This window comes from Cantharellus anzutake (genome assembly GCF_015039405.1).
Source record: "Cantharellus anzutake strain C23 chromosome Unknown EI90scaffold_57, whole genome shotgun sequence".
NCBI classification, from domain to species: Eukaryota; Fungi; Basidiomycota; class Agaricomycetes; order Cantharellales; family Hydnaceae; genus Cantharellus; species Cantharellus anzutake.
In genome coordinates this window covers 278,565-537,418 of record NW_024067007.1, presented here as the reverse complement: position 1 = coordinate 537,418, position 258,854 = coordinate 278,565, and the positions used below count along the sequence as shown (strand labels likewise).

Below are 258,854 nucleotides of genomic sequence, written 5' to 3'. Positions count from 1 at the left end.
TACCTCCAGTGAGTGTAAGTAACCCACCGCATGGCCAATGTCAGATGGCGAAAGAACCCAAGTGGGCTTGCGGCACTAACAAGCCGACCTTCGACGAATTGATCACCTTAGCCGAAAAAGGGGCTACATAACCATAGCTGGCACATGTCGTCATCGTATCGGCCAGGTGGCACTATCTTCATGCGGAGTTGTCCGAGTTATTGTCATGTGCACTTGCTGGCTAAGTAGATACTATACTGCACAACCACTAAATCTCGCACTCAAACACAACCAATAGCCCAATCAATGGGGACGAATGTAATATACTAAGTGAAGCGGATCCTCGTTCTCTGCTTCTGTGCATCGAGAAGGAAGCAAGCTTAGCTAGCTAGCCAATCCAAACCAGCGACTGGGAAAACCGCAGTAAATAAGCCCAGAGATTGTAAAGCTACGAGTATCACCGCTCCACTGAGGGGTTCACTTCGACCAGTATGGTCCCAAAGAATCTAGATGGAAGTAAATTCTTGTCCCTATTCCCATTCAGAACTCTGGCAGCAATTGGGGATAATTCAAATGTTAAGGCACGCTTCCAGCCAATACGCGAGTCTGAGTGACCTCACTCTCGGTAATCATTGGGTAGCTGCAATAGTCGCAACAGCTAGCCTCGTGGAACAAATGGGCTTCGGACACGACGTTCTTAAGATAAGATATTTTCGTCTTTTGGAGCTCATGAGTCGACGCAATGCGGTGAGGAAATATCCTTTAGGGGTACTGAAATGTTTTATCCAGTATTATAGTAATATGATGCAGATTCGAAAGATGGGTATCGGAGCGTCCGTGGGAGATCAAGCCGCAGAGAGCGATCAACGGCAGTCACACGGCGCCTGCCATCGCATCATGATGGGATACGGTACGAAAGGGGCAGCAGCGGAGCTGTTGTGTCTGTATGCACGCAGCAATGGCGCCGCGGAGTTTATCTATGAAAAACGCATACTAAGTGATACGCACTAGAGTATCGCCTGGAGATCAGGCTCAGAACCCTGGGGTGATAGTTTCCGGCTGATACTTAGCACAACAGAGGGATCCATAGCTCTTCAAGAGGCGACATTGGTAGCCACCGTAAAATTGCAAGAATCAAGTTTTAGTAACGACGGCTTCGGATCGTACACTCACGAAATGGCACAACTCGCTCCTCAAGTGGGTTCGGAGCATCGGAGCATGTTCGCCTGGTGAGCCAATTCATGAGGGCTGGACCTGCCTAGAGACTGGAGTTTGTGGCCCGGTCGGTTATTGCCGTTTCAGATCGGATCAAAAAGTGAACGTGATCACTCATCCGGAAAATATGATTTTGGACTAGTGCTGCTCTTCAGTCTTCTGAACCATCATCGATATTAATCAGAGTTGATTTGTACGCGCGGTATGGGGACGCCAGCAAGGAGCTGAATGGAGCGCGGATCAGTGCTACTTGATCAAGCACTGGCGTCTGTAACTGTGAGCTAGGCATTAGTGCACAAGTCGAGTAAGAGGGCAGGTGTGTGTTGACCGCTGAGCGGGTGCATTGGCGGGTTGCCGCTTGTGCCGGAGTACGAGGTTGTTCAGCACATTGAGTTCTGCAAGTTGTACTACTTAAAGCATTGAGCTGCGAGCCCGTGAGCCCAAGGGGTTTATTATAGTAGGTTATGTGCGCTGTTGGGCCTGGCCCAGAATTGGATTGATCGGGTATGATCCTTCATTATGATCTGGGGTTGGAAGTGAGACATGGTTTGGGAAGATTGGAGTTTAGAGAGGTACGCTAAACTTGGATTTAGCACGGCAATGTGGTGCCTGACTCGAGAGCGATTGCACCGGAGGGAAGGGGCGGGTAACCCGAGGGCGTGGATAGCTAGTCCTCGCCTGATGATGGAAGCGTGCCGGGGAGAAGACGAGTGTGCAGCGTCGAGGGCTCCGAGCCCCAAAACAGTGAGAGGGTTCGGGCTTGCACCGATCCAGATCTGCAATATCCACACCGTAAGATGGAACAACTTCGTATCTTATAATCATCTCAGACGTCGTAGTTCAAGAGTTTCTGATCAGGGATATCAATTAAAATTATATGGAATAATGCCATGGTATGAGGACATCACGATGGAGGCGGCGCTTCTAAAATTAATGAGTGCCAAAAAGAGAGCTGAGGCGCGAACTGATTATGTAAGTGCATGATCCATGATGGATCAGAAGCATCCAAACGGACTTACGGTTCTACAGATATGCTCCAGCAGAAACATACTCACTTACACCGTTTGAGGCTGTTAGGAGGAGGCCTCGGGCTTGTATGTGATCGGGAGTGAAGGACAAGCGAAAATGGCAAATTATCGTACAAGTTACTCAAAACTAATTGCTATTGGATAAGGAAAAATGTACATTCCCCCTGATCAAATCAAGTTCCTTCAAAAGCAAAGATCGTCTTCCTTCCCGTTCCCCTTTCCTCCCTCTCCGCTAGCCACAGCGAGCTTTTACTCGGCATTTTGCATTTACCTCCCTCGTGCAGCAGGCGGTGGTGTAGTCAGCACAAGCGCTTGTACTTTAGCGTGACTTGACCTCCTTTCATACTATTACTATTATTACTTTCGACGGGAGCACCCGTGCTGCAAACAGTAAAGACGTCCGGCAGATCTGAGGCCAGCAATCCATAATGATGGACGTCTCCAACCAACCGCAACCAAGCAGAACGAGCACCACGACCTTGCTGTTGGGTAACCTACCTGCTTTCATCACCCGAAGAAATAGAAGCACTTCCGTCCCACCTCCCCTCAACCTCGAGTCCACCACTCCTTCAAACACCACCAACAACAACAGCAACAACAACAACACCAACAGCAGCGACAGCAACGCTCAACAGTCACCTCCCGGCAGCAATACTCAACCATTCCCCGTTTTATTATCTCCGGGCTTGCCATTCACGACTGCTGCACGCCCTCTCATACGTCGTCTCGGTTCGTCGGGTTCATCCACAACCTCTTCCCCGAGCCTCCACAACAGTGCCACCTTCCCATCATCCGCTTTAACTACCATCACCGCTAACGGCAGCAACAACAACAACAACAACAACAACAATTCTGGTCAACCCTCACCAAGCAGATCATCAGGATTTTCAAATATGCTTCGTCGTTCGACAAGAAGGGATTCCAATCCTGCTCTTTCCCCTTCTACTAACAATAACGGCAACAGCAACCAGCAACACTCCCCTTCCTCACTAGCTGATGTACAAGGCCATCAAGCACACGAAGCATCTACCGTCCCACACGTCCTCGTCACTACTACCTCCACTTCCGACTCACTTCCCACCACCACCAACAACAATGCAACCCCTAGCACCATCAACAATAACACCAACATCAACCCCGACACGACACGACCACCTGGAGCCCTTCATCGAATCCGACTAGTCCCCCACCTCGAATCAACACGTTCACTCCCTTTCGAGCCCATCATTCGCGATGCAATTGAAAATGGGCCTGTCATTCGTGTGGGTCGATTCACTGATCGTCAAACGAATGGGAACAATAGTGCTCCGAACGCGCCTAATGCATTGAAGATAGCCTTTCGAAGTAAGGTTGTTAGTAGGGGACATGCGGAGATTTGGGTTGAAGAAGGGGGAAAGGTGAGTTACTCGTGCAATTTGTTGTCGATGCTGTTGTCGCGTTGCCCGTGTCTGCGTGAGCTCTACCGGTGGCGTTGTCCGTTCTGTTTGAGACGACCGCAGCAGCGGCATCTTTCCCTTTTTTGTTGCCATGACCGCATGTTGATGCAAATATTCCAACCCTCCCAGTTCTTCATTCGTGATACCAAGTCCTCCTCCGGAACGTTCCTAAATCATATCAGACTCGCAAACGCCAACGTCGAAAGTCGGCCCTTCCCTTTGAAGGATGGTGATATCATTCAACTTGGGATCGATTATCAAGGCGGTCAGCAAGAGATATATAGATGTGTGAAAATTAAAGTCGAGATTGGAAGGGAATGGCAGAGCGCTGCGAACGCTTTCAAGTGAGTTTGATCATATTCCATTCCTCGTTGTCTTTGAGCGGTGAGATGGATTCTATTTCTTCAACCGCTTTCATGGGAACAGTACAAATGCCCTTCGGAGACTCAACAATCTAGGCGTGCACTCAGTCCTCCCTTCATCAACGCTCGCACCTCCGTCGAACTTAACCTCGATCCCTTCCAAACCCATCAGCACCATACCCTCAGACCTGTCTGACTCCAACGGTAATTCAACAGACTGTTGTATTTGTCTCTTCCCTATAACGGTCTGTCAAGCACTCTTTGTCGCGCCTTGTTCACATGCATTTCATTACAAATGCTTGCGACCCATGTTAGTAGCTCATCATCCTGGATTCTCGTGTCCCCTTTGCAGAAGCTTTGCGGATTTGGAGAGCGATGTCGAGGTTGATTATACGGGTTATGATAGGACAGGTATGATGGGTAGCCCGGGGATAGGGGTGAGTGTGGGTGTGGGTGTGACTGAGCCCCCGAGTGTCATTGTGACGAGTAGTGATGGCGGTGAGATGGTTTTGGAGGTGTTAAGTGGTGTTAGAGGAGGGCATGGCGGTGTTCCACAACCTATTCCTGAGGAAGACGAGGCTGCTGCTGCTATTGTGGCTGTCGTTCCCGATGAGGAGAGTCATGGTGATGATGATGATCGCCATCAGCAATCTGCGGCGGACCCGAACACGACGATGCTTGGAATGGATGGGAGTGGAGGGAATGAGGATGAAGTAGAGGAGATGGTTACAAGTGAGAACGAGGGTGGTGTTGTTCTCGACGATGAGGTCGTTGGGAGCAGGGCTAACTCCGAGGGTCTTACGAGTGAACATGTTGATGGGGAGGAGGCCGATGAAGAGGCTGAGGTTGAAGGGCATGTGAATTCGAGGTGTGTCGACCCCCCGTTTTTCGTGCGTTTTGGTTTATACTGATGGTCATCCCCTGATTGTGAGTGTAGATCTGCGTCTGTGGCAAGTGATGCAGTCGGTCCGGATCACCATCTTCGTCCGTCTTCCCCTCCACGACTGGTAGAAGAGGCGGAAGCAGAGCAAGATGAACGAGATGTTGCACGTTTAGAAGTCCCACATCCACGTCTAGAAACATCTCCGAGGTCCTCGGCGTATGATGACGCACGGTCAAGTTCATTTTCTGATGCCGATGTTGATAGGGAACCAGCCGAACGAGATGGGGAAGAATATGAAGACGAGGAGGAGCCGCTCATTGTGAGCCGATTTGACATTGAAGATGGCGATATTGTTGAGGATGAGAGTGATTGCGAACGGGATGATGGGGGGAAGGAATCTGAGATGGAGGTTGATGAAGAGGATGGGGTTCCTGTTAATGTCGGACGAAGGATGAGGACGAGATCTATGGGTGTAGGTGTCAGTGTAGCTGGAACTTCTGTGCCTAGAGTTCTTGCGGTAGGGGGAGGGGACGTCGAGACGAGTAGGACTGTTGGGAAAAGGAAGCGGAGGAGTCAGGCTTCTTGAGTTATCGTTACCTTGTGCCGGTGCGTGCGCGCGCCCATAGTACATGTTTGGTCTCCACCCCCCCTCCATCTCTTCACCGACCAGAATTGGAACTTAATCCTGACACGACTGTCGAAAATCTCTCGTTTTTTTTATATCCTTTTCCAGTTCTCTCCCGGGACTGGCAATTTTCATTCTCAATTCACTGTCCCCTTTCCACACCTTATTGATCAACCCTCATTCAGCTTTCCTTCACTCTTCCCAATGCAGTTAAAATTGTTTCTTGCCAGCGCGTCCCGGACTTTTATCCACTTCCACTTGAATTTCGGATTTACATTAAGTTTGAATCCTGGTATATGCCGTTTACAAGCCAATCATATCGCACACATACCTTCTCGCTCACTCAAATCATTCACTCGCGTTTTTCTGTTTCTTTTTTTCATGTTTCCCCCGCGGTCTTTTTCTTCTGGATATATATTTTGACACAGTCGACGTCAGCAAAACAAGTCGTTAATTGTGTGCATCGGCCAGTTCAATCACTCTTGGTGAACACACGCTCACATGAATTCGCCTGCAAACTAAGGTTGAGCAGGGTATTCCCGGCGCCGTACAAGAGTTTCGGTCACCGACGCAGCAGTGCTGCAGCTGCAGCTTCATGACGAAGTCACGCGGATCAAAGTCTCAGGCCGTAAGCTCAATCTCCCAGGTTGAGCCCACCGTGGTAGGTGAGTGGTACTACGCGATGTTGGAGATACATGCATATGACCTCAGCAACATGTATTTACCTCTATTTGTGTCGAACATGATCTATAGTCTTAGAGTCGACGACCGAGATCTAACACGCGAGTTAATACGATGGTCTCATGCACCAACGACGCTACCGGAGTTCGAGTCACGGGCGGTTTGCCACCACGCGTTTGCCGTGGATCCGGACACATTGCAATCCTGCTTCAATCAAGCGCCAGTCTATTTCTCCCATTTTGCATGGCCCTGCAGACCCTTTGATCTCGACCAGCTGTGGGGACCCGCCTCTGAGGTCAAGCACAAAAAAGGAGATATTGGTGCCAACAGAACTCTGGGGTCTGTCAGAACTATCCGCTATTTTTGGTGGCCACACCTGTCGATGGAGTTTGGTTCCAACTTCCAGCACAGAGGAGAGCTGTCAATCCCTCCTGGCATCGAGAGTTGACGGGAGAGTGTGGGCATGCCTCTTTCCCGACTTCAAGCGCAAGGAAAGCCCGGGACCCACGTGCATACCAAGTGATGGGACACGAACCTTTGTAACCGCTATCTGATCTCCGCTCGGAGTGCAGACTCTGACACCTGCGGGAGCATCGGAACTTGACATCTCCCTCAACCCCAGGGGTTGCCTGGCGAGACTGCAGCGGAGGATCCCTCTGCGTTTGGAAGGAGTCTGTTGAATCGTCTCGACATTCGCGATTGACAGAACTCGGCGAACATATTTTTTGGTCTCTGGAACCCACATCACTTTGGGTGGGTTGGGTTGGTGGTTAGTTCTTGGATGTTTTATGGATGCAGGGATATCATGGAATTCAGTTCTGTCATGACGCTTAGCGCGGCGCCAGGGACCCTCGCGGACAGAACGGACTCGATGAATCCGTTCTTGATTGTTCGAGGAAGAGTGAGCGCTGTGCACCATCCTGCATCCGTAAGATTGCTCCCATATTTCGGCGCCGAGTAGAGGCCGATGTTAACCCATCTGCTGAAATGACCAGAGTGTTGCGTATTATGCACATATAATATTGGCCCTGGAGATAGCGGAGCGGTTGACTGTTCTGTCGATAAGCTCATGCACGCACGACATGATGTCATGCCGGGGTCTAGTTGCGGCTGAACTAGCGGCTTATGCCGTGCTTCTGGTTTTGGAGCGAGTGCCCAGTTTTTCTGAGTGAACCCAAATGCGAGCGCATCGATCATCACATCGAGCCCGCCATAAAAGCTCTAGTTAGGGCGCTCTTAACGTTATTCCTCGTAAGCGGAATAACATGCTGAGTCTATATCTGTACTACTGGTATCTAGCCTCAATTGATTGAGCATTTCTGACAAAGGATGCGGAGGATTCTGAGCGTGCCTTCGTTCAATCCGTCATCGATTTAAATCGCCGCTAGCCATAGCATGACGATCAAGGCAAAGGGCAAGAAGGGAAGTTATATCCAGTTGGCCAGATGTAAATATCAAGTTGTTTCCGATGTTCCATGGTCTTCAGATTTGGCCCATACTCTCCCGTATGCATATATATCCGTAACCATTGCTATGGGGTGGCGTATACAGGCAAAAGTGCCCCCTTTCCACCATGCGTCCGTCTCTTGCAACACAGCCGCGTGTATCCCTTCAGCTCCGCTCACCGTTCGCGATCCGTATCTTGGTCTTTTGGTCTTCTCTGTGCGCATTATGGGCTCTATCCAGATGGCGGTACGAAACTCTCCCGGAGACGGACGCTGGTGTGCGCATTTACTGGTATGAAGACCGAAATAAGCCTCCTCTATACCCTGCTCTTCTGGAGAGAGAACGACGGATGCCTCAGCATAGCGAAGCTGCCCCACCTCCGGATGGGAGATCAGGTACGCTGACAGGGGGATCATATACCGCGTTCCATTGACTTAAAGGGGATTCAGCGAAGTATTTGCGGTTCTCGAACCAACTACGGGGGTAGGTGCACTTTCGCGTCGCTATGTGCTAGGATCAATTTCTCTGGCTCAATCGTCCATTCTAGCGTTGGTTTCAATAACCAGATGCAAGAAATGTATATTCAGTTTCTCCGTTACCCACAGCCAGATGTTGATCATATCGATCCAGTCTCCTGAACTCATATATAGCCTACCTATTAGGGAGGTCCTACGTATTCTCACCCTACACGTGGGACCTTAAAAACGAACCATTCGTTCCAGTTGAACATAACACTCACCTTGCTGGCGCGCGCCATGTTCGACCGTCGCGCGTCCCCCTTACTGCTTTCTTGAATGGTCCGACGGCTGGGGCTCCCTGGATAGTTGATTCCAGCCTAAGCGTAGAGCAGTTGGAGAAGACTCCTCGCGCAATATCTGCCCGGTACTGGGATGAAATTTGTCCCGACGATTCTAGATACAATATAAATACGACGGAAGTTAATGCTCGCATTGGCGTTGACTTCGACAATGACGATGGGGCCATAATAGTCGACAAATGGGTCGCATTTCTAGGGGGCATCGACGATCAACGATGCATTAATATCATGCAGGACACCCCTCGCATTATAGACTTTGGGTGAGTCTTTCCGTTGCGGGAGGCTTGAAACTGAACTTGGACCATTTTCAGGATACTTAGCTCAGAGCGACTCGTATCTATTTGGCCAGGGTACTCGAAATCGCCAGTGTTGACTCAGTTCAAATGGTCTCCCATTGTCTTGGGAGCGGTTCAAAAGAACTTACCTTTGTTATTGCCGCCTTCGCGCCTAGCGCGAAAGATCTCAAAAATAAAAAATCAGTACCTCGAAATTCCTGGTCTAGTGACTCTGCACATACGTCGAGGTGATTTTGAGAGCCGTAAGCCTCTTCCGTCTCTGCTCTTTGTTATCTTCGACGATGAATGGTCTCTTTGCCTTTTCTAGATTGCGTATTTGTATCGACGACGTTTGCGAGCTTCGAGGGATGGAATCAATTACCATTCCTTCCAGATGGATTTAATTCGCCTCAATCCCCACAGGAGCGGGGGAAGTACACCATGGAAAGATGTTGGATCGAAATCCCCGATGTTGTGTCGCGACTTGAATCCTTAAGGAGGCAATATTCGGAGTTGACCCTCGATCGCGTATTCTTGTCAACCAATGCCAAGCCAGAATGGTTGGCGGAGCTCAAGCATGTCTTATCCCAGCACGGATGGCGGAATGTAGTATCGACGAGTGATATATCTCTCACTTGGCAAGAAAGCGGCGTCGAAAATGCTGTAGGTGAGTGCTTGCGGACAATTTTATGCCAACACGTTCGTGGGCGTTATGCATCTTTTGTCAGATATAGAGATAGCATCCCGCGGACAGATATTCGTTGGAAATGGCTTCTCAAGCTTCTCAAGTACTATTATCCGCCTTCGTATGGTGCGGGGTCTGAATCCGAAATACACCCGCAGGTGGTAATGTTAGCCATATTGTTGGGGGTCACCCGTGAGCTAGACCAATAAGGATTAGAGTTGTTCCAGAACACATATACATGGCTTTGCTGGACATAGGACCCGAAATGTTTGATTATCTTAGGACCGTACTCATGATGGATCGAGTATCCCCCCCCGTTTTAACGTGCAGCGTCGTCTTGTTACCCACGCTCGATCGATAGTCACTGTATATGCATATGCTGTCAAGCCCACATTAACTGGATGGAACAAAGAACACCGTGGGAGGCTGCATGATCGATATTCTGTCCCTATGGCAGGGGTGGTTATGTCATAATGAAGACATCACTATATATATACTGCACTCCTGGAGAGCCTTGCGATCGCTACATTCGTCCGGCCACAACGTTGGCTACATCTCCACTGCAATGGGTTGCGGGGCTTCAAAGGTGAGGCTGGATGTACATAAACAGGGATAGTTTTCTTAAGCCTAATTAGTTCCCATGCTATGATGCACAGGGTTCTCGTGCGGCCAATAGGGCCCTGCATTAACCTGCTGTCCGACTCGCAAACGCGTCCTCTCTGCCTGCATGCTGGTCCGGTGACGCTATACCCCAACCACGTATTTGTCAAGCCCTCTATCAAATTCGGATCTCCCGGCAAACAGCCGCCCCCTTCTGGTAAATGCCCAAACCATTGTTTTAGATATGAGGAAGGTGTACGAAGCTGGCGCTATCGGACCCGCAACGATTAGTTTTCCAGGGAAGGCTTTTGAATGATGATAATATAATGCGGTAAGCTCGTTTCATTGAAAATGCATGCAAGTGACTAGTTGTGGATCCTGGCACATAGGCTTTCCTTTACTTTGACCTCGTCATTGAATCTGCAAGTCACATTTGCCCTTCCAAGGCTGCTCGCAGAATAATCGGGATGTTCACTTGTCCTGCGACAACCGTACGAGGCTCCGGCCGAGTCGTCCTAGCCGATAATCGCTTGACCTGTGGCAATGGACCTGCGAGCTGTCACTGCCTCGTACGCATGTTGCGCAGATCGCTTTCCCAATGTAAGTGTAGGCCTCGACACATGGCGTTTATTTTGTGACTGCGAATCACTGGGCATTAAGCACTTTGCTTAAGAAAGTTCCCGTCGCGCCAAAACTCTCACTCAACGCCCAGGGATCGTTCAAAGGCTTGCTTCTCGAGCTTGTCTTACTGTGTACCTGGGGACATCCGGCGGCTGTGAGGGAGTTCCAGGCGAGATCCCTTTACCGTTTTGCACCAAGAACGGCCTTCTCCACAGCGTCTACCATTGCGCAACCCCCTCAGCACTGACTTACATGGCTCGAGCAGACCTCAGGTCCTATCCAACTCTGAAACTTCTACCACGCATTTTCCGTGTAGGGCCTCGGATGAGCGTAAACAAGGCGTGCAAAAGTGCGTCGGCGCCAAAGTAATATCACATTGAGCGATAGGACCAACCTATAGTGACCATTGTCAATATCTGGTGTGTCTGTCTAGTTCTGTAGGGGATAGCCCAGCCATCATCTGAAGATGCCCCCACGCTTTTCGATACGGAAACGTTGCTGAGATTAATTCTCCACCCCATTCCTCCGTACTTGAGATATTCCCATAAACTTGCATCTGGGAAGACACTTTTCCCAAGAAGTAACTACATGTTATCGGACCAGCGTGCATATAAAGGATTGTAGCACTAAACTCTGAGGAGTTTCTTCCGCTATGGGGGGTTGGCCAATGTACACTTCTCAATGCCTTGCCGTTCAGGAAGAAGCAAAGCCAGTCATTGGGGGCCAAGACAGTGCGCATTACCGCATCATCTATGACCAAACTTCGCTTCCGTCGCACTGAAAAACCGAACCCCCTCTGCACGACACGTCAAGGCCTAGGAATCTTTGTCAACCTAACTTGTTGCTCGTTCCGGTCCTAACCCTGTCAAAAATTATGGGCATCACCAGCAGAACAGATCAATATACCTGTTCCCGCCCGGAGGTCGACTTTCAGGACACCGTCCAAGTCTTCATGCATGAATCGTTTAAATTGGCTGTGCCTCCAATAGTAACATGTGCGAGCAAATCCTGAACGTTGTGAAGATGATAACGTAACATTGGCGTGAAGTGTACGAGTCGGAGTCGGAGCGCCCCGATGTTAACCACTGGAAACAGTCTCAAGTAAAAGCTCCCCAAACTCGTCATGAGTTACCCAGATGGAAGGGGAAGGGCAAAATGAATCGGCGGTCATGACCACCGTACGAAACTCCGGGGAATAAATGTTCAAGTAGCTCAAAACATGCAGACCGGGTGGAGCCGTACCCCTGTCTCGGGCACAACTATAGCTGGGAGTTCAACTAGTTGGAGTCCCCATGGCTACACGAACTCCCATATTGTGTATATGCATTTTCCTGCCTATAAACTGAATCCACTCACAGTTTTTCCTCAGGAGGTGCCAGGTACGTAGTTGGGATGTGAGGTTGTTTCGAAGTTGGGAACACCCTATGGAACATCTGCTCGCCGGGACTAGTAGTAGAGGTGTCGTTGCCAATAGGTCTGTTGGTATGGTTGTGATGGCATTCGCTTGTACAGTAAAATCCAAGGCAAATAGTAGCCCAGAGCAGAGGCGCCGGGCAAAAGTGAAGAAGGCATGATGTGATGCTTCGGGATTCGGGGAGCACGTATTTTCGAGCACAAAGGCAGAAATGGGCAATGTGTGTTTGTGGACTTCGTATGCGCTGGTCGGCATATGACGGAGCATGTAATAGGTTATATTGAACACAATGGGTTATGCCAGATCTGGGCCAGGCCAGGCGCTCAACTGGTGCTGACGAACCCCGAGGACCAACAGAATGAAAATTACGAAGAGAGAGGATTAGATCTAACTTCAAAGTATTGGCGGTATCGGACGGCTCCCGGGACTTACTTGTCACAATGTGAAAGAGATCAAGATGAAACGTTGGCGCCACAGTTACATAAATTGACGTTCATAATCGAGTCTGCTGAAGCGACATCGGCCAACATGATAAACCATAAAAAGGGGGGGAATGATATCGTTAGGGACGTGATCGAGATCTGTATGCAGAGACAAAGGACTTGCAATCACTATAGAAGGTCAAGACAAATTGTGTTCGATCGTGGTTGGCAGACACTTATGTACCATCACAGTCATTTGCCATGTCGGATATGTACATGAAACAAAGGGTCCCCCAATGACGATCGTAATAACCAGGAACCGTATGCATAGGAAAGTCCCTTGGCAACCGGGCACTAGGCAGAATGTGGTCGCCAAACCCAACAGCTTGGAGAATGAACACAGAGTTGCGGTAGATCTGATATACATAAAACCGTGAACGCCGGATGGACACAGAGACAAGATTACGTGAAGGCCAAGACTCCAGTTGTCAGGTCTTGGAGACGTCCAAGCAAGATCCAGGAAAAATGGAAAAGGGAAAAGATCTGCGTTACCCGATCTCTGATGAAGATATTACGATCTCTATTTCAAGTTCAGCCGCTGTGCGGAATCAATATGGTGATCAGCATGTGTAAACTCATTACAGTGACGCGAACTGGCCTCGTGCAGCCTGCTCGCCATCGCGGCCTTAAGGTGGATGATGACGGGCCTATCTGTAACGAAGTGCAGGCTCCACTGGACGCCCATGGATCCACTGCAATAGATATGTATCCAAGAATGAGCTCATGGTGAATCAACTGATTTGGAGAGGCTATGCAGTGCGGGAGGGAGCTGAGTGGCGCGAGCCAAGATGGGACGTGCAGCGGGCACTTGGTCTTCTTAGTGGATGCCCAGCTCAGAGAGAGGTACAGAATGTCTCAGGTCTGCAACAGCCTGAATGACGAAGATAGAAACTGAGTGCCCCACTGCCCATGGTATTCGTTGGCGGGTATCCCGACAGGACCTGATGATGGGAGTCGAGAGGTAGAGGAGCCGGAGCGCCTTGTTATAAAGTGGAAGGGGCAATCATTGAGGAGCCACTTCCGTATTAACTGATTGACTGGATGACTGGAGGGTTGTGAGATGTAAGATCAGCGTGGGATGGTGCGGATGAGAGAATCCGCAGTCATTACTTATTATTTGATGATATATTTCGGGCGGTGCTGATTGGATAATTGACAGGAAGGAATGTGGTCGCCTGCCGGGTCCAAAAGATCCGGAAAAAGCGATGATAGATGGATCTTGCAGCGGTTAGGCCAGTCAGTGAACTCAGGGAAGCAAGATACAGAAGTCCATTCGCGTGACGTGATTCGTCCATGGAAGCGGGTCATCGCTTTAGGGATGAAATTCGTATCAATGTTTTGCACTGGAGAGTGATCCGCTGGAATGCGCAACGCTGTCGAACGGGATACGGAGGAATTCATCTCTTATTTGGGAAAGGGGCCAGTGGAACAACACGAGGACGAGAGAGCGCTCGAAGAGGTAACGATCGCGACTAGGCTCGGTCTGTTAATTCATTACTAGTCTGTCGCGAAGACGGGAGACGCCTTTGTCCAGCACTGTCGAGCTTAAATATTGCTATAGAGGTTGCTTCAACTTGTAATGTCATGGGCTGGGTCGGGCACAAAGGCGTGGGCGCGGAGAACCGGCACGAGCCTAAAACGTCACGTGAGTGACCATGATGTTAATAATTCAACAACGAGCTGACGAAGGGGACAAACAGGAGCGAAGGGAGGATCGGGAAAGCAAGAGGCAATGTATCGCAGCAGCATGTTTACATATGCCGTTTTTTTTTCCAGATTTATTTGCAAGGAGCAACTGCCGACCGCGGAAATGTTTTCTGTGTCAGAGATAGGAGACATAACTGTATTGAAGGGCTAAGCGTGGGAGGCCAACGGGTATGACAAGAGATGCTAAGAAGGATTTGGAGCTGAAGAAGAGAGATGGATGGATCGTATGAATGGGGTGACCGAGGAGGCGTGATGAAGACGAAGGCTCGAGCACTGGTACTGGTGGGTGAAGATGGGACGCAGCGGCTGTGATTCGTTGTTATGTGAGAAGATCAGTCAGGGTCAAATTCCTGATTTAGAGCCATATTGAATGGCCTTTTTCTGCTCAAAGTCGGTTGTGTTGTGCAGGCGGCACTGGTAAAAAGTAGTGCTCTAACTCACTCACGACCCGCCCTCTCACTTTCCCCTCTTCTCCCTTTTTCGTCCTTCACTTTGTTCATCCTCCTCATCCCTCCCATCATACCTGCCTGCTTCTCTATGGCTCCCGTGCGACGCTCAAAGCGCTCAACGGCCGAAGGTGCGACTTCCCCTCCTACCTCAATTCCCCCTCATTCTCCGCAAGCAACCAATTTACTCACACTGGCTTCCATCTAGCCATTCCACGCCCTCTGGATGATGACCCGGGCGCATTCCAGTTCCAGCCCAATCTTGACCCCTCCACGTTCTCCCCTTCTCAACTCAGATCGTCTGCTTCAGAGGGAACTGGCGCCTCGGATGACTTCTACCAACAACCCCAAACCCCTCAATCTCCGCATACGGATTCCCTCTTCGACACCGCTGCCCTTTCTGTCACACCATCTTCTGCCGCACCCCCTGGCTCCATCTTCAGCGCGACACCAACAGCCGAACAAATCGCTGCTCAAGCACCAGCTTCAGCCCGCCCAGTCGGGCGTGGGTCTTCTTTTACTTTCCTGGAGCCTTTAACTTCCATGACCCCAATTTTCCCACTTAGACGACAATCGCATATTACCCTTGGCGGACGCAGATCAAGTCGATCGCAAGCTGCCAGAAGGGTTGTCAGTCATGCTGCTAAGAAACCAGACGGACATATCCCGCGGCCTCCCAATTGCTTTTTACTGTATCGGAGTTGGGTAAGGCAGCAAAATAAGCTGTACGGAAAGGGGGACCATCAAAAGAAGAATGAACAAAGTGAGTGAACGCTTGCAACACAGCTCGTAGTGTGACCTGATTATCGCAATTTCCGTGCAAAAGATGTTAGTGTTATCGTTGGAACACTCTGGGAAGATTTGCCGGAGGAGAAGAAAGAGATCTTTCGAGCAGAAGCTCGACGACTCAAGGAGGAACATATGGTACGCCATCCTGCTCGGTTTTCATCCTTACCCAAGCCCTCTCGCCTCCGTTTGGACACGTCCAACTTTCTGACGACTTGCGCCTGACAGCAACGGTATCCGGGATACAAATATGCCCCGCGTTCACGAAAGGACAAAAATAATGCTAACGGAGGCTTCCCTAACAGCTCTGACTCCGGGACACGAACACAACCAAAACGAATAACGAAGAAGATGGCACCTGAGGAGACTGCCTCAGCTGTTCAAGAGGCCAATGAGATTATCGCCCGTGAGCGAGAACAGAGCGCGAGAGCAGCCGAAGCCGCTGCGGTGTCTGGAGACATTCTTCTGGATACCCAAACTCCTGCTGCGGGCTCCTCGTCCACTGGCTCGCGGACTTTCCAACAGCCTATCAGTTTCATACCTTATCGAAGATCTAGTTCCTGCCCCCCTGTGGGTGAGACACTCGCTTCCTTGTCAAGTGCCATTCGACGTTCAAGTCCAACACCAATTGCTCGTGCCCCTGCTACGAACGGTAGGCGCCAACATACCACTTCGACCGGGTCCAACAAATCGGCATCATCCTCTCGTAAGGGTGTTATTAATGGAGGAATCGACATTCCAAGTGTGTCATTCAATGCTCCTTCATTTAATGGTTCCGTCGCCCGCAGAACACCGCTGCCAATGCACGGGACTTCGTCTCCGTATCCACCTCCCGCTACTCGCGGTCGGGGAGCAGCATCAACCCCGCTATTTGATCCTAACTACGCACTAACTCGATCATATGAACCTCTCGCCTCAACTTCAAGTTCTAGACCCTCGAGTAGTGGAAGTGGGAGAAGAGGGGGGTTGCATACCGATGACCTGGGACAAAGAGAGGCGCTTGAAGAAGCAGTCCGCTCAAGACCAATTCAGAGGGCTTCTCCGGCAGGTCTGTTTGACCCAGGCTATTCGCTTGCTACGTATTCGCTTTCTGGGAATCAGAATGTAGACGGAAATGCGGGATCACCGCCTGCTTACGCGCCATCGCCCGCGTATCAGCCTCTGCCTCCACAAGTACACGGTGTAGGCAGCCCAATTTCTATCATGCCGGATAGGGTCCCATATGCGCCACAGAGTCCGTTGGAGGGGGCGGCCCCGGCATTTCAAGCTTTGGGACTCAATTCTCCTATCCCCACTACGCTCACTGTGCAGTATCCGGACTCTGCAGGTGCGAACTCTCGGGAAGGATGGGGCCAGGATCATGCCAGTGGTTATACCCATGGCACGAGCGCGGCAACAGGTTTCGACATGCAGTACGATGGGTCTGGGTACGTTACCCATACTCATCAAGCTGCATATCATCAAGGGGGCAATGGGATGGTTGGTGGTGTGCCAGAGGTTTTGCCTGTGCTAGATTACGCGCATTTAGGTGGGGGAGATTCTTCAATGGGAGGATTGATGGGCGACGATGGGCGAGCCTTCCAATTTACAGGATCGATGCAGCTTGCGCCTCTAGAGATACCTGCTACGCACAAGGGACTTCCGCCTTATCAATTGTCCGATCCCTCGCACCATTTTTCACCTCACCTGCCCCAGTTCCATCAGCACCAACAAAGCCCTCAGCACCAGCCTGGGAATGTGACACAGCAGCACGTTGCCTCGCTTTCACCTCCATCTGCAACAGCAAATTACTCATCCAGCTCGTCCAGCTCGCCTGCACCACAGTCTTCCTGTAACGGTAACCTCCCTGTTGATGCACAGAAAGCTAACAATCTATACACTCCTGCTGTCCTTCATACTCCCTCACCTCCCGCCCAACCACAACCTTCACCGCGCTCGCCGTTCCTTGCGATCCCTCAACCCATCTCTGCCATTCCACCTCGCCTCAGCGCATCGAGTGATTTGTACTTTGACTGGAATTCGGCTTCTACCTCACCAGCGGTTGCCACTTATCCCCACCCCCCTCAGGGACAGAATGAACAACATCCTCACAGTAACGGGACTAATCTGACGTCACCGACGGCTGGTCCGACCGTAGGCCCTTACTCGTCGGGTTCATTCGACATGGGTGCATACAGCTCTGCCGGGTACCCAACACATGGTGCCGGGAACGCTGGTAGTGCTGCGTCGTACGGCGCGTCGAATTCCACCAGCGGATTGTATGGGTTCAACGTTGGGAGTGGCTTTGGGGGGTCTGTATCGGGGAGCTTAGGTCTCGGGAGTAGGAGACTTTCACGCAGGGCGAGTTCGTTGTGGATGAGCCGAAGTAGCCTTGCGGGGGATTTGGCGGGCGTTGGACTGGGCGAGTTTTGAAGAGAAAACACACGGTTCTAAGCTCGTTCGGATCAATCGACCCGTGTGTTATCACTCGCTCCCGCGTTTCGTCGGGCTACATTATCTTTATTCGCTTCTTTCCACAACGCCTGTCCTACACATCACATTTCTCATTTTTTCAGACCGACAACGTAGGTCGTGCACTTGGATGTTGTTGTCGAACATATCTGAATCTTTCTTTTCGCTTTCCTCTGTACAACCACCTAATTATGATTGTTCGTTCTCGTCTACCTTCGACTTTCGCCTCGTGCTCGTGTAGTACGCCATTTTTTAACTTTTGTTTTGATGCCTGGTGGCTGGTGGCCCTTGTCCTACCCCATAAAGCATGCGCTCTGCCTTTTCCGCCTTCTCTTTTCAATCTCCATCGTACAATCTATACACATCATTTTTTTACCTTCTATCATCTGATGCAAACTTGTACAAATTTCGCTTGCTTTTATTAGGCCCAAGTTCATAATCTGGGACATTGTTTTAGAATCCCAAGGAATTAACTGTCAACTCTAGCACGACTTGGCGAGTGTGATTTCAACCGACTGACCCTCACCAATTTCTGATACAGAAAGCGGGAGCCCAGTGACTGCGTTATATTAGATAAGTGACTAGGTACAAGGAAGTCCTGGAAGGTCTTGAAATCTTCCTCTCAGAAGGTATCCACGAAGCTGGCCTGATGGCTCCCTCAACCTCGTTCAATACTCACCTGGACCATGAAGTTACTAAAGAAAACATGAAATCCCCAATTCTAAAGGGTTAGCCTGTGCAGTTCACCTTCTCCAGCCTGAGGCTGAATATTACAAATTACCCCACTCCGTCATTCTGCGGCTTTCCCTTATTCACTGTTTCAACAACCTCCCCGGCTCCGCGCGTTTTCTTCTCTGGTCGACAACTGCAACCTTGGGGTTCAAGTCGCATATATCCTAGGGGCGGAATACTTAGTTCATCAGGGAGCCACGAAAACGTAGGCGCACTTTGCGGCTCTGCCGGGATACACAAAGCCAACTGGAGCGTAGTTGCCAAAGTCGGGAGAATTCGTACTTCAGCTGGCGGAGCCTTCATCGCTGGGTCGCATCGGGTCTGTGATCGCTTCGCTTTCATCAGGTGATGCTGCCAGAGGTCGCTGCATTACAGACGCTGATGCGTTAGGGAAGGGTTGGGGGGGAGCTGAAACACCCAAACGTGGTGTTCTATGGAAGAGCGGGACTATTTGAGGACACGAAGGAACATGGAATGCCGACTGCCGCCGACCGGGAAGTTCAGGTTTTCTTGTTGACGCTAATGGTGATTTATCTTTACCCTCAGGTCACGTCGGCGTGTCATTTCTCCAAGAGCTTGGTGCATCATGATATCAATCCGGTATATATCAACTTGGACACAGAACAATTCCCACCTTGGGGCCCACCCCGGGCACCCCGGGCGAACGTCCCTTACGTGGAAGTGGAAGCGAACAGCTCTGCGATCCCGGATCCCATAATTTGATGGTTTCCTACTTCCGGGCAGAACTCCCACATTCGGGTTCGTCAGGCTTCCACGTATGTTGAGACATCATAAAGGACGGATGATTGCACAGCATGTCGTTTCCTGTTCCTGACCACGTTCGCCAAGGAAATGACCATCAGAGAATCTGATCACATAAGTACAAGGAAAGGAAAGGATTCACTCAGTGCTCGTGGAGAATTGTGGCTGTTATCATGATAGCGGGGACACGGTAAGAAATATGGAATGTCTAACAAGTTCAATCGTACAGTTTCAAGTCCCGACTTTACCGCCATATCCCCCTTCAAGACCTCCAAGTACTCTTACCAGTGAGCTCTGAACCCAATAATTCAAATTTTAAATTTTAAAAATCTAAAAATCGTGCAGATATGCACTTACCCCCTGTATAGCGTCAACGACGACCAAGCTACCGGTCCCTGACTCAAGGTTGGAGGCGGTGTAATGGTGTAATAGACATGGACAAATGCCTCAATGTGGCCTTTGGATTCGCCGCTTATAGAGGTGTTGCTGAACGTTTTGTGGGAATGGTCTTTGTGTGAGAAGGTTTCGCACAGCACCTTTTGCATCCAGGCCGTAGACGTTTTGAAGGCAGTGGATTTCATCGGCAGTGATAAGGAGGGCATCCAGGCCCCAAGCTTCTAATTTCACGGCGCGTGGCCTTCAATCGTTTGCCTCCTTTCAATTCCCTTTCATCATGCTCCCCTTCGCCTGACGCCGGTCCGACTTGGTCTTGACCAGCATGCATCCGCTTGCGAAGCGACTTCGTTCCACTCGTGTTTTCCCTGATCTCGACGCCCTTTTCTTTTTTCGCGTTGCTGTTTCCCCGGATCGGCCCTGTCCTGTCGCATTATTCACTTTCCAAGATATCCAGAACCTCAGTTATTAGTTTGCTACTAAGGCTCTAGTTGCGTGACGTGGCTACTCCGAGGTTTATCGTGCAGAATGGATCCAACCTGACATGTTGGTTGTCTCACTTAGCTTCTTCTATTGGGCTCTGCTACAAAGTCCTCGGACCACTTCTCAGCGACATGCTGTCTGTCATAGAGATAAGAAGAACTATGAACACTAGTAGGGACTTTCCAGCCGGATTGATGACATCGAAAATTCACGTACTGCACCACCACCTCAAGAGAGATGAAGGCATGGGAGGACTTAGACCACGGAAACATAGTGAAATTGGTTTTGCGACCGAAGTTCGTGGTACAGTGCCACTAATCTCCGAATGGTACTCAAATGGGAACCTTCAAGGGCAGGAAAACCCAACAAGCGCTCTTGAGTGCTCTCAAGTGCTCTAGCATTCAGGAGCGCTCTAGAGCAGGGGACCTCGCTCCTGAAGCTGTTGGATTTTCATGATAAGTTGTCCAACAACTTCCATCCGGCAATCGGCTTCCCCCGGTGAATGAGCACACTTGTCTTTTGGTCCGAAGAGATACACATTATCGAACAGCTTCTTGATGTCTGACCTACCTTCACGACCATGACCCTGTTGTGGTCCACCGCGATCTCAGGCCTGTAGGTCAAGATGTTTTGTCTACGAAGCCGATTTAAAGTAATCGACAACATAAAATAGCGCAGACTCTTGCCCAGTTCGTCGTCGGCAACTTAATTAGATTTTGAAATTGCGTGTTCGCAGCGCGCGTACACGAGCGACGACGAACCGGGTAAGAGTCTGGGCATGGCGGGGACTCTCAATCTTAATGTGATCAACTTGAACTGCGGTTCAATACAGATACGTAGACTTGGGTGTCTACGCCGCAGCACCGTGCAACCGCCCATGAAGCCCAGAGTTCGCTTCAGTTGTGCCGCAACGGGCCTCGCCTAGCGCTTCACACCGTTCGGGAGTTTAGGGACGAGATTAAAATCTCGTTGAACTGGACACCAGTGATCTTGACGACGTGACACCGACAACTTGAAGATAGATACAGAGACAGAGAAAGCTACGTTCCGCAGCTGGATAACCCTCTTAGGTGGATGGACTCCAAGGCTAAACGTATGGAGAAACTAAGTACTTAGTTGCACATCAGGTATGATGGGGTTAGACTCATGCATCCCCGGGCCCTCGATATACTAGCTTGGAATCAGCGTGCAACATTCAGATTCCCGAGGGATCATTTTCTCTCAAAGAAGACGTGGTTCAACGCGTTAAAGCCACGAGATGGTGCAGACCATCTCATGTCCTCCAAGAACATGTACGACTTTTAGACATGCTCTTCCCCCTGTCCCGAGATCGGTGCGTAGCCAGCGCCCACGCTTTTTTCTTTTACTGTGCATCGGCAACGCTGCCACCTGGTAAACAAATGGTTCTCAACTTCGAATACACCGTCTCGGGAGTCTCTGTGCCCGGTCTGGAATCATCCCGGTCAACATTGTTGATTACACAGGTGTTGTCACCAATGATGTTGGGACTTCCCGTGAGTTGTGTTACATATATATTCCTATCACGGTCTTATGGTGACACAGAATCCCTCATATATCGGCCAAATATCCAGCGCGTGGTATAGCAAATCGAATCGGTGTTGAGGGTTTTTGCCGTCGGAGCGAAGACTCTCGACAACCACGTTCTCACAGGACTCACCAGCTACTGTGCACACATGAGGATAGTCCTTCACATTTGGTTTCGCGGGCGAGTTACGTCTTCCGATCTGGACCTCGCAGCAACGTCCAGTTTCGCCGTTAAGCAAACCAATCATCTTCTCCGAGGCCTGCACGGCCGTTGGTACCAAATACGATGCCATTGAATATGACATCTGATGTGAGGCTCCTTTGTTGTCGGAGTTGACAGAAAGCACAAAGAACAGCCATCCGGAACCGCGATAAATTAACGCCGTGCGTTGCATAACCCGTGTCACAAGTCGCAGGTCGTGGCTCAGTGAGGTATGATGTTGCGCACGTAAGTTACATGCTCTGTCACGACGTACCAGTTAAGTTGAGAGATGAAGGGGGCACAGGGAGTCTCAAGCCCGATTTCAAGATTGTTCTAGGCTTGGCTTCAACTTATTAGTGATGACGTGACGCTCTATTCCAATAGAGGCTGGTAACTTGCTTAGCGTGACGTCCGGATTGCTTTCTTAGTGTTGACAATATGGTATCAAATAGAATGTTAAACTTTGATGTGTTTGGCATGAACTGACACTCGTTATGAAACGATGTAACTGGCACGAGTTACATGAAACTAAGGTCTGGAAAAGACATACGTCAACGAAGTGAAAACAAAAGTAAGACTTCATCAAGAGAGTCGGGTTAAATAAAGAAAGCAGGCGATAAGAATATGCAATCTGCACACGAACGACAAGGGGACATCAATGGGGGGCCGTAGATTGGGTATAACCACACGGCCCATTGTCCTAAAAATTCGACCAAGAAATCGTATTCGTTCTGTCCCAAGGCGCGGCTGGTCCGGCCAGGGTCCCTGGGCTAGGTGGTGAAACTTCGACAGTGATGGCCAAACTGGTGCTCCTCATTGTCCTCATCGGCGATGCCCCCTCCTTCCCTTTCGGCATGCGTTCAAAGACCCATAATGGAACGCAGCCCATTCTAATGTCACCGATGCTATTAGAAGCTGATCCAGCAGGCTCCTCAGCAACGCATATGCACCACCCATCATCGAAAGTCTGTAGAAGCGATAATTGATCGCCAACTTTTACATCAAGCTCGTCAGGAAGTAAGTGTTGGAATGGTCGTAATGCAGTTTTGCGCATCCCGCTCTTGGCATTGAGTGCGTATATAAGCGCAGAACGAGTCGTCGCGACAGAGGACGCAGTCGAATGTCCACGCGAATGAGAAGTGTCCAACGGGTCCAATGGGAAGTTGCGACGGAAGGGCGAATTTGGGGGCTGAAGGGGACCAGGAGAATGCTGGGAGTGGATGGACAGGAAACTAGCCCGGGAAGGCCCGTCAAGTGAGGCTACAGAGTGGTGTATTGTCGGTCTCTGAGAACCACCTTGGGAACTTATCGAGTCGGAACGGGGAGAATTACGAGTCCTCCCAACCGACACGGAGACAGAGTAGTTGCTAGAAACGGAGTGGCGCTTCAGACCTGGTGGGGACAACGGCGGCTTCTCAGTGAACGATACGCCATCCCCGCCAGCGGGATCACTGCCAAAATTTTCTAAGAAGCCCGAAAAGGGCAAGGGAATCTCGTTGTTCGCTTCGTGATGCCGAACAATGTTCGCATTCACTTGAGCCACCGCCGGATGATCTACGGTCCCATTGGAACCTAATCCAGCGGAACGCCGTGAGGAAAGGATTTCGCGGTTAGCAGCTGGCTTCGGCATGATGATGGAAGCAGTGAGGCGAGCGCGCGAGAATATCCAGGATGTAGGTCGAGGGCTTGCTGGGTTCTTCAAAGAAACCTCCCAGCATCAAATGGAGTCCCCGTGAAGACTATGAGCAAAAAAGAGGACTCACTCCTGCATTGACTCACGGATTTCATACCCATTCAGCACGCGGGATTTTCGCTTTTTGAGGTAGTGATATCCAACTCCAACGAGCAACGCCAGTGCGGATATGGACACGATGACTGCCCCGACGAGGAGAACGGTACCATTGCTAATTCCACCGGAACTGTCGTTTGATCGTCGATGAATTGCAAGGATGGACGGCATATGTGAATGGCGTAGTTTACAAAGCAAGGTTTTGAAGTGAAAGGAAGGAGCGACTAGCGCTGGAGCGATTCAATCCTGTTCCAGCTTCACAGCAACAGGGGGAGAAGGATGAAAGGAACGGTTGACTCTTGTCTTTCTGCAGAAACAAGAGCACGAACGAGTTGAAGGTTGAGGGACAAAAGATGCAAAGGAAGTAAACGAGAACCACAATATGTAGTTCATTGACCACTGTTGTCAAGTCGATACAGACCCGTTCTGATTGACAGATATTATTTGTATTGTGATCGCCAACTTATAATTAGAACCCCGTGGGACACTCTCTAGCTCTGCCTGTGCGAGATAGGATGGGTTATGTGCTCCTGCGACGTTGACCCACGATCACCTAATTGTTGTTTTCAGAGGACGGTCCCCCTGTATCGCTGCGACAGAGCTCGTTCATTCCTATGCATCCATTTGTATTTTTGCGCTTTCTCGTTCATAATGAGCTAGCTCATGAGACTTCACCCTTGAAACTCCTCTCCTATGCACCATCGCATGAAAGAAGATGGACGACGGATGCTATGCTCACTCATCAAAAATAGTCGGTCGCATTCGGCCCGTGCCTCCGTTGATGGAGAATTCGGTCCCCAGGTGCGTCATAATTGGTTTTCAGCATCTTCAATTTTTTTTCCACTATCATCCTCACAAATATCACGAAATTGGAGTCATTTCTTATATACTCCCGTTCCTTCACGCTTCTTTCCCGTCTGGCATCTGCCCTGCCCACCTTACTCGTCCTCTGTACTTAGTGTGGTAGATCAGTTTCCTACTTTCGTCAACGCTGCCGCTGCGGATGACGAGCCTAAGCGCCTTATCGAACGGCGTGTTACTGATCTCCGTATCCAACGTACTCCGACTGATATCATTCATATCGTGGGTTGCTCGATTCGATTATGACTGAGATTTGATATTTTACATCGTTTAGTGGCAAGCGGCCAAAAATTGCAACGTGAAACTTTATCGCAGACGAGTAGTATCAAGCCCAGCATATGTTATTGATCTGAACGAGCTACGGACGTATCGACACACTACAGACTGTTAAACCCCCATCCCCATAATTAAAATTCCTCCCCCACCAAAGTGCTCGACATCAGCTACTGCTACACCAGGCTGCAACAGCGGCAGCAACCACCGTCGCAGCCTGAAATTCCGAGCGGGTCCCAACAGCCCCACGCTAGCAAACCTCGTCATCGGTTCTTCCGCTCTGTTTGAATCATTCATACGCAATATATCCAATTTATTTACATGCGTGATCCCATAGCCGCACTCCCTCTTCCCCCGGCTACACAGCAATGTCTGCAACCGCGTGTAACACATTGCAGATTTCCTGTATCTCTCCATATATCATCCGCCTCATTCATTCTTCTCCTGCCTTATTTCGTCGTCAGGAGGGGCCTTATCCCATTTCAAGACAGTCATTTTGCGTCAAAACTAACCATCTGTACCTAGGATGGGGACATTGGTTGCTCATATCAGCAATATTGAAACGAAGCTCTCCGTACGCATAAACGTTTGGATGGAGTATATTCGACAAGGTGGCGGGTTTATTGGACAGGACTCGTCGAACGTCAACTTGAATGTTCCATCCTCGAAGGGAGTGTCCGTTTAGCTGAATTGTGAGCGAGTTGTGTGCTTCGTTAGGCCCTAGTGTTAGAACGTTCATCGCATTGCCCAGTCGCTTCATCGGAGTTGCAGAGCGGCGATTCTGACGCTTCAGAATATTCACTGTCTCTTGTCATTAACGACGCAAGTGTCAATTCATCGATGTCACTCATATCTCCCGCTAACTCTCTTTTGTTTCGGTCTTGCCACCAAACTCGCCATCTCGACTTCATGGATTGGCTCGAGCGCTTCAGACTCTACGACTCTTCCTTTCGATCATCGAATGTTTCTCTCGACTCCTGGTGATTTTTGATCAGCGATTGTACAACGTCTGTGGTGGCAGGCAGCTTTTATGAACATTCAGAATGTGTGGGCAATTTCGCGGATCGATCGACAACGTACGGATTGGTGATGACAGGCTGCATCGTGCTCGGCTTTTGCGTCGATTCCGCTAGGGTTTTGAGAGTTGGATGGCCGGTTTATGGCTGTTGGCTGATTTTTCCGGTGCGCTTTCACTGGTTATTTCCACTCACCTTTATCCCCCTTTCAAATCGCTGTTCTGACCCTTCTCCGACCCTTTTCTCACAAATGGAGCCTGAACAAAACTTGAGGTCTTGGCTCTTTTAGCTCGCGCCCCTGAGCTCCTCTGCCTGTCTTTCATACCTTCCATACCGCCATCTCCATCTCGGCATGGGCCCCTCGCTTGATCGTCGCTGCCTCTGTCTCCATCTCCAAGGTGCTTCCATCATTCGATTCGTCTTTTGACTCCGTAGGCCTTCATGCCCGGAATAATGTCGCTCAAGATCGTTAACTTCGGGAGAACCACTGGTCGATTGGACTTATCAGTAAGTATGCCCATTCCCACTTCTGACCGCTTGTTTCAATGGCTCGCGACTAACGTTGCTTACTTGCTTGGATCATCACGCTCAGTTGACTCTGCCCGAAATTTCGATCCTGCACGCGAAACGTCCTAGCCTTGGCACCATTATCAACTCTTAAACTTAGCATGTGTCTGATTCGGCTTGACGCGGGCTCCGGGGAGTCCTCCCCATGGTGGAATAGTAGCCTCTACGAGGTGCTCACAGTGCAAATCTGCACTTTCTTGACTCGCCGATGTCGACTCTGAGCACATCGCATTGCTACCAAACTTGTCACATATATTTACATGAGCCCTAAGAGGCAGCAGAAGGAGAGCTGACTGTTTGTACATGCGGAAATATGTAATCAATCACTCTCAAATGATGCTGTGTCAGGATAAGATGACCTGGACGAGGGTTTGGGTTAAAAGTAACGAAACCCATCGGGATGGGATTGTGAAACAAACAGTTGGATGCTCGTTAGTATCGCAGCGACAGCGTGGGTAGGTGACCAGCGATTCTGAAGCAAAGCTCTCCGTTCGCATAAACGTTCGGATGGAGCATATTTGACAACGGTGGCGGGTTTGTTGGGATAGGACTCGTCGAACGTCAGAAGCAGCTTGAATGTTCCATCGGCTATTTGGTCCGAATATCACTGCATTCCATAGCATGAGGTTGTCATTGCAAGGAGCGCCTGATATTCTCTGAATCTGACGCCATGCACCATTGATGGCCCAAGTTCGAATAGGTTCATTGTGCGGCCCCCAATCAAGAAATAGTACTTAGCGGCTGTTAGAGTGAAGAAGGTCACCACCTAGGGACCCATCGGACCACTCATGATTTGGCCTATCGACAAGTTGTCGAATTTGCTCAGCCATGTGTACATAATTGTCACGGAGTTGGCCGAATTTATTGTTTGTTTGAATGTGTGGTTCGCTGTCATGCAACGCTGGTGCCTCCTCGTTGATCACAAAAACAGGCCTGCTGGAGAGCCGATCCAGGTTGGGGTATCCTCCGAGACCAATGTCGCCAATTTGAAGAAGATGGTCAAGGATGAGATGTCGCCCCTTCTTGCCGACGCTGCTGCAGCCGAGCTCAAAGTGTGGAGATGCACTGATTCGACAATCAATTTCCTCGACGTAAGCAGTGAAGTGTTGGAGGAGCGAGTCAGAATGGCGTTCGTAGACAACAAGGTCCAACTCCTTCACGTGGGGCAGACTGTAGCGACTCTGATCTCGGATAACGAGGTGTTTCTCGTGGGGGGGCCGGGTATGTGCATTTCCACTCATTCGTCATCTCAATCTGCATATGCGATGATGGTCTCCATTCTTCCCCAAACCCTGTCAATTCCTACATTTTAATTCCACCTCAACACCTTCAAAAGTGAACCGAGCTCCCGATCCCACGCAACTTCTCTCGCTCAACTGTCTCGTTCTCAAAGTTGATGGGGAGCCGAATCAGATCTTCACGGTCAAGATTCTGAAGACCGAAAACGTCAGCACCCTCAAACGCTTGATCAAGGAGGAACAGTCCCCTCGTCTCAATCACGTTGTTGCCTCAGAGCTTATCCTCAGCCAGGTCTGCCGACGCGTAGATGATGACCCCCATGAAAGTCTCAAAGATGTCGATCTCACACCATTGAAGCCGCTCCTACCGCTCTCGCAAGTGTTCCCTCGTGTGGAAGGGGATCACCTGCACATCGTTGTTCAAGCACCAACTGATGGTGAGCCTATTTCGGTCTTCCTCCACGTCAATCTCATTGATTTTGTTCAGAGGGCTTGAGTACTAAAGATGCAGGAGGAGAGGAGAGGAGAGATCAGCTCAAGTGTGTACGTTACATCGAGGTACTTGGTCTGAACTCTACTGATCTACATATAGCGTCCTCTTACGCCAGAGTACATGCTTACCCACGAGCCGTGGTCCGGTCCTTGGCTTCCACCTGAATACATCCTCAGCAATCCTCCTCTTATGTTTTTTGGTATTGGTCTCCAGTTTACTGCCACAGACATGCTTCCTCTTGCCCAGGCTCTCGGGGTACCCACCACCCCAGGTGAAGGAAAGTCCCTGCTCCTGCTTGAGAACATTTATATGGCTGTTCGCAAGAGTATTCGTGAGAAGTTCAAGTCACGGTGGCCAGTCAAATCCAGGGGAATTATATCGCCCAACACGAAGATGACGCGAGTGATATCCATCTCCGACAATACCTTGGACACATTATCTCACTGGCGTTCGACTGTGGACAATGACCTTGACTCCATCATATGGAAAGAACTGCAGAACGCCGCAGACGCTCTGTGTGCGTTGACAGGAAGGGAGCCCAAGTGGTACATAGGCGATCGCAATTGGCCATAGCGTGTTTGGAATGTGATGCCTGCTTGTCCTTGTATCCTTGTGTTCACGTTCACGTTCCCGTTCCCCTCCTCTTTCCTTGTCCTTGCACTCCCGCTCCTGCCATCATCCTCTCTGTCCTATCACCTGTATACTAGGGCAAAAGTTTTTTTGCAACGTTTTTTGATATAACTACTGTAGACCTAAAATGTTGGGTCAAACAAATCCCTTATGTTCTCCAAACTTTTTTCACTATAGTACGGCATATGCAGCACGGTTACGTACTTTAAAATGAAATCATCCATCCATCCATCCATCCATGTATCCATGTGTTTCCATTTCGCCATTGTATTTTGTCTTTTTGTTTTTGTACATTAGCTTCTGTGTTGTGTTTGATTTTTATGTTTCCCTACTTCCAACTTGGCTCTTATCCTTAGCCCTTTTAACTTTCGTCTGTTTTCGTTTCGTCTTTGTATGTTCGAGCACGGGTCACGCATCGCGCGTCGCGCGCATGCTGCCAATTCCACCTGGCCCTTTACGACCGTTTCCCGCTACAAACGCTTGTTAGCCCTGATTAGTTCTGCAAAACACCAAACTTATGTGCAAACACATATACAGTCACAGTGTGGGCTCTTACATAAGGGAGAGCGTCATTTCTGCATCGAATTGCGAATCCTTACATAAGTTTGGGTCTAGCACGTCTGCACACCACCCGCACCTAGAATTCTTGTCTAACAGGACAACTGTGCCGGTTAGATGTCTGAGAACGCCACGGAAACCGAACCCTTAATTCCTGTGGACTCCCAGAACGAAGGAGTTGATCCCACCGCGAATGGCGCCCAATCTGTTCGTCCTCTACCCCTGACTAGAACAGACACCGAGTCTGTGATGAATGCTCTTGACGATGCAACGATGCCCAAAGAGAAAGGAAAGCGTCATGGTGATTCCATTGGCGTCGCGCTCGGAATTGCATGTTCATTTCACATATTCACTCATGCATACTAACTCATGTACCTGTAAAAGGGGTCTTTGCTTGTAATGTGGATATTCACCCTCATCCTTGTCCTTCGTAGTGACCCCAAATCGCTACGATATTTTGCTCTCCACCCACCAGCTCAAGTCCTCGCCATCAATCTATTTACCATCGGGATCCTCACTCTTCAACCCACTCGCCGACTTAAGCACAAGAAGGAAGGCCTCCTCCGACATCAGATTATTCAGTTGGGTTTGGGGCTATCCGTCATCCTCTTCGGTGGCATTGCAATGTTCATCAACAAAGTTGAACATGGTGCCCCTCATTTCACAACTTGGCATGGAAGATTTGGCCTCATCGCACTCATTTGGCTGGTGTTACACAGTTTGGTCGGTGGCGCGAGCGTATGGTTCCCTGTCAAGGCATTCGGAAGTGTCGACAAAGGGAAAATGACATGGAAGTGGCATCGGTGAGCACTGCAAACAACTTTATCTTCCTCCTACTCGCTTACCTACTTCATCTAGCGTATCCGGCTACCTTCTTGTTGCCTGGTTTTTGATTACTGCACATTTAGCGGGCGGCTATGCCACCTGGGTTCAAATGGAAACATCATGGGCGGAACGATTCTGGATCTATACCATTCTCCCGATCATAGCTCTTATCGGCATCGCGAGTAGAATTAGGTAAGTTTTAAGTCGGCCCTTCGTAACCAAGCTCACTCCAATACTTCATGTAAAGAATATGGAAACTTCCAGGATTCCAGAAACCTGATTACTCAGTCGGCATAGTCTCTTGAATATTGGTATCCTGAACCCATTCACATACAATACGTCGACGTCGTGATTTTTATGGTTTCGTTTCGACACAATGAGTTCCGTACACCCAATAAATCTTTAAGTATTATGAGAAGTATGACATACGATATTGAAGATTAAGACACATAATCAATGTCCCGCAGTGAGCAGAGAAATTAGGAGCTGCCGTCAGGCGATAATGCGTCGATATCGTCAGAACGACGAGGACGTTCGACTTGAGCCTCGAGTAGCTATGGGATCGAATGAATTTCCAGGTTATCACAGTAGGTGTACCTGACACACCTCTCGCTTAAGTTCCTCGCTACTTATATCCACACCTTCCTCGCCAAGTTCATCAGGTCCAAGGAGCACATTGCCTTTTCTGAATATCTCGCCCTCCTCCTCGACCCACACCTTACTCAAAACGGTAGGCGATGGTGCCTGCGCCTCCGGAACCTCAGCCATATGATCTCCCGCTTGAGAGTCAGATTGGAGCGGCTTGTTATCGTCATTATTCTCATCATCTGAATCGACGATGGCGAACGAAGCATTCGGAATGACATCCGAATGCTCGAAAGCCGGCTCCTTGCCCTTCGAGTTCCTCCGCATGACACTGGGTCGTTCGGAGCTATAGGGAGCAATGCCAGTTTTCTGTGGAGGGACAAGGATCGAAATGGGAAGTGATGAGATCTTTGTTCTTGAACTTGAAGAAATGTCAGTAGGCTTGAAAGTTGAATGACTCACGAGATCCTTTATCAGGCTCGTGAGACGGTCGTTGAGGTCGAGCAGTTCCTCCATCCGAGTTGGGTCCTTTTCGACCTGAACCATCTCCTGGAGAACACTAACAAGGGCGTTGCCTTTCTCGATAAGTCCTTCAGATTCCACCTTCTCGGCGTCGATATTATTCGATGTGTGAGACTCGAGGAGCTGAGTAAATGAAGGATATGAGCGTGGCACGGGTCCATACGATGGGAGGTTCGACGAACCAGATCACGGGCAGCCTTGACGATCTCGTCAGGTGTCTTCGTCCAGATTTCTAGCTTGTGTTTCCCGTCAAGCTGACCTCGCGCTTCCTTTTCCTTGCCGACCCTCTCCCGTTCAACATCCTGTTTGACGCCTCTAGCAAGTTCGCTTCGCTCGATAAGGCCCCATACTCCACCACGAGCAGTGTTCCCCAGAAGCATATCTAAATCCTCGCTCATAGATAGCGACGAGCTTCCTTTCCCCTGGTTATCGATCGGTATTTCTGCACCACATTTTGACCGTCTATCAGCAAGCTCTGTATTTCGCACACAGCAACGAAGGATTTCCCGGCTTAGCCGCGCCATTTCCGGGTCGTTCGGGGGGACGTTGACGTCCAAGCATCGTATAACGCGGTTGACCTTCAGGCCAGCGCTGAGCGCCATAACACCAGCTAAGTCAAGTGAGTTATGGGTAAGATCAAGGTGAAGGAGAGAACGAGCATCGGGAAGGAACTCCGCAAGGGCGATGGCACCGTCCGAGGTTAGTCCTGTGTCAGAAAGGAATAGTCTCTTGAGCGCAGTATTGATTGTGAATGCAGTTCGTATTGTTGTGACCTGGGAGAACAAACTCTGAACACGGATGATCCGTGAAACTACGTGGTATGGACCTTACCCCTTCGAGACCAGGGCCGCAACACGGATTCCTACTCATGTCGAGGATCTCCAAAGTGGTGTTATATTTCTACGTAATTCGATGACCAAAGTGTTTTAGAAGACGTTTTAACGTGCTCACCAATGCTTCTGCGATCGCCACGAAGCCACTCATTTCGATCTTGTTGTCCGACAGGTTTAATGCCTTGAGGGTGCGATTCCGCTTCAGCCGTTGTGCAATATACGTAACGCCAGCCTGGCAAATGTATACTAGTATTGAAACAGTACATCATTTAGCCAAGGTCAATCACTCACTTTCAAATCATTCCCTCTCAAATCAAGTGTTGTTAATGCCCCTAGTCTTGGCAAATTGTCCAAACTCCGAACCTTGTCTAGCAGCGCCAAGGAATGTCCATCAAGCAAAACATGCTTAGGAGCATTAATTGTCCCCCCAGTGCTTATCCGTGAAACTGTTGTTGACGGAGCAACATCCCCATTTACCAAACTAGAATGGGATGTTGAGGCATGCCGTGTTGTTACGCCGCCAGATCTGGAAGAAGAGAAGGAGGGTACTTCGTTTCGCATGAGGGGTGTCGAGGTGTTGATTGAGGGGCGAGTAGTAGACATTGTCAATGGGTTGGGTGACGATCGGGGGGAATTCAAAGTCCCAGTATGTGTTTGGGGCTGGGTCACCGCAAGGTTCCGCTTGGAGCGTGGGATGTACGGCGTGTATGTTGTTTGTAGAGGAGGGCTTGATTGTGGGGGTGGGTTGCTGACATTTCCGAACAGACGGTTGATAGAGAGTCGTGCATAAGGCTGTGAAAGTGTTGGTGTGTTCGGCTGTGGTGATGAGGTGATAGATATATGCTCAGGAGAGGGTAGTAGTAAGGAAGATCGCGGTGAGGGAGTGGGTGATTCAGTTGGAATAGAAAAAGATCTAGGAATCGGGCTTGCAGAAGGGGGCGTTGTTGGGCTGGATGATCCAGGAGCAGGCAACGAGTCGGGATAGTCTTTCAGCATTGTCGCTATCGAGACTGCACCGGCCGGACCAAATTTATTCAGTCTTAATGACAGATTCTGCACCGATGACGTCCGAATCGCATTTGCTAACGCGAAGACCGTTATCTAGACGATTCGTCGGAGGGAATATCGGACAAACCTAGTACATCCAACGACCCCCCACGGATACCACATTCATCCAAGCGAACACTCAGGAGCGTGACTTTTTCTGGAGGCAAATTAGGATCCTTGATCGACACTTCAGCCTTAGACAGGCCTAAGTGACCAACGGAAGACATATTTGGGGATAACGGTGAAAACAACAAAGATCCTGGAGGATCAGGAAAGCCATCAACTTGAGGGGACTTAACCACTGCATCTTTGGGCGACGCTGCTCTGCCATCCTTGCATGTAGTATTACTCGGCTGCGTTACAGGTGCTGGGTCGAGGGCAGAAACAATGTATTCTACAGACTTTTTGTCCAATGAAGTTTGTGATAAATCGAGAAATTCTAGAGTATTCGCCTGACCAGGACGAGTGTGAGCTATAGGCACTGTTATATAGAAGACCGCTTACTTTTGAGACGTAAGTCCCTATGAATCGACATGCCGCAGATTTCAACCGTTTGTTAGAGGAAAGGGAGAGATATGGCAATGAGTTTGGTATTAGAAGCGCGTGAAGTAACAGCTTTAAGCTCTGGAGCAAGCATTAGGATAATTGCTCCCTTCATTTCGGAGAATGCGGTGAACATACCGTCTCATCCAGGTCGCAATCCCGAAGAATCAGTTTCCGTAACCCCCATTCAATGGAGAATACATCCGCCAACACAGTTGCAGCATCGAAAGTTAACTTCACAGAAGTCAAATCTAACGTTCGCGGGGCTATTAAGTTGGCTTGCTGTGTGCAGCGATGGTTAGGTGCGTGTGGTTTAGATGGGTAGAGTGGAAACGCACCCGGAGTGCCCCGATAACTCCCCCGAGCGGTGCCTCATCTCTGAGGTGACAGCACTCACGATAGAACTCTTCTATACGCCCCAGACTCCATGCGCCAGCACCCTCTTCCTTCTCCTTTTCTCTCTGAGCCTTAGTTTTGTCCTCAATTTCGAGCCTAGCTACTGTAAGCTCGGCACTTGAGGGTGCAGCACTTGACGAAAAAGAGTACACAGTGCTTAGATGCGGCAATATAAAGTGTGCACGTTTCAGCGGCGTCCCGCGAATGGAGCCATGCGAAGTTATGTCATCGTATGGTACAGCAGATGGCAGAAGAGCATTGGAGGCTGAGGGAAGCTTAAATGTCGTTTGACTAGGTGGTGCAGAAGATGGCACGTTGCCATTATGTGAGGGAGCACTAGATCCTTGTATGAATTTCGAGAATGTCCCAGGAAAAATGTCGCGTGTGAGTCCGCCGAGATTGAAGAATGATTTGCTGGGAGGTGGTGGTCGCTTTAAGATGGACTTGTGAGGGACAGCTTTACGCGACCATGATCGAGGGGCACTACTAGTCGCAGGTTGTGCCGAAGTCGATGCCTCAGGTGTTGACACTGCAGCGTTAGTGCTTTCCATTGTAGATCAGATACAAAGTGGGGCTGCAGCCAAAGTTCGGACGCCGAGCAATGAGCAGCCCGATCCTCGCCGGATTCGTCACAGCCTTCCAGAGAGGAGAAAGGTCAAATTGCTAGAGTGAGGGTCAAGTGCCTGAACTGAATTATTGCAGCCAACAAACCCTATAGTTTTGAATGGGAATACATTCAGTTGGCGCTTATCTCGGAGGCGCAAGAGGCCACTGGCTCCCGTGGCGATGGAAGCTCGCGCCCCATTGGAGAATTAACTACCGTACATGCAACCATAGCCCTACACTTCGCATTTGTGCGTCACCAATCGTCCAAAAAACGAAATGCGTAGCCTGCCAAATTGCCAATGCTGCTAATCGTCATTAGTCGTTCCTGATGCCCCAACATCCCTCCCACCTTTCACCGTACAATGGTTGCATGCCGCTACGGTTTGCGAGATTCTGCTTTGGGGCCACGTCACAACAAAAACAATAAAAAATCCCTACCCAATCCATACGAGACCGTGACCTTGCATCATCTCATCTCTTCGTTCATTTGGAAACCGCTACGCCCGCATGCAACGATACATGAAAGGACCTAAGATGTCCATGCCTCGATTCTCATGGGAACCAGCAGGACTCCATGTGTGCCCATTCCTGCTTATATTGTAACATTGCGATTTCTGCTTCAACATGTGGGGGCTATCTAGATTTTTCAGGCTGGCTCAACCCTAGCAGGAACGGATCATCATCAAATCTTTAGTCCACGTGTGACTCGTCAGAAAGGGGAGATGTTATTCACCGAATGCCTAAATTTATCATGCGGTGCTGGGACATGAAGATAATCACTTCTTCCCTAAAAGCCGGGAAAACGACCGGTGACTTCAATTCTCAAAGAAGATGGTCTCACAGAACGAGCGGTCACCTATATTCGTTAAGACTGCTAAGTGTCAAACAGAAAAAGAGGTATACGAGAGGTCTGTCATCCAAAATTGACAAGAATAACTTCAATCCTTAGCAGTATCCCCCTCTCGAACGACAGAAAAATCTCTCCAGACGACATTTCGTAAACTCGCCCACCACTGAACGGCGTAACCAGGGAACACAGCTGAGTGATATTCGAAAGTGGATCTCCGCGAAGTGTAAAATCGAGGAGAGCAGTAACTTACCCGTATTCCTCCCCAAACCATTTCGATACCAACTAGAGCAACCACCTGCCCATGTCGTTTTCTCCAAATTCCTTTGCAGCTTCTCGTTATATTTGACCGTTGCCTCGTGGTAGGTTCAACAGTCAAAGTCCTGAGCTGGGTCTTGGGCCCCCTTGGGCGAAACCACCTCTTGTGTTGAAGCCATGGTTCAAGGATAGGAGTGATGAGATTCAGGATATAATTGACTTGTACCTCCTCCATATAGATGGTGCTCACATGCCCGTTGATGGTATTAGGGCCCGATAACATGAACATATTCGGGAAAAAAGGGATTGTCGTGCCTCGGTACGCAATTGGACCACCTGAATCACTGAATAGCGACTTTATGGTGGTGCCTTGACGCCCCTCGAGTGGAAGGGCATAACTCACGCGCTTGAAGGAAGTAAATCCATGATGGTTTTTGTATGGCGAAAAATTCCCTTACCGTATCGAAGCCTGTTGCCAAAATGAGCACATCAAGCGTGTGAGTGGTCCTAGTGTCACTGTCTACTCCAGAATTGCTTGGCTGGTTTGGTTTGGTCACAACACCGTCTGCTGCAATCTCCGTGATAGGATCCCAGATCACTTCAACGTTCGGTCGGTTCAGAGAATTTAAATAACCAGAATCTCTCACAATCCTCTTGCACCCAAGAGCTATCAAATACACCAAAATCAGTCACTCCTCTGGACGTCAGCTCGGAACTACATACGATAATTTGGCATCAAGTCATCGTGAAGCTGCTTTGGCGCTTGCTGACGAATATACCGCCTGCAGCGTGCTTCGAAGACCCGACGAATGATGTTTGTGACCGGCGACGTTATGAAAAACAGGTACGTTATATCTGTCTGAACTCAGCGTCACTGTCTATGCAAGAAATGCACGAAACCAGCACTGGCATACCGTTAGGAATATGCTCAACCGGAACAGCCAGAGTATTCCGGGAACATTTTTGAATACCCATTGAGTGAAGGCACTAAAGCTCTTCTGAGACTAACCTCACGACCATCAGGACATTGCAGGAGGGATTCATTAAATTGACTTGCCCTTGGAATGTACCATTGTGGGGTTCTGCAGAAGTTTACGACTTTTGTGCTTGGATCGTTACTGATGACCGGAATAATTTGGTTTGCGGAAGCACCGTTGCCAATGATTCCGACAATTTTCCCCTTCAAGTCGATATCGTGCCTCCATTGCGCGTGTGAAAAATAGGACCCGAAAAGACGGACGACGAGAGAGAAAATAATCCAGGAATCCAGGTATCGTTGGATTGTGTATACATCCGACAGCGCAGATTAGGATGTCAGCTTGTGTCGTGAAGACCTGAGGGTCAGTAGGTTCGGCGTCCTCAGGTCCGCTGCTGAGGGCTCGACGTTGGATGGTAAGGGTATACTGCTTTTTCTGCTCGTCCCATTTCCCGGAAAGGAACTCACACCCATATTCACAGTGATCTTGAAGGCGGTGCTTATCAGCGACTGACGTGAGGTAAGCCAGGATTTCCGCTTGTTCAGGATATGTTTGTGACCATGAGGGATTTGGGTCGGAAGATATAGAATACCAATGCGAATCGGTGTCACAAGCACATCCCTATGAGAACAGATTAACCCATGAGCTCCTTGCTTGTCAATGAGTAACCAACAAGACCAACCGGGTACGTGTTCTCGCGCCAAGTACCACCCAATCCAAACCCCTTTTCGAAGATCTAGGACAGGAACCGTTAATGATTCTCCCCGACCAGGTAACACTTCAACTCTCACAGTAAAATTGGAATACTCGAGGCGCTTCTTCAGGGACAAGGCAGTGATTAGACCCCCAGCGCTGTTTTCCGTTGCCAAACAAGATCAGTGGAGGATGACGAGTCCAAATAATGAATGCAAGAAGGGGGAAGAGATTTACCCTGCACCTATGATAACGATACGAGGACTGGATGCTCCAAAGTCAAGGGTTCCATTTGCACGAGGCCCAGTGTTCGACATTGGGGTCAGCTTGCGACGGCTCTGGACTTGCAAGGAAGTCGAAAGGATGTCACCTCCGACCGTCACCAGTACATTAAGTACTTATCCAATAGACCCGGTGGCTTGCGGACAGGGAGGTCATTCCCTCTTAAAATCCGAACGAGGGTGTACACGACTTTGGTGGCTTGCAGAGAGGGAAAGAAACCTATGCTCTCTGTACCTGTACAGTGGCATCTTCCCAGTTTTTCCAGTGGCTAAAGGCAGAATCGCGTACTCAAAAACATGCTACATTTGTGTATCATTCGAACGAATCATACGGCATGAGGGCTTATCAGGGGTACCAGACGGCGACTGAGGGTCCAACTGCCTCAGAAGTATCCTTTCCAGAACTCAATAGTGTATTTAAGAACAGAACACTTAATCCCCATAACGATGACTGGATTCAAATCAATGGGTGGAGCGGCGTGCAGTTCGGAAAGCCGCTGCCAAGCTGCACGCGTTCTGAGCTCCATTGCGCCACTAGACCTAGACTCATCCCGCCAGTCCCCACCACCACAAGCACGGTTGTCCCAATATTTGGCTAAGCGTCCCTGCTGGACAGGCTCTGGGCAACGATGTCAATTCTAAAAATGATACAGGACCTCAATAAGCGGCATGTGTACAGGAGAGAGACGGCAGCCGAGTTCATGCAGTACAAAGAAGAGAGGAGTCGACTTTGCGGCAATGAGATCGAAGCGCCGATTTGGCGCAAAATGCAGTCCCTCAAATTTCAGCAGGACAGGATTTCTTTCCTTTCTCCAGTGACCCCAGGATGAACCTTTTTCCAGGAAACCAAGCGAAATTACGCTCTAAATCTTCGCGGACGAACAATCAGCTATAGTTAGGCATCGTAGAGGTCCGTATCCCTGGGTTGAGTCACTTCTCGGCGCTTCAACGCTTTGCTCAAGGTGTTAAATCTTCCCTCGATAGTCCTGTGTCGCGAAACGTGGCGCCAGATTTGTTGGAAATCAACCTCGAAACATGTACAAAGTACCATTTACACCAAGCCATTATATTCTGCCTTAGCAGCCTAACGTCATCACGTCGTCCGAATGCGTACCAGTCATATCTGAGTAGCATCAAGGTTTTGCTGGGTGTGAAGCGCCGTGCTGAGCAATGCACCCGCGCACTCCTGACTAACCCGTAATCACTAGCATAGTGAGGGTCAGTAAGTGCCCATGTTCTCACGCTTTTGGAGCTACTTTGCATGAGTTGCAGTACACACGGGAGAAAGAGTGTGCCTGCGAACTTGAGTCCCAAACAAGAGAACATATCTTACAGGCATGTCCGAGGCTCAAGAAATACAAACATATGCTGGGCCGCAGCTCCCAATCCGGGTTCAGTGCCCTCATGGGCAAGCCAAAGAGCATTCTGAGACTAGCGGAATTCCTCAAGAAATCCCGTGCGGTCGACCCCAGAAGCACACCGAACTCCAGCTCCACCACGCACCAAAGACGAAGAGCAACCAGGGGAGGGGCTAGGAGTGGGATGAGACAGTACTGTTGGAGCAGCAGTTAGACATGACCTCACATAAACCCCGACATCCTTACCCAACCCCACCGGACTACACAGACCAGAAAACCCAGCATATATTGACGCTCCCTCCATGTGACAACGAGGCCGCGGGGGCAACAAGAGAACGACCATGTATGAGTTGCAGTATCAACGGATTCTTGCATTTCCCTTTTCTCCCTTTTCCAACTTTTCAATAGTACATCGGAACGGCTTTGGGTTTCATTTTGGTGCACTTGGAGGCAATTGCCGAACAGTATTGTATAACATTACGCCGAATGGGCGACTAACCGTGGCGGTATCGATGTATGACATGCAGCTGGACGTCGCAAGATGGGGAAAAGGACACATAATTCGAGCATATGCAGAAGGCAGAATCCAGTTTGGTTAACATATGAGCCCAAAGACGAAGTCCGGCGGAGGAAATTGATCTGGCAGGAGAGAGGACACGGGTTTCTCGGATGTAATAATGCTTCTTGGAAAAACTTCCTTCCGAGTAAGTTTACAGATAGCTAGTGCTTCTATCCAGTTTGTAACCAAGACTCAACAGCCCTAATAAGGCAGATTATCGTGGTAAAAAGGTACAAGCCATGAGCAGCCCAGCAATGCACAGAGGAGGGCCGCACGCCAACCTGTGAAAGCGGCGTTTGCCGAGGGCTGGCGTTCACGCGTTGTGGTAGATTACATATCATTTTCACTGCGGACTTCAAGGTTCTGTCAGTTAGAATGATGAAAGAAAGCTCGCTTTATATCCAAAATGTTGCCAATGACTTATCTGTTTGTTTGAAGTGGTGACCTTCTTCATAACCAACCCACAAACAACTAACGGGCAATGCTGTATTATGTGTCAATCACGAAAAGACTTTCGAACAGTGCATCCTTTGAATTTGGATGACGCACTACTAAGGTATGTACTGAAATTATGGCATTTCGTTCATCAAAAGGTCTTTATACTCTTCACAGAGGAGAAGCTTAGAGCAGCCACGATGTCTCCCCAAAGTGTGAAGGTTATGGCGAGTGGCATTACGAGCCATAAGCTGCGGACGATGTTGATGAATTAGACCAAGGCGCACCACCAGGTTTCACTCACCCCTGGAGATTGTATCAACGTCCGCAAGACAGGGATCAAAGAGACAAGGTCAAATGAACATCAGTGGATAGCATCGATTTTCATTTTTACCGAAAACTCACATTTGGAAAAACCCACAACAAGATCCATGTTGACCAATCATTATGCCCAGTCGTACACCACCCGCACAGCCAATCTTGTAACCAATACAGTACCGTTTTCCAGAAGGTCATGGTTGCTACCGCAAACCCAGCAATGGGCGCAGTGGAAGGGTCCGGGGAAAGATGCACTTGATATAGGTATAATAACTATAAACGAAGTAAGATGGTGTGAATGTGGGTCAGTAAGCGAGACTCACATTCAAGATATTCTCCGCGAGGTTCATCAGAGCTGTGGAATGTGCAAAAAGGTGAGACGGAATAGGTGTGAGTTCTCGGTATGTGCCCACCCTGAGCCGAAGGGAAACCATCGCCCTCTGCAAGAGCAGCAGCCCATAAACCTATTCGCCTATACATAAGCTGATGCTTAGGTTGTGAGACTTCATACGCCTGCATACGTAGTCAATTTTGGAATACAAGTGATACGGTCGCCACAACCAGAACAAGTCACCGCCTTGCATCGATCGGGGTCTAATTGGGTGATAAATCCAACGCCAGAATAGTAGCTGATCAGAAGGGACGATTCACTGACCTTAACAGTAAATAGCCCGCATCCCATGTGACAATGAGTGTTGACAAGGCGAACCACACACTAATCCAGAGACGTTTGGCGGGGGTACGGAACGACGAGGGAGCTGTCATCTGCGGACGTGCCCTGAGCTTGATCGTGCGGTGCAACAATGGCGCATAGCCACAAGGATTTTATTTAATAAGGACATAATAACAGGACTCTATTTGATATTACGAAGTCATAGAAGCTGGAATCCTGCCTACCATGGCCCAGTGATATGGCCCAGTGATACGGCCACAGGATTCAAGCCCTGTACCCCATGTCCAACGAGGATATTTTGGAGTGCATGTCCCTGGTGATACAACACAAGACTAGACGAAGAACAGTAAACGCAGTCAAGCGTTTGACGGACCCAAATTATCCCAGCATTTTACGGAAGGCATCTTGATCCAGACCACGTTTGGGTTTTGGTGATTCACCACCGCGCTGGTGATCAATGCTGTCACTACCTGGATCTATATCCATCAATTCCTTGGTGCTTTTCACTCCTTTGGTGTTCCCGATGGCCACCTTTCGTTTTGCACGCCCAAGGGCGGCTCTGGGTACAAAGGGACCTTGAGCCCCTAAATCACCCGCCGGGACGAAGCGGAGGATGGCGGCATTAAATCATCCACCGGCAGCCCCTTTGCTACTTTGCCTTTTGTCGAAGTGCTCACAATTTCCTCCGAAAAGGACGCTTGGTGTCCTTGGAAGTCGAACTCTCGAATCAGTAAAAGCTTGCCAGCGTGCTAAATTGAAATCTATCAGAATTGAAACCACTGCAACTCCCGTTTGATCACATACGGCCGCATTGTCCATTTCAACAACCGCTTGACCCTCATCCGCAAAGACTTCCACGCGCTTCACGCCTTCAGAAAGCTTCTCTAACCTCTGCTGCAATAGCCCCTCTTGAGCACCTGACGGTAGGCCGCGAATACGCACACTTCGGTGGGCCGCGTCAGCACGCCGACTGAGACCAGATGCAGGAGTTAACCTGGGAGGGAGTCATCAATGCCAGATTTCTACGAACGGAGCATTAGGGGGACTAACTTCTTAGTGCGAACGCGTGAGTCCGCTAACGTAACAGCGATGCGTCGACCTTTCATGTCATAATTATTGGCAGCAAGAGCGGCCAGTGCCGAAATCTGAACGTCAATCATTGGCACCGCTGAAACACTGACCAAAGAGGATGTGGACTCACTCGGTCGCCGAATTCCACAAACGCAAAGCCCTTGCATCGACCGTCGATGTCAGTTGCCAGCCTCATCTCCTTCACCGGTCCGTACTTGATTGAGAGGTCATTAATGAGGAAAACATGCAAAAGCCGCTGGCATGCCTTGCTGAATACCGTTTCCAGATCACCTGTTACCACAAACTTGCTCAACCCAGCTACATACACCTCCCGCTGATTAGCGTCAGCATCTGTGCGTTCCTTTCTTCGCTGTGGGTCCGATGTTGCGACAGATAATGGTCGGTTTTCATCCAGCTTAAACCCATCGAGGACAATTGCATCTCTGGCCGAGGTCTGAATGACCCGAACTTGATTGGATATTGTTGCAGAGGGAAAATACCAAACGAACGTACCGGAGAAACGTATTGAACGTAACAGAATCGCCTCGTGTTTTTGAACTTTTTACTGGGCCAACGAACATCAAATAGGGTGCCATACTGACACGCTCAGTAAGGATGGGCGCATCGACAGGAGAAAAGCGGTCATACCTTGCCGAAAAGCTCACGAATCGCGGCGTCATCATATCTCTCGGGAAAATTCGTGACGTATAGAGTCGATTGCCAAGCTAGATGCACAGATATCTCTCCGCCCTGTAGCCGTTTTCTGTCCTTGGTAAGGGCAGCGGGACATTTGCCTGAAGGATGTGAATATGTGACCATTCTGAATGAAACAAACTACTCACACTGTCAACGAACTCCACAGTGGCAAAGTGATTGGGATCTATGGCGCTAATTTTTATTTCGCGTATGTCACCACACTGGAATTGTGAGTGAGGAGCGGGCCACCCTGTACGTGGAATAGATGCATACTTACGTCCTGAAAGAGATTATAAAGATCACTATCGCTGACGTTGTTTTGTAAACCGCTAACAAAAACAGTGGCGTTCTCTCGGTCCCTGCGCCAACGGCTCAAATTTGCGAAAATTACACGGGCGCAGGTGCTTACCGCTTAGGCGGTGGCGGAGGAGTGTCTGCAGGACAGATTATTGATCGGCACAATTAGAGGGCTGAAGAGCGTACCTTGCTTCAACCTCTTGGGTGCAGGTCCTGGTTCATCGTCGAGCTTGCGCTTAGATGACTGCTCCGTGGTTTTGTCTGTTCCTTCCATTTCTACGTCTTGGAGCTGAGGCAACTCCGGAGCCGCAAGGGTGATGGGATTAATGCTGGAACCGCTTTGGCTTTCGACCTGGGTTTGAGAGCGCATGTTTTTGTATGCATCCTGCAGATGTATGTCGATCTACGAGAAACAAGTGGCGCACACGAAGCTTCGTACCTTCGATCGCTTCTCACCGAGAGCTGTAGTTAGTTTGCGCACCCTCCTCAGAGCGAAATCCAAGTCTTTTTCCGTCCCCCACGTTTCTTCGAACATGATCCAGGCCTCATACACACTTTCCGGATAATCGATAGCCAAATGGCAGGATTGCATGTCCTTGAAGGCCTTTCTAGCTTGTTGAAGATCCTTGATTGTATGTCTGTGGGAACTCAATCAGCGATAATTCGTCCAAGCCCTCAATAATCCTTACACTAAAAAGTCTGCGTACGCAATCCAGACATGCCACGACTTTCGGTTGTGCTTAACGGCCTGCTCCCAGACCGACTGCGCAGCTTGATGTGAAACATCATCCTCACCATCCGACGGAGGCAATCCAGACGGATATAGTAGCTTCGGGAGACCATTGAGCGTGTATGTTGCGTCGGTGCAGGAGGTCACTTACAATATTGACGAGCAATTTCTCAAGTTTAAGCCTGTCATCACCCCCAGCAGCCCTAACACGCTTTGTCGCATCCTCGATAATCTCCGTCAGGCCGGAGAAAAGAGTTCCGTCACCATCTTGCCCTATGAGACAACATTCTAAGAAAAACAAAATAACAGATCGAGTTACTTACGGTGACGGATCATGCGATACATCGAAGCAGATATGGTGAAGGAGACATCTGATATCCCTTCAGCAGTAAGTAATATCTGCGTTGAACGCTGGTACATTTCTGGAAATACGCGTAAGCCCAAGGGTGCATATGCGTCCAAGCAGCACGCACCCATAACCTGGTCCCAACGTCCGTGGAGCTCCTTTCGATGACATTTGGGTCCCAGTAATGCAAAGTTCGCTGAAACATACCGATGTACTTACCAGATTATGGACGTAAGCCACTAATATATCACTATTGCTTGGGAGGGAACGAATGGCTCTGCCAAGCACGAAAGTATCGGTCGCAATATCTCCGACAATGTCTTTGTTAGGGTCAACTTCGTCTTGCTACTTGGCAGATAGAGTTCATTGTTATTGGCGAGCTATGGGACAAACGTCAGAGGTGCTCACCAGAAATGAAGTGTAATTTTTCCAGAACAAAGCCAGCCATGCCTCAGCCACTTTCACATCGCCCTCACCCCCAGACAGTAAGGCGTCTGATTTGCGTTTGGCAGCATCTGCTATTGCGCGCTCATATAAATTGATGATGGGTGCGGGATCGCGGACTCTGATGTCTGATGTTTTTGTACGCTTCCGTTGCTCTGCTGCAAGATGCGTCTGGAAGCTTTGAGGATCGTACTGATGGGCATGTGGTCAGTGCCGACGTTCTGCGCGTTTCACGGAAAAAGAGGTACGAGATTTGTCTGATACTGTTCTCGATTTCGCCAAGCCGCTAAAGCTGGCTGACGTGACTGCGATGCATGAACCAGTGATGATTCATACTCGGAAGCAGGGAGATATGTAGATACAAAAGTAGAATATTCCTGAAAGGTCTCATGATTGGCTTGGTGAAGTCAGGCCGCGTAAGATGGGGGTAAGGATAAAGGTGCTGACCGGAATGGGGTGTAGTAATCCTCTTGAGATATTCGACCTTCAGAAGTTCAATCCTCTCATTTCTGGCAGCTGGCTGGTCAGCGAGGCATGCCACATGACACTAAGAATTCTCAGCACATGCCTTCCATGTCCCTAAGAATGGGGAAATGTCAGCGAAACGATAAGAGCCAAGGAAAACAATACATTGGACGACTCGACCGCATTTGTCATCCAGTCCCGCCATATGTTCCAAACTCGATGTCCCTAGGTGCGAAACCCCTACGTCATCGCCTACATGAAGGGTCAACTAAATGGACACACCTCAGTTGTGTGCGCACCACCACGCGAGGCTAAGAGCTTAAGTTTCTCATTGACAGAGTTGAAAGGCAAGAAGCTAGTCCCGTCGTTTAGCGCTGCCTCGTAACTTTGAGCCAAGAATGTTGCGTGGACCGCGAGGATAGGGATAGCTATAGTTTTTCCATACGCCGAAAGCAGACATCAGACTCCGTAGCCCTGATATCTTTGACTCACTCACAAAAGTAGTCCTGTTCAGCGCGCTCGAACAGCGCTTCAATCTCTTCCAGGGTTGCCTCATTGCTTTTCCATTTTCAAGTTCCACGTCAAGTAGTGGAAGCCATATATCTATTCGGTGTTTCGTCAAAGAACTATATGTGTCATGCCAAGAAAAAGTACCATCAGATGCTGCGAAGTACGTCGTGAGCATTTCTCGGGCAGAGTTGACTTCTGATTGAGGAAGTCCAGCTTCTTGGGATAATCTAACGTGTTGGTAGTGCAGAGGTTCATTGTACGGGTGCTCCGATAGCGATGTCAATAATGCGGGAAGGCTCTCAAGAGCGGCCACAGTGGATTCGTTCATACTTGCAAAGTGCGGTTGCCTTATACGGCTCTGTCACGTGTGACATTAAACCGCCACACTGACCACTGACCTGTTTCTGTGCTGTCAGTGATATCCCGTAGATGATCGGGAACTAAAAGGCGCAATACTTAACAGTTTCGTCCTCTACAAGAAACTTACTCATGTCATCCAGTCTTCCCTCGACATCTGAGAAAACACGATCGCAAGACTCCAATGAAGTACGCTAGCCTTTGAGTTTCCCGGAAAGATATTCGCCTCACCTACTTCTCTGTTTCTCTGTTCAGTGGGACGCACGCATCCTTGATGAAAAGGTTAATAATCACGGGAAGAAATTCTATCTCGTAGAATGGGTGGATGAGCCCAAGCCCGGGAAACCTCCGAAAACCTGGGCGAATGAGTGGATCTCCGCCAGGAGAGCCTCCAGGGAGCTCATAGAATCATGGGAGACCCAAAAAAGAGAAAATGAGATGCTACGTGAGCAGGGGAACCTTTTCTCCTCATCACGCTCCATTAGATGACAATTGGCGCCTCTAGGTGAAACAGATCGCCAAAGGGAACTTCGATTGGCGCGCGAGAACGGGAAATTGCGGGAGTCGAAGAGGACAGCTACCGAGGCCTTCGGCTTAAATCACCGCAAGTCTGGCACCTCAAGACTGTCTGCCTCCGCGACAAGGAAAAGGAGGAAACTTTTTTTGTCGTCGTCTCCTGAAACTAGTGAACATGGGACTGCCCCACCAACTTCCCAATATCCTATGAAGGAGAAGGATGCCAAATCTAAACCGTCTTCCAGACTCAATGACGATGATACATACACACCGAGCTTGTCGGTTGACGACGACTCCGACTCCGACGCTGACTTTGTTGCTAGTTTGCTTTCCCCATCGCGACGATCTGAAACTAAATCTCAGCTAGTGCGGGGCAACTCTAACGTACCCACTCGCCTTTCCAACGGACGTAGCTCGGTATCAGAAGAATCGGGAACGAATGAAACATATCCCATCACCAGAGCTCTTTCCCAGAGACAGAACGCATCAAGTTCTGTCCGGAAAGTAGGAAGGACCAGTCACGCTCAGAGCCCGGCGAAGTCCAAGGAGGTATCACCCACTCAATATCGAGCGGAAGTCATATTGCCCGTTCGTCCACCTCTTTCTCCTGTCTCTTCAAAGGCCCCATCATACTCTCAACGGTCCGACCCCATTGAATCCGCGAATTTCTCTTCCCAGCCTAATCCCAGCAAAACTTTACATCGGAATGAACCAACTGATAACATTTCCTCGTTCACTCCAACCAACCCTACTTGCTCTGTGTCTAATCCTGTCTTAGGTTCCGAGTCCACTGTTTCCCGTTCCTCGATGGACAACGGACAGCCAAGAAAGTCATTCGCTATCATGAGCTTACAAACTCCCTCTATCGCTAACCCTCGAGAATCTGAGAGTGTCAGGCGAGAGTCACCTGTTGAGGACTACCCACCCAGCCAAGAGACGGGTGCCTCGTCGGATCGGCAAACGGATACGAGAAAGGATTTCAAAGCGGACAATCATGCTGCGGCTCAGTTATTACTACCTTCTGTGGCGGGCAACTTCAATGACGCGTTCATGGTCAATTCTGGGATCAATGATGAACCTGCAGGGCTGGACTCAAGAACTGTACGTCACATCATGGAACTCTGGCCGCACATTAGGTTTTCTAACTACCTGAATATAGGTCTTGACTCAGTCTGTTGTACCGGCGACCGTAAGTGACAATGCCGGGGACACAACCATTGTACGTTTTTTCGAAACGCTTCATCTCCTTCTTTAATTGTCCTTCCTTCTAGACATCTCAGTCATCTTCTAATCCATCTATGTCGCAGCAGCTCAAATCGACTTTGGATCTACTTGACAGCAGAAACCACATGATCAATGACCTACGGAAGCAGAAGGCGGATGTTGAGGCTCGGCTTATCGCGGCTCTTCGTTCCTCCGAGCCCCACATCTCTTCTAATGATGACTGGGATGCTATTATCGCCGCCTTGAGAGCCCAGAATGTGGCTTTAGAATCCCAACTGAACAAGGTTGCCCCGTCATTTGAACAGCAAATCGGGGAATTGCGTATCCAAGTGGAGGAGCTGGCGGAACGGGATGCCCGGCATGATCACAGCGCTCAGGAGCTCACGCACCAGCTCGCAATGATGCGTACTGAACTGGAGCAAGCACGTTCCACCAACCGAGAGCTCTCTCAAGTGAATAGGAAGCTAGCGGGAACAATCGCTAGACTAGAGAAAAACGTTGCTCATGCCTCCAATGACATGGCCTCTACCCGGAGCAGGATGGAGTCCCAGCAGGAACTCATAGCAGATCTCAAGACACAGGTGGACAATCTCGCGAATCGCCTACGCGCGCACGCAAAGAGCAGCGGCAACGATATTACCAACCGTGAATCCGAAGCCCAACGAGACGAGATTCAGAAACTCAGGCACGAACTTAGTAACCAGGGTCCCAATATTCGGCAAGATGGGAATGCAAATCGAGAAGCGGAGCTGAAGCGGGCACTCGCAGCGTCGGAGGAGCGTATTGCCTCACTCATTGCTCAAACATCCAGCGATGCCGAGGAATCATCCCGTCTACGCGCTTCTTTAGACGAGGAACGAGAACTTCATCAGTCATCGAAAGACAGTATTGAATATCTCCGCCAGCGGTACCAGCATGCATCAGACGCGGCAGCGAAATTAGGTCAAGAAAATCGCATACTTGAAAGAAAGAATGATCAAGCAGCCTCCCAGGCTAACGACGGCGTCAAGCAGGCCCAGCTTTTCTATAGGACGCAGATCCAACGGCTTGAACAAGAACTCGACCAAAGTAACACCCGCGTCGCCATTCTCAACAAGAAAGGAATCAGAACTGTCACTGGAAACATCGATACACTCGAGGTCGATTATAGGAGTCTTACGTTTCGTCATGAACAACTGCGGCAAGAGCATTCGGAGTTGGAAAACGACTTGCACGACTTGCAGCTGGTGGCAGTGGAATTTAAGGAGCACGTAGACCGCCTCGCCGCAGTGGGAGTGGACGTTGACTACCCCATCGAATACGTCATAGACGATGTCATCGAACGCTTCAACTTCCTCCTGGAGCCCTGGAATCATTTCAACAGACTCAGTGATGTTGGGATTGATGTAGAGTTGGAGCCGAAAAGTTTCGAAGCGCTTGTTGATCGAATTATTGCGCGGATCCGAGCCCCCATAGGTGTCGAGCTTGAGTCTAACTTGAACGAGCCTAACCCTGCAATTTCTACTCAGACCCAGCAGAGTGGGACCCTGCCTACCGATCGTCCCCTTTCTCCACCTGACTTCTCGAACATCAATGACGATGTTACTGACGCACAGTACCGTGAAACTTCGCCTGCCTCCTTAGCCTTGCCACCCGCAGATACCTCGCTGTTATCGAAGTCAGAACCAGTGCCCTTACCCTCGAGCCAGAACCAGCCTACTGCCCTTCTATCCAACACACCACCCTACACACAGCAAGATCCACAGGATGAGGTCTTCCCATGTCCAGTGTTGGAAAAACCCCATGAGCCATGTTTGAGTACTTTTCTGGCACGAGATGTGAGTTGATAACGAGTTGCGACTCGCCGATGTTTTCCACCCACTTCTTCATGCAGGAGCTTAAACGACACATCCTTGATTCGCATGTTGAACTTACTCTGTACACTTTCAACACTGCGCAATCAAAACCCAACCCTAATTCATAAGTAAATCAGTGCTTGCTTCAAATTTATGCATCCTGCTATATCTTCCGTTATGGATTCTTCGCCAGGGGATTCAGATTCATCAATCCTCGGACTTCTGCTGGGACCTCCATCTAGATGTACCAACCTTCGTTACTTGTATTATATATCCCCTCGTGTCACAGTGTACGTCCCTGTTGCAGACACTGATGCTGTAGTCCCGGTTGCACACTAGACCGTGGCGTTTGTCCGATTTACGTACTCTATCGCGATCCGCGGGAGCACATACACGATTCACGCGCTGACGTACTCACCATCAAAAAAACCACCGGCACGGTATACTAGAGTGTGGATCTGGTTTTGCCTGGGTTAATTATGCACGGCACACGACGGATTTTCTCGGGTCCCTGACCGAGTTACTAACGGGAACACTGGATGGGCGGCCAAACTCGCGGGAAGAAGTTGACCTCATCCGTGTGTACGCACTATCCTGGTTATAACTTATATGATATTTGTTGAGCTTGATTTTTTGATTGCCGTGAGCGCGTGTGTGATCATGCCTTGATCCCGCGCAGCAATTTTCTCTGTAATTCGAGGAAAACTGGGGATGATTCGATGGACGCGGAGCAACAACGATGGATTGGTTAAGGGGCTGGATGTGTGTGATGATCATGAAATATATTGGGACAGGAAGAATGAGGTGAATGTACAATAAAAGATTGGGTAGAAACCAGATCGTCGAGTCAATCCTTGTAAGCTGAGGAAGCTGATATTGGAATTGCAAGTCCAGGTGAGAAGGTATATATCTGTGTAGTCAAGGTAAATGTAAATGGAATGAAAGTACGCTAAAAGTCGGCTCTATGTTTCGCCGCATCTGGCAGATTGGCGCAGGTGCAGGAAGAAAGGCAGGAAGCAAAATACATATCAAGGAGAAGTAAAAATAGGAAACCACATCAAGAAAACAACGAGGCAGTGTGGGGACAGGTAGGGGGGAAAGTTTGAGCGTGGACATAAATTGGCCAGGAGTGCAGGGTGTTACGAAACAAAACAAAATGTGAAGGCTGGCCGCTGGACGTCCGGGATGCCGCAACTCTTTGAACATTTAGCACAGTGTGGTAACAAAAAGCCAAGGGCTCTGAGCCCCAATTTAAATCGACCTCAATACGCACGAGGCCGATTTGGTCGAGTAATAGGTCTAGCCGATGTTTCAGCGTGACTTCGGTGTTGCATGTGAGCCTGCGGGTTCCCATCATTGCCCAGCTCCATCCTTCCTACAATCTGCTGATCAGACTCATAACTTTGTCTTCCCGTGTGCCCCGGTGTGAAAAGCGATGAAGTCGAAAGATTACTTGGTCTCCTCCCACCATGACTTCCTCCTAGAGCACCAATACCGGCACTCCCACTCACGCTACTCGCAGAACCCTCCTCGGTTAGGGTTGAAGCCCCAGTTCCACCGTGTCGGGGAAACCTCACCTCACGCTCATTGCTACTGGCACCACTCCCACTAAAGGTGGCAGAGGCGCTCTCTGTCCTTCGTCTCCTTGCTCGCATGCCACCCTCGAGACTACCTACTCCCATTCTGAAACTCTCAGTCATTCTCCTTAGGGTTTCGTCCACGTCAGCTCGAGAAGTCACGGTAGAAGGTCCACGTTGAGGGCCAGATACCCCACCCAAGCCTGGATGACGCGAAACGGATGACGGGGGATTTGAGCGAGATGATCGTCGCGACTCCTCGGCCATTGTTGGAAGGGTAGCATCGAAGTCAAGGCCGCCCCGGAGTGGGGCACGGGTATCAATAGCTTTCACAAAGTTCGAAAGCTCATCATCTTCAGAGGCCATAGTAAGGAGCTAAACGGGAATGAAGTTATACATGTGTCAATCCCGAGATGCAAGGATGTGCACACACCGTTTCCGAAGCTGTTCTCCTCTTGAAAGGCGACTCCACCCCGAGACTGCTTGGCGCGTTAGTGCCACTGCTGAACCTTCCAAGGCTGCTTGGGACTCCAACGCCCATCACTAAGCCTCCATCTCCATCACCGGCACCAGGCACCACGTTACTAGCAACACTCATGCCGCTGGACGTATGTCTGTGCGAGAAACTGCTTGAATAGCGCTTTGGTGGCGCAGGCATCATCACAGGTAACGATACACCCGAAGTAGCATGGGTTTCCGGAGAGCCACCACCTATCGAAGGGAACTTTTTCTTGTTGTCATTTATGGCAGCCAGTAATCCTCCCTGTTGCGTTTGGCTCTGAGCTGATGGGTTCGGGGAAAGTGGAGAGTTGAGGCGTATTGATAACGAATGAGAAGACGGCGATGAAGCAACGGTGGCGGACTTAAAAGGGTGAATAGATGTCACCGAAGGCCGCCGTGCTGTTGAGGCCCCTGGAATAGGCGAGGACGTCTGTGCGCGATCCTATCCCAAGTCAGAAGACCACGGCATCAGCTTTTCTTGCCAGACAATCAGCAAACCGCAATTGACACTCGGACTTACACCAGTATTACTACCTCCCAATAGGCTCTCTTTCCTCGTCCTATCCATCGAACCACTAGTTCTCCCGCTTCCCAACCCAACTGCGAACGGCAGGTCCCCAACATCCCTCCCATAGCCACCAAACACAAGCCTAGGACTCGCAGTACTCACACCACCTGTTCCACTCATTCCCACACCCGGCAAGTGGTGGTCAGATGACAGACAAGGATTGAGGGCGATATCCTCCGCGGGCGGGGCGACGACGAAATTGACGAATTAGATGAATGGAGATTGAGCGTCGCTGGTTTGTTGGGGGAATGAGGAACCGAAGGTGGAGAGGACGCAATGGGCGAATGTGGGACATTCGTTCGAACAGGAGCGGTGGAAAGGGGTGACGTTCCTGTCCCGGGATCCACGCTTGGGCCGGTACGACTAGGGAAAGGGCGCGATGACAAAGAGGTGTTGCTCGTGTTGCTGGATGATGGCAATGGAAGTGCTACTCTGGCGCCTGCGGCAGACGCAGCAGAACCGGATCCCAATGACACTTGACGCTGGCGCTGATAGGCAGTGGTAATGGTAGGTGTGAATTGAACAGGTGCATCGTCCACCTTGACCTTGGTAGGCTGTACACCACTTGAAGGGCTAATCGCGGGAGTCATGAAGTGGGATGAGAGTAATGATTCGAGGGATTCGAGGCTATAGTTTGAATGAAGGCGATACATTGTCCGAAGTCCAAAATGGCCAAGAGGGGTCGGGATCGGAGGGAACGAAATGGATTCGGTGACAAGGCTTTCTGGCGGTTGTGAGTGCGGCGCATCTGAGAGTCAGGAGTTGCCAAATAAAGATTAAGATGTCATCCGACGATTGAATGGATTCGCAAGGGAAGTTTGTAGAAATTCAAGTCATTGGTAAACCTTGTGATCGAATTTAAATTATCACTGAAGACCCACCGAAGCCTGCAACCGAGTCATCGTCGACGACGACAGGTCGACCAACACCAACCTGAATCTCAATACTGAGCCCAGAGCCTCCAAATGGAAGTGCGACTCCGTTGCTTCGCCGCCTCAGCTTGCGCTGTAACTTCCATGTTGGAAGCGCTCGCAGCATGGTGTACACACTGCGGAACAACGAAATGCATTGCTTGTAGACTGTCGGAAGTTCTACGTTCAACGAAGATGAACTTGAGCTAGCTGATAGAGACGAAGACGGTGATAAGGTGAGAGTGTGTGTCTCGAGAAGAATATACCGAGGCGGAGGGGTCACTCGCGTTGGCGTTACACCACTACTGTTGGAATCCGATAATTGGTGCACAAGGGCTATCCCGAGCTACTATTAAGGGGTGGCACAGAGAGGAGAACTGAGATATGTAAAGGGGGAATTGCATGCGAAGCATATGATGTCGAAATTGAACGATAAGCCTCGAGTGTCGCCTTGTAAAGATTCGTGTCGGGTATTTCTAAGTTGAACTAAATCTATTCGTCAGTACGGCACCAATGGCTGAAAGACGAAAATGAAAAGGCAGCTTCACACCCTGGGAAGGTCACAACGGAGCGGAATGAAACGCTCCCCTGAAGTACCCCAGCTTACAATAGACCCACAAGACAGAGTAGACGGAGAGTGACCCTAGGGGCAGGTGAAATATGGACTCACCCATTTGTCAGTCCTAGGAGGCTTGGTTTCCCTTGTTGATGAACCAGGCATCCCACCGGGGGTAATGCCTCCTCTCGAGGGCTCGTTTGCAGCTTCGGAGGCGTTATCTTTCCCTCCATAAGTATTTGAATTATTAGGACTTGTCTGAGAAGCTGTAGTAGGGCTAGCAGGTGTTCGCGCGTCGGTAACTACCAGGACAAGCTTGTGGAACACACGATATACGATCTGATCAGCCTTTGAGTTTGGAGTAGGCGTGGCTGTCGATAGGAAGATTGATAAGTTTGAGGAAATGCTAAAAGAGGGGTTATGGAATACCGTTCTGTTGCGGATGGTAGGACATGAATGGACTGTTGCTAGACAGAGCTTAGAAAGGCATAGTGGGCGGTGCTCGCGCAGTCCTGTATGTGGAATAGGTAACAGTCTCTAAGATAGGAACGTGGTGAGCAGGAGGGGCCAAGTGGTGATCTTGCACACTCGTCGTCGGATGTGGTGAGTGTATTCGGTTGCGTCTTGGTGTTGCTTGTTTCCGCCGGGACCGCTCAGCAATAAAGTTCGGAATAGCGGCATGACTCGAAAGCGCTGCCCTTGCTCAGCCTCTTAGCTTTTCCCATGCGCTCCGGGCCATGCACTATGCCTGTGCACGGCGCTTAACCCGTATTTCTTTTGTTCCTGAGTTTCCGGTCATTCGTTATTGCCATCCACTGGATTTTTCTCGAACACTGCTTGGCGCAGTCGTGCACGGATTCCTCACTCTGCTCGGCTACATGGCGCGAGAGGAGATAGAACACGCCAGAATGGCTCGCCCAAGTGCCTCAGGGGCCAATTCTGGGTGCAGCACAGCGCGCTTTCAATGCTGGCGATTCATGTGCAAGTTTCGCTCTTTTTGGTCCCCTCCCACTCCTTGCGGGGACTCCACTCAATGGATCGTCCATCGTTATTTCGTAGTGCAACAAACCGCGCGGCCACCACACTCAGCGCCGTGCCCGTCCCTCGCCTTAAATCTCATTCTTCCACCCCACTTTATCCGATATCCATTGCGGAAAGGTGTGATCGTCTCAACGTGCGCCCGCTGCTGATGTTCAACGCTTCTGTTTCCGGGTTGTCATTGATGCCTCTCTTTTTTATCTCGATACGGCACCATCGGCAGCGGCGGCCTCGTTAGGCGGTCATGAACGTTCTTAGGGACGAAAGCTTTTTTCCCTGATTTTACACCCTCTAATTCATATTGACGGCCTTTGTTGACGGTTGTAAAGGTGGCACTTGCTTAAGTTATGCCTGCAGGGAAACACCTGCACCGTTTATCGTCTTGCATATTCAAGTTCCCGACAGATGACAAGCTGCATTCATACCAGCCTTGCCATCGGTATGTAGGCAGTTTGCACCATGAACGGAAGTTTGCCGTCGCCCTTGGTGCGGAGTCGCTTCTCAAAGTGTCTTACTTCAACATGCCTAACAGAGAAGCAACTTCTCTAGTACAGAAGGCTGAGAAACTTGGTCGTCTTCTCACGCGTCCCCTTTCGGTGGATCGTTCCATTGAATGCCACTTTGGCCATCATCCGTAAAGATACCACTTAAAGAATCTGAGCCATTCGAAACCCGAAACAACTATTCGGGCTGGGTACACCGAATCATCCCTGCCTCTACCATGGCCGCTCACTCGCAGCGCCAAACGAGATGACGCAGGTGGCTTCGGTCCCTTGGGTTGCAACCTTTGCGCTTGTTCGTTCAGAGTCGCTTCGTATCCGCAATATACTATCTACGCCTCTATCGAATCAGCGCGGATACAGCTCCATGTGATGTGATTATATGAAGGCATATCCAGGCCGAAGATGTCTCCCTCGATCACAAACACGACAGGGACGGACCATCCATAGGAAAGAGCGGCGATGCACGCCCAAGATTTTCAACAACAGTCTACCCTAACTGGACCCCCATATATCCCATCTGCGGTTCGTTCATACCCGCATTCTGTGTAGGCCCTCATTGTCTCTCCTTCATAACCTATACTCACCTGCTTGAACCGGAGATCTGCAACCCCTTTTTTATAACAAGGGCATTCACTCAACCATCAATTCTGCATTATAAAGCCACCTCTGCCATCCGTGAAACACTCTTCGTGAGATAACCCGGATATATTCGACGGTCCGCGGAACCATGTTTGGACAGCACCTCCCCGCTTGCTCACAAACCATGCGGCTCAGCTGGCTCAGCTAATCTATTCTGCTGATCATGATTTTGGTAGTCATTGGATTCTTCGTAATTTCCCTTTACTACATCCTACATGAAAAACACTTGCTGACGTAACGAGCTGCGTGCTTTTCGCTTCCTGAGCGTCGAAGCACGCTGTCAACCTCCTGTAAGAAATGCACCTGATGTCGCCAGACTGGCGATGTGCACTCTCAATTGCGACTTGCAGGCGCACGTCCGAGTATTTCAAATAACGGCAAAGCCATTCGGAGTCCCCGGCCGGATTACTCAGCCCTTCCCTTCACTCGCCGCGCATGGGATCGGCATGCATACAACGCAAATCCTACCCTCACGAGACACTCAAATTCTGCTTGGTGTGAAGCCACACGCGATGCCGAACTTGAGTGGGAAATGATGCGTTTGTGCATGGGTACGCTTGATTTAGTGCTGAACGCGCAAATATGAGTATCCCTTCGTTTGAGTAATTGGCGTGGAGCTGAAGTGTTGATGGGATCAAGGTGTCTACTTTCAGCGAGTCCACCCACCATCGTTCTCAGCTCTGCAAGAATTAACGTTCATGGACGTAATTTGACACTAGTATTGTACTCTTGCTTCTATTGGCGTCTCTTGGCTATTTCGGAATTTTTCCCTTTTTTGAGTTTTCCTCCGCGATATACCCTTCATGAGCCCATCGCAATAACTCCCCAATCAAGCACGCCTCAGCATGCAGCATTCTGTAGGCAAATCACGAAAATATGCACCCACCTAAAAACGGTGGCCTGCTCATTCGTGCCAGGACGCGTGGGGTTGCGATGATGATGATGATTAGCACGTTCTGCATAATCACAGCCACCCCCACGCCGAATTCGAAGCCCAGACTCGTGTTCGATATATACTCCTCCCCGATCGTATAGCCCAGCCCTTACCAGATCCCCCCTAAAGTGCGATTTGGTGGTGGTTGCTTATCATCAAGCGAGTGCGTGGCCGGTACTTTGTTCCGGAATTTGTGTCACGCGCAGCGCTCGTCATCAGTCATGGGATGCGACTGAACAAGGCATCTGCTCTGGATGATCATTCAGCGCATTATAACTACTGTAGCTGTTCTAGTTTCTCCCTTTAATGGGGACAGACCACGAGTTCCATTGCGTCATTGTGCTCCCTTGCTCAATCGGTTTCTTGACCCTTGCAGTGCCAAAATCCCAACTCTCACCGCTGAGGTCAATCACTAAAAAATTTCCACCAGTCTGGATCTCTCACCCGGCGGGTCAGAGGGAAACTGAGTCTCATGCACTCAGAAAATTTTACTCTTCATTCACTCCGGTTTTTTCAATCTATGAAGCCCCCAGGAGTGATCATTGCTTCCTAGTGAATTTCATCCCCGATATCACAAATTCTCGTTTAATTGGCCTGTCATCTCAGTTATTTGCCCGGCCCGTCTCAGCTTTACCATGCTGCGATTATGATTATGGTGCCTTCTCTTTCTACAAACCATGTACAAACCATGGCGATAAAGTGCCACGCTGCTCTCCAGAATGACCAACCTATTTCCGCACTTCATAGGTAGAAATACGAAAAGCCTCCTCATACACACCGATTGCAGGAAATGTTGTGGCGCATGATCTTCATCGTCGGCCAGCACCCTAAATGCACCCAACCCCCTTTTCGGCAAGATCTAGCCTCACCCGTGGCATGGGCGGTCACAGGTACATACAGCTCCGGTTGCCCACTATCTTTGTTTTACCCGACATGGGGATGACCGAGATTCCACCTCCGAATATGTGCCCGTCAGTGCCCTTCATGCCGCACGAGCCTGCCATCTGCCATCCCCCGATGGCGTCACGAAGGTTTTATGAAAGGCCGATCATTTCATACTCTGCGTCTATCATTATCTTTTTCATTTGAGCCCTGAATTCATTAAATTGACCGATGCATTCATGGTCTGTGCGCTTGTGGCATGATGCGAATTTGATCATGTGGCTATCTCCCACCGAGGGTTTACACGACACCCAGATACCTTGCCGCAGGATTGAATTCCAACAGCCCCCCAATCTTACCGTGATTATTACGATCTCTCCTTGGAGATCGGGAGATGGATTGTGATCGGCTCGCCTACTTAACCTTTCCAGCCCCTCACCATACCCTTCACCATACTTTGGCCAATCATTTGTCTTATCAGTGGAGACCCTCATTCCATAAATCTCTCGCCAACCTTGACTCCGTCTCACGAAATCGGACAGCTGACCATACCTGCAATGTTCTGGGCCATCGAGATCTCAAGCGAAGTGGTTGTGTGCCCAGAAATCACTATCGGTCCGGGTCCATGATGGGAGGCAACTTAAAGAAACAGTGGCTTGCTTTCTGACATGGTTCTGTGCGTACCTGGAAGAAATTCATGATTTTCTTTTATGTTGGTGAAAACTTAAACTGACAAAATCATCTTTCTTCTAATTTTCAGAGGCACCTTCCACTTTTCGATGGCCTATAGCCCCGATGATACATCAATGAAATCCTTTTCATCGTATCGACGGAGGTGCGTGTTCCGTGAAAATGTTCTCAGAGCCACGACGTTCATGCCTAGGCATGTTCAACTAGCCTAGGCCGTGCTCTCATGCATTCTCTTAGATAAAGTGACAGGGACTCGAACCTCTAGGTTATACCCTAATAATTGGCTAATATCTCGTTTTCCTTATGATTTTCCACACTAAATCTTCGGTCTGGGTGACGGACCACCTTCTTTGGGCCCACGCACACAGGAGGCACCAAGCGAGCTGTGTCAATACCTAAGGTTTCCAAATTCGATGCTGTTTTCGTTAACAAGCACTCCGTACTCCGAGCCCCACGCCCGTCGAAATTAGCAGAAAGTTCTAGATTTACCCCAATTCGACAGTCACACCTTGGTGATCCGGCTGATTTCCCAATTGCTTTCGGTACCGCCATAGTATGGCTGCAGGAGGCAGGCGTTAATTTACCCTGACCAGCTAGGCGCTTATGCCCAACGAGTTCGAGAAGCACCAGAATGTCTGCGGACCTTCAACAAGTACATGATGTTCTCCATCAGCAAGGTTCCTTCCCTGCACACGCGCCAGGTGGCTCCACATAGAAATCCCCTTGCATAGTGGATTCTCACCAGACTGGGATCCTCACCCCAAATAGCCATGCATTGCGTGTCTGATGGACACACACTGGAAACACATTCCTCTCACACACACTCCAACATTGAGCATTGCAGTCAACTCTGTACATACATGGACAACGTTGCCCTGTAATTATTACAAATATCTCAGCGATAACCAAATTCGAAAAGCGAATTCGCATGGCCTTTTACGGCTGTAGACTTATTTGGTTAGCACGAAAGGTCCCACGGTTCGGCATTTTTCATTGAATGTATCACCTAAATCGGGACATTAGAGGACCCCTGGAAACTTCGCGTTTTGTTAGAAATATCTTGAAAACGATGCCAAATAAAAAATCCTGTATATATCTCACGTGCATGCAAGAGACTCGGGATGAGGTTCACAACGACAACGCTCTCACTCATAGATTGCTAACAAAAAAGCCTGCTCACTCTGGACCAAATCGGTTACCCGAATCTCCAGGTAGCCCATTAGTCCAGAATAGATTTCGACAGCACCATTCAATCGGATACCCAGCCAAGGGAAGGAATGACGGCAGCTTCGTAGCGGGCTGCGTACTGAACTGAATCCCATATGGCGGGGAAGATAGGCCCTTGCCCGTTCGATAGCGGTATCAAGATCTCCTCATCAGAAAACGGCAACCAGACAGCACGTTTCAGTGCGTCAAGCAAGCATGTATTGCAATTTCTGTGTCCACACATGCACATGTGGCAGGTAATACAGCTATGTATGCGTAACTCCGAACTGAATCCGATTAGTCAATATTGGCTGATCTTGTCCAAAGCTTCAGGTCAAGATCCAGAGAAAAGAGGAACATGGAAAAGCATCCGGGCACCTTCAATAGATGAACATCAACAGGGCCAGCACGTACACCCAGCAGGAGAACGCGTGTTCCGCACATCGAGGAGGGCTCAAGGTAGCCGCATTCAGTCGATGTCAGCCTAGCACCGAGGGAATAAGGTAAGAAAGCAATCGATTCAAAAAAAGGCGGGATAGGGAAATTAGGAAGTAAGGGAAAGAACCCACACAAGTCTACAATCCGGCCTATCAGGATGAGGATATAACTTTCCATCCCTGCCTGTGGTTAGTAATCATGACGATTCAAAGAAACCCTTTGCAAGCAAGAAGCGTACAGTTAAGCACCAACGCGTGGCATGCGGCATCCCTAATTTCTACAACCTCCGTTGAATAAGTTAGCACGCAGACACCTATTTGAGGACCACCGTCTACCCAGCCGTCAATGGCGGTAGGAACTGAGCCTGACGCAAAGCCCCACGTTGACAATCGGTGGGGGTGGGGTGACGTCCGACCCAAACCATGAACTGATTCACTTCCTGTGGCTAAACAAAAGAATACAATCAGGACCTGGTCGATACAACAGCCCAAATGAGTGCAGCTCGAGTGATGTTCTTGATGTTTAGCGTGAATTGAGTTATGCGATTACCTCGAGAAGTCGCTGAGGGGCCCCTGCCGCGAGAGGCGCAAACAATCCCCCCACACCCACATTGTGCCCCCACCCTGAGATGGTGTACACTTCTTACAATAATAACCAGCGGCACTCGAAGCTGTATGCATTCTTACGCTTACGCAAATGATCGTGGTTCATCAGGTAAGACGATCAAATTAATCTAGCTACGAAGCATGTGCGGGACAAAGGAACTCGAGAAATGCTCGTCGCAAGAAGTACGCCAAAGTCCAATATTGCGAGGGAAGATGCTACACAACACGACATCCACAGGAACAATTCGATGTCCAGATGGAATGTGGCATTGCGCTATCATCAGCTTGCCACGGAGTCCGAGGCTTCGAGTTCCCAGAGCAAGTGGTACATAGGTTTCATCAGTCTACCCAGGGTTGTGCGCTTCGGTATTCATCATGCAAACCAGAGCGCCTACGAGTGACATGAACGTTAATTCCAACTTCTTTCCATGTGCTTTGATCGCATCAATTTTATCCATTCGAAGAGAAAAGACCCATTTCCTCATTGGAAAGAAGTTGTGAAACTCCAGTGGGAACCTGAGCGACGAAGCCCATCCGGGGATATAAGCATCCCCTCAGTTGAGTGCTGGTGCATAGCCTTACATGCACAACAAGAAATGATGCTGATAGAAGTTTAGCCATAAAGCCAACCGGCGGTCTGTGAAAGCCGGGATACCATACCCGATCCCCAACTGAACTGAGGCTCCAAGCGGAGATGAAAGCCGAAGCGGTGCCAACCCGCTCGATAATCGTTCAAGTTTCCACGCGGGTATGTGTTCCGTCAAACAAGATGTTTTAGAATCAAATGAGTCAGAGAAGCAGACGCAAACAGCGTGAGTCGCCAGAATAAGAAGCGAGAACCCGACAACGACGCGACGCTACGGGTGCGGACAGTTAAGTTCACACTCGCCGAAAATGTCCAAGTTGGTGATTGATGGGATGGGGAGCTACCGCGGACCCCCAATTCTAAGCTGAACGCATTCAGCGGTCTACATAGGAAGAACAGAGCCGAACGTAATTCGGACTCACACGATTGGTGTTGAGCTGCGCGTGCTAATGCTATAGGATACCGTATGGTCGCGACAGAGTTTCACTGGGCGGCCCTTGTGCGGCATTGAACCGCCGTCCTGCCTTTCTAAAAGGGGCTTGGCTTGGGGTAGAACTTTCAAGAAAATCAGCCCACGGTATATCACCGGAAATTTACAACAAAATAGGGACGAAGGAGGAGTTGCCATCAACGCCCCCCCTGCATTCGAGTTACATACAACTACGGCAATGATTGGAGCGGGATTACGCAATCAAGGGATTGATCTACAAGGGCTGCAATCAACAATGCGAATATCAGTCTGAGCCGTTAGGATCGCTGTCCGAACGATAGAGAACAAATACAGAAAAAGGATTTGTCATGCTTCATTGACACTATCCCGAATTTGTGACCACAGATCGTGCAATTAGATATGCATTACGAAAGCTCAACCGGCAGCTTTGGTTGAATTGGAAGTTTTATTCCAATAGGTCAGGCAACCAATCTTTCGCTTTCGCCAGTGGCCAGGAAATGAGACAAAGCAGCGGATGATAGCTTACGAGAGAAAAGCTTCGAGCGCTGCACGATCGCCTCATCCCGCCGCCCAATCAGATGTGGGGTAATATTGTGGGGCCAGGGCTGGAACGGTGGAGCGATCTGCGGGATTCCATATTGAGATATTGTTCAAGCGTGACACGAACCAGGTGTGATCATCCTGGCAAGGCTCGAGGCATGGCGAGTCAGGGCAAGCGAGTTCCACCATGCAATTGGACCAGTGTCGTCATCAGCACTCGGCAAGACGTAAAAAACCTTCCGTCCGTCCTATGCCTAAAGTGAGCAAGGCGGCTCGCCGCCTGAAATGTTCTGATAAGGGCTGGGTATCCCGGGTTTGGGGTTGGTACAGTACCCCTGCTCTCGAACGCCACCCGCAGCGGCCGAACGGAAGAAACATCGAAGAAAGCAATATAGCTTGTTCTCAATTGCGAATTGCCCCAAGGGCTCAAGAACCCTGTGGAATCGGGCATGACTGGGTTGGGCAGTTGAGCCATCCGTTCTTTGTTGCCAGAGAGGGACGGCCAATCTTACACAGGACCCCCAACCCTGGAGTCGAGCTCCTAGTGGTGATTTGCCTCATCTCTCCATCGAGAAAAAATCGGAGCATACAGGTGCGGAAAATCCATCTTCGGATGACGGCAAGCCTGAGCCGAAGTTAGGGCGTATCCTCGCCTTCACCTGCGGCTACGCAAACACTTGGTGAGTAGGGTGAGGCGAGGCGGCCTCAGACGTATCCAGGGAGATAGGCTCAGATCGACTGAATGAGTCACCAAAAGCTGATCACCGATCTGATCAATATCACTCATGCATGCATGTCAGCTGGAGAGGATGAAGATACGTCGTCCGATTTGGCTGTTTCCTTATTGGTTGTCCTCAGTTTAAATAGAAGAACTAGCGCGGATTTTAGTGTGGAGAACACACCGACTTGCGCGATTGAGACAAATGCAGTACAGTGCAAGCACTCCAACGAAGCATCGCATAGTGGGATGTAATCGACGGAATGCGATTGTTGTCGCACCCAATCGCTCTTCCGTAGAGAGCTCGCTCCCTTCCCGTCTGTGTGTTCATGTCTAGCCAGGGATGATAAGTAAAAGGATCAAACCAAAGCAAGAAATTAACAATAAGTATAACTGAGAGAGATATCTCGTACCGTAAAATCGCCCGCATCAATGTATGACCCAACCTCCCCGCTATGTATGTAAAATGGACGATTTTGATGAACCCATGCAGGATCATGTGGCGGATATAAGGATCGTTTTCTGAGGTCTAGATCGGTCGTCCTCAGTCCCAGGGCCGCCCCGCCCGGGCCCATCAAGACCCAAAAATAATTTGTATGAGTTTGTGTCAGTGAACGGTTGCAAAACGGCGAACAATTCGACCCCGCCCCGACCCAGCGAATCGGTCTTCGAGCCGGAACCGTCTGCTTTTCTTCTTTGGAAATGCATGGCGGGTGAAAGCAGAGATTCTCTTCTGTGTCTGTCAGGAGGTTCGATAGATCTCGGCTGTACCGGTCAAGTCCAGACAGGGCCCCCGCAAAGAAAAACGGCACGGGGCGACTCCTTTTCATGAGACCGCTGCAGTGGTCATGCCTCGTGCTTAGCCTGCCCGATCCCTTGGGACGAATTCAATTCATCCAATAATATTCAGGGCAGTCAAGGTAGGCTGTCAGCAGCAACCAGGGGGTGGCCAAGGCAAGCGATGAAAATATGCATGTACATAAAAAAAAGAAACTTTGCAAGAAATCGAAAACTTGAAACGATTTTGGAGATCTCACCGCTGCAATTCACGAATCAGGTACGCGCGGTTGTGAGGACAATGTATACGTAACACTTGATGCTTGCTGGAGAAAACCCTTACACAAGCGGTGCACTTGTTGCAATTGCAGCTTTGGTTGAAAAGGAATCTCTGTCTCATTGCAATACATATGCGAGGTTAATCTGTAAACAGACCTTATGGTCAAAAATGTCGTCATGCAAAGAACCAGGAAGGACGAAATAGGTTATTGGTGGACAGAGTACGTGCAGAAGGATAAAAAATGATCTGGTTTCTCAACTTGCGCACGTTCTCCGCTACGAGATATCAGTCGAGCGGCTGACGCCGTCGGCTACAATATGCAAGTTCACCGCAGATCAAAACACGGGTTACATAACACCAAAACTGATGCTTTGCCATATTGCATTTGTATACCGCAAAAAGCAGGCCCAGGCGCGCTTGCCGTTTTTAGTTACTTTGGACCAAGACGGGGCCCTCCATCAACCCTAGCTCATATACAACCCCTGCACAAACGCATTTTTGCGTTGAGCTAAAAAAGATCGCGTAAATTGCTCTAGTGACACAACATATGGCCGCTATCCTGCACGGTAACTGGCTAAGCTGTTTAGCACTAGTATATCGCCCGTCCGGGTTAAAACGGAGCCATATAGAACTTACCCATAGGAATATTGAACGCGCGCTGGCGTTAATCATCTTACCGATATCGGTGAGATGGCTGGGGTGTCATGCCCGCCGATTGAACGATCAAAGAGGATCATGGCCAGCTTAAATTTATCGATATGAACCAACTAGTGTGTGTATGTACGTGCCTCCTTTTTTTTGTCGTTTACATACATAAACAGAACTAACGCTGGGATATGGTACGTGTACATATCAATCGCTATCGATATCGATCATCCATAAACTGGACTAAAACAGCGGTGAAAAACCTTGATGTATGCCATTTCTAGTTCTAGTTCCCACCTTTGTTTGCCCTCCTCATGTTGAACACGTGTTATCACCTGTCCAAGCCATGCCTGCTTCGCATGTAATTACCGAGCGTTATCACTCTCACTTACTCCTTTTTCCATGACATTACCCATCTAAAAACCGCAAGAATAGAATATCAAAGCTCTGTTATATTATGAGCTCTTTCCAATAACCAATGATGGAAGTGAAAAAGCTAAACACGGAATAATAAATCCGGGGATGTGGGCGTCAACACTCTGCGCTGTGTTCGCAATTGTCCATCAGCTCAGCCGACAATCAGCCTACATCCGAGCAAGAAAGACCCATGGCTCATATGAAGCACACCATAGAAACACGGGGATCTCGACAATGCAATAATATTTTGTCAGGCATCAACGTGTCCCATCTATCGATAATGAAGGGAGCAATAACCAACCACACTCAGCATGCAAACGGACAAAAAAATCCCATAGCCCAGGTCCACGGTCTGTGCGAACAATTCCCAATTTCGGGAAGCAAGTCGGATGCGTGGACCGGAGAAGGCCGAGCCCATGGTGTGGACTCGCTTTCCTTTTAAGGCTATCCACCGTCAGCAAAACCCGCTTGACCAAACCGGAAATGAGCCTTTTTTTAGCAGTCGTATTTTGAAAGGGAAACGATAAGTAAAACGAGGCTGCTTTTTATGGACGATTTGTTGTTGAGCTTGAATTAGTATGACTGTGCTGAAGTGCCGCTGGGTCCCGGCCTCCGACTTGCGATATGATTCTCCGAGGCTCGGTGACAATGTTGTGAAACACCGGTATAGAGGCGCACGAAGGGAACGGGATGAAATAAGAAAGGAAGATACTAATATATGGCGTGGAAAGCTCAGCTGGTCATAACATAGCTGGTACCGATTACGATTCAGTCAGTCGTGCAATAAGCAAGATAGGAGTGGGAGGTGGAATCAAGTGTTTTTCATGGGAGACCGGAAATTGCGTATGCGTATGCGTAGCGTGTGGTGAGAAATTGAGAATATAGTCGCCGTCTGCAAGTACAGTATACATGGTGGGATGGATGGGAATCGAAGTCTTCTTGTGGATCAAGAACGACGCCACCTCTAATCTGCGCGCGGGTGGCTGAGGATGGATGGATTTGAGATGCAAGATCGATTGCGAATACGCGCCAAGCCAGTTGACGTTGATACCGACGGGACCGACAACACCGCGCGCGTCCATGCATGAGAACTTTTATTATATACATACGTTAATACGTCATACGCGCCTGTGAAGGTCTCAGCTCAATGCAGCACCAGCTAATTCGCAGTAAGTGCGTAAACACGCGCAGGATACACGTCCCAGCCCCCCTGTTGCAATTTCGGTCTCACGGTTACATGGGTGCAGGATTCTTGAGAATCAACAAAGTTGTATTGGCCTGTTGATACCAACCACAAACAAGTCACCTAGCTACATGCATAGCGCTTGCTCGAACAACATCACCCCAACCATAACCCCATCTGATGCTCACTCTGATGGGAAATGGCTCCCTTAAGCCTGAAACGTGCACGTGCACAAGTATGTGCGCATATACGTCGTCCCGATTGAACAACACGCTTCAACGCCCGCGATCCGAGATAGCCCAAAGTTACGGTTCAATGTGAGAAGTCATACCCATACTTTACTTTTTTTCTTGCGATACTTTGATGGTCAATCACTACAGAACTAAGTATATGTATAAGTTTACCCCCCCCCCCCCCCCCCTGCTGCAGGGCGCGGCCACGCGTCTCATGCGTGGTTTTGCCCCCAACTTTCAATCCCAAGCATCGAGTCATGAGCAAGATATTCAAATCGTGCTTGCGCTAGCTACCCGACCGCTCCGTGCTTCCACTCCGGGTACCTCTATCGCCCAGGTGCTTGATAAATGATGCAAAGATACACATATTATCGATCATGATCAAGGGTCCGGATGTTCCTACTTCCGGAAGAGTCCGGTGCCTTGTACCCCCGGAAGTGTTGACTTGATCATTTTTGGCGCCATCGTCACAGCGTAAGCGTATGATCAACGCGCGTTTAGAAAGGTATCGGCTGTTGGTTGGTAACCATCATCTTTGTTTATTCCTCCAGAGCCATATTGCAAGCGGTATTATACAGCATAAGTCAAGGGTGAGAAATGAAAGAGGGAGGAAGCTGGTCAAGTCCGAATAGGGGCGGCTGCGGGGAAATACGATACGACCACACAACTGTACTGCAGGCCATAACGCCGGTACTAGTATACAATCGTTACCATCTAGAATTCCAAATTCCCCGCGTTATTAAATGCGCATGCAGAGGGGACTATGCATGTATCCAATCCAACAAGGGATCATGGGACGTGTATGCATGCATGCATATACCTATGGATACGTTGCGTTGCGCGATGTTGCCTGGGGGCCCCTGCCCGCGCCCTGCAATTTTTCGAATTCGTTTCGTGTGGAATGAATCATAGTACTCTGCAAGAAGCGGCGTTGCGAAACGATTTCGAGGGGCCGATTCTTGAAGCTCCCCAGCTAGCAGTTCCCGGGGCCCTTCGTCGATCGATCCCTTCTGGACAAACCATCAAGGGAGGGGGGGGGGGGCAAGTATTTGGAAATAAGAAGCAAAAGATGCATGCACGACGGACGCAAGTCGTCTATACAATGGACATGCTTCTCACCCTACACGACGTACGTGCCACAAGCTTATACAATATATCCTTTGTACCCCCAATCTTTGAACCGAGTTACGAGCTATGGTATGAGCTATGAGTAAGGAATAGTATACTTATGCAGGGAGTTTGCAAGGAAACATCTGTGACATTGTTCTAGGGGACTAGCATGAGCGATACTAGGGACGAATGAATGCGAACGGAATACCTCGAGGCCGGCGGAGCATAAACGGCAAAGTGGTACTTGCTGTTTTGCGTTTGTACATGCATGGGCCTAGGGGATCAGCCGAAACGGCCAGTCTAATTGTGAAAGGAGGACGTATAACACAGGATAAGTAACAAGTTTGCAACTAGCAGGAAGTATTTCATGTGAATATATGCACCTGACAATAAAGTTTGCCTCGTGTGAGCAGGGAGAGCTGACTTGATGGTCCAAGTACCAATACCCAGGGCCGTCTAATCGGGCGGCCCCCAGCTCGGTACAGCATTCTATCCATGTATGTGCATATGTACATGTGTTTGGATGAATTTGGAATCGTTATTTAGGGGATGGAGTGGAGAGAGATTTGAATTCTTTTCGTTATCTTTGAGCAGTCTTTATCGATCAAGCAAAGAATCAGAAAGAGGTAAAATTAAAAACCACTCTGGAACATTGTCATATCTTGATCTATGCGTGGAATATCAGTCCAGAGCTACATAAGCTAGATAGGTAGGGTCAAGATCGTTACTTAACTGACGTACGTTGGGTGACTCGCGTCGGCAGGGATCACCGGTGGATCAAAGCAATAAAAGGACTGCACAATATGAAAGCCGGTCTGCGTTGAGTTGGCATGATAGGCACTGATGTAGCGGGGTCAAGATTCTGATCAGATATCACGGTACGAGGCCGATTGGCCGACTAGCTCAGTAGTAGCTTGCTAGTTGAACTAGGCCTCGTGTTGCTTCGAGAGCACAGCCATGCTAGTGGCAAGTTTACACGTGCGTTTCTGGCGCCAATGCCAACACTTGACAACAACAACAAGCGGACGAACAGGAAGTGATGCGAGTCAGAAAGCTGCCCTGTTAACGCGCTAGCCAATTTGCTTTTACTTTTTGTTGCTGGGTCATCAACTGAACGCGCTTTCATCGTGTTGTTCCGAGTCGCGTTGACAGCTTGGCAGGTAAGTAAGGTTGCTATCACACAGGTTGAAGCACATTGCCCTTGTGTTGCACGCATGGGCATGTTCCATACTGTCATACCATTGCCATGAAAGCCAGCCCTGCATCAACTACCGTGAACCCGTATCACACGATGGCGTGTACCTATTGTTTGTGATGTACGCTCTGCATTTGAGCTAGCCAGTTCAAGCACTGTGCAACGCAACGCGCTTCCTCCCAATATTCTGTGACGTCCATATCTATACACGCATTATCACACAACTCATACGCGTGTCGTTTTCACGTCCATCCTCCTCGAAATCACACACACCCCTCCTCCTCTCACCTCTGGCCTCTGGCCTCTCACCCTCGCCCTCTACACCCTTGTACAAAACCAGAATTTGAAATGAACCCAATCTGTCCGCCTCAACCCATCTATCAAGCCAAAATTCCGTCCGCCCCAACCGTCCCGCGTACTCCGCAAAACAGAGATCCTTCCCTAAATTGGTAATGCGGCTCGTAAACCCTCTCTCTCCTAATCTGATAAACCGGGTAATTGCACTAGTACCAGTCCAAAATGTCGAGACCGTGGGATGGAACGTTTCACAGGGAAAGATTGGATGTGAAATTTTATTATTTTTTTTAAAAAAAAAGTGAGAATGATTTGGTCTATCGCGCAGGGGTTTCATGCAAACTCTGGCTCGGGCTCGGCGCGTGTGACCCCTCCCAGACCGATCACGAACTTTGACAGGCGTGTGCAAAAGTTAGCAAACCATACACGCACGTTCGCTCGGTAGGAAGGTGGAAGGGAGGGGGGAGGGCGAATCTTGTAATCGACCTGATCTAGAATGCAATATGGGCTTCTGACAATCATTGCAGGGGGAGCAGAGATGAGATTGAGGACGTTGAACGGGAGCAATTGTTTGATTGAATAGATAATTGGACGAAGGCGAAGTCGAGAAGCTCATCAGATAGGCGGCGATCACAGAGGAGGGGTGGGAGGGGGGGGACCGTATCGTTCATTTGCTGGAATAACCTGATGAGATCTGTAATATTACTTTCATGCACCTCACGTACCTGCGCGCGGTTGAGCTATTTGTGTTGCAATGGCTCGAAATCTGTGAATATATTCTTCGGTGGAAGATCGAATCGAATCGAATCGTATCAAAAACATGCTGACAGGCCCACACCTACAATCTCGTGTAGTATCACCAGCTAGTGCCATCAGTCCAATCGGGCAGCGATCAAGCCGAGGTAGGACGTAATAACGAGGTACGTCTGGAGGGAAGGAGCGAGCTGCCATAGGAGCAGTGAGGAACCACGGCGAAGAAGGACCATCCCATACGCATGCATACCCTTGGGGGAGAAGCAATGACATGAAAGAGCATATGATAGTTCAGAGAAAGTAGTTCATCGACGTTCGTGGATCAACATTCATTGTAGGATGCATGCAAAAAATTGTCAACCACAAGCGAAAGAGAATCACTACTAGTAGATGTCTCTCTTCTTCGATCGAATTTGGAATGTTGGTCTAAAGGCGCGATTGATTGATATAATTGCGCGGATGATCGATACTACAAGGCTACAAAGCGATACCGACGACCTCCTCCCCCCACTCTTATCGCGACCTACGGGTGTCTACGGGACGGGATGGGATGACGGACGAAGGAAGGGGGCGTCATACAATATTCATGTGTCAGCAACACACTTGAGATAGGGGCGTATGTGTCCGTGCGTGTGAATGAGGGTACAGTGTACCTGCCGGAGCGGCTGAAAAGATAGGTTCCCGGATCCGATTACAGGCTCTTATTTTCGGTTTACGTTTTGCGAGCACTGGATCGGGGGGTTGGGATTGGGGCAGGGCGGCGGAGGTCTCGACGCCGATAGACTAGGTTGGCCGACTCGGACTCCATGGCATCACTGAATTGTACATGAGTGTGGGTTATAGGGTGGGGGCGTGCATGGCGAATGGCAGGAAGAATAATCATGGTACTTTGGTTATTCTGACGCTGGCATGCAGCTGGCCGAACATTGTAACTATTTGGAGTGGGGACGGGGTTCGGACACATTTTTTGGTGCAAAATATTTTGGGTGTTCAACATGTTGTAGGGTTCTGTTTTCTTTTTTTCTTTTTCTTTCTGGTGAGACATGGGTGGGAGAGAGCTGAAGAAGGGAGAGTTGTTGGGTATGGGGGTGGAGGAGAGGGATGATTGGATCCGCGGATAAGATGTAGATATTAGATGTAGATTAGATACACGTCTAGAACTACCAAACTTTGCAAGAGTTCGTGTCTTCTGCGCATGAGAGTAGATATTGGGAGGGTTGGGGTTGAATGAGACATTACTGTTATTGATGAGAAGATGAGGGAAGATGGGAGGATTGGTAGGAAAGATGCTGTGGCTTAATACACCGGCCGGGTTGGGGGTTTGTGGTCCATGCTTCAGCTAGCTTTTCTTTTCTTTTCCTTTTTCTTGAGAATTGCCAACTCAGCCCGTTTCTACTAATATCACACCCAAAACCTCATTCCTTGCTTCGTTTTCTTTCGAACGTCCCCTTCATCTCATCTCATCTAGCCTCAGTACATTTTTGTTCACTCTCTTTGTTTTTAGCTCTTTTTTTTCTGAAGGGGGCGTTCTGGACCTAATTTAGACATTCCATTTTCTCTACATTTATTTCGCGGGATCAAAAAGACATTCATGAAAACGGAGGTCCAGAATCAAGTCATTTATTTTTTATTTCCCATCACCATTTATTTTATGTCCATTTATCTATTGGATTCGGTTACAATAAAATAATAATATTTTTAAAAAAGAGCGACTGAAACGGGTGAATTTGGTATTGAAATTGTGAATGGAAGATGAAATGAATGGGAATTGCCTTAGATGGGGATTACATATATAAATATAAATATAAATATAAATGTATTGTATCATATTGTAATGGTATTAAATTAGATAGATTTGAATGTAGGGAATGTATTGGAATTGAATCGGGATTGAGGGAGAGAGAGCGAATTGAGTTTTGTGATTGAATTGCAACTCTGTCTGTTTTCTCGCCAACGGTGCTTCAACTCGCTGTCAACATGAATATATAATAAGTAAACCACATATATAACCACTCCATACTTCACTCTCTCCTTCCTCCTCGTCCTCGACGTTTTACTCATCTCTCTGCTACTTACAACTACTACTGCTACCACCATCATCACTACCTACATCGACAATGTCACAGCAATACTCCAACGCTTCGGCTCCCTCTGCTGCTCACATCGTCCCCTTTCCATCGCTTGCTCATTCTCTATCCCACTTGCCACAAGCTACCTCGATACAGAATGTGCCTATCCATCATCAAGCGAAAGGCAGGAGTGCAGAGTCTGAAGAAAAGGTGATTAGTTATTCCACCTTCCTTTTCTTCTCGCGGGCAACGCTCGTTGTGCCAAAGGCCGTGCTCTTCCATCCTCACAACTTCACCTCTCATCTCTCTGTCCTTTCATACGACCTCCTGTGCCGAGGCCTTGTTGACTCGGTTATACCATGACTCGACGTACTCTTACTAACGCTCGCACCATTCACTTTCTTCCTTAATTTCCAACAGTTACGAAAAGCGATAGCAAGCGCTGCTTTGTCGCAAGGATTACCCGCTTCCTATTCTCCTCCATACGCCTCCAACTCTGCTCAAATACCTACTTCTGATACCTATCTTATGATGAGGAGGTCAGTCTCTCTTATCCTTACCTCTTAGTTCTTCGCTTTGGTCTGGTATCCATCCATCCCCCCCGCTTCTTTCGCGCCTCCCGGTTCCGTGTTGTCATCTGACGGGACGCGGCAGGGCAGTTCCTTCCGCTTGCCCCACCCAACCTATCATCCCTTCCCCGTCTCATTTCTTGTTTCTCCATGTCCCGTATCAAATCTTGCTGATACTGATTTCCTTCATTCTACTCAACAGCAGACGGTAAAGGGAAAAAGGCTAACGTGAATATGGATGGATCGCCGTCGTCGATGTCTGTTCCATCATTCCCTCCAATCAATCTATTCCTCCTCGTCTCTTCGCCTACTTCCTGATTTCTTCCTTCCTCGCCTCCATCTCTCGCCTACCCATCATCATCATCATCAGCAACAAGCAACGCGCAACACTCAACACTCTACAGGCACAGCATCCATCAAATCAAACGGGCGACCTTCCCAACCTCAATTCCATTTCGATCAACATACCTTACTTCTTTGGCCATACTAGCCCATCTTTTACAACAAGTCACATAACCTTTTCCCCATACCCCCTATAATCATTTCTCTGTACACACTTGCGCAACACGGGCTCCCGCTGCTCCTCACCGTTCCCTTGCTCCCATGCCTTCAGTCAATCAGACTGCGTTTATCCCCTTCGGTTCCCGATCCCCGGGCATCCGTTTCCAGTCGGAAGGGAAAGAGGCGGTGAAGGAGCATGGTTCTTCATGCTAGCGCGAGTGAAGGCATGAAGGAATTGTCCCAATTCTAACTAGCCCCTTAACTCCTTATTCCCCACTTCTTTCCCTTCCTCCATACAATATGACCCCCCACACACACACACATATCCAGACACCTCTCGTGTCAAACCCTTATCATTGATCATTTCATATGGGTGCACAATACCGCCAGGCCGCTATTTTTTTCCTCTTGCCCTATCAAATCATGTGCGATGTGTTGGTCCTGCCCGCGCGTCAAGTTGGTCTGATGAGTGTTGATAAGGGGTTTTTTGTGCTGTGACTGCTTGTTCTCTCTGTGTCTCCCTTTCAGCAGTTTGAAGTTGCCGGGCGGTGATCGGGATTAGGATTGGGTAATGGGGGGTCCCGCTGAGCCTGCGGTCAAACCACTGGGACTGGGACTGGGACTCGTGGCCAATTGGGACTAGAGGGAATTGGGGATTTTCGTGGACGGCCTTCGTCAACTTTTCGCCGGCTTTGCTCTTTCACCGTCTTGCTTTCGATCTGTCTGATTCTGGGACATGCTCCTTATCCTCGCTCCATTCAACAGAGGCCCGAAACTTGCGTCTCTTTCGACTTTGCCCACTTTGTATCCATCTTCGTTTTGGGCGCTTCGTTCTTGCTTTCCACTTGTCGTCGTCGTCGTCGTCATCGTCGGCCCGACCGACCAATTCACAACAACAACAACAAAAAAGGATAACCCTGGGTGGGGTTTTCTCCCTCTGTTCCTGCCGTCAATCATTAATCTCTAATTTAGCACACTTTCCTCTTGTTACAATGTTCCCTTTTTTTTCGTTGTCACCATAGACTTGCGTTCCCCCTTTCTTCCATCTTTCCTCCCAGCACCTCTCGAGTCTTGCTCTTGTCTCCTTTACTCGACAGACAAGAACTTTCCTCTGTTCTTTCTTCGTTGTCACTATAGATCTGCGTTTTTCTTTCTTCCCGCCTTTCCTTCCGGCACCTCTCTCGAGTCTTGCTCTTCTTACTCGACAGACAAGCTCGAATGAAATCGACTTCGTGTGTGTTTTTCACTTTTCGCTCGTTCGCGTTCGCGACCAATTTGGTTCGACAAGTAATCATTCATCACGGCTGGGTCGTGGAGATTCTTCCGTCTCTTTTAACATCGCCGAACTCAACTTTTCGAACCAATCGAAACCCAAATCCCATACCAACACGTTGCACATACTCGTAACTACGCACGCACTCATCAAGAACAACCACCATCACCAATTTTTTTTTTTTGGCCGTGTCATTGCTTTGATGCATGCATGGGCTACTAAGTAGAATCATCATCTCTTTAAACCCAAACCAAAGTCCAAATTATCAAACTTAAAACAAGAATTTTTCGTTTAATCTTTTGTTCTTTTTCTTCCCCTTGGTGTTGTTGACGTTCTGTCTTGCAACTACAGTAGTATACCTTGACATCTTTTTTTCTTTTGGTTTTTTTTTTTGCTGCTGCTGCTTTGTTGTGGTATATAGTTAGTTCTGCTTTTGCTTTGCTTTGCTTGTGCTTTTTTTTTTGGTGCTTTGTTTGCTCTCTGTCTCGTCTGATGTTTTTGGGGAATTTGTTGAAGATGCACAATTGGTGTCGTTTGGCAGTTTTGTTATGTGAAAAGCGAGGCTGATTACAGTTGGTGAAATAAAATGATTTTTTTTCTCTCTTCCCAAGACTGTCTGTCGCCTTTGAGTGAGTTAAAGAAAGGACGAACAAGAGCAGGAAAGGAAGAGACGCGAACCAATTGGAAAGGCGGAAAGAAGGATTGCTACCGATGTTTTATAGGGTCCATTCGTCGTTTTCCCTTGCTTTGTGTAATTCGAGGACAGGATGGACTAAGATGCAACCGCGCGCTCCATGCAAAGTGATCGCCTGGCTTCCTGTGCACAGTATATGTCATGATCATGATCATGACTTGACACGCAAGTATGCAAGTATATACGGCGGTGGTGCGGCTTGCATGGGCCCGCGGTGCCCTACACATGCATGCCCGCATTGCATGCATGGCCCCGACGACGCGTTTGCACGGATCTGAACGCGTTCGTTCCTATCAGCTCTTGATCCGATCCGGAGTACCCAGGCCAATCATGCATTCGACACGCTGCTTGGTTGACAGATCACCCCACCTCTATCTTAGCATTTCGATCCACCCTGCCTAACGACTTTGCCCACCCCCACCCAGTCCTAGCCCTTGGAGCGTACAGTTACCTTACTTGGATAGTTTAGATCTATCTAATGAGATCTTGGTCGGTTGGGGATGGTGAGGGGGGGTGATCTCCCTCTCTCGTTCTCGTCCCCACTGATAGCGAGCACTGCATGACGAACATCATTAAACTTGGAGTGGTCTAGCCCCCTCCCCCCCGGGAACGTTCTGCTCTGTGTGCAAGGAGCACGCATGGATGGTGTATGACAAATATTTGTGACGGGGCATATGGCGTTACTTGGCGGCCGCGCCGGTTAGTGATAACACAAACACCCCGAATTCGTACGATGACGCATGACTTGGATCTCGTTTCACTCTTAGCGGCCCTCTGCCGTTATCATGTCGACGACATGGGTTGCACGCATATCGACACCAGTAGAATGTTAATTAACCAAGCATGTCCAATATATGCATGCACATGATGTAGCGCGTCAGGGAAAAAAATCCAGGTTTCCCCTCCTTCTCAGGCCGGCTCGCTCGGGAAGCTCCCTCGACTCTTATCACCCTATCGAAAATCATCCCGGGCGCAGGGGCTTGTCCTTGTGTGCGAAACGGCATGATACTAGTTAGGGGTTATCATACAATTTGTTTTCCTGTTTTGTTTCTCGCTCGCCCTCGCTAAACTCGAATCTCAAATTATAGACCATAACTACGAATATAACTACAGCTAGTGTATAACGTACTGAGCTACCTCAGTATGGTTAGAATGCAACGCGGAGATCCCCTTCGCCATCGACTTGTTTTACTACCGGCTATAATATTGTAATAGTCGAGGATAAAGGATGGGTGTGTGGAAGGGGGCGGAGATCCTAGCGACCCAACGGGGAATAAGTATTCTGACATGGCCAAGTTGTCATGTATAAATCACCCCTTGCAGACGGAGGCGGAGGCGGAGGCGGAGGCGGAGGGAATGGGGTCGGAGGGCCGTAGCACATACCCTCCCATCGTACACGGAGGGGAGTGATTCGGGATTCACATATGAAATGGAAATCATTCTATATAGTCCCATCCGTCGTTCGTAGAGTTGCAATAGCGGTTCTGGGACTTGGCGCATCATATACATATGGACCGCCTTTTCCTTTTTTTTTTTTCCCCCGTTCCATCGTCATGGGAGCTGGTACTCCCATGTATATGTCCGTGCTACTTACTAGCCCATTGGATCGGTCTTGGCGAATGTTCGGTCAACAAACGGCGACGGGCATTCTGTTTCGAACGGTTGGACCTGGCTGTGAAAATTCTATTGAAAGCTTCTCATCGAACGTGCCAGGCCCCACGCATGCCACCACATGCGGTGCCTGGAAACATTCTGTGAAATGTGTCGGTACACGGGTCTGCACAGCATATGCGTCTGTGCGTCCGTGGCACGATTAATCAACATGGTCGACGATGATGATAAGTTAACGTACATTCGTCACCAATCATTCGTACTACGTCTAGTTTCGGATCCACTTGCTTGCCTCTGGCTGCGAATACACTGTCCCCAACCCAGCGCCTGGTAGGCGGGACATCAGTGCCCGGCCTCAAGGTAGAGTGCATAGGTCCTATCTGTGCTACGCTATTGGAAGAGTACGAACCCAATTTTGCGTTCACATCGAACGGCAGGCTGTTCTGTTTCAGCACCTGGGGGCGCTGACATCCTCAATTTATCAGGGGACTAACCAAGAGTACAGTAACCAGGAACTGAGGAAGCCAGCTACAGCTCCACTGCACCGCCTTGCTAAGCTAGCCCAGCGATGTAATATGGGCCGACCTAGGTTTAATACACCTGACTCGTTTGCCGGTTTCTTCTCGCGCACCAGTGGATCTTTGAACTGATCGTGTTTACACGCGTATACCACCATGACAAGCGCCACTTTAAGAAACTAGAACATGAATGAAGTTGGAGACGCTATCAGCACCCCACCACCTAGGCACGCCACTAGCTCTGCTAGCTGCCATACAAATATCCTGTGTCTTTCAACCTCCGGCTCAACGTCATGGCTAGCTCTACTTCGCCTAGCCTGAAACTTGCAGTTCATCTGCCTGAGTGTTCACGCATTGGTGGGGAACGAACACAATGCAATCACGTTATCTGAAATCTAATCATAACCCCAAATCGTAACGACGACAGCACGAGTCCAGATTCCGCCAAACCCGAACATGCAAGAGGCAATTCTCTTTTAATTTTCGTGCCACTTCCCAATCACGGCCGAATCATAGACCTAATAGCTTCCTGCTCTTCTTTCAACATAATCTAACACGTACACATGGAGACTTTTGCTATTGCCCCAAACGGCATTCAAATAGGGGACACCTCTTTAGGATACGAATGAGTACAAGCTAATTAAGGTTAGGCAACCCCATTGCTTTTTCAGAAGGTCTAGTCCATCTTGTGGGCCCGCCAGGGATACCATAGACAAATATGGTACTAACAGTGAAGTGATCCGCAATAGTGTGGTTGGCAAATTTTGCGCGCGACGACTATGTAGACACTCAGGTACGGCTGTATCATTGTGTGAATTCCATGATCAGCAGGGCGAGCCCATGTCAATATCGAGGCTCATCAGTGTAATAACGTACACGTAATGAAGTTGCGTTTGAGGGATGAAGCGCACCATATCAGAATCGGTATCGGAGCCAATGATACGAGATCATTGCTCACAGCAGCAGCAGCAGTTTAATTGTGGGTTTCACTCTAGTTGCCAGCGAGTCAGATGGTGTAGCATCATCTTTCACAGCAGGATCCAAGACGAGGGACGAAGGCGGGAGCATGAACACACAGTGGGCACAGCAGCCTTAGCAGGCTTCGCAGAGTATTCTCACATCCCTTTGAGGCAATGCCTTGGAAGGGAATCGTTGTGTCCAGAACGTTCGATGCGTTCCTTAATTCAGGATACACGAAGTCTTGCGGGACAGAACCGGTTGGTCGAGGGGGGAACTCGGCACAAACTAATAGCCGCATATTGGCTAAACGTGTGGTGCAGTCGAAATGCGGGAATGAAGCAAACATTATTGTCAGAGCGAACGTAATGATTGGCCTCTAAATCTGTGCAGAATGGTGGATTGGAGTTGACCAACCGTTTATTACGTTATTGTGGCTTGAGAGACCTATTTGTGCAGAAAAAGGTCGGAGAGAAGGTCTCCATGTCAAGACGCAAGGCAGCCAACGGGACATCGAAGAAATCGAATGGCACCAGTCATGAAGTTGTGACGTTACAGTAATGATTTTGCACTTACGGAATGCAATTGACCAACCTAATACCTATTCAAGCCATAGGAGCGCCGTAAGCAGTTCGCGGAACATACACCATCCCCGATGTTTTGACAAGCTCAGCGAGGAGTTTCAGCAAGAAAATTGCCATGCACATCGCTTGAATGCAGAGAATAAGTACAGCAGAAAGTGTCCGGAGCAAACACTTCTGCTTCAAAATTGGGTAGTGTTGGAATCTGAAGCAGCTGAGAAACCATGGGTCAACCCTGTGAGGTGCTTTTGGTCCTAAAATAAGGACGAGGTGCGGAAAGAGAGCGATACTCTCTATGAACGAATGGTTCGGAAACTTGTAAGATTCGGCCTGCCCTATGCCGAACGGCTCCGTGTTCAGGACAGAGTGTTCCAGAAACACAACGGATATGTGCATATGTTAGGCAGCGAGACGAATTTCAAGGTGGTATTATACGTATGATGCGGGATTTTGACGCGCGGTCAGCTCAAAACATCGGAAGTTTCCGTAGGCACCTTCGCCCTACAAGATCACTGAGTGTCACCGATTGGGATGTTGGCGAAGCAGCGGCAAAAACGATCGTGCGAGAAACCGAGACGTGAGGAAATGGGGACGATTTGCCGGCTGTACTCCATTACCGGTGTTTTCCAATTATTTTCGGTTTGGAAAACAGTAACGGGGTCTTCCACATCGAATGTTGCACGTATTCTAAGGTGGTACCATGGAAGAGTGCGGGTGGGTGATTTGCTGAAGTGTTGCAAATGCGGGGGGAAACAGGAAAGGTGCCCACGAGCGAAAAGTTGCCTTAGGATCAGACAAAGAAGGATCAAGCCTGACAAGAGTCACAGTTACAGTAGCGAAGAAATAATGCGTAAAGCACACAGGGACGCAAACTGCAATTTCAACTGCACAGACGAACGGATGAAGGTACTGACGGGAGGTCAAGTGGTGATTGGATAATGCAAGCATATGGTGTGCAAATCAGCGTCATAATGATGTAAGAGATCAGGTTGGGTTTCTGGACCTCCCCATCAATGCCAAATCAAAAAGGTTGACAAGGTGACGTCTGGTAAGGTGCATGATGCTTGACAAAATCACGTTGACCCAAAGATAACGGCAGTCCAAGTGGTCTGGTCTGCATGAGTACTGGACCAATACTGGTAAGGATGAATAAGGTGGTATTTGTCTGAACAAGATCGATTTTCGCATATTGATGTAGAATAAATACGGGCCTCATGACCAGAGACATTCCCCTGATGTAGGGATCTGTGGCGAAGGTCCCCGAGCACACAGTTATTTATCATGTTTGGCCGTTATCAGGAAATTGAGCGAACGAATCTGGCTACATGACGTAATGCCACCTCCCATGCCATCTTTGCGATGCCTGGGTTGAAAGTGAACCATACCTGTGGATATGGCAGAAGTTGGCCAGAAGCGTGGGCTTAGGAGCACTCCCCAGTGAGAATGGAAAATCAACGTTGAATAGTCAAATCAAATGTTTGACAGTTTGACGACGTGGAAAGAGGAAATCGGCGCGATATGACTTGTCACATGTACTTACAAGTCATAATTGTAGCATCACGTGCCTTTAGTTAGGTATTATTATATCACTTCAAGACAAGAAATTTTCGCGCGCTTCGTGGAAGACTGGCAACACATAGTTGGCCCAAAGTCAGGAGAGGGTCGAGATCACAGAAAGTGTTGATTCACAAAGACGTACAACAGGGTGAGTCGACGGAACAAAGGTTTCATTGATAAGATCAGGAAGGCAAATTTAACAGGGGCCCAGACTTTGCTCTGATCGCCATAAAATACCAACCAATGAGAGAATTTAACGAGAAAATGAAATTCGATAAACGAGTCGAGAATCATATAAGCAATTCTAGGTCATAGCTAACGGCAAAAGTGGTCTTTTGTCAAGTTTGTGTTTAGGAAGTTAACGCCGGACGGAAGGATCGCGGCGAATCGCGGCGGTTTTGGATTGTGCTCGACAACCATCTAAAATCGAACATAAGTGGCACAGAAATATCATACCACATTACGGCTTTCGTGAGTCATCATGCCTGACTACAGCTACATATATTCGGTTCGCTGTCTCTATTGGCTTCGACTCACCCTCGGCAGAGGAGCCACCAGGCTATACTCAATGCTTATTGTAGTAGAAAGAGCGCGCATCATCTGGAACCTAAGGTGTAAACGCCGATACGACGAAAACCACACCCCCCCTCGAGTAGAGAGGCCAGAAAAAGGGCTATCCCAGAGAGAATCGTACTGCACACTTGGAGCGGTATAGTGGAGGGCGAGAATGCCCTCCCGGGGAACTGGCTGAAAAGCACCGGGGATTGTAGTGGGTATTCCCGATCCCCCATATCGGACGAGTCCCACACGTGCCGTGCGTAAACGCATTTCCTCGCTGGTGCAGTCCCTACCCAACACTTAAATTGACCGCCCGGAGGCCACCGTCGCCCCCGACCCTAACCCACCCATGAACACACGCGACTAAGCGTGAGGGCGGGTTCCACCAAAAAAAAAAAAGAAAAAAAGAAATTGTAGCGTGATACTAGGCTGAAAGGTGCAGAACGACTGGCGAAGCAGAACGTGGTGAGGAGTGCTAGCATGCTCTCCTTCCTGCTCCAAGGAAACAAATGCACAGCAGGGCACCAGAAGCAGCGGGGGCTCGGCAGTAGGTGCGACAGATCTAGACGTATGAGCCAATTTCGTCCGGAAAGGGGTTGCAGGGACTCGGGCGACTCATTCACACCTCAGACGGCAGCTGCGTCTCGGGTTTCTTAAGCAATGAAAGGAAATGATGCAAAAGCAGCATCCTGTATGGATTTTCTGTTTGGAAACCTCTGAACACGTTCCGCATATGCGATTATGTGGAGCGAATCCGAGAAGCCAGCATGAATTCCTGCAATAATGAATGGGTTTGATGGGAACGACAAACTCTGCAAATGGACTAGCCTCGACGTCGTAGCACAGGCCTAGCCAATGTGCAGTCACCCTGGTGAGAAGTAGCCTTTGGAACCGGGCAGCCGGAGGTTTCAACCTGGCCGAACGGAGTTAATGGAGGATTGAGCACATAAGGAAGTCAAGGAAGCCGGATTAGATAGGCCAAGATTTGTTTTCCTGAACTAGGAGCAAGTGCTGCCTATGATCTTCCACAATATTTCGTGCACTGAATCTGTCGTCGTGAGATATTTGGATAAAATCCAATGAGGTTCGCGCGACAATCAACCCCCTAGGGCCGAGTGCAGGGCCACACCAAGGGCATCTCTCGGTCATGTCTATGGTGCGGGATACAGGGCGAGCGATTATCCAGAAGCTATCCATCAATTTGGACAGGGGACAAAGGGACAACCACGAACATGGTTATGCAGAAGATAAGATAAAATGCACGTCACAGCACTATACGGCGTAAATTATCAGATCATTTTTGACATGCAGTTTGGTGTCAAATTCCCGAGTGCCGTTTTTGTATCGAACTCCAGGGACAATCCTTCTGGTATTTATCGGATGCTCGTCGCGAACTGAGACCAGTACCAAGAGATATCAATAGGAATATTGCTACAACCCTTAAAGTTGTATTAACGCGTGAAGGGGATCTTGTTCAGTTCATGCGCGTGAACGATCCTCCGGTAGAGGCACTAGACACAGCCCAACGCAGTAGGTGATGGAAATTTTCCCATGTTTAGGTACCTTATCGTCAGGTGCTGGTGATTAAGGAAGCGGCACAAGCCTATTCAGGTGCGCGGTGCAATTGAACACTGAATAGCAGTAGATGCAAAACGTCTATCGGCTAGAGTCCCCACCTCATTTGGCAGTATCCGAAACATAGGAGAGCCAATGGAGGCATGATGATGGAAGCCGTAACAGGCCGATGTGAGGCAAGGCTCAGTCACAGGAGCCGTTTTTGAGCATGTAAAGCGCGTGATTGTCTGCCAGCCGGATATACTTCATGCTCGCGTACCCCTCATGAAGACTTCTGAGAAGAATCCAGTGTAATTAATGGAACCATGCCAGTGGTACTCCCAATAAATCGGCTCTTCTGCTATGGGAAAATACAGTTTTTACCTCAATGGTGGGTATGTGGTTCGACAGCTTCTTGAGATTTATACAGAAGTCAGAGACGACCGAGATGGACCGAACGTTCCACGCAGCTGGACAAAAGCAAGATTTCCCAGGATCATGACGCAACTAGTACTACCAAGGTACAAAGTTCGGTCGTAGGTGCGATCGTGGCGACGGAACGGTGCTCCACACATGGAGGCATGGGCGCGGGAAAATTAAAAACCTCCAAGGTTAAAGAGCTTCTCCAGAAGGCCCAGCCAGTAACGTATACAGAAATGCACCAGGATTTTGAGTCTACTCGTGAGAGAACGCCATGGCCTGGATTGCACGGTCACGGATGCAATCTGCAGACACTGGCCATGACCGCTGAGTTGTGGAGATCATCAACGACCACATGTTGGAAATGTGAAATAAATAACCCAGCGTCATAGACAGCTGTAACAGATGATCAAGGAACGTGTATCCTGGAGAGAGCTTCTCGCACTGTCCAATTTTGCGTAGTGAGGGACTATGCTGCAACTTGCCAACTCCGAACGTACACGATTCGCAATGAGGGGAGAGAATGAGCTTATGGGAGTGGTACTAGGTTTCAACTATTTTTCGGGATGACGCGATCGCGCGGTGGCGACGCCTGAATCAGATGCTTCAAGGAGACATGGGAAGCGCCATCGAAATCGTGCGCTCCTTACTGAGCACGGGACTCCGCTAGCGCACGCGTTCGCGAGTTCTCTCTGGAAAAGGGTGGTACTATATGGGAAGTTCACCAGGCTGACTGTCACCAGAGCCAGCTTCCTGCATTACGCAGTCCGAGCCATTACATTATTACCGCAGCCGAGGTCACAATACAGGAGATGAACTACTCAATTTCCAGCGGGGCTGCGCCATCAAATGGGGTAGGGCACTTGTCGCACGTTCGAAAATAGACTTGACAAGCTCAGTGCACCGCGGCGCCAGCGTTTTTTCGCACGAAGCAGATCCGAGCAATAAACTATTCGTGACGGCAAGTGGTCAAGTGCCGAGAAGTTGGAAAGAATGCCAGTCCGCCATTTGTGTCAAGTCTCCTGCGGGCCCGGAGAGGGAATATTGCGAAATGAACGGGAAGCTGGCATTTCAATGGAACCAAGATGCGCCAGAAAGAGAGATTAGGAAAATAGTGTGAACCGTCGTCTTCTGGAAACGGAGGATCATCAATCATGAGAGTTCGAAGGTTAGAGCTTCGTTTTGCGCTGTTGGCATCCCAGATACGTAAATTTCGGGTTTTGAATCAAAAGTTCCAGACTTTAAGGTTCAGAATGATGAGGAAATAAGAAAGGTAGTGGAGAAAGATTCAATGGTAGGCAGTATTCCAGCCTCTGTACCTGCGGAATCCCATCTGCAGAATCGATGTAGAGGATCATTCCCCTAAGAGGTGCCCTTCCAGTTAAGTGACGACTCCCGCAGTAAAGAGCCCGTGTGTGGGACAAACCGGAAATGAGACTGTACGCAGACAGCAATGTTTCCGAGGGTAGGACTTCGAACGGCAGCAAAAGTTGAACAGACTGTGATTATTCAGGTTTGCGGAGAAGGGGGGAATCTAAGCCTCATGACACACAGACGCTCTTGCATTGTTGCATGTGGCTCCGACTTTTATGGGAAAAGCGTGAGCGATGCCAACGCATGCGCACAGGGCTGGGCGTGTCTCGTGGGGTGGGCACATTAGCTACGGGCCGGGCGAAACGGTTGCCTGGACGGAAGCTGGAAGCAAGTCAGGCATTCTTATCGGGCATCATATGCCTACCCGATGCTCGAGAAGGTTACAAGCTCGAGAAAAACTACACTCAAGGGCTCGACTGTGTCAGCTGACACCTTCAACTGACATTTTTCGGGAGAGTACGTACGTACGTACTGCCTGGAGCAAAAAGCATCCCTTCAGCCTTGCAAAATCCTGTTGTTGTTGTTGTTGTTTATTCTGGATATTTAACCTGCAGACTGTAGGCTGCTCGTGAGAGCGCCAAGGGCAGGGGTCGAGATAAATAAGGTGAGAAAATAAAATCTCTCTGATACAGTAAGGCGTTGCCCGAATGCTGCTCCACTTTTGAGTTGTCGTGTTGGGTTGAACGTTTTTGGGTGTCGATTTCGAAAATGGGATGGGTTCCGCCTTCCAGCGGTATCTCGGGGTGTGTCTTCTCTCTTTCTCGTATGCTCCACTTGAAGAATCCTGTCAACTACCATACCGACCATTACAAGCTGTTCCCTACCACCAAATGCCATGAGATGGGAAACCATTTTCACCTGCGCAAACCTTAGGCATTTTGGAGTTCGGCATCGCTGGGACTCCCTGCTATGGCTGCCCACAATATCACCGGGCACCTATAAATACAAGATGTTCCAGAACAAACTACACCCTCGCCCGAGTCCGCGTCCATTGATTGTCTATCTGCGCCCGTGTCCGTGCGGTCCCTATCGTAGAGATGATTAGCCGAATACAGGAGGTGCGTTCTGGTATTCACTACATGTCCATAGTGATTAGGTTGACGGTTTGCCTTCGTCGTTGCTTCGACTGCTGTCCTTAGTCAGCCTCAGAAGCTTATGCTTCTTATGTATTGGCGGTCTTGTGAATCTCGGTGCAGCCAATAAAAACAGCTGCATAGCCGATCCCATACTCTAGTGGACTTCCACGTCCCCACCGACGATCGATTGCAATGCTCAATTATTCGGCGTGTCAGAGGTCCCAAATGAAGGAGCAGATGGAAAATATGCTGCATCGGTTCACGGTAGTGGTGCTACACGGCGTATCTGACCTTGCTAGGCCACAGAGCTGCGAGGGAACCTACGAAGGAACGAGCCGTAGCCCATGGTGCAGGGATCGTATTGTAGCAAGGAATGTTGCACAAAATATGTCGTATGTGGGAGATACACTGTGCAGACGAAACTTACTAGTCCTCTTCGCACAAATGGACAGCAAGAGGATTGCAGCAGGTGACCCATTGCCCGATCACAAGGCTGAGCTCTGTCATGCACCAAATTGAGATGACAATGCATCTGTACTTGTTGCTTTAATGTGGCAGAGGAGTGGGATTGTTCCCAGCCATGCGACATCACCTCGACCAGCAAAGAGAAACAATGGTAACCAGGGCCAAATCCCTACTTGTGCATCGAACTGTGAAACGCAGATATTCGATACAAAGAAAGAATCAGACACGCGTTCTAATTGCGGGATTACAATTATGGTTAATTTTTTCTATCTTGTGTATTCACAGCTACAGAATCAAGGCGTTGTCATATATAAGCTACAATGACTTGAATGAGAATTCTATTCGTTCAGGGCCTTAGTCGTCGATGTCAACATCAAAAATGCAACCCTTCGATCCGTGGTTTTATCCGTTTTCCACACGCGATCGTACAAAATTAATGACTGCGGGGACAGCGGCAGCTATGAGCAATACTGAGCCATACAGAACAAAACTTAGCGACGCAATGGCCATAGTTTGGGGCTCTTGAATGAGGGAGGAAGCGCCGATAGCCCCGGAAGTCGTGCCCATCGCTAATCCAACACACAGAAAGTCATCTAGGTTAACAATATAGTGGGAACAATGGTCATATTGGGGCGAAAGCGTGGGAAACCAACCTTGGTTTACTCGGAGGATCTTGTAGAGCAATACGTCTTTCGTAACGACCGCTACAATACCCGTAACCACCACTAGGATAACGCACACGGATTCATCGCCTTTCAAGGCTTCGACCAGCTCAATCGCAAGGGGTGTTGACATGAACCGGGCAGCGAATGTGAGTGCTTGGGGGCTTGGGATGCCGATCTTGCCTGCAATGACTGGGAAGAAGAAAAAAGCGAGGGCGTTGCACGGGAGAATGACGAGTATCATCCGAACAAACTTTCAGAAACATTGTGAGCGGATCATCTGTGCTAGGAGTGGCGAGTCAGATGGGCAAGGACTTACGTAGCGCTTCAGTTCGTGTCGATAACGATACATGGGAATAGCAAGTGCGATGATGCCGACATCAAGCGTCGACTTCAGGATATCACCTGCCCCAGGGAGTGGCCCCGAGAATCCTGGATGCCAGACGGTTAGGTAGTTCGAACCAGACGAGTAGTCACGCAGCGCTGTGGACCTTTTTCAGTGCTGGAGCAAAAAGATCATACTTCGAGTACATACTTCGTCGGAGAGACCAGCCTCGGATAGCGCCAAGAGCCCACAGAGTGAATAGCGTCAAGATGCTGCAAACCAATATTGGGTGAGCACCATATTTCTTGATATGAGCGGGAACCATAATGACGGCGATCAAGTAGAACAAGATATTGAGTGAAAGAAAGAGAGGGAGTGCTACAAGCGGTGAAGCATGGCTCTTTACAGCGAAGAATATAGGAAGGGATATCAAGGCGATGCTTGCATAAATAGCAACGTTGAAGTATTGAACGAGACTTTTGGCAAGTGGTGAAAGTGTGCCTAAGTCATTAACTTGAGGTGGCGCGGAGAGTTTGGTAGGAGTTGAAGAAATGCGTGGGGGGATGGGCGAGTTTGTCCTTAACGCGACTGAGGGATCAGACGGAAGTGGCTCAGAAACCATAACGGTGTTCAGCGAACCACGCCTAGTGCCCAAGCGCAAGGCAACATTCACTGCAGGAGAAGGGGTTTCAATCTGTTCGGAGGTATTAACACGAGTAACATTGAGAGATCCTTGTCGGGTTACGTCGCTTGACTGCATCTCGATGTCCTCAGTACGGGATCGCTCGTGGCACAACGCGCGGAGCACGTCATATACTAGATCAAGCCCACGATAAAGGAAGACCGCGAAGATCTGAGACGCGACAAACCATCCAATGATCAAACCTATCTCCCTGGCAGGGAGCGCCGGCTCGCGAGCAGGGATGAGAATAAAGGCCGGAGTGAACATGACTACCCTGTGACGGCAAGTATTCAGCAAATTAACTGCATTGATCCCTCACGACTTACATGTGCCTCAGGCAAAACATGCAAGGCTTTCCCAAGACACGCATTACTGGATCAACGAAACGGCGTCGTTCTTCAATTAAAAAGCCCCCTCGATTAGTAGAGGCTTGGTCGTTCTGCGCGGCTGGTGCAAGAAGCCCTGCAAGCCGCAAGCGCTCCGCATCTTGTAATTCTTCGTCGTCCCGCTTTGCTTCCAGAGGGATAGGAATTGGAGAGGCGTGCTGGATGAGGGGGAGAGCCGGAGCCGTGAGGAGCTGCGTACTAGAAACCACTATGGCGTGGATTGAATTCCGCTTGTGTCTGGGAAGCGTAAGAGACGAAGCAGCCTCTTTGGACATGATACACAACAAGCCTGACTCCCTCGACTTGAGGTTGTCTAACTGCCTAGGAGGAAGTGAAGCGGGAAACACGAGCGACAAGTAATCGAGAAGGAGAAGTATGGCGAAAAGGAACACCATACACGCTACTGGGGAAGGGAAGGGAAACGGGAAGCAGCTAGTTATAAGGAGATCGACTGCGAACGAGTAGGCGAGTAGAGACACCATCACGAAGGGGATGTGAACCCAAGAGAGAAACAGTGTGGTGCTCTGATATTTCCATGCCTTAATGTGGATGATGACGGAGACACGAAGCTTGATTAGACTCCCCGACGACACCAAGGATCAGAAATAGCTAACCGAAACAACAGCCGATTTCAAATTTCTCATTACCGATCCCGATGCGCGCGTAGATTGGCTCGAATACTTGGCTCGTGCTTGGACGAGATCAACGCGTCAACAGTAAAAACCAAAGAGGTGAGGGAGCGTTAAAGGTAGACGGTTTGGAAGGGAGCGAGGGTAGTTAAGAATGAAGCATGGCGTAGAGCTGCTTCTCTCATCGGTGTTGATAAAATTGATTCTCGGCACTTGGCACCCAAGACATGGTTTCGGGCATTCTAATAATCAAGACCAGCCGCATTTCAGGTACAGTATCAAGCACGTCCGCATCGAAGGAAGACGCTCACTGATAATTTCATCAAGCCAAGCTAGGGCCACAGAAATTAGAAGTCTTGGCGGCAAATTAGATCCCGTCAAAAAAGGTGCGACCAAATCCACTAAACTATTCGTTCTTGCACACATGAGATACTGTATATCGCAGAAGAGCACAAGAACATCCCTGCACTACAAACAGAATGAGATCGCAGCACAGACAAACAGAAAGGTAATGAATGAATGACAAGGTCCAAACCCAACAAATATGAATTCAATCGGAAAGAGCGGGAAAGCGGAAATAATTTACAACACACGCTCCTTCTCGCTCACGCAGCGGAGCCAAAGTTCCCCTGGGCGACTGCTGCCGCGCACCATGCGGAATATGGTCTTGCCTTTTGCGCTGGGCAGCTTCTTAACCACCACACCAGGTTTGGGCGCTACGAGTTGTGCGGTGTTGCCACACCGCGCCTGGAGATCCTCGAGACCTTCATTAGTACCTTCAGCTTCAATGAAGACGGTACCTTCCCAAGCCGCATCGATCGTAGGCGTACGACCATGGTACGTGCTATTTGGTTGGATAGGTAGAAGTGGTGTTTCGCTGCGGATTTGGAAGCTCGAGCGGTGAATCCAGCGAACGACATTATGTAAATGACCTTGTGGTCTGTGAATGAAATGGGGAAAAGGGAAAAAAATTGTGGTCGTAAGCTTTGGGAGAGATTTAACGCTCAAGTTCAACTCACGTCTCTGTTTGGACACGGCTTTGAATCAAAGCGATATTCATTGCTATCTCCTGCGAATAAGGTCGAATGTCGAGATAGCAGATCGGGTTGCCTGCAATCCGAAGAACCTTATGCCAATACGAGGGAGGGAAACAGAGTGAGTCGACGTATGGCGGCAACTCCCCGGTCAAAGAGTAGGAATAATCAAGATCCTGAAAAGAATGAATTTCTGTCAGGATACGGAAAAAAGCAGGAAAGAAATATTCGCACAATTAAGTACGCCCCATCCCAAATCAAGCGTCCTGGTGTGAGACATAATAAGTTCCCAGCAAGGCGAGAAAAAGAAACGCCACTTACCGACATTTCCCTCTTCACCGACGGCTACATCCCATACAACATCACCGGTCTTGAGCAAATGAACGATCCCGGCCTTACGAAGTTCCTCCTCGCATCGTATGACATTGTTATCTGATAACCAATTCCCTTCAGGCGAAGGTACAAAGACTCTCAGTAACGGTGCATGTCCAAGTCGATGTAACGGGGATCGAAAACGATGGTATCGCGCATCAAACGGTTGCTGCTGTTGTTGCGTTGAAGGGTCAACAAATGAATTTGCCACAGACCCGGCAGTGCTCGGTCGACGCTGATGATTTCTCGGAACTGACCGCGTGCTGGAAATGGAGCGACGCTTTCGGGGACGTGTGGTAGGCGGAAAAGCCTTTGCAGGAACTGGAGGAGGAATGGCGTCCATGCTTTCAAATCCTGAACGTCCAAGGGCTCCCATAAGCGCTCGTTCATGATGACTTTGATCGTAAATCAGCTGTTCGAGTTCGCCTTGCGCTCGTAGGCGCAGTACCAATTTCGTGTACGCTTGACACGAGTCCGCCATCAATCGGGCCAGTATGGTCACTTCCAACGCTCGTGAACCATCGTGTTGATCCAACAGAGAACGATCGGCGATCACAGGGAATTGATGAACTGGGATGTTAACACCGCGAAGATACGCATTGAGATCCTAGCATCATTAACGATCCCGTATGACGTTATATATTAGCTTTGAATAACCCGGGGGAGAAGACAGGATGATCGTACCCCCACACTGATGATGACAGGCTCCCGACGCTCAAACGTCCAAGTTCGATACCCAACTGATGATAAATACCGCAACAACACAAGCTCGCGCAGTTCATCCACCTCCTCAATGGCCCGGTACACTGCGCGAGAAACAGTCCATAAATTATAAAACGTCCGGAAATTCAAATAAGGGAGAAGGGGTGCCAAGAGATTAGGCAGCAATAAATGTTCCTCCAGTGGATAACGCGGTGGCTCTGGCTCTGGCTCTGGTACAGGTTCCGGTTCTGGCTCGACATCGGGTCCAAAATCTAGCCGGAATTTAGGCTGAGGTTCTAGTTCAAGGGCAGAAAATAAACTCTCGGCGGCAGAAGTTGACCCTGTTGTCATCGTGAGGACGTCTCTGTCCTTCGTCTTCTTATGATGCTTTGAACGACGCTTGCGTTCCTTCTGGCGTGGCTCTTCCTCCAATTCACCAGGCGTAACGTCATTGGGTGACACTCGATGGTCCATCTCCCTTTCTTTCTCCCTGCCCCGTTTTCGATGTTTATGTTTGGAAACGGGTTTGGGGGTCAATAATTCATCAATGTCGGGGATGTCATGATGACTGGGGATTGATGGGAATCGTTTCGAGTGACGAAGACGACGATGATGATTATCCGCGGACGGAAGCTGGGTGGATTGGTTCCGGGTAGGAGTGGGTGGTTCTGGTTCTGAAGTTGGGTGGTGGCGATCGGCGGTTGGTTCTATTGCGGGGGCTGCGCTTGGGGGTGGTTCGATTGAGAACATTGTGCTCGAAGGGAGTTGAACGCCCTGTGAAATCATTGTACATTCCTTAGTCACCGGCCCAAAGTAAAGGAAGAGCATACATTAAAGTCAACTTTATTCGAGCCACCCTGGAGCATAACATCCGAAAGACGTTCAGTATTCAGCGATGGCGCAGCAGGAATTGTTTTAATCTCTGGCATTGTGATCAGACTTAGCCTGGGACTAGAGTTAGTACTTCGCCTCCTAGGTGTAGACGGGGTATTGCGAGCTGAGCTAGCTACTTTCTTGGCCAAAGTCTGATGGTGGACTGTTCGGGACTCCTGACTATTCAAGGATGTTTGTGAGCTTGACGTGCTTTTTTGTGCGCTTGTGGTAGCCTGAGATGAAGTAGAGTTGTCTCGTTGAAGAGTATCTGCTGAGGGGCGTGACACAGGCTGATAACTCGGGGCTGGTAATGTCGATGGCGCTGAGGGAGGAGGCAGACGAAATTTTGGGGTGCTAAACTAAAGACAATAGGCTGGTTAGCATCGAAACAACGAAGATGGTAAAGAAGGCACTGACTAGATCGTATGTAATCGGAGGTGGTGGGACTTGAGCTCCCATGCGGGGGGACTTGAAATCCGCAGTTTGCGAAAGACTGCACCGCCTAGTTATTTTGGGAGAACCTGAAACAGGAGGCGTGCTACGAGCCTTCGCCGGACCCGAGTGTTGTGGTTGTACTGACGGAAGCGGAGTGTCAGGAGACTGACATTTGATTGCAGATATTGAAGGAGGTTCTGTGACAGTCACAGCTGCTACGCGCGGTTTCATTATGGCTGGAGAATGCTTCTGCGTGCTAAATAGAGAGACGGATGAAATATTTGGAGGCTTGGGCTTCATTTCCGCGAACGGAGGCAAAGGGATCTGAGTGGGTGATGATGGAGACGCAACTAGTTCAGTGCCTTTATTAGATTCTCTGAGAGGCAGAGAAATTTGTGGCTCCTCAATAACAGGATGATTGTGATCTGACGGCTTTGCATTTGATCTGTCGCTTTCGATGAGTGTTTGTGGGACCTCGGTATATTGGCTATCCGTAGTCTGCGCGGTTGCATTCATCGCTGAGGGGGAGGGAGTCTCTAGGGAGGATTCAGGCGGGAGTCTTGCTGAGGTGATGAGAAAGGAGAGGTGTTGGGGGGCGACGCGGCGGGGGGCATGGGGGACGAAGTTTTCTCGTTTACAGTTCCAGATCGGCCTCGGGTGGTCTTGGATTTCGAGGGAGAGGTAGTCGGAGAATTCCTAGAGCCATTGAGCACCAGTGGTCGTGAGATCTCTTTGGCAGGAACGCTGGATTTCCGGTGTGACTCCGGTTTTGAAGGTTGGGGAAAGTGTGATACGGGAGCTGATCCTGGTGACCGAGCACCAACAAGAGGCTTCTCAGCTGATACACTCTGCAGCGTAGATGACGACCCATTTGACGACTGATTCCGGGAAAAATAGGACGTCGGAGGCGCATCTAATAGAGGATCGAATCTAGAGCCGTCAGAAGGTCTTGGCTTTCCACCAAATGCATTCAAAGAGCTAGAAGATTGGCCTGGAGAGTCAAAGGTTTTTGATCTAGCAAACCGCTCATAGAGAGGAGTAGAGACCTCAGCTGGCCGCTCGAAGGGCCTGGAAGTCGAAGTTGGGGGAAGAGGTGAGTTGCGGTGGTTTGAACGAATGTCGGCGAGTTGGAGGCTGTCACAGATTTCCTCCGAGAAAAAAGTTTCATGAGTCTTGCACAGTCAATCCTGTGGACATCTGCAAGTAGCGTTTGAACAAGGAAAGGCTCGTTCCTCCACGGTGAGGTCAAATGAATTGAGCCAAATTACATTGTCTCGTGGGAGCCTTTTTAATTCAATCCAAGACCTTCGCGTGATGCGTGACAGGTTGCTGGTCGTACCAATACCACCACTATGTGGGCCTTTTAAATAAAGACATTCGTAAGCGACAAGTTATAATGATAAAAAAATAAATTTATCAATAAAAAAAAAAAAAAAAAATTAAACGAATTTGATAAGGTCATACAAAAAAAAAAAAAAAAAAAAAAAAAAAAAAAAAAACTATGTAAAAAGGGAAACTTTATAGGGGGACCTCAGGACGTTTGCATGGGGCTTTTTCACTACTAGTTGAACTGCCTTCGGCTGGTTGCGAACCTGATAAGTGCGACCACAAAATGACAAATAGACACAATCCATTTCGATTCTCGTTTTGAACGGTATTACAGACAGTATGCTACAGTGATTCTCAGTCAACTAAAATCATTTACAATGACCGATGGTTTCAGACATTCTCATTTCCCTTGGTCGTCTCAAGCAGGTGAGGTAGGGAAGGGGAGGGAGATGGAATTTCATTCGACTGAGAATGCGGGGTACTGGCATGCACGCAACAGAGCATGGGCCCACAGTGTCAGACTCAAGAATGGGAGAAACCAAGTAGCAGACACAGATATGGGTCCCACCAAAGGATGCAATGCAGGCTTGGTCGCCAAGATCGGATGAGCTGATTGCACAAGATCGCTCAACCTGGATTGGCAATTGAAGCACGTATTAGGATGCAGAAAACAGAGCACCAGGCAAGAAAAACGTGGCTGCACATATTATGGATATCCAGCATCGATTCGATGTGTGTGGGGGGGACACAGAGATAAGAGAGATGACAGGTGAGACGAAGTTCCCAAGTAACTCCCGAACCGACCAGGATGAAGACAGAAACAGGCAGATTGCATGCAATACTGGCGTACTTTTGCAGAATTTTTATTGCCAATAGTTCTCAGGGCGGAGTTGAGACATACATTGCTCAAAGAACCCAAAACCGACATTAGCGCCCCGCACTTCTTCCCAATGGTCTCCTTGCTCCTCCAACAATCACATGCCTACGGTAGCCCTGGTACTCCACTCGACTGAGCAGCAGCATTTCGAAGAAAGTGATAAGTATTTTAATGATGGTAAAACCCAGTACAATCTAACGGGGAACTTCCGGCACTGATTGGAATGGACTCGAAAAGGGAGGACGTGGAACTCAGCGATGATGAGAATTAGGGATTGGAACGCCTAAGATATTGTCTTTTGTTATCGATATGTAAGTCGGAATACAGATGCTAGCCCCGGTACTACACACGACTGAGCATTTCCAAAAACTTGATAGGGACTCCCGGCATTTTCGATTAGGTGATGGTGCAACCCATACGATCTGATGGGGGGACTTCCCACAGTGAACTGAGGGTGGCCCTGATCGTATTCTATCACTCCACTATGTTTGCATTTAATAACTCGTAGACATTTGAATGAGAAAATACAGCCAAAACCCGCAAGTCCTTTAGTTGAGGAGCTCGAGGTTTGGTCACTTTGAGTAAACCAGTCAGTCCTGCCAGTTTAGACGCTCCAGACTGACTGGTCTAGAGAAACTGCCCAATTTGAAGCGAAGACAATTTGCTGATGAATGCTGGCATACCTTTGTAGGATCATTAAGACCGATACGGTGCATGCGACAAAGAGGCTATTTATGCAAGGAGGATGACCAAGAGCTCGTGTCCCACGACTGCACTCTGTGGAAAAATCCGGAGCACCTGATTGGCCGAGTGACCGGCGACTCTCGCTCAGACCTCCTCGTCTGCTCTCAAGGCTGACTTTCTGCATTGCTCTCTTTCCGAGTTCGCTGTAACAAAATGTCGCTAGTAGCTCGTACCCTGCTGGGGACTAGGCCATCAGTCTCCATGATTCCTGCTTCGCGGTTGAGCGCGAGATTTGTCTCGGGAACTGCTTCTCGTTCTATGGCCGTCGCTGCACCAACCCCTAACGCAGAGAGAAGTGTCCCTCTCAGTAAGAAACCAATGCAGAAGGAGTTTAAAATCTACCGATGGGTAAGCTTAGACGTTTTCGATTTCTGTTTTGCATCAAGTCCGAACGTCCACGAACCCCACATGGCACTAACTTAACATATGCTCCGCTCGTTCCCTCTAGAATCCTGACGAGCCTGATATGAAGCCCACTCTTCAGTCGTATACCATCGACTTGAACCAGTGTGGTCCCATGGTACGGCGACTAAAGTCCTCGCGTTTCACGTGCGATCGTGGGTGTCTCACGGTACCAATCTTCACAGATCCTTGACGCCCTTATTAAAATTAAGAATGAGATTGACCCCACCCTCACCTTTCGTCGTTCTTGCCGTGAGGGCATTTGTGGCTCATGCGCTATGAATATCGATGGGCAGAATACTCTTGCATGTCTCTGCCGTATAGATAGGAACGAAGCTCAAAACACGAAGATCTATCCCCTTCCACACAGTAGGCTTGAGATTCTCTCAGAACCGCCAGTTAAAAGTGGATCCTGATTGATCATGTTTCGTTAGTGTACGTTGTCAAGGACCTCGTTCGTACGTCGCTGCTCGCCCAAACACTTGACTCTCGCTAAATTTGCGTTTCCCCAGCCGACCTGACGCAATTCTACAAGCAGTATAAGTCCATTGAGCCATACCTGCAAAACGACAACCCCCCGGAGAAAGGTATCAATAGGTTGCTTCATATTCACTCAACTTAACCGAACGTTATCAGGTGAATTCCTTCAATCGCCTGAGGAACGTAAGAAGCTCGATGGCATGTACGAATGCATCCTATGTGCATGCTGCAGTACGTCTTGCCCTTCGTACTGGTGGAACCAGGATGAGTACTTGGGACCTGCCACCCTTATGGCTTCCTACCGATGGATTGCTGACTCTCGGGTGCGTTCACAACTTCATTCACCGCTTAGCTAAATTTGCGATCTTTCCACGCCCGACGGGAAATATCCTTTGAACAGGACGCCTATTCTGCGGCACGCAAGTTGAAGCTTCAAAACACCATGTCGTTGTACCGGTGCCACACGATTTTTAACTGTGGGTCCTTCAATCTTCTCGATGCTGAGACTGCATTGGAAGGCTCAACTTGCTCCTCTCATAAAGGCTCACGCACATGCCCTAAGGGATTGAATCCTGCTAAGGCCATCGCCCAAATTAAGTTGGAGCTTGCTACTGAGTAATGTGTCGCAATATTCGAGTGTTGTTGCTTAGCACCTTTGCATAAATTCGAACTCTTTCCGTTGTATGAAATCTAGATACACGCAAAGCCATGATTGGCATTCAAAACTGGACGTAGCGAGATAGATGTTGACTACTGTTGTGACATTTCAGAACTATTGGATGACTTGGCTAGTATATGTATGCACAGCTACCCATCGATCGGGGACCGTGAGGCCGCTGACACCTGAGAGTGCAACTCATTACGGCCAGTCTAACCTTTGCGAGGCCCACTGGCACAATCGGGCCACTTGATACCACCTAGCACTCTCCCGTTTGCACCATGCAAACCCACAGCGTTTGATAAATGAGTCGTTGAACTTGTCACGAAAACCCGATAGCTAGTTCCCCTGCCCTAGAGCGCCCCGAGTGCTTCCGAGCACTAGAGCATTTGGGGAGCACTTTAGAGCACTGGGTCTTCGTAACTTGAAGGAGCAAGGTCTCAATCTCTTTGATAAGTTGGAGACCGGCAGGAAACCATGGGACAAGAGGTGGCTACAACGAGCAGAAAATGGTCGTAGAAATAGAACGCGAGTCAAACCGGAGGCGTTGCGGGGCCGGGTTGTGAGTTTCTAGCTGGTTCTTGGAGACAGAAGAGCGATAACTGAAGAGACACGCAGTCAACGTCCGGTCTTCGGGGCCACAAAATTAAAATAAACATATGGTGGAAAGAAGATGTTTCGAATTAGTGGGCTGTGGTATGTATCGCGGCATCAGTCTGGGCATACCATGCGATGATAGAAATTTTTCGCATCAGACTCGAGGATATAGCTCACCTGGATTGGCTCGTATGGGCGATCTCGATCGAGTTTGAGTCGACGCAGTCTCAGTCGCACATGAATCCAGATGAGCACAAGAAATGTCGTACAATTATCCGTCGGACGATGAGCAGCCTACGCTTTATACCGTGCCAGGATCAAGTTGTTCGCTGGACAACCCTTGACCTGTTTGCAATGAGGCCATGATCCTGATGAGGTTTGATTTGTACGTACGATCGTACGATGGTGAGGGCGAATATTCCAATCAATTCAACGATCACAGAATGCCAACCCACCTTCCCATTTGCACGAGGAAAGACGCTACTGAGTACTAGCATCGATCCGGCGATTGGAAATGTGTTAGCAATCATTCAACTTTCCTTTTTCAGACATCGTTCCTGCTAGTGGCCGAGCCGGTGGTGGAGGTCTCAGGCCGCGGCCGGTTCCCTTCTAGCACCACCCTTCGATGATGCCAGGAGCGAAAATTTTGTGAGCTCTTTAGGTCGGGTGATGCCGACAATCGAGCGGGAAGGCTGGAACTCGATTGGTTGTCAGATATGTACAAGCTAAACTATCTAACTCGATCGTTTCTTGCCTCATATACAGAGGAAACAGGTTATGTAAGCGGTAACGCCTTACAAACTTGGCTAGTATGCATCCGTACAGGAGCCTACAAATGAAGACATTACAGGTTCTCCTTTGCGTAACCCCAATCCGTTTGGAAAATACTTCCAGAAACGTGCGATAGCAAATGATAGCATTGATTGGTGATGGCCTTCCCACCTTCTCGTTCATCGTGATAATCTACACATCTTGGGCCGGAGCCAGTCTGAGCACTTATCCTTTTTTTTGCTTACATAAATGCCACAAGACTATCGTAGAGCAGCACCAACATTGATCCCGCTACGCTCCTATTTCTGGGTAAAGGACAGGGCATTGGGGGTTGGTGGGGTTGGTTGGGTTGGTTGGGTTTCATCGCGATTTAACACTAGTTCTCCTACTGGATCGTTTCATGCCCATCACCGAATGAGTATATTGATTGATGTCGGCAGGTGTTCCAACGCGATAACCACCGTCACCGCTCAGTCCATTGATCTGATCCGCGGCGCCATCGCGAACATCCAATCGAACATGGGTGACGGGACGCAGTTCCCGTGATCAACTGATCGACATTGCATAAGTGATATGTATATCCATCCTTCACAAAGCAAGACAGGCGCGCAGGCAGGCAGAACAGAGGCAGATAGATAAACATACAGGCAAGGCAATACAGAGTCAAAACCAAGAAAGTTCGGAGAGAAGAGCAGCAGCAGAGGCCAAAGAGCATAAACACACCGCAAATACGAGTGGTGGGTGCTTCTCCCCAGACACCACCAACTCGATTGCAACGCACATGATTCAAGCTTCACTCCTGCGTTGCACGAACACCACTGATGACTTGAACAGCAAAACCGTCCAAAGATCAAGAATCTGCCATGATAGTATCGTCATTGTCTTCGGGATTCTTCCCGTTCTCCACGGGGCTTTTTTCTTCGGTGGTGGACTCTGCCCTTTCTTCTTTCTCTTCCCGCTCTTGAGTTTCTGCCGCTTGCTCTTCCTCTGCGTCCTTTGGCTCTGTGGACATTACGTCCCCTGCCACCGTCCCATGATGTTTCTTAATAAACTCGAGCGCCAGTTTTGCACTACATCCCAGTCATGAAACATATTATCATATCGCAAAGGGGGACAGTAAACGAGCACATCCCAGACTGGAACTGGAACGTTGCGTACCTCTCAGCAGGTTTAACACTGCTCTTTTTATCGATAAGCTTGCCACTTCCTTTCTCGAATATAAAGTGGGAGCGCGCAGTGGATTTGGGTGGCTTCAATGATCCAAGGGCTCGAATGAAGGTGCGCTTAGGGTCCGAGAGGAGGGGATAAGGGAGTTCTTTCTAAATAGCAAGGTAGGGAAAAACATATTAGCAAATAACAGGTATATGGTCAGTTGCGGCAGGCGGGACGAAAGTGAGATGGGTTATGCGAATGGAAGAGAAATAATGCACACCTTAGTTTGCCATTTTTGTTGGGCTTGAGGCGTGTCGGCACTAACGCAGTAGACAGCGTACGAGACTTGATTAAACTCCGAGTAGGAGTCCCTGAAGAGACATGCTTGCGTTGTGCAACCAGCTATGACGAAGGTATGGTTCTTGTGTCAGCTAAGTCGGTGCCGATGGTCAGCAGTCAAAGAATTAATACGCACGCGTATCAGCTTTTGGGACGAGGAAGAAAACTACCCCTTGTTCAGCGCTCGTGAGGTCATTGACCTTGATGTCATCTCCCTTCTCGTTTTTGAGTGTGATATCTGGCAAGATATCTCCCACCTGGAGCTCCTTGCCGTCAGCGGTCTCTCCTTCCCCAGACCCATCGTCTTCAATCTGGTCCTCATCCTCAGCGTCCGTCTTAGCCTGAGGTGAAGTTTGCCACGAATCATGATCCAACGTCAGAGAACATGTATTCGAACAAGAGCTGCTTTTACCTTTTTTTTCGCTGATGCTTCCTCATCTTCCTCCTTGGCGGTTCGCTTCTTTTTAGTGGCAGTACCCTCAGATTTCCCTTTCGTGGAGGGCTTCCTGGCTTTGGATGCAGCCGCTGCGGCAACAGGTGTGGGGTTCGAAGCAATACGGGAACTTCGGCGAGTCCCTTCTGCAGGCGCCGTGTCTCCGGATAACTTCCTAGGTGGCATTACTGCTTGAATCCAGAAGGTGGTGCTTGGATAAGATGGAGTGTCGCGTTGGGCAAGGGAGGGAAAGTCCAACCACACGCGGGACAGTCCGTTGAACCCGACGACCCGGAACGTAATTAAGACTGGTGAATTTCCCACGCCACGGAACCCTTCGATAGTCCTATTCAATAGCAATGTTGTGGAGAAAGAGGGAGAAAGCTGCTGGAAAAGCTGCCACAGCGGCGTTGCAGAATGCCCGATCAATGCCTTGTGGACCTCTCTAGCCCTTAGATTACCAGTAGGTAGGTGGCCAACATCTATAATAACTTAGCAAGTGAGTGATAGAAGTCACCAGCCTCATTCTAAATATCTCATCTACCAATAGCAAAGAAATCCCGACCCAACGAAGCCCAGCAACCGCTTGAATTGCGCCCACCATCAAATGCTCATGCCCCTGAAACAGGCCCCTCTGATAGCAGCGACAAGCCGAAGATCAGCGACTCACGAGCCATAGGCTCAGCTTCCGTGATCCCACCGATGATGGAGTGTACCCACGCTGCACAGACGAGAACACTTACGATATCACTGGCGTTCGTCAGTCTGTTCAGGCAAGTATCGATGCGAGCCGCGAGGATGAATATCCGGAGCAAAAGCATACAGGAAAGGTCGCCTATGACCTTGCGTACCATGCATGACAATAGTCCTGTCAGTGATGTGAGCTCCGCCATTACCTGGACTATGAAAGATAAATTCACTGGATAAGGGACGTAGTGAAAGGAACATTCTTGCACAAGCATGGCTTAGCTGAAGCGATACTCGTTCGTAACACTCCTTTCACTTATCTTGCAGGAGTGCAGCCATGGATACCTGCAACTCGGAGGGCCTTGATTGTTCGTTACGTCTATCAGTTTAGTACTAGGGCCAGGTTGATTCCAGCTACGTACATGACCCCAAAGGTCAAGATGACAAAGGAACGACAATGCGAGAGTCAGCTGAAATAATGCCGGAGCCAGCTTTGTCAAAATTCCGATTCTGTTTTTCCACTTTTGCGAGGATTCGATCGACGTTAGACGTAGCCTGTTGCAACGTGCTAATGGATGCCATACAGCTGGTAAGGATAGAGGAGTATATAACGGTACACCCTTCTCCACTGAATGCTTTGCTCAGTTGCCGATTCATCGTTAAGAATTGACCACGGCGCCCACTTTACATAAGACTTTCTTTCGCCCTTGTCCAATGCGAGCCAGTACTAACATGGATATCAAGCATGAAGGACATGCCGCTAGAGATCCACATCGGGTGTGGCGTTTGACAGGTGTGAGGATCGAGATCGCCGTCACTGCTGCAATCACTTCAGTGACATGGTAGATAAACGGACGGGAATGGGATTGGGGGTGCAACGAAGACAGTAATACCCAAGCAAACACTGCACAGTTCAAAACCAGGGAATCGCCACGAGGCATGCAACAACTTGGTAGCAGGCAAACCCATAGTTTCTTTCCAGGACCAATTGATAGCCACGTTGTACCTGTGATGCACCTGCCATTAACGGCTTCAGCCACACTATGAAGCTAATGGCAGCCTCCTTGCGGCTAGTAACCTAGCGTCCGGTCATTCCTATGCATGGATAAGTTGTTAATCACTGATGGGTTCATACTCCCAACAACAAAGACATGAAGCACCAATTTACGTAGTCAAGAACCATCGCTCAGGTGGGCTTCTCTACGAAGCCAAACTCCCAGCCACGTATCGCCGCACGTAGACATAACTGACATAATTGCAACGTGGGTACAATAACTTCAGTTTGACTCACTTAACCGAGCGGGTTTCCAACATCGCGGGGTGCTTACCCAAATACAAGCCAAGGACCCGTGGATAGGTTGCATACTTTGACACAGTTGGCTTCGTCACTGGACCGATCGTAAACATGGGACGTTAGCATTGCTTAGGATGTCTGTCCTTGAAACGGTTGCGGTGTCTCCAGGGGGGCGGTATGTGAAACGGCGCTATTAAAATTTACCGGTAACTTGTTCGCGCGATGGGCGAGCCGGATGAAAGCAGCGTGCTCTGTTATGTTCCTGGCGCCAAAAATTGACCGTTCCTAGTCGCTACAGCGCCTGGTGTCTATTTACACTTCCAGGAAAGTTTGTCCGGGCCATACGTCCAACCCTACGCCATCTACGTATTTCGATAGAGGCTGGTAACCTTCCTACCGCCATCCCATCACACAACACCTGATAAGTCAATTCAACTGGCAGGATGAGCTGCTGGGCTGTATGGGATAGCAGCCGAACCCAGGTGGAGCTCCCTGGAAAAGAGGGAGTAGTATGGTATGAGAGAAGGTCGGTGTATGGGGTAGGTTGTTCCCATAATATTAACGGTTGAAAGAGGCGATGTTACTGTGCCCTTCGAACCTCCGACAGCAAGCGGTTCATGGGGAACCCGATAACACACAGAAACCATAGCTTGGGTCGGTGTCGTAGATAGGTGAATCCGATGCAGCGACGTCATCGTGAATAAGATGATAAGATGCACAAATTACGTAAGTATAAATTGGGAAATATGTACGGCAATTACCATTCCAGGCGAGCGACATCCTCGAGGCTAGTTTCTGGCTTCACTATGACAACTTGCACACCAGCTGCTACTTCTTGCTCCTGGTCCTCATGGACATGCAGGCAATGCGTTCATATCGATTACTTAAGCATCACCATGAACGTCAGTCGTGGCAGACTCAAGCCCAGCAGACACTACTTCTTGACTACATACTCCCCAGTCCTCTCTACAACCCTCGAACTTGCTTGTAGCTGTCTCATAATCCTCCTTTGCTATCTAATATGCCTTCCGTACGAACGTTCCCTTACGCCCGTGTCGTACCAGGACTGACAACCTTTCAATCGTGTCCTTAGGAGTACCCTACTGACTCCGCTGGTTCGGAGAGAAACGTTTTCATTGCGAAAACATTGAGTACTTTCACGGCTGAGCTCAGCCCGGAACGTGCAATGTCCTCTTCAGCAGCAAGCTCAAATATTTTAATCGACCAGACTTCTGAGCCGCAGACTGACTTTGAATCTAATAGTAAGCGTCATCTTACCGTTGAGATCCAATTCGGGACTGATGATGCGGCGCCAATTTTCCCTTTATCAGCGTCGGAAGCTGATGAAGAGCACGGAGACGCCCCGGAGGCGGAGTTAAAGGACTCTCTGGGTTATGGCGAGGTCGACGTTTATCTGGGAGAAGTATGGTTGACTGCTTTGTTCCTTCCGAATATGACTCATTGCACTTTATTAGCTTGATAGCGGCATGGAGCTGGCTAAGTTGGCCCCTTTGCGACGCGAGTTCACCAGGAGAGGCATCGCATCAGCCCACACTTCCTCGCACATGTATCTGGACGATTATAGATCTCGGCTTTATTCTGTTCGAGTTTTCTGCGAAAGTGTCCTAAGAAGCCCTCGTGCTGCTAGGGCCAAGATTCAAAAGGTCGAGTGTTGTATTAGGCCCACTGGCGTGCGCCATCGGTTTCTTATATTCCAAATTCTCCGCGGCGATATGAAAGAAGTCTATCTTCGTGTGGATCGCCGAGGGGATAAGGCAGTCCCGACGCAAGATCCCATTTTGCGGGACTTGGGCGGCTCGCCCGTAAAGGACACGGTGATTGTTTAGCGGTGAACTTATATTATTTATGGAATACTCATCCCTATTAGGCTAGGATCTCCGCTCGTCGTAACGATTTGTTTGATCGCAAGGACAACGAGAGAGGGAGGACTCGGGTGGAAGCAGAACTAGAACTGTCCAACCCGGTGTCACTTCGTGATGTAGCGCGGGTGCTTCATGTTGTCGCGGGGGAATCCCAAACGCATAAGCTTACATGGGTACGTGGCAAGTCACGTATCGCGACCGAGCCTATTGACAGCTGTCGTGTTTCCAGGAAAATTGCTGGTTTTTCTCCGCAATGGTCCAAGAAATGCTGCTCAGGAATTTCGGGGCTCAATACAGGACTGGCGCTCTTTATAAAGTGAAGCGAACCGAGAAGCGCCGCAGGAAGATTAGGAACCGCGTATATAAGGAATTTGTCTTCCCTGAAATTAACGGGATGGCAGCGACAGTCATGACACTTGCCAAAGTGGTCGATGATCCCTCCCTACTGAAATCCATGCAATTTACGTTAGAAGTTATCAGGATTGGCCATGTGGGTATTATGACCAGACTCTCGGTTCAACGCGCGTTCTAACGGCTTCTTTCGAATCAGGATATCGGCAATCACGCCTTTTCCCCTCTCGCCACTTACGATATCCACTCACGAGTCAAGCACTTACTCGTGGCATTATACGAGGCCATTCATGAGCATCTGCTCGGACATTGGGGTTTCCATGGTGCGCGGATGTTCAGGCCAGGCTTCCCAAGGTTGGTAGTCTCGAATTGATCAAGGGGTTTACTCATGGATCTCCCGCCCAGCCAACTCCGTCAAGTTGTCACGACCTGGGTAGCAAAGCACCCATCGTTTTCCCACACTCTGGACGCGGCGGAATTTGAAAGCTTGGCCACGGCTATTCAAGATAATTTGGGATCATCGGTAAGCGGCTTATCCCACCCACACCCACCCTGCTTTAATCTTTAGCAGCTGCAACCTAGTCCGTCCTCGGAGCATTTTGAGCACGAATGGAGCTACTTCTTCCTCAAAGGGCGTGACGACCATAATTCCACATCGTTGCCTTTGCGGCTGCGGAACACATTGTTGCGGATGGTCGAAATGATGGGAGAATGTATGGCCGTGGAGGCCCTGCCGTGGACATGGCGTTTTCAGATGGATGCCGAAATTCCAACCCTGATTGATGAGTTTGAGAGGCTCATTTCACCTGGGTTAAGGTCCATGGGCGGACGCTGGATTGCCTTGTTGCCCCAAGCGGACCCCAAAGCTGGGAAATTCATATCTTTACTAAACAAGTCGCTCCCATACTGGACAGTAGCCATGGCAATCATGGGCAGGCTAGACGAAGCATGCGACGGCCTTCGTAAAGTTTGTGATTGGATGGTATGAAAGTGCAAACCAGTGCCTGCTCCGTACTAATTTCTTGTGGATCATAGGGACAGTCCCGTTCTGACATTCATGATCTATATGATCTCGTCACCAAATCCAAAACGACCTTATCCAAGTCGTCGCTGTCCCTTCTCAGACTCCGCCACCAATCCATTCCGCCTTCCAACCAGTTGCACGTGCTGTCTGCCCTCAGGGCAGTAACCGCGTGCAATGTTCTGGATGAGTTGCCTTGGCTATGGCGCTTTCAGAACAATTCCGACATCCCAATGCTGAGTACTGAGTTTGAGCGACGCATTTCACCCGAGCTGAAACTTGCATGTCTCCACTGGACTACTCTCCTGTCCCAGGCGGATCGTCGGGATACTCGCATTCAGTCAGCACTGTTCAAACTACATGCTCTTCTTCCTTTCTGGATCGCCGTCATGTCGTTCATGGGGGAACTCGACCGGGCCCTTGTTTGCCTGAATGACTTATGTGAATGGATGGTTGGTCAATGGTCTAAACCAGATGCGGCCCATGCTCACCTTTTTTGCCAGGGAGAGAGGTCCGCCTCAGCACGAGATCTGTACAGCCTGGTCGCAAAGAACAAAGACCAGCTCTCAACGTCGACGTTATCTATTCTCGCTTACCATCACCCGTCCATTCCGGCGCCTAATCGGTCCCATGTGCTATCTGCCATCGAGATTGTGGCTGGCTGCCGTGCTCTTGATGATTTGCCCCGGCAATGGCGATTCCAAAACAATTCCGACATCCCGACATTGCGTGACGAGTTTGAGGGGCGCATTTCACCCGAGCTGAGGCTTGCGTGTCTCCATTGGACCAATCTGGTATGCCAAGCAGATCGCCTTGACGCTGACATTCAGTCAGCGCTGTCCTCCCTGCAACCTATCCTTCCATTCTGGATTGCGGCCATGTCATTTATGGGAGAACTTGACCGAGCGCTTGTTTGCTTGAATGACTTATGCGAATGGCTGGTAAGACAATGGCCAGATCACATGGAATTCAAACTTAATCCTTCCTGTAGAGAGAGAGCCCAGCTTCAATGCGGGCTCTGCGCGACTTAGTCGCAAAATATCAAGACCCTCTCGCAAAGTCGAGTTTATCGATCCTCGCTTATCATCACCCTTCCGTTCCGCCGCGGTCTCATGTGCTGTCTGTAATCGGTGTTGTGGCGGGATGCCGTGCTCTTGACGATTTGCCCTGGATATGGCGCTTCCAGAATAATTCCGACATCCCGACACTGAATGTCGAATTCGAGCGGTGCATCTCGCCTGAGTTGAGGCTTGCGTGTCTCAACTGGACGAACTTGGTACGTCAAGCAGATCCCCTCGATAGCGAGATTCAGTCTGCTCTGCTCTCCCTGCAACCCATTCTTCCGTATTGGGTCGCGGTCATGTCATTCATGGGAGAACTCGACCGAGCACTTGTTTGTCTGGATGATCTATGCGAATGGCTGGTAAGACAAACGGTAAACCATGAGTGACTCAGGCTTACTCCTTCGCATAGGGAGAGAACTCTACTTCAATGCGGGCTCTGTACGACTTGGTCGAAAAATATAAAGACCCACTCGCAGCGTCCAGTTTATCCATCTTCGCTTACCGCCACCCTTCTATTCCGCCGTCCAGCCGTTCTCATGTGCTATCTGCCATCGAGGTCGTGGCCGGGTGCTGTGCTCTCGATGATTTGCCTCAGGAGTGGCGCTTCCGACCCAATTCCGACCTTCCGACACTGAATGACGAATTTGAGCGATGCATTTCACCTGAACTGAAGTTTGCGTGCTTCCACTGGATGAACTTGATATGCCAAGCAGATCACCACGACAACAAAATCCAGTCAGCACTATCCTCCCTACAGCCTATCCTTCCGTTCTGGATTGTTGTCATGTCATTCACGGGACAACTTGACCGGGCGCTTGTTTGTCTGAATGATCTGTGTGAATGGCTGGTAAGACAATGGCTAAATTATACGCACCCCCAGCTGACTTCTTCCTACAGGGGGAGAGTTCTACTTCGACACGGGCCCTTTATGACTATGTAGCAAAATATGAGAACCCACTTTCAATTTCGAGTTTGTCGATTCTTACTTATCACCATTCTTCCCCTCAACCGCCCGTTCTACCACGTACACTATCCCCCCCATTGTATCGTCTGGGCGCAGCGTCCTCGACAACCCCACCTCTCTATGGCGCTCCCAGACCACACTGAGTGGGTGGATTGGGGGGCGTTCTTTCGTACTTCTTATTTTTCCGATTTTCGTCGTTTGGTTTGTTAAACAGACCCCCGTTTATCTTATCTTCTCTTCTCTTTTTGCTTTTCTCTTTTCTCTCTTTGCCGTCACTTTCTCTTTTCTCCTTTTCCTTTTCGCTCTTCTTCTCCCTCCTTTCTTGGTGGAACGATTCGGAACTTAAACGCTTGTGTGCTGTGCACCACGAGTGTTAGCGTATTTCCACTACCCCATGCAGGACTATTTCATCAGCGTATGTTGCCTCAATTCCTCCTTCTCGCATATGTACTGCATGAGTATATTTCTCGCTTCCTACGCCTCTGTTCATGGTTTTTGCCCTAAAACGAACTTATACCAGACTGAAATCTGAGATTTAATCATGAAATTCCTTAATGGCTTTCATTGAAATACATGTTCAGGCAATAATTCCTGCAACTTTTTCATCTTACTTATATACGCGCGCTTACAACACCCGAGACTTGGTGGGATTTAGATTGGATGTAGAGGGACCATGGGCTTCCGGATCTCATCCCAAGTTTCATATTTTCCACAGCGATACCATCATACGCTCTAAACAACACAACACAATTACTGAGCTGATAGTGAGAATAGAATATTTCACGAAGCATGAGCCTCGAATGCTGCAAGCCGGCATGATTGCGCATGACCGCCGTGCATCCTGTGAGTTACGTGGGTTACGTCATTGTCTAATTGATACAGCGCCCTTCCACATTGCATCGAAATGAACACCATAGTCACCTGAAACAACAGCGTCTATCCTTGCGTTTTACCCCTCTCACAGTGTTGCCACGGTCTCCTCACGGGAAGTCTAAACATTGCAATGCCCGGGTGATCGACCACCCCCTGATGAAGCGTGGACTCCCACTCGGGACACCGCCTCCGAGGGAGTGCCACGATTGCATCATGAGGTGCAGTACCAATGGTGGCTATCCGGACAGGAGAATTTTCCGAGGAACAAGCACCCCCAGTCAATGTAGTTGTGACGATTCCCGAGCGAACGCAGAATAAACCGCCCATTTCCGACAAGTAATGGAGCACGAGATCAATGAGACTTGGGTCCTGGCACTCACATCCTTCCCCTTGCGTCCGCTGCATGCTTCGGGATTTCTGTGTCTGTCCTCTCTTTGCAGGTCCAGTAGTTGCTCCAAGGTCAATCTCACTGGCACGACCAACAACCGGTTCCCACCGCCTCCGGGAATTGCCGGAGGCTGCTAGTCAATTCAATCCAAGGTCCTCGCGTGACGCGTGACCGGTTGTTGGTCGTGCCAGTACAAGTACTGCTTCGGGTACGTTGTCTCGGTTTCGGTCCCCGCGCCTTCTCCGCATCTACTGCACGCACCGGCCCCGTGCCTACTCCATCAATCTTGTATGGCGTCCGCCGTACGCTTCGGCTCCGTGCCTCTATTCTGTCCGCTGCATCTTCACGATCTAATTCTCGGTTTTTTATTGCCAGCTTGATCTGCCTTCGAGTATGGTACCGATTGTAAGTATTCGGTCTTGCTGAAGGTGAAGGTGTTGTGACCTTCGATTACCTTTGGCGGTGGGATCCCGTGTATTTATGTATCGGCGCTAGGTATTTGTTTTCTAGCCTTTCGCTGTCTTTTATAACTTCGTGTTGCTGCCGCCTTTTTTCTGCGTCACCACCCTTGTCTCCACCTCAGTGTGTTTTACCGGGACCCAGGGGGATTGCTTCGGAAGCAGGGACCCCGGGCGTTATCCGGCCACCGATGTACCCCCGCCGATCCCCAGCGCCACTCGCGGAGGTTTAAGAGCGCAGGGCAGTGGTAGAATGTGTTCCTGATGGCAACAATGTAACCATCCAAAGCTTCTTTTTGGGCGCCTACAACCGATTCTCATACAGCGGAATTAATTTGCTCTCGGCAGCCACATTTAATAGGAACCACCTCACGTCGCAAGCGACGGCATGACACCACGAGGGTGCTGTCGATAGATGGTTTTCGAGAACGGAAAGAATGGAAAGCCGCATGCTCCTGTCATCCTGGACGGCACAGATATCTAGGCAGAGATTTGAGAGATTTGGTGACCCTCAAACTCGGATATCTATACAGGAAACATAAAGTCCCTTCGATCGATTTACCCTCCCAAAATTTGTTATTTCCCGGAATGGCTTGCGTCGAATGTCGTCGCAGGAAAACTGTACGTGTGTGTTTTAGCACCTTTTTTCTCATCCCAACCCCATTTTCTTACAGAAATGTGACACCGCACGGCCAATTTGCGGCAGATGTGAGAAGTTTAATAGAGATTGTCATTATGAGCGTATGGAACGCCCCGCTCGGCCCTCGTTGAGTCAACTCGAAGAAAGGGTATCAAATATCAGCAGGGAGGTCAGGGGAATGTTGAGAAAGACTGCTATCTTCAAGCATGGACTCATCCAGAGACTCAGCGGTTGCGAAGGGGAAGTCGGGAACCCCCCGCGTGGGTTCCCTGGTCGACCATGCATCCCTTTGTATCCTGATTCCTCCGTTCTTAACTTGCCTAGACCCACCTCTGGGACTGGCTGTGTCACGAGGATCGTCCTGCCTGAAGGCTATGGCACAGTCATACCAAGGGGTGTGATAGATGACAAATTGCAACACTTTGACACTTCTTTGGGGGTCCCGCACGACTTGAGCCAACATCTGTTAGTTTTGTGCAATGGTTCTCAATATTCGCCTACTAATATAATCCATGCACTTAGCATTCAAGTTTTCCTTCCCTTCAAAAGTCAATTCAATTTTTACATTCACATTCCGCGCTTCCTACAATGCACTCATTTTCCACCCACGCATCCCGAGTCTGTTCACCCTGCTCTACTAAGTGCCATCCATCTAGCTGCTTGCTCCGTCGGCGGCGGATTGATGTCTAGCTACGAGCCTGTGTTTTTAACCCACGCATGCAGCCACCTTGAGCAGTCGCTCACCCACGCCGACCGGCTCATTCATTTCATGTGGGCCTCAGTCATACTTGGCTGCTATTATATGCGGGGTGGAAGAGTGGCGAAGGCGTTTAACACGATCTCAGCCACTGTGCGCTTTGCAGTCGCGGCAGGGCTTCATGGGAGTGCTCGAGGGGACGAGGCATACCGAATAACGCCCGACTCGGAAAGCCTGCTTGCTCCTCCTGCTGATGCCATTGAGAGCGTCGAGAGAGTCAACTTGTGGTATGCTCTTGTTCTTTGCGAAACTTCTATCAGTTTGTGTGCTGGGTTTCCCTCATCGGCTCCAGGCGATGTGGGTGTATATGATTTCTATGCCAGCACCATAGCTCACATTTGTGGTTCGGCACAGAATTGTGCCTCAGTGGAGGCGATGCTCTCCTCATATAATCCGATGACGCATGAGCTACTACCGAGCCCCGATCTGAGAGCATATCAAAGCGTCAACCAAGTCCTAGAGGCTGACCTCAGGACAAAGTCTGCCGTCCTTTTGGAGGCAGCGAAAAACCTTGTGCTAGGCATCAGCCTAAGTAGGTGCAAGCATGGCAGTTCGGGAGTTTCATGATTGACATTGAAACCTCAGCCCCAGACGGATCTCTTACTGAAGGCTGCAGACGGCGCCACGGAGTGCTCCTTAAAGCCTACTCCATCCTATCTCAGAATCTTCCAGATATCACAGATCCTCGTGGTCTTCAGCCAAGAGAGACAGTTTGTTACGCGAACCCAGAGCTTGTCCAGGCACATCTGGCTTTACATGCGTGCGCTATCTTGCTGAACAACATCCAAGTCTCGGTTCACCCAGACGTCAGCTCAAGGAAGAATGTCGTTAACGCAGCGCATGCTATGGCAAGGATTGCATCTCACATCCGACCCACCGGATCATTGTTGCCTATTCATGGGCATCTGAATTCAATCGTAAGTCGGATATTGCATCCTTCCTGAGCTACTTAGTTTAGGCTCTTATTCTTGTTTGCTGCAGTGGTACTTCTACATGGGTTGTGAGGTGCTCATTCGGGAAATAATGCATCTAAGATCACGCATGTCACCAAGTGACATGGCCACAGCTGAATGTAACCGAAGTCTTCTCATCATATTAGATGTCCTGCTCGAGCTCGTGAACTACTACCCTTTTTGGGGTGAGTCGTCGATGTTGTCATCCCACCGGCCGCTAATAACATGAAAAATCACCTCAGAGTATTCTATCAAGAAGATTCCTTTGTTATTATCTGGGGTCGAGGATTATGACACCATCTAAGGTTGTACAGTCAGTGTGCTTACACGCTGTGCTGACGCGCAGCATCCCACCAATCCCGACACCCTTCCCGACATGTCCGTACGCTTCCGATCTATAGGTAAGGAATGGATGGTGAATTGTGAAGAACAAAGGTAATATGTACACCCGGGGGACCTCTATTACTCCGATGTACATACAACTGTGGTCACAGGATGTAGGAAAAGGTTCCCATCACCTTCATACAAGTTCATATCGTCGACGGCCCGAGGACCGCCTTACACTTTTTTAACTTTGTGAGTTATTTACCATTAGTTCTTTGAGTTTAACACGCGCTTTTCGCGTGTTTTCTGTGTGCTCCAGACAGATGCGGCATGAGATGCCCAGAGTTGGCTCCCTCACGGGGCAAGATGTCAACTAGATCAGCCGTGGCTGATTCACCTGTCTTCTACGACATGGAGTCTAGAAGGGTGGCAGGTTTGCCCTCTGCTCCACGAAGGGTGAAATCTAGGCGTATCGTTCCACAGTGCCAGTGACACTGGTATCATCCCGATCAAATCGGTGCCTCTGACACATTTCTGCCTGTCCCAACCGGGCGAATTGACGCGACAATCAGGTCTACATCAGACCCCGTCGCGTCCAGCTCCCTAAACCGGATGCCCACTTACTCGCCGCTATGGGGTTACCTAGCGGCAACTCTCTCAGATCTCATGAACAAGGCAGACCTGACTCTGCTAAAGAGTCAGGTAGAGACGAGGATAATGCCCTCAAATATGTGCCGACCCTCGTTCTGAAGGTCGCATCACTCTCGGGTTCGCAGGGAACCCTCGGTGCTGAAACCCACGTTGACCTCATTCAGAGGTACACTCAATGGCGTCAGGGTCCTTACCAGGTTGCATATGCGCGTGACTCTGTCTTCCGGAATCAGACTGCCATGCGGAACTCCGCTGTTTTTCGCTGTCTCTCATCTTCTTCATGTCCCTGGATTGAGGAGGTACTTGGAAGGGAGGTTCAAACGAGGGTTTGAACATGTCCTTTGGGCTCTGGAGGAAGAACTGGAACTGAGATATCGGCCTCAAAAGCGCAGCGCCTAAGGTGCACTAACTCTTTGCTGAAAGGCAAAGAAGTACTTTTGAAACCACCTCTCCCTTGAACTTCCCCACTCCAGTTCCTTTCATCCTAATCCATCCTCCGTCCTTAACTGTTCGCTCGGACATTCTCCCAGGCGGATGGGTCATTTTCCAGATGTCGGTGATTTACTCCAAGGAAATTGTGCTTCCCTCAGCCCCCCTCCTGGGCTTCCCTCTAACTGCTGCAGAAGGCAAAGGGATGGCCTGTGAACATCTTTCCTGGTGTTCCTTGCCAACATATTCGCTCGCAGTTTATCGACGTAGGGCAGCATGCGGGGTTTCACGCAATGACTGTGGGACTTCTTCTGGGATACACAGTGCCGAGTTTGTATCCCCCCGCGCCAACGCGCCGCCCGGTGTATAGACTCCCCGTTTATTGGAGGTCGACGTTGACAACAACAGGAGATCATAACATCCTGCCTCTACTGAGTCATCTGTTGAGGTTTACTTTGCCTGGCACTAAAACACACCATTGTTTGGTGGATTCCATCGCCTCATTAGGATGCTTAGTTGCGCTGACAACCATCTTGCCAAAAATTCGTAGCGGTACCTATTCGCATAATGGGCCTGTAGATCCCGTTGCCCAATTTCATAAACCCCCAGCGATACCATCATAAGACGCTCTAAATTGCGTAATGTGCTCGCTGTCGCAAATATCTTACGAACTATGATCCTCAATGATGCAAGCTCCGACGGTATGATTGGGCGTCGTCGGCGAGCCTGTCTTCATTTCTGTCCCATCAATTCGCAACAGTTGCGTTCCAGTCCACACGACCGTTAGGAGTGCTACTCTGCACATGCGGGTCGAATGCACTAGACACCTACAGTGTTTCAGGCTCTCATCTGTCCACGAGTTTTGCTTGATCCACCGGCGCGCGCCGAACCTGCCCCAGATGAACGGCTTTAACATGTGGAGGCATTACTAGGATGCACCAAACCATGAACGCCGAGGGACGGGACTACCGTCACGTTGAGTTCAATGAGCTAGTGCCAGACCCTACTCGGAAGGCTCATGCATAGATGGAGAAGAAGGGGATGAGACACTCTAGGGGAAAAACTGTACCCGAGAGTAAAGCAATGTCTGCGCCTACGACGTGATGATGGGCCTCGCGAGTCGCAGCGGAAAGGAGAATACGGTATGACGAAACGCGCTCCATAGACCAAACAGGGTAATCATACATGCAGACAATACAAGTGTGCTGAAACATATTTTCCAGGCGAAACCAGATGGAGTGGGAAAGTTGAGGGAAATCATACACAGGCTCATTCACGGCCGCAAAAGCCCGAGGGTACCGCCGAGCAGACACCCTAGCTATGTTAGTACTCACTTAAGCCCAGGCAGAGAGATTTTAAAAATTGCTCTCCCTTGTAGAAGGATTGCACTGAAAGGAGATGACCGAGACAACGAGGCCAAAACCCTTAACCGACTCCGAACGGCTTATCTCATTGAACTAGAAAGCCACCTAAACCCGATCCCGAATAGGGCACGCCCACCTACGCGGGCGCCGCCGTCGATCCGATATCAGAGCGGAAGGCAAGGAGTGCGAGTTTGCCATCGGGCTGCGAACCGGACTACACATTATCATAGAATGGCCATTCCACAAGAAACTAGGAGGAATCAAGCAATTTACGTAAAACTCATGCAATCGGCCAAAGGAATTTTCATTTTAAGGCTTTGTTCCTGAAGAAATCTCGAGCAGCGGGCAAACACGGGGGGGAGCACTAATCATGGCTTTGCAACCGCACGGGAGGGACTAGACTCGAGGATCACACAACCTGACGACACACAAAATCTCCTACCGTGTAACTGGCGATCCCGTGGATGTATGACACGGTGTAAACAGATGGAATAGCCACGTAGGCACGAGGCCGGGCATCAAGGCAGACTCATCATCGGGGAACTACCATGATATGACGTGACACATGACAAGAGTATCGAATACAATCAAAAAAAATTGGACTTAGTGTAAGATTATGTAACATCCCCACTGTTGGGTGACATACGGAATTAGTAGTCACTATAATACGTAGATAGGTATAGGGGGCATCTCTATCGGCTAGAACAGTCCATGATCAACAGTATTTCATCTCATTTACACCCCAAAGATTTTACTGGATCGGTCCTTCATCGTGTTCCGCAGCTTATGTGCGTCAGCCCCTGGGAACATGAGCGCACGCAAAATGAGCGCTTCTTTTAGCATCAGTCAAATTCTGCAAATTGACCAACTTACTGAAGGAAGGTTGAGATCTCGAAAAGTCCATCAAACCACCAATGAGAACTCCCAAATTATCAAACGTGGCCCATAAATCAGCCTTGTCCTGATTGGAAACGGGTAATTGATGGTGCCTTTCGACATCTTTCATAAGGACGTGGCAGGCGAGGTGGACATAAACCTTGAGGAGAAGGCAGTCAGCGTCATAATGGAATAAAACATTTGCGCATGACTACCCACCGCAAGGCTCGTATCAGCATAGATGCTTGAAATGGCGCCAATCCCCCTGTCCCCACTCCCATGAGTGCCGTCAGTGGTTAAACCCGGTGAGTCATGTCCGCTGCTGGGAGATATCACGACCCGGAGAAGTCCTGCCATTTCATGTGCTGCCTTGACGCCCCTGCGCTCAGCGTTGCGCTGCATCTCGTTGACATTCGACGTCCCGTGAGATGTCCTCTGGGAGTGGAAAGATAGAACATCATTTAAGAGCTGATGCAGTTGGATTTCTGCTGCATAGTTCAGGAGCATGCAGACGAAGATAGTTGGATTGGGGTATGGTGTCACTATCCCAGCAGCGGTGTTTACACATTCTGCATGTTCAAGGGAAAATGCACTGTTGAGCGGGGGAAAGGCGGTTTTATCTCGCTGAGTACGAGCGCCCAGGAGGTTGAATGTCTGCCAGAATGAACCAGAACCAAGTCTATTAGTCGCATCAGGGCCTATGCGCATCAATGACAGGGACCAATCAGTCCCTGAGTCTTAATTTTTGGCACACAGCGCGTACCTTTCATGGTTATGGCCAGGCTCTGGATGGCTTCCATGAGACAGGTGCCATTGACTCGTAGGCGGATACTCCCAGCGTAGTCTAACGCAACATGGCCGGACAAGGAAGGGTGACGCTGGGAATCATGCATCGTTGGAGTCATTAGCTCCTCGAGTGTCATATTGAAAGCATGTTGATGTATGATGTCCAATGCCTACAAAGGAATCAGGATAAGTCCTAAATGCGTAGCAGGTATTGCCGCTTACAGCTCTTGGGACAGATGATGGCATTCCGGATGCCTCAACCAGCGTCCTGTCGGTAAGGAAAATCGCACCCCAGAGATGATTTCTCCTGAGGAGCTCCTCCGGAGAGTTTGATGGAGCCAGAAGTTTGCCATCTCGCGAAGTTGGCACACTGCCAGATTGTAAGTGCATGAATGCTACCTCGTAATTCGTATCACTTTGAAGCATGTCAAACGGTTGGCAGGTCGCGCCATTATGAGGGAACGAGAATGCATCTATGCCACATCCCACCGCAAAGCGAACAGCTGCAGATATCGTGTTGTACGCCTCGACGAATCGCCCACAACGTGTATAATACGAACCAAGGAATGCGGATCCCCAAAGAAAATGTGTTAGGCGGTCTGCATATGCGAGGGACTGCTCCAGTTGGGTGCGAGTACGCTGGAGGAAGATTCGCTCGTAAGTTGCGATAACCGAGCTGCGCGTGGTTGACAGAGAGACATGGCACGCTAACAGAAAAACTGAATTAAGGAAGGCTGGATGTAAGGCTTGAGGGTAATTGGCTGGTAGGTGAATACGCGTAAGGAACGAGCGAACATCCGCGTGGAAATGGAATTGAGAACGATGTGGAAGGAACAGTCGCACACTAGGGTGCGATGCATATGAGCATCGGAAGTGTGTGAGTTGAGGGCGGATTGACACACAGAGTAGGAATTTTTTGATTTGATGACTAAACATTTCGAGATAGAGGTCGAACACTCACAGGTAATCGCATAAAAACTCGGGTACGTCGCCCTGGCCATTCCATTGATGCAAAGAGTGCTCCAGGACTTCGCATGATATCACAGCATTGTACGCAACAGATGAGGTGTGCACGATATTCAGGTCGCCCCCGTCCACTCCTCCACCATGCAACATGGCAAACGAGGATTGAGGATAAATGGGGAGGAGCTCCATGGGTCTCCCGGTACTGGGAGATGACGAAGAGCTTGAGTGGGTGGATGACATTGCGCTAAGTGCTGATTCCTGGACGAGATACCCTTCAGACGGGGGATGCCCCATACTTGCATGGTCGTCGGCCACATTTCGTGAGGACGACGCTTGAGAAGTCATTCCACCATCGCCGTTATAACTGAGATGAGCATTTTGGGGGTCATATGCCGCTATCTTGCTCTCCAGGAGTGCAATTTTATCGAGCAATCGTTCAGTCCTGGGCTTCCTCGTCTCGTTCTCGAATGCGCACTGTTTTCCGAGTCGAGCGCAGCGACCGCAAATGGGGCGTACCCCATCACATTTCTTGAGAAAAATTTTTTTGATGGCAAGTAAGGAACGTGGTTTGCAACGAAGGCTGGGAGTTGAAGCGTACCGTTTTCCGCTGCCTGCAAGTCAAGCAAGCCGAGCCTGGTTGCAGGACTTGTCCATGGACCTTTTGGGAAGCCATCTAAGAAGCTGAGAAGCAAGGATGAACTGAAACGGCTAATCATCGAGGGGTTATGTACGGAGATGCATAATACAGCCTCCACCGGCGAATGAATTCTAGTCAGGAGATTTGGTTCCCGAAAGATATCGAAGACCTCCCCTCGTGAAACTCTGGTAGAAGGGGAGAAGTGGATGACTGCGTCAAAGTGGCTGGGTAGGGCACATCAGTTCGACACGGCATTGAAGGGGGGTCTTTTCGAAATCAGTGAGCACCGCCCGTTCCGTAGCATCGTAACAACAAAGGGCATTTAGTAAGCTATCCCAGCTAAGCCCCCCGTTGCATCAAGAATACTAGATCGAGTTTGTTGTAATTTATGGGCGCTTGCTCCGGGCAAATTCACCGTAATCATTCGGCCAAGTCAGGTGGCACTTTTCGCCTATGCAACATTTACACTTGTCATTGAGGGTGGGCCTCGACGATGGATGTGAGTCGAGGGGGAGTTCTGCTACCACAGCGAACACTCGGCACGGGCCTAAACCTTCACGCGGTGCCCCTGTTTAAAACTAATTAGGCCTCTAACATCTGAAGGGAGGATGACGTGGCCACCGTGGTAATGCCAATCAACCGCAACCCCGTAAGCCCAGAGCCGCACTGGCTGGAGAGATGCAAGAGCGCGGGTGCACGTCCCGCCGTCAAGCCAACCCTTCCTTTTTCTTCTCACCACTACCTTTTTGGGATGACGAGCGCGATAGTGGCAACGCCAATGGTGACCTCCGTAAGCCCAGACGGGACTGGCCAGAGGACTGTGGGTTCAAGTCCCACCGTCACCCCAACCCTTCCTTATTCTTCTCTTCTCCACTACCTTTTGGGATGGTGAGGTGCAATAGTGGTAGCGCCAATGGTAGCCTCCGTAAGTCCATGGGCAGGCCGGAGGAGTGCAGGTTCAAGTCCTGCCATCACCCCAACACCCTTCTTCCTTCTTTCTCCACTACCTCTTGGGATCATGGGGCGCGATAGTGGTAGCGCCAGGAGGGCCATCACCCCAACTCACTTCCTTCTCACTTTCTCCACTACCTCTTAGAGTGATGAGGCGTGATAGTGGTAACGCCAGGCTGCCATCACCGCAAAACTTTCATTTCTCTCCACTACCTCTTCAACCAACGGCCCCTCCACCGCATGTTTTTATTGAACACATGAGCTGGAAGCCACTTAACACCCTCAGCTGCCATCCTGAACACTGAACCGCCAACCGAGATGCAATCTCACAAGAACACGCTTCGCCTCAACCCACCCACAAGAACTGCTGTCACGCTGAACAGCCAACCGAGACATTACCAAACCCTGGGCCTGGGGTATCAATCCAACAACACATGGAGCCTTCACCCAATTCACCCGCAAGAACTGTGCCCACACACCCCACTTTCTTCGTCACCTTTCTGGGCTTACAGCAGCAAACCGCGCGCCCCCTGCACTGGGGGTCGCGTGTCTCTTCTATGCACTATTTCTTCACTATGCTTTACATTTCTCCACATCATTTGTTACTATTTTCCAGTGCAGGGGACGCACGTCCTTATGTGTTATTTCTTCACTCCGCTTTACTCTCCATACCACCTGATACTCGATGTCTCATCCACCCATTGACACTTAAACTCCTCTCCACCTACTACTTTCCAAACATTTTTCACCCGCGTCATTATAGTACGGCATATGCCGATAGGCACAGATACGTACTTTAAAATGAATACATCCATCCATCCATCCATTGTCATTGAGGGTTTTTGGTCGGCCACAGAATTGGGCATCCACCTCATGCGCGTTGGTCGTTCAGAGTGTCTTTCCAAGTGATGACGGCAGAATTGACCGAGCCCGAGTTTGTTTGCACGGAACACTTTCGACAAGCCCCATTTCTCTCTGATTTGAAGAAGGCAATACGGGACGACAATGTTTCGCTTCCGGTTTCAAGCGCTTGCCAGATCTCGCACCGCCGTCGCCACTCGCCAATCCATTCACTTGTGGCAACGCTCTACGTTAGCAAAGTGCCACCGACACAGGATTAACATCAGTTCGTGCCGTGCATTGCGCATGCCCATCCGAACTGAAGTTGATTTCGGAAAGGATCACTGGTGCCATCGCCTGAAAAGTTCGGCCCTGGGTGTATTTCGCGCCCTAGATCGTTGATTCATCAGTTGCAATGATTGCGATTCATGTGTTACAACCGTACAGCCATCACTCTGTTGGGGATCATCAGTATAGTGAAGCGCCCTGCTGCATTGCAGTGGGCGGCGACCTCTCTTCGGCAGAAGACGGTCCCGGGACTCGATACCATTGTAAGCGAATATGATTTGGTGGTGCCAGACGTCGACGTTATCGGGGAAGAAGCACCTTGCGTCTGTTCAATTTCACTCTGCGTTCGATCAGAGAATTTCGTATTGGTACTGCGATTACATCTGATCTGGGTTCAATCACTTCACATAATTAAGGGACACGTCATCATTTGGTGCGTAGAATCATGCCCTTGCCTATTTTTATTAATCTTTCAGATAATTCATGGTATCATCTGAGTCTGGCATCTAAATAACATCATTGCTCATGCCTGATTTGATTCCAGTTTGTTCCGATATGGGGTCACCTCCCCGACCGGTTCAGTCACCGTTCGCGGTATCCTACTTCCTCTCGGCCGGAAAGCGTTTTAGTCTCGGTATTCAAATCACAGTTCAATGGACAAATCAGTCATTGAACTCGCCTCCGTGAGGCTTCATATCTAGGCTAATTAGAAGTCGGGTAAACATATGGTGATGTATCATGGCACATCACTCCAACATCAGATAGACAAGCCACAACTTCTTCAGCCAACGACAGTGAATGTCGATACGTGGGACTGCCACTCCAATTTACACAGGTCGTGGTCATAGTCTAAGTATTTCCATGAGCTTTTGCTTCAATGCTAGGGCGGCTCGACGGCTTTCTCCACTTGCTCCAGCTTCACCAGAGGCCCCCAACACAGACTTGTTCTCGACAATTCTCCGGGAAAGATAGGGGATTACCTTGGGAAGGTCCGTAAAATGAACGCTGCGCCTTTACAATCAGGAATATAGTACATACATTTTCCAAAGGGCCATATGGTACGTATCTGGGCATGGTCAGTGTTGCATGTATGTCGAGATGAAACAAGCGGAAATCAAGGAACTAGGCAACACGCACTTCAAAACCATCGGACTTGAGGCTATGACGTTCGCAGCTATGTAGTTTGTGAGGTCGTCACGCATGCCTTATTATAACATTGGGTAATGACATGTCACGAAAGCGGAACCACCGATGCATAACCGAAATAAATCATGTTCAGATAGTTAGTCCGATATTGGGTACCCGGAGATGGGATCGCTGGCTGTGCCATGTTTGCAACTTACCTAGCAATTGGCCAAAAGTTATACGATCCGAAACCATTTTTGGCACGCGCAGAATGGGCCCTGTTGATTCATCCATATCTCGGGTAGCAAGTTTGTACGCGAGTAAACTATTGAGAACTAGATCGCAACTCTGTTTCATGGTGGGAGTTCAGCGCCGTTTTAGAAGCAGGACGGGCTGATGGAACCGACCTGACGGTTGTGGGTGGCGAAAATCACACCAACCAGTGGAGTACCATTCCTGAGGCGGTCGGAAGCCAGACTGGAAAGAAGCAATTCAATGCACTAAGATGGTGTCAACCATCATTCGCTAATCGGCTCTTCACTCTCACCTCATTATATGTCTTGTCGGTATCCTCCTTCCTGGTCCAGACAGGGGCTTCGTTTCCACCGACCGCCTGCGCATGAGCAAGGGTAGCCCCTCTAGCACCATTCCCTTTCCCTCTCTCTTGAATGATCCTCTCCTCACCTCTCTTCCCTAGTTGATAAACATCATGTTCCAAGGACTGATATGCGCCTCTGACGAGCTTGACACCGAGAACGTAGCCCTTCTGTTTGGCATCCTCCAGATGAGCTGCGAGATGTCGCGTCCCACGACGTAAGTAAGACTGATAGGTTGCATAGATGAGGGGTTGAGGAGCGAATGCTCCTGGTTTTGGCTCCTGTGCGTGATTGAATTCACGGCTTAGAGCCAGAGTGAAAGTGTCGATAGCAGGCTACGAAGATTCGCAAAACCGGCACTCAGTTAATCACCAACAAGGCCAATATACTCGGGATACTACCCACAGTATACCTTGACAAAGACTAAGCATTGAGTCGGTGAAACGTCAGGGGAACTCACCAAGTGTGCTCAGCATCAAAGACGAGCGCGACGCCTTTTTCCCTCGCAATTATGCAAAGTCGACGCAACTCATCGTAAAGCGATCTAATAGCACTGACATCATCCAGGTTCATAATGGAATCTGGCGGGGGAGCAAATTTAGGATTGGTAAAGATTGCCAGGTCCCCAGGTTCGTTCGTATGTGGGTAAGGCACCGAAAGGGTCTTTGGACTGCGAGAAGAATTAAGATATATCGAGAACCGCTCCATACACTGTGGGTCTCTGAGGAGAGCACTCTGTCCGAGGACGAAGATGGAATGCGATGTTAGGTCGATATCAGAAGGCACCCAGATGTGCCTTCATACCAATTTGAGAGCGACCCATGTCTTTCCTCCGGGATAACCATCGGATCGGTTTTCGAGGTCGCCAGCCACCCGAATTGAGTGAGCCATCTCATCAATGTTATGCCGATTTACGCGTGTCACGGTTTGGACCTCGCTGTTCATGATAGGCTCCACGCTCTCATCGTATTCAACGCTGTACGCTAATAGGCAACCGATCGATCGCCGCCTGAGATTTCTGATGAGTGGCGAAGTTTCCTCAAGTGTCTCGCCTCCAACAAACTGTAAAAGGGGCCGTACGTCATCAATGGATACGATGTATAGATTGCCCTTCAACAAACCTGTTTAAAGAATGATTCACGGATAACAAGTTCAGAAACCTGCTTGAGGATAGGTATTGCAAATAGGGTCGAGATAATTTGTGGACCGGCATCGACCAGCGGTGTGATGGAGCACAGGGTATAAACAAAATATGACCGAAGAAGCGACGAAAATGATGGCTCATCATTTTCCTTGCTTTTGTTAGTAGTCCTCTCGGGGATTGGCCCCTGGTTCTCTGTGTCAAGCCAAATAATCGATGGCAAAATAACGGCGATCGTTGTTCCGGTAACTCCGTAAAGAGATGTTCGAAAACGGCCATACATGCCGCGATGACATCTAGGTTTAGAAAAGCTCAAGCGACTGATATGGAGGGAAAGTGTACGGAGGCGCAATCGAAACATCCGCGGACAGTGATGGCCAACAGAGCGTTCCGGAAATAAGCGTAACCAGGGAACCCCGAGCTTATGTAAGTGGGACAAACCGATCGACTGAATTGATCCACCCAATGCGCCCGACAGCTAACCTAAATGCCCCACCCAGCGCGTTCCACAAAGAGCACGTGAATGGCCACGTGCTTCCTTTTTTTCGGAGAAGAAATTGTTTATTTTCTGTATGTAACTGATTCCGGTTTCTCACAATTTGTATTGTCTGTGATAATACATATTTATAATTCCAACAGCGGCCGATATCGGTGGTTCTTTACCCTAATGGTTAAGACCGAGCCTTGGTCGGTCCATCTTGCTTTAGGGGTTCCTGTTCGATTCAGAGTTGTGGTTTCTTTTTTTGTCGTTGTCGTTGTTGTCGTTGTTTTTTTTTTTTTCTTTGGCATCCAGAGTATTTGGGTTGGGGGTTGAGTGCTGGGCCGGGGGGTTGGGTGGTTGGGTTAGGTGGTTGGGTGGTTGGGTCGGGTGGTTGTGAGTTTGTGTCTATTCAATTTTGAATCGGGTGTTAGGGGGTTTGGGCGTTGGGTGGGTTGGGGGGTTGGGTTAGGGGGTTGGGAAGGGTCGGGTTGGGCAGTTGTGTGTTTATGTGTCTATACAATTTTGAATTGGTTGGGCATTGGGTCAGGGGGTGGTTGGGGGGGTTGAGAAGGTTGGGTCGTGGTTACGAACGATAGTCAACTTGACGCATTGCTTAGACTCATATTTACAATTTAAATACTCTGGTTGCTTTTGGAATCGTATTTTACATTTTCTTTTCGCATGCACGTGAGCGTTGTGGAACGTGCTGGGTGGGGCATTTAGGTTTAGTGCGCCCGACACCTCACAACAAGCTTGATGGATGGTAATAAGAGGCAGTGAAACAAGATATGCCGGAAATAAACCATCACATTGATGTATCGGTAATTTTTGACCACGAAACTGACTATGCCGGAACATGTTGAATCGATCGTTTGGCAAAAAAAATCATCACTGCCCCCGGCATGATTCGCCGCTGGTATGCCGCCTGGGAACCCCACTTGCAAGAAAATAAACCATGCTCGTAATAATGATACTCCGACCGTAAGTATGGCCCGGGGGGGGCCGCTGGGCTATGTGAAGGTTTCCTCAGTCTGAGTCCGTTCAGCTTGGGTGTGGTTTCTAATACTATCCTAGTGAAATTGTGGAGCTGATCGAGCAAACTGATTCTGCAGTTTGATCCGTTCGGGCTTCCCCAGTCTTGCTCCCATTTAGCCTTTTTTAGGTACTGTGGTGAAGCGAGGACCGACACATCACCGAATCGTTGCAGATATTACAGTTCACTCTAAATCCCGGCAGCATGAAACGGCTAAGGAGTTGTGCACATGGATGTGTGTTGTGGATTCCCAATACAACCCCGGGGTTCCTTGCCGGCTCATTTGTTCGTTGAACTGCTGGGTGGAAGGTCATGGATACAGCCTTGGATGCTGATCCATGCATACGCAGCTACTTGCCATGCGTTTTTCGATAATTTATTACCGGATCATGCAGGCTGTTTGTCAGATTTTGGGGATCAGGGATGCAGCACAGTATGCAATTGCTCACTCCCAATTGCGCCGGCACCCGTCTCGGCTGGGATCCTTCAGTGAAAGGAGCTCTACCAACGACTGCAGGTTTTCGCTTTCCTTTGAGCACTGGTAAAAGGGACCCTATTGCACGAGGGACAGGTCACTCTTCGTTTAATGTTCCTACTCGGTTGGGAAAATTCGTCATATCAAATTTGACCTATTGATGTTCTCAGGCGGTCCCGCATACTTGGACATCACTTCCTCCTGAACCAGGGTACACGCAGCCGAGTTTTGTGTGCTGGTGGAGGTCCATGACTACTTGCCGAATGATTTGGCTTGAAGCGCAACTGGATGAATTGCGGAATAGATGCCATGGAATTTAGTTCCGAAGGTGTTTCCAGGCGCGTACATTACTCATCCAATGATTCAACCATCATCCCCTGGTACGGACGCCACAACTGAGAACCTTATCCGAAACAATCATATCCCAAAGATTCTCCGAATTATTGGCTCATAGCGTTCGGGAAGTGGTTTACCCTGTTACCAATACGGGAGGGGCGGCTATGTGTGCCCTTGTGTGTCAATGTTAATATGGCACCTACGCTCATAGTATAGCCTATAAAATTTACGAAACCACATTGCATCTCAAATGAGACTGATAGAACCATCCTCCATCACTCGCCTGGAAATACGTCAAACCGAGGTTCCGCGTGCCACAGCGCTCAGCAGGCCTCTCGCACATTGGCTGCAGTCCTGTGCTGATGGTTTCAACACGTAAATGCCGCATTGGGCTGGGACGGGGTGTTAGGCACATTATTGCACTGCAGAAATTAAAGAATAGCCATTGCAAGACATTATAGTCCCTTCCTGCCTCCGCTTTCCTGATTTTCAGAGGGAATTAGCTGCTGAACGAAACGAGGAGGATCGTGCTTGGTTTTGCGGACATGAATGCGTCATAAGTTGAACGATGTAGTTAGGTTTAAGGAACCGCTCATCAAATACCGTGCACCAACACATACTGAGGGGAGATGGAAACAAGTCTCCCCTCCAGGAGAGAGTACGTCTACCGATGACTGGTGCACAAGGACCGTGACAGCATCATTACGTCGGAAGACGTAGAGCCTCTTTAAAGCAGACCAGATCCCCCACGCGCGTGGGAAAGCGCTAAATCATTCACTGCATCCCCTTCCTAGGTTATCATAACGCGAGCCCTCTTTTAGTTTTTGGAGGAATTCGTTGGGTGGCGCATAGTCGCCCAACAGCATCAGGGTCGATATTTCATCCCCCAACTCCAGTTACAAGCTATGTTGATAGAACGAGAAAACTTACGCAAATTACTTTTGCGTCAGGCGGCCTGGCACATAGAAAGAGAGGTAGCACTCGCCACGCAGGGCGGGCAGGTGGCTATTCGTGTTCGGCAAATCCCAGGGCGTGAACGTTGGATGAACCCCACGAATCATCTGAAACTCCAAGTGCAATAATGCAATCAACAGGAAGAGTTCGTTAGCGAGTATACCCACTATGCTTCGCTTTCCAAAGGTGCAGCCGTCGCCCACCTCAATTCTACCATATGCGCGATGTGTACAATGCATGGAAGGAGGAACATGTGAAGAACGGAAATATCACATACAGACTCGAGCACGAAGCCATCCGCATCGTGTCCCGCTCGCCCAAAGTCAAATCTGGCGGCGTAATTCTTGAGGTCAATCGTACAGGAAGTTAAGAGACCTTCCGCGAGACATTGGGTCAAGCGTGAGAGAGGAGGGCGAGCGAGCGAAGGAATTTGCTGCTATGTCTTTACTACACTATGTAGTACGAGCAAGACCAGAGCAAAATCGAGATGAGCTTCGGTGCGTTGTTTAGCCACATGTCCACATGTCGCACCGCCGAACGTTCGTTCTCTAATTCCCTCTACAGATCTTACTCGTTACCTCAATTCCGCAACGAGGACCCTTCTGGCTCACGCAGGCATCCTCCCCCTGACTTCGTTTCAGCCCCAACGCAGTCCAGTAGTACCGTAGGTGCATCCGTTTGTGCGGAAGGCTCATAAGGATCAACCCGAACCACCTCTTTCTCCACATGTTTTTCAGACCATATTTCTAGACAGAGACGGCTCGCAGGATCACTGGACGTGGACCCAGAAAAGGAAATATACGAGAAATGGCGGAAGCAGCAGAGTCATCGATGGCAGCACCACGCGAAAGTTGTTCCTTGGATGAGGTTTATTTCGAACTCAGTGGGCAATTATTTGTCTTTCGAACCTTAGCTGTTTGCTGGAGCGTAGACGGTGCTCAACATGTACGAAATTGGAATTACTTTTGGATTCGCAGCCGCATATCGTCTTGGCGCTTCGTTCCCTTTCAAGGACGATCCAAACTGCGCACGACTTTTCAAGCTGTATTTGGGGGTTGTCGCATGGCATGCGTGCGAGAAAAGAGGACCGTAACGATTTATTTGCAAGGTCTCCCAACACACCTTCGCTATTGGCCTGCATAGCCATGTTAGCTCGCCATCATCCGGTTCCCTTTGTCTGGATGGTGCCTAATGATTCATATCCAATTCAATTGAAGACATCGCACAGATAGCCCCCAAGGTCGATCTTAAGCTCCCGAGCAATTTCGTGCGCTAACTCAGTAGTGACATTACTTTTGAACGTCGTGGATCCTTCGAGCTTATCCTCCGAACTGGGGCTTCCGCGTTGAATGAGCTGCATCTGGACAAGTTCCGACATCTAAATAGCAAAGTCCATACAAAACGGGCCAAAATATGGCATTGTTTGTCAGTCGAAGCTAGCAGGAAAGCTTGGGAGACAAACACAAGAATGCAGTGCATGCGCGGCAAATAACTTACACACGCAAGGACCTGTACGCGACTTGCTTCGGTGGAAGACCACTCTTCCTCATCCGCCTGATCTCCACCATGTTCGAGTATCAGGGCTTCAAAGATCGCTTTGAACCGATCAAGCGGGAAGACGGAAGGACCTGTAAGGTGCCGCGGTAACTGAAGCATGGAAAGGGTGTTGATGAGTAAATTCGGATGTTATTATACTATAAGTGTTGATCTGCAGAAGGATTTTGGCAGATAGGACGTACCTTAGAGGCTGCACCAGCCACAGCCCCTTTTGACTTAGTGGGTGATTTCCGAGCTCCGCCCCCTTTTTTGAGGCGCACTCTACCGCCATCCGCCGATCGTTCGAACAACCTCGCATCAGTTTTAGATGGATTTAGGCTGGCAAGATAGCTGGCGACGAGCATCAACTTGGCACGCCAAGTAAGCCTTTGAGTGAGATTCCCTAGGGCCGTGTCTTCCTCCGTCTTCTTTTGCTTTGAGGGGGACGTGGAAATACTTTGGCTAAATGCTAAAGTGTCAGAAAGACGGAGTGTTTTGGGAGGAGCGTTCAGCTCGGCCCAATGGGGAGCACTCATGAGGCGAGGATAGAGTGTGTGGAGGGCCGAGACGAGGCCCTTATTAGATCGCCTAGAGAGCCGATGAAAATCGTCATTTGTTGGGACAGGATATAAAACGTTGAGCTCTTCGCCTGATTTTTCTGCGAGCTCATCCATATCCATGTCCGAAGGGGAGGTGTGAGTGGATCGCTCGTCAGGAGGCGGGGTCGACTGGAACGAAGCTTCAGTGTTTTCAGTTACTCTCTGACGCTCGCAGTAAAGAGCTTTCCACTCTTGCACAACTGGTGCGATAAACCCGGGCCAATGTGCAGATGCGATATATGACAGGTGCTTGGGATCCGAGGTCACCTCCGCACATACCATATACAAGAGATCAATGTATTTGGAATACGTCGATTCAAGGCGAGGGGTGTAGACATCCAGCAGCGACGAAGGGCATCTAGGGTACAACGAAACAAGGTACTGTTTGGTCTGCAAGGGGGTGAGAGGGGGAACAAAGACGAGCAGAGGGTCAGGAGAGGCTCCCCATGCGGGACGCATATCGATCCAAGTACACCGTGACACGAGAATTGTTGTAATATTTAGCAAAGACTAATTGAAGCTAAGTCTGGCTCAAGATGACGTCAGGGATTAGAACACACCAGCTCTGATAAACGGGTTAATGGGACGAGGAGAGTAGGTAAAGACGCTTCCAGCCTATCGGCGTTGCGGATCAAAATCACAATGCTTTCCCAAGGCCGCAATGCTCCCTCTGATGAAATAGGCTGACACACAGCCTTGAGCGCTTGTATGAAGGCATCCCAGCCCCCGTCCCAGGTACCATTCTCTTCACCTCCCCAGCACTCACACCCGCTATCCCATGAAGGGGTCCATGAGGCGAGCCCATTGATAATGCGCGTGTACAGCACGCGCGCCGAGAAGCACTCAATGGCATCAACGGACACAAATAAGCCAGCGGCACATTCAACCATCTCGTTGAGGCCATGGTAATCGAAATGGCCGAGCGGATCGTGAATGTAAATGAAGGAAGGGGGGCCAAGGGACAGCAACTCTGGCAATTGCTCGAGCATCAGTCCTCAGCATCACGCGATGTGATGGTCATTGCACGTGACTACTCAACCCAACTAGGTCCTTAGACTAGAACTTCGTACTCCAAAGCACGCAGCTGGACTCCCTACTCTCGCATTCGACACCCGTCTCTCTTTCTACTCCAAGTTTGCCTAGCAGGACTGGCCTGTTTTTATAGTTGCCGGCGCCAAGTAACGACAAACAACGATCACCCGCCATGGTTCGTTCTCAGCAATCAGATGCAACTAGCACTACTGCCGCGATGACCCCTATTCCGTTCTCACCTTTCTCATCTGCCAACTCCATTGGGAGTGAAGGCACTGGCACCTCCGAAGGTATGTCTTTGGTAGGATCGACTCATTGGCGCTTGGCGTTGACGCTTATATCCCGTTCTCCCGCCCTTACTCCCACGTCGGCATATATAGAACCTGGAGACCTCGGGGCATTCTCCACCATCTTTCGTGCCCTCACTCAACTCCATCCACGTCAACCATTCAACTCTCTTCCAGTGTTGCAAATGGACGAGGCAGGCTCCGGCGCAGCAACAGAAATGGATGATACGCCTGCTGAGTCGGGCCTCCAATTTCCTTCATCATCATCCTCCCTCACCTCCCCATCCGATTCTGATGGGCCCTCTAGTGACTCTGTCGCGTTGTTCAACCAAAACGGCGTTGGGTCCACCCTATGGAAACAGGGTGGAATAGACATGTACCTTACTACTTCGTCGCGTAGCGACCTTGAAGATAACACGGAGGAAGATGGGCCTACTTTGGGGATGCTCGAATCCGCTCTCGTCTTTCTTGCAACGGAGCGAGCCCGATTGAAGTCCAAGCTCGATGAAAGTTTTTCCACTGCGGAAACAGACGGCGGTCTAACATCGTCATTACAGTCGCGGCCCCCCAGAAAAGGAAAAAGAGAGCGCCGCATGGCAAAGAAAAAACGAATGAGAGACCTCGAGGCTGCCATTGATGGTGATGAGAGTCGCGCGGAGACTATTGAAGAAGCGTCTTCCAACGAATCTCTTGATCTCGGCGATGGGATTGTTTCCTCTAGGAAAAAAGCCTCCGTTCCCGATGCTTCGGGCATCACACCCATCTTTCGCCAATCGACACGGTCGTCTAAGCGCGGTCGAGCAGCAAACAAGCGAAGGAGTGATCATCTGTCTCCTTCCTTCCAATCGTCTATTGCCTCTGTCCCCACACCTGAATCAGTCACACTAAAGGCTCATCTCACTTCGTTGGCCTTGCGGTTATCCGAACAGTTTCCCTCAGACGCTAAGATATTGACAAATATGACGTTCGATACGGATCGACTAGTTGCCGGCGCTGCAAGTTTTAATTTAAGTAACCGATTGGAAATGGAGGGGTTTTACGAACCTAGGGATGTCACAGCGGCGGGATCCGTTGGGAAGCCAAACAAGAGTCTCATGCATGTGTTCGTTGATCAGTGAGTGCCTTTTGCCCGCAGATGGTGAACATTATTCTCATTCCCTCAACATCACAGTTCTAACATCCTTGTCGGTTTTCTTGAATGGCTGAAAAAACAACCACAACAGCCTTCTAAGCTTTCCGTACCTGGTGGGGCTTGGACTGCTCCAAAGATAAATAAGCCCAGGCTGTCGCATGCGTCCCTCATTTTACTCCTCGAGCGCGGCCGAACATGCGGTCGGCGCGTGCTTGTGGCCTCTTCACCCCTCCATCAGGGTACGTTAACCTCCGACACTTCGTAGATCCTCAGTCACAAATGTGAAATTGGTCAACTTTTAGGTGTCGATGATATTATTGAGATGGGTTACGAAGTAAGCGTTCTTCAACGCGTAGCCATTAAAGAAGGCTTGTCAAATGGTCCTGTAACTTTGAATGGGAAGTCACGCTGGGCGCCCGTCCACAGTCGCAACACCAGTAGTGCAAGTCAGAGCTCGTTTACTAGCAGTGCTGGTATTGGAAATCCCGTACAGCAATATCATGGCAACAGTTCAGCAGCGCAATTGGGTTCTGGTGGATCATCGACGGAGTCTGGAGGGAAAGAGATGAAGGGGTTGGAGAGGCACGGTAAACCATCGAACGGAAATGGTGCTCCGGTTGTACTGGGACATAGGAGGTATGGATCTGCACCAAGTACCTTCTCTTCGGGACAGACCACATCCAATCTCCAGCATTCCCGACTCTTCACGAATCTGCTCAACTCAGCGTCCCATTCACCTTTTGACCGGCCATCCCTCATTGAGTCGCCTTCTCCCCCAAACGGTGGCAACATCACTCCTTCTACAAACGCTCGTGGTGCAGCGCGGTACAGAGAAGAGGCAGTAGACGAACTCCTCCAGCTAAAACTACTTCAAGTCCTTGTGGCATCCACAGATAAGCCTCCCCGCGGCTCAACCATAGTCCTAGCAACGGGTGATGGCGCCTCGAGTCAATTCAACAAAGACGGGTTCCTCGGGTGTGTGCGGCAGGCGGTCGAACGGGGGTGGAGGGTGGAGTTAGTCGCCTGGGAAGAAACGAGAAGTCGTGCTTGGAGCGAGCTAGCATATGAAATAAAGAGGAGGAGGAGCAGTGGGGAAATGGGCAAGGGATTTGGTGGCGGCCTGCATCTCGTGAGTCTGGAGAGGTGGGGGCGGGACCTATTGGACCCCAGCTGTCACTAGCGTGCGGGGCAAGACCTGCCTTGTTTCAGGTGTTTTTTTGGCTCGGCACTTCATTCTCCATTGATCCCCAAATATCCTGCTCCCCCACTTGTTTTGAAGCTTGCGCTTTCTGCTGTTAAACCTCCGCTTGATTGTTCATGGGTTTCCCGCATGCTTTCTATCGCTGTTTATGTATTTTAGTGTACAAAGAACCTCCTGTATCTGAACGCCTCCAGGTAAGAGCAGTACACTTGCTGCTTGCACATTACATAATTACCTTGCTTGCAAGGTCATGTCCACAATTCGTGGGAATTTTGAAAATGTATTGACCGCTTCTCTGCACGTGTCCTTTCTTACAACTCTCGCGGTAAGATCTTTCTGGCTCATTTTTCCCACTACTTCGTAGCGGGTTCTGCACATTTAGGCCCCGCAAGTGCTGTTCACAGGATCCTTTGTAACCCAGGGTCCTCTTTTTCCAATATGACAATCACTTCCGCTGTAGTACCACTGCGATAAGACAAATCACTTGACCCCTCGTATAACTATGTTAGCTCAGACTTCAGACACCCAGTCGGCTCTCTGTGAGTACGAATTTGACTAACACTACACATTCCTCATCCCAATCTCAGTTTGAAACGCGACTCTTCCTGCACACTGTGGCTTCCTCTAACTCCATTTGCATCACTTCCGATTCAACCTCTAAACCGTGGTCATACTCATTTTTGAGTGTGCCTTGGACCTCGATCCATCCACCATCACTAATTAGACATACCACCTCCGTGATTCATATCAACGGCGCAATGCACTGCATTCTTTTAATCGGATAAAGCTAGTGGAATAGAGAGCGTTGGGAAAGCTAACTGGTGTTGGGTAATAACTAATGTAGTGTGCTCATGGCAAACAAAAAGAGGGGAAAGAACACCCATGACAGCTTAATAAAAGTTGCGCGATGGTAGAAAGAACCTCAGCATAATGGTGCAAAAAGACCCTACCAGTTTGATGGAAAGATCAACGATTCGGCAGAATGTTCCGTTGTGGCGGTTAACCTCACATGCAGAAGGCTTATCACAAGCAAGGTCAGGGCTGCACGGCAGCCATTTCTAGTACAATGAACTACCGACATTTCCCGCGTTGTTGCGCGATTGCATACTGTGATAGATATGTCACATTCCTACATGCGGGGTTTGGAAGCCGGGAGTCGAAAGCCTGAAGGGATGACGATATCCGTATTCGGCTGGCAGTCACCGTCAGCTGGTGCTCTTTGATTCAAGCTCAACATTCCCGTCATTCAGCAAAAGCAACGGAACAACAGAGCGGCGCACACACAGGGTGAGTGCTATCAGCCATCCAGCGCTCATATCATTGGGGCGCCATGATCGCACGCCCCTCTCATATGAAGCCTAGTTCTCTTCTTGATAGGGTATCAGCCTGTATCCTGCAACGTCGCAGTTGCAGGAATTTTTTTCGGTAACTCAGTTCACATCTGAAGCTCAATTCGAGAGCATCCAGTTGAACCCTGCAGACGTCTTGTTAACGCTCGCTGTCTCATTGTTTACGACTTGTACACCATACCAATAACTCTTCACGCCTCACTGCCCTGCAATCCTTAGTGACTGGAACTTTCCCTTGGCTATACCACGTAGTTGGGTCATTGATTGGTCTTATGCTAATCGCCTCCAAGTTACCTTACTGACTGGCAGGGTTGGACATGACACAGCACAGCATCTCCCGGGTCGAATGTTTGGAATGAGCCACCCGTGCGTTCAAGTAGCATGATACACATTAACTGGTCAGACGCCCGAGTGATCCACTGAAGCGAAGTGTCTAGGGTAAGGTGTTATTTTTCGCTCTAACCTGACGTTCCGAACATAGGAATTGAAACGTCTTTCCAGACCGCAACGATTGACCCCGGGCCATCTGAGCACGGTATCGTGCCCCTTCGCGAGCACAATGGCCGCGCATTGAGCCGCCCTGCACTTCGCTGTGCAGTGGCCTCGGTAATTTTCCAGCCCAAGCGAGGCTTAAACGTCGACCTAGCAACGGGCTGACAGCCCAGGCGACTGGTTTGCTGTCGGCCGACACGTTCGACGAGGGGAAACTGAACGAGGTCTCATTGTTGAATGTAGTAATGGCTGCGCCGTGAATTCAAGACCACTGGTCAGTTCATCGAGCCATGGCCTCTAAGATGCCCAAAGGCCCCACCAGGTCGGTAACTTTGGATACCGTTGGATGAATAGTGGACCATTGGCACCAGTGCCGTTGGACTGCTAATCCCAACAGATTAATTACCAAGCGCAAGCGCTTGGAAATTTGTACTTCAAAATGCACGCAGCATTCACCCAGTTCCCACATCATGTACTAGAAAATCACGCTCCGATCACGCATGGGCTCCACTTGCGAGCGCATGATCCTTACAGAACACTACTCGTAATCATCCTTACCGCCGGGGTGAATTCACAAGGGTTTGACCGACTTGAAGGCTCTATTTCAATACTTTCCCAATTGTAGCGACGCCGCCTGAAGCGGCAATACCCGCTACTCCCACATCGACGCAGCGTCGCAGCCCACTTAGAAGTCACTCTGGAGCCGTCTTTGCGCGCCGTGGTACTAGGTGGTACTACAAATGTAAAATATCGTTAAGTTTTAAATCAGGACCGCATCCCCAGTCTGCATATACAACCCCACTGACATTATGAACCTGAATTGAACGCCACAGCAGTATAACACTCCAAGACTGGCGAAGGAGTTTATGTGATATTATTTGGTTTCGGTGAGTAAATACAAGCAAAATGTCACGACAGTGTTCGAGAGAGGGAGGTGATTGGTTTGTCAACAGCAAGGAGAGCAATGCAGACGGTGTGTAAAAGCGCGCGCGAAACCTGAGAGTAGGCAGGAATCTGAGAGGACAGGAAGGTAGTCAAAAAGAAGATGGAAAAACAAATCACAAGAGGGATATTGAGAGCGGTGCGCAACACATGCACCTTGAGTAACAATCGCCGGTCAGGGCATGGCATAGGAGCAAATTCCATTGATCGTTGATTGACAATGAAAAATCATATAGGCCGTGAGCGATCGCTTCTTTGGTTAGATGATAATCGCAATCAGCTTCAGTGGTAAGGAGTTTAAATGGCCAGGGGCCACTTAAAAAGGCTCGGTGTGGAGAGGACGCCATAGTGTGGAGCAAGAGTTTGGGCAGGAAGGAAGTGCAGCAGGAGGGTTGGAGGATTTGGGCAGGAGAGAGTGGGGGTGAGGGACAACTTGGGTTAGCTCGGTAAGCAAGTTGAGGTAAAAAAGGGAATAACCAATAACGGTGCTCAGGTATTCAGTTTGTGCACGCAAGACCCGCTACAGAGTAGCGGGAATTAACTGAACTTCTGATCATCAGTATAGTCCTGATGCCAGGGTGTAGTGCTTAGCAGCTGAGACAGGTGCACGAAAATCTGTTGCTTCAACTTGCCGTGTCAAGAGCCATATCAACGTGTCCACCATAGCCCCAACCTCATTGAAACGCTTCCTACAGCCCTCCCTGTAGCCCACAGACCGGTGCGGATGAACTGGAATCCGAAGTGCGCGAAAAGGTATGGGCATAGAAGTTTGGTTCAGAGGATTATGTCGTGGTCTCCCAAGCTTGATCCTCCAAAGCTGAGGATCCTGTCTGAGGAACCTCGACAGGAATTGTTCACCAATGGAAGCTGACATGCATCCGAGGCCAGTGCGAGATTTGATTTCCCTAATGGGTAGGGGATGCCTGTGTAAAGAAACGAGGCTTGGCGGGATTTCCGACCCTGGAAAATGCATCAAACGAGCACCATCACCCTCTTGCTGAAGGCCACGACGTGCGCCACTGCCCAAGGCTTGCCAGATCACGAAGCTTTCGTGCCTGCAATCCAGCCGTTTAAACCTGATATATGATTATTCGCATAGTTGTACACGGAACTATATACCCCTCAGTCCATTCGTCCCTTAAGCGTTCGAGTAATAATCTTCTCTGGTGTTCTGGGACGGGGCCAACTTAGCTGAACCGATAACGAGCAGGTAAAGACTCACATGATGTGTACTATAGCCCCCCAACCGGAGAATGCATCACGGTCAACAGCATTGAGGAGTGTTTGTGAAATGGTCTCAAAGAGATCTTCCGGTTCCTGTATCGAGAGTTGGGACCGAAACGTGGAAGTAAGCGAGTGCGATAACGAAGGGATCGAAAGGGGGAACATACAAGATCAGGTTCCCACAAAGACTCCGCTGTTCCAAACAGCTTGTCAGCTGCCGTCCCGGCAACAACAAAATCCTTGGGAAGGGTCAAGCACCCAATCAAATCCGTTCCGGCAATGTATGGCCTACTGCCCTCTGAGGGCTTGGTCAGGCCAGCAATGATAGGCTCTATGTAATACGGCCCAAATCTACAGCGGGTTGTATGTGTAAATAAAGTGTGCAGAGAACAGAGTCATCACCACATGCCTTCGTTCATAAAGCGTCGAGCTGACGAGGTGTGCGAAGGTTTGTGGTTCGATCTCACGTCCTTCCTTAATGGTGTACATGTTTACGCGATAGCGTAAGCGTTCCTTCCTGAAATAGAGGTACATATCAGTCGCCCATAGAGCCAGCGTAAGGATAAACCCACAGCGTTAGAACGTCCGTCGCCAAACCGGGTAAACCGACGTATATACGATCTGTGACAGGGAATACCTAGGGGTAATGAGTCTGACGTGGCCTCGAAAAGAATTAGACGGAGACAGAATCAGGGACCTTCTCAAAATTCGTCGCAATCGTCAGAGCCTGGTTCCCTAATCTCAAATCTGAAGCAATCGCAACGCAGTTCTTTCCCGTCATGGCCACAACGGACCCTCCGTTGAGTTCCATAATCGACTGGTTAGAAATTACCATGACGCGTCAGGTATTAGCTGGGATGCCCTAACAAAACTGCAGGCTAACCATGATGGGCAACACGCAGGGTGGACAACAGGCAGTTAATGGTGTGAGGTTACTTCAAGAACGCGCAAGCTAATGGGACGCGTAACGGATGCTTCCGGATCCCAACTCAATTTGATTTTCAATGTCGATGCCAGAAATAGCGACACATCAGAGAATACCTGGGATTAGACATGATGAACGGAAGGTAGATATGTCACAAATGCGTAAATCAGGGTCCAAAAGAAAAGAAGTTATTGGGCATGATCCAAATACATGCATTTGCATGGCCGGGTGTTGTGCAGTCAAGCGCCAACACCTAAAGACGAAGTAATGGGAGATTAGGAAAATGGGGGGCCGGGCATTGAACTGGAGAAACGCTGAGGAGAGCGAATGTGATGGAGACAGATGGTAAAAAAAAGCACAACCTGGAATGGGCATTGAATGCAGACGAATTATAATGCACTATGTGGCAAGAAGTGAAATCAAATTATAGATGCCAACTTGAAGAAAAGAATGCGTATTTAGATCCACCAGGGCGAAAACCACTACATTACATATTCCGAAGAATTGCGAGCGCCCTTTCATACGTCTCAGGAGTCGCCTGTTTGGTTGTATCAATCACCATCACTGCGCTTTTCTTCCTTGCTTTACCCACTCCACCGCCTGGGCGCGGGCGGGGTGGAGGGTCTTGGTGGTCAGGTATTCTTCCGAGAGGTGTGCATTCGGGATCAACCCCTCTTGTGCCTATTCTTGCGTTCGAGCTTGCGCTCACGTCTAAGTAAAGATCATTGGTTGCTGTAGTGCCTCGTCTCTTTAAAAGCGACACATTGATGTCAGCCTTGGTCGCTACTGCTGTCGTTGGATCAAGTTTTCGTCTCTCCAGCAAAGTAGTCGCAGCCTTAGCATCTACCGCGCTTTGGCGAACAGCTACACTGGCGAAGCGAGACGACAAATCGGAGACATGGTCGTACGTCAAGTTCACAGGCTCTCCAAAGAACTTCATGAGCTTCGCAGCTCGTCTCCTTCTCACTTGAAATTCTTTAAACTGTTCACGAGACACTGGAGAATCGCCCTCTACGACAGTCACAGAGGACGAAGCTTGTTTGATGCGTCTCTGTGGCGGGAAATCGACTGGCGCTGAGCATGGGCCAATGAACGTTCCTTGACGTTGAAGGCAGGATAAGGATTTAGGAGCAGAACCACCAGCATCCGGCTCAAGGCCAGCGGAAATTGTTGGGACCTGCGTTATAGGGGTCGAGGATGATCGCCCATGCTGTTGGTAATTTTTCCTCGACGATGATGGATGTGCTCGTATTGTGGGCATCGTTCCCACAGATTGAGGCTCGCATGGGCCTATAGTCGTTGCTCCTCGGCACCTGAGACGTGGCAGGGGTTCGGGAGTAGGAGCATAGGAGTCGGAGTCAATATTGGCAGAAACTGTTGGGACGAGAACTGAAGCGGCCGAGAGAGATCGCCCATGGTAATCTCTCCCACGCGAAGAAAGCACCGTCTCCACAGTTTGGTGTTTGTGTGGATTGGAATGAATACTATATGCAGCGAAAGGCTCGGGTGACGGAGCCTTGGAGGGCCAAGGAAACCGCTCATTTCTCATGTACGTAACCGTCGCTCCTGAGTTTTCCGGTGGAACTTGGGTTTCTGTCGAGGTGGTAGGCGTAGGAGTGCGCAAACAGTGGTACCGCAGAACAAACATGCACGACTCCTCCGAAAAGGCCAGGGTACAAGGGCTCCCCTGATTTTTGTGTGTCTGCGCCGTTGCATCCCCATTGAGCGTCGCCGTATCCACGTTGCCGTCATCTGAAGCGGTCGGTAGCGACGAGGATGTCGTGCTGTCAGCATAGAGACTAAAACAGAGGCTCGATCGAGAGACCTCGTACGAGTCAGAGTCAAGATCGATGAAACTTTCGTTATCGTGAGCATCTTTCGGGCCCGCTGATTTAGACTTGGAAATCGGTTGGCACACGTCGGAAGGAGGGATCGCTCCAAAAATCTGTGGCGAACCAACACAACGTCAGGAATAATTGAATGGCCCAGTTGTAAAATAACATGCCTTGGAGACTTTCGACACCCTTCTAACCAGCTCATTTCTCTCCTTTGTGCTCATCTTCCTCCCACTAACGCCGAGATCAGCAATCTCCGGTCCCTCATATTTACGTATTCCCTGTGCCTGGTTGGAAAGATCGGTGTCATTGACCGCAGGAACCTTTGACGGCGTCGGTCTTCCACTTGATACTGTCGCTTCTCTGCAACCCTTGATGGATGCGCTGGCGGAAGGCATCAAAGAAATGCTATCAGAACAACGGGATATTTCCAAATCCTCTGTACCCCGCGCCCTCGATTCCACAATAGGGCCAAACCTCTCCACACTCACGTCTTTGAGCACAAGTTCGTCCGGAACATCTCCACCCAGAATCCTTTTTAATTTGTCGAGTCTGCTTCGAGCTCGGCGGAGTTCTTTCTCAGAGGGAGTAGGCGACGGGGGTGGTGACGGGGAGCTGATGCTGAGGAACGAGACGAACGAGACGGGAGAGGACGGGGGGCACCCTTGCAATTTAGACTTGGAATCAGACTTGCTGAAATAGGTTTGGGAATGGGATGTAAACTTGGGCGTAGGAGATTGAGAACGGGAGCGAGGCACGGGTGATCGCAGAGAAAGCGGAAACTCTGATGCAACTGCTGTCGACGTCTCGGGAGATGGTGAGACGAAGATCTGAAGGGGCTTCTTCGGTCGCAGTTTCTGTCGTTTCATCCCAACCTGACCCGACCCAGTCCCGATATGATCGATAGGGGGCACGGTCACTCGGATTCCAGGCCCTGCAGAAGTCGATAGAGTGCTTTGTTGAGCATTGATAGAGGCATTAATCAGGCTCTTCGCACCACCGCTACGACAGGATTGCGTCGTTCGTTGCCTAAATAAATCTGTGGCCAATGGTGATACGGGGGGGATAGGTGGTAGCTCAATGCCCGTGCGCGAGGAAAAGGTGAACTGGGGGATGGTTAGTGTCTGGGTTGGGAGCAACAGCTCTCCTTGAGGTTCGAAGCCATCCGACATGTCTGTCCAAATTCCAACGCAGATTTGATATCGCACAAATCAGGCACGGAGTCTGGGAGGTTGAAGCGTCGGGGTTCGAAGGGCTCACAGCCAGCTTCCACAAACGATAGCGAAAGCAACAGCCTGTCTGGCAAGAGGATCAACTGGGAGCAAAACAATGGCCGATAACGGAACAAAAAAAAAAGAAGAATGCCCAGCAAATCCTGGAAAAGCCTTGTTCGCATCACTCCATCATTCGAAACCCGGAGGAACGCATACCCAAACGAATTGCAGTCGGCCGCTTCGTCGTTGACCCCCAGTATAGGAGCAGAGGGAGAGAAGCCCTCAACCGTGCAGCTCCCTGATGGCCGTGGCAACCGCCTGTGGACATCTTGCAATAGAAAACTCACGCAATCGAAGGTCCGTTATTCCTTAGGAACTCTCGGCATTGAATTGGCTTGCGGCAAAAATCGTGTAAATTCGGCTTCTGCCGCTCACATTGATATGGTTTTAGAGTGTTTAGACATATGTAGCCTCGCCCCAAATTTGTCGAAATAATTCACCGATTTGATTTGGACGAATACGGAGTTACTCGCCAAATGTAGCAGTGATGAGGCGGCTATCAAATGCGTCAGCGCTAAACTAATTATGTATATATATATTTGAGTGACTCAGATCCCACCCATTCAGAATGAGCCATTTGTAAGTGGCTTGATTCATCTCACTCACAAATATTCCCACAAGTCGATCCTTGTATATTCAAGAGTGGGAGATCTGAGGAGAGGCTGCTGTACCAGAGCAGGGAATTACCTTCCAAAACAGTGGGAACTTATCAATGCGGCGAGGGAGATATGGTGGCCGCGGCGTGGACATTGCAGGGACCTATCAAAGATTCAAACGAGAAACATTTGGGGGTGAGAATATGTAAGAGGGATGTTCACTCGACCTGCTACCATTGTTGTTGTTCGATCCGTATGACTAGGAGCGCCAACGAACACGTGGGAAGCCCTTTGTGTTGATGCACGGGTTAAATGACGGCCGGATGGGCCCCTGTGCGGGGCGCCCACGCCCAAAGCGCTTGGAATGCGGAGACCGCCACCCTTGGTGCATGAAGAGAAAAGAAAAAGAATAGAGAGCCGCGTGCGGGCGCTGGTGTACAGGAATTAGTTACAAAGTTGTAGACACAACAAAGAGAGGACAAAGTTCAGATTCGCCTCAGTCGCACGGTCCAACAATTATGTGTTTTTATAATCAAGCGCTATGGATGTGCACTGACTGTGGCAGCGAGTAATCCAAAATAGGAACAAGAAGGAAACTATAGACTCAACATCAACTTGGCCACAGCGTACGCCTATATTCCAAGAAATCTCATACTTTAAACGCATTGCAGCAATGAAATAGCCACCCCGCTTGCCCATGTCCTGATCACAGGTGCCGAGCCCGTGACGCTGCGGGCGCGGGTTGAATTGACGAACCGTCAAGCAATTTAGTCCAACCAACTTAAGACATGGACAGCAAGTTGGAAATAGTTCACCAACAGTACCCTCGGAACGTAAGGCCACACTGTGAAGCTAGAGTAGAGTAGCTTAGTTAGATATCGAGTTTGCATGCACGGAAGAGAAATGGTGCCAACAAGATAAGTATTCGTGTTCACTCAATGCCAAAAGGGGTTATATACTGTGCATGTGGCATGACACGGAGGGCAACCACTACTTCGAAATGATGGGACCCAAGCATCATACGGGCTGATCCACTCACGCCGCTGGGCTGAAACTGGATCGATCGGATTAAAATTCAAAATAAGTTGGGGGGCGCGGCACATGAGCATGTTTTGATGTCAGCCGGAAAGAACTGGGCATCAGCACATTGGCAGTATGGAATCAAAAAATAATTGCCCACATGGTCGCTGACATTCGACGAGGGCCTCATTCAGTGGACCGTTGATTGCAACCGGATGACATTACCCGGAAAGCACGATCGACATGCGGTTCACATATGAGAAGGGGCAGTAAGTTGGCCACAGGCCTTTCCGGGATCCCCCCGCTTAGCTCTTCAGTCAAGCAAGTGGTTAACAAGGAGGGGGGGGGGCTCGGTTTGGCGGTAAACCCATCAGGTCTTGTGAGTCACACCGATCGGAACTTAGTTTGAGTGATCAGGAATGCTTCGGACGGCGCCGCCACCCGCGCGATAGGCGGGGAAGCTCACGACAAGAAAGGAGAACAGCACCGTGTTGCATTGAAGAACAGCATTGGACTCAATGCCTGGCACTTGTGAGCGTCACGAAAAGAGGCCTGAGGATGAAGCAGATGCACCCCAGCCATTCAAGCCAAGCGACAAGCGCAGTGATGTGCAGGAGACGGAATCGATCCTCATTCATGTGAAAAAAGTAGCGCTCCTGGTTGATAAACCACATGGAGGGTGCACTACACACTCCAAAGGGAGAAAGAACAATTATTTGACCAAATGAAGACGGTGCAAGGCCGCGCGATGAAACTGGAGTGCGTGTGTGAAAGACTGATGTGCCAGACAGGATGATGTGGGGCTAAACAGAACCTATCACTGACATAGGCACAGCTAAAGGCGCGTAATAACCCAAAAAGATTTAAGCAAGAGTTGAATGAAGAACTTGTATCCGTCCCGACCGATGCTTCACCACAAGATCTCGCTTCGCACAGTGAACAGAATGATGTGAGCTGCATCTTCCCACTCCGTACAGCCCATTCAGTGAATGTGCTCCAACCGGTGATGCCTTCGGATCCGTACATGGTGTTTCACAAGCGGGACCATTGTGCCAGTGATGTTCCCAAAACACTCCGCCTCTAAGCATCAATGCGGTGAGCACTCCGGAAACCGAGACCATCATCGGCTCGGGGCTACAGCTCGGCTACTAGGGAGTGGAGGCCAGGACCTCCTAACTACGTTACTGTTACTGGTTACCTGCAACTAGTTACCATGGTGCATTGCAACAATGGTTTCAAGTCGCCTATCTCAGCGAGTTGTATGAGAGACTGAGTCGTAAGGGGCATAGTGGCAGAAAGACAAAGGCCATTGTAGCAAACGTGATGAACATAGCTCTCCATTCGCGAGCCGGTGACAGCTCTAGGAAGTTTTCGCTTGAGGATCAGGGCACAGGGGTGGACAGCTGCACCTCCGATGAGTGCCAGTATTAGCGGTATGTGGAGGGGCTCCTCGGTCGAGCAAGACACAGCGAGACCGGAGATGATGGATACCGAACCGATGTCGCGATTCAAAAATGAGAATGATGAATCACAGAATTAACTAATTCGGGTGTGTGAAACGCGCCCCCATTGAGTTTGTTGACAAGGAAGGTGAATGGAAACTGAAAGCCACAGACAAAATCTAACAGAAATGAAAATCTACATCTGTGAGCTTGGGGCTTCGGAGGAGGCGCGGAGAGCGCGAACGGCAGGCTGATATATCGATGCGCCACATTCCCACGATGTATCCCGGCTGTTATGTTCGGAGTATGGTTCGCTTGTTCGCTTGGAACTTGCCGAATTTTTGCTGCCCCAACCTACTAGTTCCGCAAACTCAGTGGTGAAACCGTCCTAAAGTCATTTATGGCAGGCTACACAATGGGCTGCCCAGCAAATCATTTAGTCGGTTATAGCGGCTGGGAAGACAAATCACCAAAACATTTTCATAGCCCCTGGCACAAATGCCCAAAATCTGTGTTCACCGGACTTCTTATTGACACATTCCGATTGATCACGGCTACAATATGCTCATTCACCGCAGTATAGAGGTATTCCGATCGAGGGGCACTGCCGCCCGAGTCCACAATGGGGACACATCGCCCAGTGAAGCTTAAATAGCTACCAATCCTGCAACAGATGTCCATCATCAAACAGAGAACTTGGGGCGCAACATAAGCTGCAGTCGCCTGCTTCAGTCATCAGTCAACGAGAACCATCACTGACCCAGAAACTGAACAAATGTCTAATCAGAATTCCCTTCACCCTGGTCAGGCTTGCCTTGAGTGCCGTCGTCGAAAAACCGTACGTATATCTAGTTGCAATTTGTCTTTGCACCCTAGGACTCACATTTGTGCTGTAATTGTAGAGATGTGATGGAGTTCGACCAACATGCTCCAGGTGCCAGCGTCTCCGAAAGGATTGCGTTTTCGAACCTGAAGCCCGACGACCCCAACTCGACCGTATGGAGGAAAGACTTCTAGAGCTGGAAGGCATTATCGGGGAACTGGCCCGACGGCCTGTCTCACTCAATCACGAACTTATCCGTAGGCTTATGCGTGATGATGTCCCCTCTACGGACAGAACTCCCGCCCACAGGCAGTTCTTTCCACTTTACTGCGACCCCCCGAGGGTTTCCTCGGGCGGTGTGGTCACCGGCTCTGAGATGTCAGAGGGTTATGGAAGTGTCGTTCCACGTGCCCTGCTAGATGCTGGCCTACAGCGCGTCACAGAAGAGGTGCCGCTGGAGCTGGCAGATGACCTGTGAGCCCACCGCACTCATGTTACAGCTGATCAAATAAACTGACTCACAATGTCATGCGAAGCACGCGACTATTGCTGCCATTCAGGGGTCAATTCCATTTCTACGTTCATATCCCTCGGTTCCTTCATAAGATTCGTCTCCAGCCCTCTGATGCTCAGGCTGTTCACCCCGCTCTCCTCAATGCTGTTTTTCTGGCGGCGTGCAATGTCGGTGGTGGATTCATGGCCACCTATGAGACTCTTTTTCTCAACCGTACTCGTCATTTCCTCCAACAATCACTTGCCATGGCCGATCGCTTGGTCGACTTCATGTGGGCGAACGTCCTTCTTGTTTCTTACTATATCCGTGTAGGTCGAGTCGTTGAAGCGCACAACGCCCTTGCCTCTACGGTGCGCTTTGCCGTAGGTGCAGGTCTCCATGACGCATCCGAGGGTCAGACCGGACTGGCAATGCCTCCCGCTGATAGTACCGATAGAATGGAGAGAACCCACCTCTGGTATGCCCTCATGCTATGCGAAGCCGCCATAGGCGTAGGTGCTGGCTTACCACCTTCGGCCCCGCGCGAGGTGAGCGTCTTTCACTCACGTTTGAATAGTAAATGTATTCAGAGGCTGGACTATTCCAGCATTGCGCTTCTCTTAAGGCTCTCTTTTTCGGTCGGCAGATTCCAGTGAGTCCATTGTCGTCAGGACATCGGTCAGGTTGCATTGACCAAGGGTGTTCAGAGCGGCGCAGTGGAGATTAAGACGAAGGCCGCAGTCCTCCTTCACGAAATAAAGAATCTCATCGCCATCCCGATTGGTGAATCGAATAATCTCTCCTCTCTCTACCTCTCTTACTGTCATCCCTCAGGCCCCAACGGACGACCGTTGTCCGACTTCTCCCAGCGTTACAACACCCTAATCGCAGCGCATTCCACACTCCGTTCAGAATTGCCTTCACTTGTAGACCCTTGCGGCCTCCAGCCCACTGAGGCAGTATCCTATGCAAATCCGGACCTCGTACAAGCGCACTTGTCGTTTCATGTTTGCACCATTCTGCTTTTCAATATACAGACGTCGGGAAGTCAAAGTGCGGCCGCCAGCGAACAAGTCACTCACGCTGCCCATTCCATGGCGAATATTGCACTGCATGTCAGAAGAGGCGTGGTCCTGATGCCTATCCAGGCACATTTAACCTCTGTGGTATGTGATTTCCGGAAGCACTTTTGAGGGATTCGCGAAAATGATTTGCTCCTTTTTCTTTCTGTGACACCTATGCAGTGGTATTACCATACGGCATGTGAAGTACTTATTCGAGAGATAAAACGCCTGACAACTGGTGGCTCTCCTGGACCTGAGGGGGCCGTGGAACAGACGGATAGAAGCTTGGCTGCCCTATTTGATACACTCCTAGATCTCGTTGATCTATATCCACGTTGGCGTACGTTTTTCACCTGCTTGCTACTTTTTATGCGGCCGCTTCGTGCTTACGGAATGTCTCACCGTCATAGAGTCCACTATTCGCAAGCTACCCCAGCTATTCGAGAGTGATGAGTATGATACCATTTAGGTAGAGGCTGTATGAGCCTGGCCTGTCAGCTATGTCCGGCCCCACAATCTGCTTTTTTAGTTCGATTTCAGTTTTCCGTTCGTACCAAACGGTAATTACCATTTTCGGGCATTTCTAAAGTGCCATTTTTGCACTTAGTGTGGACTCGATATTTTCTCACAAAATCCCATGTATAATTGATAATCTTTCGATAGAATAATATATCTCACCATGTCCGCTTCTACCTTGTTGTTTTCGGTGCCTCTCTGCTGCTGATAAGCGCCCATGGTCTGGAAGACCAAATCCGAACGGGCCTCCCGCATTTCAAATCAAGAATCACGCTCAATTTCATATACTTATCCGATCGTGAGCACGATCAGCCTACAATTCCTTCCTCCTGATCAACTAAACAAGCGGGACACGTTTATGTAAGTGACAGGAGTCACTGTAGACGCTGGAGGCAGGTCTGACCCGTACCTGCTCTTTCAAGTATCAATTAGGGTGTGCAATATTCCCGAAGTCAATGCATCCTCGGAACGCTGTGCAATTCGCACACTCTAGGGGAAGGCCCGCGCTTGAGGGATGCTGATTGAGTCACAATCACTCATACACATTAAGGGCGCGGGTGCCATTCACCATGATTTAGAAGGTCGAGATGGTCAGGATTGAATCCCCCAAGGAGGGTTGAGCTCGATCAGTAGGTATATTAGGTATGCTCCGCCCTGATCGCAACGCTCTCCCCCGGGAATGAGACACTGTCGTCTAGTCGGGTCAATCAACCTTGTTTCAAGGGCGCCGGCACCGCGGCGCTGCAGAATCAGATGAAATTCTCCTATCGACTCGCTAACACGGCCAACCCTGCCGCGCTCCTAACTGCTGACTGCCACGTGTTAGTCCCGTGTCGGTACAAGGACTCTGATGCCAACATGAGAGCTAGGTCGCCATGGTGGGAAAGCTTGGCATGTGTTTGTGCTAATTCTAGGAGCGAGTCCTCTTCTTTTTTTTCCTTGATGGCGCCGAGGATGTGCCCTCAAATCTCGTTAACCACTTAAACTTCCCATCAAATGATAGGCAAGTTACACCGAAATTACGAACTCAAATTGACTACAACCGGGTGCATGCTTTTCATGACAATCGACCCTCAAACTTGATCATTGCCTCCTCCTATGTTTGCGGCCTTTTCCCTGGAATTATCTTGGATATGCATCGCCCATAGCGGCCTTCATGCGATCGACGCGTCCACGCGTCCATGCGACTCCTGTTGGGGATGACCCAGAAACTCATGACAACGCCTCACTCGAGGCTTATATAGACGCATGCGTACCACCTACTGTCGCTATCTCTAACGAATCCTTTTTGTTGGTCTCCGCCCGAAGGCAGAAATACTCCTTCGACGTCAGTAACTGACTTGGGCGGTCTACGCTACACACGCCCCGCAGACGGAAATTTCCAAGTTTTTGGTGGATGGCAGCTCCATCGTCCAGTGTGCTTCCTCCTGGAACAGCTTGTGTTGAATGCCGCAGGAGGAAAACGGTTTGTGCTGCCCCCGATTCCTGTCTCTTGGCTCATTACTCTGCGCTGGTAGAGATGCGACGGAATTCACCCTGAATGCTCTAGATGCGCAAGACTAGGGAAACAATGCAGATATGAACCGCCAGACCGTCGTCCAAGAATTGACCGCATGGAGGGCCGTGTGCAGGAATTGGAAGAGAGACTCGAGGAACTCACGAGAAGACCTCCGCTGTTAGAGCATGAGCTCATCCAAAGACTTATGGAAGGGCCGAGACAAGTGGGTCGGACTCCTTTCGTCCGGCCGTTTTTGCCATTTTTCTCGGAGTCACCGAACACAACATATACTGGTCAATCTACCATTCTTCAATCTGGGCTCCAAGAGGGATACGGCAGCACTATTCCCCGTGCCCTTCTGGATGCGGGACTTCAACGCCTTCACCCGACTGCTGATGTGACGCCTGAGTTGAGTAATTACCTGTGAGTCATCATTTTCAGGATGGCTGCCACGTGTTTGCGCTTATCCTGACTCATAGGGTCCGCGTCCTTATCCCATCTCGCGGTCAATTTCACTTCTACGTAGATGTGCATCGGTTCATCTATCGCCTCCGTCTTCCTCCCGGTCATCCCTCCGCGATTCACCCTTGCCTTCTTAATGCAATCTACCTTGGAGCCTGTTCAATAATTGGCGGCGCTTCTATGATTGCACATGAGCAACTCTTCCTGAATCGAACCCGCCAATCGTGCGAACAATCTCTCGCCTTCGCAGATCGCCTTGTTCACTTTATGTGGGCCAATGTTATTCTAGCACAATATTATTTGCGTGCTGGTCGCGTCGTCGAAGCACATAATACCATTGCCTCGACGGTGCGGTTTGCCGTGGGCGCAGGATTGCATACAGACGCTGAAATGGAGGACACGGAAACAGGAGACATGACTTCTCTAGCACTTCCCCCGGCGGATCCGATCGATATCGAAGAACGAGTGAACCTATGGTTTTCCCTCACGATGTGTGAAGCGGGAATCTCGCTAGGAACCAGCCTGCCATCTTCTGCGCCGCCTGTGGTCAGTACTACACTGATTTGCGATCGTATGAATAGGGTGATGTTCTGATATACTTTTTGAAGCACCGCGCTTCTATCGATAGTTTATTTTTTAGAACCGCACCATCTGCGAGTAACTTCCTCTTCCTGTCTCTTCTTTGTATTGAAGCCAGCACTATTCAGTACGATACCCATTATTCTGCTATAGAACTCAAAGCTCGATCGGCAATTCTGCTTCACGCTACAAGGAACTTTTTGCCCCTCACTAAAGGTAAGCCATTTCTGACCGTTATTCCAAGTATTGATGGGAGGACTGCCTGGCTCAGATGGTCAAGTTCGCCCCGATCTTCCCCGATACGAATTGCTTCTTGAGGCTCACTCTGCCATGGAACGTGTCATGCCGGACTCAACTGACCCGCGTGGAATCCTGCCAAGTGAAACATTCTCGTGGTTTAATCCTGAACTCGTGCAGGCCCACTTAGCCTGGCACACGGCGACGATTCTATTACATAATGTTCAACGGAAAATCGGGCTCCAATCGACCTCGGCAAGTGGGAGAATGCTTCAATCAGCAGAAGCAATGGTAGAGTTTGCCTCAAGGCTAAGGGCCTCTGAAGGCCTGATGCCTGTGCAAGCGAATCTGGACTCAATTGTGAGTTTCTCCCTAATGCTAAAGCCATCACATCGACATATCGTGGGTTGGCGATGTGTTTTTTAGTGGTACTACTACACTGCTTGCGAAGTTTTCATTCAAGACATGAGGCATCGTGGCGCTTCTGCCTCAGCACAGGATCATGCCGTCGAGGAAGCAGAACAAAGTCTCACTTTGCTTTTCGATATCCTTCTCGACCTCACTAACATGTATCCATCCTGGCGTACGTGATTCTATTATCTGCAGATGCTGTTCTTTTCCTGAGGGATGTGTTCTCCCAGAACGTTCCATTCAGAAATTACCTCAACTGCTGTTAGGAGACATAGGGTTTGAAACTATAGACTAGTGTCGGATCCTGTCACCTCGCCTATTCCGGCGCCAGCCCCGACCATAAACAATCCGGCCTCTGGAATACATCTCCTCCAGGGCACATAATAGCTAGGACCCACGGTAGTCGGTTGGTTGGAAAGAGGCGTCTGTAGGGAATTGTTTGGGGAGGTATAGTTGCCGAGGTGTGTGATGGATTCGACTTTCACATCAATCTCAGGGGTCGATTCGATTGTGTATTATACGCCACTTGATAATTTGGCCTTTTGACTAGCGTGAATAATTGGCGCCATCATCTTTACGTCTCGGGGAACAAACACAAGGGGGAGGGTAGACGCTGAAGATGTTGATTCAAATGTTGAAGGAGATCGATTGATTAGTGTCAGTGCTTCAGTTGAATTGTCGATTCCAGCTCGAGGGAGGGTGAGGGAAAATAAGAAACCACGACTAAGATTCCTATGCAATACCATATGGTACTGGTTGCTTGGCTTCACAGATCAGACAGGACACAGCGCTGTGGATAGCCGAAGCGTCACCTTCTGATGCTCCACACGCTTGTACGGGCATTGATGGCGAAGGAAGTCTTCCGGCCCCATTCATTCACTACAAAGGCTGCTTGGACCGTGGGACGAGACGCCAGGAACAATATTTCAGTCTAAATAATGAAATCCTAACATTCTCACACTGATTCGGCGCTGAGGGGCTTCCATTCCCGACGGGGCTACCAGTCCAGATTGTTCACGGATCACATGTGTGATAGCCTGTGCACAAGGGCCTCCACACACACACATATCGGTGTGCATGCTGAAACATCCTCATGGAAAACGAGTTGGGTCATGCTCGTGCTAGATTACTTCCTTCGCCATCAGAGCGCTTCCAGTCCTTGTACAAACTAGAAGCACACTTCGGCCATCCACGGCCAGGGGACCCCGAAAGCATCATACCATGTGTTATCTACGAAGCGACGCGGTGTAACCGCTCAGTTAACAATGTCCTTGAGACCGGCAGAATCTGGACCAGGACGTAGGCAGGGGCGAACAGCATGGTGATAGCATTATTGTTTTATAATAGACAACATTAATCGTCTGTGCCTCCTTGCTCCCTGACTTCTCATTGGTTGGTGGGAACTAGAAAGGCTGCCGCGCCAACCCAGGCCTTGCTCGAGGTCCTGCCCCTGTTCTCAGTAGTAGGATCTTGTCGGAACGTTACCCTACAGCACAAGGAAAACATGCTCATCTATTCGGTGCATACCCGGTCTCTGTACCCTTAGATTCAATGAGACAAAGTCAACAAAGCGACAAACACTTTATTTAGGGGTTCCCTGGATAAGTATGAAGGAACGAAATTTAGCCCCAAGCGACACCAGCCGTGTCGCATCGTCAAGTAGTCATTGCAGGCCCCCATAAACATTTTTAGCCCATTCCTGTGTGGTCTGACAAAGATTGGCCCCCCAACTTGGTTGGTGAGAAGCTATTCAGTGCGAAATGGATTCCAAAGTGATGGTGAAGTCAAACTCTGAAGTTGCAAGCGGGGCTCGGGGGGAAACAGCCGGAGCAATCTGAGGAGGCAGTGACATAGGGTTGAGGGTAGCCTTGAGGGCCCACCAGCATGGATTCTTGAATTGGAATAAGATACAGGAGTAATAAGCACGCGGTTTACGGTGGGAATCATGCCAAATTTCCTGAGTAATTACACGAGCTTGGATTTCCAGGCGGAATTAGCAAAGTAAAAATAGCTCCCGGTCAGGGGGGAATACGAATCCATTGATGAAACCAACGATCGAACATGTCGTTTCAGCCCTTTCAGAGTATGTTACGAAGTCATAGAGGCTGGAGCCCTGCCTACTTCCAGAATTTGGTGCACAAGCTCACGCAGTCCTCGCGGACTCCTGATGAAGGCCTATTCACACAGCCGGTAAGTCGGAGAGTGGACTCGCGGTTAGAGTAAGATGACTTGAATGCAGAGTTGTTCAATTGCCATTGGATGTATGCCCGTTCAAGCGTGACTCCATGGAAACGTGACCCAGCTACACACGCGAACCCCCTCAACCAGAAGGTGGATTCCGGTGTGTCAATATGAGATGGCCGTACTGCCATGTGATGTGACGAGGCATCACCACTCAGCTTGGCATCAGATGAGAAGGCGTGCGGTTTCCCTCAAGAGAGTTTGAGCAGGGTTTGATCCGGACCATAATGGTACTCATGGATATATTCGAAAGGAGAACTTCAGCGAGCGGTCAGAGTGTGTGCTGCGCTTTCGGGTTTCAAGCGACGACCTACGATAGGATCTGTCATGTAGGTTTGGGTTCCTGTGCACATTCAGTGGCGTGCTTGGATATTTTTAATTGTCACTACTCTCATTTCCTTTTTCCCTCACAAATTTGGAATTCCGAGCTTCTTGAAGTCGTTCGTTCGCTGACGGACTATGACTAGAAATGGACCTTGCTCGCACACGTGCTACGAAGGGTCTCCCTGAACTCTGTCGGGGGCAAATGCCTGGCCTCGCTTACCGGAAGTGCGCTGAGTGCAGTCATCCGTACACACTAATTCCGGCATTTCTCCGTGGCGTATGGAAAGCACATCTTGATGTTAATGGTTTGCCTCATTTACTCACGAGAGAACATCTTCGAGACCTGCATCAACTCCAAGCAAACTGATCGCGTTTCATGCACACGTGGGTACTACGCTCTGATCGGATCGCGCTTGCTCAATTTGCGCGAACACCCCTTCTGAGCTGATTGTTCTACTCAAAACGTGGTGGTACATGTCCTAATTACGTAATGATGTACGTTCCACTGCCGACTCCTATTTGGTATGGTCCGTCGGACCCAAGCCGGGGAGTGATCACTGACGCTGACGACTAAAATCCCTGACCCACGGGAAAGTCCAGCTTCTGTGCCCATTCCTTTGTTTGTCCAGAGATCAACCAAATTGACAGGATCTAGCCCTTCTGGACTCAAGGTTCAAATTTATGTTTTCATATCATCTAGATTATGTAGTCGGGATAATTTGGAAAGTGCAGTCAGAAGGGTCACCACTCTTGCGACAATGATTATATACACCGGGACCAACATCGCAATTCACTGTCCCAATCTTCCCGTTTTCAGTTGGCCGACCTCGGGCTTTTTGGATCCCCAAAAAGGGACGGCAATCCCTGGGACATGCACGGGCCAGATCGAACCTACGTGTCACGGACAGCAGTGTTGACAGAGACGCGTATTGAGGATATCAATTCTCATGTAGTACGGATATATCGGATAACAACTACACGTGGGCGTGGGTAGTCCACTTCCATGCCCTCCATGTACGAGCTACGCCCTACTCTGGTTGGGGACCAACTTCTCTAGAACGCTAAGGCAGAGCTTTCACTTTCCCTCGCGATATTTACTGTAAAGGCTGCGCCAGAAAGAAACAATGGGGGGTCAGGGTGCCATTCAATCCCCTGTACGGGAATGGACGAGGGAGGGGTGACAGCAGATGTATGATAGCCAATCATTCCTATCACGGACAGTCCTGGTATAGCCCAGGAATCCCCAGTTCATGATCACACTCTTCGAACACAGGGTCATCAGGAAATGGATTCGTTGGACACTTTGGTTGCAATTGGAAGCAGCAGGTTCATAAGGATCGACCAACCTAGTCAACTTAACTCCTGTTTCCACTCTAACGAAGGTGTCTTGGCCAACGTATTTCCGGGTTAAAACCATTTGAAGTGTGGTCGTATGTGATACGTCCATGAGAATTATGGGAGAAAGTGGGCCGCGCGGTGTTACCCAGCCGCTATGCGGTTCTGGAAGCTATTCGCTATCTACGAATGCGGCATACTGAAGGAGGGTTGATCGCAACGGACATGCGGTTATGCCCAAGGCTGCGGCTGAGTTCGGCTCTGAATAAAGGGCCGGGTCGGATCCTAGAGTCGTTCACTATGCATATTTCCGAAGTATCTTGTCCCCTTTCTCCCTGAAGCCCTCATTATTCGATATGGGAAGCGAATAATGAGTCTCTGCAAGCAAGCAAGATGATCTGAGCAGTTGTTACTGCCTTGCAGCTCCCATGCATGCTCCCACACGCTTCTGTTTGCTCTTAGCTTCGTTCTCAGTGTAAGTACTTTATGGAAATTCCTTCTTCCAGACGTGACGTACATCCCCAGCCCCGTGGATTGCGATCGCTAACTCACCAATGAAGGATTGGACACCAGCACAAATGAGTTATTCGATATAGTTGTGCATGGCGGTCAGGGCACTACCCATGTCGCGCATTGAAGCAACAAGTCGTCAAGGAAAATTAGCGTGTAAGGTCGACCACGCATCAGTGCCATATCAGAAGATTAGACTACAGTGTAGGTTGATTATTCATGGCAGCTCCGCAATGAAAAATCCTGCTAGACAACTTCACCTCAAATTAAAATCCTACTATAAAAACAGTGGATAATGTAATTTTCTACCAGGTTTTGAAAATTTGGTATGACTGCCAATTTTTTTTTAAAAACTAATTTCTATTTTTGGAAGGTGGAGGTAAGGAACACGAAATTAGTTATCAAAAAGACTTTGTTTTATTCGTCTATGGGATTTGTATTTCCGAACTGCATACTCAGCCTGTGCCCCTGTAAGACCTTTTCTATGTAGGGAATGTTAATAAGCAAATGGACAAAATTAAGTACTCACTCATATGCATCCATATAGCGCCAGGTTTTACGGAAAAAGCGACGGATTGTTACAATGTCACAGGAATCCAAGCACTGTGGAATCAGAGCTTTTGCAGATTTAAACTTCCCATCCGTTGCAGCTCTGTATCCTGAAGAGCTTACATATTAGAAAATGATATCAATCAAGAAATTGATTTGACTCACGATATTTTGCGTACCCCCAGTACATCTCAATTGGGTTAAGCTCACAGTGAAACTTCGGTAGGAATAAGCAGATGTGGCCCCGCTCCTCTACATATTGCTGAAGAAGTGGCCGTTCACTCTTGAAGTCGGATTGCTGGGACAGAACACGCATCATACAGCACCAGTCAGAGGCCGCAGTTGGGTCATCCAGTGCATCTGACAGTGGGATGTCCTCTACTTCCTCACCAGTTGCCTCTGCAGCAGAAATGCGTGCTTCTGCATCTTTTGCAGCTTGAGACTTTCGGCACTGCTCACAGGTCCCAATCGGCTTCCCATTTGGACTTTCGGCAACAAGTTTCCTCCACACACTTTGGCGCTCCTGCAACACAATGCGCATTCCTTTAGGCTTTCCTTGCAGCCCAGCAGGGATGCTTGGGTCATCTGGGTAGACCATTAGCTGTACTTGGCCACGAGTATCTTCCTCGTTTGGTAATGGGGGTGGGTTGTCGAGTGGGATGATGGTTGGTCGCATTTTTTTCTGTTTTCCACCCGGATTCACATTCATGCCATTCACATTCAACGCATCGGGGGCGAATCCCTCATGGCTTGAAGAGCAGTCAAATATCCATACTCCGACACAGTCTGGGTGTTTGAACTCAAATATATCAATTGCATCCTTCAGCTGTAAATAATCAATTATGCACTTTACGTCAATTTCAAGTCCATACCTGATTAACAAGTTGCTGACCATCCCACCACGCATCATGACCTTTCCCCGGATATGTGATGACTCTTGCATCAGACTTAATCTGAGTGGTTGCTGGGCGTTCTCGGTTTCGTATCTCTTCTTCCTCTGTTAGGACCAGTCGACCCTTCTCAGTGATAAAATCGGAAACATGTATAGCACGACCATTGCCTTTCTTTTTGAGGGGCTGCTTGCCATTTTCTATCCAAACACGGCGTCGGTGTTCATTAGTATGAAATATACTCTCATCCTGGAACACGGGTATATGTTCCTTGTCAGCAAAGACAGTTGGGACTGGCTCCATCTCATTTCCATCGTACTTGCGAAAGAATCTGACCCACACCCATCGACCCATTGAAGTAAGAATTTATGGCAATATATATACAGTACAAGTTAACATACCTTCCAAACCCCTTATTGGTGGACATTTTTTCGAGGTACTTCTGTCGATATGCCAGAACATCAGGCCGTTCATGGCCATCAGTGTATGTCCCCTTCTTTGACTCCACATTTCGATACCCCAACTTCCACAGCCACCGTCGAGCAGCCCGCTCACTGATTGTCTTCTTGGTGTCCTCAGGGAATAAGGTGGGAAGAAGCACCTCATTGACATGTTGCATTAATTTCTGAGTTGTCACCTAATCAGATGTTGGCAGTGAGTCGTGGATGATACTCAGATGGATTCAAGTTTACTTCGCCCAAGCGCTGTTCTGCCAGATGCCGTCTTACACCCATTACCACTGCTTCATTATGAAGAAAACTCTTTGCACCCCCTTTCTTTGATCGACACCTTTCTGGGAGCTTTCGGAATTGTTTAATGTGGTGTGTCATCTCTCGGATTTTACGTGCAAATGCTGGGCCCTTTCCCATGCGTTGTGCCACCGCAAGACTTGCTGCCTGCAAAGGTCTCTGGTGCTTTCTTCCTGGAATGGACCGCTGCTTTCGATACAGCTGTATATATCCAGCTACCGCTGTGAGGACCATAATCTCTTTCAATGTTGCCATTGAGGTGATCCGTGTTGCTTGTTTCACGAGTTTGTGTATAGTGGCCAGGATATCTTCTTCGGGTTCTTCTTCAGTTAGAATGCCTTCAATGGACTGGCGGATGTCAGTGGAGCGCTCTGTATTGGTCACATCAGTGGTGGCAAGTGGTCGAGTATCTGGTCCGGCACGGTTCAAAGTCCCATCTTCAAACACTTCTCCGTCATCTATGTCCTCCGGTGCTGCGCTGCTGCCTATATCGTCTTGGACTTCTTCATCACCGACCTACAGGGAGATCGATGACATTGCTCTGGCATACTGTCCAGTGGTGTGTAACAGATGCACGTACCATCTCATCCTTCAAACTCATTGTCTCGAAACCTCGCATCAACTGTGTGAATCTCTCTTCAAATTCCATGATGGCGCTTTCTCGGCTTCTCTCTGTGGTGTTCTTCCCAGAAATATCAGTTGTGCTCACTTGGAAAAATGAAACTGATATGAGGACTGACCGGCTGCCTCAAGAACTTTCTGAGGATATCGGCATCACAAGTTGTCGCCGCTTTCATTAGGTCCCTGCGCTTTGCTTTCACCCGATACTGAGTCCGAGTGGAATCTCCAGTATATGCGCTCCGGAGCTTCGCCTTGAACAGTGGATATTGAGTGGTCATTATGGGTGTATGGGACATACCTCCCGAGTCCTTTTCTCAACATCTCCTCGGTGGCTTGGCTCCTCAAAGACACTGTAAAATATCTCTAAGCTTCTTATATGGTCTTCCTCTTCAGATTCCTCTGTCGCATCGGCACCCTCGGAGCATAAGTCTGTTGAGATGTCTGAATTTGCAGCCGGATTGTCCTCATATTCAGATGGGGAGTCGCCCTCAAAATCTGAGTGCTTAAGACGCTTCCCAAATGTCCTTGAGCTTCCTGTCCTCTGTTCGCGTGCTTGGCGCTTGCGAGCATTTAAGGCAGGCATTTTGACTTAAGGGACCTTGACGCTCGGGTAGCACGTGATTGCGATGCCGCACAGACAAACTGGTGTTGTTTGTAACCAACTCAAATATAATACCATCTATCCATGTCATTTCGGACCAGTTGGACATCATTTGAACACGTTTCCTAATTCACTGCCAATTTTTTTGAGAAAAAATTTTCATTACTCAAAATTACACGAAATTGCTCTGATACATTGGTAAAGTACTTAAAAGTGCTGCCTTTCCGCTAGTTTCCATACAGTTTAAACAAGTTTTGCGAGCTGAGAAAGAAAGTCCTTCGGAAGCAAAGTGAGGCGTCAAAAATAAGCAACCTACACTGTAGTACTGCACATTCGTTCTTCCACAGTTGCATATTCATTTATGTAACCCGTGGGGTCATTCAGTTGGTGGCAAGCCCGGCAACATCGGTCCGATGCAATTTTCCTTCCCCTGCAGCATCGAAGGCAGTCGTGGGTGTTGATGACATCGATTCTTTGATTGACGCCGGACCATGCATTTCCATGTCGTGGTATCTTGAGAATAAGTAGAAGCGCCCCCGCTCGGAAGACGCCATCTCGAATCCGCAGGCCTTTGAAACAAACTCTCACTCTAGCTGTCTCGCGAAAATCACTCTGCGGGTCCGTACTACCAAATGAGGAAGCATTCAATTCCCTTTGAGGCTGTAGTAATTATTCCTTTTACCGCTGTAACAAGGGGATTTGAGAGCAGTTCGTTATCCGCGCGCACAGGGGACCATCGACTGGCCGCCGTTGCATTTGACGCGACCCGCCACCGTTTTCCCTCCGAAGGAGATACATATCTTCCCGATGTTTCTGAATTGGAACCTGGACCATTTGACTGATAAGGATGGTATGGTGTTATTCCCGCGGGTGCGGCCCCGCCGGATGCCGTCGGCGATGATGTACCATGGATACAGAAATGGGGTACGAGCGAGTTACCTCCTAGAATCGTCCAACATAAGTAATATGTATCCAAAATATCTGTCCCCGAAGCCTTCACTGGTTGTGGACCGCGCGTATCTGGACTTCTTGATAATGGATGTTATGCTGTGGTCAACTCACGGTTCAGCATTTTTCCGCTGCTATTATTTCCTTTCTTAGCCATCTTGGCTGCCAAAGTTGTGGCTATTCAGAGCGCCTGATTATAAAAGCAGAATCTTTGTGGGTCCTCCCTCAGTTCACGTAGCACGGAACTGAGGTGAGACTAGATATCGCCTCATAATATCATTTTAGTTCATGTAGCACGGAACTGAGTGCTGTTCGCTAGCGTTCTTTCTTTAGTTATGGGTCTTTGTTCAAGCAGACGTGATGACAGCTTTGTGCGTCCTTCACAGCTCAACACCCGTGCATCATGCGTGTCGACTTCTGAGAATATTAATGATTCAAAGGACAACTCGATCGAATCCGACGAGTTCGTGCCAGGTGGGGGCTGTAATCGCAGGCGAAATGGAAGGCGTAGACCCTCGGTGAGCAAGTAATCTCCAGGGGCTGATCCCAGTTGGCTGACTTTACTACTATTACCAAAGCCTCCACCCACTAATCCTCCTCCTAGTACTAGCGACCAGGTATGCATCCCTGACAGACTTCAAGTCCCCATTTGAGAGCCCGTTCTAGGTCGCATTTCCTCAGCCCGTCCTCAGACTCCAACAGTGCGCCCTGGCAACACACACTTTGGCAGCATCATTCACCCATTTTGTTCGTCAGGCACAGAGGCCGATATCAGAGTCTCGACAATCCTCATATCAACCAGTAAGCATGAGTTAGTTTCGGTCTGGGGTTTCGAGACCTGAGCTACCGATTCAATTATGCACAACAGCTCGAATCCCCGTGACCCCGTACCCCCTAGAAGGCGGCATAACACGATGGTTTGAACCCAACACGGCGCAAGCGCAAATATGGACACATTGGGAAGGATGATGTGGAGGATTGTACTAGCTAAGCGCGCAAGTCCGCACAGGAGTTCCATTGCGTAGTATTTCATCGTAATTCATTCCTTTGTATACTTCCACGCATGGACGTTGACCCAAAATCACTAGTTATATTTCTTTACATCTGTGCTACGAGTGAGCCGCTGGGAGACGCATTGCCATATTTGGAACGCTGTTCATAACATTCACACCCCCCTTTTTTGTCGTTTCAGGGTACAAAAGTACGCACGTCCACTTTTGCGAACTTGATTTTACCCATGTGCAATATTGCATATCCAGTATTACTACGTGACTTGCTGTAGTCGTGAATATCGTTAACATTGTCTCTTCCCACTAAAGAGAAGCCTGGCTGGTCACCTGCCTAGTCAAGTTGCCAGAGCCGTTTTCGTTCGTGGGATATATATGCGTTTGTATAGGTGAATATCGCGCGGTTCTCATTCATGAATCGTATACGTCCGTGCATCCGTGCAGCACTCTCAAAACCATCAGGGGTTAATATATAAAGATACGCCAGTTGTATTACGTAAGCAGGTTATTTCCCTCCATTCTCTTTCCTGGCTTTCTCCTCTCGCTCACGTTCTTCCCTCTCCTCTCTTTCCTTCTCGAGTTTAGCAAGCATGGCTGCAGGCCCCGACTGCCCCATAATAACATCAAACAGGCTTCCACTCATCTCCTTCGTTTGCCGTTCACGCTCTTCTTCAATCATTTTCTGCATCTGAGGTTCCTGAGCCTTGAAGTAAGCAAGTTCCTGGCGATAATATTCTTGAGCTTCTGCACGCTTGGCCTCGAGATAGGTCGGTGGTGGGCCCTTCTTCGTTGGGCGAGTCCCAGACGACTGATGATTGTGGGAATAACTTCCATCAGTCACGGAGCAGGGTGACGAGCTCCAACTTACACTACCGAACAGTGAACTCATGGTAAATCCTCCCACAACACTCTTGTTACCGCCTTGTCGCTCCCATTCTTCAATGTGCTTCTTTTTGCTCTCCGCCTCTTTCTTGGCATATTCTACAGCAACATCCTTTCCCGCGTACGCTTTCAGAACGGGGCGTACGTCTTCAGTCTTGTGGATCGCGATTGCTGGCCCGCCAAAAAAAAAAAATTGCAATTAGTGGGGTCCTTTATTCCTGAAGGTCGGACCTTTCACTCACATTCCAGAAACGGAATCAGCCCGACAAGTCCACCCTTAGTCTGATGATCACCTCTCCATTTCGGGAGGATAATCGCGTTTTCGGGGTGGAGATGCAAATGATCAGGCTGTGTACCGATTGCGATCACCTTTGACAGATCGCGGTTGAGATACGACAAGTCCTTGACTATCCGTCCATCTACTGAGCGGGTGGATTCTCGGAATAGCTTGTAAGAGATGTAGAGATTGTACGGATCAAGCTTCTCCAAGATCGGTATTGCTGTCTGTGCAAGTCAAAAGGGACAATGAGTTGATTTGTGCAGCACATCGTTTTTTTTTTCAGATACCTACGAAGGATATCTGGGACGTGAAGACCACAACCTCGAACCATTGCGACAGGTAACCAATGAAATATTCCACGCCAGGACGTTTGGCTGTCCTCCAACCATTCTCCCTCTGAGCCACGAATGGATTATTAGGCGAAGTTGAAGCGGTTTTGGCGACTTACGTCCCACATTGAAGCAACAAGTAGGTCGTCGAGTGACAAAATTAGCGTGTAGGGTCGACCATGCGGTGGTGGAAGTGGAGGGGGCAGAAGTTCGTCCCACGCAGGCTTGTCAAAGTACTAAGGTATTCCCCCCAACGAATATCATCAGTGCTAGATTAAAGCATACGAGATCAAAGACGCACGTCAAAATTACGGGATATTCTGGCGCTTGCACGACCAAAAAAGCCTGATTTTTCTGCACCCTTGAGAAGAAGTTTTTAATGCAAGAGCTCTGTGACCGACAAATCAGGGCATTACATACTTTTGGAATTTTCTCTTTCTCCCCCCACTCTCTTCCAGCATATATATATGACCCAATGAGCCCAAGACCTATCATAGCTATGCCGACACGGGAATATATTTTCTTCTTGCGTTCGATACTGGAAAGAGACTGCCCTGCAGACCTGGCACCAGTTGTTTGAGGGTGGAGAGGTTCTTCAGAAGTGAAGTCCAAAGAAGGTAGAATACTTGAGGGGGGTGAAGAAGTATCCGAGGAGGGAGCAACAGCGGATGAGGGGGAAGGATTCGAAGTGGGAATGGAAGTGTGTGACGTGCTTCCCGTTGTATTTATGGGGGGTTTCGATTTTATAGGTTTTGATGATGAGCTATTTTGAGGAGTATTATTGCTCGGGCTACGCAGCCTAGCAGACGTGCTTAATAGTAGTCTATAATGTGGTACTCTATGAGAAACGATGGCTGGCCCTCGAGTGAGAGACCGAGGGAAACGCTTTGAATGGAACGCCAGCTGCGATACCATAGACCGAGTGGCCATCATCCCCACGGTAAGAACTGGTCCAGGCAATCACTAGTGCCGTTACGAAGAACTAGAGTATAGGCGCCGAGTGTGCAATTACCGAAATTTTGCGGTAAGTTGCGTCAAGAAATCAAAAACACGTGATGTTGATTCTCAGCACCAGACGCTCCGCGCTTCCGCACTTGATGACCCAGATATCCACAACTGCTTTACATGCTCCTCTCACCCACTCCTCACCCTAGCCACATATGCCGATAGGCACAGTTCCGAACTCTAGAATGAATTCATCACACTTGTTCACCCGAGGGGGTAGGAAGCTTGTCAGCGATGATGCACAAACGCCATTTAGAGGCCCAATTTGTGTCGTACAATTATTGCGTACGGGGCTCTAAATTTGTCAATACCACAAATTCGAGTGGCTGATTCATTCCAGTTGGATGCTAGCTGTGGTCAGGCCGCACCACTTCTCCTCATACTTCCCTACAACAAAGTGGATAACATGGCCTTCCTCATCACCCGGGAGCTCAACGGTGAATTCTAAGCGTGAATCCAACTTGGATAATGCTTGGTTGAAAAGCGATATCTCGTTGGAGCAGGCTTCGACATCCTTTTGTGGGATGGCTGAGACAGCTGCTAAGGTGTTGGCATCCGTTTTCACGGGGATAATCTGCATTTTGGACCCCGGTAGGTTATATCGATGGGATTCTTCCGTGGTTTAGTGTTGCAAATCGAACTGACCTCTCCCACTTCTAACAAGTTAGATAGACCAAGCTTGCTAATAGTGCTTTCCTCCACCCGTCCTTCATCCTCGAGATCTCCTGCATAGAAAGCAACATCTGAGAACTCGTCTGAATCGCTTGAACGACCAGCAAGAATGCTGGAACATGATAGGCTAACAGCTCCCGCTTGAGCCTTCGAGAGGAGGTCTTTCAAGAAGTCAAAGGAAGAGAGTGGTGTAGTTTCAAATGGTTTAGGGACTGCAAGAATGCATTGTGTTTCCGCATCGAAGAGAGGCCTGGATTTCTCTTGAGTGTACCTAGCTAACACAGCCCTTTTAGAGGAAAAAAATGTGTGAATTGGGGAGGTGTCGAAGGCCTGGGGGGCGTACGTCGTATTTCGTATTCCCTCGATATCTGCTTTTTCAAGCTTTGTTGACTCGATAGCCTTGTTGAGACTGGCACGATCGTCGATCGGCGTCGACGAAGTGAACACCATTATCACGAGATCGTAGGAAGTTCCCACGGTGATCGAATAGAGCTGATCAACCCAAGCGCAATGAGCAAAGAGGGGACTGAACGCGCAGTACGCGACAGTCGCGTGGAGCGACGCCCGTCGCTCCTTGTTGAGTTAATATCAGGCTCGGTAGCGGGTGCAGCTCAAGTTCTTGTCGGGCAGCCCCTCGACACAGTGAAGACCAGAGCACAGGTAGCATCGAGTACGTTAAACGCGCGTTGTTCAGTTTTTTTAGTTGAAATTTTGCTTAGAGGGAATGTTTGTAAGCACGTCCAGTAAACATGGGGCATGGTGGAATCCAAAGTCCGTCATTGCTAGAAAGGTCCGATGGATATTCTCATCCAGACTGTTCGAAAGGAGGGCTTTTTTGCTTTGTATAAAGGCATGTTGGTCGGGCTAAACAGGATATGTCGTCTGACCGTGGAGCAGGGACGCTGTCTCCTTTGATCGGGATTTCGGGAGTCAACTCTTTGCTCTTTGGTGCTTATGGCGTCTCCCGCAAAATGATCTCACCATTCCCTGATTTATCAATAGCCCAAACAGCTGTTGCTGGGGGGATGGCTGGCGCGGTGAACTCGATTCTCGCTGGGCCAGGTAAGATGCAAACCCTCTCTAGTCATGCTGAGTTCTCAATCTCCAACGTTCAGTCGAACTTTTCAAAATTCGAATGCAGGGTCAATACGGTGGTGCTGACGACAAACGCTTGTCTCGTGTCGCTAGAGACTTGTGGAAAGAATGGGGTTTCCGCAAAGGAATCATGCGAGGGTTTTGGGTGCGGCCATCTCTCTCTTCATCTCATATGCGACTATCTCGAAGGGCAGCCGAACTGTAGGTGACAGTGGCAAGAGAAATACCTGCATACGCAGGGTAAGCAAAGACTGTCATGACAGCCATGCTTCAGATCGTCTGATTACGATGTCCAGATTTTATTCCGGTTACGAGTATACCAAGAGACAATTTAAGTTCAGATATGGCGAGAACCTTCCCATCTGGGCTTTACTAGCAAGTGGATCTTGTGGTGGTGTATGTACATCATTCCCCAGGGGTCCGAGTTAACCTTGCAGCCAACCTCCTAGATATCATATTGGCTGGCTTGTTATCCATTAGGTGCGTGGTAATATCATCCTTTTTTGTTCCACATCACTCTTACAGCGTTTGTGTAGATGTTGTCAAGTCCCGCGTTCAGCTGGCACCCAAACCGCCCACCGGGGGTCTTACCTACATTGCACGCGAGCTTGGTACCGTATACCATGAAGGCGGAATGTAGGTGCTTCTCCTGTGCTAAATTCTAGGTTTTCATATGTCCACAGAAAGGGGTTGTATCGCGGGCTGACTCCATCTTGTGCGTCTGCAAGCGTTTCGAAAATGTGCTGAACATCTCACTCCTATAACATGGATCTTCGTCAGTGATACGAACGTGGGTAGAACTGTCACGCCTTTCGGAATTGCGACACTCATTTTACCATTGGTCTTTCGCAGCATCCCGGCAGCTGCCGTCACTTTCGCCAGTAAGTTAGCTAGCTATTTCGCAGTCATTTTCTGACCCCCTGAGTCATCCAGCCTTTGAGATCACACGTGGTAGGCACAGAGCGCTTCCAAGGTCCCTGTGGATGTGATACACTTTTCTCCAGAATATCTTCAGGCACACACTTCGTGGTAGATGGCGCGCCAGACACTTATGAAATAGTTCATCACTGCTTCTACACAGCTCCGGTACTGGACCGCTAAACAGTGGAGTGCACGGGTGCAATAATTGACCAGGAGGCGGTAATATAGATGGCATGTATGGAGAGGATATCTGAATGCATGAGTTGGAGAGGTTGGGGAAGGTCGCATGAACTGAAAGCATGCGAAAAATGTTCATGGAATGCGTAAGAGGTGGGGACGGATATCAATCATGTTCGGTCAACCGGTCAACTGCTTCTGATTAGTGAGGGGGTGTCATCAGAACACATCGCTCCGTTGATGATAAACTTGTCGAGGGATTAGCAGGTAACTGTGCGTTTCCTTCGTGAAGAGGGGGTGCCAATGGGGAATCCTTCAGGCTCGCAGCCGTGTGGTCAGTAACGAAGTACAGCGCAACCGGATCTTCCTTCCGGAAGTTGGTCAAGACCCTTTCCGGGGCCAACTCTTGTTTAGGAAGTACCGGAAGCGGCTGGCTCATTGTGCATTCACTTTGAGCGTCGCTTAGTGAGTTCTGAATGATTTGACTTGGTAAATGCCGCGATTTGGTCAAGGTCATATCAACGGTGGAATCGTCCCCATTCTCGCCAGCGGAAGACGTATCCTCCCATGTGTCATCTGTGCTTTCGTTGGCGCCTCGGGTGGTTTGTAATTTGGGATGAGGTGGGGTTGAACGCGCAGAGAGGACAGAACCGCGGGGGGAGTCTGGAGAGGATCGATGAGGATCGAACCTGGGCGATGATGAAACGCTTTGCAACTCCCTCGCCTTTGCTCTAGTTCGCGGCGAACCACCTATGGAGATATCCAAGGACCCATTTACTCTGGTTCTGTGTCGCCCTTTGGGTCTAAGCTTGCCTCCACCTGACATGAATACATCTTCGCGATTTTCATCGGCAGTGGATGATGTCAAATGTGTTGATGGCGTGAGCATGATCGATTTGGTAAACGAAGACACTCGTTGGCGCTTCCATGTTTCATGAAGATGTGATGTTTTGGCAAGCGCTTTCCGCGAACTCCCTGGCGCGTTGTTTGTGATGATGTTGGGCGTCAATTCAGCGAGAGATGGATATGAGTATGAAGGTGGTGTGTGTGGGGAGCCTCGAAGATGTGATTTGCTTCGGGATGTTCGGGACTGCTCAGGGAAGGGCGAGAGGAGCACAGGTGCACGTGGTTGAATGTCAACCATCTTTGTGGCAGAGGAGCGAGACAAGGGGAGCTGAGGCGCCCGGACGTCCTTTGCGGGGACGGCCCGAATGTTAGGCAGAGATGCTGGGGTTCTCCCTTGGATGGAAGGCGTCCCTGCTTGCTGAGCGAGAGTTGCTACACTCTTAGTCAGTTATGTCGTCAAGTGACACGAGCATTGGAAACAGGACGTACAGGATGAATTTGGCTTCTCCGGCTCGGAGTTTGTCCTTAGCCCATTGGCACGCCAGAACAGGTTTGGTCGTCTACCGGTGCGCATGGAATTTTTTGGAACTGAAAGCTCGTCAAACAGCGAGCCTCCAGGGCTTGCACCGCGTGTAAATGTCATGAAAACCAGAACCATTAGAAGAAGACACAATTGAGCAACCCCTAGTCGTTTTTCAAGAGTAATCTAAAAGAAATAGGCCTATCAGATCTGCGATTCAGCTGATTTCCGGATACCTAACTTCGTTTGACAAGGTATGAAGCTGAGTCACGAACTCCATCCTCTGTACTTCCATGTCCCGTTTCTGGTTCCGAAGCTCCAACAATGCCTTCCGAAGCGCAAGCTGATGCTATCACCAAAATAATGAGCCTGATGCGTGACACGGCAGTGTAGATGATCCCACCGAAGTCTGTAGCTTCCCAACATCATCCTCGAGCTTCTTCAGGGCCTCTCGGACAGATTTCGCCTGATCCTCAATGTATTTTACGCTCAGGGAGCTATTCGATTCCAGGGCAACAAGTCGTTTCATTATATTACGATACACGCTCTCCCCGGTTGCTAGCGATGGGGATGGTGAGTAGGAAGACGGACGAGTGGACCGCAAAGTCGAAGAATCTGTCGGAGAGCGTACGTAGCGTACTGCTGTTGAATTAAGCGGCGCAAGAGTTGAGGACTCCGAAGGAGATGCATGAGTGGCGGTAGATTGGAGGGCAGAGGCAGCTGGATCGGGTGCAGATGGTGCGGTCGATGAAATCTCAGACTCTGCTGGAATGTTGCTGGAAGCGTTGGCTGTCGAGTAGTCAGAGACGTGAACTGATGATGTGAACCAACTAACTCACATTTCCCGTCCGCAGCGTACGCATATACGGGCCCTCCAGTCATGATTTGATTCACTATATCATCGATTTCAGCCTCTGGAGCTGCTAATGTCTCGGTTGGCACAATAATTGGAGTATGGGTGTGCGTTGACTGGATATCAGCGGCAACGGCGGACGTAGCACTGGCAGCTGCGGAATTGGATGCCTCAGCAACAGTGTCCTGGCCCGAGGTCGACCTCTCCGCAGGCGTGGATTCTGTCGGCCCTATATTGACGGACGACGTAGCACCTACGGCGGTGCTGGTCAATTTGATTAATTCTGTTTGGCTGTGCGCAAGCTCCAAATACTCCGCTTCTGCACCAGCTTCACGTTCCTTTCGCCCTGCAGCTTGCCATTCGTTCCATTTGTATTCTTCCATTTGTGTAAGCCCATAAACATGCAGAAGGCTGACCGGGCAGTAGTACTCCAAGCCGTAGTGCGACAAGAAATCAATGCGGACATAACGGTAAAAGTGGGGATCTGGTGGAGGGTGGAACGACTAAAGAATAGCTTGTGAGAGAGAGCACCTGAAGGAGAAAGACCCGAGGCACCTGAACTGTGCGGATGTTCTTGGCACTATATGTACCAACGTGCTTCCAATGCTTTTGCTCCACGCTGACGCTGACGGAGATGTCCTTGAATACCCCGGAGAAAAACTCAGAATTTGCCAGTTGAATGGTGTCTATAAGGTAGTTCAGTAAATTACAGACCCGGATCCTGAAGCGCAAATATACCTATTTGGATATCGTCGCATAACTCAACAATGACGAATTTACCGGGTGTCGCGCAGGGACTGAGCATGTACTTGTCACGCTTAGGAGATAAAATGGAAGCGGGAGACTTTGATTCCTTGTGGGAAGAATGTATTCTTGCCGAGCAATCAACCGATGCATAGTTGAACCTGTCAGTGAGTGGGACTCGTAATGTTGGCACTATGTCTTCGAGCGTTTTGGGTGAGGCCGATGACCCAGCGTGAGAGTTTATATGAGCATCTTCGGGTCCACCTGCGTTGGAAGATTCCATATTATCATCAGTAGACTTATTAGGCGTCTGCGAGAATCTCAAGCGCTTCCACTCCTCGAACGACGGGAAGTCATCCGTCATGGCCACAGGAATGTCCGATACGGAGCAAACGGGACTATGGATAGTAATAATGGGTCGGAACTGGTCTTGGACGGTCATGCGGCAGGTGTTCTGTCGGTGTGGCGAGTGCTCATTGGGCGTGAGTGACCCAATGCAATAACGGAGCATGCAGACAACCGTCAACGTGGCCATCCAGGCTGATGTCCCAGCGCGTTTCTCGGACGAGCCCATGGTATTCTTGAGCCAGTTATAGGCGTGGTGTGGTCCTATACAATCATTCAAGCCACGTACAGAGCCAGGTGCGTTTACTTAGAGACGTGGAGCTTATTGAAGGATGCTTCCCGTTTTCGGAGACAAATCACTTGACGTTATGGATCTCATTCATTCAAAATTGTAATTTGTATTCAAATTTGGACCGTGACAGCAAATCTGGGTGCCATGTATGCCGATTCATCGAATGTAACTTCAAAATCTGACGCATCTGATGAAGGGCTCCCAAAGCAAAGAAGAAGCCTGCTGATGATGGTGGAACCACTGAGCCTGTGAGTTCTAAGCACCGGTATCTTGTTCCATTGTACAAACATTTACTTAGCAGTAATCCTTGTAAGTCTTTAGCTGAAAGGCTCTCATTTCTTGACTATCCACGACCGTTCAAGAATCCTAGCTGGTCGAGCAGTCGGCAAGGGGCTGCAAATAAACGTGGTCGAGGGCTGAAACAAATCTTAGCTAGTGACCGGGAGAGGGAGAAATTTTATCGAGAGCAGGCGCAATTAGCCCCGGAAGTGGATGGAGAGGTCCCCAAAAGCCGAGAGGAGGATGTTGTGTTCTGTATGGCTCCTTTGTTTCTAGAGGCTTGGCGGTACAAAGCCCGTCGGTGTCCTCTTACATTCTAACCTTTACTATCGCAGATCACACCGTTGAAGCCCCTCCCTCAATATTGCCTCAAGGAAAGTACTGTGACATAACTGGCCTAGAAGTGGGTCCCTGTCTATATACGATCGTCTCCAAAAGTTGACCCCGCTTCACCAGGGACCTTACACGCATCCAACGTCAGGGTTACGATACCATGACCAGAGCGTATACGAAGTCGTCAAATCCTTGGTCAGTTGTTTATCTAATTTTCCATCGTTCTCGACAGGTTGTCACACCCATTTTACAGAATCCTTCGGCTCAACAAGCGTACTTAGCTGCGAGAGGCGCAAGTAATATCGTCAAGTAACATCTTGGGCGATCGTTGGACCGAGCGCCCAGGCCTTGTGACATTGCATAATGCCCCTACTACCGCAACGCTCCTTGAAACACAGAATCCGCGATCGATTTCCTGCTTCTCCATTCTTATGTACAACACCAAGACACAAATCGAGTATAGTACACAAATCCAGGTCAGGGAGATGATGAAGCCACTATACGCCAGTACCAAGAAAATGGAATAATATGACGAAGGTATAGGGATAGCTTTCTGCTATCTCTATTGCAACAACGCGAGTGAACGACGTTTAGGATGGAGAGAGAGGTGGTGGGAGATGCATGCAAAAGACGAATATGAATGTCAGTAAGGCGAAAAATGAAAGCTGCGAAGGAAATGGACATGGATAAAAAAGCGAAAGTCATGGCACACGGCAGAATGGGAAGGGGATTTAGTGAATCAAAGGAGATGATAGAATGGAGAGAAGACGATGTTTGAAGGTTCGGTCAGCAATCAATACGCCGTCGGAACGAAGGGATGATAGGGATATTGGGGAATTGTCGTGGGTAATATTACGAGATAGGTATAGGGTAAGAATGGAAATACAGTGGACGTGTGGGTTGGAATTCGAGCAGTTCCTTTTCCAAGAATATGATCAACGAATATACCGGTATCCGCGTAAGGCTATGCAAGCAGGGTTGAATGGGATCCACTCCATACGGAGGGAGGGTCAAAAGGGTGAAGTTTGAGTGCAAGCGCAGATTTGGTGAAAGTGCGGATGATGCATCCCGAAGAATAACACGCAGAAAACGTGTCATTCTAACCAATGGATAACGGCATCACCTCCTTCTCGCTCCCGGTTAATGAACTCGCGCCAAGCACGTGGTAAGTCAGGCCGGTTCCATCCAGTGAGTGTGATGTTCGTGATGCGTTTCGTAAGCGCCATACGTGCAAGAAAAGCTAGCGTAGGTACGTGCGCATGAATGAATGTTATCTGGGGAAATATGCGCATGTGAGAACGAGAAAATGAATGTATGGAGACTGCAAATCATGTGGGAAGGAACGATGGTTACCTTTGTCAAGCAAGTACCGTCTAGAAGGGTTGGGACGCCGTCATCGTCGGCTCTTAACACGGATAGGATGGCTTCCCAGCTTGATCCAATGGCCCAACTGCGACATGGTCAGTCAAACGATGAAAAAAGAACTTGGGTATCAGTGCTGACTCACTTATGCACGCATTTAGGAAGCAAAGTCAAATACAGCGCCCCATCAATGATGAGTTCACGCAAATGAACCATGAGCTTAAGCACCGCGATGTGACCGCTCATCACCTCGCCCCATAGTGATAGCTCATCCTCCGGGCCTTCGCTCATCGGGAAGCTCATCGTCAGGTGCAGCTTTGTTGTCCGCATATCTAATAGAAGCGGATAAAGCATAGATGAATAATTTGAAAATTCTTGCACGTGAGTCTCCCGTGGAAGCCTCTTCACAATGGGGAAATAATTTCGAGAAGAAGCGACGTCGTAATGCACTTCAGGGATGTGGCGATGGAGAGAATATGCGGGTACGAAGAAGGAATGGATCATATAGTCGTCTGGGGGAGGGACAAAGAGCTTGAGGATCTTAGTGTGGTTAACGGGGCCCTCTGGTCGAGCGAGCGAACTTCGGAGGTCGAAAAGCGCTCTATAACGGCTAGGGCTTCTGATGGTAACAGTCCTATACAGGAATGGCTCAATAAATTGACACCAGGTTCGGTTCACAAGGGAGAGGTTTGCTGCCACGGGAAGGTCAATGGAGTCGAGGCCACGGTCAGCGGCGATAGCAAGCCTCAGGACAATGTACTGGATTTCCAATGGAAGGCTGGGAAGCCAGAGAGGCTCGCAATGATTTCCGATCTGCCCGAATGTGCTAAAACGGGGAAGGTGAGATTCATGCCCCCGACGACGGTCAAGGCTCGACTTACGATTGCCGGAGATCTAGCGGAAAGGAAAGAAAACGATGTAAGAATAGCCAGGAAGATAATACGGGATGAGGGCGCTACTCACGGGTCCATGCCTCCGTACTACGATAGCTGAGGAGTGACACACTCTGGACGGATCTATAAACCGACTTTCCTGAAGTCCTCGGAAGGTCTACACGACACGAAGGAGAGAAGCTATTCGATGGGAAGTGATGAGGCAAGGGAAATTCGCGCATGAACATGCATGCAGGGGGCAGCAGGAGTCAACTGCTCACCTCTCAAGTTTATCCTTCACGGCTCTGGCGAATGAGGCGGGTTTCTTCCTGTAAGCACTACGGTAATGAAGGTTGGGGTGGCGAGAAAACATGGCACGGGCGATTTCGTCGTAATACTTGACCTTGGTGCTGTGCGCACTGGACCGTTGGCGGGAATTGGTCGCCGGGAAAATCCCAAAGCGCCATCGACGATTAGACTCCATGCACGATAGAAGAGTGACAAGGAGAGAACCATCGTTTTCTTCCCAGCTGTTCATGGGCGTGAAATGAGGATCGATTGCGTGGTGCATCTGAGCGGACTCGGTGTCGCACCTTAGTTGGGCTGCTTTGACTTTCAGGCTACGAGGGACGATGTAAGAAACGGACGGGTGGTGACGGGGGGAGCGCCTGAGAGTGTCCATGGTGAACAAAACCCAAGGGGATGTTCTGTGGGTGGATGGCAGCGTGAAGAGGGAAGGAGATATGTACGAGTTCTAGTCACGTGCACCGCTGCATCTTAAAGGACCCTCCCGAAATTGAACAATTCATCAAGGACCCCATCGGTCTCTTCATTGATTTGCAAGATCTCGGACCCTGGAGAGTCCACCAATGCACACCCAGGGAGCTGCAGCAACAGGAAATAACAAGGGATAAGTCGAACACCGGACGGACAGGTAACGATAACTACAGCAGCCTCTTGCGCTTCGCTTGGTTCCACCACCACCAAATGGCACACAAAACCCCAATTACTACCAGAACATTCACACCGAAAACAGCCCCAAACAAATAGAAACGTCCATCCGGTGTACTCAACGGGAGATTAATGTTCATGCTGAAGATACCTAGTTGAAACCGTCGTTCAGTCACTCACACACGCAAAATTTAGCAGGGAAACGCACCGGTAGCCACTTGCATGCAGTGATCTGCCGTGTGGACAGCACTGCGCTTCAAGAGCATTGAATCTGCTCGATTCGTAGCGTGAGCGAGGTTCACTCCAAGTCCCGAGAGGTATGTTGGCTGAGAGTGAGCCAATACTCTTTCGTAATGCGCCAAAGACTGTTGCATTGTCAAGAGATGGTCTGCGTATTAGTGGTCCATCAGCCTGCCTGGACATCGACTCGCTAGTCAGTAAGCTCACCCTGGACGTCATCTAAGTGCGCTCCTAAGTCTGCGACACCCGTCAATCTATCCCGCAGTATCCCAAGTACCTCGTTCTTCGGGGCGAGGAGCCTTATGAGCAACGTCACGGTCCGCCTAGTCCGAGACATCCTTATGAGAGTTTGTGTTCTCGCAAACTTGACAGCACGCCACTTTGCCTGACCAGTCAGGCGTGGGCAGATAAGCCTCAGCCAAAGTTTCTTGGTCCTGTGCACACAGGCGGACCCGCAGGACGAGAGGTAACAGCTGATAGGGCGAAACAGATATTGCAGTGTCGAGCATGAACGCTGGTATGTATGATTCCAAGCGCTACGACGGGGTTGAGAAGTGGGCGATATCGGGAGTGACTCCTTCCTTTTCTCGTTGAGATCAACAATGACCTCAATCGCTTCAGGCTCGACCTCACGTTGCCGGGCAGCTTCGGCGTGCTGAAGTGTAGTTTCCCAGTCACGGAGTACTAGATCCTCATCTTGCATTCCGGTAACAAGCCTATCGACATTTTCCACCTCATGACCGATGCGCTTGATGACAGGGATGTAAGCATCAACAATGGAATCCATCAAGCCATGCGTGATGTGGTCTATAGAATTGGTTGCATCTTGAGCATACAAAGGGATGTTATTGGTAAATGCACCTGATGTCATGATTGTGGTGTCGTTATTCATCTGTAAAATTTTGTTCCTAACTCTATTGACATGTTCCGACAAATCCGAAAAATGGAACTGGCGAGATGCTCATTAGTGAGAACGTCGGTGCATATGACTTGGTCTACTCACCGAACAAATTCCTTCTCTAAAGACAGTGATATAAACGTTTGTCACATTAGGGATATCCTCCTCGTTTTGAGGTCGTCCATCATCCCCTAATTGTTCACGATCCCTCTCAGCTAGATAATTATTCAAATCCACGGAACGAATAACAACGAAATAATAACCCAAGCGAGGGAAGATCTCCACTTTTTCCCGTGGGTTTTGCTGCAAAATATCTTCTAATGTACGTGGGTGCAGATGAAGCAGCTGCAGAATGGAAGGTCACTACGACGGCCGGGATTCTTCACGTAAGTCAACGTACCGTGCCAAGCATACGCATATCTTCCCAAGTAGGAGAGGCCACATCGAGCCACCACGCTTTCTGCCATAAATTACCCAAAATAGTCGAGTCAACTTCTGGTGGAGTGCCGCTGGAGCGATTCCCTGTAGTAGCCTGCGTGGTAGGTTTTCGAGTGCCCAGATTCGTGTTCGAAAAATTACCCGTCCCGATGCCCGCACTCATGAGGGGCCTAGAATGATGATGTTTCGACGAGGGCTTTTCAGCGTGACCTCCTTTGTTCTTCATCTCGGGCACTGAGTCCATTGACGCGGGCGACATCGACTTAGTCAGGGCCACGGTTACCGGGGGCACTGAGCTTCGTGAACCGACCCGTGGCGACGTAGTTGTAGTTCCGCCTTCAAATGCCTTCTCTCCACATCGTGCGTGGGAAGATTCGGCGGGAGAGTGCACAACAGCTGCCGGTAGGAAATTTGCAGGTGCAGGCTTGGCGCGATGGAGGCAAGAATTCATTCTAAGGGACTTGTGCTGCTCATGGCGAAGTCTATTAGCATCACGGAGAGCCCGCTCGATACTGGACAAAATAAGGGGTAGCGAGGTCGTTTGAATCAGCCGAGAAGTAGAGTCTTGCTGGGGCACTGGACGGCCACCAGGGAATGAAGAAGGTATGTTTTGAGACCGGGCTTCGGAAGCATTTGGCAGAAGCAGACTGAATTCCCGTGGGATCCGTCGAACGTTTTCAAGGGCTTGGCGAGCGAGTGCGCGCTGTGCTGAATCGGTGTTAACAGTAGAGGTAACGATGTTGGGGCGTCGGCGATGTCTGGAAGACTTCCACGTGGCGGCGGGGGGAGCGGAAGAAGTGGTAGAGGATGAGCTAGTTGTGGAGGCAGATGGTCGAGCCCAGCGAGGGATTGCAAGCTCCACTATGGCAGCGATGGCTCTTGCAACTAATCTGATGGACGCGAATGGTGTCGAAGGGGATGAATGCCTGCTCGAGGCTGTGTCAGGTGAACTAACGCGTACGATCGGACGGGGCGCCTCTGGGAGTTGGGGGGTTGAGCCACGGTATATATCGCTTTCAGGGTTTTCAAAAGGACTGGCTCGCTGAAGCGGCGTCGGACCAGGGACACGGGGAAACCTGGGTGTCGCTCCAACGAAAGGGCTAGTCAGAGACTGATTAGATTCCATTATGGGTATGAGCTAGAATTAGTCCTCTGGTTGAGAACGCGCTGATTGATTCCCCTGGGTATGACACTAGGCTTGCAACGCACTCGCCATAAATCAGAGCACCGCAGAGCCAAAGAATGTAAAGGCCTTGATGGCTAACGACAAATCCCCCGCCAGCTCGACAATGGGGATTTCTGGAGCTTCGGGGATATCTCTTGGAAAGTCAACGGTAACGTTAATATTTTATGTGATGGGTTCTACTTTCCATGATGCGATTACCGCCAATACCCTTAACCTTATTGATCAAAAGTTTATTGCCGGCTTGGGCTTGACCAATAGTAACGCTGCGCTATATAAGAGCACAGCTTGTGATACCCTCAGTCCTCGATTACGAGCCTGGGTACGCGCTCGACTGGCTATTATAATAGCATCACCCCCCAGTAGGAAAGGCTTCGCGAGATGAAACAAGCCTTCTGCCTAGGTTTTCTTTGCGATCACAACTTTGAGGCGAGAACAATTTGTTGCCTTGCTTGCACAATTCGTGGGAATTTGTTTTTCCCCATTTCATTAAAAAATTTCCTGCTTTTCCGGGTACAGCTGAGAAGAGAATACTCTTAGATGCTAGGGTTTCTGGGAGAAGCTTCCGATGCTTTGGAACTGCTTACGTCGACAATCGGAGGGCCCTTCGGAGTGCCCATTACAGCGGGGGAGAAGACAGATGTCATCCTGGCTTTAGAATAACCGAAGCACCAGCCGGAGAATCAAGGATATGGGGAAGTGCTGCTGTGACACTTCGTGTATGCTTGCGTGTGCTGGGTGAGGCCTTGGGCGACTGCGGAAGGAATATATCCGTAAGTTGGGTCTGATATTGGGTGTGCCGTCAGGCCCATTTCCGCTTGTTATGTGGCTCTCGGCGAGTCGAACGTGAGGGGGGACAAGATATCATGACATTGTAACCGCGCGCGGGGTATAAGTAGCTAGCGGTGTAGAAAGATTAGACAAAAGTAATATGTAGATGGAGAGCGCATGGTACGCACTGCTCACGTGGAACATTGTAGCGAGTAAAACAGGTGCCCCGTGGAGCAATACCAATAACTGATATGCGTGCCGGCACGTCGTCATAGGTACAACACCCCTTGTGCTGGTCATCGAAGAATGGCGCGGTATCGAATAGAGGCTGGTGTTGGAATTTGCACGTGGTCTTTTAGGGAAACCTAAAAGTTGGACATACTGGGAATCGAACTCCAGTCTTCTGGATCGCGAACACAGTGTGCACAGCCATTACACCATACGCCCTGTTAGGCTGAGGTGGTTATTTCAACAGCTGGTAATCTGCCTAGGGGTATCGTTGGTCCACAAGCAGAATGTCGCATCACCAGCACCGATCACTCAAACAAAGACTGATAACGGGGGATCGAAAAATACTATACCGATTTGTCCGCAGAGTAATGAACCCCGACCTCCCGCAAACCTCTCTGAGAGAAGTGAGAAGTGCCCTGAAACGACAAATTCCAGCAAGACATCGCGCTGCCGAATCGAAAAAAATATGGCCCTGCTAGCCAAGCTGATCCTACACACCTGGAGTGGGAACTTGCATGACGAAGAAAGGTTTCCGGACAACGGCTAGAGAGCAAGGACCGGGGCCGGCGTAAATGACTGTATCGCGATTCGCGAAAGCTACTGCTAAGAAATGGGAAAAAAAAATGTTGCGTCACGCTTGAACATGCAACTTGTCACATTTGTACAACACACAAACGCTTCTTTATGTAAGGCGACCCCTTTCTCCTAGCGCAATCTCAGAAGGTAGACCGATCAAAATGCCATTGATATGGATATGTGGTAGTCGAAGTATCAAATCTTAAAATATAAAGGGCTATGGCGCGTTCAATACGTAAATACATACATACTAGAGTGAAGATAACAAAGTAATGAAGAGGAGCGAGTAAGCAGACATATGTACGTAAAGGATAAAAGAGGAAAGATCATGGCATACACTAATTTCAGCGTCGAGATCTTATGTACTGATATTGCCACGGAAGAGTCACTCTGCAGTGCAGAGTGATGCAGAGTAACATTTATATAGAGCAATTATTGAAATGATAAAGGAAAAATTTCACCTCAGACTCGTACAAGGGAGAGGGGGTGAAAAAATCCTCTCTTTTTACACACGAATACGACTATTAGTTCATTCCCACGGCATCCGGGAGTTGCCGGTGAGCACAAAAATGAATTCAATTCATTTTCGATTCAATTCAAAATCTCCGTCGCCGGATCAGTTGAACCCCAAAACATCGTCCAATACCTGAAATGTTCATCGCTGTCAATAATGTCAATAACCATGTTATTGACAGTCGGATGACGGAACCGATCGTTGTGTTCTCCAACATCAAATGCAGTTGCGAGGCGAATCCACGTTTGTGGATTCGCTGTAGGCTCCTGCTAAAGTAGAGATTCACCTGCCAGTGTTAGACACAGTATGTAAGACGCATCAATCGCGGTGAATAAGAAGTATAGCACTAGGAAAATACATACAAAGTACATCCCAAAGAGGCAAAGGTTATCTCACCTCAGTTCCAGATGTGAGGAGAGGAAAATCGCGCGAAGTGGCTTTTAAGCCATCCACGACCGTGTCCATCAACGTAGCAAGACTACAAGAAAGGAAATAACAGTCATTCAAGATATAAATGTCCATGCGCGACAACGTACTGTCATGTGTGGACCATGCAGAGCGAGGATCGAGGCCACGGCGTACGTTAGAAATTAGAAGGCATGTGAGAGACATCAACAGCGGCTGTCGTCCCTATCAGGGCCCTGATCCTCCTCTTCGAGGTTGAAACTAGGACGGAATGCGTCTACCTTCCAATAGAGAGCTGCCTACATTCTTCATGTTCTGGTACCATCCCCATTCACCAAAGGGACTCTTGACGACGTCCAACTTTCTTCATTCCTTTGCAAGATCTTAGACCCGGAGAGCCCAATGCGCTCTGTGAAGCTGCAGCGACAGGAGAATAACGGAATATATTGCGGGAAAAATCGGACGCAGCTGACTCAGACGGACAAGCTCATAAAGGCAACAAACTACAGCAGCCGTCGTCCTCTCTTGCGCTTCGCTTGCTTCCACCACCACCAAGTGGCGCAAAACACCCCAATTGCCGCCAGAACATTCACACTGAGCACGACCCCAAACAAATAGAAATGTCCAACTGGTGCACCCAACGGGTCATCTTTAGGACGATGGTTATGGGGTACATGAACATTCATGCTGAAGATACCTAGTTTAAACAGTCGTTCAATCACCCATACAAGCAAAAATCAGGAGGGAAACGCACCGATGACTACCTGCATGCAGTAAATGGCCGTTAGGAGAACACTAAGCTTCCAGAGCGTCGAATCTGCTCGATTCGTAGCCTGAGCAAGGTTCACTCGAAGTCCCGAGAGGTATGTTGGCTGAGAGTGGGCCAACACTCTTTCGTAATACACCAAAGACTGTTGCATTGTCAAGAGATGGTCTGCGTATTAGTGACTCGTCAGCCTGCGCGGACATTGACTCAGCAGTCAGTAAGCTCACCTTGGACGTCGTCTAAGTGCGCTCCTAAGTCAGCGACACCCGTCAGCCTTTTCCTCAGTATTCCAAGTGCCTCATTCTTGGGAGCAAGAAGCCTTGCGAGTAATGTCACGGTCCGCCTAGTCTGAGACATCCTTGTGAGCGTCTTTGCTCTTGCCAACTTGACAGCACGCCACTTTGGCCGACCAGTCATGCGTGCAGAGACAAGCCTCCGCCAAAGTTTCTTGATCCTGTGCGCACAAGCGGTCCCCAAAGAGGCGCAGTAACGGCTGATATGGCGAAACAGATATTGCATTAGTGAGGATGAACGCCGCCATGCACGATTCCAAGTGCGATGACGGGGTTGAGAAGTGGGTGGTGTTGGAAGTGACTCTTTCCTTTTCTCGTTAAGATGAAAGACATCAATCGCTTCAGGCTCAACCCCACGAGGCGGAGTTGCAACTTGTTGTGTAACCTCGGCATGTTGAAGTGCAGTTTGCCAGTCACGAAGCATTTGATCCTCATCTTGCACTCCGGCGACAAGCCTATCGACATTTTCCACCTCAGAGCCGATGCGCTTGATGACAGGAATGAAAGCATCAACAATGGAATCCATCAAGCCATGCGCGATATGGTCTACAGAATTGGTTGCATCTCAGTAATGCCCAAGCATACAAAGGAATGTAATCGGTAAATGCACCTGATGTCATGACTGTGGTATCGTTATTCATCTGTAAAAATTTATTCCTAACTCTATTGACATGTTCCGACAAATCCGAAAAATGGAACTGGCGAGATACTCAAGAGTGAGATTGTCAGCATATATGACTTGATCTACTCACCGAACAAATTCCTTCTCTAAAGACAGTGATATAAACATTCGTCACATTAAGGGTTTCCTCCTCGTTTTGAGATTGTCCATCATCTCCTGGTAACTGTTCACGATCCCTCTCAGCCAGATACTTATTCAAATCCACGGAACGAATAACGACGAAATAATAACCCAAGCGAGGGAAGATCTCTACTTTTTCTCGAGGATCTTGGTGCAAAATATCCTCTAATGTAAGTGGGTGCAGATGAAGCAGCTGCCGAATGGAAGATCAGGACGAATTCCAAAGTCCAGGGAGTGACATACTGTGCCAAGCATACGCATATCCTCCCAAGTAGGAGAGGCCACATCGAGCCACCATGCTTTCTGCCATAAATTACTTAAAATAGTTGAGTCATCTTCTGGTTGTACATGTGGAGTGCCACCGGAACGATTCCCATTGGTAGCCTGCACGGCAATTTTTCGAATGCCTCGATTCGTGCTCAACAGGTTATCCGTCCCCATGCTCGCACGAATGAGTGGCTTAGAATGGTGGTGTTTCGACAAGGGTTTTTGAGCATTACGTCCCACACTCTTCGCTGGATCCGTTGAGCCAGATAGCACCGCCGTAGTTGGGGCCACGGTTACAGGAGGCGTTGGGCCTCGTGAACCAACTTCCAGCGTAATCCCACCTTCAGATGCCTTGCCCTCGTATTGAGGGGAAGGTGCACGGGGAGTTTCGGCGTTGTGGACCGGAGAGCCCAGAGTGGCTGTTGACATGATGTTTGCACGTATGGGCTTGGCACGATGGAAGCGAGAATTCGGTCGAAGGGACTTGTGTTGTTCACGGTGAAGTCTATCAGCGTCACGGAGAGCCTGCTCGACACTGGACAAGATAAGGGGCAGCGAAGTCGTTTGAATCAGCCGAGAAGCAGAGCCTTCCTGAGGCGCCGAATGGCCACCAGGAACATCCTGAGACGGTACTCCGGAAGCAGTTGGTAGAAGGAGGCTGAATTCTCGTGGGATCCGTCGAGCGTTCTCAAGGGCTTGGCGTGCGAGTGCGCGCTGTGTTGGATCGATGTTAACGGTAGAAGCAACGGTGCTGGAACGACGACGTCGTCTAGGAGGCCTCCGCGTGGTGGCTGAGGGAGTAGAAGAAGTGGTAGAGGATGAGCTAGACGTGGAGTCAGATGATCGGGCCCAACGAGAGATCGCGAGCTCCACAACGGCGGCGATGGCTCTTGCCACCAATCTGGTGGACGCGGATGATGTCGAGGACGAGGACGAATGCCCGCTCGAGGCTGTGCCAGGCGAACGGACGCGTACCATCGGGTGAAGCGCTTCTGGGAGTTGGGGGAGTGAACCACGGTATATATCGCTTCCAGGGACTTCAGAAGGATTGTCCCGCTGAAGCGGCGTTGGGCCTGGGCGACGGGGAGCGGACCCGGGTGTCGCTCCAACGGAAGGGCTGGGCAGGAACTGATTTGACTCCATCGCAATCGATTACGGTTCTGCAAGGGTATGAGCTAAAATTGGTCCTATGACTGAGAACGAGCTGATTAATGACCCTCGGCAGTGGGCATGGCACTAGGCTTGGTGCAACGCACTCGCCATGCATTAGAGTGCAGAGAGCCTCAGGGCCACCGAATGTAAAAGCCTTGATGGCTACCAACAAATTTTCGGCGGGGGATTTCTGGGGCCTTGAGATGAAAATTGTGCGGTGCAATTGGTCATGTCACTTGATCGTGAGAAACCTCTTTCGCGATTTTCCAGCCTTCCAAGTGCTGACATCAATCACCTAAATCGTTCACAGAGTCCAGCTTGTTGGCGGAGCCAGTAATTATCAAAAACGCAGATATGGCATCTACTGTATCTAGTTCTCGCCCAATAAAGTCTGCTGCGCCACGTTCGATACCGCCAGAGCTCCTTGATGTTATCGCTGCAGACTTTCACCAGGTCAACTTTGCGGTTGAGGATCACATCAAGAAAGAGCTCAATCTCAAGCTTGACAAAGGTTAGTGTTGAAGTTTTGAGATGTTGTTCTCGGTTTCTAATATGTTCTCTTGCCAGATGATCAGATTTGTCAAGCAAATCTTACGCCTGGTGGCTGCCCACTGGGAGCTTCCCAGTGTCCATTAAGGCACACCACGCCATCTGCACTGAATTTCCAGCCTCCGCCCCCTCCTCCCACTAGTTTTCGGGAGCGTGAACGACTATCGACAGTAAGCGGCTAATCCATTTCCGGCTCCTATGGAACCTGACAATATGTTTTCGACCCGAACATCTCAGGTGTGCAAACATTGGCTTCGAGGCCTGTGTAAGAAGGGTGATACATGTGAATTCTTGCACGAGTATAATTTACGTCGAATGCCTGAATGTTGGTGGTTTGCCACGTATGGTTATTGCGCATCCGGTGATGAATGCTTGTACAACCACCCGAAGGAACGGAAAGTTGAGTGCCCGGACTACAAACGTGGGTTTTGCGAACTTGGACCAACGTGTCCGCGGAAACATGTCCGACGGATTGCGTGCCAACGATACCTCAATGGCTTTTGCCCACTAGGACCCAAATGTGATCAAACTCAGTGAGCAACGTATTAGTATCGTTCGTGTTATCACAGTCTGACACTTCCTTCTCCAAGCCCCAAGCCCCGTCTACCGAAAGAAGAAGAGTATCTGCCACCACCACCACCTTCGAATCGAGATCTAGGCCCACCACCTGCTTCGTACCTGCGTATGCAGAATGAAGGGCAGGGACAGGTGCAAAGTTTCGGCGGGCCTGGCATTCCAACGGGTGTGGTAGTTAATGATCCTCAAAATAGACCGTTAGGTCCAGACGGCACCCCGATGCGGAGGAATTTGGACGAAGTTCTATGCTTCAAGGTTTGTTCTGGTTCACTTTCTAGGAATCATTTCCAAAGGCTAAGTAATGGTCGAACTTCTTTAGTGCAGTCAATATGGTCATTACGCCAATACATGCTCGAATCGGAATGTACCCGGTAACCGGGGTGGTTTGGATCGCCGCACGTTGCACACCCAAGAATAGGTGCTGCGTGAACGCGTGTTGAGCTTTGTACAAATAGTATACAGTTGAATCCGTTGGCCGAGAAGTGAGGTACTAGTGCTCCCCACTCGTGGTAGCATACCGATCTTCGAGGTCCTCTTGCCCTCCGTATCCCCCTTCGATCTCCTCCCTTCTTTTAACCGTCTCGGTGCTTTCTTTGAGGACTTCGTTTTCGGCCCCCGATCTAGCTCTGAGCTCTGCTAGTTGCTGTTGTTCCTGTTTATATTTCCATTATAATATAATCACAGTTCGCAATATTAGCAACACGCGTACCCGCTCGTGAGCCCAGCGGTTCTCGTCACCACGTTCCTTGTCCTTCCAAGCGGAATCCTGGGAGTAGAGATGAATAATTGATTCCATGACAATATGTTAGTATATCAAGCATTGATGACGCCCCGAAAAACCTGCCTGTGCCGTCGCGCCGGTAGACATCTATTGCAAAATCCCAACAGGTGTAAAGTGAAGCCGAAGTAGAACAGAGTTTGAGCACGAAACAGCCTCTAGATAGAAGCACTGGCAGTGATGTCAGGATGTCACGGGTCCGATTAACCTGACTTATATAATAGCGGAGTTGTCCGAATGATATTGTAATATTGTAAACATGGTACTCCTAAGCTAATCAGCGCAGGCTTCCTTTCTTTTCTTTTTTCCTTCACTCGTCGATCACCCCGTATACTTCTCTTGCTACCCGTTCCCAACTACCTCCTTCGATGGCCCACTTCCCTGCATACCGAACCTCTACCGGGTGCAGTCGACTCCCAACAATGACAAGTGAATGCAAAGGCGGTCCGAAGTCTTCCTCGCAAAGTTTTTCCAGATCGGAAAGCGTCCCTGCTTTGATGCCTTGATGAGGGGTGCCTACTCTAGAAAGCGTAAGAGCTAGAGTATGCGATGGCGAGAGGACTTTTGGGGGTCCTTTGTGATAAGATTGTTGAGACTCGAATCCCTTTGTCTGGGAGACCAATGGCGAGTTTGATACGGCCTCCAATATTTGTTCAAGTGCAACAGCAGGAGACATATAACGGGGCGGTTCGAATATCTTACGGCCCCTAACGCAAAAAAATTAGCATAACACGTTCGATTTCCAAAGGAATTCTCACCTTGCTAAATTTTCCTCGCTTTGCTCCTTTACCTTAATGTCCAGTAAAACCAGTGTATGCAGTCCGATCCGAGCATTTTCGAGTATTTTCTCTAACCAACTATCGGGTTTCCACTTTTCTGTCCAGAACGGTATCGAAACCGCTTGCCCAAAGTTATATAGCTGCAGTCCGCTGGCACCTATTGCACTCATAATGCTCGCATTGTGAACTATATGAGTCGGAATGTCCAGATCGCGTGCTCGCAGAAGGATGTCGGTGTGAGTAGTTGCGCCAAAAGGGTCCCCTACTACCAGAAGCGCAACGTCCCCTTCCCCAGCGTCAGATAGTATTTTGTCGGAATTAGTTTCGACCATATCGCGATCTGCGACGATTACTTCTCGGCCATAGAATGCTTCCTAGAAACTGTCCCGATCTGGGTCTCCGGAGAAGTGACATGAGATAGCACGTCACCTACCAGTCGATCCTTGTCAACCATGAGTATACTAGTGTATGATTCCAAATAAACGCGTGCGGCGGCCCTCACGATCTGATGTGATGTGAAGTTAAGAGACCACAAGCGAACTGCTGGGTGGAAATATACCTCCAGTCCCCGCACAGTGATGTCTTTCTCATCGTGGAGACCAAGGCCGATGAGATAGAACATCGTCAACCTCGTCCGGAAGAGCAGCTAAAAAATCAGCTGAAGGATTGCCCGATTTGGTTCCGATGTCCGAAGCACGCGCTTCCTTATCACTACTAGTACTACTATGGCTACTACACAAGAAGAGGTGTGCGTATATTTTGGATAAATGGGCGCTCCTGAACATCGGCACTATAGCAAGTCACTATCAAAGCGGGAGATACGATCCCCAACGGAACGTTCTCCTACGTGCCATACAGCCCAGAACTTGCCGATGGGGTAAGCGCCGACACTTTGGTCCCGTCAAAAACCCAGGAAATGAAATAGATACTGACGGATAATGTGTGCATCACCGACTGTTCCTTGTAGCGTGCCTGTGGCGTGCGTGAGTGTACCCCCTGTACGCGACTGACTGCTCCGTCAACTTACTGACTCATTCACGCTCTCATTGTTCTGCATCCAAAAAGCCGTCAAACTATCTACTGATGACTGGAAAGGGAAGAAGGTCGTCCTCTTTTCCGTTCCAGGTGCCTTTACTGTACGTATCGCGACGATGCGCGCTTCGGAGCCGAAACCCCAACTGATTGTGATTCCGCGTCAACCTTCGATATCACTGATGGGTTTAGCCAACTTGCCATGTCTCGCACTTACCTGGATTTGTAAAGGGTTATGACGCGATAAAAGAGAAAGGTTTGTTAATCTTAGCGGCATCAGAATTTCGAATAATGACGTCACATTTTCAGGTGTCGATGTGGTTGCCTGTGTCGCGTTCAATGATGCTTGGGTGTAAGCTGGATGGCGAACCTTGATATGGGTGTTCGCTGACGCACGCCCGTATAGGATGTCTGGCTGGGGGAGAGTCGAAGGTGTCGATGACAAGGTATTGGCTCAGGTTTCCTCGTTTGAATGCTTTGGTTGAAATCTTTGTCCTTAGATCCTAATGCTTTCAGACGCAAACGCAGAATGGAGTGCGAAGCTGGGGCTCAAGAGTGGAGAGAGAACGCGGAGGTATGCTCTCATAATCGATGACCTGGTGGTTAAGAGCGTCGGGGTAAGCCAGACAGCCTCGCTTGTCATCTGTAGTAATGTATTTATTTCACAGGTAGAGACTCGCCCTGGAGTGAACGTCTCTGGCGCCGAGCACATCCTAGCACATTTGTGATCCCATGTAACTTGAAAGCTCTTTCGCAGAACTTCTGTAGACTTTGATATGAAGTCAGAGTGCTTCCTATGTTGATGAATAAAAGCATGACGGATGGTGAGATTCCCCAGACCTGGAGATTGTGATGTCCGTGTCCATAGTGGGTGATTTAAACCGCAGTGCCAGTCACCGCGCCCAGCGCTAAAATAGAGGTTGATTACATAAGATTCCAGCCTCGTGACCACCAGCCCTTTGCATCATCGGCGCTAAAATGTGAGATTTTGACGATGTTCTCTGCCTCAAGTATGCCTTCTAGAGGTCTGTAGGACCAGTACGACTCATTTGGCATCGAAAATTCCGTGTTAAACTGAAGGTTAAGCCTGGATGGACATTTCGTCGTTTGGATGCACCTATGCTGGTTCAATTGATATTTGGTGGAACGATTGCTGACGTTTGTTCTTCCGTCTGGACTTGACCCACGTAGATGGTATGTTTGTTTGAAATGGATTGCGTAGGTGTAGCTGATATAACTTTCCTTGAGTAGAAGCTCGATATCGACACTTTCTCCGGCTTCAACGTTTACCCAGCAAAGGGGCGTCTCTTCGTTCGTTCAGATTCGAAAGTAAGACTTCCCCATATCCGAGATCGCCTTTGTGCCAAACTATCGTGCTCGAGCAGGTCTTCCGCTTTTCTGACTCCAAGACTGAACGCTTATTCCACAACCGCAAGAACCCACGGAAAGTAGCATGGACTACTCTCTACCGCCGTATGCACAGGAAGGGTGTGACGGAGACAATCGTTAAGAAGCGCACGCGCAAAACTGTGAAATATCAGCGGGGCATTACAGGTGCTAGTCTGGCCATCATTGCTGCTAAACGGGCCGAGACGAGTGAAGTTCGTTCGGCTATACGTGCGGAAGCCATCGCTAAAACCAAGGCTGCCAAGAAGGAGAAACAGGAGAAGGTGAAGGTTCGTTGACTGATTTGATGTTGGTGATGAATATCCTGCAATGGACTTAATAATCATCCATAGGTTGCTGCCGCTGCTCGTCCTCCTCCCGCTGCACCAAAATTCAGCAAGCATCAATTCAAGGGCGGCAAGTCTGGTCGTTGATTTTAAAACTTTGGGACTTTGGCCTCGTCTCGTTATCCCCCTCATCCTTTCCGGAACCCCCTCATTTTTTCTGCATCGCCAAAGTCTAGGAGTTTTGCTCTGTCTAATGCTCTGTCCATACCATCAGTCTATGTATCATCCACATACATGCCTTCTACCCTACTCAACCATGCAGACTCATCAGTGGCCCGCTATACTCCTGACAGACAAGCTTATTTTCGCCCGTAATGATCTAGTTGCAGTACAGATGACTCCGTCTGCATGATAGAACTCGGCCTCCGGTTAGTGGATTCACTCAGTAGAGGCTGGGATCCTGCCTATGGGTTCGCCGTCATCAAAAATGGGTCCACCATAAATAATTAGTTGGGCATCATGTCTTTGGGGAATCCCGGAGAAGATGGTCTGTTACACGTTGCACAAGAAAATTATTTGTGGCCTTGCGTTTGTGAATGTTTGTCAGCATGGTTAGAAAGCGTGTCGTGCAAGGTGGAGCCGTCCGTGTCGCCCTCAACATGTCAACAAAATCGCGGCCGAACCCACAACTTGGACAGCACCCATTGAGAAAATGAGGAGTGCTACCAAGTTGCGTCGCGACATCGAAAGGACGTCCATGATGAGAGGTTGCAAACTTTGGCAACACAGTGGGCCTAGCTCGCGCGTTGCCACTTCCAATGCATCGGAAGGAAGTTGGTGCTTTGCTGGTCATCGTCTTCAGCAGCATCCATTAACCAAGGTAACTATCACATAATGACAGCTGGAGGGCAGCAACTTACCTGCAATGATACACCACCATATTGCGCTCAGGCTCTATTGCAATGAAATGAAATGATAGCGATGCACTTATGTCGATACACCGCTCCCCAAACCAAAAAAAACGTTCCGGAGACCCACTGTGCCGCCCCTTCCTCGTTACCATATCGGGGCGCACCCTCGCTTCAACATCTGAGGTCTGGACACCACGGTATCGAAAGACTTCGTAGGGGTTGACTTTTCTATCCGCTTCCCTTGCATTTTTTAGAGGACAGGTCCGTATCTGTTGTGCTGGAAGGGTTCGAGTCGGAGATAAACTTTGAGGAGTTCGATGAATTGGTGAAGGATGAGTAGGGAGCCAGCGTGATAAACCCGATCCCACCGTGAGACTCAAGGGCCACAGGCTGAGCCGTGAGAGTGGCTTACAAGCGATTGAGAGTTGGCGGCCGATGTCCGACCATGCAATACTCGCTGCGCCCCCGGCTTACCTAATCAGAATTGAACTTGTCACTCCCGATTTGGTTTGCTGTCCCACGAATGTCGCCCAGACTGTTCTCAATCAGTCATGCATTATGATTCCTTCTAACACATTCAACACAGCATGCCAATGCGCCCGTGAATAGGGAACCGGACGTGCACCTAAGCCATCGCATCGCGCACAGGGGAACCAAATGGTATGATCTAATTGAAAACCGAGACTCACAAATTTGAATGGATCATGCTGAGTGTAATCATGGTTGGCTGGTGCATGTGAATTGACTGATCTCCAATGTGGGAGTGCAGTAATGAATTTTGTACGTTCCTTCCCACTCTTCTCTTTGTGCGTTTGGGCCGCCTTTAGGCCCGACAAAAAATCAAGGGGTCCAGATATAAATCATATAATAGATTCGGTAGGCTACATCGCACCGCCCACCTGTTTGAATACAGGAATATCTCCGCTGGACTGAGCAGTTTCTGTTTTATGCTGAAGTAAAAGATCTGAAGCGGAGTTAAATAGCATGTTGTCAAAACAATGCGCTCGTCCAGTATCCGGTTCCAGACACTATAATGGCGTCTTCCATGCATTTGTCATCATCAGAATAGTGAGGACGGAAACTAAACTCAAAAACAAGACATACTGTCTAAAGGAGAAGTGGAGGATCCCCACCAAGGAATACATTCGAAGTTTGCTGGACTGACTTTTTGGTCTCGGCACCTATGTCTCAGTCACATTTGTCATACATTGGACACAAATCCTTTGTTTGCTTCACGGCAGCTTTCGTGCGTTCTGGAACGATAAACAAAAATAAACAGAACATGTCTGGTTTCGTGCATAAATTGAGGAGCTCTTGGGTCCTCCCATGGAATATACCCCCTTCGCGTGGATGCCCTCTGTGCGAAATATACCTTTCCCATGGAATATACCCCTCCCATGATACCCGGCCTGACTGTCCCCACCTGGCCACTCCCTGATCTCTCTCCCAAAATAGACGGCCCCACTGCATTCAGCGGCCACCCTCTTCCGCTATAAGTTTCCTTTCTACTCTGATCTGGTCACTTGTTTATCTCTCCTGCTATAAGCATCTTGATATTCTTGCCTTCCCACCACTTTATCTCTCTCCAGGAGCTAGTGAGGGGGTGCCTGCTGAACGCAGTAGGGTCGTCCATTTCGGGAGAGAAATAAAGGAGTGGGAAGGCAAGAGTAGTCAGAATGCTTATAGAGATAAACGAGTGACGAAGTCAGAGTAGAAAAGAAACTTATATCAGAAGAGAGTGGCCACTGAACACAGCGGGGCTGTCTATTTCGACTCTCTTTCCTCTACTTGAAAATATGCCGACCGATGGAAACACGTTTTCAGCTGTATACTCTATGCCTCTATTTGCCCCTATGCCCCTATGCCTCTCCTTAAATATGCCGACCAACTCGAATGCGTTGTTGGCTGTATCCTCTCCCTAAAGATGCCGACCAATAGAAATGCGTCGTCGGCTGTGTCTTCTCTTTTTCCTCCTGCTTTCCCCCTCCCCAGAGGTCATTACGTGCCTAGATATGCACCACATTGGAGTGCTGTATGCCGTATGCCTCTGTGCCAGGCCATGCCCCGCAAAAGATGCGTCACATCAGAGTGCTGTATGTCGTCAGGAGTTGGAAGGGATTGGATCGGGGAATGCAGTTCCCTTTTAAATTTCCTTCCTCTTTTTCTTCTTTAAATTCGGGCCGTCCACGGTTCTGCCGGGGACTTGTGCTTAGTTTCATACCAGCTCTTCCGAAACCCAAAGCGGGTGGGGGGAGCTAGGTACATAGCTCTGGCTCTTCCGGGACGGTCGCAAGGTGCGCGGTTTCCTTTTCTCTGTTCTCTTTCCCCCGTCTGTGGAGGACTAGCTACTGACAGTTTTGCCTTTCACAGCAATCTATGCCCGCTGCTAATATTTGTTTTATTATTTTGATCTTTCATCTTCCCGCGCGCCTCTGCCGCATGTAATCAATAACCTCGACGGTAAGTATTTTTTCTTTAGGCGTATTACTAACCACATCTTCCTCCATTTTTAGGCCTACGTACGGGCCACTTACTCTTGACGGTAAGTATGCGCACTCCCTACTTACCACTAACCACATCCTCTTCTATTTTTTTATGGTCTACGGACCACTTCTCTGGACGGTAAGCGCACGCATTCCCTACTTTAGGCTACATCTTCTTGGTCTATAGACTACTTGTTCTCGACGGTATGTATTTCCACACCCTACTCGTTTAGGCTCATTACTAACCACATCTCATTCCATTTGTTAGGTCTACGAACCACTACCTCCCCTCGGCGATAAGGACATCTATTATTTATCCTTGTCCGACGTCGCTGACCCCAATTCGTTAGGATTTCACCCCACTTCCACCATTCACAACAACAAGCATCGTCCTCACATGTCCCCCATGTCAGACTTGTTGAAACATTCACATGCACCCACTCAAAGCACTCAATCCGGACCCGCTCCCGCTTAGCCGGGTGGCACCTTTCCTATTCTGGCCACTCCTTTGCGCCCCCCTTGTCGCGTTGGGGATTGTGCTCCGACGCCCTTTGCCTCCCAACTTTGTCCTTACGCCACACATCCCTTTGTGTTATCACCTATAAATGTAACGACGTTACGCACTGCGGACATCATCTAACATATAGACGATTGTCCGCAGATTCCTTTAAGACTAACCCCCTTGTAGCACAGGCCGAGGCTCTCATGGTCCAGCGTCCAATGGAGGTCATCCTCTGTTGTAGCCCATTTTCATGATCGGATGCTCCAATATAAACATTGGATACGACATGGGCTTCGTTCAAGTGTCTGTACGATTTCAGGGTCATGGATCCCATCGAGGTACTCTTTGTACAAAACCATTGCGATGGTGCAAGGGATGCGGATTCTGTCGGTGTGGATCTGGGAGCTGATTCTTGGGTCAGTTCCTGGCCTGGAGTACGGACACCTTGAAGCGGTTAGGATGTCATAACATTAGCGTGACAGCATGAGGCTTCCCTGATTTTGAAACAAATGTGTATATAACGCTTCAATGGATTTGTACGTGCCTCGGTCATCGCCGTGGTGGAGTGAGATATTCGCCCATCCTTGCGTACCTCACTGAGCTAATTCCTTTGCTGTCGCCTTTAGAAGAGGAGGGATTCCAGGGAATTCGACATGGGGTTCGTCCTGCCTAACAGATGGTCGTTTTGGCGCAATCGTATGTGGCACTGAATGGGGACTGAATGCAAATCGCTGCGAACGGTGGCGAGTGAATGGGGGGGACGTGACGATTTTCCCTTTGTCGTCCTCCATTCAATGAATGGAGGACGTTCCCTCGACGGAAACGGACCGCGGCGTCCCTTGCTACGTCTGACTCTCTTGTCTCAATGCGGACTCAATTTTTCATGTATTTAAGCCGCAGCTGGTCAACACAAGTTGCTTCCCGTGCTCAAGTCCTTGACCACGTCGCTCTCGACCACCCGAAACGCTAAACCTAGTCTTAGGTAAGGTATTCACTTTCCTGCTTTCAATTCCCGCTACTCCGTAGCGGGTCCTACATTTTTTTCTCCCAAACTCAATTGTCCTATGCAGAGGGTCCTGTATGACCCCCAAACCCAGGGTCCATTCTCTGCCCCATACAGTTCTATTCCGCTTGCTGCATGGCTGCAGTGTAAATTACGTGGTCCTGAACTTATCAGAGTATGCGGTAGATTTACAGAGCGAGAGTGAATCTCGGGCTTCATCTGAGCCAATAGTAACGTTGAGAGTGAACATGCATGCGAGGTAAGAGTAGCGGGATCTGCCGCTTCAGGCGGCGTTCCCCAGTTATACAAAAAGTCACATGCTAGGGAGATTGACGGATCGTCCACTCCGAAACCTCGCAACTGAGCGCAATGCACCCAGAGTCGATCCCAGACGACATTTTCATTGCATTTGGCACATTATTAACTATTGATGACATATTCTCAATAAGAAAGGTGAGTTTCCAGCACCACTTTCTTGATCAAGCCTCCATCGCCATTCTCCAGTGTGGTTCAAGACATCTCTATTGGGTGTCGCTTTCAAAACCATTCTGGATTGCATGGATATATGAGAACATCATCAAGGCAGGTTTCTGGATGCCACAACACCTCAGCGGACTCCGTGCCTCACCAAGAATTGTTCTGGAGCGCCTGGCTGTCCGGACCTTCCGTGGCTTGCGCAATCTGTGGCCCTCACGCCCACGGTGTATTAAGAATATTCAATGCAATGCCAATTCCATAACATGGGTCTCTCTCTACGGAGGCCGTTGGCTTTTCCTCGCGTCTTCGGAGGGAACGTTAGAGCTCTGGGATACCCACCATGACCTGCGTCGTCAGCCACTTGATCTTGATTCTGCCGGTGGATGGGTGTGCTCGGGGCTCGCTCATTCTTCCCAAACCGACATCGACAAGCCTCTACTTATCCTCTCGTACAGGTGACTCATGTTCAATCTCGCCGGAGCGATATCCCTCACATTTGACAACTTTCATATCAGCAATTGCAGGTCCCAGCTGCTAGAATGTGCATTAGGCAATCACTCCACACTCACTCACTTGATGGCATACGAAGCTGTCTCTGAACCACTTGCTGCACACAATGACTTCATTTTGTTTGCTACCTCGCTTCTACCAGAGGCACTAACGCTTGCGAGAATGGATGGTGCAACCTACACTCTCAGTTCCAAAGATGATGATGCAGTCGTAAGCACTGCAGATTTGTCCGGTAGCATGAGTTCTGAGACGTTTTTTCAGCCCTGCCGTGTGCAGACCGCAGTTTTTACAGAATCCAGTATTGTTGTCTTCAAATATTTTTCCATCCACATATACGGACTCGACACGTTCAGCCAGTCTTCTGTCTGCATGTCGCCTCAATTCATCAATCCCAAGCAAATCATACGGCTCAAATTTGCCCTCTTCCAGGTCCAACCGTGGATCAGAATGGAATCAAGCACTCCCACTATTCATCTGATTGCACGCGACATGTATCAAAATTTCTTGCTCTGCCAGCTGAGTGCCCATGATGACACCGGGTTGGTGACCCTGACCAGTTCTCAAGCGAGAGTGCCTATCCAGTCACATGCGCGGCGGCCATGGATTCGTAATCTTGGAGTGACTTCAAGCAATACAGGCTGTATTTTCTTCTCTGGTAATGAATCCACTCACAATCCAAGAATTGTCGCATGCTCGATAGAAGAGGGCCAACTAGGTGAACCCCGGACATTGTGGGAGCTCCCTGGACCTGACTGCTGGGATTATGGCTTATCCTTGTCATTTGATGATGTTCTTGGTATAATGACCGTGAGTACAGCCCAAGGGAACATATGGCTTGTTGATTTTGGGTAGGTGATAATTGTTGCTGGTATACGTGCGATTCTCACTGGGTCTGCGCTTATAGACTAGCGGGGGAGAACTCGCTGGTTGTCAATGGAGAGGCGAATATTCCTTGGGAATTACGGAAGAATCTTACTGCAGCTTTACGTTCTTATTTGGAGCTTCCTACTGATGACTTGCCGTTTCCATCGAGTCATGATGAGTAAGTACGACCCCTGCATTCCCCCCATTACCTCTGCTAAATCTGGATATGCATTTAAGTAATAAACAGCTACAAGTTGAGTTGTTATTTCATCTTGCATTACAAATATTAACCTGCTTTTCAGCCCATCCTGCCACCAGTCCCTTTTGGTTGGCACCCATCCCCAGAGATCCTCCGTCCTCAGTCACCGCCACATCGATGGGAAGGAGCAGAGCTCCCTCCACCCTCTCCTGTGTCGCAAGAGCTTGTTCCAAATGGCTGGTCAACAGATTGGTCTGGAGATCCTGAAGAATTTGTTGACTGGGTTCCTTGGACGTACCCATCTCAACATTCTGAAATATTCCATGTTCACAAGATTCTCCAAGGTGATTTTGAAGTATTGTTAATACACCGCTTTGGAGAGATCATTTTTCGTGTTGGGTCTATGTTCTACTCGAGGGATCCGGTTTCCTTGTGCTTCTATTGGTTTCCTGGTGACTGGACGCTTTCAAGCTTCCTCCACGTGCTCAACACCGGACGATTTCCTCATTCTATTGTTTGGACTAACTTCGATGCCGATGAGTATGGATTCCAACAGCATTTTTGTATGCGGTATTGTGTAGGGAGGAGAGCTGGAGCCATTGATACATTTGGATATGGTTACCATTAATGTTGTAGACAAAGCTTCTGGACAGTGTTGGATAAGACACAATAAGTCACAGTAAATTTGGCCAACTCTGCTATAATACAGCTAAGGCATGACTTAAAGGCTGCTGCCTGACGCGGCAGAACCCGCCACTCTTTTCTATGTATTTGGACAGAGGTTACATAACCAAATAACAGAAGAATCCAAGCGCGGCTTCCCTTTTTTGGGGGGGGGCCTGTTCACTTCGGCACTTTCACTCAACACCGATCCATGAGAGCCACTTTCCCGTATGACCTATTGTGCATGATCACTAAGCTTTAACACATCAGGAATGATAAAGTGATAAGAGAATGGAGAGAAAGTGGAGATGGACACACACTGCATTTGTCCGCAAAGGAGTCCATAGTGGATGAGAGATGTTGGATTGTATGCATACACAGAGAGGATTGAAAGAGGAATGATAGAATAAAAGCACAATGGGAGGACCCTAAGTTATGAAGCCATTTGCAACCAGGCTACAATTGTTATGAGGGTTCCCCTCACACTGGATGGCTGAGCTTGCAGCACCTTCGGCACTGCACTGCAAGCTTGGCCATCCAGTTTGGGAGGACTGCAATTTCAAATTAAATATGCCATCTTCATTTGTATGCAGAGTGTTAGATGAACGTGCAGAGTTGTCCAGAAGCGGAGAAGGGACTCAGGAGTGGAGGGACCTTGGCCTCAGTGACTCAAGTGGAGCACTGTGCCACTGCTTGTTGTCTAAGGTGGTCCTTAACTTCAGGTTAGCAGGGAGAGTCTCTTTGGGGGACAATCCAGTCGTCATGGTTGTTGATTTCAGACTGGGGGTACAGGAAACTAAGTGCAGAGTATATATATAACAATATTGTTGGAGAAACCATCAGGGATGGGGTACCCCCCCCTGGCATAACGGGTGAGTAGTGTATGGATGCACACTAGAAGTCCTGGGTTCAATACCAGGCTTGTCCATTTTATGTCATTTGTCCAGTCACCTGGTTTATGTCACGACCCGACATATCCGACACTTCCCTCTACGCGTCCTAGTGCCACTTGGCCCGTCCCTCCCGCTATCATCATCATCCGTCCACCCATCCGTCCACCCGTCACCCTCATCCGCACTTCCTCCCTCGCGTGCATACCTTCCAACCTAGGTTGCCCGCTTCATTGTTGTCCGCCCCCAGCCGGACGGCTTGCTAGACGGCCGGATGGCCTTTTCTCTTTTGTCTGCTTGCAGACTATTGTTCCTCCTATTGTTCCTTGCTTGCCTTTTGTTGACCAAGTTTGCCGATATTGATTATTTGTTCCTTTCTTCATTCATTAATATCGCGCTTGATCCGCCACTCCTTCCGGGCCGCTCTCATTTAGTTACTTGTGTTTATAATGCGTGTAGGTTACACTGGATGTACCTCAGTTCGTATATTGACTTGGATTCCCCCTCTAAACTCTTATCCTCATCGTAAGGCTTCTGTCTGAAATTGGGACACCAACGTAAGAACGAAGCGCAGCGCTCCACCCGAGTCGCTGAAGCTAAAGTCCCGCCCCTCCGACCTTACGAGCCCAGACGACCTCGCGCGCCTCGCGGGTCACCCGGATACGCTTCTGACACGTTCCTGACAGTATATACGAACTCAAATCGCTCTTACGTTTTTTCCTTGCTCTATCATTGTTTCACTGAACTATGTCTAGAGCTTATCAAACCCGTTCACAGACGCGCACCGAACCTGGTTCTTCTAGGCTTCCAGGTCTCGGGACGCTTGAAGAACTTTTGCGCAGACACGACCTAGACCCTTCTGAACGACCGCCATTCCAAAGCTTTACGGCTGACCGTGATGACCCTACTTCCTCCTCCACTCCTGCACCCTCCTGTCGATTCCGTCGTTCCATATTCCAAGACCATGACGAGGCGGCTGCTGTTGAGAGAGATGTCGATCCGGACAGCCAAGCTGATGACTATGACCCCGAAGCTTCTCGTAACCCTACTCCACGTCCTGATCCTGCTAATCCTCTGGACCCGCCAGACGCCCCACCCAACCGTGGTAACGGTGGTGGTGACGGTGATGGTGGTGGTGGTGATGACGGTGGTGATGATCTGCCTGAGGATCAGCTGCCAGATGACCCGGGTAGCCGTGTGTTGGCCCAGTTGACGGACGCTATTGCCGCCCTGGCCCGCTCAACCACTGCCACTCGTCAACCTCCAGACCCCAGCCGTAGGACGAAGCTTCATGAGCCTGACCAGTTTGACGGTACTGACCCTCAGAAACTCCGCACTTTCCTTGTTCAGTGCGAACTCAACTTCCAGAACCGCCCCCAAGCATTTATTAACGAGCGTACGAAAGTCATCTACGCTACGTCCTTCCTCAAGGGGATCGCTCTGAGCTGGTTTGAGCCTGAACTTCTACATGGTAACCCGCGTCGCCGTCCACGTTGGATGGACGACTATGAACTCTTCGTCCGAGAACTCGAAGAGAACTTCGGCCCGCATGACCCCTTTGGTGATGCTGAGCGTCGTCTGAGTACTCTGACTATGTCGGATAATCACAGGATCGCCAAGTACGTCGTCGAGTTTAATCGCAATGCTTCACAGTTACCCGGATACGGTGAGGTTGCCTTGAGGCACCATTTCTACAATGGGTTGCCGGATAGGATCAAGGATGAGATCACTCGTTATGGTAAGCCACGCTCGTTGCATGACATGCGCTCTCTTGCCCAAGATATCGATGGACGATATTGGGAGCGCAAGGGCGAGTTGTCGCACCGTCCGAGAGATCGAGCTACCTCACCCGACTCCTCCAAGCAGAACGCGAAATCGGGCAAGAACCCGAAGTACTCTAAGTCCTCCAACCCTCCTGACTCCACGTCCGACCCCTCCACCTCCGCTGATCGCTCTACCAAGGACCCTAAAAAGTCCAAGGGAAAGCAACCCGACTCTGATCTGTCCTCGAAGCTTGACAAGAGTGGCAAGCTCACCAAAGAAGAACGCCAGCGTTGCTTCGAGAACAACCTCTGCCTCTTCTGTGGGCGCTCTGGGCATGTGGCCAAAGAGTGTCCCAAGTCCTCCTCCCATGCGGCCAAAGCTAGAGCAGCCCAGGCTGAGGATGTCACGGATTCTGTGGTGGATTCGGACGAGGAAAAAAACTAGATAGTGACCCTCCGGGCCCTGTACGACCGGTTGGTCACGCTGACCCTCCTCGTATGTCTAGAGTCCTGTGCTTGAACGCGTCTGGGCTATCCGCTCTCCATTCTCTTTCTGTTCCGATCTCTTTTTCTCCTTGTTCTGATGATGGTCGATTTTCCGCTTCAAGGGAGAATGCTCCCGGCTCTGCTCTGTCTTCTTCTTCCGGGGGGTCTGAACCCCGTAAAAATATGTCTTTTCCTTCTTCTCTTCCGTCTGGAAACTTTTCCGCTCTTATTGACTCAGGATCTTCTGACACATTTGTAGATACATCCTTCGTCAATAAACATCACATCTCCATGTACCCTGTCGCGCCTCTGCAACTCCGACTATTTGACGGCTCCATGAATTCCATGATCACCCAAGCCGTCAATCTGCCCATCCGATTCGCCACTGGTGAGGTTACTCCGACGACATGCTATGTCACATCGTTGGATGGCTCTTGCGCTATCGTCCTAGGACATGACTGGCTCACCCGACACAATCCGTTGATTGACTGGGTCTCGAGCAGTATAACTTTCCGGACGTCTGTGCAATCCAGTCCAACCACCCTGAGCTCTCCTCCCGTAGTTGTGGACCCAGTCCCAATGCAAGGGAATCCGACCTCCGACCCACAGTGTGCATCCGTCCGTCAGGCAATCACCATTGAGATCGTCAGTCCGGCTGTGTTCGCCCGGACTGCCCGACTCAATGGGTCCGTCACTTTCTGCCTGGAAAATCTGTCCACTTTAGCAGAGTTGCGCTCGACATCCACCTCTTCTGACCCCGTCGACCTCTCAACTGTTCCTAAGGCGTATCACGAGTTTGCGGATGTTTTCAGTAAGAGTAAAGCCAATACTCTCGCGCCGCACCGTGAATATGACCTGAAGATCGAGTTGGAGGAAGGCTCCCATCCCCCCTTGGCACCCTTTATTCCCTTTCCCAGTCTGAGCTTGAGGCTCTCCGTACATTCCTTGACGAGCATTTGGTGTCCGGTTTCATCCGTCCTTCGTCTTCAACCCATGCCGCGCCAGTGCTCTTCGTCCGCAAGAAAGACGGTTCTCTACGTCTTTGTGTGGACTTCAGGGGCCTCAACAAGATCACAAAGAAAGATAGGTATCCGCTGCCGCGTATCTCTGATCTCCTAGACGTTCCTAGCTGTGCGAAGATCTACACCAAGCTTGACCTCCGCCATGCGTACCATTTGGTGCGGATAGCAGCGGGCGATGAGTGGAAGACTTCCTTCCGCATGCGCTACGGATCCTACAAGTGGCTCGTCATGCCATTCGGTTTGACCAACGCACCCGCAGCCTTTCAGCACTTCGTTAATACCATCTTTGCTGATCTTCTCGACACTCGCGTGGTGGTCTACTTGGACAACATCCTGGTCTATTCGGAAGATGAGACTCAGCATGAGGATCACGTCCGGGAAGTCCTGAGTAGGCTACGCAAGCACGGGTTATTTGCCAATCCGCAGAAGTGTGAATTCTCAACTGACACTACGGAGTATTTGGGCTACATCCTTTCGCCAACTGGTTTGTCCATGTCACCCGAAAAGATTCAATCCATTCAGGATTGGCCCGAGCCCCGTAAGGTCAAGGACATCCAGTCCTTCTTGGGATTTGCAAACTTCTATCGCCGTTTCATCCATGATTATTCCAGTATAGTTCTTCCGCTGACCAGACTCACCTGTAAAAATGTGGCTTGGTCCTTCTCTGATGAGTGTCGTTCCGCCTTCCTTCGTCTCAAAGAAGCTTTCACATCCGCCCCCATCCTTACACACTGGGTACCCGATCGTCCGCTAATAGTTGAAACTGACGCGTCCGACTATGCAATCTCAGGTATTCTCTCCATCCGTTGTGAGGATGATGAGATTCGCCTGGTTGCTTTTCGCTCAAGAACGCTGACAGCGCCCGAACTCAACTACGATACCCATGATAAGGAGCTCCTGGCTATCTTTGAAGCTTTTCGCTCTTGGAGACACTATCTTGAAGGCTCTGGCACTCCTATTGACGTTGTCATGGATCATAAGAACTTGGAATATTTCACCACTACCAAACTCTTGACCCGCAGGCAGGTGCGCTGGTCAGAGTTTCTCTCGCAGTTTAACATGGTTGTCCGTTTTCGTCCGGGAAGACTTGGTGCGAAGCCTGATGCGTTGACTAGACGCTGGGACGTCTACCCCAAAGAAGGGGATAGGGACTATGCCCACGTCAATCCGCAGAATTTTCGCCCTGTCTTTACCACAGAACAGCTCTCGGCTTCCCTACGAGCCACCTGTTTAGCCACCCTGGTCCTCCGGGCCAGCTCTATGGTTGACGTCGAAGCTATCCACAAGGACATTCTCACTGCCCTGCCATCCGACCCCTCCATTGCCGAATATCTCTCTGATCCTATCCCTGCAGACTCTCGTTGGTCCCTAGACACGTACGGCCTGTTAAGGCTCGATAAGCGTATCTACGTACCGGACGCAAACGATCTTCGTCTCAGGATCTTGAGATACAAGCACGACCATCCACTCTCCGGACACTTTGGTCAGAACCGCACATTGGATCTGGTCCGTCGAGAGTATACTTGGCCGGGTATCCATTCATTTGTTAAGGACTACGTCTCGTCCTGTACTGCCTGCGCCCGCGCCAAGGTCCCTCGTCACAAGCCCTATGGCTTGCTGAAACAACTCCCTGTCCCCGGTCGCCCGTGGAACTCGATAACCATGGACTTCATCGAACAGCTTCCCCCATCCTCTGGCTTCACGGCCATCCTGGTAGTCGTTGACCGTCTTTCTAAGCAGTGTGTCTTTATTCCTACGCACGATACCATTGATGCGCCCGGCCTCGCTAAGCTGTTCCTCCTCCATGTATTCTCGAAACACGGCGTACCCTCCCACATCACTTCGGATCGAGGATCCGAGTTTGTATCCCATTTCTTCCGCTCCCTAGGTAAGGCTCTTGACATCCGCCTTCACTTCACTTCGGGTTATCACCCAGAAGGGGATGGTCAGACCGAGCGGATGAACCAGACGTTAGAACAGTATCTTCGGGTGTATTGCAACTACCAGCAGGATAATTGGGCTGAGCTATTGCCCCTGGCTGAGTTCGCGTACAACAATGCCCCTAATGCTACTACTGGCGTCTCTCCGTTCTTTGCCAACAAGGGATACCATCCGACCCTCTCTGTCCATCCGGAACGAGATCTGACTTCAGTACGTGCCCAAGAGTACTCGGTTGATCTCGATTCCTTACATCAGTTCCTACGTGAGGAAATGTCCTCAGCGCAACGGCGTTATCAGGGCCCTGCGGACGCTAGACGTTCACCCGCACCCGACTTTGAGGTTGGTACTATGGTCTTTGTTAAGGCTAAGTATTTTAGATCCACCCGACCCTCGAAGAAACTCTCAGAAAAGAACCTCGGGCCCTTTGAGATCATCGCCGCGCCAGGAACCCACTCCCGCACCATCCACCTTCCTGAGACTATGAGAGCCGTGCACCCGGTCTTTCATGTGTCCCAACTTGAACCGGCCGTCCCCAACACCATTCCCAACCGCATACAACCTCCGCCTCCGCCCGTTGAGATCGACGGTGAACCTGAGTATGAGATTGCTGAAATACTGGATTCAAAGCTGGATCGTAGGCGTCGTAACTGTAAGTTACTGTACCTGGTACGTTGGCTCGGGTATGATGGGACGGACGAGGAGACTTCTTGGTTGCCGGCCACAGAGCTTGGCCATGCCTCTGACTTGGTTTCTGACTTCCACGCGCTGTATCCTGACAAGCCGGGCCCTCACTTTTCTTAGAGTACTCGCGCGTCAACTGGCCATGTTGATTAGGGTATGGCACAAATGGAGGTATATACAAAAAAACAAAAAAAATGATGATTTCAGGGCGATGCGCCCACACCACGGGAAGTATACGTGGGCGGGTCACCCGCTCCCCCACCCTCCGACTTCTCCTTTTCTTCCTCGACCTCTCCTCCCGCGTAATCTTGGCGACCTCGCAGGGCAACTGCCTCACAGCGTCAGTCAGCTCCTTGAGGGCGTCAACGATCGCCTCACCTCACTTCTCCACATCACCCCCATCCTCGTCCCAATCATCCTCTTCGTCCTCCGTATCATCTCCCCCATCCTCAGACGCGTGTACTGGCGCCTTGGGTGAGATCACCTGCGGTTTCTTTTGCTGTGAGGGCGTTGCGGTCCCCACTCGAATCGTGACCAGGTCGCATTTGGCCCTGGCGCGCGTGCAGTTCGTGCATGCCTGGTACCTGCCCCGCTCGCAGACCAGCTGGGACTTGATGCAACGACCACAAGGGGGCCTTTCCCTTGCAGCCTGTGGCGGGTCGACTGAGGCCTTGCGCTAAAAAACAAAAACAAAAAAAAATATACTTGTGTTAGACTCAGGGATCTCGTGGCAGTAAGTGATTAAAGAAGCTGGCTACTCACCTTGCCTTTGGACGACCCAGCCGCCTGCGCCTGTTGGCACTTTGCCTCTGCCTCCCACTCCCTGGCTTCCTCTTCCTCACGCTTTTTCTTTTCTTCGGCTGCCCGCCTAGCTGCCTCGGCCGCTTTCTTGGCCGCCTTGCGCCTCACCCGTTCGTTGAGCTTAGCCTGCATCATGGCAGGCTCGTCATCCGTCACCTCTTGGATATCCTCTTCCTCCCAGGATGCGATGTTGAGGAGGTCAAGATGTTTGGACATGGAAGGCAGGGTATTGAGTAGAACTGTTGAGTAATGACTGGACTTAGTCAAATTGATGGAGCGAATGTTTGATTTCACATGCGGATTCAAATTCGGAATTGGCCGAACGATTCCCACGTGCACCAATTGGGCCTCCAGGGGCATCGGCCCTAAGAAGGGGATACTGTCACGACCCGACATATCCGACACTTCCCTCTACACGTCCTAGTGCCACTTGGCCCGTCCCTCCCGCTATCATCATCATCCGTCCACCCATCCGTCCACCCGTCACCCTCATCCGCACTTCCTCCCTCGCGCGCATACCTTCCAACCTAGGTTGCCCGCTTCATTGTTGTCCGCCCCCAGCCGGACGGCTTGCTAGACGGCCGGATGGCCTTTTCTCTTTTGTCCGCTTGCGGACTATTGTTCCTCCTATTGTTCCTTGCTTGCCTTTTGTTGACCAAGTTTGCCGATATTGATTATTTGTTCCTTTCTTCATTCATTAATATCGCGCTTGATCCGCCACTCCTTCCGGGCCGCTCTCATTTAGTTACTTGTGTTTATAACGCGTGTAGGTTACACCGGATGTACCTCAGTTCGTATATCGACTTGGATTCCCCCTCTAAACTCTTATCCTCATCGTAAGGCTTCTGTCTGAAATTGGGACACCAACGTAAGAACGAAGCGCAGCGCTCCACCCGAGTCGCTGAAGCTAAAGTCCCGCCCCTCCGACCTTACGAGCCCGGACAACCTCGCACGCCTCGCGGGTCACCCGGATACGCTTCTGACACGTTCCTGACAGTTTACATCTGTCAGGGACGCGTCCGGGGTTGAGAGGGCCCGGGGGTAGTGCCCGGCACTGAGGCCGTCGCGGGGTGTGGAGCGGGCGTGCGTACTGGCGGGCCCGATCCGGGACAGTGGTCCCTGGCCACTCAGACTGAAGTGGAGAATGTGAGAAGAAGGTTACTTCTTCGGTTCCCACTTCAGGTACATTTATGTACATGCGGCTTGAGTCACATGACAGGTGCCACGTCATCCTCGGAGGTAGCCGCAGGCATCCGGGTGTCCCCGTGGGGGATCCCGAGAGCGTCCGCTACATGCACGCGTGCTGGGCACAGCAGGAAGCCATCCGGGGTGTGTGGGCCGGATGGGTCAATAGTACATCGATACAAGGGAAGGTGGTCTGTGTAGATAGAAAGAAATAAACAGGAAGAAGAAGGTGAGAAGAATGAAATAAAGAAAGGGGAAAGAAAAGGGAAAAGAAGGGGGAGGAGAGGGAGGAAGGAGGGGGGAGGGGGATAGACAGCGGGGAGCGGGTGTGGTGTGGCCGGGTGGGCCCGGGTGGGCCCGGGTCAGGTGGGTGTGCCCTGACATCACCCCCTCCTTAAGCCGCTTCGCCTCGAAGCGGCCAGGGGGTTCGTTCTCTCCCTTCCTGGGGCGTGGGGGTGTGTTTGGTGGAACTCCTCGATCCGGTCAGGGGCATGGATTAGTTGGTCTCGGGGGAGCCATTCATTCTCTGAGTTCGGCCAACCCGCGAACTTTACTAAATACCAGAGCTTCCGGCGTAACCACTTAGAGTCCAGTATTTTTTCCACTTCATATTCCTCCTCTCCATCTACGAGTTCTGGGCCCGGGCGGGGGTCAGGGGGTCGTTCTGCGATCTCGTCCGGGCGGTAGGGTCTTACGTTCGTCACAGATACGACTGGGTGAATTCCCTTTTGCCGTGCGGTGAGTTGGAGCTTGACGGCAGCTGGGGAGACGACCTTGACAACTTTGAAGGGGCCTAGCCACTTATGGTCTAGCTGTCAGGGGACGCGCGTGCTCGCGCAAGATGCTCCGATAACCTAGTTGTGATTAAAGCCGGGGGAAAGGGATGTCCCCATCTTAGGGTCAGCTATATACATGTAGAGTCCGGCAATAAGGAAACCAAACGGATTGCCGATAGAATCACGTGATCATAGAATGTTCCAGAACAATGCCGGAGATGATCCGGGTCACCGGGGCTTAGGTAAGCGGAGTAGACAGGAATTACCGGCATACTTCCCACGCGCATACGCGCAGCCGGCATAGGGTCCAGGGTCCTTGCTGATCCCTGACACTAGCTTCTTGGTCGGGCGGTCAGTCGTATAGTTTTGGGCACTGAGCCAGACTCGGTCACCCTCCTGGTACTTGGGGGCTGTCTCTCGACCTCGGTCGTAGTAGCGGGCCATCTCGTCCGCTGCGTGTTCCAGGGCCGCCTTCGCCTCTTCCTGCATCTTCATCATCCTGGACGAGAAGGCGTCGGCGGCTTCTACCTCGGACGTACGTGTGGGCTCCATCCCCATCCTGGGATGCTGCCTGGTGTCAAGCTCGAAGGGGGTTCGACGGGTGGACGAGTGGACGCGGTTGTTGTAGGCAAATTCTGCCAGTGGGAGCCAGTCCGCCCAGTTGTCCTGGTGGTGGTTGACGAACACCCGAAGGTAGGCCTCGATTTCCTGGTTAACCCGCTCTGTCTGTCCGTCAGTCTGGGGGTGGTAGGGCGTTGAGGGGGTTAGCTTGACCCCCAGGAGATCTGCAAGTTCTTTCGAGAAGCGCGAGACGAAGGCGCTCCCTCTGTCGCTAAGAATCTCTTCCGGGAGCCCGTGGTGCTTCCAGACGTGCTCTAGGAAGAGCCGGGCGATACCAGCCGAGTCCACGGATGTCACGGTGGGGATCGCGTGGATGCGTTTGGACAGACGGTCCACTACAACTAGGATGGCGTTATAACCTTTCGACTCTGGGAGCTCTCCCACCATGTCTACCGAGATCACCTGCCAACGGTGGGTGGGAACTTTATTTGGGGTGAGCTTCCCAACCTTCCGTGTGGGGAAGGGTTTGACGCGGTTACAGGTGTCGCATCCACGTACGTATTGCCCGACATATTCTGCCATCCGAGGCCACCAGTAGTCGCGGGAGACGAGCTCTAGGGTTTTCCATCGCCCTGGATGTCCCATCGCCCGCGCGTCGTGGTGTAGCTGTACCAGATCGTGGCGGAGTTGTGGGTCTTTTGGAACGTACACCCTGCCCCGGTAGAGGACCAACTCTCCCTGTCTCTCCCACTCGTCCGACCTCAACGTTCCTTCTCCCAGTTCCCTCATGGCCTTTACCACCTGTTCGTCATGATCTCTCGCTCCTCGTACCCTCTCTAGGATATCCGCCTCCTCACCCTCCACTGAGACTGCTTCTGTCGCACGGGCCTCGAACCAGGCCGGTTGGAGGAGGGTCAGCCCCTCATTGTCGTCCCTTCCCTTCGGGTGGTCAGCGCGGCGGGAGAGTGCATCTGGTTTCCCCATGAGCTTCCCTGGGCGGTGGACGAGGGTGAAATGGAAGCGGGAGAGGAAAAGGGACCATCTGGCCTGGCATCGATTTAACCTCTGGGCCGTCCGGAAGTAGCCCAGGTTACGGTGGTCGGTGTAGATCTCGACTTTCTCCTCAGCACCTTCCACGAAGTGTCGCCATTCCTCGAGGGCTCGGATGATTGCAAGCATCTCTTTATTGTACACTTCGTAGTTGCGCTCTACATCTGTGAAACTTTTGGACATGAACGCTACCGGGTGGAACTCTCCATCCGGTTGGAGCTGGGAGAGGACCGCACCGGTTGCAAAGTTGGATGCGTCGCACTCGAGCCTGAAGCGGCCATGGTCGGTAGGGAAAGAGAGGACAGGGGCTGTGGTGACAGCTTCCTTGAGGGTACGGAAGGCATCATCTTCATCCGGGCCCCAGTTCCAGGTTTGGGTCTTCCGGGTCAGCCTGTGAAGGGGGTGGGCCTTCTCAGAGAAGTCTCTGATGAACTGGCGATAGAAGTTTACGAATCCTAGGAAGGATTGTACTTCTTTCACCTTGGTTGGGGGGGGCCAGTCGAGGACACCCTGGATCTTCACCGGGTCCATCGCGACGTTACCCTCCGAGATAACGAGGCCCAGGTACTCGATCCGGGTTCGCTCAAACTTACACTTCTCTGGCTTGAGGAAGAGCCTCCTTCTCCTCAGCGTCTCTAGGACTTCTCGGACGACCCTTTGGTGTTCCTCCAGGGTGGCCGTGAAGATCAGGATGTCGTTCATCATGGTCTGGAAGGTTGCCGGGGAGTTACACAGGCCAAAGAACATCACCATGGGCTCGAACAGCCCCTGGTTGGTCGCGAATGCCGCCTTCCACTCGTCTCCGTCCTTGATCCGGACGTTGTTAAACCCCCAGCGTAGGTCCAAGGCTGAGAAGTATTTGGCGTTGCGGAGGCGGGCGAGGACGTCTGAGATGAGGGGGAGCGGGTACGAGTTCTTCACCGTAATCTCATTCAGCTTCCTGTAGTCCTGGACCAGGCGTAGGGACCCGTCCTTCTTCTTGACGAAGAAGACTGGTGCTCCCATGGGGGATGTGGACGGCCGTATGCGCCCGTTCTGTAGGTTCTCGCGTAGGAACTCGTCTAGTTCTTTCTGTTCCGGACGCGAGAGTGGGAAGGTCTTCCCCCTGGGCAGTTTGGCATCCGGTACCAGGTCTATAGCGTGGTCCCAGGGCTTCCGGGGGGCAATTGGTCAAAGGCTTCTTTGGAGAACACATCCCGGAAGTCCTGGTAGTGCTCTGGTACTAGCGTCTCAAACGACGCGGGCTCAGCCTCCGGGTCGCGGGCCTCTTGGGCCATCCGCTGCGAGGGGGTCGTGGTGGCTCTTAGGTCATGGCCCCAGCTTGGGGGGATGATAGCAGCGTAGATCCCATCCCCAGGCTCCAGTACCGGGTCCTGATCATTTTGTATTCGCGGTTGTCTGCAGGAGGACGGGCAGCGGGACATGACGACTCTCTGTCGTACCCAGTCCACTTCTGGGTTGTGGTGCAGCAACCACGAGTGTCCTATGATGAGGGACTGGCGCCCGAGATTTGCAACCGCGAAGCGTGCCCGCTCTGTGTGTCGCCCGAAGGTCAGGAGGGCTTCTAGCTCTTCTGTTATAGCTCCATTTTCGTTCGGGGTTCCATCGACATTACGGACGGGAATGGGTTGGGGAAGGGGGGTTGTCTCTAGGTTGTGCTTTCAGACGAACTCGGGGCTTACGAAGTTCCCGGTGGCTCCTGAGTCCAGGAGGGCTGACACAGATACCGACGCGAGGGAGGTTAGGGCGGTCAGTTTCACTGTGAGGTTAAGAGATCTGGGGGACTGCTTGGAAAGGACGTAAATGGCGGGGGGGGAGACTGCTACCTCGGGCGTTGCTGCCCTTGGGGTCTTCTCGTTCTCACGGGTGGAGGATGCGTTTCTCCTCTTTTTCTTCGCGATGACTCGGTGAAACTTTGGCATTGGCGTTGGCTTACGCGCGCTGCGGTATTTACATGAGCTATCTTCTATGGGCGGCCGGGACGCATCCCTTACCGGTCGCCTGCCTGAAAATCCCTCTGAGGTTCTTCCTCTGGTTCCCCTTCCACTGTCTCTGTCCCTTCGGTCAACTGCCTCTTCAGCCCTTCCATCAACGTCCTCAGGTCTTCCAGGTGGAGACGTCGTACTCGGCTGACCCTGGGGTGTGGGCATTCTCGCGCGAGATGACCCGGGGTGTTACAGTTGTAGCACTGTCTCTGGTCAGTCCTCGACCTGTCGAGATCCATCGGCTGGGGGCCCATCCCTGGTGTAGGACGGGCTGCTGGGGTGGGGGGCGGAGGTGCTGGAGCAGGTCGTGGGGGGGTCTGCGCGGGTCGGGTCTGGGATGGGGTCATGGTCAGCGGAGGTCGGGCTGGCGGGAATGGGGGTCTAGGTGGGGGTGCGCGTGGTTGGGTGGCTTGGAAATGTCGCCACTGGTTGTCCAGAAGCGTGGCTTCGCGCTTCCACTCAGTCCAAGTGGTGGGCATGGGGCGGAGGCGGTATATACTCTCCCTGAGCCGCGAGTTAATCGCTTGCTCACACCGGTCGACCAGCCCAACATCTCCTAGCCTCGAGGCAGGTCCCAATATCTCGAACTCCTGGATGACCTTATCCATGGAGTCAGTCCCTTGGCGGATGACTGCCAACTTCTGCCGAGCTGTGGCCTCCCGGTTCGGGTCTTGAAACATGGCGTCGAGTTCCGTGTTGAACTCGTCCATGGTTATGGTGGGGGAGGTGGCTGTCAACAGGGTGATCGTCCGTTGTGTCGCCCATGCCCCTGCGGGTCCTCCCTTCATGTAGGAGAGGACGAAGAGGATCTGGGATAGTTCGGTAGGGAACTCGGCTGTGCGGACATGGAAGTAGATCCCGCACTCGGCTTTGAAACGATCGAGGTCTTCACTGGCTCCTGAGAAGGGAGTGGGGGCAGCGACCTTCGGTGGTTTGGGTCTGGGCGCGAGTGTGGGTACGGGCGCGGGTGCAGGGGCGGGTGCGGGTGCAGGTGCAGGTGGGGGGTGGTTGCGGGTTTGGCTCTCCACAATGGCTTGGAGCTCCTGGAAGCGGGCCAGCAGGTCGTCATACTGTTCTTCTGACACCATGGCTGGGGAGATGGGTGAGGCGGGGGAAATAAGGTTAAAACCTTCTTCTGCTGTCAGGGACGCGTCCGGGGTCGAGAGGGCCCGGGGGTAGTGCCCAGCACTGAGGCCGTCGCGGGGTGTGGAGCGGGCGTGCATACTGGCGGGCCCGATCCGGGACAGTGGTCCCTGGCCTCTCAGACTGAAGTGGAGAATGTGTTATTATTATTAAAGAGGAAAACTATACTACTTACCTGAAGTGGAGAATGTGAGAAGAAGGTTACTTCTTCGGTTCCCACTTCAGGTACATTTATGTACATGCGGCTTGAGTCACATGACAGGTGCCATGTCATCCTTGGAGGTAGCCGCAGGCATCCGGGTGTCCCCGTGGGGGATCCCGAGAGCGTCTGCTACATGCGCGCGTGCTGGGCACAGTGGGAAGCCATCCGGGGTGTGTGGGCCAGACGGGTCAATAGTACATCGATACAAGGGAAGGTGGTCCGTGTAGATAGAAAGAAATAAACAGGAAGAAGAAGGTGAGAAGAATGAAATAAAGAAAGGGGAAAGAAAAGGGAAAAGAAGGGGGAGGAGAGGGAGGAAGGAGGGGGGAGGGGGATAGACAGCAGGGAGCGGGTGTGGTGTGGCCGGGTGGGCCCGGGTCAGGCAGGTGTGCCCTGACAACATCATTAGAATTTGGAGTTCCTGATAAGTCCATGTAGTTGCACTGGATACAAATTTCCTCAGATACAGGAGTGGAGTCAGAGAACAAAGGGAACTGGAAGGAGGACAAAGGGGGACTGGATGAGGGAACAACCCCAAGGGTCAAGGGTTGGGACTCTATGGAAGGGCAAGGCCAAGAGGGGAAGAAGTGGAGGGGTTGTGGGGAATGACAGCTGACTAATATGGAAAGGAAGCAGCCATCCAAATAAGGAGGAGGCAACAAGAGAATTAAATGACACCATACAGTAGAGACTGCAGGTGTTAGAACTGGGTGAGGGTGGACGATTCCAGAGGGGAACCAGAGACTTAGCAAGGAGGGACTTTGGCCTCAGCAACTCAAGTGGAGCGCTGTGCCATTGCTGTTTGTCCATTTGGTCCTTAATTTCATAGGCGGTGAGCAGGAAGTCTCTAGGGGGCATTTCAGGTCAATTTTAGACTAAGGGCCTAAAATGAGTATGTACAAGCGCTGATATAATGGAGAGGGTGAAAGCACAAGGGAAACAAAGGGGGTCCGAATTGGAATGAAGGCATCCGAACGGGAACAAAGGGATGACAGAAGCGGAGTGGTACCAAAGGTCATAGGTCAGGACCTGTGGTACATCCGAAAGGAGATAGGGAGGGTGAAGCCCAGAGGGGCAGGAGGATGAGGTGAAGTGGGGATGATGACTAACTGGCTAGAATGGGAAGAAGCAGCAGTCCAAATAGGGATGAGGGGAAAATGTGAAAGATACATTACAAGTGGCGAAAGTGCTGAGGATGATCTGTGGAGCTCAGAGGTTACTGTCAGGGACGCATCTGGGGTCAAGGGGGTCTGGGTATAGTGCCTGGTGCTGAGGACCTCGCAGGGGGTAGATCGGGCATGCGTACTTGCAGGCCTGATATGGGACAGCTGTCCCTGGCCACTCAGACTGAAGTGGAAAAGGTGAGAAGAAGGTTACTTCTTTGGTTCCCACTTCAGGTACATTTATGTACATGCAGCTTGAGTCACATGATGGATGCCATGTCATCCTCGGAGACAGCCACAGCCATCCGGGTGTCCCTGCAGGGGATCCCGAGGGCATCCGGTGCAGGTGCGTGTGCTGGGCACAGTGGGGAGCCGTCCGGGGAGTCTGGGTCGGGCGGGTCAATAGTACATTGATGCAAAGGAAAGTGGTCTGTGTAAATAGAAAGAATAAACAGGAGGGGAATGATGGGAAGAATGAAATAAAGAAAAGAGAAGAGAGAGAGAGAAGAAAGAAAGAAAGAGGAGGGAAGGAGGGAGGGGAAGGATGGGCAGCGGGGCAGCAGGTGAGGTGTGGCTGGGTGGGCCCGGGTGGGCCTGGGTCAGGCAGGTGTGCCCTGACAGTTATGGAGGCAGGGTTGGAAGTCCGAGGAATATTGGCAATGGTGTTTACGTAGTATGTGTCATATCCATACAATCCCAACCTCCGCTCCGGGCTCCCGGAACTCCGAACCTGACTTCTGGAGTCCTACCCTACTGCTGTCTGTTCCGATATTCACCTTCGGACCCGACACCACACCTCCCCTCACCCCTCATGCCACCTCCACCCTCCCGTCCTTCTCCTACCCTATCCCCGTCTGCTCCGATACTCATCTCGGACCAAACATCACCCCTCTCGCTCCTCCTACTCCTCCTCATGACACCTCCACCCTTCCGTCACTCTCCTACCCTCCACCCATCCACTCCAACACTCACCTTTGGACCTGACACCTTTCCTCTCCTCTCTCCTCTCTCTTCCCTCTGACTCTCTTCCGCTGGCCCTCCGCCAAGTTACGACCTCTTGCTGCTGTCCTGTACCCCGTACTCGGACACTGCTTGTACCTTCGCTCCGAGACTCCGTCATAGTCCCAACCTCGGACTTTGACTCCACCTTGGCTTTAGTCCATTGCATTGGTGACCTCATACTACATAAACACCATTGCCAATATTCCTCGGACTTTCAACCCCACCTCTGTAACCTCTGTAAGCTCCACAACCCCCAAGCTCCATGGATCATCTTTGGCACTTTTGCCGCTTGTAATGTATCTTTCGCGTATCCCCCTCATCCCTATTTGGACTGATGCTTCTTCCCATTCTAGCCAGTTAGTCATCATCCCCACTTCCCCTCATCCTCCTGCCCCTCTGGGCCTCTCCCTCCTTACCATGTACCATGGGTTCTGCCCTATGACCTTTGGTACCGCTCCGCTTCTGTCATCCCTTTGTTCCCGTTTGGATGCCTTTGTTCCGATTCGGACCCCCTTTGTTTCCTTGTGCCTTTGCCCTCTCCATTATATATATCGGTGCTTGTACATACTTGTTTTGGGCCTTTAGTCCGAAATCGACTTGAATCCCCCCAAGAGACTTCCCCTATGCTAGATCTGAAATTAGGGACCCCTAGGACAACCAGCAATGGCACAGCACTCCGCATGAGTCGCTGAGGCTGAGGTCCTTCCACACTAAGTCTCCGATTCCACTCCGGAGTTGTCCAAATCCGCCTGTTCTAACAGTATGAGTGTAAGGGATTAACCTTACTTCACTATAATTCCGATTATAGTGATATCATTATGTTGCATTGCTATAATTCCCATTATAGTGATGCTATTATTTCTTTATTTATTTGCGCCGAGATATGTAATTTACATATATACCTCGGAGTAGTTGTAAAGGCCCGGTAGCCTTTTACCTCTACCCTGTTGAATATACAGCTCATCAAAGCTTATGTTTAGATGGACTAACTGAGGCCTGAGGCAAATGGGGGAACGGAACGTTACTGTCCCCAAAATAGTAAGCAACCTTTCAATGAGGTCACCAATGCAATGGACTTAAGCCGAGGTGGAGTCAAAGGCCGAGGTTGGAACTATGACGGGATCTCGGAGCAAAGGTATGAGCGGTGTCCAGGTACAGGGTAAGGGACAGCAGCGGAAGGTTGTAACTTGGTGGAGGGTCGGTGGAAGAGGGTCAGAGGGAAGAGAGAGAAGAGAGGAGCGGGGTGAGGAGTGGAGGAGAGGAAAGGTGTCAGGTCTGAAGGTGAGTATCAGAGTGGACGGGAGAAGGGTAGGAGAGTGACGGAAGGGTGGAGGTGTCGTGAGGAGTAAGAGGAGGAGGGTGGCGAGAGGAGTGATGTTCGGTCTGAGGTGAGTATCGGAATGGATGGAGATAGGGTAGGACGGAAGGGTGGAGGTGGCATGAGGGGTAAGAGGAGTGGTGTCAGGTCCGAAGGTGAATATCGGAACGGACGGTGGTAGGGTAGGACTCCGGAGGTGGTGAGGATGGGGGTCCGGAAGTCGGAATTGAGTATGTATGGATATGACAGCAGGGTCCGGAGTAGGTTCTGGAGGTCTGGAGTTGGAAGTCTAAGTCTGGAATTGGACATTGTGTTGGAGCCAGAGGTAGAGTGGGCTCTCAACAACCAACAGGGAGAGGAGGAGGTAGAGGATGTGGAGTTCTGGAGGAGGAGATGGAGGTCCAGAACCAGGAGCAGAGGTCCGTGTCATATCCATACAATCCCGACCTCTGCTCTGGGCTCCCGGAACTCTGAAACTGACTCCGGAGCCCTACTTCCCTTCCGTCACCTTCTCCTTGCCGACTCCCAAGAGGTCATCCCACCTCCAGCTCTGACACCACCTTTGGTTCGACTCCGGAACATTCCGGGTCCGACCTCAACCTTGACACCTTCCAGACAAGCATGCAACACCTATGCTCCTGACTCCGGACCTCCACTCTGGAACCCCATTTGTGTCTCCGTTTCCAGAACCTCTGGTCTTAGCTCCGACCTCGGACTTTGACCCCACCTCCACTTATACCCATTGTATTGGTTAGCTCATTCCATTTAATTATGTTTGCCAATACTCCGGAGTTTAACTTCTGAGTTCAGACTTTCTGGACTTACTTCGGACCTTGCAACTATTGCATTGCTCCATTCAATTCCGCTATGCTCCCTCATTCCTATTTGGGCTGCTGCTTCCTTTCTATTCAGTCAGCTAGCCATTCCCCACTCCCATCCTCCATCCATCCTCCTTGGGCCTTGGCCCTTCACTCCTCCTTTGGGAAACACCATTGAGTCAAACCCTTGACCCTTGGTGTTGTTCCTCCTTCCAGCTCCCTTTGTCTCCTTTCATCCTACCCTTGTCCCTTTTGATTCTGGACCCCTCCTTATCTCACCTATATGAGAGACGTTGATGAAGTCACAACATCTGAAGCCCTTGCAGCTGAGACTCTCGTGGCATTCATCCCAATGCATGCGTCGTGTCCTCCATCCCCAACCCACTCCCTTGTGTCTGAAACGGCATGAGTACTAAGAAATCGTGTCGACCAAGTCGATGACGACATCGCCGACTTGAGGGGCGATGTCCGTAACATGAATACCCAAATCTCTGGGAATAGCGATAACATCGCTCATCTAGATCGTAACATCATTAAGGTGGAGGAAAGACTTAATGAGAAATTAAACGAAATTCTCCTCATGCTCTCTCGACGCGACGAGCCAAAGCCACCTGCAGCAACGGTGGATAACCCACCTGCAAACCCTCCAGTGAACCCAACAACGGGTGGAGACCCTATCGTCGTCTCTGACCAGACGAAAAAAACCGCTGTTGAGGTGCAGGCACCCCAAGAGGTCCCTGTAGTCCCCATTAGTCCGACGGGTCAACCAATCATTGGGGTCCCCATACCTGGAGGGATCCCCACTGTCTCTGCCGTCGTCACAGAGGTGACAAGTTCACACCTGTCTGTCAAGGTACAAGAATCTGACGGACGATTTGTTCCCATCTTTAGTGGAACTAAGCCACCTACCCCATCGATGGCACCAGTAACCACTGATGCCAAGGGGAAAAGTAGGGAGATCGACCCAGGACAACTGGCTGGATTGTCGACTGCGGGGGAGAGTGGAACTTCTCCATCCCATTTCAGGCCAGGCTTCGTGCATGCGCTGTTCATTCTGTTGTCACAACCCACGAACGGTGGGGTGAAAATACCACGCATTGACGCTACTCAAATGCGTAATTTCCCTCCTGACCATGGAAGAAAGAAAACAGTGCCAATGAAGGCCACTGTGGAGACAATACAGGAGGAGGATGGTGACGCGGAAGTCACCAGTGTTCTGTACGATTATTACACATGGAAAAAATGCCCGATCTACGTCCAGGATCATGTAGATGACATTGGCGGACAGCCCGTCAAGGTCAGACCTATCTTTGCTAAGCGTAGTCTCAGTGAATCTACTTTCGACTTTAACGCCCATCTGGATGCAGATGCGGCATTTGTATACAACGTGGGTCATGGGGCAAATGGTGAAGACCCCAAAAGACTGTCCCATGGCACAGCACTCAGACGGGTGCTGGATAACTACCACCGATTCTCACAACTGCCTGCGGCTCCAGAAGGGAGCAAGAGGCATGTAGACCAAGTTAGGTCTAACTCAGGAAGAAGGCCCTGCTGTCTGAATGGGGATGGTGATGACGAGGTTGGTGGCGAGAGTGGCTCGTCCTGGGCCAACCCACCATTCCTTGACCCATTTGGCACCGAGATAAAACGGGAGCCTTCATCCAACTTTCCAAACCGCTCGTCTGTACGACCCGGTTTGTTTGACTCAACCATGCATTCATATGCAGCACCTGCAGCACGAGTAGTGCCTGATCCATCTGAGTTCATGGCTCAGCTTCTTGAATCTGCATGCCGGAGTGTGGAGGTTCGAATCCTGCAGCCACTGCCTGCAGATGTACGCCCAGAACTGCTCAAAAAGATGCAGGGACTGACTCCGACCATCAAATGGTCTGGAGAGAATAACTCAAAGATATTCCACAACTGGCTGCACTCCTGGCTAGCCTATATGTCATCGTGTGGGTGGAAGGGTGAAGCTTATAACGAGTTTCACGTCCACACTTTGACAACCGCCGTTGAAGGCGAGGCGCAAGACCTACTGATGCACTATATATGCATTGGAGTGCAGAACAGGGTAACTCCCCCATTCTGGGATCTACTAGAGATCCTTATCTGCACCTTCATCAAGAAGTCTGCAGCAGTAGCATCCACGAAAGCGTTCAAAACGCTTTCATATGATTCCACGAAGGGAATCAAACACTTCTATAACCAGCTGTATCGTGCAGCTGAGTGTCAGAGACTGGATTTTTGTCAGAGGCTGGGATATTGTCGGTGTCGGAGATTGTGGCAGAGGTCTGTTGGAGCGCGCACGCGCGGATATGCGGGCGGAAATATGCGGCGCGTCCGGAAGCGCTGTTCAAGGTTAGCAGAGTGGGATCGCGGCCTCAGCGACTCAGGTGGAGTGCTGTGCCCTGAGCTTGACGTTTGGGGGAGATCCCGTATTTACAAACTGACACTCACAGCGGACTTCAAACAAGACTTGCGGGCGGAGCGGACCTGTAGGAGGAACGCGGACTCAGAGGGGGGGAAGCCCCCTTTGCAGAAGGAGAGACTCAGAACAGACAGGGGGGGTACTCTAGTTGATTTCAGACTGGGGTCCCCGAAAGTATTTACAAGGTATATAAATAGGCAAGGGGGAATATAGAAAGGCCGGTCAGTCCGGCGCAGTCCGGCGCGGAGATAAGCGGGAATTGTCAAACTAAATAAGGACAAGAGCCCGGGAACTGGAAACGAGGAACAGATCAATAAACAATAAGTGGCAAGGGTTATTGATGAATAACTGAATGAGATCAATAACCTAGTGCCAATAAAGAGGGGATCAAATGCCGATATTGGCAGGGAAGCAAACAATAATTGGCACTCGGCAAGGAATGAATGATAAGCTGCCAAGTGACAAATGGCCAGAGGAAAAGCGGAGGTCAGCGTGCGGCGCCGATACAAGTCCGCAAATAAGCGGGGCATGGCTGTGACCACATAGCGGGAAGCGATGAGTGTGGTTCAGATGGAGACAAGGCAGGCGTGACTGAATGCCGGGAGCGCCAAGGGCTCAGGAACTGGAGGTAAGGTCGGAATACCGGCAGGGTCTAGGTTCTGATTCTTGGCCAAGTCTCACGCAGTAAGGCAGGGGGCCAGACATGGGGTTGGGGGCTGGTTAGGATGGGTTTCGGGTCGGCGGATTCGCCTATCGGCATTGGTTCGCTGCTGACGGAGCCCCGGGATTTGTCGGTCATGACACTGAGGAGATGATCATGCCTCCTGACCAGGCAACATTCAATGAACGTTTCCTGAATGCCATCCCTGGCAAAATGCGTCAGGAGATGGTTATGCGCCACGAAATTTCCGTGGACTACACAACGAAAGACGAGTTGTGGACTGCCGTGCTCTGCCTGGACCACGCATACGATTCTTAAGGCGATCTCTGCATATCGTAACGACTCACAAGCGCCAGCTGTGTCAAAAACGACACAAAAACAAGCCAATACTGCAGCAGCACCCAAAAAAGCTGCTGATTCTTCATCTGCCAAGAAAGTGTACAAAAACACATTTGGGGGAAACACGTCAACTCTGAAGAGCAGACAACGCTCGACCTTCCGTGCGAGCTATTCGCCGGCTCCAAAAACAGAAAAGTCGACATCGTCTACAGCGATGAAATCGATGCCATCCTTGGATAAGGATGGGAAACTGCGTTGTTATAAATGTGGGAAAGTAGGGTATCAATGTGATTGCCCAAATCATGACAAGCCCAAACCGCGCATGTACAACATAGCGGTCAAGTCTGACGAACGAGACCTACAGGACTCGGAGCCTGTAGAAGAACCGGAAGGTGTTGGGGGTCCTGCAGAGGTGCAGGACTATATGGCTGACGATGAGGCGTTCGACAATAAACTCATGGACGACCTGTACGACCCCAACCTCCTCGCTGAGGCAGAGGAGGAGTATGTAGAGGTGGATGCCGACATGTTCGTCGGTGCTATGATGTTCATGGATCCCACGGATGAAAACTTCTCCATTAAATTAGCGTCTGCTTGGCAAGCAGACAAACTGCCATCTGATGAGCAGATAGTAGCTGAGCTTGTCGATGATGCAGTAAAATCCTACAAAAGGGACGGCGTAGTACTGGTCCCAAAATCTTCATCCAACAAACTGTCAACGCAAAGTGTGGCGAGTTCTTCAGTGCCTAACAAGCTTCTGAAGAAAATCCCGCCAATATTCGACGTGAAATTTAGAATCTCGTGAGAGGCAGGTAAATACCCTGAAAACCGCAGCACCCCGGCTTAAGGCAGACACTCACCGGTGAGGTTAACATCGCCGGGGTAAATGCTTTTGTCCTATTTTGTTATGGAAATGGGAAATTCCCATTTTTAGCCTCTTATGGCCTCTGTACAGTGTATTATCACGTGATATGTAAATAAGAACAACCTAACCAACTATTATCACCCAAAACACCCGATGTCCATGTTATTGTAAACACCACTGTTACAACATCTGTTACATTAATTGTAACATCTTCTCAATGTCACGGCCCCCTCCTGCACCCGAACACTATAGAAATGGGCCAATTAGGCCCCATTTTTATAACATATTTGATAGTGGCGCTGAAACAGACGCCCTATCTCCAGATTTTGTCTGAGCAGTACACATTCCACTGCTCGAGTTGCCAAACCCCTTGGTTCTCCAGATGGGGACCAAAAACAGTCGTTCATGCATAATGTACGGCATGAATACTCCTGTAACCATTCACGGGGTTACGACTACTCACTATTTTGACGTCGTCAACATTGACCGCTATGATGCCATTCTCAGAGCTCCTTGGCTGAATGCCAATGGAGCGTCCCTCAATTTCGAAACTCACACCGTCCACATAAAGACGGGTGACATCAAAACGTTTGATGTCCTGACGGAACGGGGCAAAACCTCCATGGGGGCTGCTGCATGCGGTCGCCCCAAACTTCCCCGTGCACCGAGGTCCGAACTGCCATCTAAACAGATGGCATGACGCAATATGGCGAAGGCTGAAAACCCTTCGCCACACATCCTTGCCATGTCTGCTCAAAAAGAGGCGGATACCTCCCAGTGGCCCAATCACTGGCCAAGCCCGAGGTCGAAAGACCTCAGGCTTCCCGACTGTTCCCATTTAGAAGGGCTGCCAATGACAGACCCTGAATTCGTGCCACTCAGGAATTGGTGGTGTGAACGTTTCAAGGACGTCATGGTGCCAGCCCCTGAAGTCCTACCTCCGTTCAGGGAGGTTAACCACCGGATCAACTTGATTGATCCGAATAAAAAATATATAGAAAGAAGGGCTACGTGCCCTCAAGCCCTCGAACTGCAGCTTCGAGAAAAAATCGCTCATTATGAGCATGCCAAGTGGTGGGAACGCAAGGCAGTCACGACAGCTGCTCCACTTCTTTGTCTTGCAAAGAAGGACGGTTCTTTATGGACTGTAATCGATGCGAGAAATCGCAATGCGAACTCTATTCTCGATGTCACGCCCATGCCTGACATGCATTTCATCATGGATAGTATGGCTTGGGTAACTTATCGATCAAAAATCGATATGACGGACGCGTACGAACAGATTCGTATCAAACTAGACTGTGTACAATACACGGGGATGAGTACCCCGTACGGTACTTTTATATCGAACGTGCTGCAACAAGGGGACTGTAACGGCCCTTCCACGTTCCAGCACGTTTTGACTTGGATCCTAAGGGACCAAATCGGTCGAGCCATCCATGTATGGTTTGATGACATATTCACTGGAACTACGACAGTGAAGCAACACAACGAGAAATTCTTGTGGATATATACTTGTCTAAAGGACGAGAAGCTCTATGTGAGCCCAAGGAAATTTGAGCCATTCACCCCTGTACTCGACATACTGGGGTGTAAAGTGGACTCAAATGGAATCCACGCAGATTCTGACAAACTAGACAAAATAAGGAACTGGCAGACGCCAGAGAACCACACCGAGGTTCTGCGATTCCTAGGTCTCATTGAGTACCTAGCAAAATTCCTGCCCAACGTCAGTGCATACACTGGACCGTTGCAATCCATATGTACCAGCCATATGCTGTTCCGCTGGAGTGCCCTACACGAAAAATGTTTCGCACAGATCAAAGTAATCGCATGCAAGACACCAATTCTAAAGCCCATAATCTGGGATATACCAGATTCAATTGGTTCAGAAGACCGAGACAAGTACCGTGTCTGGGTGATCACCGATGCCTGCCCTGCTGGCGTCGGGGCCGTGCTTGCACAGGGTGCAGAATGGCAAACCTCTAACCCTGCTGCATTTATGTCGAAGAAATTCACCCCGACTCAATGGGCGTATTTCGCCTATGAGCTGGAAGCTCTAGGCGTTCTGGAAGCGCTCACCAAATGGCTCGACGAGCTGACTGGTGGGCGAAAATTCACTGTGGTCACTGACCACAAGGCGCTTACTTACTTCAAAGAGAAGAATCACACTGCGCCGCATCACATTCGTTGGCAAAATTTCTTTCACGGTTTCAATTGTGACATCGTGTATGTACAGGGCCACACAAACAAAGTGGCTGATGCCCTGTCATGATACTATGAATCCTCGTCAGATGAGGATATCCACTACGACAATTACATATCTGCAGATATACGGATTGATAAAGAGGGCGACGACCTGCCCTTGGCATGTGCTGAAGAAGCACGAGAATTATTACACCTGCACAGGTTAAAACTGCAGTGCATACGCCTGGGTGCGTCTCACTCTATCGGAGACGCTCAGGAGCCACGAGATCTCGAGGCATCCGAGCTCGATCCCCCTGACGATTGTCAAGGGAGGAGGGAGCTTTCCCTCGAAGATGTACTGCCGCCATTGGCAGAACTACGTCCTCATGTAGAGGACAAGGCTTTCATCGCGAGTGTGAAGGATGGCTACTCCAAGCACACTGCTTGGAAAGGGATCCTCGCGAAACCTGAGGATTTCCCTAAGTTCTCAATCGTTGATGGCCTAATTTTTCGTCTGAATGATTCAGGCGAACCACGACTTGTCCTCCCTGAATCTATTCATAAAGGGGAGAGGATTATGGGCATCGCGATCGAGCACACACACTGAATCCTTGGTCACCTTGGTGCCAAGAAGACGCTCGAGTACATATGCAAACACTACTGGTGGTCTTCGATGTCAAAAGACATCGAGAAATTCTGCACATCCTGCGGGACGTGCCAGACGACCAAGAAAAGCAAACTCAGATATCCGGGACTGCTTCACCAGCTCCCGGTCCCTGAGAAACCTTGGGAGTCAATCGCCATGGATTTCGTCGGACCATTCCCAACGAGCCTGAGTTATAACTACCTTTGGGTAGTTCTGTGCCGTCTAACGTGCCAGGTTCACCTAGTGCCTGTGACAACCCAGGTCAAGACTATTGAGCTGGCGCATCTGTTCCTGCAACATGTTGTGCACTTGCATGGCATGCCAACATCCATCGTGTCAGACCGTGACATGAAGTTTACGTCTCAATTTTGGACTGAGTTACACCGACTAATGGGTGTTAAACTCAAGTTAACTACCGCGTTCCATCCTCAAGGGGATGGCCAAGCAGAACGAGCGATCCAGACAGTGGTCCAGATCCTTCGGTCATTCGTCCGACCCGATCAGTGGGATTGGGCTGTGCATATACCCATGGTAGAATTCACATTGAACTCAAGTGCGAATAAATCAATGGGATTCACCCTGTTTGAGTTGGTATATGGATACCTCCCACAGATGACCATGTCTCTGCCATCATCCGAATTGCTGGGGGTAAAATCCTTTGCCCAGCGGGCCCTGGACAACATCCAGGCCACTCACATGCTATAATTAAGAGTCGTGTAGAACAGGCTATCCAGGTGAACCGACATCGGTGCCCTGATTCCCCCAAACTGAAGAAAGGGGACTACGCATATCTTTCAACGAAAGATCTGAACCTCCCCAAGGGGAGGGCGCATAAGCTGTTGCCAACTTATATTGGCCCCTACGAAATACTGGAGGTATTTGAGGACTCATCAAACTACGTCCTCAGGCTTCCCCCAGTGTTAACGCAAAGAAATATCTTTGCGAAGTTCCACATCTCACGGCTCGCACCTCATGAGCTGAGTGATTCTGTGCTGTTCCCTGGGCACACTGTAGAAGTATTTTACGACTTTGGCGATGACCCAGAACGGGAATACCAGGTTAAGGAAATCGTTGACCATCGATGGGACGATAATAAGTCTTTATGGTTCCATGTCCGATGGGGACTTGGTGACCTTACTTGGGAACCCTTGGCCAACGTAAACGATCTAATTGCGTTGGATGACTACCTAACAGTACAAGGGGTAGAGAACGTCGAGGAACTGAACCGTCAATGATGGGATCAGACACCGGACAATAGATCCAGCGGACCATCACAACTGTGGCATGAACGTCGCCTACCAGTCCAATACCAGCAGATATCAATGCCTTATCATGGCCAACTATGGTGTTGAAGCCATGAGTTGCCTAAACTGGCAAGTCCGGGAATATCCGAATAATATCGGATAAATGCGACGAAAGCGGGATCAAATCCTGCTTCCTACCATCAAATTTGAAATCGCTCAAATGAACGCGACTGAATCCCCCCTCGCTGATTCTTCCCTCGACCTTTCCCCCATCAAGGAGGCCCTCGTAGACTCCAGTCCAAACTCCCCACCTGTAAGTCCCACCATGGATGCTGCCATGTCGTCGATGGACGACAACTCCACAGTCGCTCAGACTGTCACCCCTGAAGCGCCCAGCACGGGCGTTTTAACCCCAAAACAGGACCATTTGGTCCTGCCCACTCACATAAGTGCGAGTGAGAAATACCCCCACCTGCTGTGTTCCATGCAGACAGGGCTCGATCAACTCGAAATGATTACAGAAGTCGTGTGGGCCCGTATCGAGAAACGTAAAGAGACTATGTTCGAAGATGAACGTAGGAATGATGAGCTCGATGAGCTCAGGAATAAGTATGAGATGCTGCAGAACGAGGCCGAAGACCTGCGTTCTGAAAACGACCGTCTTCATTGACGGGTCGAATCCCTCTGAAAGGCCAACGACGAACTCAACGAGGATGTCTTTAGAGTCGCATGCACGGCAAGGGGACGCCCTGCGTCTCCCAAACCCGCCCCGATCCAATCTTCTGCTCCCTCATCATCACGGCCCACTGTTCCCCAAACCATCGTTATCCCTGGGGTTGGCCCAGTGGATCCTGCATCGGCCAAGTCTGTGCCGTCAAAAAAAAACACCTCTTCCAAGAGATGGGCTCCCATGTCCGATGATGACGAGATGGAAGGTGAATGGGTCGTCGACCCTGATGCCCCCTTCGAGGAATTCGTCGCGAACCGTCCACCTGGCTACCACTACTATGATTACTATGATGCCAAACTCACTGAAGTGCATGGTGAACTCCTACCCCCACTGACATATTGTCGATCGGTGGCCCTTCCTACCCGCTTCTACGACATTGACCATGTCAATAGAATCGAATTCCCAGACGCGGCTTCGCTCGTCCGTGACAAAGAACCTAAGTGGTTTGAGTTGGTTCGAAACTACATACACACTGAAGAAGGTGTGAGGTTCTATGCTACAATGTACCATCTTGCCTGGTCGTTCAAGATGGGCAAGCCCTCGCAAGAGGACGTTGACACCTGTACCGACTGGTACAGGGTGGCCACAAACAACCGTGCCTCACGAATGCATATGTCGTGCAATGACATTGAGACGGAAGCGAAAAGACTTCCCGACCAGTACCCCCTGGCTTGTATTGCACAGATGTACATCCTTGCGTGTCGATGGATAAAACCAATGACTGATGACGCTTGTGAGCGTTGTAAAATTCAACGTCAGGAACGAGCACTTATGTACTTGGACCCTCCCCCAACGTCGTACTCAAACCCACCTATGATGTATGTGAGCCCACACCCTGTGGCATATTCAAATGCCCCACCTCCACCACAATACCCCCCTCCGACGTATGCACACTTGTCGGTGTACAAATCCGCCCATGCACCACCAGTGCGAGGGCGTGCTCCCTCCTCTTCTCATGGATGCGGCCATCCCGTGCACCATGTCCATTACTCGCACCGTCGTCAAGACGAGGATTTGTTCATGAACGATGCTGACGTTGAGACTCGTCACTACGATGACAACTATCTCAGTGATGATGTCGCTGTCGACGCAGCTAGGTCCACGATGACTCGTAGGACTACGTCGAATCACCCATCTGGCTCTGGCCCGTCCGGGTCTGCGCACGTAAACGAATGAGGAACTGACCCCCTCATATCCATACCTTCGTCAACAACAATGCTGTCGTTGATTACTCACTTTCGTCAACGACAAGGCCGTTGTTGATTAATAACTTCTTACCTTCGTCAACGACAATGCTGTCGTTGATTGTATATTCTGTACCTTTCGTCTTTTGTCAATGACAATGTCGTTGATTATTCATTTTCTTCATTGGCAACAACTCTGCCGTCGACAACCTGCACTGTCAACATTGTCATGGTGGACGATGGTATTTAATAAACTCACAACGACAAGAAAGTTGTTTCATCGTCGACAACACTGTCGTCGAGATCTGGGTGCATATGTTCCAGGAGAAACTCTAAGTGGGCTTTGCCTACAAACTACTATTATAGCCTCCTGCAATGAGTGTGCCCCCGTTTGCATACATCTTTCGTATGTAGAACGTTAAAATTTTATTTCTTTAAAATGCTTGCTTTCCCCTTGTGTATATATGCTTGTACCCTGTCTGCGATTTGATATTGCAAGGGAGGAGGATGTGAGGCCCTGGCCCATGTCTATATTCCGCCCACAACATCAGTTGATGTTGTGTTGTGTAATAATTATGTCACGATGCTAATTTAGCGTTGCAGAAGCTCCTCTATTTATTTGTGCCGAGAATGTATTAGATTGTATATAAACCCTCGGGGTAGCTGCAAAAGGCGGATCAGCCTTTACTTCTACCCTGTTAATATACAGCAAATTCAAGCGTATACTTAGATGGACATCTGAGGCCTGAGGCGAACGGGGGAACAGAATGTTACCGTCCCCAAACTAGTAAGATACCTTTCAAATAGTCTATTTGTTGCAGTAAATTTTGTTTAATAAACTCCATACCCAATTCACGAATCTGAGCCATATCCACAGATTGAAATGTGCATTCAGTGTCAGGGATTGCTTGTCAGTCCAAGTCAAGTATCACCCAAAAACTTAGTCATAGTGTGAGGTCTCAGGGGGTTGCTCAGCACACCAGACCGTAAGTGATACAATGGTGTTAAGTGGTAACCGGAAGTTGCCGCTTAGCCATGTGACTCTATGTACACCATTGTTACATCGGACTCAGGGTTCGGGGCTATTGCCCTGACATTCTCCCCCTTTGCATTACATGTGTGATGCATACATGGTTTTTGGAAGAAAGAAAAGAAATTGAATTCAAGGTAAAAAAAATTTTTTTCTTTAAAGAAAGTTTGTAATCACCACTTTAAAGTGGACGATGTGTACATTTAGGAAGGGGATGGGGAATAAGGATGAAGGAGAAGAGAAAATGAAGGGGTGTGGGGCTGTTACTTTAAAGTAAACAGCAATACATGGATATCATGGGAAAGGGAGGAAAATAAAAGAAGAAGGAAGTTTTGAAAGTAGGTTTCGACCCAAAGATTGTATATCTTTGGTATTCCTCACTTGTTCCATGAGGAGTTGTGTGTAAATGGTGTTTACACACAAGCAGTGGTGGATTTGGGTTAGATGGAGTAGAAGTTTCCGCAATTGTTACTTGCAGTTCCTTGCATACAATATTGTGTGTGGGGCCTCGAGTTGGGGGAAGGTGTTTTCATGGGTGCCTCAATGGCATATTACCATGTCACTTTCCCTTTCTTTGAGGGTAGAGTTATTGCCCTGGAGGAGGGTTTTCCTCCTGTCAGGGCACATGTTATGGAAATGGGATTTTCCCATTTTTAGCCTCTTATGGGCTCTATGCAGTATAATATCACGTGACATGTAAATAATAACAACTTAACCAACTATTATCACCCAAAACACCCGATGTCCATGTTATTGTAAACCCCACTGTTACAACATTTGTTACATTAATTGTAACATCTTCTCAATGTCATGGCTCCCTCCTGCACCTGGACGCTATAGAAATGGCCCAATTAGGCCCCATTTTTATAACAGCACACACCCTGACTAGCCCGGACCCGGACCCGGATCCGGACCCGCTACACTTCCTGTGCCGCATGCTCCACATGCCGCATGATCCGGCCCCAGATCCTGCCCTCATGTGACTTCCGGGTATCCCTGGAAGTTTTCCTGATATGGTGGCCACTGTGGGAAGATGAGAAGTTAGCTTCCTTCTCATCTTCTTACCCACAGTAGGTTGTGCCCTGGATAGGGCTTGTTACAGGAATGGGTTCCAGGGAACCCAACCTGAGCTGTTCGGCTCACTAACAGAGGTGGCTGCATAGCCATTGGAGGGAGAGTGGAATGGGATGAGTGTCTGGAAGTACAATCTGTGGGTTGGCCAACGGTAACTTGGCACTCCTGGGAGCGTACCGGTAGCGAGTATAACAGGCTCCTTGAGGGAGCCACCTGGCTGTCTGCTAACAGGGACTTGGCACTCCTGGGAGCATGCTGGTAGTGGGTGTGCTGGGAGTGGTTGGCTAGCGGTGACTTGGCGCTCAATGAGTGTACTGGTAGTGTGGGATACTGGGACTCCCAAAGGGAGTCACCCAGTTGGTGGCTATCGGTGACTTGGCACTCATGGGAGCATACCGGTAGTGGGAGTTGTTGTGGAAAGCGGGCTGGTGGACCAGTGCACGGTAGTGGGTGACCGTGGGAAGTGGGACCCACGGGTGCGTGGCCAGGCATCCTGGAGCTGCCTGGACCATATCCCTCTCCTAAGGAGATGGGACAGGCTACAGTTCCTGATAGGGAACTACTGGCTGGATGGGAGTGACTGCTCAACCACCTGGTGGACTGGTGTCAGGGCACAGCCCCTGACCCTACACACCCTCAGGTACCCTTCCCCCATTTTCTCCTATTTTTCCCTTCACTGTTCCACAATCCCGCATGCATGCAGACTGTGGGAACGTTCTGGGCAAGTTACTTGCCCAGAAACCATCACAGCCACAACCGTGGGAACTTTCTGGGCAAGCTGCTTGCCCAGAATCTTCCCATGGGGGGGTGCCAATTATGGAAAGTCGGCAAAGAGCCGAAAACTGTATAGTTCCTGGCTCCCATTTGTAGCGGCTTCACAGGAGGTTGAGAAGGTTACCCTTCTTCTCAACTCATTTCCTGTGAAGGCTGGGGCTAGCCCCCTCAGTGAGTTTGAAGACCTCGGACTGGGACTAGATACCCCAGCGACTCGGAGGATCCCCTTGGGCCCGTCATGGAACAAGGGCCAGGCCCTGACAACTGGTGGGAGCGGGCAGCAGGAGGTTGGGCATGGGAATGCCCACCTCGTTGTGGTTTTGTCATGGAAAGGATGAATAGGGAGGTGGACATGGTTCTAGGGTTACAGGTTGAGTTTACAGTGGTGGCACAATGGTGTGATGGTTACAATTGCAGTACAAGGTTTGTGGGTTATGTATTCGATAAGAGAAAATGTCTCGGCAATTACCATACATGTCATATGACTTGTATCTGTCTAATACAAATGTTATAATGGCCAAGGGAAGTCCCTTGGAAATCAACAAATCCCCCAGCTGGCACCAAAACCCAGTGGGAAAGCTTGGCATGGGGTTTGGCAGAGAATGAAGTGAGAAGAAGTAAGAAATATCTTACCTGTGTACCTGGTCTATAGGAGTCTAGGCCCATTTCCATAGCAAGGGGCCTCAAGGTCTGGTTGCCTGTCATGGGCCATAAGATTCTCCATTTCCATAACAGGGCATAGGGCTGTGGACCATAGGGGAGGGTCATGGGGACCCAGGAGTCATCCCCTGACACCTTCCGGTTGTTCATCTGGACATCTGATTGCTGTGTCGGATGTGATGACATAGCCTGGGCTATGGTGTTGAGCTGTGGGCTCGACAAAGTGGGCACTTCCTGGGTGGGAGCAGGTTGTTGTGTTCCCAAGCCACTTGGCTCAGGTGTAGAGTACAGTAAGTTTACCATTCTTCCCATGGGGAAGGATGGTTGCTGGCTTGTCTGTCCAGCACAGAGACTTGCATCTCTCTCTCAGTATTTGGAAGCTTTCACTTCCCACTCCACAGCTTTTGTGGCACGTTCCTCAGGAGTCCTGAGTGGTTTGAATTGGGACTTCACATAGGCAGCTTTGCCTAGACTTTCCCAGGAGATTTGTCCCCTGTTCTCCAGGGAGCTGTAATCCTCCATGAGTTTTGCAATACTCAGGAGTTCCAAGAAATATTTCTCAGTTTCCTTCACTTTTTCACAAAGGACTCTGTGTACCTTGCCACCTTTAAAGGTGGCTTCAGCCTGTTTGTACCATTGTACAAATGCTTTTCCACTCTGTAAGGTCGGTGTAGGTGCCAACCTTGTATCTCCTAGTTCCTCAAGTCCATCAAAGAGATAAGCTGTATAGAGCTATATTTTGATGGGTGTGGAGGAAAGGAGTTAAACTCCATTCATCTCACACTCCATTATATAAATATATAATTACATTGTTGTACATTATTTATAGCAAGGGAATAAAGAAGGTCGGCCTCAAGGAACATCATTCCTTACACACTCACACTTGTCCACCAAGTGTATGTGGCATCATGCACCACTTCTGATCCCACTGTTCTCCTCATGGGGAAGTTGGGGTTGATTGTTATGTCGATGGGAGCTTTGACTTTGCTGAACTCGTTGAGTTTGGTGGTCTTGTATAACATGTGGACACTTCCCTGCAGGGTAGCTTGCCCATAGCTGAGGGAGGTACTCAGTGTTGGAGGAACCGTGTGCTATGGGAGGCTGGACAAGTTTTCGTACAGCCACATTCCCACATCCGAGTGAGGAACTCACCCGGACAGCCACATTCCCGTGCTAGCATGACTACTTGGTCACAACACCTCTTTTATATTATTTCGGACTAACCCGTGCCAGGCCACGGATATATTCATTCATTTGAATTCATTTCCTTTTCCCTCAGTTTTTCACGCATATTACACTGAGAAAAGTGATTCCATGATAAAATCAGGTGTGGCATGTGACAGGGGTTTGTGCATAAACCCAATTTAATCTTGACTTGCCTGCATCATAAATCCCCATTTTTTCATGAATTTGACCAGAATCGTGTTGTAAAATCTTGGTTTGCAGGGGACTTAATCAATTTATCTGTGAAGATTCACGATAGTATCACCAATATTTTGTCCTACTGCTGTGACTAATCCGAGATTTTATCACATATTTATGAAGGACATTATCTCATTGGGAGCTCAGCAGGTGCACTGTATTACATTTAAGTAAAGGCAGTGCAGAAGAGTGCTTCTAGTATGAGGGCTGGGTTGATGGAGAGTCGGCAGAACAAGAAGATTGGAGGTGAAATGATAGCAATGAGAGAAGTCAAGACTACAAGCAAAGTGAGCATGATGTTCATTAGACTGGAAGATCCAGAGTTGGTTAGGCACAACAGCAGATGAACAATTGTCACCTTTCTGTCCCGAACCCCTCAGGCTCGCACATCTAGCCCTTCCCGGTTTGTCATTTCCTCTCTGACCAGAGCCCCTCATGCTTGCATGTCTGTGCTTTCTCATGGCCATCATCACCTCCTTTTGGGCCCAATGTCAGAGACCAGGTTGAGACGAAGGAAAGTCTCTGTGGCAGAGGGCTTTGGCCTCAGCGACTTATGCCAGGAGCGCTGTGCCTGTTAGACACTGGTCCGGGGTCGGCACCGAAGGTCACCGATGCAGGCTGCTATTGGCCGCGATGGCCGCGATGCCTTAGACAAGGCCCGAGGGTAGGGCATTTGGCCTCAGCGACTCTAAAGGAGTGCTGTGCCCCCTAGTTGTCTCTTGGCCCTCATTTCGGACTCACTGGGGTTGCCTTGTTGGGGTCAGGACTTAGGGGTCGTGGTCACATCGATATTAGAGCTGAAGTACTATAATGTAGTATACAGGATATATATATGAAGGCAGAATGAATTGAAGCGGACCCGGGCCGAAGGCCGAAGGGTCCGGAAGCAAAAGGGAACAAGGAGCGGGGTTGGCCGCACAGCGGCCGGCAATGACCGAGGGTCAAAACAAACAATAACAGATAAATAAAGGAAAGAGCGTAGGGCTGCGATAGCGGCAATGGTATCGTAGCGGCGCTGGACTCGGAGTTGGGCCGGAGTCGGGCGCGTGGATGATAGCGGCCCTGTAGGGGCCAAGTGGGCAGGGTAGGGGAGTCACGCTGGGCACGGTGCCGGAGGCAGACTCAGGGTGGGAAGGTTGGTGTGGCTGTGGGGGAGTCGGCCAGGTGCAGGGGAGCCTAGGGGCAAGCAGGGGAGTGAGCAGGGAGTCAGGGAGGATAGGGCTGAGGTCGGGGCTCGCGCTCACGCTCGCATAGCGGGAATGGGCTCGGGCAGCATCAGGACGGGCGGCTAACAGGCCGGAATGCATGGCCGTGACAGTGCCAAGTAACATGTCCGTGCCCTAACTTACTAACTGGCAACCAGAACTGCAGGGGGTAAACTCTAGTCGATTTTATTACTGGAGTGTAACCTATGTACAAGTTGGATATATATAGTTACAGCGAAGACAGGTCCGCAAATGGTGGAGCCGAGTGGAGCGGAGCTAATGGGGTTAAACATTAGCCGACTGAATGTTACTGACGAGTTGGGTTATGGGGTTAACGGAAAGGCAGGCGATAACCCAGAAACGGAAAGGAGGGATGGGCCCGAAGGTGGGCTCTGCAGGGCAGGCAAGTGTATTGCCCAGCGGAGGCGGGAGTGTGCTAGCGGACGTCGGAGCTGTCCGGAAGTCTTCGGGGCTCCGTACTTAGGGAGGCGTAGGTAATAAATTGAAAGGAGGGGGTGGTGACCATCGAGGGGTACCGAGGGGATTGCAGAATACGGGAGCTCCGAGGTTTGTGAAGAAGGAGCGGAGGTAGACCGGAGGAATTCGGAGAGATCGGAGGGATCGGAAGTCGATGGCCAGGGATGGATATGACAGAAGCAGCAAATTCACACCCATCCATCGAGGTACAAGGACCCGACGGACAATTTGTTCCCATCTTTAGTGGAACTAAGCCACCTACCCTGTTGACAGTGACAGTAACCACTGATGCCAAGGGGAAAGGTAGGGAAATCGACCCAGGACAACTGGCTGGATCATCGACTGCAGGGGAGAGTGGAACTTTACCACCCCATTTCAGGCCAGGCTTCATGCCCACACCATTCATTCTGTCATCGCAACCCATGCACAGTGGGGTCAAAATACCACATGTTGACGTTACTCAAACACATAATCTCCCTCCTGACTATGGGAGGAAGAGTGCCAATGAAGGCCACTGTGGAGACAATACAGGAGGAGGACGATGATGTGGAAGCCATCAATGATCTGTATGATTACCACACATGGAAGAAGCACCTGATCCACGTCCAGGATAATGTGGATGACCTTGGCGGATGGCCAGCCAAGGTCAGACCATTCTTCGCTGAGTGTAGTCTCACTTTCGACTTTAATGCTGTAGGAGAAATAATATTCAAAGAATAAAACAATGATCTATCAGAATAGTCAACAATCAGGTGACAAGTTCAGATGTTTAACAGATCTCATGATCTTTATGAGACTGGACAGACATTAGAAGATCATTATAAATTATCCACCCCCATGTAGCATGAGATTTAATCTACTACAAGCATGCCTAGAACCTGGCATAGGTGTAATATTCAAAGAATATATCCCTACAACAAGAAAAATAGCACATAGATGGCAGAATAAGAAGGAACATTGGGAAAGAAATGTGAATATCTCGGGAACCAGTAAACCTTTGACTGTAATATCTTTACCATCTGAAAGGAGTGTTTCTAAACTTTATCCACGGTTTTGTTTTATTCTATAAGCCTCAAAACCGACGGAGATATCGCTCAAACGGCGAAACACCTTATAATTCATATATATTTATTTGGTAATTCTTACAAAAAGTAATGTGACTCAAGGGAAATATATTGGCGCCCAGAAGTCTGGCGGACCAAATACCATATGACAGAGTATTCCCCGGCGCGGGCGGACAGTTTTTGATTGCATCAGAAGAGGAGAAAATGCTAAAAAACCGGATCTTGTATATTTTCTCATGATTCATCAAAACTTTTTGATTTTAAGCTCAAATAAATCGGAACAAAGGAATGATTGATGATCTGGATCTCGGATCATAAGCATGAAGTGATTCAGAAGTCCGCGGATCAGTTAATTAATTGGGAAAGCTCTAGAACATTAGTAATGATGCGGCTTCACAAAAAGGGGTGAATTAGAGAACAGTCTAGAAAGTTCCTTTATAGCCGAGTCATTTCTAAAGATAACCGTTCGTAATTAAGGCGGTGTAGAGCATAGCTTTAGCGCTACAAGACCCCGTTAAGATCGGCCCAAAAGACAAAGAACTGAATTACTTATTGCTGGGTCATGTCCTAAGTCCATTATTAAGCTTACACAGCCCAAGCCCCTATATCATTCTAGAACTATCTATAATACAAATGTAGCACATGTAACTAGTGCGAGGCGTGGGAGTAGAGAGGCCTCTGAAAAGCATAAAAGGCCGCCGCTTCTGCCCCCTCTCAAACCTCAGGTAGAAATATAAGTTTAATTCTCCTCACCAGTGGTTGGTTTGTTTGCTCCAAAAGATAAAAGCAAATATTAGTTGTTAGCTAATATAAAACTACCACGTCACTCTAAGCGTGAGTTAGGGTCAGTTAGACACAGCTGAACAAAAGTGTCATAGTGAGAATTAGTGAGAATTTGGTGGAGGGACTTCTTAATTGAATAATCTCTCAGCAATACTTGGTTATCACACCACAGGAGAAAAGTGAGCGATCCTGAACCTGCTAGATAACTAGCACGCACTCTAAGCGATAGAAAGAGCAGTTTGGTCACTCCTGTATTGAGTAACATTTATTTCAGAATTATTTTATTAGTAGTTTTCCTTCAGTAAATTATCAGGAAAATCACGTCCTACTGAAAAGTGGTATATCTAGGTGTAATATTGACTAGAAATCATAGTAAAGTCAATATAGAATTTTATCCGAAGATGATCTATATGTCAGGTGAGATCGTTGGGGGGTGTTTGTTGTTGTTTAGACAGTGAACAATCATATATTTGGCAACCAAAACACGGTCAGTAAGCAAATCAGCACAAACTCTAATATCATTATTGGATATAGGAAACTGGTTACATAAGGTGATCCAGCTCTGCTCCTTCAACGCCCATCTGGATACAGATGCGGCATTCATATATAATAGGGACGTTCACGGCGCTCACAACTCAGCCAAAACTAAGTCACAAGAGTGCCAAAACTCACCACCATTGTGTGACAGTTTTCAGAGTCTTTTGTGTAAGTTTTGAGCATGGTGAAAGGCTGTTTACAGCAACAAGTCCAAAACACTGTCACAACAGGTTCAGTGAATCACCCCTTAAGTCCACTGGCCTTGGAGCCTTGTAGATGTATTATGTAATGACTGCACAGTTCCATGCCATCACTCCATAAACACGAGCAAGCGCTTAATCCGGGCTGCGCTGAAGCATGTTACTCACCTCCAGACTAGCCACTAGCGGTGTCATCTCTTGTTATGGGCAGAGACACCTGACCAGCCTGACCTCCTGTCTCTCAGCAACCCTGTGTCAGGGTTCAGCACCCTGCCCTAGGGTGCCCCAGACTCCCCAACCAATCCCTTCCTTCCATTCCTTCATTGTTGCCTTGTTGTTGCCTTTCTGTGTTGTGTATCTGCATGCATGGGATAGCGTGGGAACTTTCTGAGCGAGCAGCTTGCCCAGAACATTCCTACACTTACTGGGCACTGCCACCTGGATGTTCCCTCCGGGTCACACTACACAACTCTAGGTGCTGTATAGTTGTGGGCATGTGACCCATTCCTTTATATAGCAACCATGCAGGGAGATGAGACTTTTACCCTTCTTCTCATCTCATGCCCCGCATAGGCAAGTGTAAGGGACCCTCCGAGTCCGAGGCCGGGCCCTGACACCCCGAGTCTGATGATGACCCAACACCTCTTAGGCTGATAGCAGCAGCTCTCCGATTCTACTTCCAGTTCCTCCAGCACTTCCACTTCAAGCCAAGCTTCTGGTACTCAAGCTACATCTTCACACTACTTAGCTGACTCTGAATCCAGTCATGCTGAGGTCCCGGGCCTGCAAAAAAATCACGCATGGTCAATGTGCCATGTTTGGCACTTCCTATCTACTACACATGTATATAGCTGTAGTGTATTGGTTCAAGATAGAATTCATGCTCTCTTTTCTCACCATTAGGCACCTGGGACAGAATAAGATGTTAGGCATGGAGAGTGGATTGCCCTTCGGTCTTGCAGCTTGAATAGAGTTGCCACATGGTTTCAACCACATGTTTGGATTCTTAAGCAGGCATGATACCAGATGGTCAGTCCAACAGGGATTCTTAAGCTACTGAACATGATGGGCTGGGGTGGTTCAGCTTGGTAGCTTTGATGAACAACTTGGGCGCTTTGGAAGTGGCACGAGTTCTGGATCCGCAGCAGCAGGCCCCTTTGGTCCTGTAGTTGGTCACAAAGGAAATGAGTGTACGGTGCTGTAATTAGTTATAGTAATGAGTGTAGTAGGCAACGATGTTGCCGGTGTGACTGAGGCTGTTACGGGGATGGGGGAAATTCCCCATTCCTCGATCCGTTCTTATAGAGGGATGAGTGAGGTCATATCTGGTCTGTACCATAACAGGATATGTAATCGATGAGTGATCCCAGTCTTGCCTGGGGGTGGACGATTGAATTCCCATCGATCGCGATTGGTGATGTAGTGAGCTATTAAGGGATTGATGGTAGGTAGTCAGAGATGCCAGGACGGATGGGTCAGCCACGGGTACTTGGCGCTCCTCAATGGAGCGTACCGTGTGCGAGGTCGCGACTTGTGAGATGGGTGAGAACTTCATATAGTTGCCATCGGGTACTTGGCGTTCGCAGTGCGAACGTACCGGTAGCGGGTTGATGTCATAAGCATGCAATGAGGACTGACTAGTAGGGCCTTCGGTGACTTGGCGTTCCCAAAGGGAACGTACTGTTGGCGGGGAAACATGATGACTGGCGAAGGAGGGAACAGACGGTGGATGGGCAGCGACTTGGCGTTCGTGTAGCAACGTGCCGGCATCACGGGAAGGTGGGCCTCAAAGTATTCACGATCTCCATGATGTGAGGTGACGTCGTATGTTGAGTACTGGGGGGAGAGCGGAGTGATGAAGACCCATAGGGTACAGATTCAATAGGACGATACACATGTCAAGAGTCTTCGACTCTCGACCTCGAGTTCTCGCGGCGAGGGCCGTTAGAGGACTCGATATAACCAGACTTATAAGACATATTGAGAGTTGTACAGTCACACGGGTTCAGTTGAGTCACAGGGAGGGTTGTTACAGAAGACGGTACACGAGACAGTTGTAGAGCAGTTGTTAGTTAGCGGGAACCGCCTTGGCGGTTTCCGTACAAGACGTGTGACTATCTACAAATGGTAAGGTCGTGGGAAATCCCGCGAAACACAAACAACCTCGGCCAGCACCAAAACCCCAATGGGGAAAGCTTTGCACAGGGGGGGAAAGGGGTAGAACAGGTAAGGAGGATAGGGTATCGGGATAGAGGACGGAAGGGAGAAAGAGGGGAGGAGCGATAGAGAGGGGAAGTCTTTGACCATGCGATGGATATGGTCGTTGGAGACTCCGTATCCGTAACATCGCCCCCCAGTCTCCTAATGACCATGACGCGGTCCCCAAGGGGCGTATCTCTGCGGGTCGTCTCTCCAGGGCGACCGGCTTCTCGAGCGCTCGTGATAGGAATCCGGATGGAGGGAATCGTACTGAGCCCCACCGGAGGAGGATGGGTGCGGATCCGATCCCGGGTACTGCACGGGCGGGGGTAGGGCCGGCTCGTAGGAGGAGGATGAACAGTTGTTGGAGGAGCTGCCAGGTTGACGACGAAAGCGGGCACGGCGGTGTTGGTGTTGCTGTCCACCACCCACGTAGGATTGACTGGCATCGCGAAAGTTGGCGTCCGTGGAATTGACTGTGGCCCTCCGGCGCTATACGGTACCATACTAGAAGGGGAAGGATCGGGATTCGAGTCTCTCGGGTTAGGGCGGTTATCCCTTCGAGCAATCGATTCTCGAGACGTAGGTCGAGAAGACCACCTTCTATCCACATCTCTGTCGTAGTTGGATCGACTAGGTTCGGGGCGATAAGAGTCCATCCGAGTTCGACGGGTTTCATTCCCCATTTGCCAACGAGCCTGTCCCAAATGACCCAGGCTGATCCTTCTCTTCGGCCGGGATACGGATGGGACCTTCTCTCTTCTCGAGGCAATTTCCTCCAGCGGTTATGGTTCGACGAACCCGAGGGAGAGGATGAGGCGGAAGAGTTGTCAGTGGAAAGGGCGGATGGGGTGTTGGTGGGATGAACGCTTGGTTGTGGCACCACCACATTCGGAGGGGGTAGGAAGACCGAACTCCCCGCACCCGGCCACTTGGGAGATGGAGGCGGTATGGAAGCGTCTCCTAGGTTCAAGCCCAGTGTTCCTGACGTCAGCTCGTCTGAGCCCTCGTCGAAAGGAGTCGGTGAATCTGGCTGTGCCAGTTGTCGCTCAGCGTCATCCATGACCACCTCTTGTGCCTTGGCGCGAGTCATGAAGCGTCCGGTATCCGGGTAGTAGAATGTCCGGCTCAGATGACGTTTCTCCACCACTTGAGGGTGGACGGTCCTTGTTGGATGGGGGTGGACCAGGCCACACGAGTCGGAATTCGTAGGCCTCCCTGTCTTCAGCACCAGGCAATGGTTCGGGCGCATCTTCCCATTTGGGCCAGTCGAGGAACCAAGGAACTTCAGTCCCTTGAGCCAACGGGAGTCGGTAATTACGAGCAGCCTCAGCATGTCCGCTCAGGTCCAGTTCTTCGAACAATCCATTCTTGATTACGCAACATGGCAGCTGACAAGCTAGGTATACAGCGAACTCGGGTGAATTTGCCGTCAATCGATCATCAGTCGAACTTTCTTCGAGAAAAATTCCTTTCGGGGGTTCCAACCAGGATATCTTGCGTCCCTCTTGGACTTCTACTTCCATCAGGTGTTCATGGATTCGGGTGTAATTGACGAAAGCGGTAAGGAGGGAAATGATCCGGAGTATGTAGGTGTATCGAGATATTATGGTGAAGGGGTGTTGCCAAGGAGCGAACTGGAAGGCAAAGATGTGACCGTCCAACTCGTGCTCGCCGCCCGACTTGGACTCGACTTTGTATATTACTTCCCTCAATTCGTTAGGCAATCATAATTTCGTGAGGGCCTCAGCCTTGAGCGCGGCGGCCTTTGAAGACTCCCAGCGTTCCAGCAATGGGGTCAAAGCTCGGGGCGGAACGTTCTGGTTCCCGTTTTCTCTCAGCACTTCGGCCTTGTTGAGGTGGTGATACTCCGGTAGTAAGAGCCACAATCGATCCAGAGATCGAGCACCGGGTCTTACATGGTGCAAAGCGACGTACGAGAAAGTAGGGTCAAGAGGTCCCAGCTGCCCGTTTAACCACATAGGGTCGGATGGGGCTCTCTTGAAGGGCTCGGACGACACTTCGGCTGCTTCGAGACCTGGGCAGTCCCATCTGTGATCATCCGTGATTGCAACAGAGTTACGTGGGGTGGGCCTGCAGCTCATACTTGCCAGTCCGAGAGACATCGTCAGTTAGGTTCATTGATGGGATCGCGAGAGGGAAAACGATGGAGATGGAAGGTGATCGAAGTGTATTCTGATCACGTGCCGTTAATCGACTTCGTGTGAATACCCGATCGGGAAGTGGGCGCTTATTCACGTCTGCTCAGGCCCACCTTCGATCTATACCTTCCGAGGATCTCGGGGGCGTTTCGGAGGTCTCTTTTGGTTGCCCAGGTGTCTTCTTGCGCCCCATATCCTTTCCACCTCACTCTGTACAGGAGTTTCCCTTTCCGCTTCCTGTGCCCCACCACCTCTTCTACCTCAAACTCTTCCGAGGCTTTCATATCGTCCCTGGGGTTGGACAGTAGCGGTCTTGAGACGTCACCGGGTGAACGATAAGGCCTCAGGTGCGCTACATTCACCACATTATGCATAGGGTAGGAGTTGGGAAGTTTTAATTGGTAGGCGTTCTTGTTTATCACCTCCATCACCTCAAATGGTCCAATGCGTCTCTGCATTAGCTTCCTCCCTGTACCCTTTACTTCCAGGAGGTTGAGTTTATGAGGATCGATCAGTACCAAATCTCCCACTTTGTACATTACTCTCCTGTGTTTGGCGTTGTGCGCTCTAACTTGACGCAATTGTGCCAGATGGATCGCTTCTCGTGCCCATCTTCTGCGTACGTTCAGCACGTCCACTCTTTCCTCCGCTTTGATGTTGAGGGACTCCTCAGGAACTAGGAATGAACTGGGCAGACGGGGCCGGAAACCCATCAGTAGCGTAGCAGGAGCTTCTCCCATAGTAGTGTGAGGACTATTATTGTACGCTAACATCAGAACGTCCAAGAATTCATGCCAGTCGTCCCTGTCCTTATTGACATAAGCTCGTAACATGACTTCTAATTGCTGGTTCATTATTTCCGTCTGTCCGTCCGTTTGCGGGTGCGCAGCTGAAGACATCGCCAGCTTAGTGTTGAAGTGATGCGCTAAGGATGACCAGAACGTCGAGAGAAAACGAGGATCCCGGTCGCTGACTATTACTGCGGGCAACCCCACATGTTTAATCACATGGCGCCATAATAAGTCTGCAGCGCCCGTCGCGTCTGTGGTGGAAGAGCATGGGATAAAATGCCCATATTTCGTGAACTTGTCTACCACTACCAAGATGGCGTCTGGCTGCGTGGCTCCTTTAGGAGGGGGTAATCCAGTCACGAAATCCAAGGTTATCGTGTGGTATGGCAAGTCTGGGACAGGCAAGGGTTTCAGCAGACCCAGTGTTTTGCCTCTGTCATGCTTGATCTTCTGACAGACGTCGCAAGTTTCCACATACTGTCGAGCATCCTTTCCCAGGTCCTTCCAATAACACTTAGATTTCAGGCGCTTGAGCGTTCTTTCTATACCCACGTGGGTGGCCTCGTGAGGGGTGTCATGAATTTCCTTGAGGATCGTGGTCCTCAGACTTCTCGGGACACATAGGCGTCGGTTGGTTTGCGGGTCGTCCCAAAGTAGCAACCCTTCCTCCGACACTTGGTAGGCACCTCCTGCTACACCGCCGTCAAGAGTTTTGCGGTATATGTCCCCAAATTCTTCGTCCGTGTGGTAGGCCAGACAGAATTCCTCGGCTGTTCTCGGGGCTAAACCCAACCATAAACTTGTCGTGCCCATTTCCACTTGATTTTTGTCCACGATGTCCATGCTACGCGATAGGTCTAACTTATCTACAGCGCGAGACCGTGCCCTGGTAACCACAAAGGCTCCTTTCGCTGGGTCCTTGCGCAGATACGTGCTCCAACTTTGGATAAGGTCCTCCTGAGCCAGGCTGGTTTCTAGACTGAGTAGCTTTTCCACGTTCGGGGATATCGTTTCCGGGGTCCGGGCCAAGCGAGATAAAGGGTCTACGTTAGAATGTGCAAGTCCCGGACGGTGGACTATGGTCATCTTCGGGAATGCTGCGAAGACTAGACCCCATGCCGCTAGGCGACGATTGTAGTTTTCGAAGGTCCTCACCCATTGTAGTGCCGTGTGGTCCGTGATTAGGAGTAGGTCCTCGCCCTCGATGAACGGCGTGAACCTGACTAACGATTCCTTAGCTGCTAAGGCTTCTCTCTCTGTTGCCGAGTATCGGGTCTCGGGACCCTTGCACGTTCGACTCCAATAGGCGATAACCCTTTCCACCTGGACAGTAGATTCTTCGAAAGCGGACGCCCACTGTGCAGGTGGGGGGCAATCGTCTCGCCCGGCGTTCAACTTCTTTACCAACTCAGGGATCTGCTCCTGCTGATCATATGCGAGTTTCAACTTCTCGTAGGCGCGCGTCCCCTTGAGGTCCTTAATAGTCATCGGCTGTATCTGCGGTAACGTACCTGCCAAAGCTACGTCAGACGCATCGGTATAGAGCCTATAACCCAACCCTTTCATGGGGTGTCCCCTGACCGGAGCTGTGGCTAGGGCGTATTTCAACAATGAGAAGGCTTGTTTGCATGGCTCGTGCCAGATCCAGGGAGCCCCATCTTTCAATAAGTCGAAGAGGGGTCTGGCAATGAGTGAATATTGAGGTATGAACGAGGAGAAGTAAACTGCTATTCCAAGGAAGGTGCGCAGCACCTTCCTGTTTTGGGGTTCTTCGATCTCCAGTAAGGCTTGCACCTTTTCCCTGTGAGTGGAGAGTCCCAGGCGGGATACCTTTTGACCCAGTAGCAACAAACTCTGGTATCCTAAATGACACTTGGGCGGCAAAAGCGTAAGGTTAGCCCTCTTTATAGCATCAAGAACTCGATCTATATGTGTCAAGTGTTGGGCGAAAGACGTGGAGTATACTACGATGTCGTCGATGTACACTAGGGTGAATTGCCACAGGAAAGGAGCTAGGACTTCCTGCATGACTCTTTGGAACACGGGTGGGCCGTTTCGCCACCCAAAGGGCATCCTTGTAAATTGAAACAATCCGTGATGGGTATGAAAGGCTGTCTTGTCTCTCGATTCTTGATCGAACTCCAATTGCGTAAACCCTGATAGCGCATCGAAGGTTGACATGTATTGGGAGCCGGAAAGGGCCTGTAGAATATCCGTTTGTCTTGGAATGGGGAACTCATCCGGGATAGTGACCTCATTCAGTTTTCGCCAATCCATGCAGAGCCTATTCTTCCCTCTTTGGCTGACGATTATAACTGGGGCGCCCCAGGGACTCTGGGACGGCTCGATCACTCCCATCTCTAACCAGGCGTCTAACTGTTTATGCACGCGGGCATCATATCGTCCCAGGTTCCCAGCCGTAGCGAAGGCCCTCCCGTGCTTCTGCACCAAGGCTCGGAGCTGCTCCTTTTCTTCAGGCGATAACTCTGGGTTTACGTCTACCACATCCACCAAGGTTTCAGGAAGGACCTCGTCTCCAGGTATCGTCTCCGCTGTCTTTGGTCCGACTAAAGCTCCGTCGATATCATGGGCTTCCTCAGGTTGTCCCAGGACATTGGCTTCCGCTGCGACAGCCTGTATTAATAGTCCTTTACTCTGGAACTCACGGATCTGAGGCTCGCTTAGTTGTTCGGCACCATCTAGATCCTCGTTGGGATTGCACATGGATGCTATCGTTGTCCCGCTCTGGACTTTGATCGGGTATGGGTTTGGATTGGTCAAGGGCAGCCTAAAGGGATGGGCGGTGTTTACGAGCATGGTCGGAGGTGGCAGACAGTCACCCTGCTTCCATCCCGTCCTCCATCCTTCGACGAGGCGTACTCCCGAGTTGTGGTCGAAGTTACCAGTGACCCCAACCAGGCGGACTGTGTACGGTTCTAAGGTCACATCCTCCGTGATTTTTAGTCGACCTGTACCCGAGACGTTCACTCGTTTAGGTTCTCGAGAATGAGAAGGACCGGCTATAACTGGATAGACGGGTGCGTGATGAATCTGGCTCTTGAGGGGAACCTGGTGGTCTGAGTCTGCCACTTGCCAGAATTCTCGTTCAGGTGGACGCATGGTATGCAGCTGGAACGCTGTCTGCACATCTTCGGCTATCAACAGAGGGATGATCATCCCTTTGAGTACGTAAGCTTCTACACCTCGCAACAGGACGTGACCTCGTTGTGAGGGCAGGTATAAGTCAATCGTTGTGTAGCCTTGGCATTTAGCCTTCCCTGTTAGCTGAACCAAATTCAATTTCAATCCTTGCTTAATGCGGGTGCCTTCTCCTTTAATACGGTTGTACAGGTCAGTCGATATTAGCGTGCAAGCTGCCCCAGAGTCAGCCAACGCTTCTATCTCGATCCCGTCTATTGCATTGATACGACAACAGACTCGACAAGCGTCAGATCCTAAGGATTGCTGACCTGGGGGTCGCTCGAATATCTTATGGGCTTCATATATCTCACCCGGGACCAGGGCAGCCCCAATGAGTCTCTCGTCAGGCAGGATCTCCTTCCACGTACAGGCCGCAATGTAAGAAAAGGAAGAATCTTCGGCATTATCTATGTCAGGTATGTCCGATGATTCGGAATCGGACAGGGTACAAAACTCTGTGTAGGCCACTGCGAATTCTGCTTCCTGACCTTCCACTAAGCAGCATAAGCACGTCGGTAGGTACTTTCCAACTTGGACGAGTTGTCACGTTCCTTACGGTCGTTCCTGGCTCGATCAGCCTTCCTAGGGGGACAGTCGTTGTCCCAATGGTTCGCACTTCCACAGTGCCGACACGGTCTGGGCGGTTTCTTCTGCGACTTGAAGTCGCTCATAGGGTAGGTCTGGCTTCCGGACGCGACGGCGACGCTTCTGGTCTCGACACGGTCTCCTCCGCGTTTATTCCTCTCCAAATTAATGCGGGCGACTCGGTTTGCTAAAGCGTCGATACTGAACTCGTCGCTAGCTACTAATTCATCATGCTTAAGTTTAGTCAGCCGTAAGAGTTCTTTGGCTGTGTCGACCTGATCGATGTTGAGATGGGCCCACCATCCTTTCGGGATGTCTTCTAGAAGTCTTTGGGCCTCGCCCCTCAAGACCTCTGGTCTGGGAACATCGGCGAGTGGATATAGGATGCGTAAGAGTCGTAGTTTGCGTGTCGCGAAGTCGTGTGGGGACTCCTTAGAGTACCTTTCACCCTTACGGTGTAACGGGTCTATCACCTAGACTCGAGACAGAGAGAAGGGGGAGGGTGGTAGTGTGCGTGGGTGTGGTTCGTTGGGCCGGGTTTTGGTCCGTGGGTGCTACTGAGTCTGCAAAAACCTCAAACAAACACTCACCTACGTCTCTCTTGGACGTCAAGGCTGAGTAGTATGATGAAGGGGGTCTTAGACGTGAGCAACTAGCTCAGAGGGGGCGTTAGGGTCGTGGATGGCGTCTTTGCCACTTGGATGCAACTTCTGCTTGTCCCTTCACGGGTCTATTCAATACTCACTTGTTATGTACAAGCTGTTATCTAGTTTATATATGTTTGAAATGGAATGAATGGACTGGGGGAATGTAAACGGGCCGTTAGGCAACCGTAAATGATGAATATCCAATTGGGAACAAAGAAACAATAAAAGAAATATGAATGAATGGGGGATATATCATAACGGGTCCGAAATGGGAAATGTAAAAGTTAACTCCGCAACGCTTCGCCACAGCGCCCGCCTATCCTCCCGTCAGCAACCTCCTCGTCTCCAGCTTTCCAACGAGCCCCTATTCGTCCCATTTGGTGCAGTACTTCTTGAGATGTGGCCATTGACAGGTGCTGTCAAGACCACGTGAGAGTATACTCCGTGCTGAACCATCCGGATGTGGGATTGCCATTCTGGGAAATGCTCCGGGGGTGAAGAAGGGTAGTAGAGCATCACTATCGGGTGGAAAAACGGCTAGGTTGTGTGTGTGGGTATGGAGGTCTGGAGAGGGGGTGAAATTGGCGGCGTGGTTGGGCGTGGGAATTTTGCTTGGGGTTGTCGGGAATGGTGGGGAAAATATGGAAAAATATGGAATGAGTGTAAGGAGTGTTGGATAGTGATAGAATGAGTATCGGGAGCGTCAGCGGATATGTACTGCGTGTTGGTGACCAAATTCCGCAGAATCCGACTTTTTGCGGTACACGGAGTTGTCCCCACAACAACGGTACCTACAAGTGTGGAATCGATCTCGAATCTTGTCGAGGAAGGTGGGTGTTAAGAAGAAATGTAGCACATATCCATGTAGATCTTCCCAATTGGTGGTAAAATACAACTTGTCGGCGACCGGTACAGTCGACCACCAGTCTGCCATAGCACCCTTGAAACGATCAGGAAGTACGCGGGTCATTTGTTGGGCAAAAGCAGGCAAGTGCCTGGCCAGGTTCCGACATATGCTGCACCACGTTATATAGCTGTCGATCGAACCATCGAACTCCGGGAAGTCTGACGCAGTATATTTGCGATCCATGTAAGGTTGCATGCGGTTGAGAGGAGGAGGTCTGTATCCAGGATTCTGCTGAGGCGCTGCCAACGCTCCAGGTCCGGGAGGTGGGGGAGGGGGCGGTGCCCCAGCGTATCTGATGGGTAGAATGTGCCCCGGGTAGGGAGCCCCACCGGGCGGAGGAGGTGGTCCAGGTGGAGGTGGTGGTCCTGATGGGGGTGGTGGACCTGCACCTCGTGGTGGCGGCTGCCAGGGGTCGGGAGGCGGTTGTCTCGGATCATGACCTGGATCTCTGGATCCAATGGGTCCTTCATTCGCCGGATGGTGAGGGACACGAGGGGGTTTGGGTCCACGATTGTCGGGATCGAGTCTCTCCTCGATAGGTCCCAACTCTGTCTTCCTTCCGACCTTCAGACCTTTCACAAATTCCGTGTAACCCACGTTCTCCTTGGGGTTCTCGAAAGCGTTGGTCTCTCGACGAACTGTGACGAATGGCATTGAGGGTTCGTCTCTGAGTAGCATCCCTGCAGCGACATTGATGCTTGGTCTAGGCACCGGGAAGGCCCTGGACGGTAGGGTGCGTTTACGAACAAAGGTGGTCTCTTCCACGGGAGATATGAGATCCTCAAATGTAGTCCATCCCGATGGGAGGGCTTCAGGTTGACGAGTGGGTCGCATTTCGGTCGACCATGCCTCCTTGACTTGCCCAGGATCCGTAAACTTGGCGGGCGAGACATTCGCCAACCTGAGTCCACTCATGCGCAACTCGTCAAATTCCTGTGAAGGATGAGCAGCTTTCTTGATAGCATCGAAATGTTTTTTGAAGGAATTGAAGCGCTGGTCTAGGAAGTTCCATGCAATGCTGAACTCCTTAGGCGATGACCATCCTCTTATGGTGAATATCAGGGCTAGGTCACCTCGGGGATCCACTACGAAATCACCTGCGGCTAAGTTGGCCTTGGTGGCTAGCTGGGTGAACTCGGTAATTTTCATGAGCAGGTTGGTTAGCTCGACCCGCCAGACGGTCCCTAGTCGATATCTCAAAGGCTCTCCTTCGAGACCGGCTCCAACAGACTCTTTCTCAAGATCAGCGGGAGCGAGACGACGCCAATTTCGTATACGTTTCATGTAGTTATTCGAATCCTCAAAAATTCCACCTTCAAACTCTCCAAGAGCTTCGATGACTTGCCTGAGAGCTTGTTGTCGTAGGAATGCGCTGGGCGAGGAATGCACGTCTTCGCCTACTGGCGAGGTATCTCTTGAATTGGATCTACGATCTGACTGACTAATCCTCGTGGGGCGGGAAGGAGGATACAATTCGTGTGTCACTTGGGCCGGGGTGACTGGTTCGTCTCCCAACAGGGACACCGTCTTTGGTGGCATGGTGCGAGTTTCTCACACTGGGGTTGGGGCACCAATGTTATGGGGATGGGGGAAATTCCCCATTCCTCGATCCGTTCTTATAGAGGGATGAGTGAGGTCATATCTGGTCTGTACCATAACAGGATATGTAATCGATGAGTGATCCCAGTCTTGCCTGGGGGTGGACGATCGAATTCCCATCGATCGCGATTGGTGATGGAGTGAGCTATTAAGGGATTGATGATAGGTAGTCGGAGATGCCAGGACGGACGGGTCAGCCACAGGTACTTGGCGCTCCTCAATGGAGCGTACCGTGTGCGAGGTCGCGACTTGTGAGATGGGTGAGAACTTCATATAGTTGCCATCGGGTACTTGGTGTTCGCAGTGTGAATGTACCGGTAGCGGGTTGATGTCATAAGCGTGCAATGAGGACTGACTAGTAGGGCCTTCGGTGACTTGGCGTTCCCAAAGGGAACGTACTGTTGGCGGGGAAACATGATGACTGGCGAAGGAGGGAACAGATGGTGGATGGGCGGCGACTTGGCGTTCGCGTAGCAAACGTGCCGGCATCACGGGAAGGTGGGCCTCAAAGTATTCACGATCTCCATGATCGTGAGGTGATGTCGTATGTTGAGTACTGGGGGGAGAGCGGAGTGATGAAGACCCATAGGGTACAGATTCAATAGGACGATACACATGTCGAGAGTCTTCGACTCTCGACCTCGAGTTCTCGCGGTGAGGGCCATTAGAGGACTCGATATAACCAGACTTATAAGACATATTGAGAGTTGTACAGTCACATGGGTTCAGTTGAGTCACAGGGAGGGTTGTTACAGAAGATGGTACACGAGACAGTTGTAGAGCAGTTGTTAGTTAGCGGGAACCGCCTTCGGTGGTTTCCGTACAAGACGCGTGACTATCTACAAATGGTAAGGTTGCGGGAAATCCCACAAAACACAAACAACCTCGGCCAGCACCAAAACCCCAATGGGGAAAGCTTTGCACGAGGGGGGGAAAGGGGTAGAACGGGTAAGGAGGATAGGGTATCGGGATAGAGGACGGAAGGGAGGAAGAGGGGAGGAGCGATAGAGAGGGGAAGTCTTTGACCATGCGACGGATATGGTCGTTGGAGACTCCGTATCCGTAACAGAGGCAGCCTGAGTGGGAGTGTTGAATAGGAAAAGAGGGACTGTACAGTTACATCAGAGACAAACAGATGAAGACAGGACAGAATTAAGACACTTTAAACCGAGTTGTGAAAAGAGACAGTTGTGGTTTTCACCATCTTGCAGCCTCGGAGCCACAACACCAAAACACCCTCTTGTGGCACACTTTTCAAAACACACCCGACTTTTGAGCCACTTGTGAGTTTGAGTTTTGGCATAGTTTTGGCAGAGTTTTCCAGCTGTGAACGTCCCTAATGTGGGTCATGGGGCAAACAGTGAGAACCCCGAAAGACTGACTCATGGCACAGCACTCAGATGGGTGCTGGACAACTACCACTGCTTCTCACAACTGCCTGCAGCTCCAGAAGGGAGCAAGAAGCATGTAGACCAAGTTAGGTCTAACTCAGGAAGAAGGCCCTGCTGCCTGAATGGGGATGGTGATGATGAGGATGGTGGTGAGGGTGGCTCGTCCTGGCCCAACCCACCATTCCCTGACCCATTTGGCACCGAGATAAAATGGGAGCCTTCATCTAATTTCCCAAACCGCTTGTCTGTATGACCTGGTTTGTTTGACTCAACCATGCATTCATATGCAGCTTCTGTGGCATGAGTAGTGCCTGATCCGTCTGAGTTCATGGCTCGGCTTCTTGAGTCTGCATGCTGAAGTGTAGAAGTTCGAATCCTGCAGCCACTACCTGCAGATGTCTGTCCAGAACTGCTCAAAAAGATCAGGAACCCTGAGGTCGAAAGACCTCAGGCTTGGCCAGTGATTGGGCCACTGGGTGGTGTCCACATCTTGAGCAGACATGGCAAGTACATGTGGTGAAGGGGTTACAGCCTTCACCATATTGCATCATGCCCTCTGTTTAGATGACAGTTCAGTTCTCGGTGCATGGGGAAGTTTGGGGTGACTGCATGCAGCAGCCCCCATGGATGTTTTTCCCCATTCTGTTAGGACATCAAACGTTTTGATGTTGCCCATCTTTATGTGGATGGTGTGATTTTCAAAGTTGAGGGAGGCTCCATTGGCATTCAGCCAAGGAGCTCCGAGAATGGCGTCGTAGCAGTCAATGTTAACAACATCAAAGTAGTGAGTAGTCATAACCCCATGAATGGTTATGGGAGTATTCGTGCTGTACATTATGCACAATTGACTGTTTTTGGTCCCCATTTGGAGAACCAAAGGGGTTTGGCAACTTGAGCAGTGGAATGTGCACTGCTTGGACAAAATCTGGAGATAGGGCATCTGTTTCAGCACTACTATCAAATAGGACAAAAGTGTTTACTCCAGCGATGTTAACCTCACTGGTGAGTGTCCGCCTTAAATCGGCGCTGCGGTTTTCAGGGTATTTACCTGCCTCTCGTGAGATTCTAAACTTTGTGTCGAATATTGGTGGGGTTTTCTTCAGGAGCTTGTTAGGCACTGAAGAACTCGTCACACTTGGCATTGACGGTTTGGTGGATGAAGATTTAGGGACTGGTATTATGCCATCCCTTTTGTAAGATTTTACTGCATTGTTGACAAGCTCAGCCACTATCTGTTCATCAGATGGCAGTTTGTCTGCTTGCTGAGCAGATGCTAATTTAATGGAGAAATTTTCGTCTGTGGGATCCACAAACATCATTGCACCGACGAATACATCGGTGTCCACCTCAACGTACTCCTCCACCTCAGTGAGGAGGTTGGGATCATATGGGTCGTTCACGAGCTTATCGTCAAACATTTCATTGTCAGGCATATAATCCTGCACCTCTGCAGGATCCTCAACAATTTCCGGTTCTTCTACAGGCTCTGAGTCCTGTATGTTAAAGAAATGGGTTAAGGGCAATCCATTTCTTTCCATCTTTATAGACGACTTAGAATCGTCCACCTCACGTATGTAGGGCGGTTTAGTCGTGTAATTAGAATTGTCCGATGGCCATGGAGCTTTTGACAGAAAGCTGAGGCCTCGCAGTGAATGGGAGTCTGTTATGACGGATACTTGGTGCTCGTTACGTGAGCGTACCGTGCGTGGGTGTATAGGATCACAGGTTGAGAGAATGTCCAGAGCGGGACTAGTCGAGGACATAGGGCTAGCGGGTACTTGGCGCTCGAGAGAGCGTACCGGTAGCGAGTGAGATAACGACTCCTTGAGGGAGCTTCCTGAGAATTGGTTGACGGGTACTTGGCACCCAATTGGGTGTACCGGCAACAAGTGAAATTCTAGCTCCTTGATGGAGCTGCCAGAGGCTGGGTTGACAGGTACTTGGTGCCCAGTCAGGCGTACCAGCAACGAGGTATGAGACCATTCAACTGGCGGACGGTCTGTATATGTGTCAACGGGTACTTGGCGCTTGTAAGAGCGTACCGGTGACGGAGGGGTTAGTCGATCATAGGTCGAACGACACGTGGTGGGTTCGACGGCTACTTGGCGCTCGCAAGAGCGTACCGGCGACGAAGGGAATGGGCTTGTATCGAATATCCATCTGTCCGTAGAATTAACCAGATGCTCACCGTAAGGTGAGACAGATGTGAACCCAGTACCTGGGCGAACGATGTGAGTCGTAACGAAAGGTGATCGTGCATACCTGAGTTGGGTCACGCGCGAACTCGTTGATCCGTGGCTAGAGTCGTCAACCTTGGCAGGGATGACCCATATAGATGGTGACCGAGACATACACAGTCTTACACAGACGATACAGTGTTGTCGCAAGGAGGTTTACAGTTGTTGCACAGAAGAGGATGGTGTGTTATTCATTAGGTTCCATCTTTTCGGCTCTTGCCGTACATAAACGTGACGCTAACTATTGAATAAGAAATGATCGTGAGAAATCTCGCGAAATAGAATAAATATTCCGGCCAGCACCAAAACCCGATAAGGGAAAGCTTAGCGGGGAGTGAACGTGTAAGAAAGGGGGGTAGCGGGGAGGAGGTAACAAAGAGAAGGGAGGATATGGAGAAGGAGGACCCGCCATGGTGGACATTCAGTCGACACGGTCACGAGAGACTCCATTCCTGTAACACTGTAGGTCTTTCTCGTCAGATTCAACGGCTATATTGTATATGCATGGTTTGGGCTTGTCATGATTTGGGCAATCATGTTGATACCCTACCTTCCCGCATTTATAACAATGTGGTTTCCCATCCTTATCCAAGGATGGCATCGATTTCGTCACTGTAGATGACGTCCACTTCTCTGTTTTTGGAGCCGGTGAATAGCTTGCATGGAAAGTCGAGTGTTGTCCACTCTTCTGAGTGGACATGTTCCCGCCAAAGGTGTTCTTATACACTTTCTTGGCAGATGAAGAATCAGCAGCCTTTTTGGTTGCTGCTGCAGTATTGGCATTGGATTTTTGCGTCATTTTCGATGCAGTTGGCACCTGCGAGTCATTATGATACGCAGAGATCGCTCATACACATGGTCCAGGTGGAGCATGACAGTCCACAACTCGTCTTTTGTTGTGTAATCCATGGAAATTTCGTGGTGCATAACCATCTCCCAACGCATTTTGCCAGGGATGGCGTTCAGGAAACGTTCATTGAACATCGCCTGGTTGGGAGGTGTGATCATCTCCTCAGCTGCACAATACAGCTGATTATAGAAGTGTTTGATTCCCTTCATGGAATCATATGAAAGCGTTTTGAATGCTTTCGTGGATGCTACTGCTGCAGACTTCTTGATGAAAGTGCAGATAAGGATCTCTAGCAGATCCCAGAATGGGGGAGTTTCCCTGTTCTGCACTCCAATGTGTATATAATGCATTAGGAGGTCTTGTGCCTCGCCTTTGACGGTGGTTGTCAGAGTGTGGACATGAAACTCGTTGTAAGCTTCACCCTTCCACCCACACGACGACATATATGCTAGCCAGGAGTGTAGCCAGTTGTGAAATAATTTTGAGTTATTTTCTCCAGACCATTTAATGGTTGGAGTTAGTCCCTGCACTGGCCCACTTAGAAGGGCTGCCAATGACAGACCCTAAATTTGTGCCACTCAGAAATTGGTGGTGTGAACATTTCAAGGACATTATGGCACCAGCCCCTGAGGTCCTGCCACTGTTCAGGGAGGTTAACCACCAGATCAACTTGATTGATCCGAATAAAAAATATATAGAAAGGAGGGCTACATGCCCTCAAGCTCTTGAACCACAGCTTCGAGAGAAAATCGCTCGTTATGAGCTGTCAGGGCACACCCACCTGACCTGCCTCCACCCAGGCCCACCTCACCTGGTACCTCTTCTCTCATCCCACACCCTCCCTTCCTGTTCTTTCCCCTCTCTATCTCTCTTCTACTTCTGTCTCTATTTCTATTTCTATTTCTATTTCTACTTCTATCTTACATGGATGACCTTTCCCTTATATCTATGTATTATCGACCTGCCCATGATGCGCACACGACATGCCTAGCCCCGGATGCCCTGGACAGCTCTAGGGTGCAACCTAGTGCACGTTGAAGGAGAAAACGAAGGAAGGTCAGTTGGGAGGTTCAAACGAGACCACCACCAAGCTGTTCCCTGGTTCTTTAGTTAGGATGGGGAAGTGTACTAGTGTTATTTATCGTAAATATAGTACCAATCCGAGTGTTTTGGCTAATTCTATTTTTATGGGTTAGTTTAAAAGTTCCTGGGAATTGACTTACAGATAAACCGAGCCCTGCGGAGCTGTTTCTTTATTGAAATTTATTAATTTGTCTAGGTGTAATTCTGTGTAGCGTTGTTTAATTTGGATTTAAACTTGAATTTAATCTTCTACTTGGTGAAGTTTCAATGATTCTATTCAGTTAATGAATTTGGATTGTGTCTGGAGTGTCCCTTGGGTTTGTTTTATTTTTGTCTTATTTTATTGCTTGTTTTAACAGTAGCAAGATAACTGTTTTGTGTTTACACTTTGAAATCTGGAGTGCTAACCAGCTCTCCTGTTGAAATATTTACTTAATATTTCTCTCCTTAATTGCTGCCTTTTACTACAGTGGCAATCTTAACTGTATATCACTTTTTCGCACTGGAGTGACAACCAGAAATGCTTGAGAAAAATAATACTCTATTTTCTTACTTCTCTGAGGGGGGGCAAAAAGTCGCAGAAAGGGTCTCCCTTTTATACTCCTTGGGTTGCCTTCCTTTTTCACACTCTACCTCATATTTACAGGATTTATTTACAGTGTATTTTTCTCAAACTGAATAAAAAAATGAAAATTTCACACTATAGTTCTACTGCACTGAACTGCACTGAACTGTGGCTCTACTGCAGTCAGACTGTGCCTAAAATCCTTATTGTCCTTCCTCACCTAAACTATTTTAATGGTTAATTAGAACTTGACTGTGCTGCATTTGTTGCAGTTTCCTATTTCAAATTCCTCATATTTACCATTAAATTCGCTATGACTCGGTGATTCTGAATTCAAACTTCGCATTACTATGCATACGGCTGTGCTGAGACCTTCAGCTGATTTATTCCATTTTTATCCAGCAACATTTAGTTAAAATGAGACTTGAAATGGTAAATGAGTGAATTATTCAGGTTTAAAACCGAAAGAAAAAGTTGCTAGTAGTCAAGAATTACTCAAATGAATGTATTATAGCTCTCCACTTCATTAGAATATCGTTTCCTAAAATTCCCACCAGGTCTGTTGTAGTTTAGTGGTTTTTCATGGATTTCGTTCATCTCCCCTGATTCCCTTGTGTATTATCACATCCTAATCCTCCATATGTATTGTTCGTTGTTATAGTAGGTCGTCTTCGAAGACATCATATTTTTATGTATTTTATTTAGGGCTCTGGACCTCTTGAAGCTGTCTTCCCATGCGTTTTCAGGTTTCTAACTTCATGTCCTTGTATCTCATTCATTTCTGGATGGTTTTTCACGTTCTTGGTATTATAAATTTTCATTTATTCCCTCCTTTCCAATGGTACCAAAGTTGTGTTATATTTCCTGGTATTCGTCGAGTTAGCAAAAGTTCGCACACACATTCAGTAATGATGTGCATCGTTCCCGTAGTCATTTGTATGCGGGCGCCATTTCTGTTTAATTGTTTGGGATTTATGGTATGCGTGGATGTTCTTCATATGGGCTTCCATGATTTATTTCAGATTTTTCCCTCATGATGTAAGGTTGTTTTGCACTTTCCATGCTTTGTTTTGGCCGGGCTCTTCCTTATTTGGACGGAAATTGGTCTTTGCGATCTGCCGAAGTGCGGATCTCAGTTCCGATGGCTGGTTCCCTTTGCATTGCCACCCTCACATGTCATTAAACATGATGCGGATTTCTATATTCCTGTCATTGGTATAACTTCACAACGGCTGGACCGTTTGGGCTGAAAGTTTGCTTAACTATAGTTCCCTATTTTTTCATATTTTCCGTGTAAATTTCGTTGTATGTTTTAATTATGGATCCTTCGTAAACATCGTCTTTTCCCTGAGCCCGGACTTTTGATGTCGCTATTCCCGTTATTGGATATCTCATTGATGCGTGATCCTTTTATTATGAAGGTTTGGGTGGATTAAGATTAGATCCCTTCCTTTCTAATGGGCTATCAAGCTCGTCTCGGTCATTACTGGTTGTTCTTTGCGCTTGCTTTTTAAACGTTGTCCTTGTTTTCCGGGAGTTTTAGTCATATCTCCGTCATTTATGGGTAGTTTTCCCTGTAATTACTTTCATTGGGTCCGTTTGGGGGACATATACATTTCCTATTATAAACACGACTTTGAATTTTGCATTAGTTCCTGAGGAATCCTTGTTCTGTGGTACTTCCATCCTCAGCTATGTGTGCGGACATGGGAAAGTAGTTTCCGTGGAGGTTCTCTGGCTGTTATTATAGTCAAATCTTGGTCGAATGTCCTAATTCTTGGTTTAATATTTGCTATAAATTCCCCCGAGAATTCCGTCTCGTTGGTGCTAAGCTTGAAGTATTTTTGCTAATTTTCTTTCTTCCATTTTATTGTATGTAGTCGTAATAATTCGTAAAATCTTGTTAAAATTCAGGTTCTTCTATTTTCTCATATCTACTTGTCATATGGGGTTTTGTGATTTATCTGGCATATTTCCAAAATGGGTTTCCATAGTGTGACTGTTATTTCTCCTACACCGGGTTACTGTGGCTGTATGTGGGGTGACGTGGCGGACCTCATGTGACCCAAGCTGCATGTATATAAACACACCTGGTGTCATATCCATCCCTGGCCATCGACTTCCACTCCCTCCGATCCCTCCGGTCTACCTCCGCTCCTTCTTCACTAACCTCGGAGCTCCCGTATTCCACAATCACCTCGGTACCCCTCAATGGTCACCACCCCCTCCTTTCAATTTATTACCTATGCCTCCCTAAGTACGGAGCCCCAAAGGCTTCCAGACAGCTCCGATGTCCGCTAGCGCACTCCTGCCTCCGCTGGGCAATACACTCGCTTGCCCTGCAAGCCCACCTTCGGGCCTATCTCTCCTTTCCATTTCTGGGTTATTGCCTACCATTCCGTTAACCCCATAACCTGACTCGTCGGTAATATTCAATCGGCTAATGTCTAACCCCGTTAGCTCTGCTCTGCTTGGCTCCACCATTTGCGGGCCCGCCCTCATTGTAACTATATATATACTCAACTTGTACATAGGTTACACCTCAGTAATAAAATCGACTAGAGTTTACCCCCTTCAGTTCTGGTTGCCAGTTTAGTAAGTTAGGGCACGGACATGTTACTTGGCACAGCACTCCTGGCATAAGTCACTGAGGCCGAAGCCCTCCACCACGGAGACACTCCTTTGTCTCAACCTGGTCTCTGACACCTGGGGTGGGAACCAAAGAAGTAACCTTCTTCTCAACATTCCCACTTCAGGTAAGTAGTATAGTTTCCCTTTTAATAATAACTCAACATTCCCACTTCAGTCTAAGTGGCCAGGGATCGCTGTCCCGCATCAGGCCTGCCAGTATGCACACCCGATCTACCCCCCAGGTCCTCAGTACCGGACGCTATGCCCGGACCGCCTCGACCCCAGACATGTCCCTGACATGAGTGAGCCAAATGGTGGGAATGCAAAGCAGTCGTGACAGCTGCTCCCCTTCTTTGCCTTGCAAAGAAGGATGGTTCTTTGCGAACTGTAATCGATGTGAGAAATCGCAACACAAACTCTATTCTCGATGTCACACCCATGCCTGACATGCATTTCATCATGGACAGTATGGCTCGGGTTACTTATCGATCAAAAATCGATATGACAGACATGTACAAACAAATTTGTATCGAACTGGACTGCATACAATATACCGGGATGAGTACCCCTTACGGTACTTTCATATCCAATTGCTGCAACAAGGGGACTGTAATGGCCCCTCCATGTTCCAGCACATTTTGACTTGGATCCCAAGGGACCAAATCGGTCAAGCCATCCACGTATGGTTTGATGACATCTTCACTGGAACTATGACAGTGAAGCAACACAACAAAAAATTCTTGTGGATTTACACTCGTCTAAAAGATGAGAATGTCAGAGACTGGATGCGAGATGAAGGAAACATCTCCATGGCAGTGTCATATCCCGGAATCCCGACCCCGCACTCTCCCACCACACCACACCTTCTAACAACTTCACCATCCCCTGCACCATAACTCCCCACTCCCCAAGTCACCTTCCTTCCTAACTGTCTCAGCTCCGGCCTGGTTGCAGTACACCAAACCTTTGCCACTCCCATCCCGGAAGCTCGGTCCCGAGTTGGAACATTTGGAGGCTCTGGATTTGCTCCGATCTCCTGATGGACCTCCGACATCCCGTGACTCACCCCTAAACCATTCCCCCACCCATTTCATTTATTGGAGTCACCCAACATCCTTCAGATACGTAACTCCGCCTTCGGAGCTACCCGCATCCTTCAGTGACCCCACTCATGTCAGCACTTATTAGTCACCTTCCATTTGTAGCATGACTATCTTCTTCTTACATTCAGTCGGCTAACCCCCTCTTACCCATTTCTTGTTCCCATTCATCCTCCAGCCTCTTACTCTGCCCTCCTCGACCTGACACCTCGGTTCCCCGTTAAAGATATCGTTCAGGACCTTTTGGTATCATTCGGCACCTTTCGGTGTTTTCTATTATCATTCAGACTTTGACTAAAGTCCTTCCCATTCCTCCATATAAATACCTGTAGATTAGAACCTGTAGTTTTCCCCAGTTCTAATCTCAACTAAAATGTTACCCAAGTCCCTCTGAGTGAATCCCGACCCCTTTCTACAAGATACCTCAGACATATGAAATACAAGGACTAACTGAGATGTAACGGAGGCACAGCGCTCCCTCTGAGTTGCTGAGGCCAAGTCCTTCTTAGAGCCTCTTGTACCACCCAGCAGAACTGGGCCTCCTGGAGAAGCTTTGGTTCACTACCGGAGCTCTCGGATCCCCTCTAGTTGAGCCCCACCTGCATTCAGACTCACGCATTTTCCCCTACGATCCGGGTTTTTGACAGGCAGAGGGCTTCAGCCTCAGCGACTTAGACCAGGAGCGCTGTGCCTAGTTACACATCCATGCCCTAATTTACTTACTGGCAATGAGAACTTAGCAGGGGGAAACTCTAGTTGATTTTATCACTAGGGTGTAACCTATGTACAAGTTATGTATATATAGTTACATGGAGGGCAGGCCCATGAATGGCAGGGCCAAGCAGAGTGGAGCTAAGAGAGTTACTTGTTGGCCAACTAAATATTACCGACAAGTTGGGTTACGGGTTTAGTGGAGTGGCGGCTATAACCCAGAAACAGAAAGGAGGGATCGGCCTGAAGGTAGGCTTGCAGGGCAAGCAACTAAATTGCCCAGTGGAGGCAGGAGTGCACTAGTGGATGTCGGAGCTGTCTGGAGACCTTTGGGGCTCCATACTTAGGGAGGCATGGGTAATATATTGGATTGAAGGGGTGGTGACCATTGAGGGAGTCGGAGGTGATTACAGAATATGGAGGCTCCAAGGTTAGTGACAAAGGAGTGGAGATAATCCAGAAGGACTGGAGGTTGTGGAGGATGATGGCCATGGATGGATATGACAGAGAAGCTCTATGTGAGCCCAAGAAAATTTGAGCCATTCACCCCCATACTTGACATACTAGGGTGTAAAGTGGACTCAAATGGAATCCACGCAGATTCCGATAAATTGGACAAGATAAGAAACTGGCGAACACCAGAGAGCCACACTGAGGTTCTTCAGTTCCTAGGTCTCATAGAGTACCTAGCCAAATTCTTACCCAACATCAGTGCATACACTGGACCATTGCAATCCATATGTACCAGCCACATGCCCTTTCGCTGGAGCGCCCTATGTCATATCCGTGCACACCCGATCCCGACCCGACTCCTGGACCTCCATCTTCACCACCTCCGGAGTCCTACCCTACCGCTGTCTGTTCCGATATTAACCTTCGGTCCTGACACCACTCCTGACACCACACCACCTCTCACCCCTCATGCCACCTCCACTCCTCTGTCCTTCTCCTGCCCTATCTCCGTCCGCTCTGATACTCACCTCGGACCGAACACCACTCCTCTCACCACCCTCCTCCTACTCCTCCCTCCCACTCCTCCTCTTCCTCCTCACAACACCTCCACCCTTCCGTCACTCTCCTACCCTTTGCCCATCCGCTCCAATACTCACCTTCGGACCTGACACCACTCTCCTCCACCCCTCTCTCCTTTCCTCCCTCCTCTCTCTTTCCTCTGGCCCTCTTCCACCGACCTTCCGCCGCTGTCCCATACCTTGTACTTGGACACTGCTCGTACCTTCGCTCCGAGACTCCGTCATAGTTCCTACCTTGGACTTTGACTCCACCTCAGCTTTAGTCCATTGCATTGGTGACCTCATACTACGTAAACACCATTGCCAATATTCCTTGGACTTTCAACCCCACCTCTGTAACCTCCGTAACCTCTGTAAGCTCCATAACCCCCAAGCTCCATGGATCACCTTCAGCACTTTTGCCACTTGTAATGTATCTTTTGCATTTCCCCCTCATCCTTATTTGGACTGCTGCTTCTTCCCATTCTAGCCAGTTAGTCATCATCCCCACTTCCCCTTGTCCTCCTGCCCCTCTGGGCTTCACCCTCCCTACCTCCTTTCGGATGTATCACAGGTTCTGCCCTATGACCTTCGGTACCACTCCGCTTCTGTCATCCCTTTGTTCCCATTCGGACACATTCAGACTCCCTTTGTTTCCTTGTGCTTTCGCCCTCTCCATTATATATACTGGTGCTTGTACATACTCGTTTTAGGCCTTTAGTCTAAAATCGACCTGAAATGCCCCCTAGAGACTTCCTGCTCACTGCCTATGAAATTAAGGACCAAATGGACAAACAGCAATGGCACAGTGCTCTGCTTGAGTCGCTGAGGCCAAGGTCCCTCCTTGCTAAGTCTCTGGTTCCCCTCCGGAATCGTCCGCCCTTGCCCAGTTCTAACACCCTACATGAAAAGTGTTTCACACAAATCAAAGCAATCACATGCAAGACGCTGATTCTGAAGCCTATAATCTGGGATATACCAGATTCAATTCCTTCTGAAGACCGAGACAAGTTCCGTGTCTGGGTCATCACTGATGCCTGCCCAGCTGGCATCGGGGCTGTCCTCACACAGGGTGAAGAGTGGCAAACCTCTAACCCTGCTGCATTTATAAAAAGTTCACCCCGACTCAACAGGCGTATTTTGCCTATGAACTGGAGGCTCTAGGCATTCTAGAAGTGCTCACCAAATGGCTCGACAAGCTGACTGGTGGTCGAAAATTCACTGTGGTCACTGACCACAAGGCTCTTACTTACTTCAAAGAGAAGAACCATACTGCGCCACGTCACATTCGCTGGCAAAATTTCTTTCACGGTTTCAATTGTGACATCGTGTATGTACAGGGCCACACAAACAAAGTGGCTGACACCATATTGTGATACTATGAATCCTCGTCAGACGAGGATGTCCACTATGACGATTACGTATCTGCAGATATATGGATTGATAAGGAGGGCAATGATCTGCCCTTGGCGCATGCTGAAGAGGCACGAGAATCATTACACCTGCACAGGTTAAAGATGCAGTGCATATGGCTGGCTGCATCTCACTCTATTGGAGGTGTTCAAGAACCATGGGATCTTGAGGTGTCTGAGCTCGATCCCCCTGACGATCATCAAGGGAGGAGGGAGCTTTCCCTCGAAGATATACTGCCACCATTGGCAGAACTACGTCCTCATGTAGAGGACAATGCTTTCATTGCAAGTGTGAAAGACGGCTGCTCCAGGCATGCTGCGTGGAAAGGAATCCTTGCAAAACCTGAGGAGTTCCCCAAGTTCTCGATCATCGATGGCCTGATGGTTTGTCTGAAGGATTCAGGCGAACCACGTCTTGTCCTCCCTGAATCCATTCATCAAGGGGAGAGGATTACAGGCATCGTGATCAAGCATGCACACAGAATCCTTGGTCACCTTGGCGCCAAAAAGACGCTCGAGTACGTACACAAACACTACTGGTGGTTTTTAATGTCAAAAGACATCGAAAATTCTGCACATCCTGCAGAACGTGCCAGACAACCAAGAAAAGCAAACTCAGATATCCGGGATTGCTGCACCAGCTCCCAGTCCCTGAGAAGCCTTGGGAGTCAATCACCATGGATTTCATCGGACCATTCCCAACGAGCCTGAATTATAACTACCTTTGGGTAGTTTTGTGCCATCTAATGTGCCAGGTCCACCTAGTGCCTGTGACGACCCAGGTCAAGACAATTGAGCTGGCGCATTTGTTCTTGGAACATGTCATGAGCATGCCAACATCAATCGTGTCAGATCACAAAGTTTACGTTGTAGGCAGGATAACCTACTATACCTTACACTGCCAGTATTCTTAAGGATTTCCCATATGCGATGATCGCCTACCAATGCCAATGGTGCATAAGGACATTTTATTTCATTTTATTACAGAGTACAATTGCATATAACGCACTGGTACTGAATTGGTCCAGCCCAAAAAACTACGCTTGGCGCTACTGGCCGCCAAAAGACGATCAAGGGCTCAAAAAATAGAGAAAAATCATAACTATGGATTCCCCGAATTTCATCCAGATCGGCCCAGCCGTCATGGAACAATGGTGGTGGCGATTTCTCATCTTACTGTGAGGTTCTGCACAATGTCAAAAGGCACATGAGGGTGGCAGTGTCAAAAGTCCCATGTGGTGGAGTCGAGATCTGTACTTCGGGAGATCGCGAAGCTGGTTTTCGGCCCAAAATGGAAATCACAAGCTGTACTGAAGTAAACAAACAACCAAAACACACTCCGGAGTGCTCAGAAAAATTCAGAAAAATCACAAAGGATGCATATGAAGATCCAATTGACATGGGGACTCTCGCAAACACTTTCCGGGACGTCTAACCCTGCGCACAGGCCAATTTTACGATTCTCACGCCCGCCACTCAGTCAAATCTCAACCATTTGGGACAAATTTAGTATCGGGAGAAAGCTACGAACCCGGGGAATCGAATGGAGAGGTTGGGAAAGAATGCTACGCGTAGGAAGAGACGGATGAGTGTAGTGTGATGGTGGAAATTGGTGGAGGACGGCAATTATTAGCGGATATGGCCTGCTTATCACTCCTGTCTCTTTTTATTGAACTTCCACGTCAGCCATTGGTGTCAGAGACCGGATCGAGACGAAGGATTGTCTCCGTGGCAGAGGGCTTCGGCCTCAGCGACACAAGCCAGGAGCACTGTGCCAAGTTATGCGTCTGTGCCCTAATTTACTTCCTGGCAACAAGAACTAAGGGGGATCAACTCTAGTCGATTTTATTACTGAGGTGTAACCTATGTACAAGTTAAGTATATATATAGTTACAGCAAGGGTGGGCCCGTGAATGGTGGGGCCAAGTGGAGCGGAGCTAACAGAGTTAAACATTAGCCGATTGAATATTACCGACAAGTCGGGTTACGGGTAGGCGATAACCCAGAAATGGAAAGGAGGGATAGGCCTGAAGGTGGGCTTGCAGGGCAAGCGAGTGAATTGCCCAGCGGAGGTGGGAGTGTGCTAGCGGACATTGGAGCTTGTCAGAGACCAGATTCGAGATGAAGGAGTGTCTCCGTAGTGGAGGGCTTTGGCCTCAGCGACTTCTGCCAAGAGCGCTGTGCCTAGTGACACGTCCGTGCCCTAACTTACTGACTGGCAATCAGAACCGAAGGGGGGTAACTCTAGTTGATTTTATTACTGGGGTGTAACCTATGCACAAGTGGGATATATATATGGTTACAGCGGAGACGGTTCCGCAATTGGCGGAGCCAAACGGAGCAGAGCTAACGGGGTTTAAACATTAGCCAACTGAATATTACCGACGAGTCGGTTCGCGGGGTTAGCAGAAAGGCAGGCGATAACCCAGAAACGGAAAGGAGGGATAGGCCCGAAGGTGGGCTCTGCAGGGCAGGCGAGTGTAATGCCCAGCGGAGGCAGGGGTGCGCTAGCGGACGTCGGAGCTGTCCGGAAGTCTTCGGGGCTCCGTACTTAGGGAGGCGTAGGTAATAAATTGAAATGAGGGGGTGGTGACCATCGAGGGGTACCGAGGGGATCGCAGAATACAGGAGCTCCGAGGTTAGTGAGGGAGGAGCGGAGTTAGACCGGAGGGATTGGAGGAACCGGAAGTCGATGGCCGGGAATGGATATGACAGAGCTGTCCGGAAGCCTTTGGGGCTCTGTACTTAGGGAGGCATAGGTAATATATTGAAAAGAGGGGGTGGTGACCATCGAGGGAAGCGGAGGTGATTGCGGAATATGGGAGCTCCTGTCATATCCGTGCATACCCGACCACTACCCGACTTCCGGACCTCCACCCTCTTCACCTCCGGAGTCATACCCTACCGCTGCCATTCCAATACTCACCTTCGGTCCTGGCAACACACCTCCTTCTACCCCTCACACCACCTCTACTCCTCCTTCCCTCTCCTACCCTATCTCCGTCCGCTCCGATACCCACCTCGGACCGAACGCCGCCCCTCTCGCCACCCTCCTACTACTTCTCCACCCTCCTACTCCGCTCCCCCTTCACAACACCTCCACCCTCCCGTCATCCTCCTACACTTCCCCCGTCCGCTCTGATACTCACCTTCGGACCTGACAACTCTCCTTTCCGCCACTCCCTCTTCCTTACCTTTCCCCTCTCTCCTCCCTCTGGTACTCCTCTGCCACCCTT

At 49.8% G+C, this 258,854-nt stretch overlaps 59 protein-coding genes and 1 non-coding gene across 60 annotated transcripts; 28 read left to right on the top strand and 32 right to left on the bottom strand.

Moving 5' to 3' along the window:
- Positions 1 to 251: 251 nt before the first annotated feature.
- Positions 252 to 1,893, top strand: EI90DRAFT_3291985 (uncharacterized protein). The gene is made up of 5 exons (XM_039067309.1): positions 252 to 495; positions 524 to 726; positions 769 to 976; positions 1,070 to 1,208; positions 1,337 to 1,893. The coding sequence occupies exons 1-5, from the start codon at positions 471 to 473 to the stop codon at positions 1,446 to 1,448; spliced, it is 687 nt and encodes a 228-aa protein (XP_038911927.1). The 5' UTR covers positions 252 to 470; the 3' UTR covers positions 1,449 to 1,893.
- Positions 1,894 to 3,388: 1,495 nt separating this feature from the next.
- Positions 3,389 to 4,403, top strand: EI90DRAFT_2888621 (SMAD/FHA domain-containing protein; the record flags this gene model as incomplete). The annotated part of the gene is made up of 4 exons (XM_039053978.1): positions 3,389 to 3,619; positions 3,788 to 4,002; positions 4,085 to 4,156; positions 4,193 to 4,403. Coding segments are annotated over 4 exons (729 nt in total), but the record flags the coding sequence as incomplete, so codon positions are not given.
- A 2,227-nt stretch (positions 4,404 to 6,630) lies between these two features.
- EI90DRAFT_3074506 (uncharacterized protein) lies at positions 6,631 to 7,301 on the bottom strand (the record flags this gene model as incomplete). Its single annotated transcript, XM_039061510.1, has 2 exons — positions 6,631 to 7,146; positions 7,185 to 7,301. 2 exons carry the CDS (start codon positions 7,299 to 7,301, stop codon positions 6,631 to 6,633), a joined length of 633 nt encoding a protein of 210 aa, XP_038911925.1.
- A 481-nt stretch (positions 7,302 to 7,782) lies between these two features.
- Positions 7,783 to 9,597, top strand: EI90DRAFT_2933611 (uncharacterized protein; the record flags this gene model as incomplete). Its single annotated transcript, XM_039055098.1, has 7 exons — positions 7,783 to 8,050; positions 8,105 to 8,138; positions 8,203 to 8,232; positions 8,286 to 8,732; positions 8,784 to 9,010; positions 9,076 to 9,414; positions 9,476 to 9,597. 7 exons carry the CDS (start codon positions 7,783 to 7,785, stop codon positions 9,595 to 9,597), a joined length of 1,467 nt encoding a protein of 488 aa, XP_038911924.1.
- Positions 9,598 to 9,726: 129 nt separating this feature from the next.
- EI90DRAFT_2224199 (uncharacterized protein) lies at positions 9,727 to 11,317 on the top strand. Its single transcript, XM_039052719.1, has 6 exons — positions 9,727 to 10,018; positions 10,089 to 10,249; positions 10,324 to 10,363; positions 10,460 to 10,632; positions 10,919 to 11,072; positions 11,157 to 11,317. Exons 1-5 carry the CDS (start codon positions 9,906 to 9,908, stop codon positions 11,020 to 11,022), a joined length of 591 nt encoding a protein of 196 aa, XP_038911923.1. The 5' UTR covers positions 9,727 to 9,905; the 3' UTR covers positions 11,023 to 11,072; positions 11,157 to 11,317.
- A 4,045-nt stretch (positions 11,318 to 15,362) lies between these two features.
- On the top strand, positions 15,363 to 15,746 carry EI90DRAFT_2887351 (high mobility group box domain-containing protein; the record flags this gene model as incomplete). Its single annotated transcript, XM_039053970.1, has 3 exons — positions 15,363 to 15,465; positions 15,529 to 15,626; positions 15,717 to 15,746. Coding segments are annotated over 3 exons (231 nt in total), but the record flags the coding sequence as incomplete, so codon positions are not given.
- A 3,330-nt stretch (positions 15,747 to 19,076) lies between these two features.
- On the top strand, positions 19,077 to 19,711 carry EI90DRAFT_3074482 (uncharacterized protein; the record flags this gene model as incomplete). The annotated part of the gene is made up of 2 exons (XM_039061509.1): positions 19,077 to 19,430; positions 19,486 to 19,711. A coding segment is annotated over exon 1 (244 nt), but the record flags the coding sequence as incomplete, so codon positions are not given.
- A 2,787-nt stretch (positions 19,712 to 22,498) lies between these two features.
- EI90DRAFT_3074476 (uncharacterized protein) lies at positions 22,499 to 23,610 on the bottom strand. The gene has a single exon (XM_039061508.1). It carries the CDS (start codon positions 23,108 to 23,110, stop codon positions 22,757 to 22,759), a length of 354 nt encoding a protein of 117 aa, XP_038911920.1. The 5' UTR covers positions 23,111 to 23,610; the 3' UTR covers positions 22,499 to 22,756.
- Positions 23,611 to 27,419: 3,809 nt separating this feature from the next.
- On the top strand, positions 27,420 to 28,560 carry EI90DRAFT_2224599 (uncharacterized protein). Its single transcript, XM_039052720.1, has 3 exons — positions 27,420 to 27,783; positions 27,899 to 28,343; positions 28,393 to 28,560. Exons 1-2 carry the CDS (start codon positions 27,456 to 27,458, stop codon positions 28,294 to 28,296), a joined length of 726 nt encoding a protein of 241 aa, XP_038911919.1. The 5' UTR covers positions 27,420 to 27,455; the 3' UTR covers positions 28,297 to 28,343; positions 28,393 to 28,560.
- Positions 27,921 to 29,169, top strand: EI90DRAFT_3074464 (uncharacterized protein). Its single transcript, XM_039061507.1, has 3 exons — positions 27,921 to 28,237; positions 28,288 to 28,343; positions 28,393 to 29,169. The coding sequence occupies exon 3, from the start codon at positions 28,414 to 28,416 to the stop codon at positions 28,864 to 28,866; it is 453 nt and encodes a 150-aa protein (XP_038911918.1). The 5' UTR covers positions 27,921 to 28,237; positions 28,288 to 28,343; positions 28,393 to 28,413; the 3' UTR covers positions 28,867 to 29,169.
- An 828-nt stretch (positions 29,170 to 29,997) lies between these two features.
- Positions 29,998 to 30,777, top strand: EI90DRAFT_3074461 (uncharacterized protein). Its single transcript, XM_039061506.1, has 3 exons — positions 29,998 to 30,284; positions 30,340 to 30,498; positions 30,554 to 30,777. Exons 1-3 carry the CDS (start codon positions 30,106 to 30,108, stop codon positions 30,609 to 30,611), a joined length of 396 nt encoding a protein of 131 aa, XP_038911917.1. The 5' UTR covers positions 29,998 to 30,105; the 3' UTR covers positions 30,612 to 30,777.
- EI90DRAFT_3074459 (uncharacterized protein) lies at positions 30,653 to 34,960 on the bottom strand. The gene is made up of 11 exons (XM_039061505.1): positions 34,175 to 34,960; positions 33,975 to 34,118; positions 33,798 to 33,917; positions 33,382 to 33,745; positions 32,538 to 33,328; positions 32,365 to 32,478; positions 32,245 to 32,313; positions 31,596 to 32,186; positions 31,354 to 31,536; positions 30,913 to 31,260; positions 30,653 to 30,860 (listed from the first exon to the last, which is right to left on the bottom strand). Exons 1-11 carry the CDS (start codon positions 34,781 to 34,783, stop codon positions 30,786 to 30,788), a joined length of 3,408 nt encoding a protein of 1,135 aa, XP_038911916.1. The 5' UTR covers positions 34,784 to 34,960; the 3' UTR covers positions 30,653 to 30,785.
- An 816-nt stretch (positions 34,961 to 35,776) lies between these two features.
- EI90DRAFT_3129469 (uncharacterized protein) lies at positions 35,777 to 37,930 on the bottom strand (the record flags this gene model as incomplete). The annotated part of the gene is made up of 8 exons (XM_039064199.1): positions 35,777 to 36,349; positions 36,402 to 36,610; positions 36,667 to 36,802; positions 36,858 to 36,947; positions 37,278 to 37,541; positions 37,603 to 37,656; positions 37,712 to 37,772; positions 37,851 to 37,930. The coding sequence occupies 8 exons, from the start codon at positions 37,928 to 37,930 to the stop codon at positions 35,777 to 35,779; spliced, it is 1,467 nt and encodes a 488-aa protein (XP_038911915.1).
- Positions 37,931 to 38,793: 863 nt separating this feature from the next.
- On the bottom strand, positions 38,794 to 39,452 carry EI90DRAFT_3074447 (uncharacterized protein). Its single transcript, XM_039061504.1, has one exon. The coding sequence runs from the start codon at positions 39,218 to 39,220 to the stop codon at positions 38,852 to 38,854; it is 369 nt and encodes a 122-aa protein (XP_038911914.1). The 5' UTR covers positions 39,221 to 39,452; the 3' UTR covers positions 38,794 to 38,851.
- Positions 39,453 to 40,397: 945 nt separating this feature from the next.
- EI90DRAFT_3146783 (uncharacterized protein) lies at positions 40,398 to 41,329 on the bottom strand (the record flags this gene model as incomplete). The annotated part of the gene is made up of 7 exons (XM_039065456.1): positions 40,398 to 40,497; positions 40,551 to 40,552; positions 40,652 to 40,837; positions 40,888 to 40,919; positions 40,978 to 41,047; positions 41,086 to 41,158; positions 41,220 to 41,329. The coding sequence occupies 7 exons, from the start codon at positions 41,327 to 41,329 to the stop codon at positions 40,398 to 40,400; spliced, it is 573 nt and encodes a 190-aa protein (XP_038911913.1).
- Positions 41,330 to 41,821: 492 nt separating this feature from the next.
- Positions 41,822 to 46,124, bottom strand: EI90DRAFT_3129468 (uncharacterized protein; the record flags this gene model as incomplete). Its single annotated transcript, XM_039064198.1, has 23 exons — positions 41,822 to 41,986; positions 42,042 to 42,231; positions 42,288 to 42,382; positions 42,439 to 42,762; positions 42,822 to 42,905; positions 42,957 to 43,076; positions 43,151 to 43,225; positions 43,282 to 43,363; positions 43,414 to 43,438; positions 43,488 to 43,686; positions 43,741 to 43,939; positions 43,991 to 44,130; positions 44,183 to 44,304; positions 44,355 to 44,453; positions 44,505 to 44,535; positions 44,597 to 44,722; positions 44,786 to 45,013; positions 45,070 to 45,218; positions 45,269 to 45,337; positions 45,386 to 45,538; positions 45,586 to 45,714; positions 45,779 to 45,889; positions 45,941 to 46,124. 23 exons carry the CDS (start codon positions 46,122 to 46,124, stop codon positions 41,822 to 41,824), a joined length of 3,099 nt encoding a protein of 1,032 aa, XP_038911912.1.
- Positions 46,125 to 46,285: 161 nt separating this feature from the next.
- EI90DRAFT_3129467 (uncharacterized protein) lies at positions 46,286 to 49,856 on the top strand (the record flags this gene model as incomplete). The annotated part of the gene is made up of 6 exons (XM_039064197.1): positions 46,286 to 46,342; positions 46,409 to 46,598; positions 46,659 to 47,770; positions 47,829 to 47,888; positions 47,941 to 49,710; positions 49,767 to 49,856. The coding sequence occupies 6 exons, from the start codon at positions 46,286 to 46,288 to the stop codon at positions 49,854 to 49,856; spliced, it is 3,279 nt and encodes a 1,092-aa protein (XP_038911911.1).
- A 1,134-nt stretch (positions 49,857 to 50,990) lies between these two features.
- On the bottom strand, positions 50,991 to 53,412 carry EI90DRAFT_3019370 (uncharacterized protein; the record flags this gene model as incomplete). Its single annotated transcript, XM_039057352.1, has 5 exons — positions 50,991 to 51,680; positions 51,739 to 52,248; positions 52,327 to 52,548; positions 52,632 to 53,122; positions 53,256 to 53,412. 5 exons carry the CDS (start codon positions 53,410 to 53,412, stop codon positions 50,991 to 50,993), a joined length of 2,070 nt encoding a protein of 689 aa, XP_038911910.1.
- A 3-nt stretch (positions 53,413 to 53,415) lies between these two features.
- On the bottom strand, positions 53,416 to 54,436 carry EI90DRAFT_2222173 (uncharacterized protein). Its single transcript, XM_039052718.1, has 3 exons — positions 54,271 to 54,436; positions 53,956 to 54,212; positions 53,416 to 53,771 (listed from the first exon to the last, which is right to left on the bottom strand). Exons 1-3 carry the CDS (start codon positions 54,293 to 54,295, stop codon positions 53,622 to 53,624), a joined length of 432 nt encoding a protein of 143 aa, XP_038911909.1. The 5' UTR covers positions 54,296 to 54,436; the 3' UTR covers positions 53,416 to 53,621.
- An 8,845-nt stretch (positions 54,437 to 63,281) lies between these two features.
- EI90DRAFT_2221456 (uncharacterized protein) lies at positions 63,282 to 64,034 on the bottom strand. Its single transcript, XM_039052717.1, has one exon. The coding sequence runs from the start codon at positions 63,899 to 63,901 to the stop codon at positions 63,449 to 63,451; it is 453 nt and encodes a 150-aa protein (XP_038911908.1). The 5' UTR covers positions 63,902 to 64,034; the 3' UTR covers positions 63,282 to 63,448.
- Positions 64,035 to 66,338: 2,304 nt separating this feature from the next.
- EI90DRAFT_3074410 (uncharacterized protein) lies at positions 66,339 to 67,225 on the top strand (the record flags this gene model as incomplete). Its single annotated transcript, XM_039061503.1, has 2 exons — positions 66,339 to 67,080; positions 67,158 to 67,225. A coding segment is annotated over exon 1 (218 nt), but the record flags the coding sequence as incomplete, so codon positions are not given.
- A 3,056-nt stretch (positions 67,226 to 70,281) lies between these two features.
- EI90DRAFT_3074399 (uncharacterized protein) lies at positions 70,282 to 70,960 on the bottom strand. Its single transcript, XM_039061502.1, has one exon. It carries the CDS (start codon positions 70,953 to 70,955, stop codon positions 70,671 to 70,673), a length of 285 nt encoding a protein of 94 aa, XP_038911906.1. The 5' UTR covers positions 70,956 to 70,960; the 3' UTR covers positions 70,282 to 70,670.
- A 5,731-nt stretch (positions 70,961 to 76,691) lies between these two features.
- Positions 76,692 to 77,351, bottom strand: EI90DRAFT_3019368 (uncharacterized protein; the record flags this gene model as incomplete). The annotated part of the gene is made up of 4 exons (XM_039057351.1): positions 76,692 to 76,858; positions 76,917 to 77,130; positions 77,170 to 77,232; positions 77,307 to 77,351. The coding sequence occupies 4 exons, from the start codon at positions 77,349 to 77,351 to the stop codon at positions 76,692 to 76,694; spliced, it is 489 nt and encodes a 162-aa protein (XP_038911905.1).
- Positions 77,352 to 78,326: 975 nt separating this feature from the next.
- Positions 78,327 to 79,312, top strand: EI90DRAFT_3019367 (uncharacterized protein; the record flags this gene model as incomplete). Its single annotated transcript, XM_039057350.1, has 5 exons — positions 78,327 to 78,515; positions 78,544 to 78,707; positions 78,761 to 78,773; positions 78,819 to 78,973; positions 79,135 to 79,312. The coding sequence occupies 5 exons, from the start codon at positions 78,327 to 78,329 to the stop codon at positions 79,310 to 79,312; spliced, it is 699 nt and encodes a 232-aa protein (XP_038911904.1).
- Positions 79,313 to 85,963: 6,651 nt separating this feature from the next.
- On the bottom strand, positions 85,964 to 88,752 carry EI90DRAFT_2220620 (LrgB-like family-domain-containing protein). Its single transcript, XM_039052714.1, has 7 exons — positions 88,731 to 88,752; positions 88,405 to 88,661; positions 87,731 to 88,329; positions 86,933 to 87,678; positions 86,717 to 86,880; positions 86,389 to 86,650; positions 85,964 to 86,328 (listed from the first exon to the last, which is right to left on the bottom strand). Exons 2-7 carry the CDS (start codon positions 88,432 to 88,434, stop codon positions 86,138 to 86,140), a joined length of 1,992 nt encoding a protein of 663 aa, XP_038911903.1. The 5' UTR covers positions 88,435 to 88,661; positions 88,731 to 88,752; the 3' UTR covers positions 85,964 to 86,137.
- A 249-nt stretch (positions 88,753 to 89,001) lies between these two features.
- On the bottom strand, positions 89,002 to 90,168 carry EI90DRAFT_2933604 (uncharacterized protein; the record flags this gene model as incomplete). The annotated part of the gene is made up of 4 exons (XM_039055097.1): positions 89,002 to 89,359; positions 89,439 to 89,629; positions 89,688 to 89,719; positions 89,775 to 90,168. The coding sequence occupies 4 exons, from the start codon at positions 90,166 to 90,168 to the stop codon at positions 89,002 to 89,004; spliced, it is 975 nt and encodes a 324-aa protein (XP_038911902.1).
- Positions 90,169 to 90,387: 219 nt separating this feature from the next.
- Positions 90,388 to 91,555, bottom strand: EI90DRAFT_2220634 (uncharacterized protein). Its single transcript, XM_039052715.1, has one exon. The coding sequence runs from the start codon at positions 91,353 to 91,355 to the stop codon at positions 90,468 to 90,470; it is 888 nt and encodes a 295-aa protein (XP_038911901.1). The 5' UTR covers positions 91,356 to 91,555; the 3' UTR covers positions 90,388 to 90,467.
- A 2,431-nt stretch (positions 91,556 to 93,986) lies between these two features.
- On the top strand, positions 93,987 to 94,280 carry EI90DRAFT_3074370 (uncharacterized protein). Its single transcript, XM_039061501.1, has one exon. It carries the CDS (start codon positions 93,998 to 94,000, stop codon positions 94,175 to 94,177), a length of 180 nt encoding a protein of 59 aa, XP_038911900.1. The 5' UTR covers positions 93,987 to 93,997; the 3' UTR covers positions 94,178 to 94,280.
- A 706-nt stretch (positions 94,281 to 94,986) lies between these two features.
- Positions 94,987 to 96,286, top strand: EI90DRAFT_2933765 (succinate dehydrogenase iron-sulfur subunit, mitochondrial; the record flags this gene model as incomplete). Its single annotated transcript, XM_039055100.1, has 8 exons — positions 94,987 to 95,133; positions 95,234 to 95,305; positions 95,373 to 95,556; positions 95,622 to 95,645; positions 95,700 to 95,774; positions 95,824 to 95,990; positions 96,068 to 96,143; positions 96,210 to 96,286. The coding sequence occupies 8 exons, from the start codon at positions 94,987 to 94,989 to the stop codon at positions 96,284 to 96,286; spliced, it is 822 nt and encodes a 273-aa protein (XP_038911899.1).
- A 2,257-nt stretch (positions 96,287 to 98,543) lies between these two features.
- Positions 98,544 to 99,803, bottom strand: EI90DRAFT_3129459 (thioredoxin-like protein; the record flags this gene model as incomplete). The annotated part of the gene is made up of 5 exons (XM_039064196.1): positions 98,544 to 98,763; positions 98,852 to 99,012; positions 99,126 to 99,247; positions 99,321 to 99,525; positions 99,597 to 99,803. The coding sequence occupies 5 exons, from the start codon at positions 99,801 to 99,803 to the stop codon at positions 98,544 to 98,546; spliced, it is 915 nt and encodes a 304-aa protein (XP_038911898.1).
- A 2,509-nt stretch (positions 99,804 to 102,312) lies between these two features.
- Positions 102,313 to 105,962, top strand: EI90DRAFT_2220326 (uncharacterized protein). The gene is made up of 11 exons (XM_039052713.1): positions 102,313 to 102,628; positions 102,692 to 103,021; positions 103,074 to 103,433; positions 103,487 to 103,654; positions 103,711 to 103,971; positions 104,032 to 104,186; positions 104,238 to 104,355; positions 104,404 to 104,814; positions 104,868 to 105,305; positions 105,361 to 105,794; positions 105,845 to 105,962. Exons 1-10 carry the CDS (start codon positions 102,620 to 102,622, stop codon positions 105,616 to 105,618), a joined length of 2,508 nt encoding a protein of 835 aa, XP_038911897.1. The 5' UTR covers positions 102,313 to 102,619; the 3' UTR covers positions 105,619 to 105,794; positions 105,845 to 105,962.
- An 85-nt stretch (positions 105,963 to 106,047) lies between these two features.
- On the top strand, positions 106,048 to 107,502 carry EI90DRAFT_3074341 (uncharacterized protein). Its single transcript, XM_039061500.1, is given in 5 exon segments — positions 106,048 to 106,276; positions 106,327 to 106,764; positions 106,815 to 106,931; positions 107,015 to 107,443; positions 107,454 to 107,502. 4 exon segments carry the CDS (start codon positions 106,214 to 106,216, stop codon positions 107,225 to 107,227), a joined length of 831 nt encoding a protein of 276 aa, XP_038911896.1. The 5' UTR covers positions 106,048 to 106,213; the 3' UTR covers positions 107,228 to 107,443; positions 107,454 to 107,502.
- A 1,217-nt stretch (positions 107,503 to 108,719) lies between these two features.
- On the top strand, positions 108,720 to 111,420 carry EI90DRAFT_2220276 (uncharacterized protein). Its single transcript, XM_039052712.1, has 7 exons — positions 108,720 to 109,221; positions 109,275 to 109,705; positions 109,763 to 110,294; positions 110,352 to 110,529; positions 110,583 to 110,914; positions 110,979 to 111,135; positions 111,193 to 111,420. Exons 1-7 carry the CDS (start codon positions 109,189 to 109,191, stop codon positions 111,252 to 111,254), a joined length of 1,725 nt encoding a protein of 574 aa, XP_038911895.1. The 5' UTR covers positions 108,720 to 109,188; the 3' UTR covers positions 111,255 to 111,420.
- Positions 111,421 to 115,391: 3,971 nt separating this feature from the next.
- On the bottom strand, positions 115,392 to 116,417 carry EI90DRAFT_2218756 (uncharacterized protein). Its single transcript, XM_039052710.1, has one exon. The coding sequence runs from the start codon at positions 116,314 to 116,316 to the stop codon at positions 115,480 to 115,482; it is 837 nt and encodes a 278-aa protein (XP_038911894.1). The 5' UTR covers positions 116,317 to 116,417; the 3' UTR covers positions 115,392 to 115,479.
- On the bottom strand, positions 116,233 to 117,505 carry EI90DRAFT_3074328 (uncharacterized protein). Its single transcript, XM_039061499.1, has 2 exons — positions 116,945 to 117,505; positions 116,233 to 116,874 (listed from the first exon to the last, which is right to left on the bottom strand). Exons 1-2 carry the CDS (start codon positions 117,017 to 117,019, stop codon positions 116,338 to 116,340), a joined length of 612 nt encoding a protein of 203 aa, XP_038911893.1. The 5' UTR covers positions 117,020 to 117,505; the 3' UTR covers positions 116,233 to 116,337.
- Positions 117,506 to 119,715: 2,210 nt separating this feature from the next.
- EI90DRAFT_2976783 (FAD-linked oxidoreductase-like protein) lies at positions 119,716 to 122,327 on the bottom strand. Its single transcript, XM_039055889.1, has 10 exons — positions 121,905 to 122,327; positions 121,588 to 121,845; positions 121,244 to 121,518; positions 121,189 to 121,195; positions 120,735 to 121,118; positions 120,595 to 120,687; positions 120,406 to 120,535; positions 120,200 to 120,266; positions 120,101 to 120,128; positions 119,716 to 120,042 (listed from the first exon to the last, which is right to left on the bottom strand). Exons 1-10 carry the CDS (start codon positions 122,283 to 122,285, stop codon positions 119,905 to 119,907), a joined length of 1,761 nt encoding a protein of 586 aa, XP_038911892.1. The 5' UTR covers positions 122,286 to 122,327; the 3' UTR covers positions 119,716 to 119,904.
- Positions 122,328 to 125,539: 3,212 nt separating this feature from the next.
- On the top strand, positions 125,540 to 126,166 carry EI90DRAFT_3074311 (uncharacterized protein). Its single transcript, XM_039061498.1, has 3 exons — positions 125,540 to 125,700; positions 125,768 to 125,869; positions 125,941 to 126,166. Exons 1-3 carry the CDS (start codon positions 125,691 to 125,693, stop codon positions 126,114 to 126,116), a joined length of 288 nt encoding a protein of 95 aa, XP_038911891.1. The 5' UTR covers positions 125,540 to 125,690; the 3' UTR covers positions 126,117 to 126,166.
- Positions 126,167 to 126,410: 244 nt separating this feature from the next.
- EI90DRAFT_3129455 (origin recognition complex, subunit 5) lies at positions 126,411 to 127,797 on the bottom strand (the record flags this gene model as incomplete). The annotated part of the gene is made up of 3 exons (XM_039064195.1): positions 126,411 to 126,581; positions 126,701 to 126,850; positions 126,943 to 127,797. 3 exons carry the CDS (start codon positions 127,795 to 127,797, stop codon positions 126,411 to 126,413), a joined length of 1,176 nt encoding a protein of 391 aa, XP_038911890.1.
- A 745-nt stretch (positions 127,798 to 128,542) lies between these two features.
- EI90DRAFT_3129454 (uncharacterized protein) lies at positions 128,543 to 130,969 on the top strand (the record flags this gene model as incomplete). The annotated part of the gene is made up of 3 exons (XM_039064194.1): positions 128,543 to 129,771; positions 129,829 to 130,028; positions 130,092 to 130,969. The coding sequence occupies 3 exons, from the start codon at positions 128,543 to 128,545 to the stop codon at positions 130,967 to 130,969; spliced, it is 2,307 nt and encodes a 768-aa protein (XP_038911889.1).
- Positions 130,970 to 134,895: 3,926 nt separating this feature from the next.
- Positions 134,896 to 135,883, bottom strand: EI90DRAFT_3146780 (20S proteasome subunit beta 3; the record flags this gene model as incomplete). The annotated part of the gene is made up of 7 exons (XM_039065455.1): positions 134,896 to 134,944; positions 134,996 to 135,090; positions 135,165 to 135,348; positions 135,407 to 135,514; positions 135,570 to 135,634; positions 135,695 to 135,814; positions 135,881 to 135,883. The coding sequence occupies 7 exons, from the start codon at positions 135,881 to 135,883 to the stop codon at positions 134,896 to 134,898; spliced, it is 624 nt and encodes a 207-aa protein (XP_038911888.1).
- A 140-nt stretch (positions 135,884 to 136,023) lies between these two features.
- EI90DRAFT_3074299 (uncharacterized protein) lies at positions 136,024 to 139,314 on the bottom strand. Its single transcript, XM_039061497.1, has 3 exons — positions 139,188 to 139,314; positions 137,928 to 139,132; positions 136,024 to 137,867 (listed from the first exon to the last, which is right to left on the bottom strand). The coding sequence occupies exons 2-3, from the start codon at positions 138,927 to 138,929 to the stop codon at positions 136,410 to 136,412; spliced, it is 2,460 nt and encodes an 819-aa protein (XP_038911887.1). The 5' UTR covers positions 138,930 to 139,132; positions 139,188 to 139,314; the 3' UTR covers positions 136,024 to 136,409.
- A 1,851-nt stretch (positions 139,315 to 141,165) lies between these two features.
- Positions 141,166 to 142,078, top strand: EI90DRAFT_3019356 (uncharacterized protein; the record flags this gene model as incomplete). The annotated part of the gene is made up of 5 exons (XM_039057349.1): positions 141,166 to 141,326; positions 141,347 to 141,410; positions 141,477 to 141,596; positions 141,733 to 141,827; positions 141,856 to 142,078. 5 exons carry the CDS (start codon positions 141,166 to 141,168, stop codon positions 142,076 to 142,078), a joined length of 663 nt encoding a protein of 220 aa, XP_038911886.1.
- A 343-nt stretch (positions 142,079 to 142,421) lies between these two features.
- On the top strand, positions 142,422 to 145,085 carry EI90DRAFT_3074295 (uncharacterized protein). Its single transcript, XM_039061496.1, has 8 exons — positions 142,422 to 142,927; positions 142,992 to 143,386; positions 143,449 to 143,953; positions 144,013 to 144,057; positions 144,113 to 144,188; positions 144,240 to 144,571; positions 144,650 to 144,809; positions 144,880 to 145,085. The coding sequence occupies exons 1-8, from the start codon at positions 142,865 to 142,867 to the stop codon at positions 144,936 to 144,938; spliced, it is 1,635 nt and encodes a 544-aa protein (XP_038911885.1). The 5' UTR covers positions 142,422 to 142,864; the 3' UTR covers positions 144,939 to 145,085.
- Positions 145,086 to 147,018: 1,933 nt separating this feature from the next.
- Positions 147,019 to 147,719, top strand: EI90DRAFT_2218165 (uncharacterized protein). Its single transcript, XM_039052708.1, has 3 exons — positions 147,019 to 147,491; positions 147,574 to 147,598; positions 147,653 to 147,719. Exons 1-2 carry the CDS (start codon positions 147,126 to 147,128, stop codon positions 147,583 to 147,585), a joined length of 378 nt encoding a protein of 125 aa, XP_038911884.1. The 5' UTR covers positions 147,019 to 147,125; the 3' UTR covers positions 147,586 to 147,598; positions 147,653 to 147,719.
- A 10,675-nt stretch (positions 147,720 to 158,394) lies between these two features.
- EI90DRAFT_3074286 (HAD-like domain-containing protein) lies at positions 158,395 to 160,503 on the bottom strand. The gene is made up of 7 exons (XM_039061495.1): positions 159,859 to 160,503; positions 159,740 to 159,799; positions 159,558 to 159,674; positions 159,401 to 159,505; positions 159,072 to 159,333; positions 158,816 to 159,000; positions 158,395 to 158,755 (listed from the first exon to the last, which is right to left on the bottom strand). The coding sequence occupies exons 1-7, from the start codon at positions 160,369 to 160,371 to the stop codon at positions 158,453 to 158,455; spliced, it is 1,545 nt and encodes a 514-aa protein (XP_038911883.1). The 5' UTR covers positions 160,372 to 160,503; the 3' UTR covers positions 158,395 to 158,452.
- A 148-nt stretch (positions 160,504 to 160,651) lies between these two features.
- Positions 160,652 to 161,585, bottom strand: EI90DRAFT_3074284 (uncharacterized protein). The gene is made up of 3 exons (XM_039061494.1): positions 161,459 to 161,585; positions 161,089 to 161,401; positions 160,652 to 161,017 (listed from the first exon to the last, which is right to left on the bottom strand). The coding sequence occupies exons 1-3, from the start codon at positions 161,563 to 161,565 to the stop codon at positions 160,775 to 160,777; spliced, it is 663 nt and encodes a 220-aa protein (XP_038911882.1). The 5' UTR covers positions 161,566 to 161,585; the 3' UTR covers positions 160,652 to 160,774.
- A 3-nt stretch (positions 161,586 to 161,588) lies between these two features.
- On the top strand, positions 161,589 to 163,359 carry EI90DRAFT_2217301 (mitochondrial carrier domain-containing protein). The gene is made up of 13 exons (XM_039052705.1): positions 161,589 to 161,785; positions 161,906 to 161,965; positions 162,013 to 162,177; positions 162,231 to 162,355; positions 162,416 to 162,450; positions 162,507 to 162,606; positions 162,660 to 162,690; positions 162,747 to 162,846; positions 162,894 to 162,925; positions 162,991 to 163,000; positions 163,063 to 163,091; positions 163,144 to 163,161; positions 163,215 to 163,359. Exons 1-13 carry the CDS (start codon positions 161,626 to 161,628, stop codon positions 163,241 to 163,243), a joined length of 894 nt encoding a protein of 297 aa, XP_038911881.1. The 5' UTR covers positions 161,589 to 161,625; the 3' UTR covers positions 163,244 to 163,359.
- An 885-nt stretch (positions 163,360 to 164,244) lies between these two features.
- On the bottom strand, positions 164,245 to 166,982 carry EI90DRAFT_2217915 (UNC-like C-terminal-domain-containing protein). Its single transcript, XM_039052706.1, has 6 exons — positions 166,266 to 166,982; positions 166,083 to 166,213; positions 165,514 to 166,030; positions 165,078 to 165,463; positions 164,916 to 165,023; positions 164,245 to 164,860 (listed from the first exon to the last, which is right to left on the bottom strand). The coding sequence occupies exons 1-6, from the start codon at positions 166,843 to 166,845 to the stop codon at positions 164,603 to 164,605; spliced, it is 1,980 nt and encodes a 659-aa protein (XP_038911880.1). The 5' UTR covers positions 166,846 to 166,982; the 3' UTR covers positions 164,245 to 164,602.
- Position 166,983: 1 nt separating this feature from the next.
- EI90DRAFT_2217161 (uncharacterized protein) lies at positions 166,984 to 168,055 on the top strand. Its single transcript, XM_039052703.1, has 6 exons — positions 166,984 to 167,054; positions 167,105 to 167,156; positions 167,223 to 167,442; positions 167,523 to 167,590; positions 167,644 to 167,715; positions 167,774 to 168,055. Coding segments are annotated over exons 1-6 (474 nt in total). The 5' UTR covers positions 166,984 to 167,052; the 3' UTR covers positions 167,834 to 168,055.
- Positions 168,056 to 168,720: 665 nt separating this feature from the next.
- Positions 168,721 to 170,538, bottom strand: EI90DRAFT_2217245 (uncharacterized protein). Its single transcript, XM_039052704.1, has 7 exons — positions 170,348 to 170,538; positions 170,036 to 170,284; positions 169,846 to 169,955; positions 169,764 to 169,776; positions 169,024 to 169,708; positions 168,874 to 168,970; positions 168,721 to 168,794 (listed from the first exon to the last, which is right to left on the bottom strand). The coding sequence occupies exons 1-5, from the start codon at positions 170,434 to 170,436 to the stop codon at positions 169,024 to 169,026; spliced, it is 1,146 nt and encodes a 381-aa protein (XP_038911878.1). The 5' UTR covers positions 170,437 to 170,538; the 3' UTR covers positions 168,721 to 168,794; positions 168,874 to 168,970.
- Positions 170,539 to 170,864: 326 nt separating this feature from the next.
- Positions 170,865 to 173,785, bottom strand: EI90DRAFT_2217071 (uncharacterized protein). The gene is made up of 5 exons (XM_039052702.1): positions 172,244 to 173,785; positions 171,949 to 172,188; positions 171,807 to 171,894; positions 171,153 to 171,752; positions 170,865 to 171,093 (listed from the first exon to the last, which is right to left on the bottom strand). Exons 1-5 carry the CDS (start codon positions 173,405 to 173,407, stop codon positions 170,897 to 170,899), a joined length of 2,289 nt encoding a protein of 762 aa, XP_038911877.1. The 5' UTR covers positions 173,408 to 173,785; the 3' UTR covers positions 170,865 to 170,896.
- An 823-nt stretch (positions 173,786 to 174,608) lies between these two features.
- Positions 174,609 to 174,682, bottom strand: EI90DRAFT_t200. The gene has a single exon. It is a non-coding gene; the product is annotated as a tRNA-Ala (tRNA).
- Positions 174,683 to 176,464: 1,782 nt separating this feature from the next.
- Positions 176,465 to 178,263, bottom strand: EI90DRAFT_2933583 (uncharacterized protein; the record flags this gene model as incomplete). Its single annotated transcript, XM_039055096.1, has 6 exons — positions 176,465 to 176,658; positions 176,716 to 176,895; positions 176,955 to 177,566; positions 177,631 to 177,718; positions 177,773 to 178,015; positions 178,066 to 178,263. The coding sequence occupies 6 exons, from the start codon at positions 178,261 to 178,263 to the stop codon at positions 176,465 to 176,467; spliced, it is 1,515 nt and encodes a 504-aa protein (XP_038911876.1).
- A 1,235-nt stretch (positions 178,264 to 179,498) lies between these two features.
- Positions 179,499 to 181,274, top strand: EI90DRAFT_3000268 (uncharacterized protein). Its single transcript, XM_039056310.1, has 5 exons — positions 179,499 to 179,752; positions 179,809 to 179,960; positions 180,028 to 180,323; positions 180,381 to 180,621; positions 180,686 to 181,274. The coding sequence occupies exons 1-5, from the start codon at positions 179,596 to 179,598 to the stop codon at positions 180,782 to 180,784; spliced, it is 945 nt and encodes a 314-aa protein (XP_038911874.1). The 5' UTR covers positions 179,499 to 179,595; the 3' UTR covers positions 180,785 to 181,274.
- EI90DRAFT_2933711 (uncharacterized protein) lies at positions 180,857 to 181,162 on the bottom strand (the record flags this gene model as incomplete). The annotated part of the gene is made up of 2 exons (XM_039055099.1): positions 180,857 to 181,018; positions 181,076 to 181,162. The coding sequence occupies 2 exons, from the start codon at positions 181,160 to 181,162 to the stop codon at positions 180,857 to 180,859; spliced, it is 249 nt and encodes an 82-aa protein (XP_038911875.1).
- Positions 181,096 to 182,428, bottom strand: EI90DRAFT_3074258 (tetrapyrrole methylase). Its single transcript, XM_039061493.1, has 4 exons — positions 182,357 to 182,428; positions 181,903 to 182,304; positions 181,271 to 181,851; positions 181,096 to 181,135 (listed from the first exon to the last, which is right to left on the bottom strand). The coding sequence occupies exons 2-3, from the start codon at positions 182,253 to 182,255 to the stop codon at positions 181,455 to 181,457; spliced, it is 750 nt and encodes a 249-aa protein (XP_038911873.1). The 5' UTR covers positions 182,256 to 182,304; positions 182,357 to 182,428; the 3' UTR covers positions 181,096 to 181,135; positions 181,271 to 181,454.
- On the top strand, positions 182,276 to 183,683 carry EI90DRAFT_3281930 (Redoxin; the record flags this gene model as incomplete). Its single annotated transcript, XM_039066863.1, has 9 exons — positions 182,276 to 182,669; positions 182,720 to 182,800; positions 182,891 to 182,906; positions 182,989 to 183,059; positions 183,148 to 183,211; positions 183,265 to 183,307; positions 183,362 to 183,401; positions 183,456 to 183,572; positions 183,624 to 183,683. The coding sequence occupies exons 1-9, from the start codon at positions 182,649 to 182,651 to the stop codon at positions 183,681 to 183,683; spliced, it is 513 nt and encodes a 170-aa protein (XP_038911872.1). The 5' UTR covers positions 182,276 to 182,648.
- Positions 183,684 to 184,107: 424 nt separating this feature from the next.
- On the top strand, positions 184,108 to 185,182 carry EI90DRAFT_2976748 (ribosomal protein L24e-domain-containing protein). The gene is made up of 4 exons (XM_039055888.1): positions 184,108 to 184,149; positions 184,207 to 184,284; positions 184,341 to 184,631; positions 184,695 to 185,182. Exons 1-4 carry the CDS (start codon positions 184,147 to 184,149, stop codon positions 184,773 to 184,775), a joined length of 453 nt encoding a protein of 150 aa, XP_038911871.1. The 5' UTR covers positions 184,108 to 184,146; the 3' UTR covers positions 184,776 to 185,182.
- EI90DRAFT_2216623 (uncharacterized protein) lies at positions 184,983 to 185,999 on the bottom strand. Its single transcript, XM_039052701.1, has 3 exons — positions 185,908 to 185,999; positions 185,566 to 185,842; positions 184,983 to 185,484 (listed from the first exon to the last, which is right to left on the bottom strand). The coding sequence occupies exons 2-3, from the start codon at positions 185,689 to 185,691 to the stop codon at positions 185,146 to 185,148; spliced, it is 465 nt and encodes a 154-aa protein (XP_038911870.1). The 5' UTR covers positions 185,692 to 185,842; positions 185,908 to 185,999; the 3' UTR covers positions 184,983 to 185,145.
- A 3,897-nt stretch (positions 186,000 to 189,896) lies between these two features.
- On the top strand, positions 189,897 to 192,205 carry EI90DRAFT_3019342 (uncharacterized protein; the record flags this gene model as incomplete). Its single annotated transcript, XM_039057348.1, has 7 exons — positions 189,897 to 189,980; positions 190,032 to 190,459; positions 190,529 to 190,724; positions 190,776 to 191,362; positions 191,419 to 191,556; positions 191,616 to 191,631; positions 191,681 to 192,205. 7 exons carry the CDS (start codon positions 189,897 to 189,899, stop codon positions 192,203 to 192,205), a joined length of 1,974 nt encoding a protein of 657 aa, XP_038911869.1.
- Positions 192,206 to 258,854: the final 66,649 nt, after the last annotated feature.

What these genes read in the sequence shown, in the direction of transcription:
- EI90DRAFT_3291985 (XM_039067309.1), top strand. Translation starts at nt 471, where the DNA reads ATGGTCCCAAAGAATCTAGATGGAA. An exon ending in TCATGAGTCGACGCAATGCG is followed by an intron (nt 727 to 768) that starts GTGAGGAAATAT and finishes TGTTTTATCCAG; the next exon opens with TATTATAGTAATATGATGCA. An exon ending in CATCGGAGCATGTTCGCCTG is followed by an intron (nt 1,209 to 1,336) that starts GTGAGCCAATTC and finishes ATTTTGGACTAG; the next exon opens with TGCTGCTCTTCAGTCTTCTG.
- EI90DRAFT_2224199 (XM_039052719.1), top strand. Translation starts at nt 9,906, where the DNA reads ATGAAGACATCACTATATATATACTGCACTCCTGGAGAGCCTTGCGAT. An exon ending in CAAACAGCCGCCCCCTTCTG is followed by an intron (nt 10,250 to 10,323) that starts GTAAATGCCCAA and finishes CGCAACGATTAG; the next exon opens with TTTTCCAGGGAAGGCTTTTG. An exon ending in AATGATGATAATATAATGCG is followed by an intron (nt 10,364 to 10,459) that starts GTAAGCTCGTTT and finishes TGAATCTGCAAG; the next exon opens with TCACATTTGCCCTTCCAAGG.
- EI90DRAFT_3074476 (XM_039061508.1), bottom strand. Translation starts at nt 23,110, where the DNA reads ATGCGCAAAACTGCATTACGACCATTCCAACACTTACTTCCTGACGAG.
- EI90DRAFT_2224599 (XM_039052720.1), top strand. Translation starts at nt 27,456, where the DNA reads ATGCAACGCTGGTGCCTCCTCGTTGATCACAAAAACAGGCCTGCTGGA. An exon ending in GTTTCTCGTGGGGGGGCCGG is followed by an intron (nt 27,784 to 27,898) that starts GTATGTGCATTT and finishes CACCTTCAAAAG; the next exon opens with TGAACCGAGCTCCCGATCCC.
- EI90DRAFT_3074464 (XM_039061507.1), top strand. Translation starts at nt 28,414, where the DNA reads ATGCTTACCCACGAGCCGTGGTCCGGTCCTTGGCTTCCACCTGAATAC.
- EI90DRAFT_3074461 (XM_039061506.1), top strand. Translation starts at nt 30,106, where the DNA reads ATGTTCATCAACAAAGTTGAACATGGTGCCCCTCATTTCACAACTTGG. An exon ending in ATGACATGGAAGTGGCATCG is followed by an intron (nt 30,285 to 30,339) that starts GTGAGCACTGCA and finishes TACTTCATCTAG; the next exon opens with CGTATCCGGCTACCTTCTTG. An exon ending in GGCATCGCGAGTAGAATTAG is followed by an intron (nt 30,499 to 30,553) that starts GTAAGTTTTAAG and finishes CTTCATGTAAAG; the next exon opens with AATATGGAAACTTCCAGGAT.
- EI90DRAFT_3074459 (XM_039061505.1), bottom strand. Translation starts at nt 34,783, where the DNA reads ATGGAAAGCACTAACGCTGCAGTGTCAACACCTGAGGCATCGACTTCG. An exon ending in ATTGCGACCTGGATGAGACG is followed by an intron (nt 33,918 to 33,974) that starts GTATGTTCACCG and finishes TGCTTGCTCCAG; the next exon opens with AGCTTAAAGCTGTTACTTCA. An exon ending in TAGGGACTTACGTCTCAAAA is followed by an intron (nt 33,746 to 33,797) that starts GTAAGCGGTCTT and finishes CGTCCTGGTCAG; the next exon opens with GCGAATACTCTAGAATTTCT.
- EI90DRAFT_3074447 (XM_039061504.1), bottom strand. Translation starts at nt 39,220, where the DNA reads ATGTTCTCTTGTTTGGGACTCAAGTTCGCAGGCACACTCTTTCTCCCG.
- EI90DRAFT_2222173 (XM_039052718.1), bottom strand. Translation starts at nt 54,295, where the DNA reads ATGTCCTACCATCCGCAACAGAACG. An exon ending in CTACCATCCGCAACAGAACG is followed by an intron (nt 54,213 to 54,270) that starts GTATTCCATAAC and finishes TCCTATCGACAG; the next exon opens with CCACGCCTACTCCAAACTCA. An exon ending in CTCCTAGGACTGACAAATGG is followed by an intron (nt 53,772 to 53,955) that starts GTGAGTCCATAT and finishes GAATAGATTTAG; the next exon opens with TTCAACTTAGAAATACCCGA.
- EI90DRAFT_2221456 (XM_039052717.1), bottom strand. Translation starts at nt 63,901, where the DNA reads ATGAAAAGGAGTCGCCCCGTGCCGTTTTTCTTTGCGGGGGCCCTGTCT.
- EI90DRAFT_3074399 (XM_039061502.1), bottom strand. Translation starts at nt 70,955, where the DNA reads ATGTTGAACACCCAAAATATTTTGCACCAAAAAATGTGTCCGAACCCC.
- EI90DRAFT_2220620 (XM_039052714.1), bottom strand. Translation starts at nt 88,434, where the DNA reads ATGAGAAATTTGAAATCGGCTGTTGTTTCG. An exon ending in TGAAATCGGCTGTTGTTTCG is followed by an intron (nt 88,330 to 88,404) that starts GTTAGCTATTTC and finishes ATCCACATTAAG; the next exon opens with GCATGGAAATATCAGAGCAC. An exon ending in GATCCTCCGAGTAAACCAAG is followed by an intron (nt 86,329 to 86,388) that starts GTTGGTTTCCCA and finishes TTGTTAACCTAG; the next exon opens with ATGACTTTCTGTGTGTTGGA.
- EI90DRAFT_2220634 (XM_039052715.1), bottom strand. Translation starts at nt 91,355, where the DNA reads ATGCTCTTCCTTTACTTTGGGCCGGTGACTAAGGAATGTACAATGATT.
- EI90DRAFT_3074370 (XM_039061501.1), top strand. Translation starts at nt 93,998, where the DNA reads ATGCAATACTGGCGTACTTTTGCAGAATTTTTATTGCCAATAGTTCTC.
- EI90DRAFT_2220326 (XM_039052713.1), top strand. An exon ending in AAGTTATCAGGATTGGCCAT is followed by an intron (nt 103,972 to 104,031) that starts GTGGGTATTATG and finishes CTTTCGAATCAG; the next exon opens with GATATCGGCAATCACGCCTT. An exon ending in GTAAAGTTTGTGATTGGATG is followed by an intron (nt 104,815 to 104,867) that starts GTATGAAAGTGC and finishes TGTGGATCATAG; the next exon opens with GGACAGTCCCGTTCTGACAT.
- EI90DRAFT_3074341 (XM_039061500.1), top strand. Translation starts at nt 106,214, where the DNA reads ATGTCATTCATGGGAGAACTCGACCGAGCACTTGTTTGTCTGGATGAT. An exon ending in ATGATCTATGCGAATGGCTG is followed by an intron (nt 106,277 to 106,326) that starts GTAAGACAAACG and finishes TCCTTCGCATAG; the next exon opens with GGAGAGAACTCTACTTCAAT. An exon ending in ATTCTTCCCCTCAACCGCCC is followed by an intron (nt 106,932 to 107,014) that starts GTTCTACCACGT and finishes TGGCGCTCCCAG; the next exon opens with ACCACACTGAGTGGGTGGAT.
- EI90DRAFT_2220276 (XM_039052712.1), top strand. Translation starts at nt 109,189, where the DNA reads ATGGCTTGCGTCGAATGTCGTCGCAGGAAAACT. An exon ending in CACGACTTGAGCCAACATCT is followed by an intron (nt 109,706 to 109,762) that starts GTTAGTTTTGTG and finishes CCATGCACTTAG; the next exon opens with CATTCAAGTTTTCCTTCCCT. An exon ending in TGTGCTAGGCATCAGCCTAA is followed by an intron (nt 110,530 to 110,582) that starts GTAGGTGCAAGC and finishes TTGAAACCTCAG; the next exon opens with CCCCAGACGGATCTCTTACT.
- EI90DRAFT_2218756 (XM_039052710.1), bottom strand. Translation starts at nt 116,316, where the DNA reads ATGTTTAGTCATCAAATCAAAAAATTCCTACTCTGTGTGTCAATCCGC.
- EI90DRAFT_3074328 (XM_039061499.1), bottom strand. Translation starts at nt 117,019, where the DNA reads ATGGCTTCCCAAAAGGTCCATGGACAAGTCCTGCAACCAGGCTCGGCT. An exon ending in CTTGCAGGCAGCGGAAAACG is followed by an intron (nt 116,875 to 116,944) that starts GTACGCTTCAAC and finishes ATTTTTCTCAAG; the next exon opens with AAATGTGATGGGGTACGCCC.
- EI90DRAFT_2976783 (XM_039055889.1), bottom strand. Translation starts at nt 122,285, where the DNA reads ATGTTTCGATTGCGCCTCCGTACACTTTCCCTCCATATCAGTCGCTTG. An exon ending in TCGCCACCCACAACCGTCAG is followed by an intron (nt 120,536 to 120,594) that starts GTCGGTTCCATC and finishes ACCATGAAACAG; the next exon opens with AGTTGCGATCTAGTTCTCAA. An exon ending in AACTTTTGGCCAATTGCTAG is followed by an intron (nt 120,267 to 120,405) that starts GTAAGTTGCAAA and finishes TGTTATAATAAG; the next exon opens with GCATGCGTGACGACCTCACA.
- EI90DRAFT_3074311 (XM_039061498.1), top strand. An exon ending in ACGCAGTCCAGTAGTACCGT is followed by an intron (nt 125,870 to 125,940) that starts AGGTGCATCCGT and finishes CATGTTTTTCAG; the next exon opens with ACCATATTTCTAGACAGAGA.
- EI90DRAFT_3074299 (XM_039061497.1), bottom strand. Translation starts at nt 138,929, where the DNA reads ATGTCGGATGGCTTCGAACCTCAAGGAGAGCTGTTGCTCCCAACCCAG. An exon ending in GGGTGTCGAAAGTCTCCAAG is followed by an intron (nt 137,868 to 137,927) that starts GCATGTTATTTT and finishes GGTTCGCCACAG; the next exon opens with ATTTTTGGAGCGATCCCTCC.
- EI90DRAFT_3074295 (XM_039061496.1), top strand. Translation starts at nt 142,865, where the DNA reads ATGTCTAATCAGAATTCCCTTCACCCTGGTCAGGCTTGCCTTGAGTGC. An exon ending in TTTTCGGTCGGCAGATTCCA is followed by an intron (nt 144,058 to 144,112) that starts GTGAGTCCATTG and finishes AAGGGTGTTCAG; the next exon opens with AGCGGCGCAGTGGAGATTAA. An exon ending in AGGCACATTTAACCTCTGTG is followed by an intron (nt 144,572 to 144,649) that starts GTATGTGATTTC and finishes ACACCTATGCAG; the next exon opens with TGGTATTACCATACGGCATG.
- EI90DRAFT_2218165 (XM_039052708.1), top strand. Translation starts at nt 147,126, where the DNA reads ATGATTGCACATGAGCAACTCTTCCTGAATCGAACCCGCCAATCGTGC.
- EI90DRAFT_3074286 (XM_039061495.1), bottom strand. Translation starts at nt 160,371, where the DNA reads ATGATGGCCACTCGGTCTATGGTATCGCAGCTGGCGTTCCATTCAAAG. An exon ending in TTGTTGCTTCAATGTGGGAC is followed by an intron (nt 159,506 to 159,557) that starts GTAAGTCGCCAA and finishes TTCGTGGCTCAG; the next exon opens with AGGGAGAATGGTTGGAGGAC. An exon ending in TGAGTTCACTGTTCGGTAGT is followed by an intron (nt 158,756 to 158,815) that starts GTAAGTTGGAGC and finishes CACAATCATCAG; the next exon opens with TCGTCTGGGACTCGCCCAAC.
- EI90DRAFT_3074284 (XM_039061494.1), bottom strand. Translation starts at nt 161,565, where the DNA reads ATGGTGTTCACTTCGTCGACGCCGATCGACGATCGTGCCAGTCTCAAC. An exon ending in GAGGGAATACGAAATACGAC is followed by an intron (nt 161,402 to 161,458) that starts GTACGCCCCCCA and finishes TTCCTCTAAAAG; the next exon opens with GGCTGTGTTAGCTAGGTACA. An exon ending in ACTTGTTAGAAGTGGGAGAG is followed by an intron (nt 161,018 to 161,088) that starts GTCAGTTCGATT and finishes TCCAAAATGCAG; the next exon opens with ATTATCCCCGTGAAAACGGA.
- EI90DRAFT_2217301 (XM_039052705.1), top strand. Translation starts at nt 161,626, where the DNA reads ATGAGCAAAGAGGGGACTGAACGCGCAGTACGCGACAGTCGCGTGGAG. An exon ending in CTCGATTCTCGCTGGGCCAG is followed by an intron (nt 162,178 to 162,230) that starts GTAAGATGCAAA and finishes TCCAACGTTCAG; the next exon opens with TCGAACTTTTCAAAATTCGA. An exon ending in CAAGTGGATCTTGTGGTGGT is followed by an intron (nt 162,607 to 162,659) that starts GTATGTACATCA and finishes CCAACCTCCTAG; the next exon opens with ATATCATATTGGCTGGCTTG.
- EI90DRAFT_2217915 (XM_039052706.1), bottom strand. Translation starts at nt 166,845, where the DNA reads ATGGGCTCGTCCGAGAAACGCGCTGGGACATCAGCCTGGATGGCCACG. An exon ending in ATGCGACGATATCCAAATAG is followed by an intron (nt 166,214 to 166,265) that starts GTATATTTGCGC and finishes ACTACCTTATAG; the next exon opens with ACACCATTCAACTGGCAAAT. An exon ending in GTACGCTGCGGACGGGAAAT is followed by an intron (nt 165,464 to 165,513) that starts GTGAGTTAGTTG and finishes ACTACTCGACAG; the next exon opens with CCAACGCTTCCAGCAACATT.
- EI90DRAFT_2217161 (XM_039052703.1), top strand. An exon ending in ATGGTGGAACCACTGAGCCT is followed by an intron (nt 167,157 to 167,222) that starts GTGAGTTCTAAG and finishes AATCCTTGTAAG; the next exon opens with TCTTTAGCTGAAAGGCTCTC. An exon ending in AGAGGAGGATGTTGTGTTCT is followed by an intron (nt 167,443 to 167,522) that starts GTATGGCTCCTT and finishes TTACTATCGCAG; the next exon opens with ATCACACCGTTGAAGCCCCT.
- EI90DRAFT_2217245 (XM_039052704.1), bottom strand. Translation starts at nt 170,436, where the DNA reads ATGGACACTCTCAGGCGCTCCCCCCGTCACCACCCGTCCGTTTCTTAC. An exon ending in GTCAAAGCAGCCCAACTAAG is followed by an intron (nt 170,285 to 170,347) that starts GTGCGACACCGA and finishes GCCCATGAACAG; the next exon opens with CTGGGAAGAAAACGATGGTT. An exon ending in GTGAAGGATAAACTTGAGAG is followed by an intron (nt 169,956 to 170,035) that starts GTGAGCAGTTGA and finishes CCCATCGAATAG; the next exon opens with CTTCTCTCCTTCGTGTCGTG.
- EI90DRAFT_2217071 (XM_039052702.1), bottom strand. Translation starts at nt 173,407, where the DNA reads ATGGAATCTAATCAGTCTCTGACTAGCCCTTTCGTTGGAGCGACACCC. An exon ending in ATATGCGTATGCTTGGCACG is followed by an intron (nt 172,189 to 172,243) that starts GTACGTTGACTT and finishes TCCATTCTGCAG; the next exon opens with CTGCTTCATCTGCACCCACG. An exon ending in GCACTTAGATGACGTCCAGG is followed by an intron (nt 171,094 to 171,152) that starts GTGAGCTTACTG and finishes ACTAATACGCAG; the next exon opens with ACCATCTCTTGACAATGCAA.
- EI90DRAFT_3000268 (XM_039056310.1), top strand. Translation starts at nt 179,596, where the DNA reads ATGGCATCTACTGTATCTAGTTCTCGCCCAATAAAGTCTGCTGCGCCA. An exon ending in AGCGTGAACGACTATCGACA is followed by an intron (nt 179,961 to 180,027) that starts GTAAGCGGCTAA and finishes CGAACATCTCAG; the next exon opens with GTGTGCAAACATTGGCTTCG. An exon ending in CCCAAATGTGATCAAACTCA is followed by an intron (nt 180,324 to 180,380) that starts GTGAGCAACGTA and finishes TCCTTCTCCAAG; the next exon opens with CCCCAAGCCCCGTCTACCGA.
- EI90DRAFT_3074258 (XM_039061493.1), bottom strand. Translation starts at nt 182,255, where the DNA reads ATGGTCGAAACTAATTCCGACAAAATACTATCTGACGCTGGGGAAGGG. An exon ending in AGCGAGGAAAATTTAGCAAG is followed by an intron (nt 181,852 to 181,902) that starts GTGAGAATTCCT and finishes TTTTTGCGTTAG; the next exon opens with GGGCCGTAAGATATTCGAAC.
- EI90DRAFT_2976748 (XM_039055888.1), top strand. An exon ending in TCGTTCGTTCAGATTCGAAA is followed by an intron (nt 184,285 to 184,340) that starts GTAAGACTTCCC and finishes GTGCTCGAGCAG; the next exon opens with GTCTTCCGCTTTTCTGACTC. An exon ending in AGAAACAGGAGAAGGTGAAG is followed by an intron (nt 184,632 to 184,694) that starts GTTCGTTGACTG and finishes AATCATCCATAG; the next exon opens with GTTGCTGCCGCTGCTCGTCC.
- EI90DRAFT_2216623 (XM_039052701.1), bottom strand. Translation starts at nt 185,691, where the DNA reads ATGGTAACGAGGAAGGGGCGGCACAGTGGGTCTCCGGAACGTTTTTTT. An exon ending in TAGAGCCTGAGCGCAATATG is followed by an intron (nt 185,485 to 185,565) that starts GTGGTGTATCAT and finishes ATGCTGCTGAAG; the next exon opens with ACGATGACCAGCAAAGCACC.